The sequence below is a fragment of the Tyto alba genome, unplaced genomic scaffold (assembly GCF_018691265.1).
Source record: "Tyto alba isolate M040663 unplaced genomic scaffold, T.alba_DEE_v4.0 Super-Scaffold_22, whole genome shotgun sequence".
Lineage (NCBI taxonomy): Eukaryota > Metazoa > Chordata > Aves > Strigiformes > Tytonidae > Tyto > Tyto alba.
In genome coordinates this window covers 15092315-15380672 of record NW_024881296.1, presented here as the reverse complement: position 1 = coordinate 15380672, position 288358 = coordinate 15092315, and the positions used below count along the sequence as shown (strand labels likewise).

Sequence of the window (288358 nt, the reverse complement as noted above, 5' to 3'; positions counted from 1 at the left end):
CAGAACCTGGTTAATAGGAAGTAAATTCACTGAATTCAGTGGAAATAACATTTTAGATGAGAACTGCCTCTCCAAGTACTAGGGCAGAACAGTTTCTTCCAATATGACATTGAATGGGATTATACTCTTAAACCTGGACTTACACTAGATTGTACTTCATGTAAAAGTTGTAGTAGTTTACTGTTGCACAAAATAAATGTAAAATGCTCGTAAAACAGTTCTGCAAGGGAGGTTCAAGGCAATAAGGTTTTGAATAAAGGATGACATCCACACCTAAATAGCAGTCAGCAATTAAAACAGGTGCAAGATTTTCCAGATACAGGGAACACTAGAATACACACCTATATTACTGCTATAAGTAAAATAATTAAAACAGAACCTTCAAAGGCAATCTTCTCCATAAACAGTTGTCTCTCTGGGGAAAGAATGAGATTAAAAAAGCAAACAAAAAAATGTAACTCATGACACAAATCATGTTGCTTAATGAACATAGATATTCTGAATAATACAGTTGTCCAAGAGCCTACTTAAATCAGAGCCAAAACGCTATCTGAAGATCTGGCCAGAAAAAAATAGAAGTTTGTATTTTAGACTACTAGCATGTGAATATTTGCCACCAGTGTGACATACCAGCTTTTCATTTGTATTAATTACAGCATTGTTTGGGACTCACACATCATGAAGAACATTTTATTCTGCAAATAGAATGGCAGACCCAACATGAAATATTTAATCCTAATTTTCTCTGCAATAAAAGTCAAGACTTTTTGTTAGATCAGAGTCTCTTACACTGAAAATTCTACCATTATAAGTGCTATTTGGAAAAACAAACCAAACAAGAAATAAAAAACCTAAACATACTACAACAACCACCCTAAAACCTGACCAGTGCTACAGTTAAACAAAATAGTCACTGAAGAGCCGTCTTGTAGATGGAGCCTTAACTTAAATCTGACTTCAGATTTTGATCACCTGAAGGTAACCTTAATATCTTATCACACTAGAATGCATTCAACTTCTACTTTAAATCCTCTTATTTTGATTAGACTGTAATTCTGCAGAAAGTCCATAAACTCAAGGAAGGAAAAAGCAAAATTATGTGTATGAAAGGTGTTAAGAAACTGGGTGTTCCAACAGCAGATTGAAAGCCTAGCCTAAGAACAAGTAAACAACAACATTTTGAGTAGTGTCACCCAAGTAGCCCTATATTTAGAGATTGTTCCAAGTTTTCAGGACAGATGCATTATATCATGAAACACTGTTCATTGTTCAATAAAGTTGATACCACATAAAGATGTTGCCCAAGGGGATAATTTGCAAAGATGTCAGACACTAGAGATTTGGATCACCAGCTGGTAAGCTGAGCCTCATTAGTGTCCCTCTCTCCACTACTCCAAATTCTGAGAAACTGGTCAAAATGCATGTTCCAGAAATTGCATGAAGCCTTTGTGTCCTCAGGGACAATGCTTTATCCACCTGCAGCTGATTTAAGACCTATTTATAGACAGATATTATAATACAGCTACCTACAGCAGAAGAGAAAGCACAACTTTTTGAGGTATCTAATGAGATTAAGGAGTGGCAAAGCTGAAAAAGGTTACTTTTCCTGGCCTTTTGTGCAGGTCTAACTGTCTTAATGGATTCGGAGACTGTGATAGATTGGCTATAAACACTTAATCCCATATTCTCTTACAATCACAAGGGGAAACATCTTCCCAGACATACTGAAGAATTTACTAATGATACAAAGGAAAAATAAAAAAAAAAAAAAAAAAGAGAGAGGAAAAAAAAATAATGCAATGGAGTGGTAACCCAAATAACTAAGTGATAAGGAGAGATCTGGTTAGTGAAAAATATAAGCAGCTATTAAAAGCACCTGGAAGGGGAAATTATCTGCAGGAGTCTGAGGGAGAGACAAAAGAAGCGTACAAAAAGGAAGAGGGATAAAACTTGGATGGAAAAAAAAAAAAAAAAAAAAAAAGCTGGAAATACAGAATAGTGAATTTCCATAAAAACTTACTAGATGTAATTCTGGCTTCTCTGGGGTTGTTTATAGGAGCAACTAAGTATCCAGTTCATCATTACAGACAAAATGGCATTAATTTTAAGAATCTTATACCTGAAACTGAGCTACAGCTCCTTGCCCCTCTCTGTAATGTGCACCTGAGAAATAAATAGCTCTTTCAGTCCAGAAGTAGCACTCACACCTTGTAGTCCCACCCTCATCTAGCTTTTTGACCCCCCAGCCACCACTCGGTCAAAAGATTGCCCATCTAGCAGTCTGAAGGAGGACTGCAGGTACTTTTCTGCAGCAAAAGGTACTGTTCGAGATGAAAGGTTCGGAGGATCTTTTGGGAAGGGAAAAAATTGAATCATCGAGTCCAAGTTAATACTATGGCCTTCAGTAGTGTATATTATTGTAAATAAAAGGAAACGTAAGGGTATATATTGCATTAGCTGTTTAACTATTTAATTTCATTAATTAAATTGCCTCATGTCTAGTATGTTTTGTGTATGGTTATAATTGTCAAGTGAAATTAATTCACAGGCTTCTTTCACCTCCAGGGTTTACTCTATGTCTGTGCTGATGCAATTATCTTCATAGCGTGCTTCTTTGTTTGCATGGCTATTGTTATATATGTCCCTTGGAAGCCACAGACACCATCATTCTCTAGACCCCGCCCCCCCCAAAAAAGTATAATAAAAACGCCTAAACATCATAGCATTGTTGACAAAATGTCCACACTCAGCTTAACGCTCATAAGCTTTCTTGCAGCAGTAAAATATTTCTGAGACCTGACAGGGGAGATTTTTAATACAGATCCAACTGTTAGCAAGAGTTCAATAAAACAGTCAAGCTTTCCATTTCCGAGGCAGGATCATAAAATATGCCAACACCAAATAAGTAGACATACAGAGCAGATCAAGGTCTAGGTTTCTCAGAGGATACGATACCACTTGGAAGAGGCATCAGCTAACCTTGGCTGAAGATATGGTCTAGAATTTAAGTATGAAAATTCTCTAATTTGGCAAATTTGCAGGCCCTGATCAGCAATGTTAACTGAAAGCCATCAGCTGGTGATCTGAAAGACAACATTCAGTGTTATATTTGTCAAAAGTATGCCTTTGGCTAAATCCTCGAGAAATTCTGCGACAAAGAATAATGCCATACAACTCTGTAGCTCTGTCTTATATATCAGTGAGATTCATCTGCCTGAGTATCTACAAGGACTGGACAAGCATATGGATATAGCAATTGCTGAATACTGAATTAGGAGCTTCCTGAACATTTCAAATAACTACACAGACCTTTACTTACTTCCTTGTTCACCCTAAAACTGTGCAACAATAACAAAACTGACAAAACTTTGTGTCTGTCAGCAGATCTCCTGAACTTTCCCTTCCCATTACCAATACCACAGCAGCATAACACCAAATGATTTATCTGCATCTGGTAAGACAACAATCACACCTGACCCACTGACTGAAAAACAGATTGCTCATTATGGCAGCTGTATGAGAAGAGATTTATTGTTCCAGTATGACAGACCTGGATGTCCCACAGCAATGACAGCTTTCTGTTTCTCAACAGCAGTTATCAGTGCATACAGGCTAGACCTCTCCCAGGAACCAAATGGCAATGAGATTTACTCATTTTTTCATGCTTCTGTCCAAAGCAATACATTTTATCTACATACAAAGATTGAAGCTATAAACACATGAAAACTACTTCGAACGTCTTGCGTATAAAGCCTAGTTTGGTTAGGAAGTCACATGCAATAATTTTAGTAACAAGTATATCTACCCTTGATGAATCAAAGACTATTCTACCAAATACAGATGGAGCATCATTTTGGCAAAGTCATGGATCCAGAGCATTAGATGCATGTGTTAATAATAAAAAAATGTAATCACTCATACAGGGCTGCCTCTTTTTATGTTTGTCTCTTTTTACTGCTGTACTCAGTCTAGCTATGATGGAATTAACTTTCCTCATAGCAGCCCATACAACGCTGTGATTTACGCTTGTGGCTAGAACAGTGTTGGTAAGACATCAGTGCTTTGGCTCCTGATGCTCAGGGCTCACGCAACATGCGTGGCTCTCTTTCCAACCCACCTCCACCACCACCTGCAAAGACCAGGAGGCTGGGGCTGGACAAAAGGCTGGGAAAGGACACAGCCAGGACAGCTGACCCAAACTGACCAAAGGGATATCCTGCACCATACAATGTCATGTTAAGCAATAAAAGCTAAGAAAAAGAGGTGAGTGGGTGGTGGAGAGGGGAGAACCTGTTACAGAGTCTTTTGTCTTCCCAAGCAGCTCCCACACATACTGAGGAACTTCTTCCCAGAAAGTGGCTGGACATAACCTGCTGATGGGAAGTAGAAAATAACTCTCCTTTTTTATTTTTTTGCTTTGTTTCCATACACAACCTTTGTTTTTTCTTTTCTTTTCTTTTTTTTTTTTTTTTTGTTTCGTTTTGGGTTTTTTGTTGTTTTTTGTTTGTTTGGTTGGTTTTTTTTCATTAAACTGCCTTCACCTTAACCCAAAGGTTTTTTCATCTTATTTTAGCTCCCTGTCCTGCTGAGGAGGGGGAGTGAGTGTGGCTTGGTGGGCACCTGACAGCCAGCCAAGGTTAACCCACCACAGTCTTTTCTGGCATCCAATGTGAGTACCCAAATCCAAAGAGACAAATGTAACTAAAGGTCATAGTTTCATCCAATCTGGACACAAAATGTATGTAGATTTATGTGCACCTTTTGGCTGGTATAAAGTTAATTTTCTTCATAGTATCTCATATGGGGCTGTGTTTTGGATTTGTGCTGAAAACAGTGTTGATAATTCAGGGATGTTTTTGTTACTCCTGAGCAGTGCTCACACAGAGTCAAGGCCTCTTCTGCTTCTCACCCCACCCCACCAGGATGGGGGTGCACAAGAATTTGGGAGGGGACACAGCTGGGACAGCTGACCCTCACTGACCGAAGAGATACCCCACACCATAGGATGTCATGCTCAGCATATAAAGCTGGAGGAAGAAGAAGGAAGAGGGGGACATTCAGAGTGATGGTGCTTGTCTTCCCAAGTCACCTTTACATGTGATAGAGCCTGGCTGTCCTGGAGATGGCTGAGCATCTGCCTGCCGGCGGGAAGTGGTGAATGAATCCCTTGTTCTGATTTGCTTGCACACGCGGCTTTTGCTTTACATATTAAACCGTCTTTAATCTCAACCGATGAGTTTTCTCATTTTACCCTTTCTATTCTCTCCCCCATCCTACCATGGGAAAGTGAGCGAGTGGTTGTGTGGTGCTTACTTGCCATCCAGGGTTAAATGACAACAACTGACTATTCAGAAGAGCATGACTGCTTAACACTTTAATTTTTTTTACAAAAATATTTCAATTCCCCTAGTCTTGACTTTGCATTTTCCTTCTCTTTTCTAACAACAGCAAAACCAGTTCTGCTCTGTACAGGCAAGACTCAGGAACAAATTATTTTGTCAGGAAGAAATAGTAAGTTGTACAAAATTTAAATACAGTTGTATCCTGAAAAGTTACTTTAAAGTAACGTAATGGAGCTCTGTGTATAATGCACCCAGTGTATTGCATACCAGATTTACTCAGCTGTTTACTCTGTTAGACCTGAAATGCACTTTGGGCTCTCTACCAGACCGTGACCCATTCTGTAAGGGATGCTCTGTCTCAGCCCTCGGCTGCACTGCACAGCCCCATGGCTTCTTCTGGGGATTGTATTTCTACCTTGACATTTGGTGTGTATGCAGGTCATTCTTTCAGGTTTACACTGGCTTTGCATAATAAGCAGTTAAACCAATATGGGTTTTGTATGAACTATGGCTCCAGAGAATTTCTATACAATTTAGATGTGCACATTTTGTTGTGGGTTTTGGTTTTGTTTTGTTTTGTTTTTTAATTAAGTAGATATATTAACGTGCTTCATTGTTTCAAGAACACATTGCTTTCAAGATCTATACATCTCTGCTTGCAGCATAACTTGACCGTAAAAATTATTCCACAGTGGTTCTTGAGAATTAGAGAGCAATACCTAAGAATCTGTTATTAAAGTAGCTCTGATTAATTCTGCCACTTCTGTTGGACAGTTATGCTTTTAGCTCAAAAACATGAAACCTCACTTAAGAATGTTCATCTCCGCATAAATTTAAGCATAAATCACTAGAATCAGTGGACCTAAGTGCTCCTCCATATTATGGATGTTTTTCCACATTGGTGTCTGCAAATTTAAACACTAGTTGTAGTGCTGTTAAATATAAGGGATATAATAAAGGCAGCAGTACGGAAGGAAATTGAGACAAATGCAGAGCTACAAGGTTAACATTCATCATGGAAAAAACACTTTTTGTTTCACACTGAAAACTCACAGAAAGAAGAACCAAGAGCAGTGTTATATTTCTCAAAGTATTCTGCAGTAGTCAGCATTGAAAGTTAATCTGAAATTAACAACTTTCTAGTCAAAGACATTAAACCAATTTTCTTCCATACATTCATCATGCTCCTTAGGTTTATCCTGACTGCCTTTACTAATCTACAAAAAGAATTGTAGTATCTCTTTCACACATGTATCATTTATTTTTTACACTTATTCCTCTTCAGCCTTGCATGATTTACCATAGCTTTTATAAAAATGCAGACGCTGAAAAGCCTGGAAGAGCAGCTTTAAAAGCAAACAAACTGGTAATTGCACAAAGCAATTCAAAATGGCATTTTATGAGAAGAAAAAAGGGAGTCTCTTGTCTCGTCAAAGGCTAATATTGGAGCATTACCTTTTCCACTTGCTCAGTCTAAGCATGCAATCAAAATATTTTGTTTTTTCTATAGTTATTGGATGATATCAGGAAAGAATCTTCAATTACAGTCATTTGGACTCAAGATATTATAACACTGATAAAAGCAAATAGTTTGAACACCATAACGCTATTCTCAAAATAGGAAAAGGAAAATTCTAGATATACAAAGCATTCAACAACCAGTCACTAAACAGGGAAGTGGTGTTTTGAGCAAATGATGTCTGCAAAGCATTTGATTGTGCATTGCTATTCATTCAAGTCCTAATGTAACAAACCTGGAAGAATGAAACATGATTTCAACTGAATACCCTCCTTCCTCCGCACTTCAATGATTGTGCCAGTACCTTTTCCTCTTGCCATCTCTGTGGTTGCCTACACAGATTTAAACAGATGTAGTACAGTATATTTCCATGCAGAACATCTGATTTAAAGGGCTAGTGTTGTTAAGCCAAGGAGCTTAACGGAATTTAAAACAACAGAATTTCTATCTCACATTCACAGTTTATGGTATTCAGTCAGTAATGAAACATCAACATGTATTCACCCAGCTGCAGAGCAATCAAAGAAGACTTATAAATGAGAGGCAAAGCTCTTTATAGAGAGGTGAACTACAAATGAATTTAGGACTAACTCAATTTCACTAGCAGCAAAGCCTACAGATGAGATACTCAAGGTTCAAAAATAAACTCATCATGCTACCAAAAAACTCACAACTTACTTTTTTAATTTCACTTTTCCACAATGTACACACCTGTTCTGCAAAGGTAGATCCAGTTTGGCTACAACCAACATCTGTGCTCACACCATGTAACAGCCATCTAAATCTTGCTCAGTAACACCAAGTAACTGCAGGCTTTCAATATGGAGCAGGTCTTTCAAATCACCATGTATGCACAAAAGAGGTTCTCCCAGTACTAGGGACCATTACTGGAGACTAGGAGATGAAGAAGGCACCTAGAGGCAAGGTGTTGAAATTTCTGCTTTTGAGAGAACGCTGGGTTTCCAGACCAAAAGTAGGAAGTTGCAATCACCACTCAATGTATGCTAATATGTGAGTTTGGAAGACCAAGCCAAAAAAAAAGAATGAATAAGCTTGTTCCTCTGTAGCAAACAAGTAGGAGATTGGTATGTCTGAACTCTTTATCACTTTCTAGAGTTTAGGTATGGAAGTCAGGACTGGATGAATCCTTTTCTTCAATCAGGAACCTACAAGTCTCCAGAACAAAACAAAAAAAAAAAAAACAAGACAGAACTAAATTTTTAAACCTAAGTACTGGAAGAAAAAGAGAGGACACTGCTATGGCCCATAATTTATATAACAGCTTTTCCCAGATGTTTTGGATCAAAAGACCATAGTGAACCTTCAGAATTTATCTCAAATAAAGGCAAGTTATCTAGCCAATAAGTAAAGGAAGACACAACTCAGCTAGTTCCCACTTCAAGGATTCTTTCTCTTCAGTATCCTGTAATGTTTTTTTCATGGAAATCACAGGAAAAAACCTGATCTACAAACCAGAAATGAGGCCTTCCCAATCCCAGTCTACAAGCCTTTAAGCATTTTCTTCTTTCTCCAGCACTGCACAAAAGACCCTCTACATAGAGCGCTTGTATCTCACATCTTGTGAGTACCTAGACACACAATGACAGAGCCACAACCCTGCCCTGCAGCCCCCTCCTTCAGATCAATTCAGTCTAGTTTCTTGAAGGAGAGGGAAAAATCCCAAGATTTCCAGGGCTGGGTTTTAATGTGGGCTGTGAAGATGCAGAACTGAGCTCTTAGTATTGATCAATTTCATAGTGATTGTTAAAAAGATGGTCAGTTGAGAATTAGCTTTAAAACACATTACAGAATTAACAGGTGGGACAGCAAACCTTGGGTACATCTTGTCTCACCAAGTGTGCCATCTCTGAACCAGACTGACAAATGTAGAGTATGGTCCAGCCCCACTGTCCTAGTTTTGGGTGAGTGGTGGGGTTTCTAGGTAGCTCAAACCACAAAACCTGCATATCAGGAGGGTGGAGCAAACCCTGGGAGGGACAGAGTGGCACAGGGCTGCCCTTGCTGACTCAGCTGCAACCACCACAGGCTTTCCCTCTAAGGTTACACCTACTCCCTCAGGGTTGTGCATGGAAGTGAAAAGCTCAGAACCAGGCAGGCATCAAGACTGAGGCAGAAGGAACTGTGGCTTTCTTCCCATGGTCACACAGTTGCAGTGCTAAGTTAGAGACCAATTTAATTTGTTCCAAAGTAGCAGAGCCCTCTAGTCAACAAGGTAATCATTGATCTTTTGTCTCTTCCTTTGTAAAGCTTTTTGATGACTCTTGAATGCATTGCTGAGCATGTCCTTTAATCACAACTTTTTAAAATATATTTCTACTGAAACCCAAAGCAGAATCTAAAGTGGATTTGTTACAAACAACCTGCCTTTGAAGAAAGTTCAAGGCAATATTGATTATTATACAATTGTATGAGTCTGCTGCTGACTAGTAAATGGAAAAATCTTCACTGGATAGCTGCTAGTAAGCTTTCACAGGTAGGGCACAGAGATAAAGTTTAATGTAATTATGGATAACACTATACCTTGACTGGCAAAATACTGTATAGATCTAGGCACCTTTCTGGGTTTCTTGGAGTTTGAAGGTTGGGGTTTTAAAAATATTTTTATATTAAAAAGTTTTAATTTCTTGAGGAGAACAGATTTTTGAGATGGCTACTAATAAAATAATTGAAATAATCAAATACCTACTTAATCCAATTTAAAATGTTATGCTTTATTTTGAAAAAAGAAAAAGGCAGAAAGCAATCAAAAATGTGAGAAGGCAATTAGACTAAACTGTGAGGGCCCGACTTTTCTAAGGTCCCTTGGCCTCAAGAGCACTGATTTCATGGGGTGTGTACAAACCTAAACATCTTGCAAAAAATTAAGACTAGAACCATTTTAGAGGCAACCTCAGAAGGTTCGGGTAAGCATCAATAGGTGAACACATGAAACACCCTTCATTACCAAAATTGTGAATATGCAGTAACTACACTGTGTTCAGCAGTTATTTTTGCTTTAGCATGAATATGATAGAGCAGATATCAATGCCTTTCCAGATGTCTCCTGCATATGGCCCTTGAAATAGCCTTAAAACATTTGGAGGTAGATGAAAACCTTCCCTACAAATGTTTCATTCTACGTTAACCATGAGACCAACAGTTCTCATGCAGCAGCACTAGTTAAAGCACTAGTTAATTCATAACATGAATCTGTACTATGCCTGCTTTGATAAAAACTGCATCAGAGCACATAGTGGACTCCTAGGAAGCGGTGAATATTACTATATATTTTGGAAATAGAGGAACTGACACTTTTTCATAGAGCCCAAACATCCATTTATCACGCAAGTCCACTGCAACACTGAACATGATGCTGGACCAACCTGTAATATTATTAATACCATAAACGGATCCCAGACAGACTAACACAAAGCAGTAAAATCACTTCAGTGGAGCCACTCTTAATGATCACAGTAAAACCTCTATTCATACAAATCTTCAACTTGTGGATCAACAAGATACTTTACCTCTTAGAACCACTTAGTAGCACCTCTGCACAACTGACTGGCATCACATGCCACGGCAAAACCCACTATGAAGTCTCAGGAATCTCTGTGTAGGTTGTTTCACATTGTCATGAGGCTCTGTATGTCAATAAGTAATAAACAACATGGAAGCAGGAGGAAGGAAGCCACATTGATGGAGATCTGTGAACCAGTAATGAAATGGCGGTTTACATGTCATTTAACAAAGGTATTGGCCCATCTTGCTAGCCCTGCTTTATCCATGACTGTTAGGTTAAATTCCATAGAGATACATGCAGTGCAATAAAAACACAAGCATCAACACATAATCTTTGACCAATTCCAACCCCACAGCAACATCAGCAAAAGTCTTACTAATTGTGAACTGTTTCAGTATATATTTAGACTCTATCTTGGAAATGAGTATCATGTCAGATAACAGTTCTGGCAAATGCAGTGTGAAAACTAGAATATCTGTAAAAATATATCATACCTGATATTTGCATTTGTCTCAGAATACCAAGTAGCACTCTTCCTCTCTCCTCACTTCTAAAGTTTTGTGGCCTAGGAACAGATTGTTTACTCCCATTTCTATTCCCTTCCTTTCCATGCAGCAAACTGTGCTCTGAAGGAAAGTCTGGGTGCATTTACAATACTCCATATATAAAGTCTTGGATCACAATTTTTCTGACAACAGATCTACAATGTGACATGCCAGTCCATTTGTAGTCCTACTGTTTAGATTTGTCTGGACAAGCAGGAACTTGCCATGTTCATAATTTTACCCGAAAACTTTTTCCACTCTGCTATGGCAAGTCATCAGTAGGAGCTCTGCTTGTGGAAACCCTGACACCAAAAGTATACATAAAAAGCTATTGCCACACTGCAATAGGAATCACAAAGAAAAAAGAAAAAAAAAGAAAAAAAAAAAAAGGAGAAAGCACTGATGGCCCAAGCTAGCATGAGAAAAGAGTAACAAGTAACACCATCCTCCCAGTTCTCCTTAAAGAGAAGAATTCTCATGTAGAACAATAAAAATTAGTCTTTGTATTGTTTAAGCTTGAAGAATGAGACTGTATGTGAAAAGAAGCAGAAGAAACAGAAGTGGGTGTGAGAAATAAAGCAGACAAAATACCAGTAAGTTTTAAGCATTGTAATTCCAAGTCAGGCAGTGGAAACAAGATATACCATTTTTTTCCCCTATATTTAGCTCTGGAAATAATATTTATGTCTATTTTATCTGGGCACAGGAGTGCCTAGAAGAGAGAAGGATACACATCTTTCCCTTGCACCGGGGGTAATAACGCAACATCTGCGCACATAACAGTACACAATTTTTTGTCTACCTGGGTATGATATTTCTGATATCAACAAAAAAAGCTGATCTTAACTGTTAACAGGTATAGATCTCTATATTGATTCCACCCAGTGTCCTGGTTGGGGCTGGCCTAGAGTTCCCGTTGGTCTGGCAGCGGGAGGAGCTGCAGCCCCCTGAGACCCCAGGGGCTCCCCAGGTCCCAGTGCCCTCACCTGTGTGCGGGGGTGGGGGGAGCACAGCTGGAGGGCTGGGCCCTGATTGGCCGATAGTCCATGTCACGTGACATTGCGCTCACTATATAAAGGCAGGAGAGGGCCAGGAGGGGCTCTCACTTCCAGGGGTGTGGCTGTGGGGCCTTGGTGTTTGGGATCCCCAGCTGGGATCAGGTGGGTGGTGAGCAGCTGTATTGTACATTACCCGCTGATACTGCTGTCAGTGTATTGTTCTGTTACTGTTATCGAACTGTTTTTATCTCAACCCGCGAGTCTCCCTTTGCCCCTCCGATTCCCTCCCCATTCCCAAGTGGGGGGAGGGTGGGTGTGCAGCTGCGGGTCCTTTAGCTGCTGAGTAGGCTCAAACCACAACACCCAGTTCAACAGTGATTGTATCATTGCCATGTCTCCTTTGATGAATGATGACATGCAGGCCACTGCAACATGAAAGGCAGGATGGAAGGAACAGATCATTGCATTTCATGGAGCTGTTTGTTTCCCAGCTGCACCCATTAGGTTGAACAGGTTTCACAAGCTGATCTATTAAACCCAGACTACTTTCAAAAAACAAAGATAGTTTCAAGAGACACTGAAAAATTCTTAAATTTCTACAAGACTCTAACTGCTGATTAAAACCAAATTTAGAATCCTAGAACGGTTTGGGTTGGAAAGGACCTTAAAGCTCACCTAGTTCCAACCCCCCTGACACAGGCAGGGACATCTTCCACTAGACCAGGTTGCTCAAAGCCCTGTCCAGCCTGGCCTTGAACACTTCCAGGGATGGGACAGCCACAGCTTCTCTAAGCAACCTGTTCCAGTGCCTCATCACTCTCACAGTAAAAAATTTCTTCCTTACATCTTACCTAAATCTGTCCTCTTTCAGTTTAAAACCATTACTGTTCATTCTATCACTACACTCCCTGATAAAGAGTCCCTCCCCAGCTTTCCTGTAGGCCCCCTTTAAGTACTGCAAGGCCAATATAAGATCTTCCCAGAGCCTTCTCTTCTCCAGGTTGAGCAACTCCAGATGTCTGACTTTCCTCACAGGTGAGATGCTGCAGCACCCCGATCATCTTCATGGCCTTCTCTGGATCCACTCAAGCAGCTCCGTGTCCTTCTTCTGTTAGGGGCCCCAGACCTGCGCACAGAACTCCAGGTGGTATCTCACAAGAGCAGAGTAGAGGGAGAGAATCCCCTCCCTTGTCATGGTTTGAGCTCAGTCAGCAGCTAAACACCCTGCAGCCGCACACCCACCCTCCCCCCACTCGGGAATGGGGAGGGAATCAGAGGGACAAAGGGAAACTCACGGGTTGAGATAAAACAGTTCGATAACAGTAACAGAACAATACGCTGACAGCAGTATCAGCGGGTAATGTACAATACAGCTGCTCACCACCCACCTGATCCCGGCCGGGGATCCCAAACACAAAGCCCCCACAGCCACACCCCCGGAAGTGAGAGCCCCTCCTGGCCCTCTCCTGCCTTTATATAGTGAGCGCAATGTCACGTGACATGGACTATCGGCCAATCGGGGCCCAGCCCTCCAGCTGTGCTCCCCCCGCCCCCGCACACAGGTGAGGGCATGTGGAGCTGGGGAGCCCCTGTGCATCTGCACTCCTCCAGCTACCAAACCAACATCAACTCTATTCCAGACTGAACCAGGACATCCCTCAACCTGCTGACCACACTTCTCTTGATGCAGCCCAGGATACAGTTGGCTTTTTGGACTGTGAGCGCACATTGCTGGCTCATAGTCAGTTTTCGATCCACTGGTACCCCCTAAGTCCTTCTCCTCAGGGCTGCTCTCAATCCACTCATCGCCCAGCCTGTATTTGTGCTTGGGATTGCCCTGACCCATGTGCAGGACCTTGCACTTGGCCTTGTTGAATTTCATGAGGTTTGTATGGTTTTCATGTAAAAAGTTTAGTTTTAATGTAATAATAATAAAAACCCCTTTATATCTCAACTTCTGATTATCATATGGCAGCAAAAATTAAGCACAATGTTAGTGAAAGAGCATAGCCATTATAAAAAGGAGAAGATGGAAAATTAATGTTGGTCATTTAGACAATAATTAAAATCAAGTTTCTGATTGCCAAACAATCAAACTAAAGCTGACCTCTTTCTGCTTAACAACATAAAAGCAGTCATTTTTCAGCAAGTATCATCATTGTCCCACACTTAATTATTGTTTTTTTGAAACAGGGTTGAATTGTACAATCTGTGAAGTTGTCATGCAGGAAATGAAAGTGCCTTTTGCTCTGGGTACTCACTTTTTGCACTGAAAGGTACTCAGTATTTGCCACTATCGATTCCGTCTTTTCAGAGCATGCATGATGGCACCAGAAATCTACGCATCTTACTGAGAAGTAAAATCTGTGTTGACTGTCAGTAAAAAGTCCTCTTTATACCCAAAAAGGTCTCGTAGCAACTTAATACAGCAAGGGGAAAAGCACAGCAAATGAGCACTTCCACTTTGGCTCCTCCGTACATGAGGGGTCAGGAAGGGTCCAATAAGACTCTCTTGCCAAATTAACTCAGTAGAAAGTACTAAAAAAAAAAGTCATTATCTGCCATGAGTACTTGAGCAGAGCAATTGTCTATGAACTCAGAAATTGGTCCTTCAGAATATAATTTTCATAATGTTTTTACAGTACAAATGTCATTTATCCTGGCTGAATTGTGAACGTTTAGTGGCCTTTTTCTAAAGCATCTGATGATTGCCATAGAATTATATCAGTGAGTTGAATCATATGACAAATATATGATATTTTTTGAATTGTATATTGAACTTCAGATGGAAAAAAAGCTTTTTTCATTTTTTTTTCCATGCTTGAAATAATTCAGAGTTGCTTTCCTGGACAGGAGTGCCCACTGTCAGTCTATTTCTCAAGTGACTCCAAAACATCTTGAAAGTTTTTGTAAATTATTGTAACTGTAAAAAAATAAATTTTCTCAAAACATATTCTCATTTTGCTCCCCAGATTCAAGATAGAGAAGTCTTGAAATAAGCCATATGATGAAGATTTCAGCTCAGTTTACACCACCCTGCACACTTAACTCAGGCAGACACTTCATTTTTCAGGACTGGACACTATGAAAAGAGAAATCAAGACAGATTGTGATAAAACAGAAGCTAGTTATCCTGTGATCTGAGGGCATCACAGCTGTAAGAGACTATGACCCTTGACATTTTCTTTATAAAGACAGTATTCAGAAAATAAAGGCATATGACACACAGATCCTTCCCAAATCTGAACATTGACAACTCTGCTGCTGGTTTTCCTTATAAGTTCAGAACATCAACACCTAGGATTTGTAGAGACAATATTGTGGATTTTAATTGTAAGGAGGAGACAGCATTCAGGAGAAGATCACTTCGTGATGTGGGCAGCTAGATCTTGACATCACTTTCTGCACCTATAAATTTTGCCATAGCTTGTCACTTAGGTAATTCATTCTGATTTGGAGAATAGAATAACTGGATGATGACAAGAGTATGAATGAACTTATTTTCTCATGATTCCCTGATTTCCTTATATTAAAGGGAAATATAAGTGCAGGAGGAAGAAACAAAGAGGAAAAAAAAAAAAAAAAAAAAGAAAAAACAAGAAACCACCACAAAAACCAGAAGTAGGTAGGCTATTCCTCAAGAAATTAATAAATACTAGCAGACTTGAAAGATTATGTGGTTTCCATCACACCATGTTTCTGACACATTTTAGAAGGTGAATAGAAGGCCCAAGGAACAGGTATTGGATTACAGGTCTTCTGCCTTGTCTGAATATAGCCTGAAGCCTATGCAAAACTACGTCAATTCACTATTTTCCACCTATTTTCCATTTGTGTGAAATGAACAGATAGCCCAAATAAGCCCTGTAGCAAATTAGAGTATGAATCACAGAAGCTACCATTACAAGCCACATAAATTGGCAGTTTATCAATCCAGCTGGCCCTTACCCAAATGGGCATAGTTACATACTCTTAAACTTTAGTAGCAAGCCCCTTTCGGTACAATATGTAAGGCAGCCTAAAGAACTTTCCTTTGCAGTGCATTATGCTGTGTCTACTCAGAGAGTTCACAGCCAAACTTTTAAAATCTGATATTTCTATTAACACATAAACAGAGGTTACTCTCTCTACTACTGCCCTATACTGTGGAAACCATAAATGCCTAAAACCCATTAATGAACGATCTTTTCAGAGCAAGCCCCAAAGCAGTCTACAGTATGTATTCAATTTGGGAAGATCTTCTGCATAAATGGAGTATTCATAGATAAACTATTGTAAATTTAATCTATTCTACCCCTAAGTCTGTTCAGGAACATCATGAAACCCTAGGAATGACTTAAAAGGCCCCTAAGTATAACCTTTCCCTACATATTGTGTGTTTCCTCCTTGCAACTTGATCTCTAAGAGGAAAAGTATTCCTTCCCTGTTGGTGATCTTTACTTTTTCCTTCAATTAAAGAGAATGGAAAGAACAGCAAAAGAATTATTCTCACTGTAAAGATGTTTGATACATGGAATATAGTTCAGAGATTGAAGTTTATTTCCTAGTCCTAGCAATCAGAGCAACAAAGGCTGCAAGTGTCAATAAAACCAAGACCCATCTCTAAGTTCACTTGCTTCACTTCATCAAAGGTATTTCTCTCCCTTTCTCCTTATTTACTTTAATGTTAAAGTAAAAATATTGAATGCAGAAAAAAAATATAGAGACTATAAACAAAACTAGCCATTGTAAGGGGAAACAAATGGCTGAGAAATTATTTCTGATGCCATTTTAAATGAGTGAGAAAGTCAGAGCTCTGCTGAAGTCAACTGGATAGTCAGATAATCCATAGCACAGAATACCCTAAACAAATGTGTTTGGCTAAGGATGGGGTACTAAATTTGTGTGATTGCATAAACAAAATGCAGATAAGCTTTACTGTTCTTTTTTCAGTCTCTGAGAGTCAATGACTCAGTTTCAAAAGATGCAGACAGCTTCATACAGTATTTCACACTGAAATATTTTCAAAGACCTCATGGAATAACTCCACTGCTGGCTCCACTGCAAAAAGACAATGACAAACACCTACATAAACTTTCCTAAAATGTTATCCAGCAAAAATCTGTCTGGCTTGGGAGGAGTGGTTTAGAAGACCGGCATTGCTATGGATATGTGAAGTCTACTGCAATTCTCATTACCTACTAGGTCTGTAAGTGAAGGGAAATATATTGGCTTTCAAAGCTTTTGTATTGCAAAACAAAAACAATGTAATTTCAGCTCAGGTAGAATCTCTGTTTTTAAAAGGCTTATTGCTTTAGTGTTTCTAAGTCACATTATTATGAAATGTCTTACCACATATAGAATTTTCGAAGCATTCATCAAATGCACAATAAGTGTCAGATTTAGTATCTGAGTGAATTAGTTATTCATCAGTGGAGAAGGCTTTTCCAATCAAAACCCTTTGTCCATCTCTTTCTATAATAAGCATAATGGACTACTTTTCCTTCCAGCTCTCCCACTCCCACTTCCTCCTAAACCTTGGCAGAACTGCCTGCAATGCTAACATGGAGAGTTCTGAAGATTATGACATCTGGGAAAACCTGAAAAGCAAAGGGAGATGGAAATATTTAACAACAGCAGCTGCATCCCATTCAGCTGGCTTGTCAAAGTACGTCCTGATTGGAATAAATTACAACTCAGCCTCTGAACACTGGAGGGGAAACAGGGTGTTTACAATATAACACCTAGTTGGATCAATTCCAAATGGTGACATATGTCACACAAAGTTGCCTTGATGGAGCTAAGCACAGGTTTCTTTCCAAAGTTGAAATCAATGATTAGCATTAAAATGTTGATTTTCATCTTGAATGACAGCATCATCATATTAGCACATAATCAACATAACCTTGTAGAGAAATGCGAGATTATGTTGATGCATGAGGGGGATACATCTTGAGGAAACATGTTAATACTTTAAAACTTAATAAAGCCTACAGAAAATTATCAGATTCCTCAGATAAGATACTAGTTACATTTTCTTCAGCTTCTATAAAATGGTGACTCTTTAGGGGAATGGCTTTTGGAAAACAAACAAAAAAAAGTTTGAAATATAAATTCTGCCATTGCTAGTAAAATCAATTCAAAGCCAGACTCTAGCTGCAAGTAGCTTCAGTGAAATCCAGCTGCAAGCTTTCAATGTAAGTTTCTCTCTCACTCCCCTCAAAGTGATAAGTGATTTTTTGTGAATTGTCAAACCAAGACTAAGAGTAGACTAAAAATTAAAGCCAGAGGCTGCCATGCTGCAGGAATTCACCATAATATAGCTCAATGCAAACTTCTTGCATCTTTGATAGCCATGTGTTGGGCCTCTGATGATCAGAAAAGAGGTAGAGCCCTTCTGAGTGTACAACACACAGCTATGTTACATGAACAGAAGGACAGATAGGACCCCCGACACAAACAGGTCTTACACATCTCCACATCTTGTTTTTAGGACTATATCAGACCATTAATCTTAACAAACTTATCAATGGTCAAGCATAACAATCTTTGCACAAATTGCCTCAGCTTTGCACGCAGACCTCAACCACGATCAGCAAAAATAAATAAATTAATAATTCTTATGTTACAGCATTACAAATATACATGCTTTTTTTCTTTGGTGCAATGAGGATTTAGATAGTACATATTACAGGTATTTTAAAGTCACACTGAATAGCTGTATCTGCTTCAAGAGAAAAAGATACTTCTAGTGACAGAGAAGTTAAAAGATGTAAATGAGAGAGAAGAATGTCACTGAGTCTTCATTTCACAAGATTTATGACACAACAATACTAAGATTATAGCGTCAACCAAAGATGATGTAACAAAAGAGAGGAACAGGTCCTAAACCCAAGTTAAAACAACTTATATATATTTAGCAAACAACTTGAGCCAACACTGACAGATCATGTTCCTTCTTCCCTATGCCCTCATGAGAAATTTATCTGGTAATTTTGGGGCCTAACTCAAGTTTGCTGGAGCATGTGTACAAAGGTGACAGTAAGCATATGCAAATTAGTAGCACAAAAAAAAAAATTAATGAGTTGGTTTGGGTTTGTTTTGTTTTGTTTGTTTGTTTGTTTTTTTAAAGTTATTTATCACTTAGCTTTCTAATTGCAGAATTTTAATATTAATGATTATTTGTTCCACAGCGACAGCCTGCACACAAGTCCAACTTCCTCAGTTTTGAAGGGCAACTCATGGCTGGGACTACCATCTTCCAGCAGTACACAGCCCAGCTGGCTGCTTTCCCCAATACCCTTCCCAACAGGTAGTTAAAATTACGCACCAATGAGTGGTTTTGTGCAGTGAAAGTTTTGTCACCAGTTCTTTCAATCCCTAGCTCAATTCTTGCAGAAAGGAAAATTCCTCTCAGTTTACCACATCAAATGGCTGGTTATGGCTATTATCCTCCTGCCTCCTTTCCCCTCCCAGTCTAACTAAGACCAGATTAATAGTCAACCTCCCACCCTCTTTCTACACCCCAAGCATTATCAAGAGCACAAATACAGCCCCTGACCTAACCCTTTTGCTTCACCTTCATCATTGGGTTGCTTGTTTCATTTACAGATAGGCAGCTGAATAAATGTATTGAGCTGTCTACATTTAAGCAGAAAATGACACTGATTGTCACTAAATATAATGAGTGCTGTATGTATGTTTCATTGGAATCAGAAGCTCAAATTAGCCTGTCAGAATTTGACTGTACCCTGATGCCAGCCTGTCAAGTGACACAATTAGCTCAAGAGAATAAAGAAAAGGCTTGTCAAACCATCAAGACTTTCTACTCGCTGAAGTCCCATCCCTTTGCTTACTGCCTTTATTGAATCTAAATGCATTTTGTATTTGCGGGTAGGTAAATGCTGTCTCTTTGCTCCCTTCTTCCTCAACTCCCTCTTCATCACCACTTTCTTACTAAAAGCCCATCAAATCTGTGGAGAGGAAAAGGTTGTGATTTCTTTACAGGTCCCTAAAGTCTAGTTTTCTTGCAGGGAAATAAAATGCTTACCTGTGGATAAAAACTTATCAGTGGCTCAATTTTACCTTTCTTGCAGAGCACTAAAAAGCACTAGAATAATATTGGATTTAGAAATGAACTGAAAGAGCAGAGACTTCAAGCAGAAGACCTGTCTTCATTATAATTCTTTCTTTCCCTACCAGCACATACAGAGGCACAGCATTTCTTGTCACAGACTTCTCAGAGACCAGCAGAAAAAAAAAAAAAAAAAAGGTGAAATCAAGCTCAGAATTGCTATCTGTTGCCTCAAGGGCACAGCCGTGTCTAATGCAAACTGCAAACTCACTAATCCCAAGCATGTCCAAAACTGACTCAGAGGCTGGCAACTCTGAGCTGCAGTTGGATCTACAAAGCACACAGCCTGTTCAGACCGCTCCTTAGCAACAGCACTCACGTCTTTTCCCAAGAACTCCCTCTCTGCTCCTTCCCAGCTCTCAGCCTCCTTTACTCCTGACTCCACACCACCTCTTTGTAATGCCAAAGACTCTGTAAAGATACCAGCTCATTAGCAAAGAAGGGGGGGGGGGGGGGGGGGGGGGGCGGGAAAAGAGAGAGAATGATAGAATGATATACCCCTTTAACCAGTATTTTAGTGGTTTCCCTCATCTGACCATGAGAATATTCTTATTTGTGTAACAATTTAAAAAGTGATCCAAGATCTCTTCCACAGACTAGACTCAACCATGCTGCTGGTGTCTCACAAGATGAGGATCCACACTCGCTGCTGATCATGGATGCAAAGGCACCTTGTGAAGCACTTCGGAAGCTGCCCCAAGCTGACTGGTATCTCCAAGGGGGTAAGGAAGGTGTATCTGTGACCTGCTCTTTCTGTGCCAGTGGGATCACAATCCAGCAATACTAGTTTCTATACTGGCCTTGTAGCTTGGCAGAAAACACTTTCCAGCCCTTTACACACCTCCCAGAACAGTTTTCCTGAGGATTATGCTCTTATGACTGTATTTGCAATGGTTTCCTTTAAAGAAAGAAACATCCTAAATTTTTCAGCTCCCCTTGTGGACACCTCCAGGTGAATCTAAGCATTAAAAACCAAATTGAATTAATTAAGGAATTAAAATCAAAATTCTAGCTCCAACTCTGAAAACCATGTTATAAATAAAACATAGCACCTACACCCAGATCCAAGATTGTGCTTACAAGCAGATACCTTGCTAGGTCTTAACTCACACATCTAAGTTCCCATGATGCCAGGGTAGGGGTCTTTGCAAAATAATCTAACAGTTGTTTTGAGAAGTGCATATCCTACAGAGGTAGCACTAACTTACACACTATATGAAATGCTGGTACAGGACACTACCTGCCAGCAGAGATCAACTTTCCACTTAATGGCACAACAACCGGCCTGGTAAGAGAGTGGCTCTTCGAAGTCAATATCCTGAACTTTTAACCAGTGCTCTTGGCCTCACCAGGGAGAAGGGAAATGAGTACTCTGGCAAGTCTGGGCTCAGTGGCTACCTCAGCTTCCCACTGGCCCCTTTGCTGAATCACTGGCCCCATGGCAGTAGTGGGACATGCAATAGCACTTCAACTGCTCCAGATTGGCAGCTCATCAAGCCAGCACAGGTACATGGTCCTCAGCATGTTCTTGCTCACCTGACAAGGATAAATAGAAGAATGAAAGGTGCTACAGATCCACATACAGACCATAGATAGCTCTGAGGATCCAGGAATAAATATGAGAAAGAACTAACTCACTTCAGCTATCCTCTGAATCTGTGACCAAAAGGAGGTGAAAAATGTTGGCACTGAACTGCTTGCTTCACATTTCAAAGCATCACCTGATCACACACACAAGCTTTACTCAGAGTCTAGCAAGTTTCCATCCCCTCCATGTTCTGACACAAAATACTGCCAAGAGCAACCAAGTGCACATATAAAGATGACCTGACCCCATATTGATGGCCTCTGACCCCATATTGATGGCCTCTCTTTGACATATCTTGTGCAATAGACAGTTTTCTTTTTTTTTTTTTTTTTTTTTTGACAACCCTTCAATACTGGTCTAATACAAGTGAAGTCTACTCTTGTGGCTGTTACCATCAGACTGAGCTCTCCTTACAGAGAATGCTTATGCCTCGTGCCCTCTACACAACTCTCACTGGAATTCCATGTTTACTTATTTATTAGGCAATTTAGCAAGTCATTGTCTGTGATGCTGACAGACATTGCCTTCGGAATTTCAGTTATGTGAGGTTGCCATTCTGCAGCTATCACTCAAGAAGCTTTTACCCATATACCTCTACCCAATAATTATTTTTCATAAAGGTGATGTCTCAGAGGAGAATCCACCCCATCTAGCATGTGTGATTATTTAATCAAAGGTTTCACCTGAAGGAAGGGAATAAATGTATTGGTGAAGCATCTAGAACTCTTCCCACACTTCCAAGATGTACTCAGGGGAGGAAAAGATAATCAGTGAAGAAACAGAGGAGGGAAGTGAAGGGAAAGGTTGGTCAAAAGTTTCAGAAAGGAATAAAATAGGGATTTCCAGAATCTTAATGCTGCTTTGGGATACTTAGGCTCCTTGATGGTATCACTACTTGATATCAGTGTCTATCAGTGAAAGATTGCCCTGGTGTCTGCATGCCATTGAGGGAGGAGAGTAAATTAACTGATAAAGTAGCAGTCACCCCTGGCAAGACTTCTATTTCATTTAGGTGTCATTCTCTGCACTCGAAATATCTTTTCACACAAAGATACAATATCGGATCTTATTTTGGCAAGGACAATACTCATAGACAAGACTGTGAGAACGTGTCATCTAGCTCAATCTATATTTTGTCTATACATTGCCTAGCTTAGAACCAATATATTGCACTTTAACAGATAACAATTGATCAGCTTAAAGGCTTCTCCTTCAGCTTTGCTCTTGAATAGCTTCATATGCTGTTAAGTGCAGCATGTCTTTCAGAAACTAAAATTGAAGAGGGCATTAGAAAACTTGCTCCAGTGAACACTTTTAAATGTTAGTCAAGCCTAAACAATCTTCACTGCTTCTGTAGTTATGCATGAAAATGAAGGTCTGAGGCATGCAACCTTCTTTAACCCACACAATAACGCCCAAACCCTCTTCTGTGTACTTTTTTTTTGTGATATACCATAGCTCAGGTTCATCTCTAACAGAAAACATTCCTCATGAACGTTACTTCAAAGGTATCTCAGGATCCTCAAGTCTACACCAGGCAGTCTGTTTACTCTGTTGTATGGTTTGCTGAAGCTTCTACCAAGGGCTGCTAAACAAAAAACTTTGGTTGCACTGAGTAAGAAACAAAAGAGCATAACTAGTACACTAACACTTAAATATTAATTAGACAGGACTGGAACATGGAAACATTTAAAATAAATGTTCTTGGTGGTATTAAATGTTAAATTTTATGCATACTAAATCATTTTGTAGCTTGATAAAATAGCTTCTTTCTGTGGCCTAGGAGATGTATAATTAATATCTTTTTTTCTAACCATCAGTGTTTAATTATTAAAGAGTTTGACTAACATTTAGATGGCAAAAGTATAAAAGTCTTTTGAGAAAACATAACGTTTTTGTGAATAACACGACTGAGATAAGTAATTTTTATTAGAGATGTTTTATTATAATTTATTTTAAAATAGCACATACCGGTCTCTTTAGGCCCTTTTGAAATCTGGAGTAAGGAGAGGGCTTTTTTTTTCTTTTTTCCCTAGTTCATTCTTGAATATATAACTCAAAGTATTTTCTTCTTGCACTGGCAAACTAGGTGCAAGGAACAGCTAAATAAATATGAGAAACTAACTTAAAATAACTGGAATTTTTATGTTTAGATTGCCTTTTTATTCAATACCATCCAAAATCAAGACTTTTAATAATAGCTAACACTTTTCACTACAGTTTAAACTTCAGTTTATAGATCTATATCCTGTATATTTGATAAATATATCCCATTTAAAAGAAATCAAACATAAGTTTACTAAGAGAATAGACAAAGATCACACAAATTTGCAAGGCCAGGAAGGGAACCCAGAGCAGTGCTGCCTGTTTTGACAGGAATTATGGGAGGATCCTGGACACTCAGTGCACAAGGGCAGAAGAAATCTCTGTAGGGCAAGTACTGAACACACAGCTGAGTGACGCTACTGCTTGCATCACACAACAAAAAAAAGCCTTCCATCACTATAGCATTTTGGCACACATCTGTTTTAAAGACCTATGTTCTCATATAATTAATTTTATAGTATCACTGGTGTATCATTGACTTTTCTGGTTCTGTAAACATCAAGTGAAATTAAATAACTAGATACATAATAAGGCAGTGGATGAATGTTCCCCAAGAGCTCTGGCATGAATTTCTCATCTTGCCTTGGCACACCAGCCTGCTGGTCACACATAACAGCTCACAGCACAGGCAGGCAAGCAAACAGAGCATCAGCCTCCAAGCTTTAGGGTCTGAATGGGCAAGGGTCTCAAAGCAAGGAGAAACCAGCACTCATCATGGCAGCTGGTGCTAGCCCATGGCAACACAGCTCTTGTCAAGTTTCTGGTAGGTATTAGGGGAGTTTTAAGAATTGCATACAGACATCTGAAAGAGAGCAATGAGGTCACTTCAGAGAGGTGGAGGAGAGCACTGGTATTGGTCACAAGCACCTGTGTTAACAGGAGACAGCATGAAAGTACTTTCCTGAGAACATAAAAAAATGAGGGTGAAAGCATCTGGCATTTCTGATTCCAGATGGTTACTGGAAGTGGGAGTTACACTCTCAGTGCTGGGAGGAAGAATAGTTAGACCTTAAGAGAAAAGCTATGGCTTATGTTTGACATGACACAGAAAGAAGAGTGGTGAAAAATGATATGCAATACAAATGATGATTGCAGCAGTAGTACATCGTCATACCCTAAATGAAGGGGAAAAAAACCACTGGATTCTTGGAAATAGTTTGAAATGGAAAAGAGAGAGCAATTTAGAGCAGAAAAAGAAGTATTTTTTCCTGGGGAAAGAAGGCTCAAGTTAAATGACTCTATAACCAGGACTGCAGATTTCAGTTATAAAAAGAGACAGAGGAACAAAATGCAACTCTGCAGTAACTTTCTTATCCCAGGCTAAAAGCTGATTCCTCTTTTTCGTTGCTCTTCAAAGTAACACAGCACCACCACTTCATGGGAGTCCAGTAAGAACCAGCCCGAGCTTGAATAAATGCAGCAGGAACACTGCTGCTTTACAATAGGCTCTTCTGGAACTTCCCCCCACGCACACACCCTCTGAAGGAATAAAACAAGCTGATAGCTGAATAATGTAATCAACAGCAATTCATTGCCTTGAAGTTTAGTAAATAAGCAGAAAATACGGACTATGGGGTAACGTACTTTAGAAAAACATGATTGTACAGAAGCAGACTGAAATTTCCTGAGTTAACGAGAATTTTATATACATTGTACTTTATGGATACATGGTTCAAACTCTGTACTTCAGGGGATATATCATGCTAGGTATGGAATTCAGAAACATTAATGAGGATCCTGGTCAAACCATATGGATTTTTTTAAGCAATTTTTTGAATAAATATGAAACTGTGAACCAGGAAAGTTTAACTCCCATTCAGAAATCGATTAAGCGTCACATTAACAAAATGCATGCAACTTGTTCCACTAAAAGCAGAGTATGTTCTTAGCAAGTAAAAGATCCCACTGACTTTGCTCTCCTGAAAAACACTAGTGATAACACCTCATAACAGGAATTATTTCTTTTTATTTTCAATGCCACAACTGTTTTCTTACCGCCCTGCCATACTCTACTTGACAGTATGGTGATAGCGGGGGGTGGCATTGATGCCCTCTTGATCAGTTTTCCCACTGGTAGAACCTGGGTATGCCCTGTCCGACGGCTCCCTGACCCGGCACTCCCACATATAGGAAGTTCTGGGGAGGAAAAAGCCAAATTTCCCCAAAAGGGTGGTGAGAAGAAAGATCCCAATTACTAAGCAAAAAGAAACATTGGATATGGACTGTCATACAGACTGCCCCACTGTCCGGCTGGCACCAGAAGTAAGTACTTCTGCCTAGTAACAATTAGTACAGACTATTTAGAAAAAGTCTAGGGTGGTAAACACATGGGGAAAACAAAGTTTACGTGTTTTTAGTATAAGTAGCAAAACTATTTTATCCACAGAACTGTGAGGCATTAGTTACCATATACAAGCCAATAGACATACAGGGAGCTTCATATGAAATATAGTTTATAAAAACCATTTCACCACTGATGATATGTCTTACACTTCCATAACTGCAACCCACATGAATGTCTGATAATAGGTGTTTGCATGTCAACTCCCTCAACCTCTTAACTGATAAGTGTAACAGCAAAAAAACGTCTTTTAAAAGAGAGAAGCTGAAAACATTCCTTGTCATAAGCAATAATGAGAAGGAAAAAAAAAAAAAAAAATCCCAGTGTCTACAGAACGGCCTGGAGGTCCTGAAGATTATTCCCGGTGATATGTGACTCCAGAACATAATTCACCTGCCATCTCAGAAGGTTACACACACAGGAAGAGCACTGAAAATACAAAAACATTATTTAAAAAAAAAAAGTATTTAAGTTTCTACCCAGTACCCCTATTTGTCAGATGTAGAAGCAAGTAGCCAGCAAGTAAAATCTGAATGCAGGGAAGGACACTGCTACATTCTAAAAGGTGAAAAACTAGGAGAAATAATCAACCTGGAAAAACAAAACAAAACAAAACCCACAGCTGATTCAGAGAGATTCACAATGGAATTTGCCATCATAAAGCCAGAATCTGATATGGTTATTCATCAGAGATCTTTTTAAATTATTCACTTAAGCCCCAAAAGTAAGAAAACAAGAAATCTGAAGGCAAACTGCAGGATTTTGGTTAGAGGCTTTTTGTACCTATTTTCATGAGCACCCAACAGTGAATAAAACTCAGATCCCCCTTACAAAAGAACAAATACAACATTTAAAAATTAAACTATTAGCTTTAGAAATGCAGAGTTCAGATCTGATTAGCTGAAGTACTCCTTTCTTTTTGAAAGGCACCTTGTATCACATCTTGTGTTGTTTTTTTTCTGGGATAGAGTTAATTTTCTTCATAGTATCTCATATGGGGCTGTGTTTTGGATTTGTGCTGAAAACAGTGTTGATAATTCAGGGATGTTTTTGTTACTCCTGAGCAGTGCTCACACAGAGTCAAGGCCTCTTCTGCTTCTCACCCACCCCACCAGGATGGGGGTGCACAAGAATTTGGGAGGGGACACAGCTGGGACAGCTGACCCTCACTGACCGAAGAGATACCCCACACCATAGGATGTCATGCTCAGCATATAAAGCTGGAGGAAGAAGAAGGAAGAGGGGGACATTCAGAGTGATGGTGCTTGTCTTCCCAAGTCACCTTTACATGTGATAGAGCCTGGCTGTCCTGGAGATGGCTGAGCATCTGCCTGCCGGCGGGAAGTGGTGAATTAATCCCTTGTTCTGATTTGCTTGCGCAAGTGGCTTTTGCCTTACCTATTCAACCATCTTTATCTCAGCCCATGAGTTTTGTCACTTTTACCCTGCTGATTCTCTCCCCCATCCCATCCTGGGGGAGTGAGTGAGCAGCTGTGTGGTGCTTAGTTGTCAGCTGGGGTTAAACCACCACAGTCCTTTTTGGTGCCCAATGTGGGGCTCAAAGGGTTCACATAAGAACAGTTTTAATTGGAATCTGCTAGATTGAATTTAGAGCTGTTATTTCTGTTTAACTATTAATTAACAAGTTCCTGTCCTTTCATTGGGGCTTGCTTGCCTTACTGTATATTAGACTCTAGTGCTCATTAGTGGCTGCTTTTTGCTCTCACTGCTTGCTGTACTGCTTATCATCTTACTCTGCTCCGCCTGGGAACATTTTGATAACAGCCATGGTGATGCGCCTGGGCTGGCAGATGGCCAGAGCATCGCTGCTCTTTCTGTGCTGCTGTACTGGACAGGCGGGAACTCCAGTCTGAACTTGAGAGTTGAAGGGACTGGGACCTGTGGATGAGTCCCTGAGGAGTCTGCAGACGTGGATAGGCCCACACCAGAGCAGACACACCTTGAAGCACCTGTGGCTGTGCATGAGGTGGTGTTGGAACACCTCGAAGTGTGTGGCCATGGATAACCCCAGGAAAGAGCATGTACAGCCCTGGAGGGGCTGCAGCCATGGGTAAGGCCATGGTGGAGCAAGTTTACTTCTGAAGGCATTGTGGCTAACTACTGTCAAGTCAGAAGTATGAAAGACGTCACAAGGGAAAGAACAGAAGTGAGTTTTTCTCTGCAAGAGGAAGATTTCAAACCTGTTGAGTGTGAAATAGAGGTTTCATAACTCGGATCAATATGAGTCAGCTCAGAGCATTGATACAACTAAATAAAAATGCTATTCCATAAAACAAGTCACTCAAATACATTATTTCATCCTCAACCTTGTCTTTGAGAAGTCGGTCTCTGTAACCTGCTGGTTTGCAACGCAAAAAAGGGTATGTAGTCACCATCTCAGTGTGGGTGGTAGAAATAACAAACTCATAACTCTTGTTTTGTGAGAAATGTTGATGCATCACCACAATTCAAAGCAAAGTAAGTTCTTTCCTATTTTCAGCAATTAAACACATTTTGATTTTTCAATATTTAATATTGCAAAGTGCTCTAAATAAATTATATATCTTGTGACAAGTCAGCAGTACTACACTACAGGCTTTACTACAGCTATCAGTGACTCAGTTTGATTTAATACAAAAGATAAAATATTTTCCCCACCAGTTAATAAGGATTAAAAGACTTGCTTTTTCTTCAGCAACATCTGCTTCCGTTGCTGTAAAATATTTTGACAGAACCATTTGATTGTTTCATTTCAAATAGGAGAAAACCTGAAAATAGTGATATTCCATTCATTTCTATGGAGTGGCCTCCTTGATTATTCAAGCTAGTATTTTAACCTCTGAATTGCACCACCTGATTGTTAGCTTTCAATAAAATCTTAATATACAATTAAAACTCAAATGTACTACTGAAATATCACTCACCACCCAAACTTCTCAGTGTAGAAACATGAATTTTCTAAGACCTCACATACTTGCCCAGACCAGGGTGCAGTGTTATTTTACATTCAGTCCAAAGGGCAAGTACCTGCAAATTTTACAGGGAAACTTCCCATGAAACCAGGCCAGGATTTTTCTTTTCAGTTGTGACTATGAGGCAAGTCCCCTGATAAGACAGGGTCAACAGCAAACTTGATTTCTTCTTATGCAAACACCAGCCTCTGCAGAATGTTAGAGTGATTCTAGAGTAAACCTAAGTAATATCTTTAGATGTAAAAGTGTGAGTAGTGTCCTCTTCGCTCCATTCCTCTGATGTCTTAAGGGTTTTCCATACACACCCTGTGCAGAGGACACCCGAGCCATCTCAGAGCCTTCTAAAAGGACAGTTATACTTTCTTGCTACTCAGTCTATGCTTGCCTTCACTTGCAAGAAAACAGCTGTATATCTTCCTTAGGCAGAATATAATTTAAAACAGCTACCAAAAGCCCAGATCCAAACTACGTTTTGGCATCCCTAAAAGTATGAAAATGGCCATTCTCAGTTAAACCAGATGTCCATCTAGTCCAGTACCTTGTCAGTGACAGTGGCCATAAGCAAATTCCTTGAAAGTGGTACAAGAAAAGAGGAAGCAAATATGAATCATAGCATTGCTCCTGCCTTCCCACTGCTCATGGTGGGGGAGTTTCCCAGCCACACGCAGTGTCCATGTCACTGACATACCTCAATGGATTTCTTTTTCAAGAACCTGCCCTTTCTCTTGACCCACAAGACATTCCATCATTTAACTTATATGTATCCTTTTGTTTCATAAGGATTCATTGCTACAACTGGTTCCTCAGCTTAGATTCTTACTAATTTGCCTTGCATTGAAAGGACAGCATTACTAACTCTCATAATTGGAGCTCATTCAATTAAAACTAAATAATTGTTAATAAACAAGATACCACAAAATACAAGTGAATAAAAGCAGCTACTTAATTAAACAGATGGTAAGCCATAACACAGATATTTTTTTGACACACACAGTGCACTCCAGTACCTCCAGTTTTGGACATGAAGACATTTCTCCACTTACAAAAATATATAAGTTAATAATTTTCAAGCTATAAAAGAAACTGTTACATAAGAAGTATTGCTTTGATTTCTTCTCTCTCTCTTTTTTTTTTTTTTCCTAAGAAGCAAAAGCTAAACTTAAAAATAAGGAAAAACATGAAAGACTGATGGGGCACAAGTCTGACACTTGAAAAAAAAAAAACAACAACTTTTGTTCAATATGTAAAAAGCAAACACCAACAGTTCTCCACTCCTCAATAAACTGGTTGACAGAAAGGTCCATAGATCATAACACAACAAATCAAGCCAACAGCAACCATATTGACACCATATTCTGCAATAAACTTTGTCTTCATGTGGACAGGACTGGAGCTTTCCACACTTCCATGACATCCTCACCACACAAAATGTCCAGAGCCTTCAGGTCGGGAGCTGGCTGGGGTGCACACTTGGTTTCAACCCCTGCAACAGATCAAGACTTAGACGTGCTCCAATCTTCTCCACTAAAATCCACACCCAAGGAAAAAGAGAACATCTTGTCTGCAGCTGCTGGTACAGTAGAGACAGTAGCTGTAAGATGTCCTAGGAAACTATTTCCCACAGATAAAAGCTATATATCAGAAAATAATTTTAAGGGTTTAATGCTACTAAAGATGTGATTAAGATTAAAGCAACGTCATTCTGAATTCGTGCAGTCATTCATATAATCATTTACAAAGGGGAAAACAATACTGCCTTGAACATCCATTTGTACAAAAATGCAATTAAATTACACCAGAAGGGTGGAGGGAGGCTATGGCTATGAAGCATCTTGGCAAAGAAACAGGTATTTCAGCACACATTATAATGAAATATCATCATCCTCTTTTTACATCTAACTTAGTTTTCCAGATACCTGCACGCACGTATTGTAAAGGGAATTTTCTCCCTCAATTTTTCACTAATACAAAGCCTGACTCCACACACCTCTGGCATGTGGATAGCTGTTATAAAAACTACTAATGTGAGGAAGGAGGTAAAGTATCAGCCCTGCCTAGTGCTTTCTTTCTTTAATTATACATTATAAGTATCTGCAGTATGGGTGCTAGTCACCTATTGAATTCAGCAGAGCCATGCTTTTGCCAGCAAAAAATACAGACCAAATAAATAATTGTGTAAACTAAAACATTTTTCAAATACACTGACTATTCCCAGAACTGGGCATGCAGATCCCTAGTGAATATTCACGCTTTTCTCAGGTTTTAAGTGTCCAACAGCATGGTCCTTCCCTTTAATTCATCTTCTCTGGTCCCTACAAAGTGACGTGTAAGTGGTTTTCATACTTTTTGACACGATTTCCTGTCATTGTTATTGCTTTGGTTTCTTACTGATTAGAAATGCCTTAAACCATACGTATTTCTGGTCAAGTATGTCCATGCTGTAGTAATAAGCAGATAAACTCCCCATATTTCTCCCCTTCCCAAAGGAGGTCAGTGTCAGCCACAGCATTTCCCTTTGAGACTTTTGTGTTTTCCTCCTTAAGTGAGCTCACTTATCTCTCTTTCTCCCTCCTCACCATATGTGTGATTTATTGCAATCAGTATGAAAACTGTGCTTTGGGACCTCTAATAGCAGACTATGCCACCTGTGACATGAAAGAGACACTTTGAAAACATTACTGCTACTTGAATTGGTCTTTCATTTTGAGCTTCATTTTCAGCAAATGTAACCATCCACCCCAGGCTTTAGAACATTAAACTTGATGGGGATTTTTAATATCAAAAATGTAAGTCAGAGAAGTTACAGATGAGTACGGGAAAGAACTGAAAAAACAGATTTTAATTGTGCTCACTCCTAGGTCAATAATAAAGACTGCTAAGGGCAGGGATACCAGGAGTGAACAGGAAAAATGGCCATGGATTGTGAATGGTACCTTAGACCAGCAGTCTGGAGTATAATAGTACAAATACTATTTAATAATTGGTCTGCCTGTGGAGCTTCATTTCTTTTTTATTTTTTTTTTTGCCCCCCATTATACCTTCAAACTAGCAACCTAATAAACATCACAACAGTATTTTCACTCAGGAGCTAGGCCAATTCTACTACATGCTACTTATTTCAATGACATAGAAAGGCATAAGCTATTTGCCCTTAAGCTGCTAAAGCACACATGCATACAGAATTGATGGCCATTACAGTTCTGACACTTCTTTTTATGCTAGACATGGTGAGAACACTGCAGTGACATTATTTATAAAGGAAATTTGCAAGTTTTTAATGGAATCTGTGGTGTCTGTTTACATATACACTAGAGACTAGACTTTTACCAAGGCGGGGGGGGGAATAAATCCATCAGGAAGCTGAAATTTCCAGTCTGTACCAAAAATTAAACTGTTTTCATGCAGATGTTGCCTGCTGAGAGTTTTAATTAAGTGCCCCAGGGGGTAACCTCAGCAGATAACTGTACTCCTTGGCCAGACAGCCTCAGTCTGCAGCACGCCCCGCTATTTCCACATTTAACAAGTATATGACCTTTGTAAAATGTGGGATCCAACTCTTGCTGGGAATGTCCACACTGAAGAAAAAGTGAACGAGAAACAATATTATAGCTTCCCAGCAGATCATTGTTGGATAGCCAAATAGAAACAAACATTCTAGCTGACAGCATGCATTTTGAAGAGGAAGTTTGAAGTTTTCTCCTAAGAGCAGGCATTCTACACACACCAACAAGTAACAGAGTCAAACCCAATTTTTCAAAAAAAAAGAATTTACTTAGGTCTACTACACACACAAAATAAAATTTGTCTCTCCTAGAAAGCATCCCTGGGTTCTGTAACAACATTGGTGGGCCAGGGTGGGAGGAGTGGAAGGAAATTATTCAGCTGGTTGTCAGGTCCACAGGAAAAAAGAAAAAACAAGATTACCCCAGTGCAGACTACTGGCATAATATTTGGACACTACTGAAGTTCTACTTAATACATCAGTGTTAGTTTTGAGTGTATAGTAGTCCTCTACAGATGGGTGAAGATTATCCTCAGTTGAGATAATATCAATCAAAATATCTGCACCTGTATTATCTCTCATGGTTATAACACATTTTTCTTTCCCCAACTTCACCGTGACCTCATCGTACAATTTAATATCAGGTAGTAGTTTGTTGCAATAACTACATTGGAGGCCTACTTTCAAAAGTGTCAGAAACAGAATTTTGCCATGCTTCATATGCCACTGCAAACACTGTATCTGACTTTAGACATAACAGCAGGTTTTGTTCAGCCATCTATACAGTACAAAAATGACAATTAGTTGGAACAAATACATTAATGTTACCATAACAAAACAAAATTTCATCCTAGTTCCAGGCTTCAGTTCTGGGGAAAAGTTGATATTCAAGAGCAATTAACTTGCTTAAACTTTCTTATAGAAATGTAAGAGAGTTGTAAACTATTTCTTTTTGTCTGACAATACTTTTTAGCTGCTAGGTTTACTGTCTTTCCCCACCCCCCCCCCCCTGCAGCCAATAGTTTCCAGCAGGCTGCTCTTTACATTCCTTTGTTGCACAAAGACAGTCTGTGAGACTGCAGGTAAAAATTCTGTTTGGGGAATGCATTTTTATTATTTCTCAGTAAATATTTATGTGTCTCGTTCCACATCCAGTAGTACTCCAGTCATAGGGGTTAATAATCAAAGTCCATAATTATGGATAGTGGCTGGTTGCTTAGGCTTTAGACCCTTAGAGGTTCTCCCTGTGGTTGCTCCAAGATGATATAAATATGCTGTAAGTGCCCTTATATTCAAATATACTTTGACTTTGCAGCAAAGAATAACATTTGTTAAGATAACAGTGTGGATGTATTTCAAAAAATATAAGGTGCCTTTCAAGTTCACACAGAATTGTGGTGAAGCACAACACACATAACAAAATAAATTATATTGTATATTTAACAACATAAGTATACTGTTTAATAACTCTTCACTTCCATGCATGTACACCCTTCAGACAAATATACAGAAACTTGTCCATTCAGGACAAAGAAACTGCACTGCCTGGTTTTTATCTCCTGGAAGTGCAAATCAACCTAATTTGTATGTACAATATCAAATATCCATACCACCATAGTACACAGCTCTCATAGGAAAAAAAAAATGTCTGAAGCAATAGGATAATTGTTACAGAGAACCCTCTCTCAGAGCACAGAGCCATGCCTGTGCTAACACAGAGTAGTCCAAAATGGTAAGATCAGAAGGAATGATGGTTTCTACATTTTTCAGTTGCAGATAGAAATAATCCACCAAGTTAATTGTGTCCACATCATACTAAGCAACCTGACCATATCAAAATGATCTTGGGCATGATGTACCTTGATTGATACTGTCTAGGCTTGAGACGTCCTAGTATTTTAGTTTTTTGAGTGATGAAACTGTTTAGCTTAACTCAGATTGCAAGGATCATCCTAGTTACATAGTCTGAAATACACAAAATGAACAAGGTGATCTAGAGATTCATTTAAAACTATTTAGAAAAGTGTAAGGCTAAAGTGCACTTCATCACATTACTACTATCCAAGTTCTATTTTGGCATGCCTATCCTACTATTTTTCCTCCTTTCTTACTATCCACAAGGTTATAAGTAAAGAAAGACAAAGCTAAGGATTCCAACTATTTTACTGAAACCTGGAGGTGTAGGGCCCACCAGCACATGCTGTCACTGGAGCGGCTCTGAAGCCTCAGGGAAATACCAATCCACACTAGAATGCGAGAGGTGCCATTTAGGTAAACCAATAGGTGCTTACATAGAAGAGAGTAATGAAAAATTCTCAACAATCCACTTACATACCTAGGACACCAGAAGTTTCTAGAAATTCAAGCAACAACTGAAACTGCTACCCTGCAAGCTGATGGCACCACTGCCTGGCATAGGCAGCTGCTTAACTGCTTACATCAGGAAATCACTAAATAGGTGTTCACACACCTGAGAAACACAACCTGACAGGCACATGTAACACACAGAGAGATGCATGAGGAAGCACTCTGGGTAGTACCCACTTTTTGGCTAAAGGGAGTTTGGCAATTACAGGCTGAGGTGAGGAAGTTGGAGGCTAGGTGCAAGCTCCCTCCTCTGCCTGGACAGAACTGCATCACGCATAGCACAGGAACATGTCCTATGCATGGCAGTACTCTCCCCTGTGCATGCTGCAAATCTTTGATAAGATACTGAAATATTCACTGAGTATGGGAGAAAAGAATGAAAAACTGACCACTGGGATACTCAGCTGAGAATTGGGACACTTGGGTTCTGGTCTTCACATCCAAAAATTTTTCTGTATTATACCCAAAGTAGAACAGTCTGGGGAAAAAAAAAAAAAAAAAAAAAAAAAAAAAAAACAACAACAACAAAAAAAAACAAAACAAAACAAAAAAAAAAACACAACCCAAACCAACAAACAAACCCAAACACTTATGAAAGCAATTAGAGCAGAATACCCTATAATCCAGATCATTCACCTGCAGGGGAAAAAAGCATTCAGGTGTCTTTACTACCTTACTCAGAGCAGGGATAGTATTAAAAAATAAAGCATACTAGTGGTTGGAAGAGCTGTGTTTCCTCTCCTCAACTAAACAACAATAACAAGAGGCAACATTTAGCAAGACTGACTGTGAAAAGACAAGAACTTGTGAAAACGATCGAGACAGTCTACTAAATACCTTTGGTTTTACACTGAGACAATATGTAGGCATAGGTACAGATGGTAGCATTATACTTGTGCACATTTGCATGCTACAGAAATCAGATCTTAGCTCAAAACTTATAAAAACAGTGAACGAAACATCTGCAGTTCTCCATCCAGTGGTAGCGTTAGCAGTAGTATATACAGTAAGGTATTGCTCTATCAGCACAAACTAAGCTTTAATTCCAAATCGTTATGTAAACAAATGACATAGTCATGGTTTACTGAAATTGTCATTGCTTTTTCATAGAAGCAGCCAGGAATTTCTTAATTTCACACACAGACAGAAAGCAATCCCTCAGCACCAACATTTCCCCCAGAAGAGATCTCCTGAGCATCTTTGCAGATTAGAAACTCAGTCATTTACAGGTCCTAGACAACTACCCAGACCACACAATAATTTTTTAAAAGAGATTATTCTTCCTAAAGATCTAATTCCACTCAATGTTATTCATAACTTCACCTTGAAAAAGTATTACCTGCTCCACTGTAATGAGAGCAGAACTAGGAGGCTACTTTAGGAGGCTCTTGGGCTGTTTGGCTGCCCAGAGAGAACTGTGGCAGCTCAGCAGCTGACAAAAATCAAAAGCTGCAAAGAGCTCGTGGCAGACAAGGAAACACCAAGGAAGTCAGTAAGCTCGACCAGACATGGCAGGCACACACAGAAATCCTAAAAAAGGCTACCCTCCAGGAATGCTGAGAACAAGCCAAAAGCAGTACAGTATGGACAGTAAAGATTTCCCCTCCCACACACGTTCCTGCCCCATAGCCAAAGAAATCTAATAGTTGCTGTCTTTTGAAACAAAATAGTAAGAGGACAGACAGGGAAGACCTCTTTGTGAAACCCACATCCTTGAAGAACTCTGGTATGGAGCTACAATTCAGCCCAAGTACGTTTGAACCCCTGCACATCAAACTGGGTACAACACACATAACTACAAAATGGGGCAGTGCCACCTCCTGACATCACCACCGGTAAGATTCACAAAACCCACCACCAAAGCACTTGGACTACTTAAAAACAAATCCCAAAGAGAAAAAACAGGTTTGCCTGCTTCTGACATCCCTGTAAGATGAAGTCTTATCATTTACTGTTCTACTTACACCACTTGCTGCCATCCTTCTGCCATTATGCACACTGAAGCACATCGCACCATATCTGCTCAGGTTTTCCTTTTCCAACCTGTCTCTTCTCACCTCAGTTACCTTTCTAACATCTCTAATTAAAATCTTAGTAATTCTTTGGCATCTAAATAATAGCTAGCTTACAAAAATTTCAGAATAGTTTTGGATCCTTATTTATATTTGAATTTGTTTCCCCACTCATATCTTCACTTAAGAAAAATAAGAGAGACAGGCTTATGGATGAATACTCTTTTTCAAACAGTAGTGCATACAAGTACCTTCTCTCTATAAAAGCCTACCTCTTCCAAAAAACATCTTTCTAACTTGAATTTATATTGCTTCAGCAAGCTATCAATGTTATCATTAGTGCATCTTGCCTTCAACAACTGCACATTTTCCTCATTATATTTTTTTGTGGGCTTAGCATACCTCCTGAACGAAGTTGTTCTCTGGCTCGGACCTGTCTCTTAAGAGCATCACATCTGCCAGACATACTCCCAGGGGAAACAGCCTTAAATATACACTATGCAGGCACAGTACTAGGAAACACTGACTGCAATCACACAAGACTTCCTCTGTGTTACCATCTTCCTCAGGTGATGGTGCCCTTTTATCTGACACAGCTGCAGCTTCTCTGAAGGAAACTCTTCTGGAGTGGGCCCAGCCCGTGGGCCAGCTGGAGGCACGGGCAGCCCCAGTAAGTAGGCAGGGTAATAGACTACCTGTGTGACCCCTGGAATAAGGAGGAGTGGCAGAGCAAACAGAAGGTGTATGAGGGCAGAAACAAATGTATGCATGGAGAAAGGATGGTTTGTGGGTATCAGGAGGGGCTGTAGAGCAAAGATTTAAACCTCAAATTGTTGGAGGGGAGAAAAGGGGAAGGACAAGCTAGGAGAAGAGAAGAGGGGAGGAGGAGACAACTCACAGACCTCAAAGGTCCCATTAAACCATGTGATTTCTATCCACAGCTTCCTAAAAGCTGTATTGCCTTCTTTTATATACTGAAATTTTCATAAAATATCAATAGCTGCTCCCCCAGCCAGCCCTCTGGCACCACACCAATCCTTTCCATACCCACCTTTAAGTCTTGAAATGTCCAGACTGCTCCCAGCTGTTATCCTGATGCCACGATGTCCTGAACTGGCTATACTCCATGGGATCATGAAGAACACGCAGCAGTATTTCCTAGTCCTGACTAGTATTTTCTGGTCAAGACATTGGCCCAAAATACCGTGCTTTATGAAAACAAATAAAGAGATAAGGATAAGTGAGATTTTAGACACTTGAATCTGCTCCTAATTAGACAGACAGTGCAATGTAGACATTAACAAGTGCATCACTTTGTTCACATCATCAAACAGCTGGTGGTAACTTAATAACTAGGTTTTTCATTGCATACACAGGCAGCTTTACATGTTCTGTTCTAAATTCACTTAGGTAACTAATTTAATCATATGTTTGGGTTCTTCTTTTTAGATTAACAGAGCTAAATGTTAGTTACAATATCTTATTACTACTACTACCCACTTCTTGCATTTTGTTTATTGGGAGAAATAAAAGAGATTGAATATACCAACTGTTCTAGGTTAAATAATTTAATTATATTTGGATAATGGGTTAATTAACTAGAAAAACAACATAGAAAAAGTGCATGACACACTTTGATTGTATTCCATGTCCAGATTTTGTAATGATTTGAGGTAAGTATTCCATTCCTGGCAGATAATAATGGGGAATTACTCATTTGAAGCAATATTGTGCTGGAGTCTCAATCATATAGAGTAGGTCCCTAGCAGGGGACAGAGACATTGCAAAGATCTAAGGAGTTGAGATCATTTGCTTTAAGGTAGTAGAGAACAGTAAGCCTTTTTTGCCCGCTGATGGTAATTTGCCATACTGAAAGCTACCTTTATTTGCCTTATGAGTGGTAAACAGTGGTTTCCTGAGATGAGCCAAACAAGCCAAAGAACTGCAGAACTCAAAAAAACATCCATGACATTGTATAGTCATGTATAAAAAGCACTATCTAACATGAAAGTGATACGAAAACCCCTTCCTGGATGGTTATAAAATTAATGCAAGTTGATAACCTTACAGAATGAGCCAAAGAAGTATTTTTCCACTTTCTAATGAATCCTGCCCACAAAGGTCTTCACATCAAAGCTCCCTCTGAAGGGTTCATCCCTTTGGAAACAGATACTCTTCACATTTTTCTACGTTTACCTGTTATAATGCACAATCTGACAACAACCATAGTCTTCTCTCTGCATCATTTGGCCCATAATACTAATCTTGCAAATGACATCCTAGTACTTCTGGCATGCTGGTGAGAGTTTTGCCACGGAAAGAGTACTGCTTTTATTTAAGACAAACTGTTCTTATGAGTATTCAGAAGCCCTGGTCCTTTTTATGACTTAAATAATGTTTCACTTAGTGAAGGACACAGCCTTCTCCCCTCCATCAAACTGCATGACTGAAACCTCATTAAAAGGTAATTCCCCTTTCAAAGACTGCAAGAAAGAATCAGCCAGATGTGCTTCTAAGAAGACTTCAAGTTGTATTTCAGAAAACTGTTCTAGCTGTCTAGCAGTCAGGAAAGTGAAGCACAAGATCAGGCAAGCTATAGACAGTGAGAATCTACTTCATCCTCTATATTTTTAAGATTTTAAGAACAGGTTAGACAGTTGTTGGGATGCAGTTTAAGTTTCATGAACACTCTTCTAGCTCTGTGTTTCTGTGATTCAGGTAACCCACTCACTGTTTTTATTAAAAAACTTTGCAAGTTTGAGGTTGCTGGATAAGGACAGTTTGACACATCAGAACAGAATTGGGTAAAGAAAAAACCCCAACCATCTAAGGCTGTGTCATCTTCATCACAGTACAAATAACATTGGCTTTAATGATCATTTTTTTTTCAATATGATTTCTCATTTTATGAAAAGAACAGGAATAAAATAAAATTTACATGGCATTTATAATTGATTTTCATAGTGCAGGAGAACAATAAACCTGAGAAGAAAATAACAATTCTGTTAATAAAAAGAAATATTTCTCTTTAATAAAAAAAGTTCCATCAGTACCTCTTTAAATCCAATTAGGATGTCTGCTCTCCTGCAACTTAATGAGATAAATGCTTTATTTTAGGGGTCCTGTGGAAACTTTTACCAAGACCTTGAGAGTTCACTAGGAAAAAAAAAAAAAAAAACATTAGCCATATAGGCAAAAGGGGACCTAATTAAAGATGTTTTATAAGAGTTACAAGCATATGTAAAAGAAAAAAAAATCTCAAGTTTCTACTTTGCAGTAAGTTGGTATCCTAGAAATAACATTTATATTACAAACACTACTATAAACACCATAAGCACAGCAGGAAAGAGGAGTGCCATGTTCAAGATGGCTTTATGTTAGTTCCTTGACTCACCATTAAGGTAAAGAAAAGTCTAGAATACACCTCTTCATATCCTAAATGACGCTTACTTTTTCAGGAACTGCATCTAGTATGGTTGCATCCATGCTTTAGAACATGGATGGGATTTACTATCTTAGCTCCATAAACTAGCACTTGGCTTTGGGCTCTATTCTGCTAAACTGCTTCCAGATCTGGAACAGATGTCTTGCTTGCAGAATGCATCAGAGCAGTGTCTTTTCTCTTTGAATATTTCATTTACTATCCTCCACTTCAGATTGTTTATTCTTCCGTTCTTGCCTTTATCAGAAATCCCCTCTTCAGCTTATCCTGTCTAGCTGATGTCATGAATCTTGTCTTATGCTCTCCAAGGATAAGAAAAGTTGTTTTTTTCTTATTTTTTCCTTTTTTTTTTTTTTTTTTTTCCCAGAGAAGGGATTAAGTATCACCTACTTGATTTTGTAAAATTGATTGTAAATTAAATATTGGATACAACCAACTTCTTTGAGGGTCAGGTTATTCTGTACTTAGTTAATGCTGTTAGCCAAAAGAAGCTTCTTACACATAGATCTCTATCATCAGCTTGCAAACTGACCCATGCAGCTGAGCAGGTGCTTGTGATACCTTTTAGAAACCAAGAGCAATAGATTTGTTGGACACTGCAAAAAAAACAAAAAAAAACCAAAAAAAAAACAAAAAAAAAACCACAAAACAAAACAAAACAAACAACAAAAAAAAAACTATTCCTGCACTCAAGTTTAAGGATCCCTACCCAGAAGAAGTAATTGATTGTGGCATTTGCCAGCACCCTGAAATCAACATAAACACAAGCCGAATTAAGGTAAATGTAAAAGAAACCATTTATTGACAGAAGTTAAGAGGATAATAGAATTACAAAATTTACAGAAAATAAATTAATAAAAGATTAAAAGAAAACTTGCTACTTCACTCAGTTCTAAAGGTTCACGTGGAACCCACTGCTAGACATTCAGAGCTCAAGTCCCAGCATCTAGTTGCTTAGCACAAAGTAAATAAAATTTTTAAACAGAAGAGGATTTGATTTGGGATTCTCTACTTTCTACTTCTCCTCAACCCTTCATATCTTCTCTTTCAAATCTTCTTTTTCCCATCGCTTCCTCCTTCAAAGTTGTTCTTTGATCTCCCACCCCCTGGCTGGTCCCATCTGCTTTGGAAACACAGTGGCTCCTGCGAATGATTAAATGTGATTATCACTTGCCCAAACGGCAAGCAGTCAGCTAGTGACTGCTGTGGTGCTTGACAGACTGCTAGCCCCTTGTGAAGCAAAAGGCCAGTCTGGGCTGTTTAAAACCCTTAAGTGGATATTCTTCATGTTATTAATTTATATTCCCTTATACACAGGTAACCTTGCTAATCATACTTTATACAGGTCCCCTGCTGGGATTAAAGTATGTATCATGTGCCTGGATTTCATTTGGGAACAGACATAACAGTAACCAGTCACTTCAGGGTAATTACCAACCTCCACTGGCTGCTCCCTAAGCTAATCGTTGAGGTATAATCTGACATATTTTTAAATAATAATGCTGTTTATTACAAAGAGAATTATCATAGTGTACCTACCCATCTGTTCTAATGACTGTCAATCTCAGTGCCAAAATCTGAAAGAACCAGTTGGCATTTCTAAATCTCATAGGTTAGCAAGGATGGCTTTCTCCTGAGAGAACGTCCGTAAAATTTGGAAGTTATCAGTCTAGTAATGTACCAAGTTTTCTTTGGCACCACCCTCTCTCCCGGAGAAATAATTCCAGGAACTTCCAATAGTGCAACAGTAATCACCCATTTGTCACATGGAAGTCAATCCTCTAGTGTCATGGTGTGAGTACCGTAGTGGTGGTCCTTCTGCCTTTATAATTAATATCACACATAAAGGAAAACTGAGATGGCCTTTAAAAAACTCTTACAGAAAATTTTAATTACCTAGACCTGAAATGGAAGGCGAGCAACTGTAACGACTAGAAACTTTTAATTTCCATCACAATTAGATATATCACTGTTAGTTTGAAAGGGGCTACCAACAACACAGGACGAAAAAAATCTACAATGAAAAATTAAAAAAAATAAAAAGGAAGTTGTATTCAGTCTAATCTGAGTAAATAAGTGTATAAGAATCCACAACAGAAAAGAACAGCTCCTCATCCTCTTGGGTGTGCCTTATCAACCACCACTATAAAAACATTAGAAAATTGAAAGAGTCTGTGCAAGGAAAAATAAAATTAACTGAGAAACCATAGAGATTAATTTATAATATGAGCATGAGGAACTGATTCAAAAGGCACTGTTGTCAGTGGGAACACATCTTAAAAAGAACCACAAAAAATTATTTGTGCTTTGCTTGCTATCATCCTGTGCTACCAGCATACACAAATGTTAGAAGCAACCAAAGGTGAAGATAAACATTATCTTTAACTATAAATACTAGCCTGAGTATGTGAAAGCTTTATTAAAATAAAAAGTTGGCAAGCTTTGGATGATTCAAAGGAAAAAGAAAAGGCAACTTAGTTCATTAAAAACAGTCTCAAAATGTAAATAAACTTTGTAGCAGCATGCTTACTGGTTAGACCGGAGTGAAGGACTGGGAGACAGTGTGAGAACTGTATTCCCAATTTGCTACATGATCCAGGCCAAGTTATTTAGCTCCTGTTTGTTTATCCATCTGTAACATGGGTGTAAGAAAAGTTATTTCCCAGATGGCAGCATGGTGAAACTTAATTGATGTTTGTAAACTTCTGGCAGAGTCCCTGATGAGAGGTGAGCACAAAATAACATTACATTCACCTTCTGGGAGCTCCTACATTTATTTCATAAATGCAATAAAGATAAATTGAGGGTTACAGGAAGAGAATTATTAAAAATCTGCTGTAATAATTAGTGAGTTCAAAATGCACATTCTTGTTCACAGAATACTAATCAGTACTCATACATGAGTATAGATCAGACTTGGGTAATGGCTGGTTTATATTGTGAAATGAATGCACACATTGTCCCCAGAAGAAAGTTCAAATCACTTTCTCCTGCCCTGATTTCACTGAAAGGCTCAGAAAGGCTCCAAACTGGGGGGGCAGGGGAGAAAGAGAGAGTTTAAATATGGAATTTTGGACTTTGTGGCTATGATATTTTAAGTTACCCCCATTGAGTACATTCCTGGGCAATCACAAATTGCAGGAGCTCTCAATTTTCCATCTCTAAAACAGAACGTGGAAACTGGCACCATGGGCCCAAATTCAGAAAGCATTTTCCACAGAATGCTGTCTCCAGCAGTGAGCAGCACCATATGTTGCTATATGACGTTGCCTTTCTACTCCACAGATTAGATATTACTGAGGGATTCTGGCTTACCTTCAACTGTTTTGTTTTAAACAGTAACTGTTATAATTCTGACTACTCGTTACCCATAAAAACCCCTATCCTTCTCACTTCTTGGTGACAATGTCATTCTACAGTAGGTTTCCACAGCCAAATGAAACCTTGGGCATCAAATCATAAAGATGATACTACTGTCTTTCTCTCTTCCTTTTTCATCATGGCTTGTATAACTGCTCTCTAGTAGCACAAATGGAAGAAGATGGTGGATTCAAGCAAAAAGTGGTTCACTAGAAGCTGGGAGACACTGCTAATTCCCCTAATCATCCCTGTTCTCGTACTCTTCCTTGGAAGACAGAATAAAGGGCCTACAGGTCTAAAATGAAATTTAATATATATATATATATATTTTAAATACATCTTTTAGAACAAGATAGAATCATGCTCTGAGATGTCTGTTTCCAAGACAGGGACAGTAATGCCTCATTGGTGGATTCCATGGGAGTCCAATGCAAGTGAGGTGCTGAAATGCTGTGAGAACACAGGCACTAATGCAGAATTTGGACATTGTGTCTCTTGTCTTAGACAACAACTTGAGCCAGAAAGAAGATAAGGGAATGAGCCTCAGGATATTTTACTTCTGGCAGTTGCAGGTTTTTATGGGTCTGCACCTAAAACAAGAGAAAAGCCTAACAGGTCAGCTCCATGAAGTAACTTCTTCAACTTGATGTCTTGCAATGTCACCTGCTACAGTGACAACCTGTTTATGAAATTTGATGAAACCACCTTACTGAAAAAAACAGCAAAAAGTAACTGAAATAGCCTTCTAGTTTTCCCACATAGGAAACAACTTCAAGGAATCCCAACATTCCTGGGATGATGTTGTTTTATTTTTTGGAAACGGTGGATTTTTTTTTTTTCTTGTATGTTTTGTTTTGCTTTAAAAAAGACTTCTCCCAGGTTGCCAGCAGTAGACTCTGTACTTCGGCTAAACTGGGAGGTACAGTCTATGAGTCTCTTGGTTTGAGTGTCCCTACAATGAATGCAAATACATCCATGTGACACATTGACATCTCTGGGTTTGTCTTGCTTCTGTGAAGTGTGAATGTTCCCAGGTCCCCTTTCATTTGATTTCTTATTAAGTTGAAAAAAAAGATTCCATTGTCCCCCAGGTTGATCCTCCATGGACCAAAATAAGATGTTCCTTTAGATGGATACAACTATGCAGTTGATGTAATCTGTCTCATTCCTACTTTTTTTTCCATAAAAATAAACAGAGACAATCCCCTTAGCAAAAGTTTAATTACAGGTATATACAACAACAAACCTTCCAGTGGGAAGGACTAGTACTTTTCTTTGACTTGTTTTTTTCACGCTTTCTGCAAAATCAGGAAGATGCTTCCACTTGATCTGAACTAAACTCATGCTTTCAAAAAAATTTTGCAGCCATAGTCAGATTTCACAAAATGAAAGCCATATTTGGGGAACATGAAAAGACTCACATGAGCAGTGTTCATATGCCAGTATGTACCCACCATAATTCAAGGCCTGATTCAAGACTAGTATACATATCTTATTTATAAGATGCAACGTCGATTTACTTCCATTTGTGAGTTCTGTCCTGAGAGTTTAATTAATACCTTCTGATGCTCCCATAAGGAAAGCAGCTATGACAGAAAGTGGGCAGTGTCTACCGAAAACTGTATAGAAGAACACAGTTATTTAATATAACAATTATTAGCACTAGACATTTTGCAAAAATGTTGTATGAAAATATCTCTTTATGCAGACAGTGTAGCTATCCACAATAATGTATGTAAAAATGAAATCACATTTTTGATTTTGAAGTTGCATTATAATATTTGATTCTAATATCCAACAGTAATTTTTCAAGCCTGGAGTCCACTCGCACAACGTCAAGATGTTAAGAGTACATTTGAAATGGTATTTATCTTCCTTTACTTTATTATCCTTATTTTCTTCTGCATTCTCAGAAATTCATTCTTCATTTTCAGGTAAAAAGATTCCCTCTATTAGTTCTCACACCTTCCTAAAAAAAATATAGCATACAACCAACACAATCACCGAGCAGAAACTGAGATCTAAGTCAGTGACAAACAACCCAGTGCAAACACAGGCAGAACTGGGGAGTCTTCCTATTATGAGCCATGCAAAAGGAACTAAGATCAACTCATCTAACTTCAGAAGCTTGAGGTTGCATATAGAGAGAGAAAGATTCATTCCAGAGGGTGATTCATCTTCTCCAGGGTCTTTCTAGATGAATGAAATTTATTGGAATGGATCTAGGCAGAAAGCTAATACCCACCTGCTTGTTCTCCTCAAATGAATGCAGCAGCTTTAGAATGTAAAGATGTGCTATTCCTCTCTGCACCTTTCTAAAGAATAGAGACCAAGAGAGAGACCTTTTCTAGATCTGGTATTATGCACTGAAGGTAAAGATGGTTTATATCCATGGCACTGGTCCATAAGGTTTTATAATGTAGACGTCATTGTTTTGACAGCATGGCCTGCTTTCCTGATGCCTTTCTTTCCTACAATGACATAGGCATGGATCAAATACAGCTGTTAAGACCTGACAATAGATACCAGAGGGATCTTCCTAATAAATATCTACTCACATAAGAAAGAACATATTTCATCATATATTCTAGTAGTTTTCTAGCCACCTTCTACAAAGTCCTGAGACAGACAGTTGACCAATACAAATGAGAACAGAAAGCTAAGTCCAAAATAAATTTCACTACTTCCACTAGATCTGTGGATACTACCATCTTTCCAGAAAACAAATAAAACCACGTGACTCAATCCATCCATTTACAGCTAAACAATGGTGTTCAAACTTCTGTATTTTGAATATTTTTAATTTCTCAAATTAACATTAAAAATAAAAAGTTTTTCATCAAATAGCTTCTAAGCCTGAAAAAAAAAAAAACAAATTCTTGCTGCAGAAACAGTAGAAACTTGGCAAAGTAAATTGTTTGCTGCAAATTATTTATTTAGATGCAGACACAGGTTAAATATTTGCCCCAATGCACTGGACAATCTCTTAGAACCTGAGGGAAGCTTCTACTGTACATATTAAATAAGTATTAATCCTTGCTTTGCCTCTAATTAAATGTCATCTAAGTTATCTTATGTGCATTAAGGGCAAAGGATGATACAGTTTTGATTTCAGATAATTAGACGCCCTCCTTTAATTATGCCTCAAGATAGGCTTTGATTCTGAAATCTCATGCTACTGCTAATGTTTCAGTCTCCCTGATCTGTCCTGGCGAAAGAGAATAATGTCAGCTCTAGAAATGTGATTCATAATATTGGGGTGAAGGGCAGAATTTTGGACATTCATTTTATAAAGCATCTTATTATGCAAATATCCCAAGACACTGTGCATCTTTAAAAGGCTTATACAAAAACTCTGCTGGAAGCAAAATGTAAGTCTTTCTGTTACATTTTTTAAAACATTTAGTGAGAGCGCTTCTGTAAGTATCCCAAGGCTGATTACTTTTAATAGTTAACATCATACAAATGAGACTAATTAACCTTGTATTCAGCTATATCTACTACTAATTACCTTGATGTTTTATTTCTAATAGCCTTTTGGCTGGCCAATTATTCCACATTAATAATGTTCCCAAATTTTCACAAAATACATTCTCTCAGACAGAACGGTGCTTCATTTTCTTCCAAGTTTGGTCTGTCAAATGACATTGACTTTTATCTATGAAGTTCCATACCTGACCTGCAGGTCATGCAACTCTCATTTCAAAATCAAAGAAATACCAGAAAGTAGGTTCATGCACAGTTCTGTAATTTCTAAGCAGATGCAAGTGTGATGATGTCTTATCATCCTGTTTGCACCTTTCTAGTTGTGCATGTTCTTCAACCATGACCCATCAATATCCTTTTGAAGGGAAGGATCAAAGGACTCTCCTATTCATACAGATCCTTTATGACAATCTTACAACCTCAGCTACCCAGACTTATGTCCAGGTCCTTGAGGGAACATAACTATCAGTAACCAACACACTTTCATGTAATTATGCATATAATTTTGTAATTGCCCATAAATTTATAGATCTACTAGCACTCAGCTTTGGCAAATCAAGTCTTGTAGATTTAAGAAGGAGGCCAGATATATGCTATTGTCTAGTAAGTGCTCTCTGTGTTGTTTGTGGGGAGACTGTTTATTTAGATTTCATGCTTTGCTTTATTGTTGTTCTGTTCCAATTCCTCCCCTCCCCCTCATTAAGCTTAATGAGTGCATCCATCTAGGAAATTTTAACAACATAATATACAGTAACTTCATACCATAAAGCAGGTTACTTTCCATGTTCATGAAATTATCATATATTAGAGGTCTTAGATCATTAGGTAGCAGCTCTTGAATTGAAAGCTATTTGCACTGCCACCCTCCAACAACAAAAGTCTACTGTAACTGTACATACCACATTGTGAAATCCGGTATCGGCAATCTTCAATCAAAGAGCCAGAAACAGTAAATTAACTGAAGCTTAACCTTAGTTTTAAGATTCCATAGACTACTGGAATTCATCATTTTCTACTTTAAGCTGAAGGTTAATTGAAAATATTTGTATCTCCTAAAATCTGTGTCCAAGGTTCTTTCTTACTGAGACTTAAGTCTTCTTTAAAAAAAAAAAAGATTTTTCTTACTTTCCTAATACAATTTCAGAGTAAAAATTTCTGCCTGTGTCAGCAAATAAAATAGATCGCCTTTAACACCAAATGTTGGCAATAAGATGAAAATAGAATCATTCTTTTCTATATTAATGGATCTTGGTCTTTGGAGTCTATAAGTCTCATTTTGGATTTTTACCAGCAATCTCATAACTGTGCATGAAAGTGTATATCTCACAAACACAACAGGAACCTGCACCAGCTGTTCTGGGCCCTATGGCACAAAACACCACCTGCCATCTAAATCTGAGAAACCATTCTCTTAGTGCTGTGTTATGACAACAGAAGACAACTCCATAATGTCTGCAAACCTAAAAGACTGACCCAAAATGCACTAAGATCAGTAAGTCTTTCTGTGGGTTGCTTAGGCCTTTTACTAACCTGGGATGTCTCTCTCCAGATGATAGATTAAATCATTTGCATTACATGTGCAAGTATAAACTAATAAATTAGGCATGCAGCAAACTAAGGAATTAGTTTGCAACCTATCACTACCTGATTGTGCACTCTGTACAAACTTCAGACATGTGGGTTGTGTGCGCTGGACTTCATCTAGATCTGTGAGTAACTGCGCGTTGTCTGGGTCATAATAAACCATCTCCCACCTGGGTAATTCCCTCAAGTATTGGACACCTCTCTCCATGGTGGTCCACTTGTCTGGTTGACATACAGCATCTTCCTTGACGGGATACCTTTCCCTCACACCCACCAGAAGACACCTCCAGAGACCAAAGGCTTGTGTCTTTTTTCCAATTGCTTTCTCAATGACCCCTGTCCTAGACAGGGACCCCAGCTGCTTGGCTTCTTTATTGGAAATCACCCCATCTAGGCACTGCATATCTTAGACCGATACCAATGTAGTGACTTCTTATACTGTTAAATTGTAGGTGCAGAAATGCCTGTGGATAATAGCAGGGCACATGAGTGAAAAGCTATCTTCTGTTCTAACAATAAACTAGACTTTACTATTTTATAGTTATATTTTTTTCAGCTCATACACTTAGTTACAGCTGACATTTGCTCAGTTTTTATAAAACTTTACTGCAGATACAAAAAGCAAACCTGGGAGCAGCACTACAAACTTGCAACCAGTCTGAAGCTATGCCACATACATTGAAACCTATACATATCTGAGTATGTAGATTTCATGACATTAACAGTGGATGCGTATGTAGAGACAGCCTCTCTTACATGCTATTTCAGCTTGGATGACTCCTCATCCAAGGTTTTGGAATATTAAAATACATGAATAAACAGTCTTGGACTAAACCTAAATACTGAAAGCACCACAGCAACAAATATATTGAGTACTTACTTCTGACAGGCAGCATCGATAACCAAAGCTGCATTGTTTAACTTCTTAAAACATGTTATCTCAAATGCTCGAGATGACCCCATAATCCAACCCTTTCCAAAAAAATAAAAAGATGTTACCTAAACTGGCACTAGTGAGTAATGTCAGAACAGACAAGAGATTGAACTACTCCACATCAGCTGTGAAAAAACATCAGCAGAACACTGTCAGGAAACCTAAAAGGCTTTAACAAGTACCCTAATGTGTCTGTTCTGTATCTAAATAATAATTGAAACAATCCAAGTTGTTAATCAAACACTATGCATAATTGCCATTGTTAATTTTTCTTATTTAACACTCTGGGCCATACTGAAGTCAAATCTATAATACCTGATTATGACTCCCAGCTGCCACTGAGTGTGATCTACAACCAGCACTTGAATGCAGCTGCTATTAATAACTAATCTTTCTTATTTTGGCCCAGCAAGTTGTTACAACTGGCATTTCAATCACTCTAATACTTTCTGTATAACTACACTGACATAGATATTTGAACATTTTAGACTCACCTTTGATATTCCTGAGCGATGCTCAGTTTACCTAAAATTTCTGTAATACTTTCTTCAACTTCCTGTAAAAAAGACATAATGTTGAAAAATTCTGAAATACCCTTCAGTACATAAGAAAAAAATCTGCAGTGATACTAATTTGCAACATGTTTGATCAGCATTTAAGATACCCCAATACTTTTTACTCCATTAACCTTGACATAAATTATAGTAAGTAGTTCCCGTGTGACAGGAGTTTTAATTTAGCACTACATCTCAAGTTACACATGTCTTTGAGTCTGACATAGAGCCTCACTTCTTGCATGTTCTTGTACACTAAGGGAAACCCAACAGACAGTAAAATCAGGTCTTACCATATAAACAAGGAAGTGTGTTCATAGCACAGTTTTTGCTAAATCAATTACTTTCATACAAATGACTTCATTTTGTCTTTCAGGGTACATGTCCATTTCTGTCTTTTAGATTGAGCTACTAGACAAAACTGGCTGCAAAGAGCTTTGTACTTCACATTTCACTAACATCTGAAATGATGTCTGCTCTTTTGGCTACTAACACAGCTTTGGACTTCAGACTGTGCAGCAGAATATCATCTGAACCTGATTATTTATTCAAACTATTACTCACTTTTCTTCTCTCAACACACCTGTTAGTCCCTACATTTTACAGAAATCTTTCCAAGTTCTTCTTGCTGAGCTGTTTCATTTCATGGATTTTATATGTCAGAGTTATCTACCACAGGCTCTTTTACCTCATTCCAGTGCCTTCAGTACAGTTGGAAGCAGAGAGGTTTAGCAGCTTTGATTTACATATTTAGATTCAAGTACCCTAATAGCTCTACACAATAGTTAAAAAAAAAAAAAAAAAAGGAGGTGGAAATATATCCAGTACTTTTCGACTTTCTAGCTGGCAAGGCACGGCAGGAGTAATCTGGAACTTGCTGAAGCCAAAGAAGCTTTCCAGTGATTTGGGATTAGACCTAGTGAAAGTAATTTATGTGTAAACTAGTTTGCATTATGTCTGAACCACGGTGGGTTCTAAGGAAATAAATTACTTTTATGTGGCCTTGGAGAAACATGTTTGATGAGTTGATTTTCATAGTTTCAGCCTGAAAAGGCAGTTACAGATCAGTTAAATTGTCACACAACATTCCAGCAAAGGAAATGCATCAGATCCATGATCCACTTATCTTTTTAAAAATGCAATCTGTATGGGAAAGAACATGTTGTACTTATGTAGCATTATGAAATCATGTTTTTAAAAGAATATGGAAATGCACTAGTTTAATTAGATTGCTCTTCTTAAATGATAATGGGATTGCCCTTTCAAATGAGGGGTTTTAAATGTTGAATTGCTGTTATAAATAGTAATAAAAACTTAGTAAGCCTACACAAGCATTCAGGCAAAATGTGCTTGGAGGGCCAAATCTCCAGTGGCCTAGAGAGGCCACTCCATTTTCCCTCATGGCTACTTATGGACTGTCAGAGGTTTCCCTCCCTTGCTGAGGTGGCTGTCTCCTGATGGAACAGCTATACAACATTGCCATCTGCTGACTGTCCTTTTTCATTACAGTACAGACAAAGCCCAGGCCAAAAAAAAAAAAAACAAAAACAAAACCGAAAAAACACTCTAAAAGCCAGTAGTTTATATTTAAAGACCTTCTGAATATTCATATTTGTTTTAAAAAAGCAAAGAGAGAAACTTCTCAGAGTGGCTATTTTTTCAGAGAACCAGATTTCATAGTCATTTGTTATCATGATGTCGGAGCATATCTTGCAGAGCGTATGCAGGAACATTTCAGAAGACACATGGAACTTAAGATCTCCTGTTTGCCAGCAAAAAAAAAAATGAAAGTTGTCATGACAAATTGCTGCTATTCATTGTTTTAATATCCAGATACCAAGTAAATTTGTCTAAATTAACCAAGAGTTCACCTCCTCCCCCAAAGCTCCCTGATGCTGGAGGCCTTTTAATTGCTTTAGAAACAAGTGACAGACTTCTTGCCTTCTATTTTTAGGTAGCAGTGCGAAGGGTTGTTTGAAAAATTTGGCAAGTAAACCAATTATTTTAAATATATAATTCAGTTTGAAGGAAGCCAAGAATAGTATAAGAACACAATGGATGTACCTGTACTTGAGCTGGTGAAGAGAGAAATACAGACTTTGGACAATTTTCATGTTATCTGTTTTTCACAGTTTTTTTCAGCTTTCCTGTGACTTTCTGGCAGCTCTGTGTTATTCTTTGTACAATTAATTAATTAATTTTATGTCCTGTCAACAGATATAACTCTGCTTCAGGGGACAGAAAGTTTGGAGAAATGTTTGACCTTTTAGATGCTTAACCAAACATAAACTCCATGTAAAAAAATGCTGTTTGCCCACCATTAAGAGTGACACATTATTTCCCTACTCATGTTGACTGTACTTTTAGCACCTATTTAGCTGCATGAAATTACCTCCTTACTTCACATAGCTGGAATAGTTATCAGTGTAACCAATGACAAGGACAGGTTAATAGTGCTTTCCTTGAGCTCTTATGCTATTTCTAAGTGCACAACTGCCAGTAGAAAAGTAATATTGTTTTTAAATGCTGAATGCACTAATCCTGCAGAAATTTGCAAGCATCTAACTTTTATAGTTTAAGTGGTTCTCATACAGACCACTCTCAGCATGCAAATTTTAGCACATAAATCTTTGCAAATTCTGTACCTTGGATTGCACAATATTCAATACAAGCCTGTCTCTCACTGTATGTTTTGCACACCAGTGACAATCAGAGCTCAAACAACAATGATGGAGCCTACCAAGTGACAAAAAAAAAAAAAAAGGAAAGGTAACAACATTATTCTGTAAAGAAATATTCACGTTAATATTTGTAATTTTATTAAAAATGAGTTACTTGATATCAACAATCCATCATAGACCTCTTTTTTAATCTAGAATTAAACTTGACCTTCCTGCCTGTGTCTGAAATGTGTTCACAGTTACGGTCATTTATATAGTCCAGTGAGTAATATGCAATAATGTTCATTTATTTAAGCATCTAGAAATGAGATTTCAAGGGGAATCAGGACTGTTCTATCTCTCCTCCTTTGAAGTTATTAGGCATTTTGGTATTCATTTCAGGGGTAGATGATGCCAACTTGGGATACTTGAAAATCCCATCCAGAACCATCCCATTCTCCAGGCTGAGAAACACAACAGGTTAAAAATAATGGTACTGTAGTTGTTTAATGTATATTTGGTTCCAAATCCTCAAACTTGTAACATGAATGAAGAAGGGGTTCAGAACATTAACATCATCTGACACAGTGAAGATCAACCTACAAGCCTCCTATTGCAGGCTCAGAGGCTGGACACTGCAGTGATCACAGAAGCACCCAGACTAGGCAGATATTATGTTCTCAGAGGAGAAAACAAAGACCACTGATTGTCAATCTCAGTGCTAAAACGCCCATCATGGTAATACGTGGATACCAGTACTTCTTGAGAAACCTTGCTAGGACATGTTTAGAATTAATGATTTTTTGCCTCTATTTCTTTAAGAATGTTTTCCATTATATCTACTGTCCCAGCATAAACCATTGTTTCTTTCATCTCAGTCCAGTATGTTCAATTTCTCACATTTATTGAGAACTTTACAGCTCATAGATTTGTGTCTGATGCATCTAAGTCTGTGTCCATAGTGCTTTCAGGAGGTCAAGTACCCAGGTACAAGCTTGAGTTAGCCAAGCCAAGCAGTACAGATCAGGAACACCCACAACACTGCCCACAGTTCAGCTGGTACAAAAACCCACTGTATCCACACTTCATTTCCACCAGTCTGAACACTGGCACATGAGCTGTGCCACTCACCCCAACCAAGACCCTCTAGTATTTTATGCAAAAATACAGTCAGGCTCTAGATACAATGGGAGCACAGCCAAGGAGGAACTCCCTGCATCCCAGCACGGAGAACAGGTAACAGTATACAAGGAGTAGAATAAACATGCTGTACCCCCCTAGGAGAGTCCAGAAAATGCACTTTGGAATTTTACAGGCCAACTTCACTGCCACCTCACCCACTCACCTCACTAAAACAAGTCAATAATGTGATCCTACAAGATCCTACATGGCCAGCTCACGCTCCTGCCCAGCCAAGGTCTTATTCAAGTCAAAGACCTTTCCAGCTTTTCACAGCTTGTCAGTAAGCTCATCTACAGCCTGTCAGTGTCCATGCTGCTACAGCCAGAGCTGTATTATGGGGCCTTGCCAGCTCCTCATCTAGAGAATGAGGGGAGCTGCATGCACAGACTAATAGTGCCCTTCACTCCAAGGGTCTGGACTAATACAAATAAACTACTTTCTTCCCTGGTGACAGTGCAGCTCAAGGTCATGCTCTTTTATATTTTATTCTCCCACACCTCAGTTCACCTCCCGGTGTTTGTCCTCAAGAGGAGCTATGGAAAGCAGAGCAGCCAGGAAAGATGTCAAGATGCAGGGTTATACCCCTGAGGTTCTGCAGTTGCAGAGCTGGCAGAGGGGAGGAAGGAGGGAGGGAGGGAGAAAGGGAGGGCACCAGCAAAGGGAAGGAGAACAGGGAGAGAAAGAACTGGTCTGCCTCTGCTGTGTGAGAGATCCTAACGGTGCAGCCTGGCTTGTCTGGCTGGTGCAGAGAGCAGGTCAAGAAAATCCCAGTGACTTGGGGGCTGCCCTGGAGCTGGGAGGAGCTTTTGGAGCCCACAGTAGTTCCTCAGCCACATTTGCAATGTAGCAGCTTGGTGCCATGCTGTCAGATTCAGGACTATGCCACTGTGTTAGGTAATGTCACTGTTTCAATGATTAAAGCCTGTCTGTTGTGATCCCAGGACACCTAATTTCCTACTCTCCAGGCAGCTTGTCGTGGGCAGCCAACACCCCCTGCTTCCCTCTGGTCTGCAGCACAGTATCAGGGCACAGTCAGTCGGTCCCGTGAGAGCCAACAGCTTTGACGAAAAGCGAGGCAGGCTGGAGGAAGAGAGCATGAGCCCAACTTGAGTGGCTGCACTGCCTCATGCGGGGAAAGTGCTTGACCATGCCTCCTGCCACTCCACATCCCAGGGGTTAATGGCCACCAGCTTCTCAAAAATCCTGTCCTTTCATATGAGCCACTGAAAATGATAGAGAGCACATCCAGCTGTCTGTGGATCAGGATAGCTACTAGTCCTGGAAGAGCCTTACAGAAATGCTACCTCAAAAGGAGCAAATAATGCCTTCTTCTTTAGAAAAGATTAAGAAAACCTTTTATTCAATGTTTAAAAATAATCAGATCTCCATGTTTTCCTTTGGGAAAACTGTAAAGTTCTTATTTCAAGTTAACTTGGACTGGATACTTCTTTAATTGCTTAGCACCTTACCTCACCAAAAAATCTAAAAAAAAATAAACCAAAAATCCAACAAACAATATTTGCAGAGCCTTGTCCCCTATAGTGCTAGCACGTTCGCACATTTGGCCCAAATTTATTGGCTTTGACTTCTAAATACAGCTGTAACACAAAAAGAAGAAGAACAACATTTACGTCTTTCTGACTTCACTGGTTTTTATTCCTCAATGTGTAACGGAGGAAGGCAGGGGAAGTTTGAGGTTAACTGAGTAAGTATTTTTTAAATTAGTACCTGGCAGGGAAGAGAAGGGGAGAAACCTTTACCCGTTGCTTAAATGTCTTTTAGCTCGTTTTATGCAAAATCATTCCTCAGATATGCCTTGGCTTAGAGAGTTCTGATTGTTTTATTCATTAGTCCTGAGGGAGAACCAGAGCCAATAACTGATTTTATAGGTTTTTTAGTGGCTGGCTGCAAAGCTCTGGAATTCAAAACCTGTACCATGCTGCAGAAACAAACAAAATCAGGTCAGCTGCATTCAGGCATGCCTTCATTGACAGGAAGACAGTTACACTAGGGAGGAATCTGGGCCACTTTAATTGCTGAGAGTCAAAAAAAAAAAAAAAAAAAAACCAAACCAAAACAAAACAGAAGCTGGTTTGATTATTCAATCATTGTTCCTACTAAAGGTGTGTTTCTAAAAGTGAGTTACAGGCCAGTGATAGGAGCTGCCCATGGAAGCTAACAACTGCCCACAGCCTGGAGCAGGACACTAAGATACCAAAACACTACATACACAGAAAGCAGTTTTAAATCTTCCTCTTTCCTCAAAGAGGAAATGTCAAAGGCATTTTATATCACCACTTAAACAGCTATTTTCTTATTTACCACATTATAATTTGCTAATTAGCATCTTCTCATGCTCTGGTAAAAAACTGAGCTTAAGTACAAGGTTTTCAATAAAGGCATAAAATGGAAGCGTATTACAGTCAGACTAGTTATACTATACCCTGATGGCAGTTCACAGAATTTCTCAGTTCATCCATTGTTACTCATCTTTGCTTTGTACTCTTCCACAACTTTCCAGATTTAAGTATTTTATCTTACTCGGAGGTTCTGATCCAGATTCCACTGATCAAAGACCTTAGTAAAAGACAATCCTTTCTCAAACAGTACATAAATAAACCTCATCACTGTTACTGAACCAAAGTACCCAGCAAGCATTCAAGAGGGACTAGACTACTGTATGGATAACTAGAGCATCCAGGGCTGATACAGCGTAGGCTGAAAAGAAGCTTAGGAAGGGCATGTGAAAGCACATGATTCAGGGCTTAACCTACTAATGATAAGCATGAAATCCAGTTACCACGTTTCTGCCAGCTGAAGGGTTTCATGTACCATCCCCTGAGACATTTTTAACACACCAGAGTGCTGTGACTCAAACAGTGACAGAATCAGTCACAGATTCAGAGAGATGATTTGGCAGTTCCCTAGGTTTCTTCAGCATTTGAAAGTCTCCCACTGACATCTACTGGTTTCAGATAAGGCCAGGAGTGAAAGCAGTATAAGAAAGATGTTACATGTCTGATTTCATAGAATGGTTTGGGTTGGAAGGGACCTTAAAAATCATCTGGTTCCAACCCTCCTGCCATGGGCAGGGATACCTTGCATTAGACCAGATTACTCAAAGCCCTGTCCAACTCGGTCTTGAACCCTTCCAGGGAGGGGGCAGACACAGCTTCTCTGGGCAACTTGTGCCCGTGTCTCACCATCCTTACAGTAAAAAACTTCCTCCTTCTACCCTCTTTCCATTTAAAACCGTTACCCCTCATCCTATCACTACACTCCCTGATAAAGAGTCCCTCCCCAGCTTTCCTGTAGCCCCCTTTAAGTACTGGAAGGCCAATATAATGTCTCCCCAGAGCCTTCTCTTCTCCAGGCTGAATAACCCCAACTCTCTCAGCCTGTCCTCATAGGGGAGGTGCTCCAGCCCTTCATGCCCCTCCTCTGGACTTGCTCCAACAGGTCCATGTCTTTCTCATGCTGGGGACTCCAGAGCTGAACACAGTACTCCAGGTGGGGAATCACAAGAACAGAGTACAAGTGGAGAATCATCTCCCTCAACCATCTGGTCATGCTTCTTTTGATACAGTTCAGGATACAGTTGTCTTTCTTGGCTGTAAACTCACCTTGCTGAGTCATGTTGACCTTCTCATCAAGCAGCACCCCCAAATCCTTCTCAGGGCTGCTTTCAGATTTCATTAGACTTCAGCACATTTTGATCATACTAACAGGAAAAATCTCAACAGCTGAGGTAAGTCTTCTGACCCTTTAGAACACCTTATTACCATAATTCATGCCGTATTTATTTTCCGCTTGACTCAGAACTGTCCTATCACTCACCTGTTTTATCTTCTGGAGTCTGGGTCATCGGTAGCACCATTTCTAATTAATTCTTCAATCTAGAACAGAACAAGAGAACTACAGTTTCAAAAATATCTTTTCAAGATCATATATAAAGTTAGATGTGGACAAATAGTTGCTATGTATAATGAAGATTATTACACATATTTCAGAGGCCAAATGTCACTCTAACAGGGTGTAGAGCAAATTCAAACTCCCTGAATTACAGTGAAGTGACTCCAGGTCTGAATGGTGAGTGAAAAGTGAAAGAAAAGAAAGGAGAGAAGAATTGACTCTCTAATTAGCTAACAAGATTCAATCACCCTCTACTTTCATTAAAACTGCAGCTTGTTTTCCTAAGGGGGGAAAACTTTTATTAATTGAATGAAAATACTGAAGCAATTACACAGTATTTACACACATAGTGAGACACATAGGTATCACAATAACACAAGTGGACAGTTTCATTCTTTGCATATACTTCAATATTCTTATTTCCCCTCTCCTCATCAGATCTCAGAAATCCTGCCAGATATTCTAACATCTACTATCCACTGTTATTTTAATTAAGACATCTTATATGAAAATATTTTCCTCTGTCCACCCTCCAAAGATGGTTTCCCTACACACAGAAAAGACTGCACATGATCTATTGTAAGAGGAAAAATACAGTCTTAGGCTCCCAGTAGCAACTAATGCGTGCAAATTTCTCAGATTATGTTTGTTAGTTTTCATGCAAAACTAGAAAGTTGTCATTAGGATAGCACAAGTTCATACACTCCACTGGACACCGATTGCTATCCAAAATTGAACAGTCTTATATCAGTTTATATTATAGGTATTGGTTATTTATACCTATGGCTGTCAAATCTCTCAAGAACTCCTTTAGATCATTCTAGGACATATATCATTATTCCCTTTCAGCCCTATGGAAGAAGACAAAATGTCATACTTTTCCCCTTTACCTCTAAATTATTTATAAAAGCTTGCACAAAAATCAATCTCTGTAGCCTAGATAAAATTTGCATATGCATGCTCTATAAATATTACACACTATGCCTCTGATCCATCTTAAATTCATGTCAGTTCGACTTTATCCCATTGTAACACATCATGAATTCTCTCTCTGTAGACATGTATAGATGTGTAGAATACTAGGGCACTGTTAATTATCTTCCTGTTTACACTAGCAAAACCTAGTAAATATGAGTCTCCTTTCCACTCCAGTATCTTATCTGCAGAAACATGCAAACTACACATTTCAAAAGCACAGTATAAATATTGTAATGTGTGCACATAAATACACTGGAAACAACAATTGCAAAGACATAAAAGACCTCTTAAATCATCTAGTCCAGCTAGAGTAACATTTACAAGAAAAAGGGATAGGTAAGAAAGGGAACTAGCAGTTTAGTGAGAGTGACTTCTTAATTCTTCAGGTTCAGACAGTGGAGGGGGCAAGAATAGGAAAGTTGGTAGGTGAGATCTCCTGCTGGGACAGCTTTTAAGCCTAAAAGTTAGAGCTCTAGAATTAAATAACCATAAGGTCAAACACTGAGGGTAGCAAGTCAGATCAGATCTTGGAGTAGGAGTAAGGAGATTTGGAAGCTGTGATGTAAAATATCAGGGGCACAGGCATCGAAACACTGGGTCAGTCCAAGACAGGAAGCATCAGAAAGTCTGAGAGTAAGCTAGTCAAAATAAGGAAGTCAAACCAAGTCCTGTCTTAGAGAACAGGACACAAGCAATCAAAAGCACAGGCTCTGTTGCCTCCGTAATAGGGAACAAAGACAATGTCCCAGCACAAGTGACACAGCCTGAAATTTAACAATTCAGGCTGCAGTCTGTGTGGTCGGGATCACTCCTCTGTGATGACATAAACTCTTCAATGGGGGTCAGTCAGGAATGGCAAAAGAAAGCCTTTGTCCTCCTCAGAGCTCAACCTTGTCTCTCTGTGATTGATACAAAAGACAAAGGGGGAGAAAACTCAAAAATATGTATTATGAAAGGAGAAAGAGTTTTGCCTAGAACAGGCCATCTGCAGGGTCTAATCCCTAGGCTTCCCCTCTAAAACCTGACACTTAAAAAACTTCAAAAAGTCTACTTGTTTCTGCTCTAGCCCATCTATCCAGTTGCTGCTAGAGGTGTTGATAGCATTTGTGATACTCTGTTTCTTTCCAGAGCAATAATGGCTTTCTTCATGACACCCTGCACATCTCTTCTGAATGCCTGTATTTCTGGAGCCTTTGAAGGCTTTGTTTCCATCCCACTGACCTGAGTCATCAGAGCTTATGAGATTTCAAGAAACAGAGTAAAATGTGAAGTCATATCATTTAATATTTATTTCCTTTGCTACCGGTTCTAACATAATTTTTAAAATTACATTTTCACTAAAACTTAGTTGTAACGAAAACTTCTGAATGAGCTGCTCATGAGACTAAGAGCTAATATATAAATATATATCTAACGAATATATATATATGTAAAATATATATGAACAAAAAAAAAAAAACTATGGCAGGTTTTAGAGTCACTCTAAGATTTTTCCATTTGTAAATAAATTAAAGGTTTGCTAAAGATAAAAAAGAATATGGATTATTTTTTCTGTGTCACAGCCAGTAAATATGAAGTCTTGGGATCATGCAAACCTCTTGTTTTTGCACAATCCTTTCAGGTGTTTTGCCAGTGAGTGGTGTTATTTATCCCAGACAAAGCACTTTTTCTGTCAACTATGACATATTCATCGTTGTCTTTCATTTTCATTTCAACAGATTGTCAATATCACACAGGAGCTCCCAGGCTAAATATCAAAGAGAGCAGATAACTAGGGTGAGATCCTCAGAGCAAATCCAAAGTATTGGCTCTGGTTTGATGGAGAACACCGGCCTAAAAACCTATTTGGAGTGGAAGGGGCTAGTTTTTGAGTAGGGAAAGTAAAAATAATACAAAAGGGTCAGATAGAGAAAGGGTCAGGGACTGACAGGTCTGGGCTGGGCTGAAATGAGGTCCTGTGCCACAGGCAGGGTGGGAAGAGGCTGCAGGGGGCCTAGGCAGGGCCACTCAGGGATGGCTCTGCCCTCAGGGTTTGACATCTCTGTGCTCCCTCTCTACTTCCATAGTGGAACATTCCTTTCCTGGCTCCTCTTCCTTTTGTCAGGAGTAAGATGTCACTGGTGGGAGAGGTGGGGAGAAGGGGTGTGTGGCATTACTCCTGGCAGCCTGAGACCAATGGCACCCTCTGCACAGCAGCACTTCTGCAGTAAACCTGGCACAAAGACTGATGTGGCCCTACCAAAGAGGAGTCAGAAGGACAATAGGTTTGATACTTCTGAAATCCAACACAGGCTATTCAGCCAGTGCTCTGCTTATTCTGCAGCAGCTGCTGTCTCATATTTCTCTAATGTGGGTTGATCCTACAGAAACTGTTGTAAGCAGTGAAGCAAAGGGCAAGTGCTAGATATCCTATGCAGAAGATAAGGTCAGGAAGTGCCCATATCTGACTTCAAATATTTAATTTTTCCGTAGCAATGTCAAGGAAAGGAGCTAATATTGACAAGTAAATACTACCTTGTATCATGCTATAGGCAGAGAGTCCAGAAACATCATCACATACAGCTCATACTAACTCTAAAGAAATTGAGAGGAAAGAAGACCATCAAAAAATGTTTAACACAGTCAGAGATTACAGATTCTTGTTTCAGTTCAGGTTCTGGAAAATCATACCTTTTGTGCTGTGACAGGTTTACTTATGTTGCCACACATGGGTTTGTTCAAAACACAGAGGTGATCATTTGGATTTTGACTATGCTAATATCATTCTCAGCACAGTTCACTTACTTACCCAACTAGCTCCTCCTCCTCAAGGATTTCTTGCTTGTAATGACTGCCCCCTCTTCCCTTCTCTTGTCTATAAATAGTGGATTTTAGCAGGTGATTATTTTGTCAAGAAATATGGAGGAATTATTTTTTTCCCCTCTCAGCTATTACTGGGAAAGACAATGTAGAATTTCTACCATCACTAGCAACACATCATAGCATACAGAATCATAGTGCAACTTCATTTTTTGCCTATAATATTTTAGTTGTGTCCCACATTCAAATCACTGTCCTGAGTGCCAAAGAGGAGAAACAAACAGATTTGGTCCCCAAATCAAGGATTTCAAGGGTCATCCTTCAGCATAGCGAAAAATCAAAAGGAAAAAAAGAAGAGGAAACTGCCTGCTAAGTCAGATAAGAATTATCACTCTTCACATGTAACTGTCAAAGTGAGAGTTGGAAGAATAATTCACCAGTAGTTTACAGACTGATTTGTTTTTTCCCCAAATATTGTAAGGATTTTAGAATTAGGGCTAGACTTTCAGAAAAAAAAAAAAAAAAAAAAAAAAGTTAAAGTTGGAGGCCTGGGGGGTTTTGGTTTTTTTTTGTTTTTTTTTTTTTGTTTTTTTTTTTTTAGTAATGTTTTTATCAAAGTGCTTGAGTAGAAGCCAGATGTTTGGTGTCTGTGTCACACAGTACATGAGGGGCAACCTGTGAAAGAACTCATATATCTTTCCCAAAAGCTGTCTGCACTTCTCTCCTGACCACACAAAGACATTTGAAAAAGTACAAATGTAATTATTGCATGTGATACTGCCATGATGTAATCTGTGGGACACCGCATGAAGAAAGAGTCATGGCTTGCTGCTATATGGTTAATTAAAAGACAAAATTCACAGTAGAAACACTGAGACATGTGCAAGGGATTATCGTCTCACCAGTAGGGCCAGAAGCAGAACTGGGAACTCACTAAATACAAAATCACATGTCTTTTATAGACATGCAGTTTAGTTTGCAGGTCAGCTATAAAAAGAAATGAAGGAAACACTTAAGACAGACACACAGTTGTGGCCCTAATTTGAATGAATGAAAGCAGTGACTGAAAACATATGTTCCTGAACCACTGCAGGTGAGCAATTTCCAATTCACCTTTCTCTCCAGTGCTACTTCTTACAATATTGTGGCCTTTGTGTCTGCAGATGATTTAGAGAGTTGTGCAATTTCTTATGATTCCTCCTTTCTCCATTAACATGAAGATGCTTATAGATGGAAATGGTGTCAGCTCAAATCACTGAACAGACTGGAAACCAACTTTCTGTAGAGGCATACCTCTTAACACTTCTATTCTCTGCTCTTGTTTACTTACCTGTCTCCAATGGGACAAGGAACAAAAATGAGGAAGAAATCAGTCATCCCTTTGAGACCATAAGTGATTAAATAAAATAAATGATGCTATGAGCCCATGAAGTTTGTTAGGTATGTTTGATTTTACTGTGTCAGCAAGGGGGCAGAGAAAGTCTCCAGAAGAATATAAATCCCCAGAAGAAATGCTTTCTCACTGTAGCTAAAAAGGGTTAAATGTCCCAGATGCACTAAGAAAAAAATGACAAAGGCCCCTGGGAGATAATGCATTTATAACAGTAGTGTTAAGGTATGTTTATCTTATGTATGTTGTGCTCAAGTTTAGGAATATTTCTCACCTTAATTTCCTTCAGAATATCACCAAATATCAGAGACCTGTTGCATATATCTTCAAATACTTCCTCAACACCCTGTAGTCGCTTGAAATGGATGGGTGACAGCCACAGATTTTCTGGAGCTCCTGTACAATCGTCAAAATGAACTACATTCCTGTATGTTCAGGAGGTGCTCTAAAAGAATTACTGTCACAATACACTATTTTGTTCTAGTTCATGCCATTTCTCCTGACAGTATGCAGTAAGAAATATCAAAAGAATCCAGATCAAGTCATAGTCATAACATGAATTCTGTATTTTGATCATCAGTAAGAAGAAAGCTCACATTCAACAAGACAGGATGTACTAATCATCAAAAAGACTAGTAGAAAACAAAGACAACAGAGATTTGTGTGGCAGAAGACAACTACTACATTCCACCACAACTTATTGTTGAATATCTTGCTTACATCTTTAGAACCAATCATTCCACAAGAATAACTTAGTTGTCTCTCTCTACTGACTTCAACAGATCACCTCCAGGTTTGGAAGAAGGCAGCCCTTGGAACACATTGCATTCCTTAAAACAACTGTTAGCTCAGAGAGACATAATTAATGTATAAATATCCTGAGAAACCCTGGATAAGGAATACAACAGTTAAAATAATACACTTTTAATCTCATGGTTATACATACCAGCTCTGAGTAATAAACCTGGGAGAGAGAAAGAAAGCGTCTCTTACACAACCTCTGCTATGTGTTCCTCTGTCATGGGAACTTTTCTTTAGAGTGCTACTGGCCTCACTTCAAATCACTCTATTCCTAAGATTAATTTTTTTGAAACCAGCCTCTTAGGTAGATAAAATACTATGGCAGTTTTTAACTTTGTGAATGCCCTTGTTTCAAACTGAGGCTGATAGAAAATTTGACCATTTAATCAAAGGGCAAAGATTGCCATCACTTCTAGTTAGTACAGCTTTCTGCTAAACTTTGTACCAGAGATATATTATCTCACAAAAATTGTACTAATTCAAATTGTTTCTGGGGAAAATGTTTTCTGGGAAAAAATGCTTTAAAAATTAGAAGAACAAGCTGTTATCCTGCTATAACACTGCACTTTGTCTCTTCTGTTTTCCTCCATCCCTTCTTCCTTTTACTCTGGGATCTCAGCTCAGAGGCATAGGAGAAATGTTGCTTAAGGATATTTACAGAGGTGGGAAGTAGCCAACTTTTGTGTCAAGCTGGTTAACTATATGGCATGTGATACCTCCTAAAATCCAGTGCAACAGGGATTATGATGCTTCTCCAAGACTTATACCCACAAGTACATTGAATGAATTTGTCACCTCACTTCCCTCATTTTGCCTAACTTTTCTTGAAAAGCTTTGGTAGCATGTTGGAGGGTATACAAGACCTCTGCTTATTTGTTTGATCATTTCTGTGCCAGTTTCTGGTAATGTAGCACTGCTATTAGGATGGATGTTTCAGTCAAACGTGACCTCTATTTTCTCTGTCAGCAGCAATCTCTCCCCTGGCTCTGCAAATACCACTGCTTAACTTTCTGTAAAATGCCCTAGATAAATCAGCTGGCATCTTAAAAAGGATGAAAACCTGGCCATAAGTACCACAGAGAGGGAGGGACAAGGTACCAAATTCTTTCAAAAATTAACCATCTACATGAAATGCCAGTTGTTCTCCAGCCCACACTAGACTGGTCATTTCTTAGTTTCCTGACCCCCCAACTGCTTTCATTAAGCTCCACTGCTAATTTCTATGAATCCAGTATCTTACTCTCACTCCTGCATTTGGCTCTGAGTGCTGATAAGATTGTTAATGATTTCCCCAGGGCAGCAACTCAAGATACACAAGCAACTTTCGGCAAGGTGTATGTGCTTGACTAATCAAATTCACTCCCTTTCCCACCCATCACGAGAGGCCAACCAGAGTGCAGCAACTGTCTGTGCATAAAGAGACAATCTAGAGAACTTCTTTTACAAGGTAGCTTCTTTTACAAATTATCTCAAACGTGCTGCTGGACAAGACACTGAATATAGGGTTCCTACAGAGCTGCTGACTAACAGTGATTTTTCCCATACAGATTACTAGCTTGCAAGATCCTGTTTTACCATATACTTAACACGACATTTCCACATGACAGTGGAGGGAAGGTTAAACAGTGGTGTACAGCTCTGGGTTCTGGAGCACATAGTAGTGAATTACAAGAGCGCAACTAAGGAAACACATGGGATCATCTCTCTGACAAGAAGAGAGAGGTGATTTTGCCTAAACCCATTCCATTTTCCTGGAATACACATAATGAATCCACCCAGAAAGATAATGCAAAATTTACCTTTCCAACAACCTGGGGACTCTTTTTCTTACCTGACAGCTTTCTTTCATGCTGCTCTGATACTTTTCTTCCTGTGAAATCATTCTGTAACAGTTCATGCTTTGACTCATTCTGGAAATGTAGGAACTTGTTAAACTGTTCAGTTTTAGTTACGCCAGCCAAGTATGAAGGTATGAACTGGTATTCCTCCACGGCAAGCTCCACAACACATTATCAACTGTTCTTTAACTGGGATGTTTTTCAGCACCATAATCTCCAACTCATTTCTTTTGAGATGAATATGGAGCCCATCAGTTCCCATCTCTACTTTCTTTTTAAGCGGTTTCAACTTTAACATTGCCAGTGGAGTAGAAAAATCTGCTGAGGCACCATCACTAGTCACAGGTGACTGTGGATGTCTGTTGTTAAGGCAGGAAGATTTAGCCTGTGCTGGAAGGAGAGGGATGCTCGAAGAAAAGTTACCTCAAAATCTTTTAATCTTCCTTGCTCTCTCATTTTCAGCTTGAATTGATTTATTTCTGTCCTGAAACTAGTTTTTTTCCTGGAAGACTACCATTGTCCCTGTTTTATTTTCTCTGAAGGCTTATAAAGCTTGTTATGACTTAAGTGTCCAGAGGTATAAAGTTTAACATCTGTTCTGTAGGCCATTTCCACCCTAAGAGATGACCCAGGTTCCTTACTTGTCAGTTTCTCTCCATGATGAAATAGGTTGTAGTAGCACACAATTAAAAGAAAGAGGAAAACAAAATACACTTTAAAAAGAGAAAACTTTAGATGAAAAATACTTTCAACACAGAACAAAATTCTTCCACTTCTAGAACAGAGTATTTTACACAGACATGGCCTACAAAAATATGCTACATTCCTTCTTATCCACAACAGTATACAAATAATCAGACAGACCTGGAGACATGTGTGGGTTCCCGCGAAGCTCATCCTCTGCCTGCTCTTTTTGATCACATAGTCTCTGATTTTTTACTCTCAGGCCCCCCATGAATTCTGCTGCTTGAGAGAGCAGCCTCCTCTGCCTGTTTGTTACTACTAGGCCTAATGCTGATTCCTTTCTCTGGTGTATCAAATAATCCCCTTCAGAAACTCTCAGTATTCTTATTGGTGTATTGCTCTAGAAATTTAGCCTTCCTAGTTTTAGGTCTAACACTGTCAAATAATACTTTGTTACATGTTATCTTGTGCCAGTTCTTCAGTTTCAGTAGTTCTTACCTTGTCATCTACTCTTTTATGTCATGTGTAGAGAGAAGTCATGGCTCCTCAGCGTTCTTTCTTTCACCCAAGCTCAGTGTATGTTGTTTATGTATAAAAATATTTTTGTGAGGTAGTCTCAACATTCTCCTAGTCATCCCAGTAACAGTGCTTTGCTCTTCTTACAGTTACACAGTCACAGAATGATTGACATCAAAATGAACCTCTAGAAGTCATCTACTGCAACCCCCCTTCTTAGAGCAGGGTCAGCTACAGCAGGTTGATCGGGGCTCTGTTTAGTTGGGTTTTGATTATCTCCAAGAACAAAGCCTCCACAACCTCTGTGGGCAACCTGTTCCGACATTTGACCACCTCACCATGAATAAAGTTGTTTCCTGTGATTAAATTGAATGGCCTGCGTTTTCATTTGTGCACATTGTCTCCTGTTCTGTCCTTGAGCACCACACAGAAGAGCTTGGGACCAACCTCTTTGTTCCTACCATCAGGCATTAATACACATTGATAGGACATTGAAGAGAAGACCCTGTGAGTCTTCTCTGGGCTGAACAGCCCCAGCTTTCTCAGCCTCTCCCTGTATGTCAGATGCCCCAAGCCCTTAACCATTTTCATGACTGTTCACTGGATTCACTCCAGTATGTCCATGTCTCTCTTGTACATGGGAGTCCAGGACTAGACCTAGCACTCTAGAGGTAACTTATCAGTGCTGAGTAGAGGGAAGGATCACCTCCCTCAACCCCTTTGCAACACTCTTGCTCATGCAGCCCAGGATGTTCCTGGTCATCTTTGCTGCAAGGGCACAAATATTCTTTGAGTTCCTCTGTTCTGAACATAAATGGCAGGACTATACAGAGCGTTTACTCATGTTCCCATTTTTAAGTAACGACCCAGTTTGAGTGATTGTAAATTAAAAGGACTTTTAGTTCAAAATTAAGTTTACTTATTTGAAAGGAAAAAGAAAAAAAAATAATACATTCTCATGGGATAAAAGTAGTATTTTCTGCTGAATTGTCATGGTGCTTGGATTGACACATTGCATGAGCATGGCTCTGACATTGCCAGAACAACACTGGCAATGACATCCCTGGAATATATTTACCAAGAAAGAATTCCCATGCCAATCATTAATATGCCTCAGCCTTAGACCATAGCTCCTTTTGGGATGAAGATAGCACAGTCCATTCTGTGTCACACTCATACCTCAGAAGGCCCACAAACATTGCAGCTGGTAACTAGTTGGTAATTGTGGTGGTAATGACTTTGTCATCCATCTACTCAGCATTAAATGAGGTAATAAGCTCAGGTAACATCAGGATGTTACCAACACGATCCTAACACTTGTGAAAAATGGCAGGCTGATTTTCCTAATTTTTCCTGGAAGGTAAGCTGTTAATTTAATTTTTTGGGGGGGTGTAGGTGAGATCACCATCAAAAAATTAAAATTTTTTTGTAACCCATATTATTATTGTACTCTGGCTCAGACTGACCTGTTGGAGCATGGCTCAGAGACAAGGGTCATGAGCCCACCGAGCAGTTGTATGATCAGAGCCTGTTCTAGGGGCTGATGCGGGGCCTTGCTAGGGTTTGCCTGCAGCTGCTCACAGCTGCTGATACATGAAGAATGTCAAGTATGCTTCGGCCTTGTGTACCATTGTGTATCGAAAACAAGTTAAGAGGAATTAGAAATAGTGGCATGAGAAACTTAGTGTTATGAGAAGCTTGTGCTGTTAGCTAACTACAAGTAGGTGGACAGTGCGAATACGACCTTTAGAGCTTAAGCCAATCAGCTAGTGACTAGTAGGCATAATAATTAACGTTGTCTGTATAAATATATGTACCCTGGACCAATAAAGAAATATGAGATATGATGCTCTATCACCCACATTGAGTCCGTCTCGGCGTGTCGTTCCTCTGTGGCTCCGCAGTGACATAATAAATGAGTCATTGCTGCACTATGGTGTATTTAGAAGTATCTAGGTTTATGTACACAGATACGCTGGTCCTGCAAGATCTTGTTTCCCTGGGGAGTGAAGCCCAAGAAGCAGAAATAGTAAGACTAAAGGTTTGTGAGCTATCTCCAAATGAACATGAATTTGGAAGAAAACAATACAACTCCTTTCAATGCTGAACTGAGACAAAGGACCAGGCAGCAATCAAGGGGCAGGTTGGTGCTTAGGCCAGCTCTCTGTACCTCAGGGAGATGGACACAACCTTAAAACAGCTGCACTCCCTGCCAGACACACACACTACATGTGAAAGACACTCAAGCCTGCAGCAGGCCATGCTAGAAGGTCAGGGCACAGCCTGACCCACACCCCAAACCCAATTGCAGTCCATGAGAAAGCTAATGAAAAAGGCAAGAGTACATTTGCATTAATTGTCAGTGTGTGCCACGATGCCCAAGTGGCATTGGCTCTCACTGCTAGTAACAGGGAAGGCTAGCTTCAGTGAGCTAATATTTCCAAGTGGCTCTCAGTTTTGTCTCCCTAGTAGAACTTGCTTCAACCTTCTCAAGATGGTGACAATTTAATGTGGCTAAAAAAAGTTCCTCTTTGTCCCTCCCACCTCCCCAGCAAATCCAGTTTGTTTGTCTGCCATATTAGCAGTACACTGGTGCTTTTCCTGTCAAGATGACCCTGCCCAGTGGTGGGCTTGGAGGGCCTATAGCAAGGAGAGGCTTGAACCAGCAAGCCAAGTGCTGACACAGTGACAACCTATGGCTAGCAGTTCTGAAATGGCAGGACATGTTTTTTCATGAAGGGATACAGTTCCTCCACAGAAATGCATGGAACCACTGCCTCTTCATTTCAAACAGTACAAGGCACCGTGAGTTGAATGCATTAATTCTTAATTATAGAAAAGCAAAGAAACGTGGCCCCCCTGCTCAATACTGAAGGGGTCGGAAGAGATCAAAAATGCCAAGGTGAGCTCGTTTCCTTCACTCATCACTGAAATGGTGAGCAGGTGGCTGGTACAGGTAACATCTGCAAAAGAAGAGTAAATAAATGTTAAAAAAGCCTAATAGCTTGAATGAGCAGAATAGACAGCACTTAGAGCAATGTGTTATTAATTTGGCTGAACCTGATGAACATCTGTCTAGGATATGTGAATAACTGCCTGAAACAGTCTCAAAAATGTTAGCAGTTACTTTCCAGAAGGACAGCTGAGGACTGGTGAGCTACCGGTGGGAACAGCATAATACAGGGTCTGTGCTTAAAAGAAGCAGGAAACAGAAATAGGAGGTAAGTAAAAGCTCAGCAAGTTTACCCTCAGCTTCCAAAAAGAAAAAAAAAAAATCCTGGAAAAACGTAAACTTGCTCTAAGCACCCAGATGGCAAAGAAGGAGAATAACAGCGGTATGATGGCTTAAGAGTATTAGTGCATCAGAGAAGCAGTAGCTGTTGCATATTTTGACTTTGGCTTTTGGCATTGGCTCGAGTAGCCTTCTTATGAACTGTCAAAAAAAGAAAAACATCTAGATGGAGATAGGTTAGCATGGGTGAAAAATAAATAAAAACCCCCCAACTCTGTAAAACTATATTCAAAGAGTAGTTATAAAGTTTCCTGGTCCAAATGGAAGAGGTACCAAGCAGTATTATATGGAGATTCATCCTGAATCTGTATCTAATTTTTCTAGCATTTTTGTTTACACTATGGATGATGGAATACACAGTATGCTTGTTAAATCTGCAGATGACATGAAATCGAGAGTGGATGCAGATATTCTTAGAGACAAGATTGGAACTGAAAATACTCTTGATAAATTGGAAAATTCTGAGAACAGCTGGATGAGCTTGAATATGTGCAGAATCAAACAGCTGCCCAGTGGCCAGCAACAGCTGGCTCAGTAGAAAATTATTTAGAAATATCTGGGGAATATGGTGGATGACATGATCAGCACAAATGAACAGTGTCAGTATGGTGAGCAAGACAAATGCCATTCTGGGAAGCACAGGCCAGTGTTCAACACACAACAAGTGGGAATATTCCTGTCAGTGTGCCCAGCACAGAAGAGGCTTCAGTGAAATGGTATGCCCAGTTTCAGGCACTGCTCTTCAGGAAAAATTTAGGACAACTGGAGGATTCCAAAAGAGAGTAAGCTGAAACCATAAATAAGAAGAAAATGTATGTGGGTGAAAGAATTGAATTTAGCCTGAAGAAGAGATCAAATGAGGGAAATGTAGCAGAAAACACGTTTGTAGCATGACTGCAAAGATTTTATGAGTTCAGATATAAAGAAACATCTCCAGTGTTACAGAGCATGCCTTGCTTTTCCCAGTTTCCAAATGAGCAGCCTGGGGTAGCCAAGAGCAGACCCTAACTGCTCTTGCTACCCAGGAAAACAGACTGGGGACTGATAGACACAGCCAGAAATTAATATTCTGACCAATCAACCTAGACAACATGATAATCCACAGAATCTCCTTACTATTAAATGATATTTGTAGTGCATATTTAAATGTGATGCAATCAAAGCCTTGATTGACATATCAAGGAGCAATAAATTTAAGTGAGATTGGCTCACTGGAAGAAGGACCACTGGGGAGAAGTGGGGAGAAGCATGTGGATATGGGTGGGTTTTAGGTAGCACAGAATAAATATTATAAACTGACATCTAATAAGGAAGAACTATAGTATTCCTTCATCAACAATATGACATAGGGAGCAAAGGGGAAGAGGTAAAGAAACCACTTAATTTTCCCTTCCTGCCACTCCATTCTTATCTCTGTTTCTTTTTTAATTGTCATTTCTAATTCCAGAACTGTCTAATTGTTCCCATGATTGACTTATGCTGGAGGGATGGAAATGAGCATGATAATAAGGCTGTGATTTTTTTTTCATAGAAACATGCAAGAGAAAGAGCATATTGCAGCATGTTGAGTAGAGAAAAAACAGCAGCTGCTACTGAGAAGGATCTGCCTAACCAATTATATTTATTCCTCTTTTCTGTCTTTAAACAGACACAAAACCCTCTTGTGGAAATTATTGTTATTTATTCCAGAAATGTAAAAATAAGCTGGCTAGGTATAGGACATAAAAGGAGGCCAATTGTGTTTTCCCATTCAGAACATAGCCTGGGATGGTGCTGAAGAGAAGCCTAGAGCTGGATTGGGATAAGTTCATACTTAGATGTCCTTTCATTTCCTCTCTGGGCAAATCATGGTAGTCTGAAAATCTCAACACAAAAGCAGCACTGAGTTCAGACCTCATTTAAACTGAAGCTTTAAGGTCTAAGTGGGTAGGAGATGAAGCAAAGTACAAGGTAAGGCATGAAGCAAAAGCAAGCAAAGTGTCTGTTATAAAATGGTCTTCTTGAACAGTTCAGGAGCAGGAATTCTCTAGTTTCTCTCCTTAGTGGCTCTGTCAATGATCAGATAGCAAAGGTGAACACTTCAGGGCCTATGTTTCCTGCTAGGGGATAGGTCTTCATCCTGTCACTACAATTTCTAGTGGCAAGTGGGAAGCCGATAAGAAAGTGAAAGTTTCTGAAGGCATTGGGCAACATGCTGGGCAGCACAGACCCTTCCCCTTCCAAAACTATCTCCACTGCATCTGAGAGTAGTCTGCTTCTAAAAACCTATCCCATCATGCCTCTATAGTCTACAATAAAAGAAAACACTACTCTGAGGAGGAACTAGGTCTTTGAACATGTCTGTGTGGCATAAACACAAGCACAAGAGGATAAACTACAAACATGTAGTTTCCCCATGATCGAGTGGGTCCAGAGGAAGGCTCAAAGATGATCAGGGGTCTGGAACACCTCCTTTATGAGGACAGGCTGAAGGAGTTGGAGTTGTTCAGCCTGGAGAAGAGAAAGCTCTGGGAAGACCTTATAGTGGCCTTATAGTATACAGTAGGCCACCTAAAGGGGACCTACGGAAAGCTGGGGATGGACTCTTTATCAGGGAGTGTAGTGATAAGATGAGGAGTAATGGCTTAAAAAAAAAAAAGGAAAAATAGGTTGGATGTCGGGAAAAAAGTCTTCACAGCAAGGATGGTTCAGCACTGAAGCATATGACCATGGAGGCTGTGAAATCTTCATTCTTGGAAACATCTGTAACTTCACTGGATCCTGAGAATCTAATCAAAATTTCTTAGCCCAGAATGGAGCAGGGTTGGACTGGGTGAATGCCAGAGGTCCCTTCTGACTTAATTTTTCTATTTCCAGGAACATATTTAAGCTTGCAAATGAAATACTGTGAAGTCAGGAAATAGCCTAGGTGCTTCCCCTCATCCTCTGTCTTGTGCATTCAAGCTGTGCACTGCAGGTGGCAGAGAAGCAACAGGAAAGAAGAAGCAGCAGCATTACTGTAGTCAGTGTCTGAAGGATGTAAGAGAGGCAAGGTCTATAGGAAGAGGTAATCTCTTTTATTAGACCTACTGATATAGTTAGAACTTGGATGGGATTTCAAGCACGCAAACACTTCTCCATCCTGAAAATAGAACCAGCCCACTTCAGCATTAAACACAGGTTGAAAACAGCTACTCAGAGTTTAGCTAGCTATATTTATCAGCTAGACCATCTGAGAAAAAAACCCTACATAATTGGCACTTGCAGAGTGGAAAAGATGTTAAGTACATTTTCATCTCTCCTCTTGATATACATCCTGAGGGAGGCAGAGGGATATTTCTGCCCACATGAGGGTGGAAGAGAGGTTTGAAACGTGACAAAGCAGGTCCGTATGGCTGAGCATGGCTTCCCAGGAGTCAGGGAAATTTGGGATACACATGGCAAAATGCACGCATGTGTGCCGGAGCCCAGCGTTAGGTTTTGTACAAGGTCACTGAGCAGAGGCAGCCCCACAGCGTGTGCCACGCTGATCCCTGCTCACCACCATGGACCATGCAGGCAATGCTCAGATTTTCCTGACACATGGAAAGTCCACGCACTGACTGGAGACTGGGCAAAGGCCTCGCCTGCCACATCGCTCCTGGGCCTGAGCCTCACCTTCCCTCAGTCATCTTTCAGCCTGGGACTTAATGCCAGACTCAGGCCTGAATTGGGATCGTACCTGTGAGGCACTGGTCTGCCACCCCCGTTACCCCCTCACAAAGCTACAGCAGGGCCCCCAGATTTACTGCAGGCACCCATTGCTCCTGCACAAGCACTAATTGTCACTTAGAAGCCCTCCTCACCCTGAGGTCAACCTCTCCCAGCTGGCAGCACTGCCCACCCGCCCACCCCTCACAAGACCAGCCGCATAGTCCTGGAGGACAGGTGCTGGGATGCACAATGCACCCATCCAGGCTTTTGGGATAGCCCCTTCATCTCCTCAGTTACTTCTTGCACTACTTACTACTGCTTCTTGCACTAATTACTTTTTTAGTCCAGTTTTGTCAAAAATGGCTCGGCTGACAGTATTTCAAACCCCCACAGACAACCAACACCATGCATCCCTTGTCTAAAAACATCAGTTACCAAAGTAAGAAAGGAGAGGAGGGGGAAAAAAAAAAAAAAAAAAAAAAAAAAGCATTTCTTCTGGCATGTCCTATTTTTGGTAAACTTTTTTTGCCTCCCACAATTTCTGTTCCCTCCATGTCTTTAGCTAGATGAACTTTCAAAATTTGTGCTGAATTTATGTGTTCCTCATGTAACTTAAGGTCGGTTAATTTGGACACAGTGACTAGCTATTACTTGTTCCCTTCTTCCTCCTCTCTCTCTGATATCCTTGAATATGGATGAAATATTTGTTATTTTCTAGTTTGGTCATGATATCCTTCATCCAACCCCCTTTTTAAAAAAGCTCCCAGGCTTGCACTACTGTGCACCATGACCATTTATGCTCCCCAGAGGAGACCTGAGCGCAGATAAGCAGTTGTGGTTTCTGTTCAGACAAGGCTGACTCCTTTCTTCTTGACTTAGCCTCTACCCTTTCTCCTCCTGTTCCTCTCTCTTCTCCAGTCACTCTCATTTTCTTCCCTCCAACTCATTTAAAGAAAAAGCTGTGGAAAAAGCAGGCCCAACTCAAGGCTGCTCAGGAGCACGGTGGTAGCAAATCTGAGGCACTCAGCACCCATTTCTCAATTAATTCCTTCTCCTGGGACATGTGGTCATCAACCAGTTGCTTGCAGTAGGAGAGGCTGTGGACCTCCCAGGCCAGCTGTGGGGAGCCAGGAGGAATGTGTCGTAGTTTGAGCCTGGTCAGCAGCTAAATGCCCCGCAGCCGCTCACCCACCCTCCCCCCACTCGGGAATGGGGAGGCAATCAGAGGGGCAAAGAGAGACTCACGGGTTGAGATAAAAACAGTTCAATAACAGTAACAGAACAATACGCTGACAGCAGTATACGCGGGTAATGTACAATACAACTGCTCACCACCCACCAACCGACCGACCGACCCCCACCTGTTCCCGGCTGGGGATCCCAAACACAAAGGCCCCACAGCCACACCCCCGGAAGTGAGAGCCCCTCCAGGCCCACTCCTGCCTTTATATAGTGAGCGCAATGTCACGTGACATGGACTATCGGCCAATCGGGGCCCAGCCCTCCAGCTGTGCTCCCCCCGCCCCCGCACACAGGTGAGGGCACTGGGCCCTGGGGAGCCCCTGGGGTCTCAGGGGGCTGCAGCTCCTCCCGCTGCCAGACCAACGGGAGCTCTAGGCCAGCCCCAAACAGGACAAATGTCTACACAGAATATACGTTTCGTTTGAATGTTTCCTGCTTCCTGCAGATCTGTGTCATTGATCCTGTTCCCACTGCTTAGTTCCTACTACTCTGCTTCTCTTTCACTCCCTCATCTGCCTGCAGATGCCTCTGTTTCACTGGTACAATTTCCCTTCCAAGCCTTGCACCAGCCTTCCTGTCAACATAGGAGTGCAGAGGACCTCAGCCACCACTCTCACCTCCATGGAGGGTGAAGCTTCATCTACTTCTAAAGAGATTGTATGACTCAGATATTACAAACATAAAGGAGCTGAAGGACCAAGACTTTACATCTAGTCCTCCAATAATGCTTGGTTTTCCTCCCCCGTTGGCTAACCTCCAAAAACATAGTGCTCTTGCCTGATATTTCTTTCATTGACAGAGCACCAAGTCCTCTCATTATATATCAAAAATATTTTAGCCTTTAAGGAAAGAGGGCTTCCTGCTTTGATTTGCTGACAGCAGTCAGTGATTGAAGATTTTCAGGCTTGGACTGAGCTGAGGTGTTGGGTGGGTGCAGTGTGGAGGACCAGCAACACGCCTAATCCAGCAAAACTGAATTCCCATATCCTCACACAGTCACACCAGTACCTAGTGAGAGACCAAGAAGCAGCATGAAGTCAAGGCATGGGTCTTTCCAGGAATTTGAGTTGACATGAGATGCCTGTGTACCAGAAGGACCTGTCACATGGGAAACAGGCTATAGACAAGTCTGTACCCTTAAAATCAAAGAAGGGGCAAAACCATACGGCAAATGGCCTGTGGAAGAGGTGAAAGAAAATGAATTATAGAAAGCCTTAAGAGCATGATATTTAGCAAAATCATAGACAAACTGAGCCTCCATGACTGTCAGACCAGACTTCTGAACCTGCCTCAAGTTGATGAATTGAAATGTAGACAAGCTGATGACATAGTGAGAGCGCATGAGAAATAAAGTGCAAGACAAACTTTCCCTGACAGATAACAACAGGCATGTCTGATTGATTTTAGGTCCATGACCAAGACCCCATCTTAGCACAGTTGTCCCATCATGTATGCATTAACTTGAAAATTATTTTCCCATAATTTTTTCCCAGTGTAGATACAAAGGAATAACTGCAAAAAAAACCCCACCACTACAAAAACAAAACCCCAAACCAAACAACCATACCAATGCTTGTACGTTAATCCTACAAGCATACATAATGAAATCCATTTCTCCAGAAATTTGAGTGTCAGATTGCATGTGTGATTCCTGACAAACTAGATGACAACCACTTTAGTGAACATTGAGCGTGGAACTGGTTATCACACTTACCTGACTCAAAAGTCTGTCCTTAGGCTGACATCCATCCTGCAGACTGGCACACAGCAGCTTGAGCTCCTCCTCCAAAGGACCTCTGGTCAATGCTTAAGTGTCACAAAGCAGTTTGGACCCAGTTATGCTTTAGAATAAACCTGAAATCTCCTATCTGCATGCAGCAGTGATCATTCCCATCCATCATTCCTATGTATGGTAACCACAAATCTAGTTAAGTCAATATATCTTTGTTATTAGTAAAACATGTAGGCGACAAGCTGCAAAGCCTCTCTTACCTCTGAGCTATTGCTCCTGCTCCTCAAACTATGTTTGGTGTAAGGGGAAAAGAAGCAGCAACATTCCTTCCATTCATGTTGGTGCTACAGTGACACTTTTGTTTACAATGAAGAACAGAAGAGGTTGCCAAGCAATCAGATATACTGCTACAGATTTTATGGATGTTATCTTTCCCTTCAAATGCAAATATCTTATGGTTGTTATGTATTTTGTCACAGTTATGAGTTCCATTTACTTTAATTTCATATCATTATTACATAAAAAGACACAATCCACCAGTGCTGGGGGTCCATTTAAAGGGTGGGATGTATTTTTTCTGCAACACTCGGTGAGGTGCATGAACCATACCACTGCAGCTGGAGTGACCTTGTAATCAGATCCACGGAGCAGCTCAGAGTTTGGCTAGGCCCACAGAGGCAGCCCTGTGAGTGCATGGAAGAGGCAAGATGAGGGCAGACTCTTTCTCAGTTATCTCCGTCACAGAAACAGGCTAGATGCTGTGTTGAGCCAGATGTGTAACCTGGGATGTGTAGTGCACCTGGGCAGGCTCAGGCAAGTGTCTGTGTCAAAGGCAAGCTCCAAAGCTTGGGAATGGGGGCAAACAGCATTCACATTATTAGAGTAAGTCTTCTGAGGTCACTACCAATTATCACTAACCTTCCAAAGCTAAATGGACATTGTTCTTTAGGGACTGGTGATGATTTAGGCATTTACATCTGTCCCAACTCCTCTCTAAGACTGGTCTTTATAAAAGGAGTCAGCAGGACCTGTGAAAATCCTCCATAAACACAGCCAACATCCAGCTCCAATTTTTCTGCATGGACTAGGACAGAGCTGAAGGTTCTAACGTGCAGAGAAGAAACATCAGGAGACTGAGAGGCTTAGAACAGGACTGGATGAATTCAAACCTGTCTGCTGTGCAGATCAGGGTATATACAAAGGACAAAATTAAGCCCTTAAATACAGCCCATCCATCAGAAAGTGTTTACTGGGGACAGCACCACAGTCCAGTTATTCGATAGTCACAGCATTCAGTCTCATCAGTACCAGTGGGAAGACTGGTGTCAACACCATCAGTCTTCAGGATTAGATTTAAGAGAGTTTCTAAACTTAAATCCTTAAACAAAACCATAAGTCCTTAACAAGACAAAAGCCAAAATAATTTCTAAGTATGTGCTACCTTGTTATTCGTCACCATCCCAGTTTCATAATCATACTTTTGTCCCAGAAATATAACCTGTATGTAGTCCAAAGCATTGCTGCACTTAGTCTTGAAACTCAGACTTATCTGCTAGGAAGCATTGTTCCCTGCTGCAGACAGAGGTAAAATAACTCTACCTAATGCATCTTAAACAGAAAAAACTAGATAAATCCAGACTTGTTCTGAGATACTGCAGGCAAGTTGCATTGTTTAGTTTGTGTATTAGAAATGCCAGAACTAAAGGTTTTATGGTATTCGTACAGTACGGGGGGTTTCAACAGATCTTATTCTTTTACCATAATTCTAAAGTAAAAGTTTAAAATTCAAAGCACAGCATGATCTCTTAGGTGGTTTTCCAGCAATGTCAGACTAGACCTCCCACTCCCTGGCACCTTAATTCTCCTCCCATAAATCTTTTGAATGTATTGGCTTATTTAATCCAAACTTCAGAGGGGAACAGTCTCAAAAAGAACACAGTTTCACATTTTATAAAAAAGGTAGCTGTTTAGAGAGAGGACTGGGGTCCACCCCATAACTTTTCATTCTGTTGGCCAGTTTCTATGGAATATGGGAGTCTGTGTATTACAGCCAAAGCACAGCAAGAGGTGGATTGTAATGGGAAAGAGGAAAATTTCAGTTATGTGTAAAGACAGCAGAAAATCTAACAATTTTTTAAACCTAAGACTAATAATGCAAACCCATAGGAATCCGGGCTTCATCACCCCTGTGGATCAGAGGAATACCTGTTTGGTGTACAATGCAGGCTCAGGTCCTTCAGGTAAGATTTCACATCAGCTCTGCTCCTGTGAGTTCCACCAGTTAATATCACTGGGAACGGAGATAAGCAACAACACGGATTCCTGTCCCAAAGTCTTTTCTGCACAGGGGTATATTTGGTTTGGTTGTGTCTGTTGATTGTTGTTTTGGTGATTGTCAAAGATCACTTTACTACTGATACTTACCTTTTCCTTGTCAAGCAGAGAGGACTCACAGTCATACTGTGCACTGTCCGATCCCATTAACTCAATGACAGTGATGTGCAGAGCGGTTTCTGGGTGATATTGCTCTAAACAGCCAACACTAAGTGTGGTACAGTCCCACATAGACATACATGACTATAAGAGAGAAAAGTGACTGCAGCTTTCCTAAAGCTTTCCCTGCCCTGCTAACACACTGTTTCCAACAAGATGGGGATCTGCAAACATATTAAAAGTCATTGAGAAAGTTATTTCTCAATATTTCAGTATTTTAAATCACCAGAGTTTTGCTTTTTGTAGTTTATTTTCATAGTCTCTTTCTGTGTCTTCCTAGTCTGTTGCTACCATAAGCGTTGAGATTATATTATTTCCAACACTCATAATAGCTATTTAAAGTCTATATAACCTGGAGAAGTAGTATCCAGGCAGTTTATTATCAAGTTAAATGCAACTATTCCCAGAGTAAAAAAGTTTATTTTTTCAAAATATCGCTCTCTCTAATGGAGTTTTAACAAACACTTCCCTCCCACTATTTATTGGTATGTAACATGCTACATTTTTCTCCCAGGCTATTTGTGTTTGAAACAGACACTGGATGTGACATGGATATAGTGCTGAAAAAACATACAGGCTGTGGGATAATCATACATTTTAAAAATGTGTGCTTTTATGTACATACACGTGAAAAAGTATGTGAAAGATTTGAGCCAACCTTGTAAGGTCATGTGGAGAATTACACAGTGCTTATTTGGTTTCTAATCTTATTGCAGAATATGGCATATTCTATTTATTTCACTTCTTTCCCAAGGTGAAAGTAACACTACTGAAACTGATGTTCCCAACCAATGTATCTCCAGGATAACTTGATGAGACAAGCTCTATAAAGAAAGAAAATTCAGTCTGTCCCAGCTTTCTCTGATGAGGTTACCAGCATCCCCCTCAATTCAGGACAAGCATGACAGTAATGTCACTTACCAAAGGAAAGAAAATAGGTTACATCCATCAGCCTACTCTGTAAAGATTGTAGAACAGACGCTTCCAGGCTGTGATAACTTCATTAGCCTTGACTACAGCAGCATAAACATTAGATTACAGTATTCTCAGTTACAGGACTCTCTTGTTTAAATTGTAGAGTTCTTACTAAAACACAGCAAAACAGTTAGTGACAAGTCATTGACACAAAGCCTTCCCACATCTGCTAAAGAAATAACATTCTGCTCCAGTCTTCCCATAGTATGGTTTGTATTGACTGACAACTGGAAAAGACAATACAGATCCTCTCTTGGTACACATTCTAGTTGAAAAACTGAGAAAAAAAATCTTTCCTGTTTACCATGTGGATGTCTGCCATGGCATTTCCCATGGCATCAGTGTTCCTGCGGAGGAGGAACTTTATTAGCATCAGAAGCATTTTGTCACACTAAGGTTAGATACCAAACAGAAGTGGAAGCTTGAGCAAAATTCTGCAAACTCTGTTTTGTTTTACTGCCACTGTAAGCTAGCAGCAAAAAGAGTAAGGTACATAAATGGCTACATCTGTGATGTAGGCTATGCAGGATCAACTAAATTAATGAAATTGGTGAAAGGTCTTGCAAATGAAAAACCCTCTTGTTTTCACTCTGTAGTCTTTTCTTGTTTCTTCCTACACAGCTCCATAATACAGCTTCAGCTTCAGAAGAAAATCAGCAGTATCCCCAAACACATTCATTTCATCTATGCCAACTCTGCATTGAGATACTGTCCAAAGCACTTCAGAAAGCTCTTCTGCTTCTATGAGGCATAGGGTGATTCTGTACGAGGCCTTTATGCAATTCAGGGCAAAACTTACTGTGCAGGAAGACTGGGGAGCTGAGACTTCAAAGCAGCCTCTATAGTTGTGGGTGAGAGAAGCTTTCCCTATATGCAGAGCCTGTCTTTCATTTTAGTTTTATCCACACCTTACACTGATGTGCCACACCATTTACTCCATTCCAGGCTTTTCAGGTATGTAATACTGCATGTAAATTATTGCTCTCAAGGCAGAAAGAAACTAAAGTCTCCTTTCCACAACTCCAGCCCATTAACTCAGTATTTGGTACACACCTTGTTCTCTGTGCTTTACATAAACCTTGGAAACAGCCCTGCAGAACAGCTTTACGCTAATTCAGACCACAGAAGTAGAGGGGGCAGAAGAGGCCTTAGAGATGGCAGTCTGTTTTATTCATGCAGCCCTCAAAGATGAAAGAAAATAAGAAGTTACTCCGCCAGGAAAGCAAAATCACAGGACAAAAGATCAGGAAGGAAAAAGGCAGAAAATAAGGAACCTCCCAAACTTACCAGCAAATTCTATTTAATGATTTCAAGGAATTGATTTAGAAGCTTTCAGAGCAACTACACAAGTCTCTCACAGGATGTTAAGTGTTCTTGTGTGAAGCTTTCTTTAAAGTCTGCAGTACAGAACATCTTGCTTTTCTGAGACTGGTGGTCTTGGGGTTCACACACCTTGTGGTGAAGGACAGAAAAAGTCTTCAACTAATGCCTCACCAGCTAGAATGGCAACCACCTCTAAACACTAGGTCAGCACCCTCTGATTGCTGGCATTGTAAATGTTTAGAACAAACTCAGTGAAAACTGTTGTCCTTACACATTCAGGAAGCAAAGCTATATTAGCAGACATCCTGGATTAGCTCTGAGTCTGAGTCCCAGACCATGTAGAAGTTCTTTAGGTTCGCTTGATGGACCAGGCACTTAGTTCACTAATGCTTCTGGTATATCACCAGTAAAAGCTAGCTGATGGCAATGTTCTGCTGGGGACAGAAGGAGGGATTTCAGGGAACATTTTTCTGTAATATTCAGGAAAGACTCACAAAAGACAACTTCAAAAAAAGAATATATTATGAGGTTTTGTGTGTTATTTTACATGCATTCCAGCAACAAACAACATGAAAAAAATTTATTTACTCCTTAGAAACTTTAGTTCTACTGTGCTTGTGATTCTAGAGTACCTAGAACATTTACTAGTGCTGTGGCTAATTAAGAAACTTTGTAAGGAAGGAAGTCAATATATTGCACATGAAGCTCTGCATGAGGCTATAGCATATTTTTATATATTTGGTAACTAATCATGAAAACCAGGGAGAACAGCACAGGAGATAAACCCAGTTCCCTGGACAGAAATTGAGTCCAAAATGGGATGTTGTCTGACAGCTGGAGCTCATTCATATAATTTAGGGAATCAGGAGAATTAACCATACTATGCCCAGCAGCCCTGGAACAGTACCCTGCAAAATGGCTACAAAACAGGAACTACAGATATGGTACCCAAAACCATTTGCCATTGGCCCTCACACAGAAGTCAGATTTAAAATATAATCTGATACTGTGTTTAATTAAAGGGGTTTGAAATTTTTTAAATTATATGGCACTGTTGCAGCTCAAAAGTTGTTAAATATGAAACTACACATACCATCTTGAAAGGTTGCATTGTAATTTCTTAAGCCTCCCCTCACATCTGAAGAAGATGGAGAAGGAGGTACTCTTCAGCAGCATATCTGAGGGCATCACAGTTCTGTGATATTTGTCCTCACCCAAGAGGAAAATGAACACCATCATACATATTATAAGGTGACCACCTATTTTGAATTCTGGACTGTACCTGTATGTAACAAGGTAAGTTTCCAAACATGCATACCAAAAAAAAAAAAAAAGGCTTAAATAAGGTAACAAAGACCAAACAAAACCATCCTATCCAGCATTGGGCAACTTGCATGAGGTCATAACAGAAATCTGTCACGGAACAATCTAGTTCCCTCAAGTACATAAGCAGCATCTTAACAAATGTCCATTGTCTTTTCAAATGTACTGGAAATATTCTTCTCTGCAAGCTTCAGTACATTTTCATGTTAAGAGGAAAGGCACATGTCACTGACCTTTTTCCCAGGCTAGTCACATGAGAAACTACATTTTTTTCAGCAAGGTGGGATTATTTGTCACAAGATGTAAAATATGCCCAATATTCAATACTTATTTTCTCTCCACAAGTCAGCAGCAGAAAACAACTTGGACTAGTTGGAAATGAACAGTTATCATACCATTTTTCTTTACAATCAACTTGTCCATCAGCACCAATTCCAAACTACCCATATTCACCACTGCACCACAGTCACCACTGCTATTAACATTGACAGTAAAATTTCCAAAGGCTTCTGACAGATATTGAGTCTCTTAGGTGCTTCCAAAAGGTTTTTGTTTTGTTTTTTCTTCTGTATTTTAAAAACCCTATTTTTTTCATTTCAATAAGCTTATTAAATAGTATTTATTAACAACTTATGTTGCTTCCATAAGCAGCATAAATACAGCTCAAGCAACAGATATAGATCTACAAACACCGTATTCTCACTTATATGCACAGTTTTTACATTGCTATAAAAACGAAAAATAATTAATGCCAGCTGAATGTTAACGGACAATGTGGTAAAAATCATTTAGCCCTTCCAGCAAAGTTACAAACCAAAAACCCATGAAAGGAAAACTTTACCTGGTATAATTCACTCTTCTCAAAATTTCTGAGTCTCAGGTTTCACCTTTCTTTTAGAAGGCTTTTATATAGCAGGTCTTATGCACATACCAACTACCTTCTGAAGCATTACTCTGTAACTCATTCTTGACCCAGAGGTCATCATCTTCATAAGCAACAACCACAACACAAGTACCTCTTCCTAGATAACAAATGAAACACATTGAAAAAACTTTTCTCTCTAATCTGAGAAAAGGGGATTCCAGTCTGAGGGAGGGGAATTTCTCCTTAGTAACTGTCTTCAGCAAAATAAGTACAACAAAATAATCTCCAACACTTGTTGAGCAGGTAAAATCCATTGAAGTCTCTGTCCCTTATAGTTGACTCAAATGAGCACAGGATCTTATACAGCACTTGGATACTTTCAAATAAGCTTAACTCAAAGTTTCTCAAAACCAACAGAAATACTCCTTTCCTCCCCAAATTTCAATGAGCTTCAGTTAAGGTGCTTTTACATTTATATTTTCCAATATCTGCAAGGGAATATATTCAGAGGTTGATTTCTGTAAGTCTCCAATGATGTTTTTCAATAACAAAGAGCTAAAAATTTTAAGGTAAGTATACCAACTGGGTGGTGACCATCAATGGCAAAGCACCATGCTGTGATAAAAGAGCTAAGTCTGCATGACATGCAGAAAAATATGAAAAGGCATGCGATCGACTGCCATCAATTTGAAAAGCTTGACCAGAAAGTCATCAATTGACTTCAGCCTACAGTTCCTTGCCAACACTACAGAAACAGGTGGAAAGGACCAAATTAATAATATTCACAGAAACATTCCTCTTCTATTGCCTATCTCTCAAAGTAATTTGGAAAGCTTTGACTTAAATGAATAAACCCTGAAAAGTGTATTAAATGTCACTGCAGTTTCTGCTTCATCACAAAAGCAGCATGTCCCTTGCAGGAAACAGAGCTTTCTATAAGGGCTGGTCACAACAGCACTAACCCAGGTATATTCTGCAAAACTTGTTTTTGACAACTATGCAGTAGTTAAACTGAAACAGTTGCCCTGGAAACCTGTTTCTGGCCAAGTCATCCTAGCAATGCCTGGTTCCTTCAGTGAGGAGGGAAAGCAGAAGCATCTGGAGGCCATGCTGAGAACTAGAGACAAAGCTCAGGTTGAACTCTATCCCAGGCTCAACAGCTTCCTCTGAGAATGGAAAGGTCATGCAGAGTCATAAAGACACAAGGCCACTTTGAGGTCTATAAAAGGCGAAAACCCTGTTTACTGAGCATGAGCAGTGCAAGAGATCTTTGAAGCAAAGCAATGTATTAGATAGATAAATAGGATTTTTTTCACCTGTTTTATAAATAACTGCCAATGTGTTGTTCAGAATTTTGCTTTACAGTTCCCTGAACCTAGTCTATATTTTCAGGGTATTGGCAGCTGTCAAAGCCCTTTATCATTTTGTACTAGCAAACCTTAAAAATTTGGGTGAGGGACTATTTTTTGACAGTTCAGCATCTCAGTATCTCCATAATTCCCAAGGCATAACAAACAATTCTGCATTAGCTGCACTGCTGTTTGACAGTGGCAAAGCAATGATCTGTGTGGAAGTCTGTCAACAGCAAGGTAAGTGCTGTGGCAGCAGGAGGGCAAATGGGAAAGTGGATCCCTTTGCAGTTCGTGCTAATTTGAACTTGAAATAGGTGATAAAATATGTTTTATTCCTTTTAAAATAGAATGAACTTATATTGGGAAAAAACATCATAAGCAGTAAACTGCAATTACAGGGAAAAACAGACACTGCCCTTTTTAAAGGACTCCGTTATGTTTTGAATCCCTTCCTTCTATGGTTTACTTGTGGTATAAACACATAAATATATGCACACACACTTCCCATCCCTCACTTCCATTCCCAATAATAGCAAAAATAAACATGAAAAATAATATTAAAAAACTCTGTATTCAGTAATATTCACACCAAAGTATATGTATAGATATATCCATTAAAATTATGAACATTTCTAAATATATTTTATGTATCATACATATATTTATATGTATAATTACATATCCACAGAAGTAGTCTTGCTGTGCTAAAGCCAGCAGTAAAAGCAAAAACAGGTTTCACAATAGGACACCCATATATGCATATGTACTGGCTGGTTTGTGAATTTATTTACAACTTAACTATCATAATAAATGCTTACTGTTCTATTGTACAAACGTAATAGTAAAGGTTTAGGTTTGTTTTTTAAATACAAAGACTGCAAATGAATACATGAAAAAAATTACACACCATGTACAGTATTTATAATTTATAAATGCAAAGTTAAGACCTGTTTAAATTATTGCACTTGCATATTTTTGTTTTTTTTTACAAAGATAGTTTATATGTATCATATATATATATATGTGTGTAAATATATATATATATAAAACAAATTTTTCAGCTCACTAAATGTAGTAAAGTTGAATGTTGTTACCTTGAAGTTCTTTCTTCTTCACATAACAGCCCAACCTGAATTTTGAATATATATGTATCTACTCTACAAATCAGTTTGATCAACCCTAGAAAGCAGTCTGTTATTTTAGGTTTTTTGACAGAGTATACACCCGTATTACAATCGAGCACAGTTTTTGGTCAGAAAGCAAAACAAGAGTTATGATGTGCCTTTGCTAGATTGGGATATATAACCTAAAGTTTGAACACGAACTTCCTTGTAGTAGTGTGCAGAAAGCCTTTTCTGTGTTTAGAATGAACAAGTTAATTGTTCCATTTCACAGAACCGTTCCTATATCACAGTGTTTGAAGCAAATGCATTATTTCAAGAGGGTCATAATTGTTTTGAGCATCTAACAATCTCTATTTTTTAACACGTATAGTGCTATTTGCTATCCCTACAAATTAACACTAAATGCTCTAAATGCAATCACAGCAAACTGATCACACTGTTCTAAGTTTAAACACATGAAAGAAGTCTGTGCCACATAAAAAGATGAGTGCCACACTGCATGTCCCCTCCAGTGTAAATATGTTTTATCATATACTCCAAGTACAAAAACTTATAGAATTTCTCTTAATGGTCACTTTAAAAAAAAAAAAAAATACTGCCATGAGTTGAACCATTACAGGAGAATGTTGCACTACTGTACAAAATTCACAGGTTAATTATAACAATGGAGTTTCTGTCAGTGCTGTAATAAAATGCAGCATCTCAAATGAGTATCATGCTATGTCAACTATTTTTCTCAGTGCATACCTTTCAGGCACCATTTCATAATACATTAAAAATGCTCAGATATGGCTTCAAACAGTCCTTTTACCTTTAGTGGTCTTAGAAGGGAAAAGCAATTGGAATTATTAACAAAAATAATGCAGGTCTGGGAGTTTAAAGTCTAACGCTTCCAGAAATGGAGAGAACTGTTAGTGGTGTTATACATTATTACTGATCTTTGACAAGATCAGTTTTAGCAGGAAAAAAATGCAAGGAAGAATGTCTTTTGGCAGTTTAACTTAATGAGCCAGATGTCTTACAGCTCTAGATGTCTTACTCTATTTGTGAGTCCAAGTCCAGAATTTGGAACAATTAAATCTCAACATGTACTTGAGTCAGGAACTTCAAATGCAGCTTCAAAGTTTTAATTTTTGGTGACTTTGACTTTGGAAGCGTGGGTAGAAGTTTGTTTTTACAAAAAATGTACACATCTGAATTTTTATCCCGTAAATACTGAGACAGACAAAATTTACTTAGAAAATACAGCCCATTGTGGCTATTTTTGTTGGTCCAAGTCCTAACAAAGAGTAACATTTTGTCATGACATTTCTCCTTTTACACACCAGGAAAACAAGGCAAACCACGACCACTAGAGCCAAAATTTTTAATTCTAATCAATATTATACTATAGCAAACATATTTTATGTGGTTTGGATAGTTCTATATTTGAAACAATAGCTTATGGACCGGAGATATTGCTAGAACAACTTACTGCTAATTTGACAGATTTGCTAGGGAAACATGTTCTGTATCAGTACACATAAACTTCAAAACATAAAATATTATGTGATACTGCCACATATTTTGAATGGCAAGTAACAGAACTAGTTAAGTTGTCTTCACTGTCAATGAGTAAAAGATGAATTAAAAGCTTATCACACAGACGCAGTGTGATAAGGAATACTTTTGTAACACTTGTAAGATCAGCATTCAAAGAGGAAGAATAACAGCAAATATGCTTAACCCATGAAGGAAAAACATTCCATACAGTTGTAGGGATATTTGAATTTCAGGGAGTAATTTTGCAGTCACCACAGATTTGGATAATTTCCATGTAAATTAGGAATCATGGATTGTGTTTCAAGTAGTTAGCGGATGAAAGGTTGCATCTGCATGATTTAGTTAAAACAGAACTGCTAAGGAGTAAAGCAGAAGACACAGCATGAGATACTATTCATTTTACTTTGGATGTAATTTTCTCCTGGTTTGTTTTTTGTTTGTTTGTTTGCTGTTTTTTTTTTTTGTTGTGTTGTTTTGTTTTTGGTTTGTTTTGTTTTGTTTTTTTTTTTTTTTTTTTTTTTTAATAATTCCAAAATAGTTTGCTGTGATTAACGAATTTCTGCACTTAGAATTGGTAAAGCAAACTGAAAAATTTATGGGGCTGCTGTTAGGTAACCTGTATCATACAAATAAGATAACTTCATATTGAATTCTCAACCTCTGAGATATCTACGGACTGCAAAGGCTTAGGTGCATTTATACATTATGCAATTATGTATCACATAGTGTACACATGTACAGATACTGGCATGTGCTCGACCATAACAGAAGGCAAAACTCAAGAGTCCAAGTCATTTACATGAAACCCATAAGATGGCATGCTTATTAGAGAAATACAGCTCAACAGACATGAGATGGAAAAAGAGAACCTGTGTTCTGTCTTTAAGTCACTACTATTATTTGTTGCAGTTACATAAATGGCCATGTTCTCATGGAACCACTACAAGAGTGTATTATCTGTGAAAAAGCATATAATGCAGTATAGGCTGTATGTGAATAGTATGCAAAGACTTGTGTTTTCACACAGTCAATAGAGATCAATATGAAGATTTTTTTTCTCGTTATTTTTAAAGAGAAAGACGAAGGCAAATTAATTGTTGTTGAAACATACTCTATACAATTGTACTATATTTAAAAGAGTGGCATTAAATGTAAGGTCTTAAAAGTCTGAGCATAAGTTTGTAAGGCTGAAGCCTAAGTCAGCACAGAACTGTAAACACAATGTTTTAGGGTACTTTTCTTCAGTCAGCTATTCTTTCACTAAAAAAGGCAGTTCTAAGCCTGGAAATTTTGCTGAACTAGGGGAAAAAAGCAAACAGACAAATGTTGAAGTTTCCTCATTTCACTCATTTGGAAAGGGGGAAAAGAGCAGTAGAAGACATGCAGTGTTACTGTGCAAAACAAAAGCTAGTCAATACAAAACCATTTTTGATTTATTGTGATGATGCCACAGTTGCTCTTATCAGACCTGACTTTTCTGACAAGGCTTTCGTTCCCAGCAGATAGCATACTTCAGGTATGTGTCTAATACCTTTTAAAATGCAACTCAGTGGGTAGAAATAAAAATGATGACTTTACTTAATTGTGAGATAGGTAAGGAAATCTTTGCTGTCACATTTAAATTTTAATCTGATACTTCTGCCACTATGGATACAAAAACTCCAACCTGAAATTCTCTCTCATATCAGAGATAAATACTCAATACTTCCAGTGTTTTAAGGGAGGAGTTGTCTAGGTTTATAAATCATTCTGAAGAACAAAGCACCATCACTAGTTCTTTCAATATTTGCTTTGTGAGTGACAGACAATTTTGCATCACGATGCTTAATGAAATACTTTAAAACTTTAACCTGAATGTTAGTTTTCCTTTAGTTTGCAGCAAGAGAATTCACTGTAACCTAAGCATGAATTATAGTCTCCAAGGATTCTGCTGGAGTTCAAACTGATTACAAGTAGATCACACATAGACATTCACAATAGCAATGGATATAATTGTTCTATTTATAGCCAAGAACTCCCAAGTGACACTGGTGTTAAAGCCAGCCACAGTAAGGTATAATAAAAGTACCATTGAAACCCTTACTAGAAAGATACAATTTAGAAGTACCCCCTAAGATTTTTCCCCCCCCTCACCAGCTTTAAATTAAGGCCTCAGCAATGTAGCCCGTGAGATAAGGCCAGTCTTTTATATCCACAAGTCGTAAGTTCTCTTGATAGCTGACTCCAAAACATCTGGGTTGTCATTTTCCCTCTGTTCACGTTGTGTCACTGGTGTAGGTGAGGAGATTGGCTGCCAGAGTCATTTAGCTGAGGTGACTCCATGGTTGTTACCTTTCTAGGCAGATTTGCTTCTTAGTCAGCATTTTGTAGTTTTTCTTTTTTCCTCCTTTTTTTTTTTTTTTTTTTTTTTTTTTTTTTTTTTTGTGAAATAAAAATAAAACAAAACAAAAAAACAACGCCCAAAACAAGAAGGGATGCTTTTTGGGTTAAAGCAATCTGTTGCTGCTGTTCAGTCATCAATCTTCACAGGAAGTGAGTCTGAAGTCCCAGGAGCAAGGGACTGGGAGGGAATCCATATAGAGGCTTCCTCACCTCTTGTTACTTTCTCCCATTGGCTGAGATTGTCCCTGGAGATGCAAAAAAGTCAGAGGTAAAGCACAGTTTGTAAGTCTGCTAGGATTTCCTCTTAACAACACTGTCTGCTGTACTATACTTTGAGATGTAGCTTTATGCTGTATATAAGTACCTGTATGTCATCAACCTTTTATCATCTTTACATTATTTCATCCTTCACCTTAAGTTTTATCCCATTTCGTAATTCTGTGTGGCTCATATACATGTTGAGTATATATAAACCCATGGCATACCTTCCCCAGAACGAGCCCTGGAGCTAGAGGCTAGCACATGTTTCTATTATGAATTTCTAGCCCCAGCCCCCATGGCTGCAGAGAAATCCCAGCTGTGACCACCCGAGAGAAACATGTCTGCAGAGACTCTGAAACAGCAGTCTGAAGACAAGCAGTCTTCATTACTTCGGACTTCACGGATTTTACTACAGCATACTTTGGCCCTTTTCAAAACCAACAGAGATCAGAACTTTTGCTAGAAAACTTCCTTCATTGGAAACCACATCAGTGCATTAAGCCTTCTGAAACTCCTGTACGTGTCTTGCCCAACAGTGTATAAAATGTTGCATGACAACATCACAGCATCAACTTTCAATTACTAATGTGGTGATCATATTACCAATTTATGATATTTAAAGAGTACCCCTTCCTCAAGACAGAAAATTTTTTTAGTGTCTCACAGCCTGGCCAACCTCCAAGTCCAATTTTTATCTCACAGGCTGTAAAATGATGAGAGATTAAGCTGGCAATGTTCTAATGATCTGAAGGGAGTACAGACCCATAATCTTACTTGTTGTACACAGTAATACCACTGCAGTGACTTGGAAATCTATGCTAATGATGTCCAAGAACAGACCATACACACAACCTATGGCCAAATCTAGCATTCAGACTTCAAATACAGAAAGAGAGCAAGCTCAACTGTTTCAATTTCACACTGTCAGACACCTAGTTACTAAAACAACAGTTCTTAGATGTCTTCAGTAAACAAACAGGATAGTAAAAGTACTAAGGTTTTACGTGCTACGTGTCATATTATCGTATTACATTGGAATTTATGTGACAGAGTTCTGATTTTTATACCGCAGCTTTGCTGAAACAGTTCATAAAACAACAAATAATGAGCTGAAAGCACAGAGAACACGGAAGAAGAAAAAATGTTGCATTTTCTGGGGATGGAGGAAGGCAGGATCTGATGAGTTTACCAAAGAAAGCTGATGCCCTCTAGGGGAACACCTACACCATTTTCTGCAGGCAGATGGAAATCTGCTCTGCCACAGCTCCAGGGCAACTGGAAGTCATGAAGCCAGCGTTAAAACGGCGCTGAATCTCGCTAGCACAGTCATGCACTAAGGATCAGGAAAACTGAACTGTCACTATTTCTAGGTCCCTTTTTCCTCAAACTGGGAAAGTAACGAGGAGAATTGCAGCCAAAATATTTTTAAATTATATCCATTTCATCAAGACTTGAGAGACCTGAAAGCACATGGAAAATTGTTTAAAGTTATTTGGTCTGAAATAAAGGAAAAAATTAAATCACTTCACCTCATCCTCAAAATAAATATACTTTACTATTTATATACTAAATATAAATAGATTTGCCACTTTGGTAGGCCTACTGAGTACATGGGCTAGAAAACACATATAGGACTTTTTCTGAACACTGTAACACAGGTGACTGGTAGTTTTGATCAACACAGAATGACAAGAGAGTATTTAAAAATGTGGAATAAATTACTGGACAAGTAAACCTTCTAGATGCTTAGCTGCTACCTTACCTCACACAAATATTTTTTTTCTTTTTTTTTTTTTTTTTTTTTTTTTTTAAGATGTAGATAATACAATTAATTTGTCTTTGCGCTCCCAGTGAAGTCCTGGCTCCTAAGTGTCTGGAATAAATGCTCAGAGGTGCTCAAAATATAAACCTTGATGCTGACGTGCTGTTATGGCTGCTTTTGTTGCTATTATTTGCAGCTGGGTATCTGTGTTCCAAACAACTCAAGGACGCAGCAGCTTAAACACTGAGGTCCGAGAAAGAGCACTGCTAGTGAAGGGGTGATATCAAAATCATTTCAGTCAGCAGCTGAAGCAATACCAAACAGGAGCGAGGCTGTATTCCTCTTCATCACACTGAATAACAGTTATCCATCAAAAATAATGGAAAAACACTGTATAATGCAAAATCAGCTACTTGAAACACTTTGGATTAACCCAAACCCTGTAATAACATGCATTTTAGTAACTAAGGAGTTGAAGTTAGATCTATCTTGTTGATTTCCTACTCTGCATCTCCAAGTTTGAACTCTCAATACTTCCTCTTCAAACAGGCAGCGGAGGGTAATTTCAAGGCTAAGGTAAAACTATCAAAGTGTTCCTCAGAAGACTTTACGCCAAGGTGTGGATATTCAGGAGGCTCTTTAGTCTTACATGCCATCCACACACCTATGTACCAGTTCTGCATCAGTGCAATCTAAATTAAGGAATGAACAAGAGCTAGGTGGGGAACTGTGTCTGTACAGAGCAGTGTCCAGTCTAGACACTGCACCAGTGTAGCTTTCAGAAGTATCAGTATTATAACTATAACTGAAATTCCAAGCAAGAAACATAATTTCTAGAATAGAAAAAGTTCATATAATCTCTTCCAGGAGTCTGACTGCTTTTACTTCAGATACCAGACCTTTTGCAGAGAAACCCACTCTTGAAAAAATGTTCATGCTAAATCATCAGAATTATGGAGAACCTTTCATCTAGACCACATGTGTGTGTGGGTGCTTGATACTCTACAATTCAACTTTAAATCTACTCAGCTGAGTACTGAAAGATGGACCATCAACTATTACAAGTCACTTTTGCAAATAAGCCTCATTTGGATATTCATGTGGTTTGAAATCAAAAGATATGGGTCTTCCCAGAACATCACTCCTGAAGAAGATGCTGTGAATTCTTAAGCACTCAGTCTAGCCTACCTAAGCCTCAGTTCCCATTAAGTGGAATAACAATGCTAACTTCTTACCAGAAGTACTGGTAGACTTATGCAAATGGTTCTACAGTAAATACGAACCCATTTTAAGACCTCTCATTTGATTGTGCTAGTAGCAGAACTTTCCTGACATCCAGCGCTGAGGTTACTTTATTAATCATATAGACTCTGCAAGACATTTTCATGTTAAAAGCATACAGATACTGATGTGGGGAGTAGAAGCACACCCAGGTGTTGACAAATAAATAGTACAACAGAAAGAAAAATTTTCAGATATATATAAAGCAGTTTGACTGTATTTGTTAGCTTGAGTAGAAACAAGTAACTGGAAACATGATAAGCATTACTGCCTTTCTAAGGGTGCATATTATAGTTGATGCTGTTTAGTCCATATAAACAGTATAAAACTCTGACTGAAAACATGGTTATGAGAAGCACAATCTGCATTCCAGTTACATGGATCAAAGAACCAACCACTTAGCTTTCAGCCATAAACACAGTTTAAGCAACATGCTTTCAAGTAATGATTATAAAGAGAAAGAATTTTAAAAACTTCCAAGATTTCAGACTATCTATCAGTAATGCAGTTGGATAACTCATAACATTGTAAAGACTGAAAGAATTGTAAGCAGTTCTGTAGTTTAATTCATGTTCTGATTTCACACTGAAAGCAAATCTTCCATATTTGTCAGATCACACATTATTCAATTATCTATAATAAAACTATTAACACATATATATTAGGTTAACACAGCTCAGGGAGTACACATTCCTACCCCATACTGTAATTCTGAATTCCAAAACAGGATTTGGACTTTGATACCATTATGATAGTAACACACTCCATGATGTTTTGAAACCAGAGAAGAGTTTAATGCTCTATTCTAACTGATGGAACCAATAAAATATGCACTTATGAATACTTTCACATTACTCAATTTAGGATAAAAAATTACTGCCTATTATTTACCAGACATTGTTACTTTCATAGTTTCTAAGGATGAAAGACACTACTATAAGGATCACCTAGCTGGACTGCATAGAAAAGACAGGCCTTGGCAATTTCATCACAGCAACTGTGCCTTAGACTGTATCCCTTTTACCTCTCTTTTAAAAGGTGTACCTAGTCTTAGTTTAAGATCTTCAACTGTCATTACTCCAAATGCTAAAAAAAGATGTTCACCATATTCCTTGTTTGAACCTTCGAATTTCAAGTAGTCTTTACATGCTAAATTAATTGTCTAATCAGAAAATGTACTATGAAGACAGTTACAGGTTTTGATATTCTTTTGGATAAACTAAATGCATTATGTCAGATTTTTTAGTCTCTCAATGCTAAGATCTCAGAACATTCATTAAGCTCTTTCTTAACCCTCTCTTATTTGGTAGTGTCTTTCCCTACTCTTCTTAAAGCACAGATGCTAAACAGGATTCCAGCTGTAGCCCCATTAATGCAATAACTACAGAGGTATTGTCTCTAATATTCCCTCCATATCCATCTAAGGGTTGCACATCCATGCTCAGCAGTGGGACCTTAGAGACAGCTGACTATTAACGATAGCTCCTAGATACTCACTGGTTTTTGTAAAATGGTCCTCTGTCTCACTGATACAGCCCTACATATTCTTCTCACAGCTATATGAAATAGTGGTTGGGTGTGAATGAAATTATTTTCCTAACCACTATGTTAAATTTCACAGTGCTTTGTATATAGTGGGCACCCTTCGGTTAATTCACACAGATCATTTAGTTCACAAGCAAAGTGAAAGAGGAGGTAGATCTGCCATACAGAACAAAGAAAGGGTTCAATGCAAGCTAGAATTTAAGGACCAGAAGAGGAAAAAAAAAAAAAAAAAATATGAGAGGTGCTAGTAAGAGCATAGAAAAACAGACCTCTTTTCCCTGGATGTGATTAAGGATTGCTGGCATTTTATGAACCAACCGTTTTTCTTTAGAGAATGCTGATTAACCTGAAACTGGAACATCTTCATGAAGTATACTGATTTCAACAGAAGTTTTGTCAGGAAAGATTGCTAAAGTCCAGGGTATAATTATTGGACACGACTACCTACAAAGAGATCCACCATCATTCCAGTGTAGAAGCAGTCAATTGGTTAAGGACCTTTGCCTCTTCTCCAGAAGATCCCAAGCTACATCTCAACTGATTGACAGGACAAAGTTACATTTGCCTCTCCCACATCCCAGTGGTAATACCCTTATGCTCCCAGTTACTTAATATTTTGGGGATCTTTCTTTTCCTGCTTTTTAATAAATATGTACTGACATAAAATAAAACCACAAGCCAAAACCACATTTTTTTAATGAAACGGAATTCTAGTCAAACTTAGTTGTGAGAACCATGCTGAAGTACGAAGGACAGAGAGGGAAATTGCAATGAACCAGCCTAGGTGGGGATACATAAGCACTGAACCTGTTTTTCTCTAAATGTTTTTGTCATCAAACACATTTTAATCAGCTGTGTCTGTAGATCAGCATCAGATAGCCCCAGACAGTAGTTATTGCCTCTGGATTTCTGCATAGATTAACACGAGATGTGTTTCTCTGTTCATCTGGATGCAAATTCTAAAATTAGAAGTCTGTATTTCCAGAAAAACTTGCAAAGCATGTTTGCTTTTTCTTTAACCAAGCTATATAATATGCAAAAACTTGGGTATTTACTCACCTGCATGCTCGGAGTAGTGGCCCAGTTGGAGGAAAGATCTGTGCAAGTGTGGTGTAACATGGGATGGCTACAGCATTGTAGAACCCAATCTATGAAAAACAACGATGAAAAAAAATGTTTAAATGTTGCCAAACTACAACACTGAAAGTTAACTCAAAGCTGTTGACTCCATACTTAATTATCACTTATGTTAGTACTTCATACTTCTGCATCTCCTTTTAATATTCAAATGCTTTAAAATGAAGCACCAACAGTGAAGTATCTGACAATTACAAGCTGTCTACATGTCTCTCTTTTATGGCGGCTTTTATTATTCAATTGATTTGCTCAGAATCTGTCTGGAATTTTGGTGTCAGAAGTGGCAGGAAGTAGGTGGAGATGGCAGAACCATTTCTGCAGACATTATTTTTATAATAATTTTTTTTTTAAAAAAAAAAAAAAAAAAGGTAAGTTGTGCAGCAGTGTCAAAATATGGTTAGATTCTGGATTGTTCTGATGTCCTCCAGAGTATGTACTCTATAGCTCTGATTACTTGAGATGCAAGGGGCTTTGCACCCTTGGAAAGTTTCTAAAACGTGTGCACTGTGATCAATAATTTGTTTGAAATTTCATGTATGAAGTTCAATGATATATTTTTACCATTATCATATAAATCTATTTAGGGAACATCAAATGAGCACCTTTTTAATGATATCTGATTCATACAGGCTTAGGGACCTATGACAGATAGCATATCAGAGCTGAAATGTCATGACATAAGGGAATTTTTAGAAAATGCTACTTATATATTAGCAAGGATGACAAGTTAAATTCAGATCCATTATAACATCACTCATTTATCCCAGACTCTCATGATAGTTACAGTAGTGCATTATGGTCCCTTTCTTTGGGCAGAGTTTTTAAATGCCTTTTAGTGAAATACCACGCATTGTACTGTGACCAAAGCATTTGATAAGTCTTTTTTTAACAGTCTAAACACTGGCCCTTATTCAGAAATTGAAGGGCAACTCTTGTCCTCACCTCCATCAATACAGAGATTCCTCCCATACTGCTATATAACCAAGTCCATTCTGTACTTTAAAAAAAAATTAAGATATATTTTCTGACCTGAGAACCCAACTGTCTGAGCTGGAAGCAATCATGATGTAACCAAGGGAAAGAAACTGCAGCTGGTGAGAAGGCAAGGCTGCACACAGATTTGATGTCTGCTCATCAACAAAAGGTTTGTTATTTTGCATAGCACATTGTTTTCTTCCTATGTGTTCTTTTCTTGTGTGTGTTTTTTTTTCTTGTTTGTTTTTTAAGGGGAACTATTTTATTTCACTGGAAAATAGCAGATTACTCCATAGCTATCAAAAATTAAATTGGGACCTTACATACAGTCACACTGTAGACCTTCTAGCTCAATGAGAAGTGTGTTGCCATTGTAAAACATAAAACATTTCAATTAAACTAAGTTCATCTGAAATATATTCTGAACAACCTTCTTTTTTGGAACTCCAGTATTTAGAATAAAATGTGTCCTTTAAGGACCTGAAAGCCTTTAAGTTAAAATGCACATCAATCAAGGATGAAGAACCCTAAAAGGCTCAATAGATTTAGGATCTGAATAAAGTCAAGCTAATTAAAAACATTCCTTAGCGAGAGTTTCCATTTCTGACCAGAGGAAACACACAAATCCCTTTTGTAAAAGGTATAGATTATTTGAATACATGATTCCAGATTTATTTTGATGTTGCTATGGCTAGATAGAAAGCCTACAGTTCACTCAGGTATGAGCAAACTATTGAAGTCGCTGCAGGAAAGGCAGTGTACATATATCTTAAACATGCATAAGCAAGAGGAACTAGAAAACAGCTTTTGTTTTGGAAATAAATTGTTCCTGTCTCCCCAGTTGTGCATCCTAAACATACTGCTAGCTTTAAGGGCTGGATCTTTAATGTTATGACTGAAGTCAGAAATCACCCTTAACACTTTAATCCTTGCTGTGTAAGAGCAAACTTTTAATTTTCAACTTGAAAACTGTATTTCTGGGATAAGATTTGAATGGCTGAAGCACGTGAACTGTTCCTTCTCTCTCCCTTCATCACTCAGGCTGGCTTGACTTGCTTATTGAAAGGGCTTTTATGTCACTGCCTTGTTTTGGCATTGCTGTTTTCTTCACAGTTTCCAAAAGGAGGGGCAGAAAAGAGGATGATGGGATCCTTGCTGAGTCAGGAACAAACCCTCAGTGGAGGCTCCACAGTAGGAAGACACCAAACTCAGAGATCTGACATGAGTTGTGTTACAAAGGGTGCAAAGCACAACAGAGAACACCTGATCCATCCATACAACTGAGAGGAAGAGCTCAGTACAAGGTATTCTCATCAAAGACGACTACTTGAGGCAGAAGTAGATGTTTTCAGAGATTACATGTTTATACAAAACCTCATTTCCTAAACATCACTGTCATTTAAATAAGTACTAATGCTTTAATTAAAATCCATATAAAAATATTCATTAAAGCTTTTTATCAGAGACCAATAAAATGGCTGATAATGCTTTATTAAATTCTTCAGTCACTACATAAATATAGGAATGATTACTTTCACAGAATTGTATGTCCTAAATCTCACAATTTGCTGGATCGCTGTTGTAAGATACAGCAGCTACAACTATACTACTGAAGTTGGCTTTTAACATCGGATTTTGCTTAATATTTTACTGTTACAATATTAAGCAGCATGAAACAGAGCACAAAGTAAAAAAGAACCTGATGAAGACAGTACCTGAAACAATACTGTGTTTTAAAGAGAAAAAACAATAGCTTATTTCTTAGATCTGTCCTTTCACCCTGTTAACAATTCTTTCACAAATGCCAAAATGGCTACATACCATAGTACTGTGTACTTTTCAAGATGTTCAAAGATAACTAATATAGTGTGTGGGAAAATTAACCAAATGCATAAAAATGTTTCTTCTCTTCTTAGGCTTATACTAAACACACAAAATTAGTAAATTACAGCTAATTCTTTACTGTAGTAAGGGTAATGGTTTTAATGTTAAAATATTATAAAGCATATGGAGTAAATTGTCAGAATACAGAAATTTCCATAGTCTTGCTTACCAAGTAATCCATAGGGATTTTGTGATACTCTGTAATTTCTAATTTATTTTAAATATTACTGTTAATTTCAGAGTTCATTAAATGCTTTGTGAGTTCCAACTACCTTTATTTTCCTCAAATTTATGTTTACAAAATGTCAATTTTCCCAAGGGAAAGCATAGAAAAATCAGTTATTTCTGCACATTTGTGCACAGGAAAATCAACACCCAAAGACTCTGAAACATAGACAACTGAGGCTCTTAGAAATACACTCTTTATTGCTTATCCTCAAGAAATTATTCGTGTTTGTTTTTTTTTTTTTTTTTAGGAATGTCAGAAAGCAATGTTTATAGTTATCCAAAAAATGAATGAAGAAGTAAGTGTAGAAGTATTAGTATAAAACCACAAACATTTTGAAATCTGAACCTGAATATTTTAACCAGAAGCAGGTACGGAAGCCCATTTTGCACTCAGAATAAAATCTTTTAGCTCAGAGCTGAAGCAACCGCTTACTAAATTGAAAAACTGTTATTAATGCCTCTTAAAATCCTGGGTGATTGTGGTTTTAGCTAGAGTTAAAAGTACAAAGAATGGAAGAAGTAACAGCAAAGAGCACATTGTCATTTAAGTAAACATTTTATAACAAGTTTTTCACTGCTACTTAAGAAAGTTAACCCTCTTTTGCATGCAGAACATAGAATTCAGCAGCCCACATACCTTAAGTCAAATACAGCATTTTTCCATACACATTTTATTAACACTATAAACATATATCATTTTACTGAGAAAGTTCATACCTGACCCTGAGGGACTTCATCTTTCTTGTCTCTGTCCATCATAGGAATAGGTTGAATACCCGTTTTCTTCATTTCATCACCCTGGAGAAGGGCGGAGAGAGAGAGATTAGGAAAACAAAAATGAAGACCGCTGAGATCTGAATTAATTTCCATCCTCTATTGTATGTTGATTTACAAAACCAGAACTTAAAATAATGTATAGTGTCAGTCTTAAAGAAATCTCAGAAAACTGCCTAAGGAGGGGCTAATTTTATACATTTACCTAAATGATAATGAAACTAGCAGATCCTGGAAATGAATTTTTTGAGTTAATGTACACATATTTTCCTTGTTTCTGAGGGTATCTCCATAATAAAAAGCAACTGAAAGAATAAAACCAAAGAAATCAGTTCATTCTGTTCTATTCTATTCATAGTTAGTCTCATCTTTCAAGATATTACCTGTTTAAAGCACTATAATACAATGACTAGTAGAACACAACTCACCCATCCAAGGAAAAGCCGAGTAAAACAGATGAATTTACAATGTGTGTTGTTTGTCAACAATCCAACCTTTTTGATCATGAGCCTTTGAAGAACCTGCCTGTCAAACAGCCTTCTTCTATGTAACTATACCTCTGCATTCATATGAGGAATACTAGGAATGATGCAGTATATCCAAAGATCAGACGTATGTAATGTACAAGAGAAAACTGCCTCTTTGTATTTCACTAATTACCAGCAGAGCAGCCAAACACATTTCTGAACACTATACTGGGCCTGAACACAATCACTCCTTAAAAATCTGTAAGCAGCTGGCTACTTTCTGTAAGAAATTGAAGTTTTCCAATAGTCTTATGCCTCAGCTGCATTGTAAAACACCACAGATATTTATTCTTGAAGTTATAAAGGCAACTATAGCTGTAGCAATGGTTTGCATGGTAAGGTTTGGGTAGCCAGGGGCATACAGGTTTGAATTCTGTGAGAAGGTGCTAGAAGCTTCTCTCATGTCCAATAGAGCCAGTGCCAGCTCTATGAGGGCTGCTATGGGGAAAGCTAACTCCATCCCAGCCAGACCCAATACACCTTAGGGAAAAAGTTTATGCAGGATAAGTGCTCATACAATACTTGCATATCTGTGCCCTTTAATGTGAGATTCAGCCGAGAGAGGTTTAGCTATCTGAAAGCTTAGGACGTTCCCTAAATCCATGTTTCCTGCAGTTATTGAAGGCACCTCCAGAAGACAATTTATTACAACTTTCTCATAAGACTTTTATCAAGCCACATTTCAAGTGCCAACATGCCCTTCGAAGGGGGGACTTTTGACACTTTTACTCAAAGAGAAGTTTGCAATATAATAAATTTATTCTGGTCTGAGTAGAGCATCTGTTTGACTGACCTGCAACTACCTTGAATGCAGAAAAGATGGGGCCTTCCGGAATTCAATTCCCTCCTGCATATTTAACCTCAACATCACTTACTAACTATGATCCTGCTCAATTAACTTCAAGAGAAGTATTCAGGAAGTTATTTTTGAAGTGGTGTCTGTACTATTCTCTCATATCTCATATTTCTTTCTCCAAGTAGTTAGAAAGGCTAGAATAATCGATCTTAGTCTTTGTTAGATATTTTACTGTTGAGAGAAACAAAAGGGAACGCCTCCTTCCTCAGCTAATAAAAAAAAGATGCTTGTAACAATTCCAAGCACAGAAATTCAGTGGATTGTTATTTAGGAACTGCAAGCAAATTTTGGTTTTATGTGCTCTCAGTAAACAATATTTAATTTTTTTTCCATTTGCTTGAAGTACTGCAGTTGACTGATCTAGGACTGTCTGCAGATACCTTAGTCTCAGTGATAAGAACCTCAACACTAAACCATTTAGCATCATATGATTTTAAGCTCTTTGATTAACGTATCAAGTGCTTGAGAAACACTTGAAGTCAGAGCTTTGAGGAAGCTGTCCAGCCTCTGACTGATTATGCCAAAACTAAATAAAACTCAGATTTATATTCACCATTTCACCTTGAAACAAAAAGGTATCACAGAATCACAGAATTATTTGAGTTGGAAGGATCCTCTTAGGATCATCCAATCCATCCCACACACCTACCCCAGCAGGATCAGCTAGAACAGGTGATCCAGGACCATGTCCAGTCAGGTTTTGAATATCATCAGTGATGGACACTCTACAACCTCTCTGGGCAACCTGTGCCACTGGTCAACCACCCTCACAGTAAAAAAGTATTATGTTTAGATGGAACACGAGCACTAGAAACACAAGTGTTTTCTTGTGTTCAGTATGTGTGAACACATATATGATACACTGTTGCAAAAAATACTTCTTTTATCCTCATAGTTATGATCACAATCAGAAAGTTAAAGTTGAAATTTTAAGCAAAGAAGTTTGTATCATACTTGCAGGTATGGCTATAATAAGTGGCATATAATAAGCCTCTTTAAAAAATACTGCAGAAAACGCTTAACTATCTAGTGTCTCATATCTCACAAAAAAAAAATCACAGCAAACATATTATACAAGCTTGTAATCCTATATAATTGATCAGCAACTGTATTACTTTGCTTGAGTTGTAGCACTGTAGGAAAGCTTCATGCTGAAGTGATATCAAAGTAAATCTTAGCTGAAAACATTAGCTCTACTAGGCTTCATTCAATGAAAAAAGATCAGTGTGACACCACAGAATTGCTGTAACCTCTTCTGCAAGTTAATGTTTTAGTTAAAGATTACACAAAGAAGAAATATTATTAAAATGTTCTGATTAAAATATTCAACACATTAAGATTATGAACTCAAGTAGTAATTAGAAACATTCTATCTTACTTTTAGAACTGTAACATAACCACTAAATCTAGTTAAATATACTTTTCTAGAGTTTGCCTTTTTTCTCAATTGGGTACCAATTTCTGCAGTGAAACTAAATCTAAACTTTCCCAGGATTTTCCCTATATCTGCCACCAGGATTCCTATTTCCAGAAGTGTTTAGACCTGTGACTGGATTTGTCAGCCATCCTGACTAGAACACAACATATCCAATTTCTGCCATGTATCAATTAACCTCCTCTTAAAGAGGATTTAGTAAAACACCAATTTCAATATTTCAATTTCTGTCAATAACTTCTAATTTACATTTGCTCCACGAAGTAGCAGTCTAACAAGATCCATCTTTATTAACTCATGCTTGGATTACAAAAAAAGTTAAAGTCTGAGCAGGCTCAATTATGTCCATAATTCCATCTTTACTATTGTTGAGTAGGAAAAATCAGTTTGATCCTTCCTTCTCCACTGAGTTCACAAGATTTGCATTAAAAAATCTTTTTACTTGTAAGTAAAAAAGTTGAGTATGTAATCAGCCAGGCACATCAACATTATACTTCCATTATCTCCCTCATGAGAACTCCCACTTTCCAGTGCTGACGTTTTAGAAAGTGAGTACCAAACTAGATCTTTGAGGTTATACAGTCTGCATTTCTCAAATATTTTATTGTAGTCTGAGCTGTTCACAATTAAGAGAATGGGAAAATGTGAATACAAAAAACCACCCACAAGCCATGCACATCTTGAATTTCATAATGAACATGCAACAGACAGGACAAAAATCTCCACACTATATGCATACTACATCATCTCTGTGGGCCTGATTTCCATTTTACAACTGTGTAAAACAGAAATAAGCCCACTGAATTCTGCAGATTTCCACAGCACACATAACAAAAGAGAACAAAACTTTATGAAACACATGTGCAATAGCAGTTCTGAAAATATAGCATATCTTCTAAAATTGCATAATTCAACTGTATGCAACACCCTCAGAATTTATTCCTTATCCCTAAAGTAGTCACTTCCACTTTAAAAATTAAAGCACTAGAACACTTACTCAGCATAAAACATGTGAGATATTGCATCTTTATTTATGGACATCATTACGTTAGCACAGCTCGATACCTTGTTTCAATTCTCAGTACATTTTATCTGTGGAGTAACTTTCAGTATATTAAAAAATCAGCTCTCTCTGAGACCCAGTTGGTAAACTGGCTCACAAAGAAGATTCAAATGGTCAAATCAGAACAATTTCAAGGTTTGTCATACTTGCTTTAGCATTTCCTGGACTCATACTACAGCTTTATGAGTGTGTTTCAAGGCAGCTGACCTGGAAACAGGTTTCATATTTTTGATTTCTAGAATACAAATAGATCTTTCACAAATCTTACAGATTTTCTTCTGTATTCTGTTGCTTGGTCACTTTATGTTAGGACATACTTTCTAAATTCATCTTAGAGAGAAAAAAATTTTGCCTGAAAATTAGGAAGCTAAGTTTTTAAATAGCTTCAGAGAAAACAACCAAACACTTGCATGCACCAATGGACACTCTTTAGAACAAGCATATTAAAATAGCCATTGAAAAACATTTATGGTTGTTTTTTTCTTCCTGGATACTTCCATTTATAAAGAAAAAGAGTAAACAAAAGAAACACACATACCTCAGCCCAAAACTCTGCATATATGTCATTGGCTGTCAGTCTCGTAACTGGCCACAACTTTGTTACAGAACACAAATCACAAGCCGTCATCATCAGACCAATCACTCTATCTCTAAAATAAAATTATGTTAAACTGTAAGTTTGGTAAAGAATTAATGATCACACTGCAAAGTTTTTATTTGCTCTTCTTCAGTTCAATCAGTGGTAAAGTACAAATACTACAAAATTTCTCCCATCTTGCTTGTTTCTTCCTCACTTGTTTATAATTCATTGATAAGGCATTGGACAAATTGTTTATTATATTCCCTGTAGTGTTCTCTGCACTGTTTGCAACCAGGGTTCACTGAGTATCCTCTGCACAACCACATTCATAGAAAAATACACAAGAACACCTGCCTATTAAAACACTCACATGCTCCTCCTTAATTTTCTGAAGATGCAGTACAAGTCTATAAAAAGAAAGATGGCATATCTTATTGCTACATTTCTTTGTTCTTTAAAGAGAGAGGAACACATGCTCCAAAAAGAGGAAAAAAATAGTTCTGAGTCTGTTTAAAGGTACTCTGTCATTGCTTTGTGGGAATGAATTCTAACCCTGACAGAACAAGAATCCTATATGTAACTGTCTTATACACTGATGAAGCTGCTTACATAATAACTGAACACTATCAATAGTATTATAATCATTATTAGAATAAGGCACACAAAAAAAATCTTATTTAAGCAGTTTTCTAGCACTCATCTACTATCCAAACCTGTGGCTTACAAATCTAAGTTTTGTAAAGAAAACTGACAAATTAACGAATGAATTAATGTGTTTTCCACCTGATGAAGAACTTAAGATGACACATAAGGACACCTGCACCTTTGTTAATAATGTCTATTCCATAAATAAAGCACACAACTTGTATGCCAATGTAATGGCAGTCATTAAAACCGTACCAAGAGAAAACTATATCAGGGAAAATACACAAATACACAATATACTCAACAGATGTATGGTAAAGTACAATTCTTGTGGGTTAAGAAAGTGGATTCATTAGCCGCATAAGGGCCAAATTTGGCATTCCATTATATGCACAGATACCAACTAGAAGTCTTGGATTCTTTAGCCACATTACAAACTGATGTCCTCTCTTCAGACATGTGGCTTTGCACTGAAAATGCTCTGGGAGCAGGTAAGAAAAAAAAAAGACAAACATAGTAAATTATTCAATCACACACTAAATAGTTGTGGTCCTATTTAAATTTTATAAACCCTAAATTCAAGACTTTTGGTAAACTTCATTCCTGAGATTATCAGGAGCTACTACATCCTTGCCTTTTTAAGATGCTGAGGCTTATTCAAGTCTGATAAGCTTCAGTTCCATACTGGGAAACAAGTTTTTAAAAACTGCCCTTCCTACAGTGTTGTAATAATTTATTCAAAACTACTGACAAAAACCTGTAAAACTCCTCAGAAAGAAGACCCAAAGTTCCATTTGAAAAGAAATCAGGATCATGATTCAATATTTTCCCATGTTACCTCTCTAATTTTTCTGTGCATTAGATTAATGCCAGTATCTGCTTTCCATTAAACAAGCTCTGAAGAACTGCATGAACACTTTAATGAAGCCTGTTATGAGACACATCTCTCATCCAGGGTGCACGATGTTTTGCTTATGCAGACAAAGAGAGTCGTGTATTTATGAATACGGATATATGCACTTGTATATTTTTAAAACTCAGAGCTATCTTAATTTACAAAGATTAAGATCTGATCAGAATTCTTTCCAAGAAAAGCATGTCCACAGAATAATAAAAACATTGACATAAAATTAAAACTAAGTAAATATTGCACTATGCCTTTTCCTCACCACCTAACTGCCTGTGCTTTCCTCTGCATATGATCTGTCACTGAACTGTGCAGATGACAGCCAAAAGCAGTGACATGCAAATATAAAACACTAGAAATTACTGTTACATACTTGCAATTTTACATGCAGTTGGTCTTGGAAATCTCATATATAAGAAAATTACTGTGTACACAGATTTTTTTTTGCCAAAATACAGTTTTTATTTCTAGGACTAATGCCATAGTGAGTTAATACTGGTTTGCTGGATTACCTGTGTGCTTGGTTCTTAAGGTTTAATGCTCCCGTCTGATGCAGCTCTTCAAGCTGTTTTCTATTTCCAAAATACAGGGCAAGGTCTGTGGCAATGATGGCTTTCCGGATGATCTCAAGGACTTGCTCATATTCGCTGGAGCTCAGATTGGAGAAGACATTGTGCCCTTCCAGCTATGAAAAAGTAAAAAACCAATAAAAAGCACAAGCTCTAATTCTGAGATGATTTCAGTCTTTACTTCACCAGACAGGTTACAACAGTTTTACAGCCCAATGACAACTTTTATTGCAAATTCAAATGCTGACAGCCTGAAATTCCCATTTTTATCTTTACTTTTTAAACACTGTCATGAAACCTATGGCTAAGCCACTGATTGTTTTGGGGACTGCCCCCCATGAAGCCTAAAGGTGTTAATAGACAAAAATGCTAGCTTTTTCTTCTCTGATTTATAAGAACTTCCAGACAGTATTAGCTTGGGAACCTGTGACTCGATGCTGGTCCAGAGTACTGCATTGCACAGTTGGCACTCTGAAGTACAATTTTGATACTGCATAACATAAGGATAAGGAAATATCCAATTTAAAGTACTAAAATATTTTTGTTTTTATAGTGTTCCAAATGAAATGTGCCTGAAATTTCAGCATTTACTGATACAAATTTCTTTATAGAAATTAAGTTGATTACAGTATTTTAATGTATATGAACATTTAGGGGATAAGCTGCTTTGTTCAACCATGAGGTGACTGACTCATAAACTAAAGACAGTGATTTCCACTGTGGAGGCTCTGCCAATAACGCTACTGTCATCTCCTTTTAATTTGCACTATGTATTATTGCGCATTTAACTGACAATAGCCATGTACTGTGATTGCTCATGAAGCTATATCACATTTTGAAAAGTCAACACGATTCATTGTCTCTAAGATTTGGAAAACAGCTTGTCAAAAATCTTCCAACTGTTGAGAGGAAACAGAGAAAAATAAGAAAGAATGAGCCAGCCATGTCAAGGTGTGCATATTCACAAATAGAAAATATTATTAAAATACATCAAATGCAGATGTGTTTTGACATTTAATTGGCATTTGGTCTGAAGCTGACTTTTATCAAGCATTTACATAATTTGTTTAAAATAGATCCTCCATAGTACAAATAGGCTTGGTTTCTCTCACCATCCAGAATGTAAACACCGTTTTCCAACATTTTTACTTGGACAAGTAGACTTACTGTGAGTAATGAATAGAAAATACAATCTCTTTATGTCTCAATGCTCCTTTGACAGACTCCTAAGTCATAGAATACGATGTTTAAAAAAAAAAAAAAAACAAAAACGTTCAGAACATTTTAACCCGTCATCAATACTTTGGGATCCGGAAATGAGTACTATTAGTTTTCATGATTTATCTTTTTAGTGACCCTTTCCTTCCCAACCTTGCTGCCTAATCCACGAGAACAGACTATTTGTCCTAATATTTAAATTATCCTAAATTCTAATCTTTAGGCTTTAGAGGCTGCACTATCATCAAGATGACTGTGACAGCTTCTGTTCATACTACTAGAAAAGAAATGATTTTGTTACATACTGACAGAAGCTGCCATTTCTGAGCAAGTCACTTTGGCTTTTGAGTAGTACATACAAAATACAGTTCCCTAAGATTTTATTCTTTCCATTCTGACCTAAAGCTAGTGAATAGAATCCTCTGTATTCATAAGTATGGTGTACAACTAGAACTGCAGGTGGATGAGCAAAGCAGCTATAAAGTTTCAAACAATGAAAAGTACTGCAGGTTACTAACATAAAATAAAAACTCATTGAGATAAACCCTAGACGGTTTGGTGGGTTGGTTGGCTTTTTTTTTGGTAACAGTCCAGGAATTCAGTGAGGCTTTTTGATTCAAAGAAAAGACAGCAAGTCCAAAAGACTGCTCTAATCTGCCTTTGCTGCTAATCACTGCCCAGGGGCACTTGGGTAGCTGGTGTCTGAATCCACACTACAGCCGTGACCACCTATCTCCCCTTCCTCACTCATATTGATGGCCCAGGCTAGGAGGTAGCAGGGAAGCAACAGGGTTCCCCTGACTTCTTGGCAAATGGGACTTTCACCAGTAACGTTCCTGAAGAAAAAATACAAAATGGTTTTTGATGAATGACTGAAGTCTGCTTCATGTAGCCATAGAGGGACAGGGAAGTGTTAATGACTGAGGAACTTGCTCACTGTGCACAAACTCACACGAATACTAAACGAATACTAAAAATCTGATGCCATACCACCACTGAAGGATTCAATTACTCCCTCCTCAATTACACATGGAGGAGCATTCAGAGATAAAGCTTCCACTCTGATGAAATGTATAGGATACCTAAAACCATAATCACATGATGTGCTTCTGAACACAATATAGAATATGTATTTTTCCTAAAAGGTGATTAGCATTTAAGAAAATAAATATCTTCCTCCTGAAAGACCAGAAAGAAAAAAAAGTTAACAATGAATTAGTGGCACAGTAGCACGGTAAAGGTTGTGCATTGAATGTGTGCATGGTAAACTAAACCCAGTGAGCAGAGGTATGTTGTGGACTGGCAGTGGTTTCATAGATGAGAGTTCTCACTTGTCTAACTGAGCATGAAAAAAATTTTCACTGATGAGAAATTATCTGCATGTCAGTAGCAGTAGCATACCTGGATTTACCAAAATGTGCCTGCATGTTTTCCTGTAGTTTTCTATTCATTAAACATACAGACATATTACCTTACATTAGGAACTCTCTTTCATAGAATATTACCTTAGGTTTTTTTTTTTTATTATTTCAAATTGATGAGTGACAAAAAAACACATGATAACATAATGAAATACGTTTAAACTTTTCATGCGTGCAAAATTAGTATTTCCTCTTTCATGCCACACATTTAATGTTCACTGAATTTATTACAGCAGGTTTTCAAGCTTCTCATGCAAACTTTTGCCAGTACTTAAGTTTTTATTCAGAATTTCAGAATGGTTTAAGGCTTTGTTGAAGTGTGTTATGCTGGAAATATCTAAAAAAAGCAAGAAACTGATTCTTCATTTTCAAAGATCCTATTCCATATTGCCGTAGAAAACCCCTCATTTACCCAGAAGTTAAAAGCTCCAAAGAAAGTCCATAAGCAAAGACCTTCAAATACACAGTATTTTTTATAACATCGAGATCTTGGAAAAGCTATGTTTTGCACTATTATTGGATGCTTGGGTTGTTAGTCGTGGAACCTGGCTTGCTGTAATAAATCTTCCACTCTTCTAAACGAGCACTACAATCCAGGAATTAAATTAAGCATGCTTCAGAAAATCTACTGGGTAATGACATGACTCCTATTTCCGCCACTGGACGCTACTGCACAGAAGATACAATTTCAATAATCCTACCTGCAGGATGGACACAGTCTGCGAGAAGTGGTGCTGTTCCATTGTTGAAGTGGAATAGAGAGCAGCTAAGGGGTGATCAAATTTCTGAAGATAGCTGTTGCTGTAACCTCTGTGATCCAGGTCATGACACAGGCATGCAACTAAAAGACCTTTTCGCTACAAAAAAATTGAGATAAATATGAAAAGTAAGATGTATTTCCTGCCCCTAGATGTCACTCTCATCCCAAAATATTGTAGAAGTTGCACTAGGCTTACACTGCCTTCAGAAAGCACATGGAGAAACATCCTTAAAATTGTGAGAAACAAAAAAGTGAGGATGTGCTGAATTAAAATTCTTGGTCCAATTGTAATTCAAAACTTTTATATATTATTAATTTTAAAAACACTTGCACAGTCGCATACTATTGGAGTGATTCTGCTTCAGGCAGAAATCTGTATTTTAAACAAATTTTCTGGTCACCCACTGAATCTTTACCATGTTTATTAAAAAAATAAAAAGTGCAGATATTGAAGGAAATACATAAGATGTATGATCTCCTAATCAAGGCAGTAGCACTGAAGTCCGATGCTAAACCTGCCTCTCGGAGACAGCTTCTTGAAGACAGTAACCTAGTCTCACAGGTAAAACTTTTCCTAGGAAGTCACTAAAATAAGCCACAGAAACTCTGGACAAAGGCAATTGCAAACAGAGTAAGACAGTGATTGATTTTTTTATTTAATTAACTCTTACTATCCTGAAAAAATGGAGTCCCTGAAATCTCTCTTTCAACACACAAAATACATGAACACTTGCAAAAGGTGTTCACACAGCAGGTCTGTTTTGAAAACTCATTAATGTTTGTGAAGCAGTCACTGTCAGCATGGAGTATCATGAAAATTCCTTTATAGACTTAAAAGCTCTGTCTTATAGTTGGTTCTGATGAGCGTTCAGTAAACAAGGATAGGGCTATAAAATGAAGCAGAAAAAGAATACTGATTAACCTTCTATTAAGTGAGCAACATCCAACCTACATTCTGTATTGAGGCACATGATTATGTGGGAAACAGCAAACAATGATGTAACTAAAGATTTTATCACAAGTATACAATGTGCAGAATTAAGGTTGTATCAACCCTAACTATTGCTGATTTTGAGACCTTTACTTTCCTTTTAAATTCTTCACTTTTCTTTTTAATGATGTATTTTCAATATTGCATCTTGTGAAGTACATTTTTTAAAAGTACATAATAGAACAGATGATGCAGCAGCACACACAGATCCACAGCAGAACTGGAACCCTTAGGAACATAATGCACACCTATGTTACTTGAAGTCGTGCAGTAACAGCTGAAGGAAACTTGTATCCCCTTTTCACTGCTATCAGGAGGGACACAACATGTAATAGACTTGAAAAACAATCTCTGACAGCAAAAGAAAGATCAGTCTCAGAATCCTTTGTGCTACATGTTAGATCTAGTGGGCATAAGATTTTCTGTCCTTCCCCAAGTTTAATTCTCCTGTTGCATCCTGTACAAACTGTGTTTTCCAGTCTTACAATACTCATCAGTCTGTCCCTTGTACCAGATGCTTCTCTTTGTCTAACTTGTACCAGTAAGTCATTTTGTCTCAGTCCTTCAGGATTATGCAATGCCTAATTCCAGTGCCCTCGACCTTGTACCCACTGTCCCTGTTTGGATCTCAACTCTCTGATCACTGCCAACTGCTGGATCTATTTGTATCTAGATCAGGGTCCCCTTTACAGTGTTTCATACTTCTCTTCCCATCTCCAAGTCTATTGAGGTTCATGTCATCATCCCTCACCTGAGACCAGCCCATCCTAAATCCCCAAACTTTCCTTCAGCAGTTTCCTGTATTCTTGTTGGATTCATCACCAGTCTCAAGAAAGGAGACTGCTAGAAAGGGCTGGAACATAGGCTGGGATAAGGTATTCAAACAGGTGATGTCTGGATGGAGTTTGGCAGGGAACAAAGACTGTTTCCATCACTCTTAACAACTGTCTTTTTTGCTCTCCCTGTCTTTCTTATTCTGCGTCTCCAAAATGACAGGGCTTACTACTTGGTTAGTACTAAGTGTTATCAGAGCTTTCAATATTCCCTGAGGCTGTAAATCCACAGATTTTTGTTGTTAAAGGAATACTGATTTTTTTTTCAAACTTGTATAGCTTTGTCAACTTTCAGCATATGCCTGGCAAATGCCACTTTCCTATTTCAGTGTCGATTTTCAAGTCCCTGCTTTACAGCAGAACGAACTAGACCTTTTCAATTGAAAGATCACTGAATTTTATTTTATTCTTATACACTGAACAAAAACTTGATTCTCCTAACATGCTTCTTTAAAAGAGCCAAAAAAATTTGGCTGAAATTTCCCCAAATGAATCAGCTTGAGGAAGTCATGGAGTTTGGAAAATTACAGCCCAAATGGGTAGTATTTGGCAAGGTATACACAACTGAAAACAAGTTCTCCCAGTCAGAAGTTTCAGGTAATATTAATAATAGACAGCACTCCCAGTTGCACCTACTACCATAATTCAGAGAAAAACCCACAAGTGACAGTTCTTCATAGTGTATATTAACATTTAACCGTTCTAAGTCTTCCATTTTATTATTATAACTTTGCCAGTTAGTTATTGATTAAAAGTATTTTTTTCCTATTTTTTTTTTAAACACTATCCATTAATCTTTAAAATATGTACATGTATACCAAGGAAAACTGTAATATAATAAAATTTAATTAGTGAATTAGCATATTTGGACAACTGCTTTCCTTCCATTCTTTACACTCTTCTCCTTTACTCACATATGTCAACCACCTCTGCAACCCTTGTCCTCCTATTCAGAATCTCCCACACCTCACAGGGTTCAAGATACAGGGTGTTTCCCTCCCCTCAGTATAGAACTGACAGCTAGTTAAATAATTAAAATAAAGACTGTGTTTGTAAGTGGTCAGAGAGAACCTCAAAATGTGGATGTGGACTTGGAGCAGATCTGCTACTGCTTCTTCAGTGGGTGAACCAGGAAAACGTGAAGGGAACACTAGGATTAGGAATCTGAGTGAGTCTCCTTCCTCAAGCTTTCTACTCACACCTGTTCCTCTGCAGGGACCTTCAGATATACACTCCGCCCAAGCTGACAGCAAAACTCTAGCATAGAAGATGTACTTCTACAATGGCTGATACCTCTGATGAGGTCTAGTAACGGATACACTCATCTCACCTACCTCTAGATCAGTGAAAAGCCCCTGGTTGTTCTGAAGTATGGCATACATGCAATGTGCAACTGTAACTGCATGCTTCCAGTTGTGGTAGGGCACACGGCGATAATTCTTCTTTACAGACATAGTAAATCGGCATAGCTTTTCAAGTTCAAAGCTAGAAAGAAATCAATTTGGTCAGAGACAAGAAATAAGAATGAGAAGAATAATCAACAGAGGAGAAAAGATACTTTTTGATTTATTCTTCTTGCTAGGACTGATTCTCATTGCAGATGACTCATTGATTACAAGAGTCATTCAAGTTTTGGCAAGGACTGAGGAGTGTGGATACCTGACAATGCTCTTAGTTTAATCTGTAAAGTTCTGGAACATAAGTCAAGCTACCCATCTTAGGCAACACAATTGCATAACCTTCCTTGTTCCCAGAAACCTGAAGCATGGTTTCTTTATATTGTTACCTAATCAACCTGCCAAACTGTGAAACTCTGCACCTAATGGACAGTTTGAAAACATAACTTGTAACCAAAACAAAAAACTAGTACTTCTTTAAGCAAATGACACAGAAGAAATAATCCTAATTAAATGAAAATTTCAGTCAAATGCCAAATGCGTAAGTCGTTTTGAATAAAAGAAGTTGAGATGCTCCATATTGACATTGTGAAAAGAATTTTAATTTTTCGAAGTAAATGTTAATATTTTCTTCCAGTTTGGCAAAATGAACAGAATTAAAACAATAAATCATGTATTTCATACCAGGCTGTCCCACAGGACTGGTGAACCATGTAGACAAAAATGGCAGGCCAGACATCCTCATATGGACTGATATCAAAGTGGTATCTAAGAAGAAAGTTTCAGCTTAGTAAGGACAAACACTTTTTCATTCTTAATAAAATCAAGTGAAAATGACTAGGTAATGCATATCTGACAGTATACACTTCTTTCTGAATATACACAGAAAACTGACTTTACAGACTATATTTTCCAGCAATGTAAGTTAATATATTTCCATTAAGGTCAATGGAACTATATACATAGAATCATAGAATCATTTAGGTTGGAAAAGAGCCTTAAGATCAAGTCCAACCATTAGCCTTTGGCTTTGATTAGTTAATAGAAACATAAATCTTAATTTAAGAATCAATTGCTTAAATAATGTCGAAAAATCTTTTTTCTACAGGGATGATGAGACCTTTACAGGAACCCCTAAAGTATTCCAGACTTTCCTCCCAGGAATTGTAAAGATGGTGTCTCTAATAATATATTTATTGACTTTTTTTCAAGAATTTGTCATTAATTCAGTGAGAATCATTCAATTTTGATAGAGGAAAAAATCAACTTTTACTGAAATGAAGTCCAAACTTCAAAAATCTAACTTTTAATACTGCATTTTTTTATGTTTCATTAGCTGAGAACTTCTCCCCTCTCCTGATATTAAGACATTTAGGCCTAATATCAGGGACCCACTCACCAGAACTGTTTGTCCTTCGATTATTAATTAACCCCTGTACCTACACCTGCTGTGCTGCAAGTCTTCTATTTACTTTCCACTGAACCCAGCTCAACGCTTGCACATATGTGGTATACTGAACAGCACAGCAGGTGCGAGAGAGCTGAAGGTAGCTGAATTGCTTGAAAAATGGTTAAATGTATTCAAATTGATTGAACTAAAGGATGTTAATATAATTTAGAAAGAAACCTGTCATCTTTGCAAGTAAAAGTCATTTTTGCTGAGGAGGTGGGTTATATAATATCATCTAACAAAGCACAAGAAATTGTATTGCAAAGAATAAGCTTCTATTAGGGTGTAATGTAATACCGCAAGCTGCTAATATGCTGGCTTTCAAGCCAATCATTTGATCATGTAATGAACTTTAACTGTAAGCAGCCCCTACTCAGCATACACTTAAACGCTTTTCTTGCTCACAGCTACAATGCTCAGCACCTGACAGGAGTGAGCAAGCTCTGGAGATTAGGTTTACAAAGACAATTTAGATTTTGTGACTCAATATCATAGCGTTTTTACTTTCGGCACGTGGTCACTACAGTAGAATTTACTGTCCTGGGACAGAAACAGTGTCAAAAAAAAATGAGTGTTAGCACTGAATGGAGACTGATAAAATACAGATAGAGGTACATCTTCAGCACACAACAGACCCTTGAGAGCTGAAAATAGCAATTATTTCAGAAAAAGCCTAAGAGGCTGGATGGTAAGTCCTCCTCCAAATTTAGGCCTCAAATCGAAACTCCAGAACCTGAGATTCATAACCCCGAATTATTTTCAGAAGTTGAAAGATCTGTATCCATTTTCTCCTCCAAAAAACAGGCACAAACCACACACACAGCAAAAAACAAAACCAAAAACCTAAACACACCCACCCACCGCCTCAAAACAAAAACACATACAAAACCCATAAATCTCAAGAACAAGGTGAAACTTTTATTCTGAACTGTACAAGGGGATGAGATCATGCATTTGGTATTAGCTACTGATGTTTCAGCTCAGCTTCCTCTCTGGCTCTGAGCTGTTGGTGACTTAGGACTATCAGAAAGCAAGCTCATCTCTACAATCCTTAGATATAAACTAATGCTTAAAGCAACTAGTCTAGCTACCCATGTCTGAGGAAAATGCTACCATTCTGAGTAGGTATTATTCTACATCTTTGATAGATGTGAATTTTATTCACAGGTCATTAAGTATAAATAAGTATAAGAAAGCCAGAGATAAATCCCTATGATTTGGGGATAGTACAGTAAAAAATCCTCCACTAAATCTGGGGGGGGGAGGGGCGGGAAGAAGCAAAAAATAATCTTTTTCACAGACTGATACAAGGTGCAACTGTCACTATATGATAAAAATACTTACAGTTCAATTTCTTTATAAATATGTGGAGGCAGTGTACAGTGCATGAGGTTTTGCCACTCTTCTGCTGTACAAACACTGTGGTAAGATAGCTTCTCCATTGTTACACGGTAAATACACTCTGAATGGCGAATTCTGTGGTACATCTGAAAAAAGGGAAGTCATTTATTAATATAAAATTTTAATAAAGGGAAAAACATTTTTCTCCTGTATTCAAGCACTTTTTAAATACACATCTGCAAAAATGTTAGTGCTTTTGCCTACTCAACTTCACACATTAGAAAAGTGACAGATTATATGAAACTCAGTACTTCTGGAAAACTGGGTTTTCTATCACATTATTCTGAATCTATTCAGTCAGGCAAATGTCTAAGGCTCGGCTGATTTTTCACTGTGTCTGAACTCCCCAAGAAGAAGAATCAAAGTTTCTGAGTTAGAAACTGAGTTCAGTCCCACGCAATACGCTATCGTAAAGAAAAAATGATAACAGGGCACAATTAATATTTTCTGCCACTGCATGAATTCAGATACTAACTGGCAGAAATAACTGCTACCTATGCACAATAAAAAGCACATGGGATGTTTATCATACCTACATTACTATACAATAACTGTGAAAAATATGTGCAGTTAATTATTGAGAGTTTCAGAGAGATATTGCAGACATGCCATGGTTTGTAAAGAAGTGAGGACACAACAATATTACTAGAAAAGATAATCCTCTGGAGCAGTATGTCCTGAGTGGTAACATTCACCACCTAAAAAGTGGGAACTCACACACAATTAATTGATTGCATAGTCCCAAGTTATGTTTATATGAAGGCCTTTCTACCTGTCTTGAGTCATGTGGAACAAGTTTAAGTAACTGTTAGCAAAATGATGTTGTTAAAACAGCTTAATGTAAATCAGCAGGCTTAACTGGCTTTGCATTGTATCTTACCTCCCATGAATATGACAGATTTCTTCTGCATTGCATTTTTATTGCATTTATAGACTTATATAATAATGATCATTAAATTGCTTATTCTTCCTACAGGAATAGTAATTTTTGTGATGATAAAGGCTTTGAAAACAAAAATAGCTATCCACTCTATAAGCATGGATAATTATGAGTATATAGCACAGCATATAAATCTATAAATTGATATATTTGAATATTAAGCATACGGAATCAAGAGAATACAGAACATCTCCATTCCCCAGTTAAATTTCTAAGATGTGATCTGAATTTATTAAAGTAAATAAGAATCATACATTCTAATGGAAAAGACAAACAGATATCATTCACATTTCAGAGCTTGCTCTCAGTTTAGTGACACAAAATTGATGTATCCAGAGTACAATTATTTCAGAAAGCATCAAATTAATCCCTATCATCCTCTTCAAATACAATTATTCAGAAAAGAATTCAATGATTCCTGTTTCCTCATTAATTCAATGAAACAGACTGATGAATCACTTCAATAATCTGAAACATCAAAACCCTTAAGTAGGATTTTAAATCTTCCCATTATAACCAACAGCTTACAAAACTGTAAATAAAACTCACATTAGCACAGTGTAAGGCTAAAGCGCAAAAGACTGCAAACATTTTAAAGTTGTTCTCATCAGTTTTAGAGAAGGCACTTCCACTTATTTTGTTCACCATCTGCACAACACCTATTACACTTCCTCGGCTTACAATAGGCATGCACAGGATATTTCTGGTTGTGTAGCCTGTGTAGAGGTCTACTTCTCTGAAGAGACAGAAAACAGAAAGAAAAGGAAAAAAAAAAGAAAAGTGTTAATATGATTAATTAACATCTAGTCCTTGATTCTCAGAAATGTTGATGTACAATACACTAAATGGTTTTAAAGTGGATGTTACTAGTACCTGCGAGAAGTTCACCTCCAAAGTTTTCAAATATTTCCATCTACTGTGTCATATTTAGGAAGAACTTTCTAATCCTTTAATCTCCATTTGCAAGATAAAGAATTAATACTTCTTTGAATGTGCAGGCAGCTTATTCATAAAAGTAAAGAATACATTCAGGTACTTAGGCATGTTATTTGTTAGTGAACTTTTTTCCTCCCCTGAAACTAATTAGATTGCAGGAAGGCTAATAAAGAAAATCAGCAACAGACTACCTAACTGGGCAAAGTTCTGTAACAGGAAAAATAACTAAAATATTCTTTATTATATTTATATTTGATTAAAATAATACTTCTTATTTGTATCTTAAAAATATCCCCAATGGCTAAAGCATTTAAATAGATAGGTTGTGTCCTCATCAGAGAATCACAGCTCCATGAATACATCCTAATATGAAAATTAAGTACTAAATTTAAGCAAAAGGTTTGGTGAGCTATCTTCCCCTCTTGTGACATTCTACCTGTTAAAGCGTGGATCTGCATAGGCATCGGGGATGTTAAGGACTTCTCCTGTTCTTGCCACTTGACCAGCTATTCCTTTTTCTATAGAAAATCTGTAGAAAATAAAAATGTGTGTTAGCCACAATATGAACTATCTGGAAAACATTTTTCCAGTGGAGTCTGTCTTGGGCACGGTAATGTATATTTGTTCCCAACCAGTGTCATTTTGATGCTTTTAGGAGAAAAATCTTACAAGACAACAACTAGTAGTAAATAATAAAATTAAAAAAGCACATACTAATAGACATTTTCTGAAAACATTTTATGTAACTACATAGTTTAATACAGAAGATGCCATAATATGATCATTTTAGTGACAAAAATTCAATCTTCAATAACCCTGGGGTTTATGCATAATAAACATGACATTTGTACAGAACCTAAGACTTGTGTTTACCTTTACAAGCTATTGCTTTTATCACCACTTTTACATATTCATTGTTTCTTTAAACACATCATAGGTGATATGGAGCTTGTTTCTTCAGGCAAGGGAGCAGGTGGATTTAGTAAAATAAACTTTGGAAAAAGACCAGTGGAAATTTCAAAGCTAAACATTATATGTGTTTGTCATATACACTTCAGAGTAATTAGGTTTTTTTATCTCATGCCATGCAAACACTGCCATGGTACTACCTGCATCCTTTAATCACTACAAGAAAGTTAAACACAATAAATGTATTCTAGAGCTGAGTGAGAAACATCTACAAGTCTGTCTTGTGAGGAAATAATTTTCAATTCTTTGACCTAAAAGAGTTATGATGTACAAGTACAAAAGAATTTGTGGAGAAAAATAAGTAGAACATGTGGAACGCTTTCAAATCTAAATGTACCCAGGTAGTATCCTGCTCCCACTGAAGTTAGTGACAAAGCTGGCAGGATTTCACTCTGCACACGTGATTTTAAGTTAGTTTCTGCTGCTGCTTGTTATGATCACACCAACTTAAGGCTTCTTCCTGATGACTGACTCAGTGTGACTTTCTTACAGATATTTAAGTTGTACTTCTCTTCCAGTATACAGCAAAAGTGAAATGGCTCACAACCTTGCACTCAGAGTCAACATTTCAGTAATTTTCATACAGAAAAGACAGAAAGATATAAGCAAGAAAAACAATTATCAAGAAATCTGAAAGTGTATGTTAAAGCAGGCCACCTTGTTTAATTTACACCACCTCCTTGCTTGTCAGTATGTAAATTGCACCAATTTTGACTCCTTCCATTCTCACTCACACAATGTAGTAAGTGGGAGTAAGTTTGTCTAAAGGAGTCTAAGTGAAAACATTAATCAGATCTCATATTGGCCTAGAACTTTAAAAGTATAAGGAAGAAATGAAAAAAAATCTGAGAAAATACATGCTGAGTATTTTAACAAAATTTTAGTGCAGGATATTTAGTCATACATTTCTTTCTTCTTAAAAAGATGTAGGTTTACAACCTGTGTGTCTTTGAAAATCTGGATCTTATCTATTAAGGATTCATAATTCTGAAAAGTGAAAAATGTTACACTTAATCTTCCATTTTGCCTCTTTCATTTAAAAAGTGCATATGTGTAAAAATTATGTACTTGTGACATGAAGCAGAAACACACCAGTTTTATGCAGAGAATCCTACATAATCATTACAAGCTCATATACATTTTCAAATTCCCCACTTCAAGCATACTTCAGAATAACAATTATTTAAAAGTTTGAAAATATTCTAAATTTACATGAGAAAAAGTAAAACTAAATTATGGCACTTGAAATCTTCAAAACCAATGGCCAGTCCATACTCAATTCTACATATGCCTAATCCATCCATAAGAAGTACAAATTATTGTTTCCTTGCTTTGGATGTGCTTGAATAGCACAAATTTCAATTCCTCTTGAGAACCCTCTTGGGAAAAAAGTCCCATACTGGCAGACCATGGATTAGGTGCACCTTTACCTGCACCTTTACCTACCTCAGAACACCTCTGTTTTTTTCCCAACATGATTTCCAAAAGGACCGCCTCCGGAAGACGGCATTTCCAGGAGTGACGTTATAGCTTCAGAGACGTTGTTTCGATGGCACTGCAATGTCATTCCCAGAAGTACTACCTTCTGGAGGCGGGTCCTGGTGGGAATGATATCACAGTATGACAAGTATTGTCAGGGTACCTGCAGATAGGCACAGAGGCTGGGTAATAAAATGCCTGCACATCCGTAGTTACAATGAAACTGCATTCTTCTGCTGGCCACTCTTACCTTATTTCTTTGGTCTTCTTGAAGACAGGTTTCCCATCATTTTCTTCTCCAATATCAAAAAGATCTGAATACAGTTCCTTATTTTTGTGGTCAACCTGGAAGAGTGCACACCTATCTGCATTCACCAGGTTTTTTGCATATATCTATAGACAAAAAAACAAAACTAGAGTTAACAGTCATGAGTTAGATTATCTTCAGTCATTTATCTGATAAAAACACAAGTCTCTAGAAAAGAAAAGTTTTGAGAAATTATCCAGTATGAAAATCTGTTTGAAGGAGATCCACCTTCACAGCAATCTTTTAGGATACAATTTAAAATGAAATTGTGTCTTTTATTCAATATTTTTCTGTAAACTAGAGTCTTCTCTTTGAGAAATGCAGGAATATCTTTAGAGGCTTGAAAAAAAAGGTTTTCCTATTAGACTGTTTTTCAAGTATAAGGAATGCTCTTCAAAACGGTACCTTTCCTCTCTCTATGTTTTGATATTATTCACGTTTACTGATTTTAAACAGATAGGATATAGCAAGACCTAAGAACATTTTTAGCTTTTTGTCCTTATCTTCAATGAAATATATTGGTATTGACTAGCCAGCAAAGACAGACATAACAGAGGCTACTGTTTGTTCCTAAAAAAGCTAAATGTGCCTGTAATACATAACAATAAACAAATAGGGAAGATTAGATGTGTCACTATGGATTTCCCTATGCAATGATACAATAAATGGCTGTGCCCTCATGATGCTAGGGACAGTTCTTGCACAACAGCTGGGAATGAGGAGTTCTACATGAACTAACCAAAGCCCACAAGGTACCACCCATAGTAGAAAGCACCAGAGTACAGCAATAGACCTTCATGGTCTCTCTCATACTTCAAGCCAGATAGTTGTATCATAGCAAAACTAACTGCCAGCCCGCACCGATTGTCAGAACAGAATTGTGTCCTGGGAACACAGCAGCTCTTCACTGAAATGTTTCTTGGACATATCTTGGACTTTCTGAGAACATGAGGAAAGAGTGAACCAAAGATGAACAAGGATCACTGTGTTAACTTGAGATGTCATATAGTCTGGTTCAAGAACCTGTTCTATTCAATTCAGATACATCTTCTATGTTTCTTATCTGCTCAGAAAGTATAGTAACTGCATGGTAGAGCATGATCTGAGGTGGATCTCACTCAACTTTAAAAAACTCTATATAATAACTACCTAGTCATTCAGCCACAGAAAGAGTCGATGTCTTTATGTGCAATGCATGCAGGTGGCATGTTTTAAGAATTTTCAAGACTTCCATACGAATGTATTAACTCCACCCCCCCTTCTCACTTGTCTTTCAAAAATAAAAACAAAAATGTAAAATATTTCATTGCATATTAATGCAAATAGACAAATGTTATTTGTCAGAAAAAACCTGAGACAATAAATCATTAGTTGGGAGATCCCATGTCATGTAAGCTGTGTAATGGGAACAGCACAGAAACCATCTATATCGACTCTACAAAACTTGGAGGGCCTTCCCGTACTGACAGAATCTGTGGCTGGAAGGATTCTGTTGCTTTCTATTCCATATGCTCCATCAGAGCTCTAGAAAGTCAGGAAGACTGTTAAATATGTCCCACTCAGAGCATTAAGAAGTTTAAAGATCTTGACCACTCACACCACTTATTCCTTTGCTCAAAACACTGTGAATATAAACTGTGCCAGAAAGGACAAGGCATCTAGTATATGTTTCTCTATGCCTATTCTGAAACTTTAACAGATTTCTTTCTATACATTTCTATACATACCTCCTATATCAGATTCTATAAAATTAAACTTTCGTGTTCTAATATATATGACTCAAGAACTTACCTTGGTCACGACTGATGCCTTTCAAAAATAACTGCTTAAACAGTACCAACTGAGAGGAATAGTTAATGGGATGAAAAAATCTTACTTCTCTAAAGTTCTAGCTTAAATCCAGGCCAGCAGCTGAAGGGGACTATTAGTACAAAAGGTATGCTTTGCATTGTCAATAGGGATGCCAGGAACTACCTTTTGGGCAGGTTGCTTGTAACTACTCAAGCATATTGGTAGGAAAATTTGCAAGGCAACTTGAACTTCCGTTTCTCTCCTTGCATCTATATCCAAAACACCCTTAAACCACCAACTTTGATGAGGGATTTTAATGAAAATAAAAATGAAAAGAATGGTAAAATCCCTATACTTCTTTCTTTATTATTACAGGAAGAAATCAAACTTTAAGTGCAATCACCAGAGGGTGAAGCAGTGAGGTGAAATGGAATTCCACTCTTTTCTCAATGTGAGACACAGAATAAGCCACATAATTATAAAATCACGCTCCCATAAAATGGCAATAAATGTGCAAACACATAATTCAATTAATTGGCCCAAGGAACAGCCAACTGCTACAGCTTTCAAAGGAAGCTGAGTATGAAACATCTACACGGGTTAAAATGCAGAATCATGATGCAGCCAAGTGTTGGAAAAGAAGATGAAAGAGTAAGCATATTTTACTGCCAATCGTGTTTTCCACCAGACCTCTATTCATAGGGAAGAACAGGGAAGAATATCAATATTTGTTCTCAATACCATATGTTATACTACACCAGTTCTTTTAAATGCTAAGCTATTTTTAAGCGGTTCATTTAAATTGGAAAAGTCAATGTTCAGAAATGTCTCCTATGTGCAGAATTTTTGACTGTGTACTAACTAGAATAAGACAAATACTGCAGAATATTTTCCATTACTAATTCAAGTTTCTAAATAAAACCACATTAATATTGTTTGCATTCTAAGTTTGTTGTCTTTGAATAGTCTAGATAAGAATATCACTTTGAAGACTGGAGCAAGTATCAGATTACTGCTGCAGAGTAATTTTTTGAATATGCAAATTTAAACAATAGTATCACAGACCTGATTAAGATTGACATTCAGAAAAACGAACTGCAGTATGCAATGAATTTGCCTGAAGCTAAAAAGCATCATTCATATATCATGCATTCAAAATGTGCTACAAACAAGCAGTCCGTATGTATCTGTAAACACTATTCAGGAAATAATTATTAATTCAAAATTGATTCATAAAATTATAATCTGTTTCTCAAAGGTACTTTTAATTAATTGATTAGTTATTTCAATGGACTTGGCGTTATTCATTTTTATAAAACTTCGACTGACTCTGACACTCTAGTTATGGGTGTAAATACTTTTGCAAAGCAAAAGGGATGTCATGTTTTGCATGTCTCATTCAGAAACTGGAACAAATGTTTGACCTCTAGTCCTTCCTACAGACAATAACTTTTGCAGGAGTGTTTTTCAGCATGTAGCAAAATGAATTTGGGAAAAAGGAAGCAATAGAAGGTGAAATAAAAAGAAAACCAGAAGACTTTCTGTTACAATTTTCAAACCTTCTCTAAAACACAATAGTAACTATTTAGTTCAGATACAGTCATGTTTCATTACTTATGAAAGCTGTGAAATGAAGCTGTTGAGACAATGAAAAATCAAACTGACCTTCATTACCTTTTTCCATATAGACACGTTAGTACTGTTTGTGTCACGTGTCCATTAGAAACAGCTCATATATGTCAAGGATGTAATGTCTTATTCCAAGAAAAGGAGAATTAAGGACTTTAATAACTAATTAACTTAGAAGTGAAAAAGACAACTTACCATTATATGTTCAAGTAGAGAATCTATTGCAACTATATTATCAAAATACGTTCTGCAGAGAAAGAGAAGTCAGTTAACATTGGCATTTAGTCAAACACTTCTCAAATGGCTGTCATAGGCTCTTGTTTCACAACCACTTAACAGTGGATCCCAAATAGGCAAGGACAAACCTCTGCACCTTGAAAATCACTGACAGGCTTGCTATAGAAGAAGGGAATTGAGAAATGGTCCTAGCTCTGTTCCTTTAAGCCATTATTATACAATGACAGAATTGTAGAATATTCTCTATAATATGTAGAATTTTCTCTGTAGAAAAGGAAAAGACTACCAAACATTGCCTAACAAAGATTGAACAGGCCCCTGCTGAGCAGCACCAAGAATGTATCAAAACGCTTTGGCACTATTTACACACTGAATATTTTAAAAGAAGAAGTAAAAAGAAAAAGAAAATCAATTCAAAAGTTTTAAAAAAATATAATTTCTTCTATTGCTGATATATATTATCTACATGTTTTCAAAATATCTCATTAGGTTCATGCATAGAGTACTACGTACTGAGAGCTAATGAACTCTTACTGTAGCTAAGTTCTTGTCATATTATCCAACTCTTAATGCTATTTAAAAGGCAAACAATTTATAACGCTCTTAATGAGTCTTCTCTAACAACCCAGGTGTAGCATATTGAAGTTTCAGAAAAAGAGTGATCTTATGACGTAAAAAAAAAAAAAAAGTATCTCAGTTTCACAGCAAAGTAGTAACTGTCCAAGGACAGTTAAGAGCATTGAAAGATAAAGGTCAAACTTATTAGTAAAATAAGTCTAAACCTTTCACATGTCAAGTCTTAATAACACCGGGACTACAATGTTCCCAGCAGAGGGAAAGACATTGTCCCATGGCCTCGAACATATATACAGCTCAGTTCTGTTTGGGTCTAGTGGAAATTAAATATATAGTACGCTAGTCTTACACTGTCAGGGACATGAAGAGGTAGAGCACTGCATATTATGCCCTTTTTAAAATGTTACAGAAGATGTCCCAGTGACATTGCATGCTAACAATTTCCTCACTGAATTGGAAACCCTCTTTTCATGTAAGAAAAGGTACAGACCATTTCCAAGAGGAAACTAATTATTTTCTTGCTAGTGCAAGTCTTTACCTACATGAAGTTCATGAAGTTGTTATTAAATGATATGCCAATTTTGTGGTTCAAAACATAGGGTTTCCTTTTTGTTAAAACTAAACAATTCTAGGAATTGATAATGCTGTATGAGAGGTATTTTCTTATAGAAACACATATTAAATATTTGCAGTAGGTATTGTAATATTTATCTTAATTAAAACAATTGCAAAGTTCTTTAAAATACTCTCAGCACTACATACCAAGAGTAAATTGATAGCCCATAAATTTGGGTAGATTAATCCAGAGTTCTATGATAAATTAGCTCAGTACAGATGTTAGCAGCATAAAAGCACCCTGGAAAGGAACATAATGGTGCAAGACACTGCAGTAAATGGGTAGCTCTGGCAAGGGAATGATGAGTGCCCTTTAGGAGACACACTCTGAGCCTAAACTGAAATAAAAGGAAAAAAAGCCATCCCTGAGGAAAAAAGCTAGGATAAACATCTGGATATAACCAGCTTGTCCTCCTTGGAAGGGGGTAGACTCCTCCCTGCGGTGTATTACTCCCCATTCCAGCCAAGTGGACTTGGCTGCCTGAATTCCTGAGGAATGGCATAGAAATCTTGGACGTCCTGTAATCTCATCACTTTGAGAATTGTTCATCAAGACCCAAGAAGTGTTTTTAACAGCAAAAATACTAGACATCTCATTTTTCCACAGTATTATCAGTCCTTTGTGATGCATTTAGAAATTCTTCAACCAACTAGTTTGATAAAATGCTGTTAAGCACCCGAGACTGTTACTTACCAAAAATACAACTCTGGTCTGTCTTTTAATTTATTGCCTATCTCTACTATTTAAAGATGCTAATGGCAGCAAAAAACCAAAAGGGATGAAGGAAGAGCAGATCATCCAAAACAGTAAACTGACTTTGAAAGTTTAAGCCCAAACTTTCATACTCTTACTGTGTTTTCAATTTAATCTTGCATTTATTGTGACAAGAAATTAAAACATACTAAATGCAGTTATAGTTTTTGAAAAAGAAAAGAGATCCTCCAGAAACTGCAGGGTAAGAACAATCATGTGGCATCCCTGATTCTTCAACGATATATCCCTGAAATGCATATACTCATGTATGTGTGTGTGTCTAAAAAGGGGAGGAAAGATGAAACAAGCTAACTTTTCATAAAGTCCTTTCAAACCTTCTAGAATTGGTCATGAAAAGAGATGGCAAGCTTCTTTGTCACTTGTCAGAAAAGGGCCATGTTTAACTCTGGCAGAAGAGGGGAAGGAAAAAGGGCAAAAAAACCCCCATGCAAAAGTCCACAAGAGTAAACGAATTCTGCAAGGTATAACTGGATGTTACACTTTCTTCTGCGCTACCAACAAAAAAAAAAGTTTAATGGGCATACACCATTGTCACAAACATTATTAGTTCTTGTCCCTGTGCTGAAGTTTTCCCACCCTCCAACGTGTGCCATTGCACCTGGTTGCGAGGTACACAGGAAGATTGGAAGAGCCATGTTAGAAAAGCTCATCAAAATAAATTGATGAGGTTTATAAAGCAAATCACACTTACTTTGATACATCAAGCAAGAAGTCATTCAGTTCAGTCTGCTTGGCAAGACCTCGGCACACCTGGAAGCACAAATCATGTTGTCATTTGCTCCAGAACACTGAAGTCACAGAGTCTACCAATTTAATTTGAATTAAAAAAATACCACTACTAGTATATACATATGTTACAGCACTGTATAAAATTCAAAGCTGGATTTGTGTGCTGGGCTTAAATCTTAGATGCTGAAGTTAAAACACAAATTTAAGTAACATCTTTCTTAAGACTTTGAAAGATGTTGGTTGTTATACTTGTTCATGCTGCCTCAAAGGCTGCCACTGAATGTGGTTATAGAATCACATTAACAACACCTCCTAATCCACACCCTCAGCTATCCTGAGAATGTAAAATATTTTGTTTTCTTCCTTATAAACACTTTTACCACCTTTTTTCCAGGTTGCAAAGTAGCATGTAGACACAACTGAAGACTGACATGAGGCAAGTAAGCTAAGTAGCAGATGATATATGATCAACTTTGGGAGAAATGAACATGAATATGAACACAAAAGATAGTATGCATACTATAATTTAGAAGCAAAGTGTCAGATGAAGCAAAGCTTTGAACTGTATTTTTACTTCACCTAATTGCATACTCTGTATCTAAAGTACAATTGTACACCTGTATGTTACTAGAGCAAGTACTGAGGTCAAAAAAAGAAAAACAAGCCTCTATTCTTTGTATCATTTACACAACAAAATATCACTCAGAACTAGTAGTTACTTTCATCTATGCAATGCAAACAGACATAAATATGCGAAATATGACAAACTACATCCACAAGACTCTTGTATATAATTATGTAACTAGGTACAACTGCTTGATATACACTACTTCCTAAAAACCAGCGTGAGTCTGGTAGGGGTAGGTATAGCCCAATGCCAGATCAAAACTCTTGCATTCTTCTCATGCAAAAACTTGGGAAGGGTAAGCCTTCTGCTTAGCAGAAGGGAGAGAAATTAAAATGACCAACAGACAGGCTTAAACTAAACTTTCCATGTTTTGTTTTGTTACCTGTGAAACAATTCTCAGTGAAGGAGGGAGTCATTGTTACAAAGTAAAGCTACAACCACATGCAATTGCAATTCTACTAGTGTACAATAGTCTATGCTAGCTATTTCTGCCTAAATATGCCAGGGTGAATGACCATCCTAACAAAGTCAATGACTTCCAGCACCAAGGTGTCAAATAGTCTAGAAAATAAAAGCAAGAAGCGTTGTGCAAGTCTTCTGACAATGATCTGGATGAGAGGATTGAGTGCACCCTCATTAAGTTTGCAGATGACACCAAGTTGGGCAGGAGTGTTGATCTGATTGAGCTAAGGTCAACTGTATGAGGTTCAACAAGGCTGAGTGCCGGGTCCTGCACTTGTGTCACAACAACCCCATGGAGCGCTACAGGCTTGGGGCAGAGTGGCTGGAAAGCCGTCTGATGGAAAAGGACCTGGTGGTGTTGGTCCTCAGCCAGGTGAATGTGAGCCAGCAGTGTGCCCAGGTGGCCAAGAAGGCCAACAGCATCCTGGATTGTGTAAAAATAGTGTGTCCAGCAGGACCAGGTAAATGATCGTTCCCCTGCGCTCGGCATTGGTGAGGCCTCACCTCAAATACTGTGTTCAGTTTTAGGCCCCTCACTACAAGAAAGACATTGAGGTGCTGCAGCACGTCCAGAGAAGGGCAACAAAGCTGGTGAAGGGTCTAGAGCACAAGTCTTATGAGGAGCGGCTGAGGGAACTGGTTTTGTTTAGTCTGGAGAAAAGGAGACAGGAGGGAAACCTTATCACTCTCTATAGCTGCCTGAGAGGAGGTTGTAGCGAGGTGGGCATCGGTCTCTTTTCCCAAGTAACAGGTGATAGGACAAGAGGAAATGGCCTCAAGTTGTGCTGGGGAGGTTTAAATTGGATATTAGGAAAACTTTCTTCACTGAAGGGTTCTCAAAGCATTGGAACAGGCTGCCCAGTGAAGTGGTTGAGTCACCATTCCTGGAGGTATTTAAAAGACGTGTAGATGTGGTGCTTAGGCACATGGTTTAGTGGCGAACTCAGCAGTGCTAAATTAACAGTTGGACTTGATCTTACAGGTCTTTTCCAACCTAAACAATTCTATGATTCTAAGTGTATGAAAGACACCTTGGAAAAAAGAATGTCATGAACTTCCTCCTGTGAGTTGACATAAGAATATATTTTAGCATCTTCTGTGAGCTATGTGAATATGTTTAGCTTCAGTGTTACCATCTTCTATTAGCTGAAGTAACAAAACCTATTAGCAAAGCTGCTGGGGTTTGCTAGAGCAGCTTGCACCACATGGAGCTTCATTAGGCACTCAACTAGGGACAGCATGAAGCATCCTTAGTGAGAGTAGTTACAGGACCATGAAGCAGCTAGCAAGGATGGCTTAAAGTAGGCTTAGCCAGCAACACCTAATAGTCTCAAACTGAACACCAAACTAGGAGGAAAGCAAACAGTTGGCCTAACTGTTGCCTTCTTGCAAGAAAAAAAACTTGAAAAGTTATTATAATTCTGCTTTAACAATTATTTATCTACTTTGTTAAAGTTTCTTTTTCCTTTAGGAAAAATACCGTTAAGTTACTTGATCCACAGTTGCAAGTGAGGAAAACTAGCTCAATGAACACCAAAATGTTAATGTATTTTTCCCAGGTTCAGGGAAGGGGCTTGAATCAATGTTTTTGTAGTGACCTCCACTTAAATTGGATCATAATCCATGTTCCTACTAATCAAGTTGTGGAAGAGTTACACAATGAAAAAATGAAAAACCACCCACACTTACTTGTACTTGATGTATTGCTACTGAAGCCCATGCAAGATTTGCTGTTGCAACCTGAAACAAAAGAGAAGAAACTAACTCTGAAGAAACCTTGAAAAGTGCACATCAGTTACATGATTGCTTTCTCTATCTTGCTGCTAAGCTGCTGTTTTAGACAAGTAGGCAGTAACAATTTGTGAGAAGACAGTTATTTTGTGAAAGCCTCAGTATACTTGTGAGTGTTTCAATTTTAGTGAGGTACATTCAGTCAGAAGAGAATGATCCCCATTTTTGTATCAAAAAAATGCTTACCAATGCTCTTCAGAAGTGGTATTGGGAACCCATTAGGTCAGAAATACAACATCAAAACAAACATCCCATAGGCCAAGGGCTTTGAAAATTACATTATGTACATTGTTGAAAGGCATCTGCCACAGAAACAAAATATCCCATAACTTCTTTCTGGGGCTGTATCACTTCAGCCACAGCTATTTCCAGCTGTAAACAGGCACTGTTTCTTTGACTACCATTTTGGTGGCAGAAGAACCAGACCTGATCCCTCAGATCAAGACTAGTGTTTTAACTATGACAGTTTCCAGGCAACATTTCAAACAAATGTCATGTAAATTGTAGTTGACTAAGATGTGCTACCATGCATAATCTCCTGTCCTTGAAACACAGAAGCTTTATAGGAACACAGAGGACAGAAGTACAAAAGGTCTGCTGCTGCACACACTCCTACATACACTCCTAAGGTACTTTTTACAAATTGTTTTTTAGGTGTGTTTTTTTTTTTGTTTTGTTTTTTTTTTTTTTTTTTTTTCACAGAACACATTGTACACATTTTATAAAAACTGCTATGGTATCCAAAGGCTTTCTGAAACCTGAAAATGAAAAGAATGCTTTAGAACACTCAGAAAGTGACCTTAAAATATTTTTAATTTATTAACAAAGTACTTTTATTTAGCAGCCAGTCTTTTCCAAGTAGAAGATTCATGAACTTCAGCTACAGAGGTATTTCATATAACATAAAAGATTAATATTTGCACAGAACAATGCATGCCTGAGACCTATCTGAATTGTAGATCGATTAATGTAATAGGGCAATTAAAAAAAAAAGCGAATATGTTACATGTAAGAAGCAGAATTAATGAAGTCTGGTTTTGTATGAATGCCTGTTCTTTGCTCTGCAAGCAGGGACACTGGCACCACCATACTAATACAGCCCCCTACCATGAACTCTACATACTGGTGAAAAAATACCAGGTACGACACTGAGGCTGAAGTGACATTGACTGCCCAACTAATATACGTGTATGAGCATCACATGCATGCTAGGCTACTTAGGTTAGTGATAAACAGACTATATAATTGACAAAAATTGCTGATTTTTCCTTCCTTGGAAGGGTGAGTTTTAATATCTCTTGTCTGCACATTTTCTTTTATTTTCACAAGAATAATTCCTGTTCAGTACAGCTAAACTGCTTCATGGTGCATCTTGTACCACTATCAAGACAACAGACCTGGCTAGAACTCACCCCATTTTGTCCTAATCTCTGTGTTCAGGTTCCCTTCCCTAGGGAAGGGTACAGTAAGAAATGAATGGTACATTCATCTCAATGTGAGAGCCATCTTAAAGATTAGATGGGACATAACAAGGATCCTCAGCCAGACATGAGATCTAAGATGCACTTCTAACACCTTTAATACATCAACACCCTTTGAGACATCTGCTCCATTTTCAAATTTGTTTGTACTTGGCTAACAATTCATAACTTTGGCTTGACAAACAGACATATACGGACAATGTAGCTACACAGGCCTTATATACAGTAAACCATGCAATTTAGAGAACAGTCATGGAAATGGCAAGATGGTTATGAATGAGAATATCTGGATTGGGAAGCGTCAGAAGGAAAAAAAAAATCAGAAGAGAGCTTTACGAACGGCAGCTAGATTAGCTGGTCATCCAGGTACCAGCATAAACTCACCTCTTGGTGACTAAGGTGGAAGGCTTCTTTGCCCCAGTGACGGTAAAGCTCCAGGATACCAATCAGATCACCAATTGCAGTGACAATTGGCAAACACAGAACAGATTGGATACGAGTCCCTGATTCCAGTCCAGTACCTTTCGGAAATCGCTCATCCTAGAAAATGTAAACATAGTCTGATAAAACGTAAATATCATAACATTAACATAAAAGCAACATTATATGAATGCAACATTAACTGACTTTTCCTCCTTCTCCTGGCTGATCAAACATTCAGGAACATGATGAAATTCACTAAAACTCATATCTCTCAGCATAATTTACACGCAGTATTAAGACATTGACTAAAAATATGCAATAAAAAAAAGCCTCAGCATTGATTTTTATATACACGTAACTTTATTGATGTAAAGTCAGAATTAGCTGTGCTATCAGACACAGCTTTGGGTTTGTTTTTACAATATCTCACAGGCAGCAAAACCAGCACTTAATTGCTAATGCCAGTCCAGTTTAAGTAAAAACCCAAACAAACAACACTACCTCACTACATCCTTCCACCCCGCCAAAAAAACTCCCAAGCATTTGTAATCATGAAGTGGACTGCTCACATTTCAGTGTTACCAAGCAGACAGCAATGCTTGCATGAGAACAAAATTTGAAACCTGAAGCTAAGGCTTTAGGTTATACAGAATTATAATCCTCAACCAACTCCTGAGGAGGAAATGTGTTCACAAAAAAATTATTCATGACAGTAAGAATCTTCCTCGTTCTCTTGCTTATGCATCCTGAATGAACCAGTGCAAAAGTTATAGGAACAAATGTTAAAATAATCCTACCATCTACTCTAAAATGCCCAAATTCATAAATTTTAATTTACATAGGCAATGTCCAAAACTTTATAGCTTCAGTTCCCCATGTAGAAAAACTCACAAAGACCCGAGAAACCACCTGGATGTTACAGTTAGTAAGGCAGTAACTAGCAGATATGAAGTGTGTGAGACCCCCTTTGTTGTGCATCAGTCCTTCAGTACTTAATTCGTCCTAGATGCTCTCCGCAGGTTATGCTTAGGCAAGACAGACTCTCCTTCAAGGCTGATCAAAGTCTCCCCTTTCTCAAAGAAAACAGCAAGCAATCTCTACCTTAATTACTAAGATGACAATCAATCTGAAAAAATGACAGACAGGAGAGAGTGGGAAGCACTTTCCAACATGAGTCTCCTGCTTTCACCTTTTAATTCTGCACTCCCCAAAAAAAGGGCTGGCAAGTCTATCTGCAAGAACTTCCCTTTTGCTGTTCAAATGATCCTAAAATCACATGAAGGCAAACCATGACACCAAAATAAATCTCCCTCTTGGGTCAATAATCCATTGAAACTGTAAACCAACAAAAAAGTTCAAAACTCCTCCCCACTGCCCATTATCATCCTCTTCCTCCCCAATTTTATTCTGAATGTAAAATCAAAACATACAACCCCCATATACAAGGATATCATATTAATTAGAAATTGCCAGTAACAATTTAAGCCCTATATATGACTGAAAAAACCTAACAACTTATAAAATCTTTATAGACAAGGTTGTATAGAAAACACTGACTGTTACTACAGTGAAAGCAGCTTCTGCTTTTTGTTTTTGTGGTTCTGATTATATGTACTCACAATAGGCATTTGGTATTTTGTTTATAGCTGGGGTTTGCCTAAAAAAAGGTCATACATTTTTTAACAAATGTTTTTTAAACTAGAGACAGCAATGTCCAATTTTGGCCACAGTATCTAAAGATTGTTATTCTGGACAGAACTTAAAAGGATAGAAAAGACTGAAGAGGGAAGAGAATTTAAACTTCCTTGGTGTTCTCATAACCAGCTGATCTTAAATTGTTCTTATAAAGTACAGTTTAGATACCAGTTTCATAGAATTGCATAGATGAGACTAGAGGATGAAGCTTTTAAAAAAAAATTTAAAAAGAGACATAGAGAGTGACAAGAATTATTAGACTATCACCTTAGGATTTCCTGAATCCTTTTACAGACAAAGGCTTGAATTTTTGTATCAGTTACATTAGTGGCCTTTCACATAGGTCTACTGATATAAGTATTGTAGCTTTACATTAGTGCAAGCAGAGATCAAAATCCTATCTAATAATCAGAATTCTGATTGACATTCTTGGCAGTGTGATCTCTGCATTATAATTTAATCAAACTTTGATTGACTATATGGAAGTCTTCTTGTTTGGTATTAGCACATCAAGTATTTCAACACCAGGAGGACAGGAGTTTAGACTGATAGGTTTTTTTCTCTCCAAGTGACTATGATACCATTATTTCCCTTATCTGACAACAACAACAAAAGTTAATCTTTAAACTTAAAAATAAATAAGATATTCTGAAGTTATTACATCAAGCTAATCCAAACTCAAATTTATTTTCTTGGTAGCAAGACATATGTAAATTCTACCATTATACATTCAGCTCACTAAACATTTCAGCATCAAAATATTCATTCTAAGAACATGCTGTAATCATCTAATTAAAAAGAGAAATCTTTTTACCCCCAGAATATCTTCTACTAACAACGTTTTTCTGGATCTGGCTACATAAGCAGATACTGTAGTGCCATGTGCAATGGGCCCTGCAGGAATGAGCCGTGGTTGTCCTTCTTTAGCTCCTGGTGGTGTAAATACACACAGACTCTAGTTAGAAGGAAAAAAAGAAAAAAAAAAAAAAAAAAAGGTTGCAATTAGAAAGCACGGTTACTTTTACAGAGTTACTGTGCTACCTACATAGTGTAAAGGATTGAATAATATAAATAATGTAGAGAAACACAGCTTTTGACAATGAAAAGTAGTTGGATAAATGGTTAATTGTTTTGAAATCTTAGGAAATCCTGCTCTAAAGCCATCATTATGAGAGTGGATAACTATTCTGGAGACATCAGCCTTTGCCTATATCAGTGTTGTATTGCATTTACCTTGAATGTTTATGTGTCTCCTAACACTAGAGAATCACAGAGACTCTCAAAATTTTAAAGCATTATCACTGTCACGTCCTATTCAGCATAGCTGAGCTATTATCCTTTAAACAGAAAGGGAGTTTAGGCACATGAAGAATAAATGATATGTCAAAGGTTACACAAAGTGTTAGAACGTCAGAGATCAAATCTGTATTTCCAACTCTTCAGCTTTATGTCCTATTCTCTTGAGCCACCCCTCCTTATACACTCTTAATATTAACACAATTAAAGCACCACCTCAGATACCAAATTTTCTATTGGAAAATTGTGTTTTCTTATTTACTATATTCAATGATTCAATTGATTTCACTGATAAATTTGTAAGACCTGGCATATATAGAGAAAGCTCCTGTAGTAAGTAAGTCTACTGTTAAATAGCTATATGATGTTAAATTATGAACTTAAAGCATATGAACTAAAATGAAATATTTTAAGCAAAGATCCTTGCTAGGCAAATAGAATTATTTTTGGGTGTTTTTGTGGGTTGTTTTTTTTTTTTTTTTTTTTTAATTTACATATATAATATCACAGATAGATGATAGAGCCAGCACACAATGTATTACTAACATTCCTGGTAAGTGCCACTCCTTTGTCCAGATTAATTTTACTGTCAGACTTTGCTTTCATTAGAGCTGTTACAAGGGTCAATTGCTGAAGATTCTACAGTATCAATGGTTATGATAAGTAATATTAATTACATCTACTCCATCTCCTATGTTTATCATTCACAAAGGTTTCTATAATGTAGACAAAGGCAGGTGCACATGTACTCCAGACTCCAGTAGCTCAGAATGCAGTGTTGCATTGAAAGACTGAATGAAGACCTTCTAGGTTATTCAAATAAGATTTCAGCTTAGGCTTAGCAGTAAGCAGGAAGATTCGCACTGGAATTGTTATTATTTAAGTATTATGCCATTATATGCATACCTAATTCCCTGAAGAAAAAAAAAAAAAAAAAAAAAAAAAAAAACCAAACCAACAGAAAATCTAAAAAATAAAACAATCTATAGGCCTGATATTCACTTAAAGAAATTAAGTGAAATCTAGGCACTATGAAATCAGTGGCATTTTTCTTATTTTTCTCTCCTAGACCTGTAAGGTCAGTGTCACTATAGCACCTGATTACCTCACAATCTCTAACTATGCATTACAACTGCCCTGTAAGCTGGGTGGTGACTCTATCCTCATTTTATAGATGGAAACTACAATAAAAATTTTATATTAATACAGTTATTTTAGTTGAGGCTCTAATTACCATTTGAATGCAAACTTCACAGCTCACCACATAGTCTACAGAATGCCTTGTACTATGGCTTAGAGCTAGAGCTAGCCAAATGGATCACAAGACAAAGAAGACTCAAGTGTGAAAGAAAGGAAACAGTCTTCAGAGATTGATAGTTACCAATCTTGGCCCTATGAGACCAGGTAAATTACTAAACAGGGGCTGTTTTCTAGCACAGAATATTAAAGGTACAATTTGTGCCGGGCTGGGCAAGCCGAGGACGCAGGCCAAGGAGGAAGAACACAGCCGACTCAGTATGAGTGATAAAGTGTGCTTCAATTTATTGATTTTCATTACAGCCTTTTATAATCCTTCTGCTTAATTATGCCTACTAGGCAATCATTGATTGGATAAAATACAAGCAAGCCATGCCAGGGCTTGTTGGCCCAAGCCCTGGGAAAGACCCAGATAAATTAGTTTAGGAGAAACAAAGAATGCTCATTTCTCCATCCTCCCCTGATTAAAGAAGAACAAGGAATGCTTCCCAACCTTGACGAGATAGAGAATGTTTCATCTCAAAACCTTAGTCAGTACTTTCCCACGGGATTCACTCTTGCTGTTGTTCACTCTTGCTGACTGAGGCCTACTCATGCTAACTTAAAAGAGACTCTCGTTGCAAAGAGGATCTCTAGATCCATGTCCCTTTTCCCTTAGCCATTATCCAACAAATTTGCATGTGAAGATTCAGGATCTACTGTCAGCTGTAGAAAATGAAGTGATGATATGAGATGCAGACTCTCATAATTTCTTTATTCTGCAAACATACAAGGCACATTATAAAACATACTAAATAATTCAAAAAAGAACACACTGAAATGTTCAGAAACTAAGGAGATGCAATATAATGCCCCATATGTAGGTACTCCTGCAGTGATAAAGGTACTTTAGCTGTAATGGATTAACAGCATTTCGAAAGGAGAAAGTTGGACTGTATGCTGAGAGAAAATAATTGGTCAAAGAGAAATATAGAATTCATAACCAAAACAAGAGTGAAGTATATCCAAGAAGAATCGGTAGTCCAATGGTTAGGGCATTTAGTGAGTTTAAAAGAAAAACACTCTAGATTCTGATAAAACCAGTAACTGAGTATTTGTCTTGTTAAGCATAAAGTCAGGCAGTCTCAAAAAGTTTAGCAACACAAGGAAGTGAGTTTTCCATCCATTTATTCATTTGCTAGTATTTTGATACAGATGAGAATTAAACTACCTTAAAAGAGAAAATAGAGCTGCTGCATAGCTCTGACAAGTCATTTCAGCATATTTATTTCATGCGTCTCATGCAGATAGAAGGGAAGATACTGCTTCCATGGAGTAGCTCTCCTGAACATGCACGGCATTTACTCCATTTTGATGTCTTGTATTATGGTAAAAGTGTATGAAAACTTGAAATTTCCTGTTTATTCTGATCCCAAACCTCAACCTTATTCTTCAAACCCATGTACACTCACAGCTTCTTTAAAGAGCGGCCTTTATCAGTGTAAGACACTGGAAAAATCAGAATGTTTGTTTTCCATTTGAATTACAAGAATGTCCTACACAGAAAAAGCAACACAAAGACAAAACTCAAACAGCAAAAACCATTACATCAGTACATGGAACATGCCAGAACACGCCTGCTCAATTTACCAAAACAAAGAGCTCCATTTATTCTTTTTCTTATAAACTAATAAAGATACTTATAATTCTTAAATGAAAACTTAGTTTCACGATTACTTGCCTTCATAAGCTTTAGTTTCATGTTTTTAGATGAACTTATATAGAATGAAAAAGAACATTTTACTTAACAGATACAAGAAAAAGCATCCCATGATCTGAGAAAAAGTACATGATTGTAATAAAACTGAAGAAATCACAGTTCAAGAAATTGGTGTTCTGATATAAAATATTTTTTTAAAAAAAAATCAAAGAAGCTAGTAAAAGGTTTAGAATATAGAAGGCATAGAAATACTGAAAATACATATCTTCACAAATGTTTGACCCACTACACTATATGCATATAGGAAAAAGATTTACTATTAAAAAAAGTACTTTTATAGTAGCAACAATAACACTATAATGAGTTCAATACTGAAAAAGTGCTTCATATTGCAGGGTATGGCAAAATGTAGGAGATGAAACAGAATGTTTAAAGTCTGATTTATATAGTCTAAGTAGTGGAATGAGTCAAATTAAATTAAAAGGACACTGGAGACCAAATTTGGTCTTTCTAAAGATTAACACTTTTATTCACTCTGTTCTTCTTACTTTTTCTTAAGACATATTTGGTTCTTTATGCCAAGATAGCAATGTGCGACACTTAGCAAAGTAACTGTGTATTTAAATTACATGTATAAAATGTGCTTTTCCATACTGGTCTCCTGAGTCATGACCATAACTAAATATAAAACAACGTACAAATCCTTTTCTTCTCAGAAACTGCTTCTCAAAACAAAATACAAGGAAAAAAGACAAAACAAAATGGCCACTTTCACCAGAAAACAACTCACTTCTACACACAAATATTTCTCTCCAGAAAAGGCCTTCACTGGATCTTCAACTGTCAAAAAACTGTGTTGACACCATGAAATATTGCTAACAAAAGTTGCTTTTGCCTGCACAGCTTTTCCTGTGTCCTTGTGTAAGTATCAGTTCGGCTGGTAAACCCCTCTGTTGCTACCACCATGAAATACTGCTGCACATAAGCAACCTACATTGGAAAAAGCTCATGGACATTATCTTACTTCCAGTGTTAAAGTGAGTTTTGCAGAAGAAATCCCATTCTGCTTCTTACAGGAAACTACAAACCCCCACTGCTAAGGGGTTAGTGATCAAAAAACTCTTCAAACTACCCAGTAGATTCTAAATTTGACACTTTTCCTCCTGACTCTCTACAGGTAAAAAAGCATTACTGTGCAAGGACAGACCTCCACTTAGACCTCAAATAATGACCTTCGATCTCCAAGGCCATGGAACAATTGATAATCTTATCCTGACCATGTAGCACTACTAAAAAGAAAGGCAAATTTTTTCAATAACCCTATATAAGCTGCAATTAGTCCATAAGCTTCTACCATTCCACATTGACTTTATACATACACCTAATAAAGTTTCATGACTGTTGATACATTCCATATATGATCAATTTAAATCTGAATGAGTTTAGACATTTATTTACTATTAAGGATGTGGAAATTTCTTGGAGCTTTTGAATTCTAGAAGCCATCAGTGGCAAGGTCAGCCAAACAAAATGCACTAAGAACAAAAAGCTGTGCTCTGCTCTACTACAGCTTGTTATTGAAATAATCTTTGAGACATATCACAGACACAAATTTAAGGGAATCTCTTTAATGACCACTACCTAAAACCACCATGTTTTTCACATTACCTATCTAGCTCACATTTCCTGTTTTCCCTTTAGCTTAAGAAAATATTATAAAATAAACTGTAGTAATAATGAAATTTGGGGCTCACCTACTCTCTTCTAGCCATGAATCACTCCAGCACTCTTTTAATTTGCAAATGCACATTCAAATCATCCTTCACCAGCTCAAAGCATAATTAGAAATGTTCCCATGAAGACATCAGATATATTCCATATAACTTCACAAGTAAATGAAGAAATTGATAGATTGGGTCCTTTCAAATTACTTGCATTTCTTTAGCGGGTTTGAATATTTTACTTCAAAAACAGACTAAGAGTTGGCATTTATGGCAATGACACTGAACAGTGATTAATAATCAAAATAAGGAAGAAATGATATATAGTCAATAAAAAAGGAAACATGAGAATATAAAGTCTCATAATTCCCCAAATACTATACTGAGTAAAAAGCAGTACAAGGAAAAGGTTGAGGAGACAGCAGGATGACTGTGCACTGATCACAGTATCTTTTGCTGCTAAAGCCACTTGCAGTGAGAATATAGGTCAGTATCAGAAACGGAAAAACATGAATAGCTCTTTTACTGACATTGCGATGTCACTGTCTCTCTCAGAAAAAGTTAAGTAATAAAAGATATCTAGTGTAGACAGAGCATTAGATCCACTGCCAATGAGAGAGAAGGCAACCAAGATGGGAGAGTCACTCTGGGTATGATAAACTACCAGAAGAGCAAACACTGGCTTGGGGAGTGAGTCCTTTGGAAGCTTCCAGGTTCACGCATTCTGGCACCTGGCAGCCCACAGGATTCTGCAATTCCCTGTTTTGATGTTTCCCCTCCTTCCAGACACAGACAGAACTTCCTTACCTACATCAAGGTCAATTACCCTATTGCCAATCTTTTATCAGCAAGTTCCACATGGTGATGGACTTCTTTCTTTAAATGTAGTTAAGCAGGGGAGCACTGAAGCCTGAAACCAGAAACCTCCTATTCCTTGTTGGTACCTCAGCGCACATGAAGTGCTTTCTTTCCTGCCTTCTGTGACACAACAGATTGTTCCAGCTGGGCCCAAAATCTTCAAAATGATTCCTTCCTTCCTACTATAATATTTTAATTCACTTTGATAAAGTTTCCAGCCAAAAAAACTCCTAGTAATTTTGACTGATGTTACAGTGTGGCTTGTAATCCACCAAAGAGCAAGAGGTGCTTAAAAAAACCATACTGAAACAAAACAGAAAGTGCAAAACAAATGACAATCATAACAAAGGTTCAACCACTGGTCAGCACTGACAAATGTAACAAAACTCATCTTTTCATATTTCATAGGCACTTTAGGCATAGGCAACATATAGTAACCTCTAATATATATTTTTAAATGCTAATATATTAACAAGTCTTCCAGTGTACAGCAATGCAGAATGATGTACACTGTAATCAGTTCTTGAGGGATATCAACATGATAACATTCTCAATTCACAGCTAACCACAGCAAACTTGGCTTTCAGATACATCACAAAATTGGTATATATCCAATAAGACATAATGCACCATGGCTTTTAGTACTCTCTTTCTGCTGCCATGCACAGAGTCCGTTGAAATTATGAATTATCTTGAACCTGTTTTACTGTGGCTGAAAAAACTCTCATTACTTCTCATTTGTAACAGCTAAGACATGCACGTGATGAATTACTGATGTTCATCTTGTCATGCAGTCATAGCTTGGCCCCATGGTTGGTTTTTCTAGTGAAAAATCTAATGCTTGACAGAGGAAGCAGATTAAAATCCCAGTAAAAGAAAATATGAGTAGTAGTAGCTGAAGTCTCATAACACAATACCATCACCACCTCTTGACAGATATTCTTACAGTGATAAAAAAGTACCTACAGTTTTCAGGTGCTTTCAGTCTTTGGTTCTTCTGATGAAGAGGTCAACTACAGGTGTAATTGATGCTATTTTTCTAGAGGCTGTTGGTGCATAGCCTGTGGAAATCCAGCACACCACCAGATTCCAACCCATAAAGGATAGAAACCATTCAACTAACTGTATAAAGTTTGTCAGGGCTGTATTTGAGCTGCAAACTTATATTGCTTGCCATTTCACAAACTGCTCAGATGTTTCTTCTTTTTTTATAATACACATAACTAAGCAAATACCAATCATAAACTGATTTTTCTAAAATTTCTTTGCAGAAAAGAGGTCTGGATAAAAATCCAGTTTAATGATTAGAATGAGGGTTAAAGTACACAGGTGACAAACGTTCCATTATTATATAGTTCTGGTGGTAAGGGTGACTGGATCCTGATTTAGTTTATCCCACAGCAAATTCTGATGATAAAACTGGCCCTAAAAATTTTTAATGGAAAATCATTTATTATTAGACTAACATTAAGTTAAAGGCTCAATAATAAAGCATTACTATATGACTTGATGCTTGGAAAAAAACAAAACAAAAAAAAACCAAAAACAAACAAAAAAAAAAACCAAAAAAACACAAACAAACAAACAAAACAAACAAAAAACAAACAAACAACAACAAAAATAAACACAAACAAACAAACAAACAAAAAAACCCCAAAACATTAAAGAGAAATGGGAATTAAGCAAGATGATACTAAGTGAGCTTAACGGGTTTTGCTGCTCACATCCTCTTCTGTTTGGTAGCAGCAATAGGTTTTTACTCTTGGTAAAGGTTGTAACAACCTACATGTAAAACCACACAGCATAATGACAGAATTATTTGCACATAGGTATAAAGGCTGTTCCCTAAGACCAGTTTTTTTGCAGGAATAAAACTTATCACAATAAGCAATGATGACCAAGAAAACCAAACAAACAGAACTAATTTGGAAAGGATCCACAGGTAAAATCCTTGGATTTGCAAACTGGCTAAGTTGAAGTAGTAGCCCAATAGTACCATATTAAATATTAAAGACCTATAGGCAATTACTTTCTGACTTTAAACACAAATGCAACAATCCTACTACATGATGAACACAGGGACAAAAGAAGAACAAAAAGAACAGTAACGACCTCCACTGTTCATAAAAACTTCTTATTTCCTCCTTGATAACTGACAGTGCACTTGACAGGAGATTTGCATTTTCAAACTACATAGTATGTACAAATGTTGGATACTTGTGACATGAAGATGATGCACTTGCATGCTGTGAAACAACTAGTAGTTGTGAAGGTGTTTTTTTTTTAATGTTTTCATCCTTCTGAATGGTATAAATTTCAAAATGCACTTCATAACTGGAAACTTTCCAGTTGATTTACACAACCGAAAAATGCCACAAGAGTTATACCAGTTCACTGACACAGAAAACTAAGTTGAAATACCCCTCTTACATTCCTTCGACAAGCAGCACACTGTAGTGCTTCATTACAGCCACAACTGGGAAAGCTTTCCTAATGCCAATTCAAGCCCGCTACTTCTTGCCCTACACACCGTAGGTATGGAGAAGAGATGATTCCCCTCTGTGCCTTAGCCAGGCATATCTTCACCCCTCAACTTTCTTTTCTTTAGAATAAGCAATATTGCTTCTTGTTTCCTGACCATTTTCCCTGCTTTGTCCTGGACTCACTTCAGCTCCTCCAATCTTTTCTTAAAAGTACAGTGCTTAAACCAGGCATACTATTCCACCTGAGACCTTAGCAGTGGACAGAGGAATGGGAAAATTACTTTACACAGAGGCTAGATTTCTTCTTCTGCTACATACAAGTGTCTTTTTTGCTACAGCAATATTGCTGACTCACATTTACCTTCAAATTCACTGAAAATACCAGAACCTTTCTTGAAGTCATAAACTGCCCTACTCAGAGAGAGGCAACCTATAGAGAGCCCAGTACTTGTCATCACTGAATCACTGTGCAGTTTCTTCACACCATTTTCCCCAAATAATTTTGAATTCTAATCTGTCGCTACAAACACATCTGCAGTCCTTCCCAATCTCATGTAATATGCAAATTTCATAAGCCTATATTCTTCCTTCACCCATGCATTAATGAATGTATTGAGCAAAACCAGATTCAAGATAATGCCTTGAAGATTTATGTAAAATCTCCCATTCTGATACTGAACCACAAACAATTAGTCTCTGTCTAGTTCTCTAACCAGTTCTGCATTCTACCTGTAGTATATTCATCATGACCACATTCCACAAGTCCATTTACCTGAATATTACATGAAATCAGACCAAAATTTCACTAAAATATCTTGACAGTTATTTATCTTTTTTTAGTTTGATATTTTCTTGACTCAAAGTTAAACTCAGACACTATAACTTATCAACAGCTTTCCTTCTCTGCTGAGTATCACTATTCACTGGCAAAGAACAAAGCAACAGATTTCTTCCACTTTAAAAAGAGGACATGATATTACAACTCATGCAGAGAACAAAAAAATGTTCTGAATTGACTTGCAGCTAGGTGGATTTCAACTGGAAACATATTTAAAAGACTCAAATTTCAGAGAAGATGTCTACACATTCAAAATAATGTACCTTAGCCTGGCACAAAAATCTGAGACAGCAAGAAGATGTTTTTTCCTTGGTTCTTAATAATTCAAATCCCTCACCCCATAAATTCACTAGATGGCACTGCACATCAAGCTGCAACAAGTTCTGCATGACCAGAAATTCTAGAATAGCTTAATAAAATACACCCTGAAGCACAGAGTAGGTGCACATATTTGTGGCCTCACATAATTATTTCTTACAATCAAGTTATTGGAAACTTCTATCTGAAGCAAGGATGATTTGTTTGTCAACACAATTTGCAGTTTCAGGAACTAAGTAATGCTCACAAGACCTAGTGAAAGCTACTTTAAGTGTATGCCTATTAAATTCGAAGTCATACATCTTTACATAGGAATCACAATGTAATCATGAGGTGAATTACTCACACAAATAAGGACTATAAACAAGAAGCATCTGAAGAATCAGATAATGTAATAATATATTAAAAGCTCTGTAGCTGTGATAAGGACTTTAGAGATGTTGCTTTATAAAGATATCAGTTTATGGGCTTAAATCCATGCCCAGCTAGCATGGTACTTAGGCACATTGATTTACACACACACACACACACCATCCAATACAAGGATTTCAGTAAATCCTTTAAGTCATGTTTGAAGGTGATATTCAATTAAGATCATGAGAATTATCAACTATATATTCTTCCACATAAGGAATAAAACATAAAACTGAAATAAAGTCAAGTCCTTCGCTAGCGAATTGTGAAACATTCCTTTTTGATTTGAAAGTGTTTCTGGTCTCCAATATATAGTATTTTCAAAATGGCTGCTATGTACCTTAAGAATAAATAATTTTATATGCATAACTGCACTAACCCATGGACAAAGATAATTTCTTAGATATGGAGAAAGTTGAAGAACCAGAGGCAGTATGGGAACAGGTCTGTTCAGATCACTTGACCCTGATGAGGAAGTTATAGTGTTTCTAGTACCTGACTATTTTGCAACACATTCTACCATAAGTATAGCATGTGCAAAACCAGATTCTGATACACAGGGCAATTTTATGGGGAAGGAAGAGTTGGGCACAAGAGTGGTACTTACCTGCCTGGCAGCAATTATTTGAAAAGCAGAATCACGCCATCAGAACACCCTTAGCAAGGAGCGCAACAAGTGCTAGTGTTCCCAAGTAATTTGAACAACCAGAAGGTTTCTAAAATAACTGAACTGGCCACACTCATTCTGGCACAAATTCTGAGTAACATTTGCATAAAGAAATGCACTGTAGCCTGCACTTGGTGCGGCATCTTCTATTTCAATTAAATTCACTCAAGTAAAGTTCCTGAAAGCATTTGACCTGACCTGTCAGCCAGAAATTACCTTGTCCTTATGCTGTTATCCAACTCTAATACAAATCAAGATATAATTTTGTATACTTCAAGAGAGAAAAAGAAAATAAGGCCATAAAGAAACTTTTTGTATGGTCAGGTATTTCAACAAACTCACATTTGTGCTGTTAAAATACAAAGGAATTTTTTCTAAAACAAGGTCGTCTTTTAAAGTCCAGTATATCATCCATGTTTTGCAAAAAGGACCAGCTAATCTAGAGTCCTTCTTCATATTAAACAAATTTGATTTCAGTTCTCATATAGTTTTCATGTAAAGAAGTGCTGTTCATATTAAAAATTGCACCAAAGGAAGATTCACAATGAGTTCTTAGTAACCCATGAAAAAAATATAAATTGCTATGATATAGCAATACTCTTCTCTCAGCATTAAGAAATAATAGCATACAGTATGCAGTAAACTTTTGCTGGCTTTCAATTTGTAAATATCTAGAATTTCTGTAAAAGGAAGTTATCGTCTCTCCTAATTAGAAATTCATTATTTATCTAGGCTAAAGGTACTTATGGAAATCTCATATTGCAAAAGTGTTTCTTAGCTGAGGTTAACACATCAAGATTCTCAAATTTGGAATTCTTTAAAGAGGTACAAGTATACCTATACATATTTATAACCAGAGCTGAAACAAAGTAGAGTTAATGCTTTTGTCTCCATTTTGATCCTAAGTTCCCTTACAAAATATAGTCAGAACACACTTCACTAAACTTTACAAAAGCTATTGGGAGAAAGTAGGTATCTTCTTATTAACTGTGGCAGGAGCACCTACCCTGATGAAGACAGACCTTCCTGGCTGTTGAGACATAGCAGCTGCTGATTCTTTTTTCATGCCCTTGTTCTCTGGTATTTATGGGCCCAGTTAGGACCCTCAGCCAAAAAGAGCTGATATTGACCACAGACCAGATTCAGCTTGGGTATAAATGAGGTCCCCTGGGTGAGCCAGTTTTGAGCCAGTCCTCTTTGGAGCAGCATGCCTGTGGTTGAGGATTGTCTCTTTGGGTCAGGACACCACCCAAGGAAAAGTTGAGGTTGAGCGCCCTAAATTTTAGGTGAGTGATGGTGCATTTTGGATTGTGATTAAATCCTAGGGATGTCTTGAATTGATGGTGCAGTAATAATTTTCCTCTCACAGACATTTAAATCTGTCATTTATCAATGATTGCTGGAGTTCCAATTGATTGTACTTAAAGTAAATTTTATTTTTAAGTATTTGTCCTGTTTATTTAGAGAGCTTCCGCAGCATTAGCAGGATTCCTCCATTCTTACACAATCCTCCTCCTAGTACCTAATTCTCAAAAAGACATAAACACACTCTCCAGAAAAGTGGTATTCAGGCACAAATTATTTCCTTGAAAGCATGGTGAAAATAACTGTTACATCAGGTCTAGCTCTGAAACATGAGGCTGCTGACTGGATAAATACAAGCACATTTATGTATATTTCTCAAGCCAACAAACAAACACCCAAATGCTAAAATTAAAAAGAAAAAAAAAATAGCTTTGCTGAGTTTGCAAAATATAACTCACAAACCAAGAATCAAAAAATTAAACCACCAAAAAATAGAAGCCATTCTTCAATATATGGCTATAGGCATTCAGCAACTACTTTGTCCAGGGTAATGATAAGGGGTTTTTAATCATTTTTGAAACTTCAGTTTAAAGAATTAGCTCCTTTCTGCCATTTATACAATGGAGAATCTTTTTGTTCCCATTTAAAAAAGCTATTTAATAAAAAAAAAAAATACATTGCCAGTATTTGCTGGATGATGGTTAATCCCACTTGGACACACCTTTTAAATTAAATATTCAAGAGACCAAGATATCCAAATCTATTTTCAATGACAATTTCTTACAAAAAGTAGGCTAATGCATTACCATTTAGATACATGACTACAAACATGAATCTGGCCCAAAGCCCACTAATGTGAATGGAAAATCTCACACTAACTTCAAAGGACTTGGGATGAGTCGCTATAATAACTACATAAAGAACATTCCATTTTGGGAGATGGAGCTACATAGCAGCAGTTAATAAAGTCAATGTGTGTTTTTAGTACTTGGAACTTTTTTCAGGAAAGAGTTATACTGGGAAGCAAATAAATTCAACTGCCTGACTGACTGATAGACTATTAAAAAAAAAAAACAAAAAAAAAACCAAAAAAAACAACCCAAGAAAATGCAGAAGGTCATAAAGTGCCCAGGCACTCAAGGTACCAGAAGACTGTGGGGAACTCCGCATTATGCCACACTCATCTAATAGGAAAAACCTCATCATAGTAAGAATTCTCTAGATCTCAAGCTGTAAAGTTAATTTGACTGTAATCTTTTACAAAGCATTGAGAGATGAATGCTCAGCTGGCACACAGTCACTGCCACTGAAGCCGGCCAGCGCTGTGCATTTGGAACGGATGGCTGCACTTCCTGCGGGCGCTGGCCTTTGGCAGCAGGAGGAAGCTCTTCAGTGACAATTTGCATTACCCCTCACCCATGACACTGGACACTGTCACCTACTAATGAGAACCAAAGATTGCATTCACAACAGGTGAACAACATCTTACTTAAATTACACCCCTCAGTGAAAGGGTTATTAAAAAATATACACTATTTACATACTTACAGAACTCATTCAGAGCAGACCCAATTTATGAATAATAAAATGATTTGTCTTTATTATATGAAATAATCATTAAATGAAAAAAAATGCAAAATCTATTTCCATTTCTTTCAGGAAATTCCTCTATGGGCCTTCTTCCACATCCTTCAAATCAGACACTATCTTTTTGAATAAGTAAAAAATACTCACAGGCAAGGCTCAAGTCACCTGCAGGTTTGTACATCTTCAATCCTGTTTTCATTATTTCAAAAATGTAATTCTTTCCCTTTTTCTGAATTCAATTATTTCACAAAAAGCAAAGGAATTTGGCTAATGGACTACACAAAAATAAACTATTAAAACTGGCTGTGTAAAGTAAGGAAACAAAACCAATGATAAAAATATTTTCCTGTCTAGTCAGTTTTCAGTAAGAAGAGTTTAATTTGTTTTCTGAGTCAATGAAAGACAAAAAATTTCTGACAAATTGTGATTTGTAAGTTGATGGAACTGACTGAAGTATAAACTGCATTTCCTTCTTGCTAGTCATTCAAAGTAACTACAAAATCTTGTAGAACAGTAACTGTACAAATATCTGGATAGAAAAAAAATGTAACGCGTTCTAAATGACAAAAACCAAAACAACAAATATTGGACTCACTGTTACTCAAATTATTACATCTGAAACTAATTTCATTGATAAATTTTAAATGTACAATTTACTTTATGTTAACTAAAATCTATATCTGAAATTTATGTTATTACACTATCAAGTTGCAGCTGGCAGTTAACAGAAGACCTGATAACATTTTTGAAAAAATCAGAGAGGTAACTAGATGAAAAGGATAGCTATGAAGAGAGTAAATCCAAGTCAAGTTTTCTGTTTGTTAAAGACAATTAATAATGGGGCTAAGTTGCAAGTTAATTTGCTACACTCAGTGAAACAAGAGCAATATTGCCAAATCTTTAAAAAAAAATGTAATGCCATTTTTTCATTACCACTATGTTCACTTCTGTTTTACAGAAATAAAGATAACATAAAGCTAATATTCAGCACTCAGGTAGTATTTCCTGCTAAATGACATTCAAAATAAAATCAAAATATCATTGTCAAATTGGAAAATGCACTTGTAACTCTACAGAAAAGCAGTATCTTAATCCAGCATACTTACATTATTGCATTCTCCCAGGAAATATAGTGCAAATCCATCAGCTTTTGTAGCTGCCAAAACAATAACAAAAGAAATAATTTTACTCACAGGGGAAACAGAACTTATACAAGATCCCTCATGTGAAACGACAGATTCAATTTCACTTAGGACAAACATCTAAAGTCTTAAATCTGCAGGTCTATTGCTGTATCCCTTGAAACTTCCCAGACTCTACAAAGTTAGAGGTATAATTCTTGTTTTCCCCATTGTTGTTTAGTACATTCTAAAAGATAATTAGAAACAACCTGTTCATACATCTTATTCTTATTCCAATGCCTAAGGTCTGTAAATTCAAATTAATTCATATGACAGTATAGAAGTAACATAAGTAAACATAAGAACATGCATTTACAATATAATCAGTCAGATAACAATATAATTACCATGAGTAAAATAAATACCATTCACAGATGGTAAGCTATATTTGTCTTTGCCTTAATACAGAAAATTATGGAAAAATAAAATTTTGCAAATATTGCCACAAAAACACTTTTCAAAACAAACCCCTTCTATTTTCTGCACTTGCCCTATATTAAAAACACTGACACACACCAGAAAGGCTATACTTGTCAGAATTCTACCAGATTCAAACTGTTGTATGAAACAGGGTAAAGTCAAGTTCCTTAAACTCTCAAAAGTTTAAAGACAACAAAACACCATAACTTATTGCTAAAATGAAAACTCTCAAAATCAGAAGGGGACATAGCAGTCAGTGCTTTTTATCCTGCTTTACACAACAGACTTGGATACTTTGAGTCAAAATCTGTCTCTTTCCAACAGTTAATAAACACTCTAACTAGTTAATAAACATATCTGATATCCAGTTTCTATGAATGAACACAAGAATCCATTTAGCACATTTCAGGGGAGTGATTATACGTATGTGTGATCAAAACAATTGGCTTTCTGCATTTCTTTGACAAAAAGAAAAAAAAAAAACAAAAACAAACCCACTGTTTAGTTACTTGCTTATTGTCAACTGTGTAATACCAGTGAGAGTTCAGGGCACAGTAATTTGCATTCAGATTTTAAATCCTTCAGCTGTAGTTAGTACACTGAGTTATGAGGTAAATGAGCACTATATAGGAAATTAAAACACTGTTATCCTTCAATACCTGTCTTTATTAATTAAGCCCTGTAAGAAACATGCTGTGCACTTATACTGAGTAAACAGCTCAGATACATCTGATACTCTTTCTTACCTATTTTAATGATGCTGCTCAGTTCATACAGAAGTAGTTGGTTATCTCCTCCTGTATCCAGGCGCTGTTCTATATAGCTGTTCAATTCGTACACTACACCTTGCATATTCGTATCCTGGTACTATGGAAGCAAAGATGAGATGAACATTTTAGAATTACTCAGATGTATTTTTCAGGTTTTAAACATATAAACTAATTAAAAATAATACGTTGAGATTTCAATACCGAATCAGTTGAGACTGCCCTAATGTAGCTGCCTGAAGAACTGGATCACAGCCAAGCAAGAGGCATAGCACTTCACTCTATGCTCCATTAGATATTTGTTCAAAGTGTACCGAGTATACCACTGAGCAAATAGTAATTGCCTAAACTTGGCCACGGTCACGTGACAATGTCTCAAGAAGAAACTGAGAGTTGAAACAATTGTAAAATAAGTAACCTTCAACTGCTTCCTTTTAAGCTCCTACTCCACCACTAAAGGAGGCAACTAGCTGCCTTTGCCAGCATCTTCCACCTCAAATTCATGAACCAAATGACTGAACTGTGCCAAGCACCAGAGCTTTGAGGTGGTAGTTCAAGGAGCTCAGCCTTTCAAATACAGCAGCACTTGACACCAACAGACTGAAGGACAGAAATTGCATGAGTCAAAATCACGTTAGCCATTGTGGCCTAAGAGGAAGTTGTTTCAACTTCCTACAGAAGACAAAGCCAGAATGGGGTGCTGGCTGCTGCTACAATGAAACACCATGACATGGCTAAGATCTCAAAGGAAATAAGATGCAGCCTCCCTTCAGGGGCTCAGCTGCATTTGGTTATCCAGCTCCTGAGTCCTGAAACCAAGTCCTAAAGGGCTGATAAAACTCACAGTAAATGTACATGTGTAGCATGACAACATCATGAACAATAATTTCACAGAAAGCAGTACTTGGCAGTAAGTAAAGATTCATTACCTTGCCCAAAACTAGTAATGTGGTAACTGAAGAAAGTAATATGGTCAATTACCTATTGAACTCAGTGATGCAGTAAATTATGTTGTTTAAACTAAAAATGAAGCTGGTGATATTTAGATGAATTAATGTTTCCTGAAAGACTGACTGATTCTCCTGCTCATTCATACTTCAGAGCTAAATGTAATATAGACCAGACTAATGTAAACAGTACTGCAGAAAATGCCATGAAAGTTCAGAGTACCACAGTCTACGCACCATTCCCACTTTTATGTGCACATATGTAACTCTGCCCCATATCTCTCTAGATCTTCTCTGTAACTTTGTGTAAACCTGTACATGTGACACTTACTGATGGATTAAGCATGTATTTTACACAATATATTCCATGATATAACTTTTATCCTCACTACTACTTTCATGCATTTCTACATACAACACACTATGTCACGAATACAGAGCATACTGCCATATATTTAAAATACATTTGGTTTCTTCATCTCAAAAAAACCCCACCAACAAAAAACCCAAGCGCTTTTTGGATAATATCAATTTCTGATTCCTTTCAATTAAGCAGATCTTAATCTTGACTTTAAAATGGCTCCTGAGAACATACAATCTTTGCCCTGACCCCTACTTAACACGTGGTGTTGTATTAATCTATTGCTCCAGATGGACATATTACAACATTTGAGACCCAGACTGTCCAAAATGTTCTCAGTGTATAAAAAACTTAACACTTAATAATTTCTTCTATAAATTGATGTGATGATTATAAATTTTGACAGCAATGTAAGGTCACAGTGTATACATGCATAAACTGCTGTAAATCCTGAGTTTACAATACAGCATGCCATTACCATTATTAGCACCGTATGGCAGCTGGCAAGCTTCCATTGACTGTCCTCTGTTGTATCCTACATTTACTACTGTATGATTCTTCAAAGGGAGAAAATAATAGCATAGTTTCATGAAAGTGGAATTTTCATACTTAAGATATAGCTGTAAGCAGCATATAACAGGAAAATAGTGAACAAGAATCTACATTATTCATACGTGTTAACCCATATCTGCAAAAGTATGTGTAACCACATACCCTAAAGCAACAATAACTAATCAAGCAGACATGCACAAAGCCTTTGTCATGTGGAAAAACGTCTTCTCAGAACTTGGAAATGAATACATATCTCTTTGCCTGTGAAGCACAGTCAGGATTTAAATCAAATCTTTAAAGGTTAAAGCTAATACATTAAGACAACGCATCATCAAAATGAGCCCACTGGCATAACAGCTGTGGCAGAATAATAACTTTCCCCATAATCAAGCAGCAGTTCTGTGTGCATAGTAATTACATAATAAACTATGTGCCCTTTATCCTCACCTCTGAAACATATGCTTGCAAACATTTTGTAAGCAGGGCAAATCATTGCATGCATCCATGTTACTAAAAAGATGGTAACTGTGTAACACATAGAGTTGTAATATGGCAGATTTCTATTACTGTCAATCTGTGAATCCACAACTGGCCAGATGAATAGAATTTGTCCGGATTCACAATCAAGTAATTCTATGACTCAGATCAATCACCAGCAAAGAATTACTCCGTCCTGCTGTAAAATGGTTTTATTTTTATTACAATGGAGTGAATGAGGTTTATTTATTTGGTTCTAGGCATTTTAGATTGGATAACCACAATTATGTTTGGTTGAAAAAACACAATATTCTTTATGAAACGATGTATTTAAACACTGAATAAGTCATCAGCAAACTTTGGTACAAGCACTATCCAAATGCAGTTGCTAACACAGACCTGCGTATATTTGGTGTAAAACTTACTTTAGGAAAGTAATTCCTCAAAAAAATTCAACACAGTGGAGAAAGAGTATTTATTTGTCATCAGATATAGAGTAAGTACTGTTTCTTAATTTGTTAGAGTAGTTCAGTTTGAATTTAAGCATTATTAACACTTAACTCCTCTTAATTAATTCTTCCCATTGCTGATTTCTTTCTATTTCAGATTCAGTAGCTACAAGTTATTTGGCATATTTACTGTAAAATTCTGAATTTCAGTGACATGACATTAAAATAATTCAAGGGGACTAAAAACTGGTTTAGGACTATCATACTGGCATCATGTTTCTAGTAACTTCATATATTATAATGCTATGAAAAAGAACTAACAATTAGAGGGGAAATACTGCTATAAATATTCATATTCACATTTATAAATATGAAAGAAGGACATTTTTGCAGGATTTATATAAAAATATTTCTACGTCTATTTGTCTCTAGAATGTTGTGGTGAAATAGAAGGCAGCAACCGATGACAGGTGATTTAAAAACAGTGCTGTGACTTAGAACTAAACAAAGAGGCTGAGAATCACAAACATTTTATTCTATGAAAGGAGATACTGAAGTATCATAGAGTGAGATAAATTTTAAGCATTCATTCTGAACAATTAAGACAAAAAAATTATTCAAGGACAAAATTTAACAACTAAAGTAAATTTCACGAAGGACGAACTGAAATGAAGATTAATTTCCATGCTTTCATGCTTATAGGGTAGCTGTGCCAGAGGCATTTTATGCTCCTGCAAAAAATAAAAAGCCCTTCTGCTGCAATAAAAAGCCTTCATTAATACAGCACAGGGTCAATAAGTGCCAACATAATCCTGAAGTTGATCTGTTTTGTCTGTAACTTCTTAAAGTGGCTTCTGAATAGCAATGAGAAGAGCAAGTTCCTGTGTAATACTTACTACCTACTACAGAGCTTTTTCTCCGCAGCAACAATTGCCTGGTTCTGCAGCAGAAACACATCCTCTTATAGACCTCATCATGGATGACATTATCACAGGCTAAGAGTCAGAATATGCAAACAGCCCAAATTCCACGTAAGGTGGAGAAGAATGACCAAATGTACTTTGGCAGAACTTCAGTGGATAAGGAGAAAAAAGAAAAAAAAAAAAACAACCAACCAACCAAACTGTGAAGAGAGATTCCTCTTGATGTTGCTTATTTTTCATCTGTAATTTAGGCATCTTAGGCTGGTTTCAGAGGATGTCAGAGAACCACAACACAGAGCTCTTTGTCAACCAATGCAGGCAGCCTCTAGCCAACCACAGGGCTATGATGGCCAGAGCAGTACCGCCGTCTGGGAGGTGGCTCTGAAGTCTTGCCTCCTTACAGGCTCAATGGGGAATGCCAGCACAGGTGTTTTACCCAGGAAACAGGAGGTGGTGTTGACCTGTCGTATCAGTATGCCTTGGAAACAGACTTCTGGGAAAGCAAGGACAATTCTTCTAACAAGCATCAAGCATTTTATTAAAAATTTTCAAGGCTCCTTACCCATCCTTTCAAGTATTATCTGACTGAAATGTAGAAATGCCTGGGAAAGAAGTACAGATCTTCATAATCAGTGCTTCAGGTCCAGCCCCTGGTGCCACCCCAGGCCTCCCCTATTTTGTTTACTGTGTGAGAGGAACTGGGAGGCGAGGGGCACTGCCTGACTCTCATCAATGTGCAGGCTGGCTGGACTGTGCAATGAGGACAACAGCAGTGCTGAGTGAGCTCATGTTATAGATGTTGTGCCCAGTGCTCCTCTAGCCATTTGCAAGGTACTCGAGAGGTGTTAGAGGGATGACAACATGGAAAGGTTATTCTGTCCTAGGACACTTAAAACTGAGGCCATAAATACAGTCTGACACATGTAAACAGGCAAAAAAAGAAAAACCACAACCCAACAACAACAAACAAACAAACAACAACAACAACAACAACAAAAAAAAAAACAAACCCCAAAACAACAGGAAAAAAACAGCCTCAAAAAACCAAGAACCAAAAAGCTCCCTGAGATCAAAATAATATTCTTTAAAAAAGAAAAACAAAAACAAAACAAAACAAGAAAAAAACACCGAACAAACAAACAACCCCAGCTGTTCCAGTAAAAAGCAATACCTGGACTGGGATTAGGACTGGATCCGCTGGCACCAAGAGAGGCAGAGAGGCTCTTGTAAGGAGCCTCAGTTGTTGAACAGCGCTAAATCACTAAGCACAAAGGATATACATAGGAGATTGTATAAAGACACAGGAGTTTAAAACACTTATTCTCACTTTAGTTATGTCAGGAAGTATTTCAGATAACCAGATAATACTTCATCAAATCACCTAAATTAAGCTGTCAATGATGGCAAAAAGACTAGCAGATAGTGAAGCCAAGTGATTCTGCACAGCACTTTATAAAAAACATTTCCTTAGGCAGGGTCTGGATTTCACCACAAACACCTAAGTCATGAGATCTGAAAGGTGATAACGAGCTGTACCCAAACTTCCTTCTTTTTAAAACTGACAGCTACTCTTCTCTCTATGAAGCATACTACAGAATATAAGCAGCTGCTAAACCCCAAACCACCAAAATCTCCTGATAAACTTCCAGCCAACACAAGTTTTCTTTCCTATAAAACTATAGTGTCAGCAACAAGACCCATCAGGGAACAAATTTAAACATGAACTAAAAAAACCCTTCAAATAAAAAAAAAAGTGTATTTGTTTGCAGTCTTAATGGTCTGAACATTTGCTTGACATTTGATTGAGATGTCAATCTAAACTATTTCATGCTAGGCATGCCCATACCTGACCAGAAGTATAAAAAGACTGGTCTTACATATGTAAGTTCTCAATGCCATTGACACCTGCTTTATAAAAAAAGAATTCCCAACAGCAACACTTTTATACTTCTTAAAAATAAGCACTGCAGTCACAAAAAACAAATAAACAAACTCAACTGTTTGGTGCCTTTTGTTGAAATACATCAGATTTCCCTTCCTTTCAGGTAGCATTATGAAAAAACCCAGAGCCACAGTTACTACCCTGATTTAAGAGACCCACTCTAACATAATTTTCTGGTTGCCTCCACAATTTATCTTCCAGGAAGATTATCAGTACTCGATTGGTGTGTCCTTTTTAAAGAAATACTGTATTTCCTTTAAGAATTTTGGGACCAATACTTTATTTGCCATGTAATAAGCAGATTTTTAAACTGAAGTATATTCTTGGAGGTGTTTTTTGTTTGGTTTTGTTTTTTGGGGGTTTTTTTTTTGTTTGTTTGTTTGTTTTGCTTTGTTTTTTTGGGGTTTTTTTCCTTTCTCCCCCCTAAAAGTGCATAACCAGAGAGGAATATATTGGAGACCAAATCCAGTCCCTTGCAGGCAACAGCAGCCTTATAAGAGGCTTCTTGTTTAAAAGTACCTCGAACATTCATTTCATGTGTCACTACACTTTACTGTAATGAGTAGACATTAGCAGACATCTAATTTAGAAACAAAAAAGGCCAGACCTGTATCATGATAGTCACCTACTTCTTTAAATGCAAGAAATAACTATATTTTTAGTTATAGTAATATTACTGCATTTCTGCTGACCAAAGGGTATAAAGAAATAAATGCTTGTTAGGTTGTGTACATTTGATATGTATGTTTATGTGTACTGCTACCTTCTGTAGGCCTTGTACTTTCACTGGCTACAATATTTTGCATTGTTTAGCTGCACTGATTGCTAGTTCACATCTTGCATAGAAACTGGTGCTTCTCATTTTTGGGCACCAATAACTAAGAGATAACTGAATCCTAATAACAGTGAAAACATAGCTAAACTGCACACGTGAAGAACCAAAAATATGCATCTGGACTTAATTTCACAAAAAAACAACAACAAACAAACAAAAAAACACAATCAAAAAACAAACCCCACACCACAAAAAAAAACCAAAAAACAAAACAAACCAACAAACAAACAAAACAAAAGAAAAAAAAAACAAAAAAAAACAAACAAAAAACCACAAACAAACAAACAAAACAAAAGAAAAAAAAACAAACAAACAAAAAAAAAACAAACAAAAAACCACAAACAAACAAAACAACAAAAAAAAAACAGGAAGGGAACAAAACTGCTTGCTTGGTTCAATATGGAAATGTTGAACTGAAGGATATCAAATCCTCAAGACTCAAAAATAAAAGTAGAGATAATGTCTAAGCAAGCTTACAGTGCAGAGCTGGCTTTCAGAGGAGCAGTGAGCTTGGACACGAAGCTCAGAAAAATTTCTCTGCTCCAAAAAATCAGAAGAGATAACCAGGGTTGGCTGGAGTAATCAGTTTTCTTTAAACTTGGACACTGTAAAGCAAGAAGGTATAAAGAGCAGACTTAGCTGAGGTGACTAATTTTAATGCTTGTACATAGCCTCAGAGAAAACTGCTTCTACATGCATTTGTCTGATGTCTATTCTTCTTGTTTTGTCTGGAGAGGACATGGGTTAGAACTTGCTCAGTAAACAAGGTTTAGCATTGCGGCACTGTACACAGGTATTTATGAATTGTTTGTTGGCACATCAAACACTGTTCATGACAAAAGTAAAGAGGGGAAAATATGAGAGGATATTTGGCAGGACGGGCACTATAATGTCTGAAGATGCAAACCAGGTCTCACTCTGCACAGAATGGATTCACTCATTTTGAAGGCATGCATTTCCCAGCCTGTTTACGTTGTTAATTTCCAAGACTTGGAGAGATGGTGAACACCTTCCGTAGGAAAAGCTTCTTGCTTCCAATTGGTATCCAATTCTAATCTTTCCATCAGCTCCTTCCCTGTTATCAAATGGTAACACTGAAATAAATTGCTTCACTAGTAATAGGAAAAATACATAATAAAAGCCAAAGGCTTGGCTTACAAGAAAAGAACATTATGATTATATAGAAGAAAGCATATATGCTGTTATTAACTGAAGGTCTCATCAAACTCCATATCTCAATTATAACACCTCTCCAGATTATATAATAAGAAAGCATAATGAGCTTCATTTTAACTTGACACGGCTGAATATTGCTCCTCTTTTTAAAAAGCTTTTTATAAAATCACATTCCCTTCTAATACTTGTCTTGCAAGCACTCTAAAGACATAATGTACAAAATAAAAATAAACTTCCTCATTTTCCTACCACTGTTGCTTATCACTATCACAGTATCCACAAGATTTTCTTTATAAAGAAATCAGCTCATACAAGCATCATCTTCTCATGACAATGGGTGCAATGCCATTTGTACCAGTTCTAAAGGCTTAATATATGTTTGTTCTAGTTCCCCTAATTTTTTGACTAATCTGTTGCAGTCTTCAGTTCTGGGACTGTACGAAAACATTTAAATCCCATATTTAATAAAGAAATACTACAAAGAATGAGCTTGCTTTGCCAACATGTCATAAAAGCCCAAACTTTTATTATCAGTTGCATAGGGAAGATACATGCAATTATTGCATCTATTTACTGAAAACACACTTGCTAATTCTGTTACTGTCAGTGACATACTGTGCTGGGTCCTAGCTGGTGCCAAGGCAGCTGCCAAAAGCTCCAAGTCCGAAAAGGGGAAAGGAGAGGCTTAAAATATTATTCCTGTTTCTAAGAACAAAGTACTGTAAATGAGTTAGTCACTTGCTAGGTAATAATTTTCTGGTGTTTATATGGTAAACTTCTGCAAAGTGAATTGCTGTTGGCATCACTGGAGTTTAGAAAGCAAAGGTACTTGCCAAAAGGCAGCTTCACTGGAAGTATTGTTCAAGTAAACATGGAATGGAAAGTCATTAAGCAAAATGAACAACAGCTAATTTTGCTGTGATCGTATCAGGAACATTAAGTATTTTTGTTTAAACTTCAGAATCTGAGGTACAAAAGAGCACACAGTGATCATGGGAAACTTAGCAGCACGTAGAACAAAATCTTGGCTATAGTTCATGTAGGAATGGGGTTATTTTTGCCAACTGAAAAGAATAACATGTCTCCAATGCACACTGTTTTCACTAATACTGTCAAACAAATGTATCTTTAGTCTAGATATACATGAATACATATGCACTTAGCGCTTAAACTTACACTCCTCTATTTTTGTTTCTTTTGCAGATAAAAGTAAAAACAAAGTATAAAATTCAGCTTTAGTTTTCTTCATCAAAATAATTCAATAGTCAGTTTTCTTCCTGAAATCCTTCTGCCCAGAAAACCAATTCTGTAGCTAGGATGGATGGGATCAGCCAACACACATCTGCACAATAAGTAAGCAGAAGAAATTCAGCATTTCCAAGGATGTTCCTAATACTACATGATGAGGAAAGGAGATTCTGTCCCCAGTTACATATATTTCATAAATACAGGAATCTAGCATGCAGAAAGAAGTTCACAGGTTCACTGTTTGGTCACAGATGCTCATGAGATATTTTGCAGCAAGAGCTCTTCTTATGTCAAAAGCAGGCTACAGGAATCAGGAATTTTTTTTTGTTTTCCACCCACCTGTCAGCTACTACATCAGCCCAGTCTAGGATAGCTTTACATATAACTTCTGAACACCAAAATACTGATGAAATTGCCATTAGTAGACCAGATTTAAAAATAATAAATTTTGAAATGCTTCTTTTCTGTGCTACAGATTTCAGAATTTAAAATACGTGGCAGGTTTCTCCTACTCTCACCTTGTTTCAAAAACACGCAATGTAATTCTGATAGACAAGATTGCTACTTTATTTTATTTTTTCCGCTAATCTGCTAAAATATCAAAAGATTAAAAATGAATTTCCTATTCAACAGCATTTTTCAGAACTTCTTTAGTTTTCAAAGTGTGAAACTGCAATACAAACCCTTGAAAATACTGAAATTTCCTTCCAGTAATTCAAGAAGTAAATTATTTTTTTCAAAAATCTGGACACTATTCATCCACTGCATTTTGCTGATAAAAAGAAAAATGGGAAAATGAACGACAAGTGCAGCATTTAGACCCCCTAGAACAATCCTATAATCTTGTATATTTACAAAGAAAAAAGGTAAGGGTTTTGGGGGAGAGCAAGTTGTTAAACAATTTTTTTTAAAAATATCCTCCCCCAATTTAATTCTGTTGTCCAGTGTAAGAACAACAGAAAAGGTAACTCTTGAAGCGATGGTTGTCACAACACATGACTATGAATGTTTTAATGTTTTCACTCTGCCCAACACTGAAAGATGGAAAAAAAAAAAAAAAAAACAGCAATGAAAACCACATTTTTCAGCATAATTCTGCCTTGGTTCCTAATTATTATAATATTTTAAACAAGCTGGTGATTTAATTCTGCAATAAATTTCCTCTCACTGACCTTTATTTTTGCTTCCCTGTGATATAAGCTTCTTCTTGCAGACATTCTCAGGAATTAAAAAATGTATCACTTAATGACTTTAAAACTCATAATTCTTCAGTTAGTATGAACATGTCTTTTTGTCTGAAAAATACTACTTACATATGGAACTTTCCCAATTTAAATTCTAATTTATGTTCAGATTTTAATTAAACTGGTATCTGTTTGAGGTGCTGATGAAGAAAAAGGATGTATTACAATGGTCTACATTATTATATATAGCATTATTCAAAAATACTATGAACTAAGAAACATGTTCTTTTGCAGTAAGGTGTGTTACTGAGTGCTCTCAAGTACTGTACTTTTTTAAAAAAAAAAAAAAAAAAGTCTAACACAGTATATACACCAAGTGCACAAACAAGGGAGAATATGTCTACTTAAGAACACCCGAGGTATCATCTGCACCCCACTGACTCCAAGGCATGAAGTGACAGCCCATCCATCTTCAGCAAAACTCTGAGTCACTATATATGACTTCGAGGCGCTGAGATGGCTGGGACCAGCATGTCTGAGAGACGGATGGGGTGACTGGCAGGGCAGGCTTGGGGGGGGTTCAGAGATTACTTTTTTTGCCTTAAATAGCTCAAGTGTGGTAACCTAGATATGTTTTGTAATTCCATTTTACAGAGTTTTAGGTAAAATGTGAATCTAATTACCAAATTAACGACAATTAAAAGGAAATCTCTTCCACAGAAATAATGACTCCTCAGATTTTTAGGCAGATATTTAATTATTTGGAAATCAAACAATATATACAGATATACTAATAACAATAATCTTCGGCTGCACCAATAGGTATTTACTGAACTGTCTTAACTATTGAATACTAAGGGGTAACCAAAAAATGTGTTGTAAGTTAATAGATTACTAAAACGTATTAATTTTCAAAGAAATTCTTAACACCATTAGATATCCATAGCACATCACATGTATGGAGAACTTCTGCTTGAATAAACTCATTTTAGACATAATTTAATCCCTTTTTTGTAGTCTCATAAGAGGTGAACTTCAGTTCCCCCTTATGTCAGCCCTCTGCTCTCAGTTACCAAACCGAGGTTTCCACTACCAGCCTGTTTCCACTCATTCCCTGCCCTAGTATTTTCCAAAGGACTTCCCCTGAGAGCAAGACCACCCAGACAGCTTTTGCAGTCTTTCAACCAGCCTTATTTTTAATTTGCGTCTGACACTACTGTGTTTCTCCTGGGAACATGAAATAGTTTATGCAAGGCATTCAAGAAGAGGAGCAAAACAGGACTATGATTTTTTGATTCAACCTCAGACAGCTATAAGTGGCTTCCTCATGTTACACAAGATAACATTTGGGTGCTTTGGGCTGACTGGACACATCCGAGAACAACAGACTGTCCCATACCAATCTTTTGTCATTCCCAGCAAAGGCACTAGTTTTTAACAGATCCTCCTAACTACATATTCTGCAGGACACAGTGGCAATCAGATGTAAGGCTAGAGTTGGGAATTTATTACCAAATAAGTTATTTAAGATTTTACATTACATTTCATACAGTACACTGCAAAATATTTCAAATTACAGAATTTAGCTCATCAGTACCACAGCATATCTCAAAGGGAGTTATTAGACAGGGCATATTCCTTCCCTTGTTTTCTCTTATGGTTGACATCTCTTGAGGCAGTAAGACTGATTAAATAGTCTGCTGTTATTCCTACGCTCAAAGTCCCATGATTTTTCTGGTTTCTGTGAAGTACCTTTTTAAAACTGGATCATGAAAATAGCTCTGTGAGAACTCTAAATTTGTTAATACAAAACAACCTTTAATTTATCTACAGCAAATCAAGTGTTCTTAATATTTATTTTCCTTATTAACTGTTCTCTAGTCAGTACACCATTTTTTTTTCCTCTGGAGATCCACCATGTCCATGGAATAGACTCAAATATTGAACACAGACTGCACAAAAATCATCTTAAGTGAACAGTGGGCCTCAGAGAATACACTTCCTTTTAGAGTGGATGGAAAGCAGCACTTACCCTGCTGACTTCTTTAGGAGTTGATTCATCTATGAGGAAACAAAACACACAATTAGGCACTCAGGGAAGTTTCTGGACTGAATGCAGAACAAGATACCACACTTCAAACAATTTTTGCACCATTGTACAACATGGCTCCATAAAGTAATTTAAATATCCTGAGACTGGTGTTCATTTACAATCTTTTAAACTTCTATATCTAAAACTTAATTAAAATTAGAATAAAGTATTCAAGAATTCTGTCCTGACTAATAATAAGAAGAAATTTACTACATTTCATAAGTCAGTTCACAGGCCAGCTAAACGTATAAGTCCTATATCGTTCTCCTACATTTATATACCAATTCAGTAAGAAAATAGTCAGCATTACACAGTCTGAGAACCAAAGACCCTTTTCTACCAAATATATGCCCCAACTTCCTACATATGTGAGCAAGTTAGTGAGTAGACTTTTACTTTCTGTTCTGAAGATCAAAGATGCTATACCTCTTGACTTCTTTGGATATGGAAAAAAAGCCTCATGACAATAAGACTACAAGAATATTACTGATGTGACCTGGCATGTTAAAGGCACACAGTTGACAATGTTATATATATATGTATTTGTATATAAATATGTATATATAAACATATACTAACATACACACTATTATATTTTGTCTTTTTAAATGCAAGCAGATTCTCATGCATTTTTTTGTAATTTAAATATGTAAAAATAAGCACAGGTACAATAACGGAGCACTAGCTAAAATACTGAGTCTTATTTCTGAAAACAAAGGGAAAGTAGTTATACATCAAGAATGCATCTGCCACAGGAAACGTTTCCAACTTCCAGTTCAATCACACCAAAAGCAACTTAAACACATCCTTACAAACCTCCAGTTGGTTAGCTGTTTTGGAAAACATGAAGGGAACTATTTGTAACCTTGTATTTGATACTAAGAATCAAATTACAATGCTTTGGAAATTAATTATAGAGTCATCAAATAGATTTAATCTCACAAAGTATATGGTTATTTCTGTGGACCTTAACTTGCACATATTTTGATACATCTTTATTGAATGGAATTTTATATATCTCTGTCAGATACAGACCTAGTATCACCTAGGCTGCTTAACAGAAGATACACTACATTTTCTCCAAAATCATCTGCAGGTGAAGGAGGGATCTCAAGGTGCCCCTTGAGAAGGGAATATTTACAAGTATTTCAATGTTATAACCAGCAGAGGCTCTTCATAACTTGACATTTAGGATGAACTTTTAAACAATAAAGCTAGAAAAAAAAAAATCTAGAAAACAGATTCAAGAATCTATTTCCAATGAAAGAGCTCTATCTATAATCACACAAATTTCTCCTCAAAATTTAGTGTTACCAAGTAATGTATTTCACAACTATGAATGAACGTTAATCTTCTCTTACCTCCAATCAAACAATATACCAGTAATTTACACATGCAGAACACAAACATAAACTTAATTGAGCTATTTTAAGTAGTTTTGTTGTTTGCAATGAAATGTATAACACGTACTCTGAAATGTTCAGTGACATTATCTTCCTTGACTGGATGAATCTACATGCCAGTTACAAGAACAGCCAAAGCTAGACTTAAAATCCATCTCCCATATTACCTGATTTCTGACAGTGAGCAACAGAAGATGTGAACAGAAAACCAAGTGATGATATAATGATGCTTTCCCTGGAGTATACTCTCAGTTTTCAGTAGTTTAAGGATCAAACAGTTCCTGAGTCAGTGATATTTTTCTGTTTAAAAGACTAGGATGGGGTTTTCTTCCTCAGACTTTTCAGGGGTAGGAGGGGTGTTAAATTTTGTTTGAGCTACCATCCTTCAGCATTCACAACATTCTCAGACTTCCACAGTTCAAACACATATTATGAGAAAAACTATATTTTATTTTTAATCTGGACATTATGAATTTCATCTGATGCCCGCTATTCACCTTATCTATGGAGCCTGTGATTCTAATAAACCTCTCAAACAAGCCTTTCTCTGCTTCACACCCCATCAGAACCTTTCCTGCCTTGAGAGGTCCAGTCTGGTTTGCTGTTGGTGTCAAGCAAGCCACTCTGCACTGCTGATCGCTCTCACTGCTCCTGCCTCCTCTATCCCCCTGCATCCTGCTGGGATGGGAAGTCCAGAACTCTGCTGCAGCTTGGGAAAACACAACGGGGCCTTACAGAATGACACAGGGATGATTTAGAGGTCTGTTCTCTGTTTGAAAAGAGTAATTCCTAACATTTTACCTGTTTCTTGATGGTTACTAAACACTGGGCTAACACTTTTAAACATTGACATTTTGTAATACCAATAGCTCTCTCCAGAGTGCTAACAAATAATTAAGAGCCCACTACTGCATATGTGTAATTAGAAACATCTTCCCCATGTAAAGCAGTCAGCATTTATCAGTATTAACTTTGTCAGCTGTTTTCTCTCTCAGCTACTCAGTACTTGTAACATCCTAAATAAATCCATATCCTTAAAAAATAATCTCATTTTTCAAATAACCTTCAATCCTGCATCCTCTTACCAAAATCATGTATGTATATGCTGATAAGCATGGGTAAATCATACTAGTGATTTTACTCGATTGGAAAAAAAAAATAATTTATTGTAATATATCTAGTATAAATGACTACCATCATAATCCTATCTCTTTCACACTATTGCAAGACATAATTGCCACTGCAATTTCCAATAATAGAGGATAGATTAAATGCACAAAATCTGAAGCTTACCACACAGTATAAAATTCTATATAATCTCTATTTGGGCCACCATATAAAAATTTTCAGTGCTCCAATATCAGAAAGAGCAATTAATGACTTCCTATTCTTGGAGATCCTTGACAATGCAGTTTCATAATCTGAGCAAGATGTTACAAATGCCTTCAACCCAAAATGAAACTTCCCACACATATATAACACTGTGCTTTAATTTGTATAACATGAGATACACAGGTGACACTCCTGCCTTGCGACTCATTGTTAATTCCTTTATTTATAATAAAAGCATCATTCTTTTATTAAGAAGTTATATAAAGTTAACATAGGAAGTCTTTGTCCAGGTCTGGGTCCATTTTGTTGGGTACAAAGACATGAAAATGGACAGAGAGTCATTCCATCAAAGAATGTTTGATTTATATCTGTGAGGAAATTGAAAGAAATATGCTAACAGATCTGGAAGGAAAAAATAACACCTATGGTACTCAATAACAATAATGACTAGAGACAATACTTTTTCATAATAAAAAAGAGATATCATGAATATGCCATTTTTTCAGAAGAAAGATAAACAAAGTGTTTGGCAAGTTTGGTATTAGAACTCCACAGTCAAAGTTTGCAATTCAGGGATTGTGAGCTGGTGGGAAAAATGGAAGATATTTTTAAAGGAAGAAGGAAAGCAAAAGATGAGGGGGAGAAGGAAAGAAATGGCTTCAAATACTCTGTTAATACATCTAGATGCAAGTTAAATTACTACACAACAAGCTAGAAAATTTTCCATATTTAAAGAAACCAGAAGCCTAACAAGAGGCCTTTTTTCCCCACCAAGAGTAAAGGAAGAAACATGATCCCATGAATTTGGAGTGAATCAAATTGCCTTTCTGGAGATGCAGAGGCATCTTTAAGGCCTAAGTACACACTACTTGGTAAGATGTATGTACACCTCAATGCTGGCACCACTCCTCTGTGGTTTTAGCCATAGCACAGCGTATGGTACTTCCCCTACAACTTAGTTTCTGTGAGCTAAATACAGGGAAAATCATTGCAGCAGCAGCTTTTCCCATAAATTTCTCTAATAGTCTAAACACAGGATTCAATAATATATGAAAGTAACAGGGGGCTGATGAAAAATACCCACAATTTGCATATTCCTGTTTATTTAAAAGGCATAAATTATGTTTGTTTAAAAGGTACAAACACACTGATCTCTTGTTTGTAAATCAAGTTCCATCCCTGTGAAATACAAAGCTTTTAAAGAAACAGATTAACCATTAAAATAAATTCAGAGACATAAAGTACATCAATAAATAGCAGCCTGCTATAGAGTTAAATCTTACATAAAAATTCAATGTGGCCTGATGCACGGTGCGGTCGGTAGTCAGCAGCAGTGAGATGGAACCAGCTCAGAAGAGCACACAACCTGAGGAAGAGGTAATTTTGCCCTCCAGAAGCACTAGGCACACGTCTGTAACCTAGCAGAACACCCTGGTTTAGCTGATGCTATAAAGCCTATTATGTTAATGTCTTGTTAATTTGAGCATAAGCACACACAGATACCATGACTGGAAAAATGGGAAGCTATGGGAAATAAAACTAAATTTCAAAGTATTCACCACCTCCATATACCCAGTTTGCAGACCAAAACCCTTGCACCAGCAATAAGGTTCTTCTACTCAATAGTGAGCTAGGTCAGCCTAATAAATGTGCAGAAAATGGTTCACTTTCTAAACTTTCAAAACCAGGTAACTATCCCAGACCACAAGAATAAAGTTACACATGGTTTTATTTTGACAAGTTGGCAGACATTACTATTTAAAAAGCTCTCTTCAGAGGTTAGGGACATCAGGAGGCATGGAAGAATAAGAAGAATTCCATGATAAAATGTGGGTTTTAAGAACAAAATTACAATTTAACAGACCTTAATACCTCAGATCTACTACCTGTACAATTCTAATTAACAACTACACAGCACACTACAAATATACATAATAATTGCTATAGTAATTAAAGGCAACATCCACCTGGGAAAGCTTTCACACTAAACCAAGACAACAAAGATAGGAAGAAGCAGAAAACTAGAAAGGGAACAGACAGGAAAAAAACTCCACAGAAGGTCTGGCATTTGGCACAGTATAGATGAGGCCAGGTTTGGTATTTGGCACAACATACAGGAGGCCATGTTTAGTTGGGTTTCTTTTTTTTTTTGGTGGGGGGGGGGGGGGGCGCGCGGTGTGGATGTGTGGTATGTGAAGGGGTGTTAAACTGTGTAATAGTTCATTTAATAGGAAAAATTCAGATTTTAGTTTGCACATTAAAAAAAAATCTCATTTCATACTTGTATTTCTACACAATACTTTTTAAAAAAAAAAAACAAAAAAACAAAACAAAAAAAAAAACAACCACAAAGCTAAATGATCTGACAATTGAAAGATGTCAAGCCAGAGTAATCACAAAGACAACTTTAATGCAAAGCAAGCTTTCAATATCTCAGATACAATATTCTGAGGCATTTATCAAGGAAGCAATAATCCAATGCCTAGTCAGTTTTACCACAGGAACTCTTTTGGAAAAACAATATTGCACTTTCTTCCTGGTCTTATGCTGTTCTTTGTTCTGTGTAGTTAAATACTATTGCTGGTCCACTGTTGATGACTGGAAACAAACGCTTAGGATTAATTCTCTTCATGAGATCCCAGATAGCTCTACAGTCACATTTTCCCAAGAAATGTTTTGCCACACAGCAGATGTCAGATTGACCTAAGAGTTTTACTTTTCAGAATTTGACTTAGGCTCCTTTTCCTTCAGCTAATAAGATACAACTTATTTGGATTGCAATTAGATCAGCACAAATACCTTTGTTGTTTTTTTTTCCCTTAAGAAGTGTCATACACCCACATGTCAATACAAATCCCACATCAATAAGTGTAGATTGGTGAAAGACTGATCTCACCATCATGAAATAAAGTTTATCAGGTTTAATTTATTTCTCTGGTAGAATGGCATCAATCAGATGAGTTGGTCAATCTATTTTAATTGCCATTTGAAATCCTTGTTTGAGATACTCTGCATTCTTGTTTTAGACACCTTGCATCTGGCAGCTTATGCATCCACTGATTTGTAAGATCTTTCAAAGACACCTTAGCTGAGGGTGAGTTTCCAAAAGTGGCAACTATCACACATATATAACAGAAATGCTAAAGCCATCATGCAAAATTTTCTTGCTTCTTAATGCAGTCTCACTAAGAGCACCTGAACAGCTCTCCTGATTTTCTATTGTCTGGATTTATTTCACAATTTGAAAACACTTGTAATATTACTTCACAGAAAACTAACTTAGACAGTTTGTTTAGACAGAGACCTAGACATTGAAAGGGAATATTCATTAGTACTGATGCCTGGTGGCACACTAGGTTTCTTTCCTTGAAGCAGGACAAAACATGAATTCTAGCTCTTTTACATCAACAGTAAGATCCACATTTTCAAAAGTTCCTGAAAAAGGGTGCTCAGTTCTTCTCTTCTTAAACAACAAAGTAACATGGATCAGAAAATAAATAAGTCCCGAACCAAGACTTCATTGCAGATTCTAAGCAGAGAAACATATTGTCTGCCAAGCGTCCTAAAATTTTTATATACTCCTTCGCAGATAAGCAAGCAGGGCACTACACAAAACAGGAGCCAGGAGACAGTGCATTTGACTTCATTAGAGATAGCTAAACGTTTAGAAGCTCATTGTTTTTTAAGGTCTTTGTCCTCCCCAAACTGATTAAACATTTGAGCAATTTTGCAGGACAACTTACTCTGGCCAGAAAATTTCCAAAAGGGACCCTCTGAAAGGATCACCAGCTCTTGTGAAAACAGATATGCGTACAAAAGATACAGAATTTGCTCTTGTTTCTGAAATTACTTAGCAGTACAAAGCATACTGATAGTAGTTCTGTACTTTGCATATCTATGGACAAAAAATTCTCAACTGCATACTCGATGTGACAATTTAGGCTAATGTAAGCAGGGTATTTCCACAAAATTATGACCAAGAAAATTGCTTTATAATTAACATAGACTTACCTTCTCACTTTGTTCAAATAGTGGGATATTGAATATCTTCCCCACATCAGCTAAAAGTTTCATAAAATTCTGTAAAAGTCTCTCAAGTTGAATACACCTCAGCAAAAGTCATGTTGGAACCTAGTCTCTGAACACCAGGAAGAAGCTTAACAGTTTTCAGCAGTGAATGTACTTCACCAAGAAAGCCCACATTGTGTTTTATGGTAATTGGCCTATGACTGCATATCCTATTTAACACGACTGTTGAATGAAGAGAGTGTTAAATTGGTTAGCTCATCTATCTTACCAGTCAACGAGGTGCAATTATCACTGTTTATTACCGGAATACAGCCACTAGACAATGGGCTGAAGACCACATATAACAACTTATAAATTTTTTCATACTTACCAGTTCACAGCTACACATTTTTGCCTATATCAACCACTCTTCTTGCCTGACACTCAATTCTCTTCAGCATTCACTGCACTAGCTGTTATAAGGCAGCTTTCTTTAAAATTGATTACAGGTCTTGCAAACATGTTTGGTGAAGGAAGTCTCTCATCCAGTAGTAATACAATTTCAGTATCACTCTTGTTAAATAAAACTTGTTTTTCTCCCATATTTTGGTCCCAGAATCCTGTTGGTTGACAAGTATAAGATATCCTTAAAGTTTACTCCAGTTGATTTCAGAAACAATTTTAAAAACAGCATTAACGCTACTAAGCTGCTCTCTCACTACTGAATAGAGTTGTTCCTTCATTTTTGAATGTGTTTCAAATATACTGCACAAAGGTTGAAGTTTTATTGTGTTCAGCAGGTGTTTTCAATGAGAAGGAAAAAATTACATCGCTGTTGGCTCAAACACTACTCAGACACATACCTTAAGCAATTCCACTGAAATCAACAGAACTGCTACAGCATGCATTGGAAACCAGAAATGGTTTTATGTATGAAATGTCATGGCATTCCTGTTAGGTATAGTGATTCAGAGCTGAAGAGGATCATTAAAAGAGAACGCTACTGGAATCAGTTCCGACAAACCTCCAACAACCTGAGAAAGTCACGTTAGAGATTTTCCACTGCAAGACATTTGAATATTTTAAAAACATATTATTATGCATATTCTTTGGATCCTGCTGAGCTCCTTCAGTTTGACTTGTTCATTCCTAGTTCATGAATACCTCTTCCTGACTGATAAACTCTCTGGAAGATTTTAAGGAAAGACACTTCCTCCTCTTTCCCCAACATCTGTATACAGCCCATCCTCCACTCAGTCTTACAAGGCAAGGGAGGGGGATCACAGAGTGCCCACAGCTCAGTACCATTAAGTTCCTATCCCTGGCACGGAGTGAGGCTCCAAAGATTTGCTGGCCAAACATGCCAAGAAATTTTAGCAGGTTCTTACCTTCTGGAGCAGGAAATAATGTATATGGCCCAGTGACAGCAAGAGAACAAATTAATCTCACGCTTGTTGGGAAAAATGTAATCTTACACTTACCGTGTGGAAAAAGATCGTCAGATGCCAACATTTTTACTACACTTTTTCCCTCCATTTCCTTTCTATTTTGTTCTCATTCCTACCTTTTTGTTTACTGTATTATCATTTCTTTCTGTTTATAAAACATATATGTTTTTTTAAGGAAAAAACATGTCCATATAATAAAATTGTAAGCTATCACGCTTTTATGAAGTTGTTTAAAATTTTCAGATTCCAGTGTTTATCTACTAAAGAGAATCTATAGTACAAAAAGCTTCAGCCTGACTGATTTTATTGTTTCTGTGTCTCTGACTACATTGAAAACAAATGTCATGTTACTGAACTTTGCAGTAAAATCCTCAACATCTGCAGAAAGATCAAGACTGAACAGTTTTCTTCTCTTTAGACCAGCTGACAAAAGAAACAAAAGAAAATGCCCCAGAGGAAAAGTTTGCTAACGTCAACAAGGGTAAGGGATCATTAGAGCTTAAAATGATAGGTTGCCACATGGGAGGGTGTAGTGATCCGGTGTGAAACATATTTACGTCAGGGGAATCATTTCAATCCCTCTGAAGAAACCCTACTGTAACTACAACATACGTACATTTGTATTAGAGGTGTATTTTATTTCTTTTGCCCTGGAGATTGAAAACTGAGAAACTGAGAAAACATTCAAACTAATCTGGATAATACTGAAAAAGAAAAAGTGACAGAATAAAATTTACAAATGAAGACTTCTTGCTTTTAGGATATTTCATCTGATTTGTCTGTAATCACAATCAAGCTCTCAGTGACTATGTGTTGAGTGTTACAGAATAATGATGTGCAAATAATTTGGGATTTTGGTCTTTGAAAAATGACATGTTACACTAACAGGATAAACAGATTGAAACCAAAAAGAAGATTGAACTATTTACTACTTATCAGTAACACCACCATGAGAGAAGCATTTTGCTTGCAAGGAGGAGATTATTAGAAAAAAATAATTATAACTTCAGTGAGTGTAAAGGAACAGAACACGTAAGTACAAAATTATAGATAGCTCTCTATAAAAGATAATGACAGTACCATCTGAATTTCTAAACTAGACGTTTTTCCTATAAAAAGATTTATAATGACAGATAATTATAATCCATATGAATTATACAAAAAAAAAAAAACTACCAAAGCAAAACAAACAACAACAACAACAAAAACAAACAAACAAACAAACAAACAAACAAACAAACAAACAAAAAAAAAGGCACCAAAATTATCTTTTTGGCTGCTGTACCAAAAAAATAAAATAAAACCTAAGATATATTGTGGAGTTCAGTAGTCTTATACTGGCATTTCAACAAATGCAAAATTTTAACTCCCTCTAGTAGCAGGTACAGTATTAAAGATACTAGGCCAGACTTTGAAAAGTTTTCGGCAGTGATACATGCACTAGGTTTTCCAAAAATTTCTGAAGTCAGGCACCCAATTCCTTGAACTGAAAGGAAGTTAAATACCCCAAATATGAGTAGACATGATGATTTACCACAGATCAAGTGAGAAAGGTAATTCACTAAGTTGTGGGGACTCTGCCACTTGTGACCCTATATCATCATCTTAAGGCTCTGCACTATATAATGAATCTCTGATTTAATGCATGAAAGAATTGACAAAGGTTATAATACTGGGCAGAGAGCTTATTAAAAAGCAGCATAAAAAATGTGACATATACCAGTTGATCCTGGCTGAAAACAAGAATGTTCCAAATGAAACTCTGTTTATATACCTCCAATTGATCTTGTGTAAACCTCGAGGATGCACTGTAACAGCCAACATCAGACACTTCAGCACGAGAACACATTGCAAAGTCATGGCACCTAACATCCCACATACATCAGGAGCTACAGTCACTAAATAACTTGGCCCATCAGCATCCAGATTACTCAGTCCTGTTATCCACAGAGGTTTTCTAAAAGATTCTACAAAAATTGACAGGCAGAATCCAGTCCTCAGTGGACTGATTATTTTCTCATTTCTGAATAGACCCACCAGCAACATCCTCACACTACACTACACCAACAAATCCACTGCATACCAACTTTAAGTACAGAAACTTTGACAGGGGCTTCAAAGAGAGGACTGGCTGCACTATCAGGCACAGGTGTCTGCCCCATTGTAAGGATCTAGCTGACCAAAACATTGAACCATAAGCCAGCGAGGCAATCATCGTACCTCTACAGTTAAGAACATGAGAACAACTTGGTGACAGAAAACATCCCATTTTTAGTGGTTGCAAGGCAAACATGTGTCAGACACACACTAATACAGAGAATAGATTATGCTGGCAGTTTCAGAAGGAATTCTCTGCTCACAGCCCACCTGACAGACAGATATGGAAAGAAAAAATAATAATTGTAGAAATATCCAAAAGAAATCTGCAAATTCAGTTGTACAAGCTTAGAGCGAAGAACTGTATGTGTTCACGCAAGACAAAATTACTTTCATGTGCTTTTTTATTTAACTAGCAAAATCCAATGCAGATGGTAAATTAATTGAGATACTAATAAGAACTCAGGAAATGTATAAAGAAATCAGCTGGGAAGCTAATAAACTATCTCTAACACAGCAGTAAGAAAGAGTAGAAGTACCACTTCTGTCGGTGAAATAAAGGGAACCAGAGCCAACCGTACCTCTTCAGCATGGCAGAAGTTGCCACCTGCTGGGATAAGGAGCTGTGTCTATCTCCCAAATCGTCAGTCTAAGAGAACTACTAATGATCACACACTGAGAGCAGGCAACCAAGCGAGAAATCTATTCCTGCAAGTATGAAAAGGGTAATTCATAATCTAAGTCCCTTCTCCCCATGCCTTCAAAACAGTTTTGAAACAGTCGTGATTGAGGAATCTCATATTTTGTGGATTACAGCATCATTCTTCCCAACTTCTTTCATCAGGCCTGCCATATAGTTTTGTCAAAACCAAAATGAGTTTCTTACATAAGCAATAGACACATAAATACCTGAAAGAGGAATTTGGATAAACTCCGTGACGCAACTGCTCCTTAAACTTTTTCTTTATATTCTGCATCAATCTAGTTAAGGAACACCAGAGCTGCATTAGTTAATCCATTTGGATCTTACATCCACATAGGCATACATATAAGGCCATCTGATTTTCCCAAGCAATAAATGGTCATCAGCACTAATTCATTTAGGAGCTACTATGGACTTGACCATTTCTAAACATCGGGCCACTTGTTTTGACAACTAATTGCAAGAGTTACAAAACAGTACACCAAAGAGAACAGCCTAATAACTACATAATAAGCTGGTGGTTCAAAATACAAACATTAACATAATTAAATAAAGCAAGACTGAAAGTGGAAAGAAGAGCCAAAGAAAAGTGCTTCAAAACAGAAGGAGAAGGTGCAGGGAGAGAGGGACAGAGGTGCCAGGATGAGTAAGGAGCTTGGACAAATACAACCCATGTTACTAACTGTGATGTACTTTACTGACCTCTCTAGGATTACTTTGTTTTCTGCCATGGTAGAAAACAAATCCTACTAAAAAGAAAAAATAATACTGTTTATTACAGATCAAAAAAAAAAAAAAACAAATTGCACCTAAAGAAAATGATACATGTAATTCACAAAGTAAGATCTGTGCAAAAATGTATCCTTTTGTTTCCAATATTGTTCACTGCCACTGTTAAAGAAAAACACCTAGACTTAAATCTTAAGCTTTAAAAATACAGCTGTCAAGAAAAAAAAGGCAGTTGCTTCAATGTGTTTTGCCATTTTCCACCAAGTGAACAGATGGCATTATTAAAATTCTAGTAGAATGAAGTATTTATAAGTTCATTAGACAACACTAACTATACAAAAAAAGACAGTAATATTACAAATAAAGCTGCAGGATTCAAAATAGAATGAAAGTACAAATAACGGTTATAAACCCACGTTTATGAGTTAGTATATAAAAACAATAATGCCAAATTAAACAAAAGCACACAAGAAATGCATGTCAAACTATAAAACAGTAATTTTTTTTTCCAGGGTGACTTCCAAGTTACTCCATGCATTCTGAGTCTGAATTCTATACAAAAGGTTTCAAGATAGACAGTCTATAAGAGAGCTGAGAGGGAAAAAGCCTGTTGGTTTCGCTACATTTACTTTTCTTTAAACATACATGTAACATTCATACTATGATATGCAGTAAGTAACAATTAATTTACTCTAGAAATAATCCCCATGGAAATTTCAGTCTTATTCTCTGGGGTGATGTTCCCAGAAAATAAACAAAAGGTCAGCCAAATGCGTCTAACACACATGTCAGTGCTTTTAAATGCTGTGCCAGACTGGCTTATCTGATACCTGAGATGCTTTATCTGCTGTTCTCTTCCCCATCTTGAATTATTAGCCTACAAAGAATTCACTTAGGAATTGTGTGATTTCTAATTGCTTGTCTTACTTTCTTTGTCTTTCTTCCAGCCACAGCAATGTCTTGACTTGGTAAAGTGGTGTCTGTTAGTATTCTAATTTACTTGAAAAAGATGCAAATTCCTGTCACCTTCAAAATGTGACAAAATGGATTCAGTATAAAAAGAGATAGATAAACGCACTGAAAATACAGTTTTCACTCCAAACTAATGTATATCAGTTCCCATATGTGCTGATTTATTCAGATGTATAACATTTCTCTCTGCAATTTTTATTAGTGCAACCTGTGTTAAGGTTTAACTCCTTTAGGCACCTTATCCACTCTGAGTATATTTTATCCAGTCTAACAAATCATTCTCGGAAAGTCGTCACTTTGATACCTACATGGAAAAAGATTCGAAGAGGGATATATATTATTTCAAAACATGTGTTTCTTCCAGAGTTTAAAGAATTGCACGACACTTGTTTTTTATTTTTGATGGATTTCTTACCCAAATCTTAGCCAATGTTTTGCAAAGTGTGCCTATTATTTAATCAACTACAGCTGATGCAATCTCAGATTAGAATATTTGAAACTGTTTCTTCCCAAGGAGCTGAATTCAGCCGAATTCCTCTAGAGAGGAATTGAAAGGTGCGGGTCCACTCCAGAAGCAACCAATTTAAGCCTGAGCTGCCACTTCTGCACTGTCCCCACTGCCTTGGGGCAGTTTCAGCTGCAACAACTCAATGAACTGTAGATATAATAAGCACAACGACCAGTGCAAAGGAAAGGCTGGATATACACTCCCAGGGATGGATGCTAAGGGCGGGCAGTGCAGGCTTAGACTGACCACAGATTTCTCTCCTGGGAACAAAGAGGTTCTGCCTTGAGTGATGACTGCTTGAGCAGACAGGACTCACTGTCATCTCAGTTTCTTAATGACTGCACTATTCAAGACTAGTTGGTGCCTAGTAAGAGAGCCTGAGATTCCAAAGACTCTTAAGGAGGCACTGAAAGCTGTCTTTCTTAAGATGATTGTTAATTTTTTTTTTTTTTTTTTTGAGCATAACAAGTTCCTTCATATGTAATAGTTTCATATTTGTTTAAAAAAAAACATGCAATTATGGGTACCTTCAGGCAGGAGACACAAACAGACTTGTTAGTGAAATGTAGCAGTTGCAGAGATGTCTAGATTTAATGGGTTCTTCATTTTAAAGGGTATGATGTTCCACATCAACATTCATTTCTATTTATTAGTCTCCTCTAGCATATTACTGGAAAGAATAAGAAGTTTTAATGTTTTAGATATCTGTACAGCATGCAGAGAAAGGCTTATGTAAGAATTCAAATTATTATCTTTAAATCTTGAAACACTGTTTACCATTCAAGACAAACACAGCTAAGTCATACCACTGAGCTGCTTCTGTTGGTCAACCCTACATTTAAATGACTTAGGATGGAATCTTTAGGTGAGGAGATTTGACGAAGAGTCAAAGGAGGGAGGGGGATTAAGATTTAACATTATTGGTAGTTTCTTGGCTTTGAATTATTTAGTCAAACTTCAAGAAGAAAACAAGCATAAAAGGAAACTTGCTTTGACAGCACAACAGCAGATTCCCTAACTTTGTTCTAAAAGATGTCTGTGATTCCAGGTAGTGATTTACACTGTGTTGTTACCTTTGCTGCTTTATTTTTCCATTATAATTCCAGGCATAGTGAAGGAATGCAAAACTACTCCCTAATTTACTTTTTGTTTGCTTGCCTGACATAGTATAGCAATGAAATTGGATGAGGTATGCCTACAGTGTCAGTGACAGGGTAAAAACGTGTCCATCTCCAAGAACAATCCTAGCTAGAGAGTACAATTTTTAAAAAGACACTTTAGGAATGAAATGAGTCTATTATGTTTCAGCTTTGGCTTACGAGAAATATGACCTACATGACTAGAGAAAATTTATTCCTGTGAATATCTAATACAAAAGATTACAGTAAAATATAAAGCTATGGCTGAATGCTATAAAGGGGTGGATGCACCTTACTGTGCAGTAGAAAGTAGAAAATAACAACTGACTTTCCAGTGGAAAGGCTTGGCAGTCAGCCATGTGGTGCAGCTTGGATTCTGTCGCCAAAGACACATTCACATTGGCAGCATATTGGGAGGTTGTTTAGACTCTAAAGATTAAGAAGAATAATCTTTCAATTTAATCTATCACCTGGTCAATGCTAGTCATAACCATATTGTACATAATTTGATCCAAAGAAAACACAGCACAACAAATACTCAAAAAGAATTCTTTTAATGACAGAATCCTGTGCTGTTCTACTAAACATCATTTTGTAATTATCAAAACAAGCAAAAAATCCTGATTAAATGCTTCAGTTCTGTTTTAAAATATCAGTCACTAGACTTCTTTCTCATTTCACATATCATTTGGAGATCGTGTCCTTTAATTTGACATACAAAAGGATTTACCATAATGTTAAAACAAGTATATAACTGCAGGCATTCTTCTAGAAACTCTAGGTTGTCGACGTTAACAGCCAAGATAAATAGTACTTATTACTTGAATTGAAACTTCCTGTATTCTGGAAATTATGTTTTCTTTAAGTCCAAAGAAATCTAGGCTCTGTAGCATCCTACCCAATCAATCTACTAAAAGCTAGAAATTAAAATCATCAGGAAAATTAAAAACTACAATAAATAATCCAAATTTGTTGGAATGTATGAAGTGTTAATTAGTTGGAAGGGATGAGTCTTTCAGTCCATCATCAGCAATACATTATACAAGTCACTGCTCCTTTTTCTAGATCAGGTGCATCTATTCCCCCTGTTTTTATCTATTTCTTATCTGTCTTATGCTACCCCAAAGGGCTCCAGTTTCAGTGCGTAAGGGAATCCTTAAAGAAATCACTTGATAAAACCGCTTCATATTCCTGTCTTTACTAGGAATGTAGCCAAGGACGTTTACAAAAAGCATGAGTGGGATAAGCAGGTAACTTGTTTTCTAAGCTTCTCTACTGACAGAGCAACTCAGTGTGTCGTGTATTATGCCACAATGACATTGAAACACTAATCTTCAGAGAAGTAATGTTTCTAGTAAATGCTAAACCTAGTAGTAAAATTTATAAGATTCTGAATTTGTACAAGAACTCAATAAGGTAAGGATTTATAAACAAGCTAGGAAGATTCTTCAGATACGAGTTCAGTATGAAAGGCAAGAGTAAATGCTTAGGTACTGAGAATTTCTTTAATACAACTATTCTTCACACAATATCTTTTTGGCCAAAGCACGGAGACTTCATCTTCAGATATGCTTTAGGAGCAAAACAAGACCACTGTATCTTCAACTCATAGAAAAATATTGTTGTTCAGCATGTATTCTCCTGCCACATTTCAATTGGCCTTAGGAATTCCAGATACCTTTTCTCTGAAAAAAATACATTCTGCTTTTGCATAAACCTAGACTTTTCTAGTAGAATTCATTAAATGAAACAGAGCTGTGTGGTTTTTTTTCCTGTCTATATGAATGCCATTATTTGGAACTCAACATATATTTTGTGCAACCACTAAAATGAAAATTTGTGATGGTTAAAGATGTCAAATTTAAAGATGTCAAATTAAAAATAATAATACTAAAAGTAGAATGATCTCTCTGATAACTAATGAGAGGTATTTTCAAAGCAGAGGTCAGGTTGAGATGATAACAGAATTACTGGAAGGTCAGAACAGAAATTCAATACCGCTTTCTAGATTTCAAATCTCTTTTCTCGAGGAATCAGTTTTCACTGATTCCTCCCCCCCAGGTTTGGATTCTGGACATGTTCTAAAAACATTTTCAAAAACCAAGGTGATATCTGATGCAAAAATCACAAAAGAGGCCCTCAGAAGAATGAAGAAATGCCTACCCTTCTTTTACTTGATTCTCTTCATGATTTTTTTTTTTTTCTAAGAGGTAAAAGTAGTCAGAAATCACCAAAGCTTTATTAAATGAAGCTTGCTATTGGTTGGAAAGCCTCTGACTGCGGGGCTCTGATGCAAATCTCAACTGCTGTACAAAAAAAGCCTTCAGACAAAAAAGCCTTCTCTTTCTTTACTCTTTAAGATAATCCATCTTCAGAAAGAGCAATGCAAGAAAGATAACAAGGGATTTGGACATATCAAGAGATGAAGAACCTTAAAACCATGGGGAATCACTCCATCACTGTGACATATAAAAAGAAATGTAAGAACTTGAAATGAAAACCAACTTAAAACTGTATATCTCCCAAAAATCTTAGAAATACATAAATATATTAGTATACATTTTTTAAAAAAATTACAAGCCTAGTGAGGTAGAGGAAATAAAGGAACTTAATGGGCTTTATGCTGTTTATTTATCAAAAGGCAAATAAGGTACAAATACAAACAAGCTGATGCTCACCTAAGCAGGTGATTTCAATGCCCAAAGGGAAGGTCTATGTAGAGGCAATCGCTTAGAAAAACCCAATCATTTCTTAACATGTATAGAAGACAGAGCTCTTCAAAAACTCAACTAAGAAATTCTGGAGTTGATAAAAGTTCCAGAGCAGATATTGTATTATTTGAAATAAGCTGTTACTGTATATTTTAAAATGCATCACAAAAGTACAGAAAAACAAGTATAATAACTCAAGTTCTATGATACACTTAGCCAAAATTTTATTCATATATATTATGAATGAACAAAAGCTAAATCAAATATCTTCTCTCCCTTTAACTGCAGATTTACAAGCAGAAAAAAAAAAAGAAAAGAAAAAAGCTTAACTTCTAACATGACATTTATTCCTGAGGATTGTGTGTATATGGCTTTGCTTCTTTCATTGTTCCTATTAAAAAAAAAAAAAAAATTGACTCTGCTAAAAATCAGAAACCTGCCTAATTAATTTGTTTCAGCTGACCCCAGAAGCATTTCTATATTCTATCTGCACTTCTATATTCCTAGAAGTGTTCCACAGGCACCTCCAGATAATTAGCTGATGGACAGATACATAAACTAACTAATGGCAAGTTCAGAATGTTGACAACTCATCCACATATGTGAATAGGAACATCATAGCCATTGTCACACTGCAAAGAAAACATTCAAATAACATACAACATCCAGAAAAAAAAAAAAAAAAAAAAAAAAAAGCATAGGTTTGGTGAGTTTCTTTCAAACATGTTTAAAAGAATCTCATTTATGTCCCAATATCAAAGGGCAAACACTGGCAATGCTTAAATAAATCTCTCTGTTGGGAAACAGTTATAGTGTGTATTTCAAAATTCAAGTTTATCAATTCTTAAATCATAAAGATTTATTTGTGAAATACAACACTGCCATCATGGGCCAGTGATCCATTCATCAGTACTCAGCTCTGAAAACGGTCAGTGAAAGACACTGGACTGGGCCATGTCAAACAAAAGTATTTCTGAGATTTCCTGTGTTTATGTGACTCTTCAATACTGCTATGTGCCACCTACTGTGAATGGAAATGCCAAACATTTTGAAGAGTCGAAATTGTTTGCAGACCTCAAACCATGTTGATTCATAATTTGATAATTGTTATTAATCAGTGCAACCAAGAGTTTTTGATGGAAAAAAACCCAGAACTTGAGAAAAGACTTGAGAAAAAATACCTTTTCCTTGTATTATATGCTGTCATTTTCACTGTACTTTGTGTATACACATGGCTGCTACAATAGGTACATCAGAGACTTACTGTCACTGTTGACTACTCATAAGCAAAGCATTTTGAGGAACACAAGCAGAGGGAGAGGGATGTTAGCAGAGGGAGGCTAACAGTTATTGTTCTATAAAAAACGTTTTTGGCCAAAGAACAGTTGGAAAAGGCAATCTGGTAATAGTGCATGCCTGTAAAAAACACTATCATCTGTAGAATTAAAATTTTGCTTAAGGAAAGTAACAGGCAATAGAGAAAATTCAGAGTATTCCTAAATCATATTTATATGATATGCCATGACATATACAAATGATAGTAAGACAACAGGTGTCACAATGACATGGCTTCCTAGGTTATACAATGCAAAAATGCACATTCTGGTAATTTAAAACTTCAAATTAAGTAACACTCTCCCATCCTAAAGAGGCATTCACTGTGTCAGTCAAGACAACTCTGATTCAAAAAGATGAGTCACTGTGTAGTTACTAGCTTTAAAAAGTTGTTTTGATAAGCCTCCACAAGTGTTCTACAGTAAATCTAAATTCACTGTCCAGCAAGTGCCCAGAAATAAATATCTCTTTATGGTTATACAAATACTTGGTGCACTGCATGAAAATATTTCTGAGTGTTCACAATGAACCCACTTGAACTGAGTTAGTATAATAGTAACAAGACTGTTGTCACTTCCCCACCCCACTCACCAAAACCTAATGCCATTGTTACACCCAATTACTATAAATCCTTCAAAAACACACACATTCCTCCTCCCACACCTATTATTGAATTGTATCTTATTAATTTCCTAACCTTTGAACCTCATGAACAGAATCATCTCTTTCCATTTCACTGCCCATACTTATTTAATGACAAATTAAATGAAACTGTAACACTTTGAGGTGAGGACCAAGGACCCTGCAAAAGAGCTTCCTTCTGTTAGCTGAAGAACCAAACACACAGAACATTCTAGCTTTGCATTTAAAATAAAATATGTAAGAAAGTTACAGTATTGCTCAGTGATACTTGGAAATTGCAACTGGATAAAGATAAACCTTCTCTTTTTCTGCAAGCCAAAGAAGATTCACAATCATAATTTATGCGTATCTCTGCATAATGCAGGTTGTAGAAAGAATAAAATAATTTAGCTCAGTACTGCAGCTAAGCAACATGAGTCTGGATAAGGTGCTGTCTCCAAAGGGTCTGAAAGATGCCTTAATGTTACAACTAAAAAGACCTCTCGCAGCTTATCTAAAAAGATTCATAAACAATATGTTACAATATAAAAACACAATTCCTTTTTCAGCATATTCAAATGTGTTCTTAAGACAACTTGATTCACAATCCAAATGATGGATGGTATATAAATTCCAGAGAGGAAGCAGAAGTGTAATGATAGAGAAGATGGCCCAACTCTGATAAAGTAAGAGTCTATCTACTTCAGTTCACTGTCTATAACAATGGCTACTAACAGTACATAATAGAAAAAGTATGAAGAAATTATGCTATATGAGAAAAGGAGAGAGAGCACAGACTATAGATGCACAGAGTATATTTACTCCAGTATGTCCTCAGAGCAATCAGATGCTTATGAATTTTCTCAGCTGGAGGCTGCATCAGGATCATAGTATGTAACAGCTCTTGATGAAGTATTTCTTCCTTGGAATGTGTCTAATCACTTTTTGAACCCATTTACATTTTTAACATCTAAAATATCTTATGCTAATCAGTTCACAATTTAGGCATGGGTTGTGTGAAAAGGGACGTCCTGTTGTTCCAAATCTGTAGCCAATTCATTTTGTAGGGTACCCTTAAGTTCTGTCATGAAAAAGGTAAATGTCAACTGTCTTCATCACGACGGTCATAATTATAAAACTTCTGCTACAATCCAGGTCTTTTGCAGAATGAAGAATCCCCCTCTGTTTGGTAGAAGCATCATAGAAGTCATAACAGTGTTTATAGAAAGGTAAAAGTGGGGGTGTCTCTGTGGCTGAATTGAACTGGATGCACTAGCCAGTGCAATAAATTTAGACCTTGCTAGCCTCCTTCCACCACAAGCACAAGCCCCCTAACAAAAGAGCACGAGATCTATGGATACTAAACGAGCATCCTCAAATGTCATATATTTAGTTCAATAGATGTAGATGTCTTGATGAAATTTATAAAGAACAGAAACTCAACATTACTGTCAAGAAAAGATTATTATTTAAACAGCAAATTATTTTTTAGCTTTTCAATCCTGATGCTTAAAAAAGACAAGTCCTTCAAATAAAATTTATATCTGTTATTGACCAAACAGCAGTTGACACCGGTTTTATAACCCAGTGTAATTTCGCCCAAAATCTCCTTACACTTGAGCTTTAAGTGTTCCACACGAAATAAATATCCATCCCTCTCAGACCAAGAGTAGATTACAGTCTACCATCTCCTCCTATTCCATAATCAATAGTCACTCATTTCACTCAAATTGTCTAAATGATTAAATAATTAAGCATAATTAAACTCAATGTGCTGTTATCCAAGTACATTCTCCACTGACTAAGTCAGGTTATGTAATTCCTCCAATCCTTACGTGTTGCCAGACAAACAGTCCATTTGACCCTCTTGGCTGTTCCAACAGAACTGTTAGCTTATTGCACATTGGAACAACAAAAAGATCTATGTTAAAAAAAACCTTCCTTTCTTGCTTGTTTTTTGGACTTTCAGAAATACAGATTATAGACTTCTACACATCTGTTCATCTTTGTTGTTCTAAGTATCCCAAGAAGGTGTCATTACACCTACAGAGCATCTGAATTTCAAATTAATTGCAAATTTCCACAATGACTCAGTGATGTTTCCTGTTTGGTTTTATTTGCCTGAACTATCTATCTGTTGCTAAATCTGAATGGCAGATTATTCCGCTATATTCCCAGCATCTCCACTTGAGCTGCATTAGCTAATTCAGGCTAGGCCTAAAGTAACAGAGGAAATAGGGTTGGAGACTGGGCTTGAACATCACTAGTACGTGATTAACTGTTTGCACCCACAGAATGGCTTGGACTTTGCCAGTTTGCACTTTCCCAAAACAACATTTGGGCTTAGATGAGAGGACTATCACCTGACCAGGACCATTCCAGGAGGTAGTTTGGATTCAATGTCCTATTTTGGAGAAAGGGAGTAGTAGTTTAACTTTCTAGATGTGACTTATGTCATGCAGCTTAGAGACAAAGATCAGTCAAAACTGTTTTTTATCTGATACCTTATTCTTCAATTACTCCACTTTATTAGATTCTTTTGAGTCTCTATACATCTGGTTTTAATTTTCAATATGTCTGAAACTTTATCATCCTAGTATGCATCCATTTTTCCAGAGAGCTTATGAAAACAAAAATCCCTCTCAGACTACTGATGACCTCTGTAGTGAAAATTGTCTAGGCATTCCTGTAGTTTACTTTCCACTTTTTAGCAACTTGGTAATCCATAGGAGACTTTTTCTCTAATATCTATGTCTTTGAATATCATTGAAGAAAGTTCATCTCAAAGCTTTGTAGTTTTGACTGTCTGGTTTTTTATTATCTGAAATTTGAGTACACATTTTGAACCACATAACTTCCATCTACATGCTTAATAATATCTTCAAAGTATTGGAGTAATATTTGTGATGTAAGTCTTCCTTCAACAAAAGTCTATGGCAGCTAAACAGAGGTAGTAGCGTTCATTTATGTGCAGTACATCTCTCCCTCCTATAACTTACTTAAACCTGAAGCAATAAGTTAGGGAGTGTAGAGCAGTAAACCAGTGGGAATGAAGTCATGCTTAGGCCTACCTCTTTCTGAATGAAGTGGGAATGTAATTTAATATGCATTCATAAAACATGGGGAAACAAACAAACAAAAAGTAGCTTATTGTAGTCTAGTTGAAAGTTGATTGCCATGATGTGTTTCACTATGCATAGTATGAAGAAGTCACTTTTGAACAAAGCTACCTCTTCAAAGCACTCGACCTACCTATGACCACAAGGACAAAAATAAAATATCTATGACTCACCATGAAAAGTACAGTTTTTGAATCAACTGCACTAAATCTGATAGACAAGCACAGGACAACTAGTCTAAAATCCTATCTAATCGTAGATACTCTGAAGGATAAAGCAACTGAATTAGCATCATCAATAGCTAAATCATTATCGGATGACACACTGAAAATTCATAGTCTTCATTAAGGCCATACTAATGCATATACTGATGTCTATGCTCTACTTCTCTGTCTTTACAGAGCAGTTTCAGATGTAAACTTTTGCTGAAAATCTTCACTAATAGCCAATGTGAGGTCAAGACAAATACCATTATTCACTTCCACCCACAGTAACATAAAATCACCCAATTACAGATTATGGCATTATAATTTATATCCAACTAGACATCTCCACAGTAAAAGATGAATTTTCACTCATCCCCAGGACTTCCTGGGAGATAAAAAAGATGGCAGAATTTCAACACCTGTATTATATATGGACAAGGTATCAAGAACTTTGCTGAACTGTTTTCACTACTGGCATACAGAATATCCATGAATAAATGTTACTCATCCTTTCTTTGTGCACATGTAGTGTAACAGACTATTAAACTGCATGATCACATACTGTCTTTTCACCAAGATGCAAGTCTCATTTAATGGACACAACAAGCAACACTAACATATATAGTTACTCTGCATTTGTCTTTTTATCCTTATTGGCCAATGTTTGATTACCAGCCTTCTCTAGCCAACACTTTCTAAATTAATATTTTTATACTTAGATTAAGAAGCTACTGTCTCATGAAGGTTAATGACTATTCCTTTGTTCTTATTTATCTCTTTCTCAGATGATAGACTATGGGGATGTTTCTACTCCAGTTCCATGCAGATAAAACATCACCATAAACAATCATTATCAAAAGGTGTTGGCTACATGGGTATGCAGTCTCCCCACATGTGATCAGAATGGAGCTTCTTCATCAAAAAGCAAGATTTTTTTTTTCTTTTACTTGCTTGATTTTTACTCTAAAACTAAAGACCCCACATACAAGAGGGAATCAATCTGCAAACAAAGAGCAACAGAGCCAAACAACATTAAGGAGTACTGTCTTGCATAGGAGGGAAATGGGTTTGTACTGCATACAATACTAATGAAACCATTATTGTAATACTATCTCCCTTACAGTGCTCACACTTTACAGAAGACATTGATAATCTGGAAAGGTGCAAAATGTAAACTGATGAGAAACAATAAGAAAACTTGGAAACCTGTTTCTCAGTAAGACACTAAAAGAAGCTCCAGGCCCTAATTTACTTGAAAGAGTGAGAAATTACAAAAATCACAATGTTTACTTTCTCATATGGCTAGCATATACAGGCAGAAAATGCTGCGATGAAGCAAGTCTTATAAATAAGGAGAAGCAGTATTTTTGAGTAGACAGGAAAAAAAAAAAAATAATTCATGCCCAAAGGCAGAATAAACATCAGTTTAGGTACATGTTGAGAATAATTTCTCTAGATATAATGTGATTAACGTAATTAGTACAAGAGGGAACTCAAATCAAGCAATTGACGTGTACTTCCTAAGGCCAAACATCTCATCATTAAAGGATTACCCTCTGCAAATCTCTGACCATTCAAACAATTCTAAATATGCATAAGAGCTCCAGAAAAACAGAAAAATCAAGTCCTTCACCTGACCCACTCAGAAAAAAATCTTCAGACAACCAACTCTCACATATTTCAGCAAATTAGAAGAAAACAATCTAGAAACATACTCAACTAATGTAACAGGCTTATTTTTGCAGCTGTTTGGAGTTTGCTAGTGATAGCCATTGAAATAACCAAAAATAAAATCAGTAGCTGCTTCAACACCAAGACACACACACTGAACAAAAAACATCGTGACCACTCAAGACCTCAGTATTACTTTACTTACCAAGAGGCCACTGCTCAATATTTCTGTACTATCAGTACATAAAAACAACTCCTGACCTATCTGACCTATATGTCCTTTCCCCTTACACTTTTTCTCTGCCCAAAGGAACAGCCTGACAACACAACAGAAAGAAACTTTTTCACTAACTCTTCCTCAATATTTTCACAGAAAAAATGAACCCAATTCTAAAATCACTCTCTTCCAATTAACTCAGGGAAAACAATAAAAAACCCATTGAACTGGACACACAGGAAAGAAACAATTTCACCTTGCACAATTACACTGACTTTCAGAAAATGTCATGATGATAAAACAATTTTTAAAAGCAATGGTACAGTACAGCAGTCTCCCCAGAAATCAGCTCTAAAGTTATACAGCACCTGTGATAGATGTATGCCTTTTTCATCATCTGGACTGAAACAGCATTTTCATGTAAAGCTCTATCACAGCTCTGGAAAGTGCCATAACTTCATCTGTCTGCCTCTAAAATACTGATACACTAACATAAACTTTGTAGACACATGAAAAACGGCGACCTGTAAACTATTTCATACAAAAGTCTATGGAGAAGTTTTATCTCTGCAGAAGTAAGGATTATACCAAATACACAGAGGAACAGAATCTATGCAGTCAACCCCCCAGATACTATTACTACTTTTCAGAGAAAAACATTCACAATAAAGAAAACTTTTATCAGTCTGAATAATATCCCAGAAAAGTAGCACCTGTCAGTATCATAACAGTTACGCTGGTTGAGACCAGCAAGACCACTCAGTCCAACATCTTGTCTCCCATTGGCCATCAGCAGACCCTGAGGGAAGAGTACGAACAGGGCAAGCAATTAAGCCTCTTATACTGGGAGGAATGGGACTGGAGGATTCATCTTTTCTGTCCTATTTCAAGAAAAAACCTCCAAGAAAGGCATAAAAATATACAAGTAGTGGGTTTTCATAATAAGAAGCATTAAGAGCTACTACTGTGGTGTCAGTGGTACAAGTCATGCATTACCCAAATCATTCACACATTCGCTCTTGCTTTTTGGCAAGTATTTGTTGCCTGCTTGGATATCACAAACATAAGCACAGCAGGTCTGCATCAGAATGAAACAGCATGTCTGCAGCATCAATGAAATATTGAGACAGCCTAATTATAAATCAAGGAGGTCATTAACATGCTGCCATATCAGTCCCTCTTGCTTAGGTTGGGGAGATGTCAGAATTGCAGCAAGCTGCAGAGCATCACAACAGTGATAGTCTCCAGCTGCTGCTTATCCTTCATCTACAGCGCTACAACTACTACCCTATGCTACAGTTAGTGTGGAAATGCACAGTCCTTAAAAACTAACGAATCAAGCATAGGCTCCATTTTTTTTCTTTTTAATTCTGGCAGCAAATTGACATATATTTAGCATACATATACTCTGCTTACATTTATCTTTTCATATATTCTATCACTGCTTATGGAAATGCATGCTAGCTATCTCTTCACATATTTAACAATCTTAGCTAAAGTGCAAATAACATTCCTCTACAGAGCAACATTTGAAAACAGGAATTAATTACCTACTTAAAAGAGTAAATGAAGGAATAACTATGATTTATTGTAGAAATGCATACTTCAGTATTGCTTAATGTTAAATACCTAAGTACAGGCTTGCTCCCTAAATAGACCCACACATCAACATCTCTCCAAAACTCACTACTTTCTCTCTCACAGGACTGTAGCAGGCTTTAAAACACATTATGCTGATATCTTAATATCTGAAACTGCAGCACCATAAAATAAACGGTTTTCAGTCTATTTCGGATCACAGAACTTTTTTTTACATTTTAATGATGCAGCTTAGCACATTTTTTCTTTTAGTATTAGCCTTAAAGGACTAGTAAACAAATTCTCTCTCTGTATATAGACTCAAAATCTGGTTATGACGAAGTCTTTTGCTACAGACCCTATTCCTCCAATCCCTTCTCCAGTACAGGGGAAAAAAAAAAAAAAAAAAAAAAAAAAGAGAGACAAAGAGACTTATTTGTCTAAAGACTACAGAAGGTATCAGGCTTAAACACAAACTAGCTCAGGCACCAGAACCACCTCAGTCACTGAAACGTTCAGCTCAGCACAGATTATAAAGTAAGAAAAAGAAACGTGTTTAACTAGCATGCACAGAGCTCTAATCCTTTCTATGCTCAATTAGCTCACTGAAAGCTATCATAAGTATTGCTAAAGCATATACAGATATATACACAAGTATATTGGGAAGACCTAAAGGAACATGTGAGTGAGGAATTTTACACAGATGTCTTTCCTCATGAAGCCTACTCAATTTTCTACCAAAGAGAAGCTACAGTGATTTTCCAAATTATTAGAACGAACGTATCCAGAGATGACTACTTCCAGTCCTCTGCCAAACCTACAGCAATCCAGTGCACCAGATGTGATTGCCATCTTCATCCACTTCTCAGGCACATAGTAGAAAGGAAGGGGAAAAGGGTGAAAAGCAAAATGGCTGAGCTAAAAACATGACAGAATCGGGTCTTAATCTGAATTCTGAACCCACACACTGTTGTCATACTTGCTTCACAAGAATGAGATACGCCATGAGAAAATCATGCACTTAAATGACTAATGAAGAATCACATTTTATACTGCAGTCAGCCAGACTGCTTACAGAAATTACATAAAAGTAGCAATGAATACACTCTGATTTATTGTGTAATGATAAATAAAAAAGAAGAAAAAGTACTTTGAATGTTCCCAAATGTCATTTAACTGAAACAACCAAATACACTCATTTAATCATTTGTATCATATTAGCAACAGCATATCGGATAGAACTTATATAACACCAACAGGAAATTAATGGATACAGAAAAGCACAACAGGAAAAATCAACAGTCCATAAAATAATACATGTAAAATTACTTAAAAGGTCATTTCATGTTTCTGTTGAAACAACTCATGTACGGAAATATCAGAAAATGCTAAATATTTTGCTCACATCACATAATACATTCTCCTCTTGCTGGAATGTACAGCAGGTGACAGCATAGTACATTATGAAGTCTGCAAATGGAAATACTAGTATTAGGATGACAATACCTTGGACTTACCCCAAAACAATCAATCCTATTGGTTTTCAAAGCACAGATAAAATTATGTGATCTCTTCTTGAGGACTATACATCCTGAATAAATATTACAGCAATATCACACTAACATTATATTAAGCAATTAATTTCCCAATTTATTCACTTTTTTTTTAAAAAAAATAGGTCAATTATGAAATTTTGGGTTCCTGTAAATGCAGTAAATCCATGGCACGCAACAGACAGCAACTTCTGACTGTGTGTAATCAGTGTTATATTGTGAACTCAATGTAGGTTTTTTTTTTTTTTTAATTGTATTTCAAAATTACCTAAAACACTATTTGGATGGTAGAAAAGCACCTTAAGTTCCCACTATGCATAACTTTACATGGTTTTGGCAAGTATTGCTGGAAGAAAATAATGTGTAAAGCTGTTGTTGATGTGTTCAGGTTCAGCGGTAATTAAGCACATGAACATGCACTTCGATGAACATGAGAACCATCCCCTTAGGGAAGTGATAACTTTGCTCCCACAGAGCAAGAGGTGATATAGGCAGCCTTCCATGTAGAAATTTGGTGTGAGTATACTTTCTCTTTTCTTCCTATACAAAGACATCTTTAAAAAATTAGGAAAGACATCTGTGAAATTCAGTATGAGCAGTGTAAAAGATACACATATGGCTTATAATCAAAGTGATTAGCCTCTTCTTATTGTTGTGGAGATGAAGATTCAAATAATATAATTAAGGTATTATATGAAGTTCATAAATATTTTACTGAAAAATTTCTTGGGACATGAGAATCTATCCAGCAGAGCCTAAAACTTCCATAATCTTAGGCCTTTTGCTACAATCACCCGTTACTTTTGCTTTAATGGTATGGAAGAGGACAAATGGAAGAAATCTTGTGAGTTCTGTGAGTATTATATCTAAGCATCTGGAAAATAAAAGATCTCCTCCTGGCAGAATAACTCTTGCAGTCCATTGAAAAATTCTCCTTCTATCAAGATGTACCTTTAATAAATCTTTAAATGCAAGATCATGTATCTTACCAGTATAACTTACACCAGTACCTCAAGTAAGATTAGATATACAAGTAAAGGCACTTTTTACTGTGTTTATGAGGGTGTTTTTCTGATCTACAAACTTCATAAAACATCTCATGAGGCCATAGAGCATGAGCAACGGACCAGACCTCAGACTACTAGTAGGCTTAATCTGTAAATAAGTTTCTTCCATAGCTAATATGTAAGAAACTTTGAAGAAGAGTTAAAATTAACCCAGAAATATCTAATCAGTTTCTTTAACCAAGACACCTTCTTACTTGGTTAAATTTTGCTTTCAAAAAACAATCAAAAACACTTTCCAGGAGCAGCAGTCCAGTTTGTACTCAAGTGTTACCTAACTCAGCCATGATCTGGATACGAAAAATTTAAAACTCAATTTCAGTTTATAACAAATAGGAAATGGTGTGTGCAACAATACAAGGCCTGAGTGTGTTTTGAGCATGTATTTTATTGGTAGATAATAGTCAGGGTTCAAAAAGTTGCAGTGAATACCCAAATATCAGTATGAGCAGCATTCCTCCCCAGTGCTACCTTTGCAGCTTTTCTCCAATATACTACAAAAAAAAAAAAAGAAAAAAAAAACCCACAACAAATCTTATGATCCCAGGTAGATCACCATTAACCTGTCATGAGCAACTTTCAATCTAACATAGATTCAAGATTTATCTGGTACACACTGATGACACAACTCATGACATTTTGGGATATAGTTATACCTTAAATACTACATTATTTACTGATTGCCTCCCTTTTTAATACTTTGGGGGTTAAAAAAAACCAAAATCCATTTAAATTAACTAATTCAGTGAATCTCAGTCACAGATAAATTTTGGTTCATTTAAGTCTAAATCACACGTTTTACTTTATGTTCAGGATAATGAAATTCAGATAAACTACCCTGGCTGCAGGCCCACTGACTTCTGGCTGAAGAGTACACACAGCTGGAAGCCTGTAAATCAGGCAGGACACAATTTCTGTATATAGGTTAATGACTGTTCTGCGTCACTAACGTATAAGAGTACAGACACTAAGCCAGAGATCTCAAAGCAGTATTTTGCCTGCCTGGCAACTTTCTAATAAAAACAAAGCTTATTTCCCTGCCTGTATCACATTACATGATGTGAACATTTGTAAAGCAGACTACACTAAAGCAAGAGAGATAGAGGGAAAATTATAACCCTGTTGAAGTAAAGTGACTTAGGCTACATATACACTTTAAGTTACCACAGATCCATGCTGACACCAAAAGAATCAGTTCCATCTTCTCCTCCTCATTTCTCACTGCCACCATTACTCACGTGGTAGGATTTGTACATATATAACACAAACTGAGTAAATCACTTAGCAAGTTTCTTTCCTAAAGATGTTGCATTCTGGCAAATTAAGATGTTTTGTTATCAGAGACATTTTATATGGCTATAGCCTTTATCTTTCTAGAAGAAAATCATAGATAAGTCTAATTGGTATCTGTTCCATTCTACAAACAAAATGCATTCAAATTACTCTTTTTTTACTTGTCAAGTGTAGTTTTAAATCTGGTCCTGCTTATTTTCCTCTAAAAATACAACACTAAGAAAGCCACATCTGTATAACTGCCTTTAGTGCTTTTAATAAATACGGCCACCTTAAAGAACACTGTCAGCAAAAGGGAAGTAGCAGGGAAGTCAGGAAGACTTGCTTGACAATAACAGATATAAAGCTGAATGATAGCAATAGTATAACTATTGCTTGACATTTTAAAATCAACAACTTGGGAAGAGTTAGCCATAAAACAGAAGGTTTAAAGTTTAAGGAAGGAATGGAAAATCACACTGTTGCAGCTATTTGTGTTAAAACTTCACTAAGACAGTGGTCAGCAGGTACTTTGCTTTTGTAGCTGGCTCCAAAAAATGTTATGAGCACTTTCACAAAAATGTATTTTCAGGTCACTCCCCCCCTCACACCCCACTCCCCCCACACGCCCCACCCCACAAAAAAAAAAAAGGAAACTTTGAGCAACTTATAATAAATTCCACTTAGTAATATAAGATTCTTGAAGCTGAAAAGTTATCCAAAGCATTCATTCATTTTTAGCATCAAGATCATTGAGCCTGTATTTCAAACAAGCAATGATTTCATATAGTGACTTCGAGCACCTTAGAGAAAATAATTTTCACAGGAAGGTAGTTCTTCACAATAAGCACTATTTGTTTCTGGTAACATCAAAGTATTTTTTCTCTTCTGTCTGCAAAAAACATTATCATGACTTATTCACCTGATTCATAACACTGTTTTTCTGATTGCATTTGTGGATTATAACAATAGCCATCCTGCAGTGCTGCAGTTTGTAAACAACAAAGAAAGTAGTACACAGGTGGTCTATTGCTAAATGCATTTTTGCTCTTCTATTAGGTAACCTCTTTACACCATCAAAAATGTGCTACCACCTTAGTATTCAGATATATAGACATCACCACCAAAAATCTGGCTCGATATAGCCTTTTCTGTCCCTTGCCCACCATCTTCTTCATCTATAATTCTGCAGAACACACTGTTATCTTCTAGGAAGTAGCAATAGCCCCTCTAAAACGGGAATTACCACCAGAAATTAAACCCCAAGCACCTTAGAAGTCAGAAATGGAGAAAAGCACTTGTAGAGTAAAATCAGTGTTTCTTTCTGCACCTTCTTGGTAATCTCTTTTGTATTTTAGCTGGTACATTCCAGATCACTGTTGGAATAGTATGAAGCTTATGTTTGCACACAGTATCACAAAATTTAAGTTCATTACAAAATTTACAATCATTGTCAACCCAGACCAACTCATAAGGAACAGCTTTCTGGGTCTAATCAGTGAGGGATTATACCTAAAGCAACCCAACAGAAACAATTCCAGAATTCAACACACTGCTTCATAACCTCTGTGTCAATATTCATATCTAAAATGACTTAATACATGTTGCCACTAGGAACCTTTGAGATGGTATATCCAGAATTTTACTGAGGCTTACATCCTGCACACACTGCATAATTTTAATTCAAACTTACAAATTTTAGATCCAAGGACAACAAATTATGTTCTCAAAACATACACTAATGTAACAGATATTATGGGTTGGCAGAATAGTATTTGCCACTCACAATAGGTAAACTGTTCCTCCAAAATGAAGAGCAGTATATTCCAAAACAGAAATGCCAAAAGGCTGAAAACATTAAAAAAAAATTGTCAGCCTCTTTTGCCTTTCAAAAAATAGTGGAAATTAGACATAAAAATTATAACAGTCAAGCTTTACCAAAACTAGGTTTCCTTTTTAAATCTAAAAATAAGAACTGAGCTGTTCAAAGCTAAATATTAATCACAAATGAAAAGGACTTACCTTCTTGTCTGTTATTTTTCCTTTTTAGCCATTTTTCCACAGTTTCTGCACTTACACTTTCCGACACAAATTCATCCAGTACCTGGGGGTGAAGAGAAAGATAGGCCTTCACTTTTTCATCTGTTAAACCTGAAAGAGAGCATATCAATTGATTATATATTGGTCTGAAATTGATCATATGAAACAATACCTAGACACCAGCAATGATCAATATTCTTTTAACATGCTGATTGAATACATGCCTATTTAAATTGTCTCCTCCCAGACAGAACAATATCCAGAGACAAACAAATGAGCTGCCATATAGAAAATAGTAAAAGCAAAGCATATCCATGCAAGATACTGTGTACAGTAAGTCCCCTACAAGAGTACACTTAAACGTTACCTGGGAGAAAAGGCCAGGTAGGAATTTATGACTATGATGATGACTCTAAAATTACTTATTTCCAAGATATGTAAGATGATTTATTGATAAATAAACTGGGTGGAAGAAGACATAAATAAATGAACTGGTATTTCTCATAGAGCATTAAATTCAGTATTCTCACTGCAAGTGGCAGCAAAGCAACAAAACCGATTATGCAATACCAAAATCAAGTGCAATTTTTAAATACTGGAGTTATTTAAGTAACTTTAGAAATATAAACTGCTTTCACATGCATGCTTCCATTGATCCCTGACACAATCATAAATAAATTCCCAAATTCATAAAATTGCAATCCGATCATACTCTTTACAGATCCCCTGAACAAAGCCACTGGCCACAGGGAGGTGACCCCAAGGGTGCTGAGGCTTTCCAAGGCAGGGCAGGAGCGAAGCTCCCCTGTCCCGAGGGACTGTCAGGCTGCCAGAAAGGGAGCAGGCACCTCAACTACAAAAGCCTTAATGAGAGCTGAAGGGAAGAGAAGTAACAACCACTGTAATGACTCTAAATACACCTTCTCCTCTTGTGTTGTGTGTATATAAATGTAATTGGAATTTCTCCACAGAAAGCAGCCTACATTCAGAAGACAAACTCTCCTCTGAACAACGCTGACCTCTTTTGGAGAATATTCATGTTATAAAATAAGATCAATTTTTCTATTTTATGCTTCGCACAGTATCAGAACACGCTGAAAAACAGCTCTAATGTAATTTAAATGCTAGTCAACAACTGTAAGATGTCTTACAGATGTTTACTATGAAAGCCTTCAAGAAGCAATACCAGAAGACAAACCAACAACTCCTGCCTGCAGAACGCCAACCACACATGCCACTCTCCCCACACCAACTGCACCACATCATTCCCATCACATCAGCCCCCAACAGCCCAAACCTGGTTTAAAATACCCTTTTCCTTAATCCACATCGGTGGTACTTCCTGGTGGATACCATAGCCTCAAATAACAACATTCCCACTTACAGGCAAGAATCTCCAGATGTAAATCACATGAATTAAGAGAGATCAGTGAGCATCCTGATTGTCATTAGTAAAGAGGAAAAGGTTCTTCCTAAATTAGTAGTGGGGTGGGGGAACAAACAAAACCCTACTACTTTGATTGTTTAGCCTTGGGTGATAGTTTGTAAATTTAGATCATAATGCATCTGTAAGGAAGTACATGTGCCACATGAACAAAAAGATTTTTCATTTAACACAGGTATCACTTCACATACTGAAAATTCAGATTAATTAAGATAATTTTGTAATTTGCTCAATTAAGAAAAATGTAATACCTTGAAAAAGTAAGTCTTTCTAACTTCATAGTAATAGAATTTGAAAAGAAAATGTTTGGAGAATCATTCATAAAGACTACAGAGTTTTGAAAACTTAACAGAGTTAACCATCAGAAAGCCATCAAAATTTATCTGCCTTTTAAGTTCTGGATGAAAAATGATCAATACAGGATTGTCACAAAATACCTGCTACTTCCAAACTATCTTTAGACTGCAAACATTTTTTTTGCTTCTAGTAAGAAACTATGAACTGAAAAGTTTGTAAAATTAGCAACTGAAATTCTACAAAGGTTTATTTGTGTTTTCAGTGAAAATAATTTTAACTTTCCTATGCATGCAATCTGTATTCCTTGACTTCAGTGGAAATATTTCCTCAATTTAAACCTTTATGTGTGGTGGTCCTGTAATATACACATGAAAATTCAGTAGAATGTCAATATGAAATAAGACTTCAGTCCACACATTAGTTTAATTTCCATTCCAGATATCCTACAATTTCAGCAACCTGAGGATGAAAACTCTGCTTTAACCTTATAGGGAAAAAAACGATTCACGGAGCTGATATAAGAAATCCTACATCAGTCTTTAAATTACCCTCCTTCATTTCACTAAAGGCATCTGTCCAGATATGCTTTTTCAATGTCAGGTTTGTAGATGGGAGCAAACAGAATAGGATTTACAACTACATTTGCAGAGTTAAGAAGGAGGTACTTCAATCTATTTTCTACATAGATTAAAACAGATTTATCGCTCCTCCTAATTGTTAGTCTCCTGTGTCAAAAAATACGTTACAACCATACACACAAAACTCACAACCAAAACCAGCAAGAACACATCTAACATAAATAGAAAGCAGCCTTTTAGAAAAAGCTTAAACGGTTTGTGGCTTATGTACAGTAAGGTAAAAGAGTGTTGTAAAGCTTGAAAGTAAGAGTGGTTTATAGCGATACATAAATAATTATTTTATGACATATATAAAGCCTTCTGCATTGTAAAATGTCTATAAAAATACAGTTTTTACAGAATATGCATAGGTTCAATGAAGGACACTCTCTCTTGAACATTCACATGTTCCTGAAAACTGCTGGTATATAAATTTTTGTTAAATATTATCAACCTCTCTATTGAACTGTTGCAATCTTTTAATTCTGAAATGTGCAAAAAAAAAAATTACTTGAGAATTCAGAGGCAATGATTAATAAGATTTGAATAAACAGGACAATAGTACATCCAAACTCAGGAACCAAAATTTTATCATGCCAATCAGGTCTCATTTACAGAAGTAGAAACAAAACACAAGCCAATGCTGGTTAATAATGTTACTAATGTATTGGTTTTAAGTATTTTGGGCAATAACCTTCTACACATATTCATATTAGAAATATTTCTCCACTAATCCTTTTTTTCTCCCTTACTACTATTGGACCTGTAGAATACTAGAGAGAGAGTAGTCTATGTCTACTATTTCCATAGTGCTCTCTACACAGCAGGGAGCTTCCCATTACCTCCAGTGATGCCAGGGTTTCTCTCATTCTTGTTCATCAGTTCTTGCATGGACTACAAAGTATATACATCAACAGTGTCTAACAAAGGAAAAGGTAGTAGCACACACATTCATACTTATGTTGGTCTACATGCTTTCTCACAAGAAGCCCAAACAAAAGCTCGTCTTGCTTCTTTTCACGCATCCCAAGAAAGCATTGCCTCTTGTATCTGAAACCTGTCTGTCCTCCAGCAGAGCTATGACAATTACCAACAGAGACCATCACTTGGAAGGGCTGAACTCTGGCCAACAGCCTAGCATAGAGCAGACCAGAAAGCACAGTAAGACTGGAATGGCCCTAATTTCTCTGGGAATTAAAGGAGGAATCTGGCATTTGGATTGAATGCCCTTTCATTCCATTTATGCACTGGGGTTTGCCTTCCTGATTCATACCTGTATGTTGTTTAATTAAAAACGCACACACACCCTAAACCACCTTTCTCCTCTGTATTCTTATTTTAAAGTGATAAAACCCACATTTCAGTGCTGATATCTTTCTGGCATGACATGACTTGCTTCTGGTGCAAATTATGCATGCATTAACCGTTTGTTCTGGATTTGTGATTAAATAATGAAAAGGATAATTAAAATATTCACGCAAAAGGACACACACATATCAGATAAGCTCTTCCTTTTTTCACTTCCCTCTGAACAAACTGTAGGCAAAGAAATGGCTCGGGCTGCCCACCGCTTGTGCGGGCTCAGCAGCTCCCCACTTCCTAACCAGCATGCCTGTTTAGGTTCTCTGTATAGAACTTGATTTGAAATGTTCTATTTGGCCATGGCATCTGCTTTTAAAAGTTCATTCATATGCACAGAAAATATTAAATTAATGTTAGTTCGTTTTCATTTTTAATATTCCTTGGCTATCCCTGCTGAACGGTAAGTAGAAATACAGCTTTTCAGTAACTGCTGGTTTTTATGCAAGTGTTTCATCTTATTGTATATCTCAGTTATTATAGGGTAGGATGATATAAAATTGGCAAAGCTTGATACAAAGCTGAGGGCAGAAGGACAGCCTGTCCTCCAAACACCACCCAAGAGTCAATTCCTTGATCAGCAAAAGGCTTTTTCACTAACAGAGGAAACAATCTTTCCAGCCTGACATTCATTCTGGGGCATTAGGAGTAGGAAGGGTGAATCTAACGATGCAAAAGACACAACTGTATTTACTTATAGTACTTCTATAAGATGATGTATTGATGCACTCTATCAAATAAACAATAGCCCTGTTTTTCCACTTTGCATATGCCTGAGGCATGAGCTGTTCATCTAATTTGGCATAGCTCCTGACAGTCGATCAAAATTTTGGGTTTGTGGTTGGGGTTTGTATTTTTTTTTTTTTTGGTGGTGGTGTTTGTGGCTTTTTTTATGAAAAAAAAAAAAAACAAAAAAAAAACCCAAAAACAACCAACTCTCTGGCTTTCAATGGAGCATGTATAAAGAGTGTTTGATGGTTGGGCTTTTTTTTTTTTCTTCACAAACTATGAGAAATAGTTTCTTTTTCACTTAAGTTACTAGCAGAAATATATATAGTTGAAGACAGAATTATGGGTGGATTTATTCCCCTTCTTATTTTAGAAAATTAACTGTAGAAAATACAAATATTGCTACTAAATATCACAGTCCAGTAATTTCAACATAAACTAGAAAGCCAAACGTTTGTGATATATATATATATTTTCAGTGGTTCTATGATTACTACTTAAAAAGCAGGCTTCCTTTCCCTAAGGGAAAAGAATAAACCTTTATTTGAAGATTATTTAGCAAGTTTAGTAGAGCTATTTAAAGAGGAACAGTTATTCACATAGAAAAGATAGTTTCTTGTAGTGGTTCTTAATCTTTTTATTTATTTCAACAGTGAACCAGGACTAGGTAATTTGGGCTTTAAAATCATAACTAGCACTTTGACTGATTTTGCTAGTACTTATAGCAAAAGCCAAATGAAAACAAAAATCCCAGCACCACCAGCACCACCACCACCTTCTACTATACCTGTATTTCTGTGTCTAATATAAAGTCAGTGTGAGTATTGCAGGTTGCTTGATTTAATGATTGCCTGGCCTGCTCAAACCTGGATTCCTCTTTTCATCTACCAGTAAAGCTTTCATTTCAACAACTCCAACATTTCATTATTGATAACATCAGGTAGAACCCTAAAGAGATCAACTGAATTCACAGACCAATCTCCCACTGTTCAGTGTAAGTACACCAACAGCTTCATAAGTCAAAATTAAAATCTGTAGAAAAACAAACAAAACAAAACAAAAAACCACAATAAAACAAACAAAAAAACCACACACCTAATTAAGATGAGAGGAAATCAGGGAACTTTTGTTGCAGCTGGGCATACTGTGCAAGCAGATAATTTTACAGGTACTGGCATAAATATTTTTCAAGACGCCTCACATGAGTGCAGACAGTTTCCAAATGAAATGTATATTTGAATGACCAATACAGAATAAAGCATAACAGTGGACAGAGCTTATGGAATAGGAAGATTCATGTAATAAATATGTTCATATTCAACACGCTGATTACCACAATCTTCATAATGTCTATGTCAGGGTTTAGGAGAGATAGGAACTGTAACACCTTCACAGTCTTATATGCTGCTGTCCTCTTACAATGCCAGCAAAACACTCTTTGGAAAATAACTGGATATCAAAACTTTAATAAAAATAAATAAATTTTATATATATAACAATATATATAAAAAAAACCACTGTTACTTCTATTTTAAGGGAGAAACTGCTTTTTGAGCAGATGTGACAAAGTATAGCAAACTCAGCATCTTAGAAACTCGACTGGTTTAAATTGTAATGGCACTGCAAGGCAACACTGTAGGTTTCTCTATATCAGTAAACTGAATATGTCTAGGGCTGTTCACTGACCTGAAATCAAGTGGCTTATAACTGCCTTCATCCTTAATATTAAGCTCTCTTGATCTCCAGCGATGAAGAAGAGAGAAAACTGGAAGGGGAATACATGCTGATTGATTGCCTGCTGGGAACCATCTGCGACCTGACCCTGTTCCAGAGCAACACCCAGAACCTGCCTGTGACATCACCAGGTGTCTTTGGCCAATGTACTGCCAAGAACCATATAACAGCATAGACAAAAAAAAAAAAAAAAAAAAAAAAAAAAAAAAAAAAATCCAGCAGATAAGAATGCTCCTTCGCAATATTTCTTTACTGTCTCAGATACAGCATAGATGGATTCAAAAGTAATCTAAGAAACAAGACCTCCTTCAAACATCAACTATCAGTACCACCTCCTTGCCTTTAAGAGTCTCCAACAGCCTTCTTTTGGAAAAAAAAAAAAAAAAAAGCTGAAAATTATATTTCTGCTTTCAGCTTTTTCTGCTGCCTAAAATATTTAAAACATTTCTTAGATAGTAGATAACCTGTGTAGTATTGAATCGATTAATGGCTTCACTCTCCAACTCTTAATCCATGTCATACTGCACTCTCCTCTGAGAACACCTTCAATGAGCTCACTGTAAAGCAGAACTGACTCTGAAAGAGCTGAAAGAATTGAAGCCTAGAGCTACGATTAAAAATCTACTCCATTTAGTAACATGAGTCAGTCATATCATTAGCAATTCTTGTAATTTTTTCATTAGTATTGTGGTATTTGGCCTTTTTTCTAAAAACACTACCTTAATCAAATCTCATGATTAGGCAAGAACTTCAGTTTTCACCTAGTTTCTGGTTCCCAGGCTGAGGGCACATGGGGAGACAGGGGAGAATAGGTAAAAATTGATGAGTCAGACTAATACTTACTGAGGCTCAGCATTTTATCCTAGAACAGCTACACTCTGAAAGACTGCAGTCATTGCTTTCCTCAAAAGCCTTGCAAGGGCATTTGATGCGTATCACATACCTTTCACCCAGTTAGACAGGACCCAATGCTTTGAAAACACATTGTGAGGGTATACATTGGTCAATATAAGAAATCAGATGAATTTTATGTATCGAGAAATCTTTTATTGATAAAGATGAAAGGAAATAACTACAAATATAAATGTTGCATTTGTTAACATTAAAAATAAATAAATATAATTTATAAAAACAAAAACAAACAATAAATTCAAACAAAAAAGACACTGCAAACTGGTTTGTTTGGTTTAGTAAGAAATTATTCCCTGAAATTAGAGGGGGCCCAGAGTCACAGCAAATATGGTCAAAGTCATAATTTCTCCAAGAAGGTAACAATATATTGTGCCACATAGAAAATCTGCAAGCCATATGGAGGGGGGGGAGGGGAGGGTGTGCAGGAAATCAAATCATGATAAACGCTTTCCAGATAAGACATTATTTGAAACAGAAAATAACTTTACCTCAAATACTAAAAAAATGTAGAATATTAAGATTGATTTTCTCATGTGGAATATCAAAATGATGAAGGGAAATGTGTAACCCTTCCTCAAAATCAGCGTTTGAAAATACGTATCATACTTGTACAAAAAAAAAAAAACAAAAAAAAACCAAAAACATAAATTTAAAAATATCTGAAGTATGCCAGAAGATCTAATTTGAACACAACTTTGTCTGTGCTCTCCTTTATTTAAAGCTGTCTTACCCCATCTCTTTCTTACACAAAGATCACCTCTCTGTATCTTCCTACGGAACCTTATAAATGATATTTGTAATTATTCTCAAAAGCATTCAAAGCATGTGTGTACATTGCTTCATTTGGATTAAGCATTAATCCCATTAAATCAATCCCTTCTTTGTTCAAAGCATCAGGATTCAAAACCACAGGCACAGTCAGTTTTGGAATATCCTTTTCAAGTCAGACTTTTTATCTTAATCCATTTAAGTATACAGGAATGTAATGCAACCAAGTGCCCAAACTCTGAAACCTGACATTACTGGTCTGGCAGAAAGTATAATCACTAACAAGAAGTGATCAGAATAGTCAAATCTCTTTTTGATTTTTCTTGAAAAATCAATTCACAAGCTCATCTGTGAGCAGCTCCATTCATGTTTTTGCTTCTCCAACTCCTGCCTGCATTGCTAGAGGAAAAACAGTACACAGCTCCAGCATTCACAGTATTAGCAGTGAAAAACAATAATGTGGCACACAAAAACACTGCACTGTCATTTTTGGGTATTTAAAAAGGGCATAAGTTTCTTTCACATATAACAGATTTTATCATTAAATGTTTAAAATATTCATATAAAGATGAATGTTTAATTATGCCAGCCTCCAGTTACTGCACAAAACTGCAGGCTCTGTACACACTTAGATCACAGTTTCCCCCACAGTCAAGTGCAGTCGCTTGTGCAGCAGCTACAGCAGCCAGCAGCACGCAGTGCAACATTTCAGCCAGGACACCAGCAGCACTTCTCAAGTTTTAGAGAGAATATAAAGACCAGCTCAGCCAAACAGAGCTGGAATGCATTTACACAGAAAGAATACCAATCACCACCTCATCCTGTATCGTGCCATTCAAATCCCTTGTTCCTGATGAAAAAGCCATGGATGTATCTTTGCACCTGAACATACCAGATGCTGAGCGAGGCATGAGCATAAGTGCCTTAGTTTCCACCAACTTCCAAAGTGTTTTTTCTGATATTACCAGCATCTTGCAAGCTTGAGCCCTAGACATTCACAGATATTCAGCTGGTTACATGTCCCAAAATCTAGCACTCAATAACTGCACAGTACTGGCTGCTCTAAGCATTGCTTCAATATTAAGTTAAAAAGCAAAAAGTCAGGTAAGAGTCTTGATGCAATCAGTTTCCATTAGCTAGAGTTAAAAGGCCTAGAATACTTCCATAGGAATTATACATATGCTTAATGGGGTGAATGTGTTCCTAATTTGAATAATATTTTTTCATTTTAGGGTATCAAAACACACTTCAGATGGTCTGAATGGCATAATCCTGCACAGCATGTATAGTGTTACACAGGAATAACATCCATTATCTGATGTAAGTGGCTTCTTAAAACTGTTACTTTCCTGGTTTGAAAGTAGCTTCTCTCCACACCTAATTAGCACACTGTAGTAACTCTGAGGGGACAGTAACAAGCTTTATTCTCCTTCCAGGGACATGATGGGACCAAATTTGGGAATTTAATTAACACTCTGCAAAAAGCTAACACAAGGAATACAGACATACTTTAGGACTTGCAAATTGTAATCAAATTAATTTCAAGTTTTTGCTTGAGGATAACGCTCTGTATCATCTTAAGGTTACCAATAAAAATAATTATCAGCGTACTTTAAAATAATGCATCACACTGAAATAAGTGAAAATGTATTTGTAAACACATAAGGAACATCTCAGTATGACTTATAATTATTTGCTCTTTTTTATTCTCTTGTGCAACACACACAGTCAGGAGGGTACCTTGACTCCTGCTCAAAACATACCTGACCCATAATACTCAATTTAATGGTGACAAGTTCTAACATACAGTTTATTCATAACTCATTATGAAAAATGTCAAGTCACTTAATCTCTGGAAAGACCATATGCAGCTGTAAATTAAACTAGTTAAAATCTAACAATTAAAGAAGGTAAGAATGCCTTAGCTCTTCCCTTGAGTACAGGTGTCTGGACCAAGTTCTTGGTTTATGACTTCTCCAGTAATACGTTCTGGCTGATGTAATATCTTCCTCCCACCTGACACCTGACCCTGGAGTAGCTCCCTTTTTAAGTAAACTCTCTGGCTCAAGAATAGTCCCACTGTCTTTATTACCAAAGGTTTGCTGCTGATTTGTTTCTCCAAATGAACTTCATGAATAAAGTTTTGTAATTCCTTTATAATATGCCTACCAATATAAACAGATAGTGCTGTTCACTAAAATGCTACTTAACTTATTCCACAAACAAGATCCAGTATGATTCAATCTCCTTTGAAGGATACTACATGCCTGTGCCAAGTCTCACTCTGTTATCTCATGAAATAGGAAACAGAGAACCTTCTTCCTTCTGAAAGGAGCATCCCACTTCATCTTAACACTTACATTAGTAGACATGTTAGGACAGTTTCCCATGGCACAGGACTCTTCCTAAATAACAACTACACATAGCCAAATAACATGCTTACTTACCAGCAAGACTGGACACCTAAGTGCTCTCTACTTTGATAATACTAAAACCATATCCACAGCACCACAGATCATGATTTGTAATTTTTTTTAATCCGCTACAACCTTACAGTCTTAGGAGGCCTAAAGAAAAATAGTCAACTTCCTTTAGAAAATGAGAAGGTACAAAACCCGCAGAAATTAGTCATTAAAAAGTTCTATTAGGAAGAAGCCTAACACAGCCACATCCAGAAAGGTTTGATCTGGTTCAGGAGAAGCAAGCACTTCAAAATCAAATCCTGCTAGTCCAGAATATTTTAGACACCATGGCTAAAATAAAACATATAGAAAAATACATGCCTGTTAGTTTAAAACATGTATCTCACTGATTCTGTAACTGTATTAGTCACGAGCCCACTGAGTTGCTGAATGGAAGACTTCAGAGAGGATGCAAGGAGAAGGCTGCAAGGTGCTATTCTTACCTGATCTAAAACACAGCCATGATATGTTTAGATTCATTTGTTTTAAGACAGATAGGAAGTACTGTCAAGATCCTAACTTACTGATTAACACATAAAGCGTCATCTGCTAGCTGTACATTAAACTTAATAAATTGCAGGCTGAAGAGATGAAAAAAGACATCTGAATAAAAGACTCAAGCTGTAGAAGAGTTTAGCACATTTGCCAGTGAATCTTTTCAGTTTACTAATAGGTAATAAAAAAAAAAGTCACATTCTAATTTCAGTATCAACTTTTCTTATTTCAGCCTCCAGCATTTTTTTTTTTTTTTATATTTTAACTATGAGATTAACAGTTTTCAGCATTAGAAATCATCTCTTTGTAAAGGTACCACTAGTCTGAATGAGTAGTATCTATCCTCTTTACAAAGTGGAACAGCCTCACTTTTCTAAATTGTAACACTACATTCTTACAGCTTTTCACAATTTCAGAGAGATTTTAACTCCAACTATTCATATGCACTATCACACAGTAGCTTCAGAAAAGTCTCAAATCTAACTCAAGCACCTTGACCAAATTTCAATACTTGCAACTAAAAAAGTTTTTAAAAAATAAAAGCTTCCAAAAGTCTCAAAAAAATCAGTTTTTGTGACAGAGATTCTGGCTTTACCACTTGAATGTTACAGCGTACAACATAGCCTTCCCTCAATCCCACCTAAAGCACTACAGAAGATGTTTTAGCAATAAAGTTGAAATACAAAAAGTTGGTACCAAATAATTAACCTTGGAAACTGCTTTTTTACACTACCTTTGGTATTACTATAAAATATAGATATACTATGTCTCTTTATACAAGATTAAACTTCGATATTTAAAATGAATTAAAACCCCACAACTATTTAATTCTTTTGTGGGGAAAAGAAAGCCTACCTTTAGACTAATTAAGCACTGAAAGTAAAGCACTGACTCCACCAAACTATCAGAAAAAAAGTTAGAAACTTCAATTTATTTAAAACACAATAAAGGAAGCAAAGTATTTTCTTTTTCTGCCAACCCTTTTTTTTTTTTTCAGCTATATAAATGAAGAGAAGGAAAGATAATTTTTCAAAGATGGTATCTCTGCTCAATTTTATGGTGGTGGATGTAATGATATCTCCACGTCAGTAAAATATGGCCTATGAAAAACAGTATAATCTGAGATATTTAAATGAATATGCCACTGAGGTAAAATAAGTTTGAAGTGATAATTAAATACTGTTACATACGCTTGTACATTACAGACAAGGACACATTGTGCAACCCTTACTTTCACTGGTGAACACTTATAGGAGTAGTCCTATTGACGTCAGTGAGACTACTTACGTGGATAAGAGCTCACTAACATGTGAAGAGTTGTGCAACAAAGCCCCAAACACGTTTCATTCCGCACATTGTTTCAAGCTTTGTTTCTCAACCACAATTTTTTCCCTAATACTGTTAATATTTCATTAATGTTACCGTTCAGAAAAACATATGAGAACATACAACTTGTTCAGTGGTATCTGACATTGCCCAGCTAAATACCAAATGAGAGGCACATGAGAACCACAGATTCACTGAGGCTGGCAGGCACCCCTAGAGATTGCCTGATCCACCCCTGGCTCAAGCAGGGTCAGCTACAGTGCATTGCTCAGGGTCCCGTCCTGTTGGCTTTTGAGTATCTCCAAGGACGGAGACTCCACACCCTCTCTGGGCAGCCTGTGCCAGTGTTCAGCCACACTCACAGTGGAAAAAGTGTTTTCCTGTGCTCAGGCAGAAATTCCCGTCTTTCAGTTTGTGCCCGTTGCCTTTTATCCTGTCACTGGGCACTGATGAGAAGAGCCTGGCTCCATCTATTTTACCTTCTGCTCCCTAAGGTACTTAGACATGTAGATAAGAGCCCCCTGAGGCTTCTTTCCTCCAGGCTGAACAGCCGAACAGCCCCAGTCCAAATCATCTCCATGGCCCTTCAGTGGACACACTCCACTATGTCCACGTCTCTCTCATACTGGGGAGCACAGAACTGGACCCAGAACTCCAGACATGTCTCACCAGGGCTGGGTAGAGGGGCAGGATCACCCTTCTCGACCTGTTGGCAGATCTTCCTCACATAGCCCAGGATGCTGTCGGCCACCTTTGCTGTGAGGGCACACTACTTGTACAGGTTCAACAGAAAGGAATTACAGGACCCAATGTTACAGGGATTCCTACTTCCTAGCAGGTAAAATAAATGGAAACACCTTCCGCTGACTTGGATGTTGACACAACAGAATAAAAAACAACATATAAGGTTGGCTGCTTTTCCACAAGCTTTCACTGGTGTGGCAACCCTCTACTCACACAATCTCATCCAGCAAAACATCTTCCATCAATACTATTTTAGACAAGAATTTAAATAATCTATTTGTTACTATTTTAGCATTTTCTTGTTGACAACCACAGTAAAAGAAAGACAAAATGTTTCAGTCAGGCCTCTAATTTTTATTACAAAGCTTAAGCAAATGACACAGAATTCAAGGCTAGTTTCAAATAAGAAAAAAAAGAGCACCTGCATATTTTCCTTGTCCTCCTCCCCCTCAACATCTTTCCACACTCTTTTGTTTGTTTTGGAGATAGTGTAGCTCACAAATATGTGTTCACCTCCAAAAAAAAAAAAAAAAAAAAAAAAAAAAAAGGGGGGGGTGTGGAATAGAAGAAAAATTGAAAACAGCAATAGTGAAAAGGAAGGAAAACAGGGCAGGTAGAAACTGAAACTTGTTTTTGTATAGGACTCAGGAAACACCTTAAAAAAAAAAAAAATCTAAGTCTACAGTCCTGCATTCACAGGATGAGTGTTCTGCATTGTGCCTTTGCTATAATGATTTGTATAAATTTTTCACAGGCAAAGATGATAAAGTATTCAATGAGGGGGGGAAAAAAATATTTTACTTGAACTTCGCCATTGGCTACATTCAGAAAACAATTTAAAACTATAAAGAAGCCCATATAAGACAGACACTCTAATACAGGAAATTAAGGCACTTTCCACAGGGCTGGTCATAAATTTTCACTTTAGTGTGATACAGTCCTGGGGCTGGGATTCCAATTTCTGTCCAGCACATGGACTGACCAAAACCATTCTCATGAGACTGTAATGGGCTCATTACAATGACAAAACAAAATTTCTAAAAACATACCTAAAAAAATCACATTGATAGCACATAAAGAGACTGCTCCACTGTCAAAACTAGCCACTCAAAAGATGTATCGTAAATTATCCAATAGGAAAACCAAACAAAAGAACTTCAAAAATTTCAGATCAGACAAAATAAAAAGACTTAACAAATAGGTAGCTTTCAATATTTTTCAACTCCTTCAGATTCACTCTGGGAAAGCCTCCAAGACTTCAACTTCTGTAGGCTGGAGAACATAAATGTTAATACTATTCAATTTAACTGACAGTGACATGAAAGATCTGGAGAAAAATCCAGTGCACACAGATAACTAAAAAGTGACTTCATTTCGTATTGCAAGAAAAATGGCACCAGGAGGTCTCTCAAGGATATGGTATCAATGATAAAAAGCAGTCATAAGTGACAGTACATGACTGTTGTTCCTTTAGTACCACTGTCACATTATTTTACAGAGTAATGGCTTAGTAGTTTTGTGAAGAGCAGTTTTGGGGACTTAATAGCGCTGGCATTTTGTTCATGTTACTTCATGAGCTAACAAACATACCTGACAATCAAACTCAAATGAGTCCCCTGGCATGTCTTTCCAGCAAACAAGCACTCCTGTAATGCTTATGTTCAGATGACAGTGACACACATACTGTAACTTCACTGCAAGACCTCCAAGTTCACTGAGGTCAGTAAGCACAAAATATTTTCATAAGGAAATTGAGTGCACTTAGCATGATAGTAGCTGAGGAAATTTTAATCTGTATGCATTTTTAATTGGAGGAGGAGAGAGTAGCGGGAGGAACGAAGAAAGAGGCAAGCAAAGGGCTAACGCAAAATACATCCACTCTAAAGTTTTTAGGCACAGTCACCTTCTGTGACAGGCAGGCTCAAGAAATACTGGATATATTATCAGAAGGAAAATGTCACAGGGCTTCATCCATGACCACTCTTTCATCATGGATAAATGGGCAGCGTAAAGCTTGGAGAAAGAACAAAGAGAAGATAGACGCAAACTTGAGGGGCATGAGGATGAACACAGGTCAGAAAGAGTACAAAGACTGTATTCAGGAGGTAAGGGAATGAAGCTTCTGTGTGGGTAGGCATCCCACAGAACTGGAATGAGGAACCAAACTAGTTCAAAATTAACGGGGGGGGGGGGGGGGGGGGGGGAGGAGGGCTGGGAAGAACCACAAAACCCATACAATTAAAAAAAAAAAAAAAAATACCACCACATCAGGCAAACACCACCGAAGTAACAGGTTTTGCCACAATTAAGTTATCCTGTCTACCTATGTGAAATCTGTACACTGTAGCAGGGTGAGCAGTATGAGGGTGGGAATAAGCAGCCCTGGTTGCAGGAAGGCAGGATCCCTTCATACAGCAACATTGTTCATCTCCTCCGGTTTACAATGATTGTGATTTACAGCCCAAAACATGGAAGAATTAAACCACATAGCTACACTTTAACTTGAGAGTATACAATGTTCAGAAAAGATCAGCTAACACACTTTTTATATACAATAAAGAAGTAACTCATACCACAACTCTTTTGAGTATGCATCTATGGTATAAAGACAGAACAAAAAATGCCAAAGATTACTAGATCTCTCCTGCACACAGACTTGAGCTGTTCAGCCTTTCTGAACCACAAAAGCAAGCAGATGCAGGGTAAAAAAGGTTTTCTGACAGTTTGCTCATTGTACAACACTCTGTTACCTATTGCACATTGTTTCCATGTCAATAATTACAACAGTAAGCTATTTTATTCTATGAAGTCTACTCTATGAAGCTCCTTTGAACAACTTATTTTTTGACAAAATGAGATGCCTCCTAACCTTAAAAGACTGATTTGAAGATACAATTTATGATCCCCCTTTTATAAACATAAGAAATATGAGTTTTTAAAAACTGATGGAAACTGCAAGGAATTGCTTTAACAGCCTTAGAAATAAAACCTCTCCAGACACCTGCAACACAAGAAGAAGACAATGAAAGTATCTCTGCAATCATCTGATTTAAAAGAGTTATTTACAAATGTGAGAGCAAGGCTTGCAACTCTTGGTCAATGGTTAGTATCCTTCAGCTCTTTTGAGAACTGCTGCTTTACCAAGGACAAAGTAGCTAGCCTAAGATTTAAACTGATGAAAGCTATTGTCTCTCTACCTCCCTATCTGCTTCCCTGGAAAGCCAACTCCATTATTTTGTTCTTTGTGAAATCTTGGGGAAGAGGGAGGTTGGGTTTTATTTTCCAGAAGGGTCTGCAGGCAAAGAGAAGCTTCAATTTGATATAAATTTCTAAAGTCTTCTGCTTCTGCTCATAGCTTTTCCTATGATAATTTAAAACTCATCTAACAGCAGATTACCACCAAAAGGGACAGTGCTGCTTCACCTTCCTACCCCCAACTCCATATTCCTTATGCATTTTTCCTATCTTTGCAAGCTTTTGAGCAATTGTGAGGTGAACTGCATGGAAAATCCATCTTTCTGAAAACTGATGCAGCAAAAAAGGTTGATTTCAGCAGACCTCTTCCCTGGGAGTGGAGAGAGAAGTGATGACGTCCCATCTGATGGCATCCTATCTTTGTGTTACCTTCAAATCAAACTTCACTTAGGAAAAGAAAAGCTTTAAAGTGTTGAGATTCTCAGCAGGTTTCTGATGACCATAAGAGTTCTGACAGATAGCAAGATATTGAATATAGATTTTTCTATTTTATTTTGAAGCTGCACAATAAAGTTGTGCCTTTCGAGGTACTGAATCTGAATTTTTAGTAGTGGACTCTGTGCCTCCTAATAGCTAAAGTTCTCTTCACTGACAAGAAAGATATTGGTACCAATGTTTTCAGGATATACAAAATGCTTACTAAAAATAACCAAATCTAATCAATTAACTTCTTGAAAGTAGTTGGAAAGTAGAATTTCCGAAGAAACATAAATGTTCTAACATCCTGAAATTTGTTTTTACATTTGTAATCATTATTTTTAAAAAACAACTTTTCGCCATTTACAGAAGAATGATAATTGGGGACTTTTTGCTTGTTTTTCATTTTATACAACACAAAAAAGTTGCTCCAGTCACATCGAAATCATGTACCAGTTAATACTTATTTTATTTAGAATTTTAAAAAAACATAAACTGAATTATTAACTCACAATCTTTCTAATAGAACTAACATGTTGGTACTTCTATTTCAACAAAGCTGCATTTTCCAGAACCTACAAGTGGCGAGAGCCACTCCATGCCACTCAAAATCCCTCTATTATGCAATATGCAGACATGTGCTTCTTTCTTTAACTTCTCCTTACTAGAAGCACTGGAATGAGCTTAAACTTACTGATCAATTCACATGGCAAGCTATAAAGAAAAAATATTACAAGCAGGATGGTCTCATAGAGACAAAAATACAACTGAGCTTCCTTCGAGTCAGACAGAGAAAAAATAAGCTGAAATCAGTGTTTTTCAACATCAGCAGTCTACCTAGTCAAGCTGAAGATGCCACACAAAAGATGCACACTGAAGTCAAAACTGCCATTCAAGAACTGTTTTATACATAAACATCCCTCGCTGAGCACTTATGTATTCAATTATGATCTTTTAAAACTTTAGTCAATCTGTTAGCAAAACCCATCATTTAAAAATAAAAAGATTAAAACTCAATCCATGTTTCCTTGTCCACTGAAAGGTTTACTAGCTAGCAGAATTATGCATGAATTAGCATTTGCAGCTTTTCTTCAGGAAAAGAACAATGCAATACCAAAAAACACTACCCATAAGAAGTGCTTTTGCTGAAAAATAAATCCCAAATATTAACCCATGTGACGCATGAAAAAAATGAGTGGGTTTATTGATGTAAAGAATAATTAATCTCAAACAACCAGTTTAAAGAAAAATATCATTTTCCACAGAGTCCAACAGCTGCTAGGTAAAATTAGTCCTTAGTTGCTTCAATTTTGCAATTAAGTATAGAAGTTGAAAAACACAGTGTAATTTTTTGTAATGGTTTTTCACTTTAAGAAAGTTACCAAATTTTATTTGTTGGAGTTCTCCAGTTACTGTCACATTAATTTTGAATTTAAAGCATTTCAATAAAGAATATCAACATTTTTGTCAACCATAAAACATGTAGTGGATACTTCCCAAACTTAGAATTACCATGAAAGGAGAACAAAATGTCTGTGGTTTGGTGGGGTTTTTTCATTTGCTTTTGTTGGGTTTTTATGCTAGATGATAATATGAACTTAAAATGTCTTCTTTCAAAATCTATTGTATTCATCAGCATTTTCTTTATTCCAAAGAATTTATGTCTTAGATGTTCATAAAATGTATATATAGCACAAATTTTGTACAGAGTGGGAAAAAAAAAAAAAATCAACTGATATTCTAAGTAATCCCTGTAAGAAAACACCAAGTTTTAACTAAGCAAAGCTGTAAACCTAAGCCAGCAGCGTGATATCCTGCTTCTTCCCCACATGGTGTGGCATGTCTTTGAATTTAAGAGAGAAATTAGTACGTTAATGGTCAATATCATATTATTTCAAGTTGTCACAAGTATGGCATAACAACTTACTGGGTTTCTGTTTTGTGGTCATCTTCAGTTTTTTACAAAACATGAAAATCTTTGGCAAGATGTCTACTGCTAAAAGTTTCCTTGAGATGTATCTAGGAATACATGTAAATGGGATAGGCATTTCTCCTGTTATCCAAACTGAGAAAACAATTTTCTTCTCTAGTATTGAGAAAAAAACATGTTTGAGCTTTGCTTTCCTTCATGCTCAGGGCATGTATCTACTACATCTTCTGACCTACCTTAGTTTACTCTAAATCAAAGAAACACAACATGAAAAATCTCAGGGAACACTGTGACTGCTTCTGTGACCAGAGGTTTGCACAGGGAAGCCTAAATTTCTAAGAGAGTCTGAAACTTTGGACATGACCAGTATATTGCTAACATAGGCCAACAGGAACGATCAAAACCACCTCTTTATACAACAGCCTGGTGGCAGGAACACCGGCAGAGAAGGTAGAATGTGTAGTATGTTACCCTCCGGAGCCAAAGCTATCTGAACCAACAACTCCTAAACCCCTGCAGACTGCCTTAACCAGCACGCAGTGAGGAGCTCTATCTGGAGGCAGGCAAGTTTCTGAAGCAGGTCGCACTCTTTCCAGACACTGAGAAGTGACAGGACCAGAAGCAGAGTAAACACAGGGACTGCAGCACTCAGCTGGCAGAAGGGGGTACCCCCTGGTCCTGGTTTGATCTCCTAAAATTATTTGTGGCTCCCATACAGTAACTTTTTACTGTACAATACACATAAAAGGTAACAGTATAGGGATTTTGTGCTTTTTTTTAAGTAAGTCTTCTAGAACAACTCACATCCATGCTGCACACATACATATTTTTTTTACTGGGCCTTTATTTTAACATGTAGCAACAAATGCTACTGAACTGCTGTATTACTTGAGGACTACATTTTCCACTTCCCTAAAAAAAAAATAAAATAAAATAATAATGCCCATGCTGGAAAGATGTTCTGCAGTCACAATCATAAACATTGCAAAACCAGAGATAAAATTTGCCACTTTGCTCTTAGTGCTCCCCCTTCACCACTCTCCCTACACATACCCTAAAAAAAAAAAAAAAAAAAAAAGAAAAAAATTAAACCTTTTCACTGTAGGAGACAACTATTTCAGAGAGTTACTGTATAAACATCTAGTGTGGAACCATTTCCCACACACACTAGAGCAACTATTCCCTTGATGGAGGTTTAATGACATTGATAGAAATTTACCAAAGGACTAACTTCCCCTATTACTAAAGATACATAGCTATGCTTGCTGAACTAATATAGCATTTAATAATTTTATAAATTCATCTGCTTATTTTTTTATAAAAATGCATGAAGCTTATTTCATTTGCACTATTAAGCAAAAATATTAACTGAAACATTGCAACTATGGTTATAATGTAGTACATATGCATGACATGTACTTCTCCAGTCTTTTAAAGAAAAAAAGCCACACAAATTGAAATATTGCAGGCCAGTGTGATGATTAAATCATGGCAAGTGAAAGAATAATCAGAAATATATTCACTTACATTAGCATAGCTGACTCTTTTATTGTGGTTCACAGCAACAAGTTGGTAGCTGTAGAGAGTCCCCATATCAGAGAACTTTCAATTTGAGATGAGGTAGTAGGCACACAAACAGCTTGCTTTGGGGAGCACCAGGAAGCAGCTAAACAGTTGAATTTAGTATAATAAAATCTGGCTCAGACTGTTTTGAATACAGAGAAACCTCAGCAGAATAGTGGCACTTTTGTTGGAACAATAAAAGTGAAAATCTTCTTTCCATCAAATCAGATAGAACAGCAAGGGAAAAGCATCAAAATATACACACTACTCTTATATCAGTTACAGCACTGATTTCACCTTGCTTTTATATGTCTCAATTTATTCTAAATAAGATAAAACCCCTATGTTATTCAATTAAAATAAAAATTACAGCAGCACTAGATACAATCACAAAAAAAAACCAGCCAATGTTATGGTGCACTAATGCTGTAAGTTGTTTTCTACTTCCTGAAATTAAGAGAAGTGTCTTCTCTGTTTAATGACTGGCTTATTAGAAGCAGCGTATTCAAAACATCCTCAGTGTTTCTCTGAAAAAAACAGATTGCCTCTAAAGACAGAAAAAGTCACATTGCAGAGGTTTTTATGCTCTTTAATGTCATTCCTCTTTAAACAACACGAATCCTGACATAAGCAGTAACTAGTTCTTGGAGTTTTGTCCTCCTGCATTTCCTATGATTTTACTCTATCAAGCTGTAAAAAACACTGGGTAAACTTTGATTTTTAGGGCCCACAGTCACTACCTTGTTATTTCAAAATAAAGCATAGACCTTTCTTTAAAAACTGAAATACAGTTTTTCATTATTGGTCTGCAAAAATTTATTTTTATTTAAATATCACCTCAATGTACTATAAACATTAATTAAACCCACAGACCCTCAAGAATATCAATGTTATGATCATACAACTGAAACGGAGAGGTTCAATGATTCCTGCACTTTTTTTTCCTTTAAGCTTGGAGGAGTCCAAATTACTACTACCTCATTATATGAAATAAATTCATACAGCTTTAAAAGCTTATAATATTCCTGACATTTAAATATGAACTGAGGACAGTATTTAACTCCTAATGTTATACGTATACACTTATATCAAATATGAAATATTTCAACATCAGTGTCTCTTACCAGAAACCTTATATATTATTTACAACTCTTAAGACAACATCTAACAGTATTTATACTCATGTACACAATTACTTTGCTCTACAAATCCTGCATAAACATTTTCAAATGCAATTTGTGTCAGGTCCTTTTAATCATCTGAAGTACTGTCTGTCTGCCATATTCCCAAACAGTACAGCTAAAATACTGGCTGCTCATAAGCACTCATCTCCATTAATTTAACAATATGCTGTTACTGACGATAGAAGGAAGAAATGTTTCTGCACAGAGTGACCAGCTGGATTACAAAATCACAGCATAGTCTGCCCCTAGACAGATCTGGTAGGTGCTCACTTTGGTCTTAAATGTAGAAAAAGGCTCAACAAAATTCACTCCCTCACGTCCACATGAAATGCACCTGTAATGGTGCACAACATGGCAGAGATGAATTTTCATCCTTTGTTCTTACTTTGCTTTGCTGTCAAGTATACCAGTAAGACTGAGTCCAGGCTTCAATGAATCCCCCATCCTAGTTAACTCACTTCCTTTTTAAAAAACTTCACAGAAGAAAACCATGTCTTTCAGTCATTTTTTTCTACTTTTCACATTATTATACATAGAGTAATCTATCCTGAGGACTCAGCACCAGTCAACTTATCATTTCTCAGTAATACACAGAGTTACATGAAAATATATCTCTCACACATAAGAGGAAAGTAGTTTCTTAAATGGTGTATAAGGGGCCTTATATTTATGATCCTAGCATTTTAAGAGCCTTATCTAAGTAATCTTATTTTCAGAAGTGCAAAGCCTTCCCATTAACTTTCACTTTACCCAATGGTAGTTAACAGTAACATTGCTATGTCTTGAATGTGTAGTCCACTTTTTCAGTGCTACTTATCCAAAACCATTGTAACTAAAATATTCAGAGCCTAATGATTTTTCAGATCACTTATAAACTCTAAAAGCAGTGACAAGATTTCACACTTCCCAGTTCACCCAAAAAGCTAGACATATATCTAGCAAAATCAATAGTCTGAAATACAGCAGTGATTCTACAAATGTTTCTAAAACTATCTTGTATTAAATAGAGTTAGAGACCAAATCTTGTTTGTGTCTAAATTTGAGAATTCACTTATAAATACTATTGAATTTTATACTTGCAGAAGTTTATATACTCTCAGTGGAAGATTCTCTTTGATGAGATAGAGGAATATGAATCAAAAACCTTACACTAAACGGAAATCTCACTGTTTCTAGAAACACTGAATTATTCCAACAGATATTGCATCCACAGGAAAGTATCCTGACACTTTCAGCAAACATAGCATAGTATGACAGAGATTTCATTTGAGACTTGAAAACAGTAAAGGACAATAAGCCAAATTTGCAGAGATTATACCATCACATAAAGATGGCAGATGCTTTAATAAGCTTTTAAAAGGAGCTATAACCCTGTAGAATCCTAAGCTTCATTCATTTCTGCGACAGTCATCCAACCTCCTTCAGTTCTTTTGTAAATCCTACAGCTTAGTGGAAAGAAAGAACTGTACATATTTGGACAATTCGTACCAAGTTATAATAAAGTCCTGTAACCACATTCTGTCTTTAAAGTGATAAAAGGAAAACTGTCAGTTTAAATTAATTTACAACATGGGCATGCATAACTTTTCTTTTTGATGTGCAGGTAGTGCAAAACAACAGCTAGAGGCTCTAGGCAACAACTGTCCCATCACTGCTTCCCCCTAATGCACACATTGCATTCCTTCACTCCATGAGGTTTGAATTTGCCTGCCTTTAATTGTAACCTCACACCTTCTTCTGTAGTGAACTTCCTATTACTTCTTTTTGTTTTAAGGTATTTTCTTCAGTACTTTGAAAAGGAAGAAAGAGTGTGTTTTTCCAGCCACTGAAATGAAAAAGAAAAAAAAAAAAAAGAAAAAAGGCAGCCAGCATGGGACTGCACATTCAGCTGCTCCAACTTGGACTAAGCTCTCTGTAGAGCACAAGCCATCTGAAAACTTCATCCACCTTGCTGAATAGTATTTTGAACAGTTGCATCATAAGCATTGATGGCCTATCAACTATGACCACCAAGATCATATGAAAAAACACCTACTTTCTCCAAAGTTCGTGTTTTACATTTACATCTATCATTTTGTATCAGAATAGAAGCAATACCACGCCACAAATGTGCACTACAGTATCCCTTACATCAGGCCTCCTTGATACACCTTTATTCACACCTAAATTGTTGCCTGCCCAGACTTCTGCAATTCCTCGTACCATATTAAATGCACACATTTTTCAAGAAGTTTGAATACTGTGGCTATATTCTGCTATTGTGCTAGTTAGTAAATTTTTCTTACCTCTTTCCTCCCCCTCCACCACACTCTTCCACCTCCAGTACGGAATTTCAACAGCCACTGTCAGGGTGACAATTTTAAAATGACATGCTTGTTTTCAGACTTTTCATACCCAAATTCATTTTCTGAAATTTAAATATCCACCTCTTCTCTTTTCCTGATCATTTTGTTGCTTCTATCTTGGATCTTTCTCTGTCCTCATCTTGTATTTTTCTACAACTGGGGACAGAGATACTGAACTTTCAGTTGCCTTTAGTCTACACACAAATGAAGAATTTGTCCCTTCTGTAAGAAATAGGTTCATATTTAAGGTAACATTTAAGTAAATACTGACCAAATTCTTGCCCTCTCTTAGATTATAAATGCCTTCTAATGGATTTTGGAAAACACTTTTGAAAGAGCAGAAAGTAAAAGCAAACTGAATGGCTTAATCACATTAATTTAACAACAGCATAGTGTTCACATACCAAATTCTGTTTTGGAAGAAGTAAAAAAGCTGTAAAAGAAGTTTAAACTATTGTTCTCTGTGAAAGAAAAAATGGGAGGAGACTTCTAAAATCTCATAAATCTTGCATTTTCCTATTTCCTGCCAAAACTCAGAGTAGAGACTAAAGGGCTAAAATGCAGGTCACTCACCAATTGTCTGTCATCTTTTTTTTTTTTTTTTCCTTAATTAGTGAAAAGAACAAAATTTTCCTTTTTGTTATTACAAAGCTTCTGGATTTAAATCCTTATTTTTGTAGATTCAAAGTTACACAATAGAGGTGATCAGAAAAAGAACTCAAAGACACAGTAAACAGCACAGAAACATAGAATATGAGAGAATCTCCAAGTCTCTCTCTCTGCTCTGAGTCAAGATCAAAGAAGAATTTTTAAGTGTATCCCTTCTCAGATATTATTTGAAAGCTCTTCCTAAAAGCCAATGGCAGCAAGCATTCCAGTTCATATTGGTTTATGATCAATGTATTTCTTCGTATTTAGTCAGCATCTCCCTGATGATTTCTCTTGTGATACCATGACCTCCTACTGAAAAACAACTGTCTTGGTTCATATACCAACTTCTCTCAATCTGCCTGCTATATTCTGTATTGCCCTCTTCAATCTTCTCTTTTCTAGACAGTTCAAAATTTATTATGTTTTCTAAATCTCTTATAAGTTGTTGTTTTCCTTTTCTATTCCAACTCATTCATATAACCAGAGGTTGGTCTTACAACATACACACGCTACTTTGGCTACAGCCTCACCAGTGGTGAACAGAGGGGAACTGTTTTTTCACACTTTACTTGCAATGTTTCTGTTAATAAAACATTTGTCATACTTTGTTTACTTATTTTTCTACCCATTACTATCCCTGTATCTGATTCTGCATTACTTACACCTACCTATTTCTGATTTGCACATGTTATATTTAACATTATTTATCATACTTGGTTTAGTTCATTACAGATCACTGCTCCAGTTTATCAAGATTTTTGAATGATAAACTACTCTCTCTCTTGGTGGCACCCACTGATTTTTATGCATGTACCCTCAGGTCTTGTACACTCTTTCATGAAAGATATGAAATATACGCAGCCCAAGAAAAGGTCTGCACGTGCTGTCAAGTTTACAAGCAAATGATTAACCATTATTCTTTGAGTAACACTGTTCACTTTGTAAAGTAATCCCATTATAATAATTTAAGTGAGAGCTCCCTGTTTTACTTGTGATAATGCATAGAACAGCATTAAAGTTGAGATAAAGTTCTGTAGTTGACCATAGCAGCTCTCAAACAGAGAAGCAGAACAGCCTGAAATGGTATAAGAGGAAGAAGGAGAGCAAAAGAGGGCACGAGAAATGTTCTGTTTATCGTCAGAGTCCACTAGCCACATACAAGTCACAGTAATGATGGACAGCTATTATTGGTATCCCTTCTGAATGCCTGAAGGATGAGAATTTGGAAGTGCCTCTTGGAGGCACAGAGCAAGCATGCAAGGGCATCGAGGAAAAATGTACATCTCATTCCTGAGCAGTCTCACCATGCTGCAAACTTTTTGCCTCACTGGAAGCAGTTCTTTTCGCTGCCCAGGACAGCAACACAGCACACCCTGGCACGGGCACAAGCATGTGGAGGAGGAAGAAGCAGCAGCAGGCAAGCAGAACACCATACTGACCCAAGGGAGAGGGCAGCCCCCACAGAATTAAGAGACAAACTAAGAGATCAAGAAGAATTTCATCAAATCCTACTGCTTAGGTCATATCTAACTTCCAGAAAAGTTTCTTGCCTGCTATGTCCCTACTAGGTACTGTTAATACAACTGTATAAAATGTTCAGTCATAGTTAACCTACCTACAGTCATCAGTGTTCACTTCATTTACAACTTCCCTCTGCCTCTAATGGCTAGGATTTTTCTAAGGAACATCTTGAGGTTGGTTTCACATAAGCTATAACTCATTTTACTTCTCACCCCTTCTGTGGTGTGTTTGGTTTTGATTTTTTTTTTTGTTTTTGTTTTTGAAGAGTGGTACAGTTTTCCAGCTACTCTAGATAACGTATCTTTCATCTTCCTTCTTTCATGTCATGCTATATGTCCTGTATTAAGATTATAAAACATCTTGAACATTACAAATATATTACTGAACCACCCTTTACACAAAAACATGTCTTCTTACATAATTAAGTTATTCTAAAAGGGGTTTTATCAGTGAGATTCAGTATCTGTTTCAAATTTGCTTTTAATCTAAATAAAATTATTTCATAAATTTTAAGTAATATAAGAGAAATCTTTATAGCAAAAGCGAAAGAAGAGTACGGAGCATGATGCTTCCTTTAAAGACAATGAGATCAGCCTCCAAATTGCTAAAGGACCAAAATTATATAATTACTCACACTAAAACACAATTATCTTTTCATGCTATTATTAAATTGATGATAAAGTAATAATGATAAAATAGTTATTTTGTATTTTTTAAATATTAACATTTCATGAGTATAAAGTATTTAGAGACATATTACATAGGTAATTAATACTATGTATGATAGCATTCCACTGGGGACTTGTGAAATATTTTTGACTTCAAAATAATAATCATAATTCTTTCCAAAATTATCTGGAGATAATCTTTCTTGAATCCCTAGGGTGAAACATCATCCTGCTTAAGTTGAATGGTGAAATTTGGCCTCTATTAACTACAGTATCTATCTGTACTTCCTCTTGCAAAGTTTAAGCAGAAGGAAAGATTGGTCAGAGAAAGGTTCTCTCTAAATGTGACAATTGTGAAAATATACAGGTATGTGTAAAATATCTGGATCTCTCTTTTTCTTTTATTTTTGTTGTCAATAGTTAACTCAATACTAGCCTTTTAAGTCATGCTTCATAATAAGTTCTCTTTAATAGGATTCTACAATTAATATAGTCTCTAGAAACCAGAAAGAGCAGAGGAATAAGGGAATACCTCTCCCTTCTTTTCCATAAAGAGGATCCACAAACCATTTTTTGTAGACTGTCTTGCAAAACAAGTATAGAACCACCAGATTGAGAAGGGGAAGAGAGCTAAGATAAACCCTCCCATATAAACAGGAAATAATGCCCACTATCAATATGGGAGAGAGGAGGAAAGATGGTAGAAAACCACTGTATATTGGTGAAATTCACTGCACAGTTTATTTCTAACTAAAAATTCCCCAGAAAATCAGAGCTGCCGATAATTTAAACCACAATCTATTCATTCTGACTTCTTGTTCAGTCAAAAAAATACATAATGGATCACTTGAGGCCCAATTTCACTTCAGGATGAGTAGATATCTCTTAAAACAACTATGTACTTCAGAAGTAACATGGTCTTTCACAATAAATTATATTGTATCTAGTATTTCCATCTTAATAAAAGACTGCATAAGCTACCTAATAATATGAAAATCCCATCATTTTTAACATACTTAAGAGTCCAATCCTTATAGAAATGATGCATGTTAGTGTTTTAGAGCCACTGAGACATGCATCTTGCAAGCTCTTCCTGATTAGAAATACAGGTGAATTGTGCAAGCATTGCCTATGTAGCCAGGGGAGTGGCAGCCTCAAGAAAAGTTATATTTTGAGATACCCAAAACAGTACCTTGAGCAGCACTGAGAGCTAGCATCATCGTGTAATTGTGAAAAGATGTTTTGCAGCAGACTTTCATGTTTTGCACTTTGAACATATACAGACACATCCACACAGACATCTCAGGCAATTTTTGGTCTATGATAAATCGTTGAAGTTCTACAAATGGATGTCAGTTAAGATATATGTCTTTATGTATAAAGTAGTCCAAAAATGAGTCCAAATTTTTTAATTACTTCTGTAGAACACCTGTAAGATGGCACATATACCACATACACTAATGTTCTCTGTATCATCACTGAAAATGACACAATAAATTAGCATCAACCTTGCACTTCCAATACACAAACATATCCTCTCCAGTTCAGGTAGCACTAAAAGTTGAGCCCCAACAGCTGCATGAGGTTCTTCCTTATACCATGAAGCTTCCAAAAAAACTTTGCATAAGGGTTTGAATATTAGCCCAGAGTAATCATGTTAGTACCATTCTGCTGCTTCACTGTGCGCAGCAGCTGCACAGCCTTAGAGCGGCTTCAGCAACAGTAGCCACTGCAGTGGCTACTCAGGCCTTTGAGACCTATGATTAATTGGGTCATCTTGGCATGTCTGTTTTGGATTTGGCTTTACAGCAGCGTAAAATAAAATTGTCACTCTATATTCCTACAGATACATCTGCAAGTACACTAAAGTGTGAAAAAATGAACATGCACATAAAAATGGCAAATAACAATGCAAAATTTGAAACATTTATAGATGAATGTGCCATTTTCAAACAAAAGGCTTATATAAATATACAAAAATAAGTATGTGATTACGGAATGCATTCAATTTCCTGTCTTAAAATTACTACAACACTTAAAGTTTTGAAGTCATATAAGCTAGTGACCCCCATCTTATTTCTAAAGGTTTTAACATTCTGCAATACGGTGTTTTGTTGGGAAAAATTAAAAAGAGAAAATATAATACTTTCAAAGTATGAGCATATCTTTCAAAACTTGAAGTACTAAAACTACAATTTAATACAGAATATCAAACAATAAAAACTATAAATGTGAACAGAAACAATAAAAAAAAAAGGGTGAAGGACTTCAAAGAGTAATATACTATGTTTATTATGGAATCATTTTGACAGCTAAGTTTGCTTTTTTTTTTTTAATCATAAAATATAGTCTTAATTTGTAATTTTTTTTTTGTTCTGCTCCATGTTAAGATTTAGGTTCTTGAAAAGCATGCTTCATATAGCTTTAAACATCACTGTAACTTCAGCTTGGCTATCATGCTTTATGAACACTACACGCAGTATTGTGTGTCTGATGTTGCAAGTACAGTCAACTATACATCACGTATGATGAATTAAACACACTTTTTTGAGCGGACATCTATTCTTGCCAAACAATTCAGAAATAATACTAAATAGTTTAAACAGACAAAACTCTGGCCTGAATTCAAGAAAAGCAGCAAGATGTTTAAAAAAAATATCTCAACAGAGCTGCCTTTTCCAGACAAAGAGCCTTTTTTTCCCTCTTGGCACAGAGGTTTAGGACCAGAGCCAAGGTGCTACTTATCAGCTGTTTGACATCAGGGGAGGACTGCGTGCGTCAGTGGACCCAGTAGGGACCCCTGGCTTATGGCAATGCACCATGCGGTTCTTATCTTATCAGTTTGCAGGGTCTGGCACTTCAACTTCTGCAGTGTGAAAAGAAAAGGAAAAAAAAAAAAAAAAATGAAAAGAGGGAAAAGAAGGAAAGTGTGTATAACTGGGATGGAAGAGGTCAAAGGGGACTTCTGAGCCTGGTTGAACTGCAGAACAGAGCCCAGATTATACTTTGGCCTGCAGCGCTGCGTATGGTTGCAGAAAATCCTAACAGATTTCTCCTGCTTTCCCCACATGCTCATAGTAGTTCATCTCTCCTCATTTAGGTTCAGAGAAGGCAGAACAATGTGTGTGTTGGGGGGACAATGTTCCCTTTCACATACAGCTGATAGAGAGGGCTGCCAGAGAAGTGAGGAATATGATATACTCATGAAAAATCTTATCAAAGGTAAGCACGTCCTTCAGGAAATCTCTGAACCGGTGCAGTTTTGTATTGCAAACAAGATTTAAACATCCCAGATTATTTCTTCAAATGCACAGCCTCAGTAAGATTTAGTATAACAAATCATTCTCAGGGACAAATAAGATTTACAATACAGTAAAACTCTAAGTTTAAAACTTGATTGCACTAATGAACCTCTGTATTTAGGAAAACATTCATCTAGGAAGGCTATCATTGAGGAAAACTTCTGCTTTCTGAAGTTTATTCCAACTGAAAAATTAATTACTCAGAAAAATATGATTTGTCTTACCCTACCCTTCCTACACCATGTGTATTAATCAGCAAAAGAAAAAGTCACCTCCTTCGGATTAATTTCCTTCAGTTAAGCACTATTCTACCTCTAAAGCTGCATCACAAGGTATAAATTACAAGAAAAAAAACTTATAAGCCGTTAAAGTATCCACGGAAATTAGTGGTTTTGTATCCCTGACCAATCTTTGTAATTATTTCCAGGTATTTTCCTACAAAAACTTTTCCTCTTATACTGCAATGAGCCAGACTAACATCAGTACAGAACAAAAGAGAACTGCTCAGTGCTTGTTTCCTAAGGATTCAGCAGAGCTCCGAGAGCACGTCCTTGCTGAAAATGAGGACTGAGCAGCCTGTCATGGACTTCTGTTCACTCTAATTAATGAGGATTCTAGTTTTGTTACTTCAAAACATTTTCCATAAACCATATCATCAAAAATTGTTATGTTTTGCTGCATACAACCATCCTGTGCTTCAAGTATAATTCCTTGCGTTGTGTCAACTTTCTGAACCACAATACTACTGTGTAGTCTGTGGGACAATCGTTCATCTGAAGAGGCAATATGCTTTTATGGTCAAAATACACTAGCAGAAATGAAGAATTAAATGAAAACACATCCTAAGCTTTTGTCAACATTTCCAGTAGGAGAATAAAATCTGCACTGTGAGTTTAGTGTATTTTGGGAAATTTTCCAGTACAAGTAGTACACTTTCTTCTCCAAATATGACCTGAATATTTATTAGGTAAATAACAATAACGTATTCTTACATAAAATACAAAATAAAACTTTATGATCAAGGATCCTGACATTTAAAAAACTGTCTATAGAGTGAAATACTACATAACCACTGGTTTCCCATGAAAATCTATGAAATTACCACAATATGACACTTTCTGATTATTTATTTTTCTTTTTTCTTATTTGTTACTTTGTTTTGGTCAAGTAAGTTGTTGCTTTATCATGTTTAGAAGACAGAGAGAGACAAAAATAGAATCAGAAGCCTGAAGAGAACCATCACCTTTAGACACTAGTCTGCACTTGGATGAAGTCACTGCTGCGCTCATCTCAAAGGCTTGCTTGTGCACAGGGACTGGGATGCAGAATCAGTGCCTTGCAGAGCATGCTGTTTCCCCTTGAGTTATTGGCAATGATCAAAGATGACTTCATGTGGGAGCACATATCTCCATGTGTCACATGACTTACAGAAGTAGTTACATTTCTTAGATCGTGTGATTTTTTTCAAGAAACAGTACTCTTTCTACTTCAGTTACAAAACACAGTTGACAGATGAATTGTAAGTATAGCTACAGATCTATGACACACATATATAAACACTGGATGTGATGCTTCATTAGTCAAGAAAAACAGACACACATAAAAAAATAATGTGCATCATTATAGAAGACCATATCTGTCACATTACATGTCTGCTCGAGTACAAAAAAGATAAAGATCTCAGTGTAAATGTACAATACGAAGTCATTTTATATAAGCCAATTTAAATGCTAAACTTAAGTCGTATACCAATGCTTTGCCAGTTCTTGTTAATAAAATTAAGTCATTTTTTTACATAACTAAATCAGATCACAAGGTCTACACGGTGAGTACATATCCTATGTACTATTGCAGTGTGGCTTTATTCAAATATGAAAGCAAATTTGTATTTATAATAATGAAGATTCAAAGCTACATCCAATTAAGTCAATAACCAAAGTCATGTTTGGAAAGCACCCCTCAAGTCCTGCAGAATCACCATAGGACTTTAAGAATGAACCAGACCACACTCCTTGCAGACTTGTTCAATTTTTTGTTTAAACTGTATTTAAATTCTGATTAATAAAAATGCTATGTCTACCAAAGTTTTCATGTCACAACTGGCACATTTTCAGCCACCACCAAGCTTCCATTGTTTGTACTGTGATAACTTGCAGAGAATCCTAGAATGGTTTGGGTTGGAAGGGACCTTAAAGATCACCTAGTTCCAACCCCCCTGCCATGGGCAGGGACACCTTCCCCCAGCCCAGGTTGCTCCCAGCCCCGTCCAGCCTGGCCTGGAACCCTTCCAGGGAGGGGGCAGCCACAGCTGCTCTGGGCACCCTGTGCCAGTGCCTCACCTCCCTCACAGGGAAGAAGGACCTCAATTTCATTTTCAGCTTCAAATTTTAACTTGCTGTCAGACACAAAGTAGTTGTAAAGTAATTCTACTGTTGTTTTGAGGTTTATTTTAGCTTTCTGTTGAAATTTTCAGGGGATTTTCTGGCTTTTGGTTTTCACAGGGAGAAAGAAGAAAAAAGAAAATAAGAGAAGAGGGGAAGAAAGAAGAAAAAAAATTTTTTTTTTTTAAATAATAGACAACTAGAATTCAAGTCATTTACAGGGATGTGGTTACTGTTTATATTACTAACCAATTAGTTCTCCCCACTTCTATCCCAGAATACAAAACAAGAACAGGTATATATTTTTTCTGGAGGGCTCAGTTGGGGACTGGAACTCGGGATCCAGACTCTGAATCCACCATGAAGGCAATGCAACCCTCCAGAGGGCATCTCAGATGTTTCTTACTAGGGCTAGATTCCTTTTCAACTGAATAAATGTACTTCTATAAATCATAACCTTATCCTAGAGGAAGAAATTCTGATGGCACGCTGGCCTAAGCACCAGAAAGAATAAAAATATCTGGCCCTCTGTTTTAGAGTATGACCTGCCAGGATCACAGAAATGAGATTACTGGAAAGGCATCATACAGCTAGCAAACTTTTTCAAACATGGTCAATCTTTCAACACAACTACTTGTAGCTGCAATCCTTAAAGGGGGATTACCAAACTTCACAAGGAGGTGGTAATTCTGGATTAAAATAATTGATTTTTAAATTAAACAATTTCAAAATACTTGTTGAAAAGTAGCACTCAAGCTAGCTGAGGAAGGATGGTTACTTTTTTTTTGAGGAAGAAAATTTTGTTTCGTTTCTGATTTTAATATAGAACTGTAAAAGATGTTAAATTAATTTCTCTAGAATTTTAAAGAGACCAAAAATGAACGAGGATTATTTTATATTCTCCACTACTGAAACAGAACAAAAGTTATACATGATCAGCTAGGGTATTCATTCTTCCATGTAGGTGACACACGACGTAAGGACAGGGGGGAGTAGCAAGCATGTTATTTACTCAATACTGAATGTTTTATGCATCAAGTCAAATTTCAAGGTGAAAAAGAGGAACAGTTCTTTATTAACCAATAACTGGAGAATCAAAAAAATTAAGTTCAATTTCCTAATTCTTGCATCTGACCACTGAACACTGCTTCACTCTATACACCTTATTTTTCTATCTGTAAAACTGATATAATTCTTTTAATTCAAACTTTACTTCTTCTCTTAGGGTAATATCTCAATATTTACATGCTATTTCTATTCATGTATTCAGTATAATGAAGTCAATAGAATTTCTTCACATGCTTAAAGATAATCACATTTGTGGTCAGCAAAAAGAAGGACATCTGTTTGTACCCTGTACAGGTTGAGCATCCTATGTAGCAGTGTGGCCTTGATCTTGACCACATCTGCTAAAAACACTCTAATAAAAACGAAACAAAAAACAATGAACAAAATATGAACAAACAAACAAAAAAAAACAAAACACACAACACACCAAAAAAGCTTTCCATTGATCATTCTTTTACATTCTTTTATAAGCACTTTCATTGATTCCTTTCTTTTGCATGACTCTTTTCTCCAGTTTTCAAACTGCTATGCGAAGAGAGGATGAAATTAAGGCACCCAACACCCATGTGGGTTGAAGTGATCCTCAAACTTTCCTATCTCCTTAAAGAAACTCCATGAGACCTTAAGGCAACGCTGCTTTTTTGACATTCTGATGTAATTCAACAGCTTTACATATGTAAATAGGAAAGCATTAGGAAATCAAAACTGCACAAAGAATGTAAGTCAGAAGGAAAAGAATTATGTGAGCTAAAATGGCCAAAACAAAGGATTAACATACCCCAGCTAATGAAGTGCCATGAGAAAGTTAACAACCCTATATAGTAAAAAGTTTTATCTTATCCAAAGATAAGACATTTCCACAGCTAGAAGAATGATTCAGCATGGACTGAAAGAAAAAATTGTTACCTTAACCATATGAAATTTCTTAAAATACTCCTTAGCATGAGACCCCTCAAAAGATCATAGCACAAAAGGTATGCACTTGGGCAAATGCCATCTCAAAAAACCCTAGAATGTGCTTAAAAAAATATTAAAAGAACAACATAAAAAAATCAAAGTAGAAACATGTACTCTTTTTAAAACTATACAGGTTTATTGGGTTTTTTTCTGCTTTTAAGTCTTCATTTTTTACCCACAGAGATCTTGGTTAGCTTTTGGCAAGACAAATAGCTGTAGGGTTGTACAAAAAAAATTACTAAATTCTTTGTGTATAGGAAGAATTTTCAGCCTATTATGACCAAGCTGTACTTTAAACAGCTTTAAGTTGTTTTTAAATACCAATTAGGTTAAAACATCTAAAATATGGAATTACCAAATGTTTTGCTCTGCTTGCATTCCGTCATGGAAAATACTACAGAAGTAGTAGAAAAGAGTCTACTGTGCTATTATTTTAACAAACCTGACAGCATGAAGGTCTGCAGAAAAATAAACATTAAATAAAGGAACATTAAAAAAAAAAAAAAAAAGGTCTTTTATGCAGACTCAGTAGTATCTATATAATCTTATGATTTTTATATTCATTGAACTAATAAGACTGCCCCACAAGACATTAGTGTAGGAAATTAAGCATATTATAAAGTACATATGGATGCAGTGAACCTTCTATTCATCCAGTCCATCACTATTTAGGCAAAATGTTTATTCCTACACAAAATTCAGTAAAACAGCCTGGACAGGTTACCTTCAAGAAAACACTATAGACGTGTTCACAATTGTGACCATTGTTTTTAGTTCTAACTAATATGAAATTACAGATTGTCTTAACACCCATTCCTATTTCCTCACAGAGAAATACAGTTTATAAGGTTAAAAACTCAAACCAAACATTTTGCTTCAAGAAAATTTTAAGAGGACTGAAAGAGCACTCATACCAAAAACATTAGCTGTTAAGCCTTCTGGTAATTAATTTTTTTCACCGTAACAAAACCTCTTCTAAAAGAAAACAATGCTGTCTTTAATTCACCACTGTCAAGTAACGGATATGGTTCCCGATCTACGCATTGTATTACTTGATGTTATACTGCATGTCCAAATCATATTTTTCTGGAAATCTAGACCCTAGAAAGTTTGGCAAAGAAAAAAAAAAAAAAAAATCAACTAGACGCTTGCGAGCAACCAAAGTGCTCCACCAGAATTCTCCCAGAGAGCTGCCTTTGCTTGAGCTGTCTTCACAACATCAGGTCAGCTCAGAAGAAGAAATCTGGCTTTGTGGGCACTCTTTCACCCCATGTGCTGCTAGCTAACATTCCTCTTTGGGGAATACTTTCCCAGGACAGCCAAAGCTGATGCAGCACACTGCAGATGATACTTATATCTTCTCAGTGAACTGTAGCCATTTGCAGTCAAACTCTGCAAAGCTCTATTTCAACTTCTTACTTTTTCATCTCATCTCTCCTTGATACGGAAAATACTATGACATACAGAAAGCCATAAACTCTCAAAGAAAAGTCTCTAGATATAAACATTCTCAATGCAGAGGGAGAATAACACACTGTTTGGCATTAGTAAAGCAACTCTATTAATTGCCCTCTATTAATTGCATCAATTAAAGTCCCATTCTGCAGGAACAATGGCTCTACCTGATTCTTAAGAGTTCTCAGTGGTTGGCTGATCTGGTACCATTTTTCTGCTGTTCTTACTTACAGGCTTTTGCCTAGAAGCTCCAGGCTAATTCCAGTGCATAATCCAGTACCTTACAGGATGCCCTCAGTGATAATACCATCATAATTCAAAATGACACTGAGCTGCTCACTTCAGGGGCAAAGTATAATGTTAAAATGTACTTGTTTACCTTTTCAAAACACACAGTGATCGTACTGGATTGAGTTTAAGATTTATCCAGAACACCCATCTCTGCAAGAAGACTGCATTGTCTGCTCATCTCTGAATATAGGGTTTTACTGACACAGGTACCTGAACATTCCCATTGCTAGCACACTAGAAAAAGACTTTGGTTTGTTCATAAACCTGTCAGCAGATTTGCCAACAAAATCCAACAGCTTTTTTCCCAGACTCCAACTTTTGAATGGGGAGGCACATGAGATGATGCTTACAGAATACAATTTTTGCTCATAACATGTTTTCTGTGCTGAAGCCTCGAGCTCAAAACCCGCAAACATGTCAGTATATGTCCAATTTTAAGTATTACTGATTTCAGTAGGCATATTCACATATCTAAGAAATTTTAAGTGACACCCACGCACAAATGTCTACAGCAGCACTGAAATTGTAAAAGGGATCAAACTGTTGTACAAAAGATGATTTTTCATCTTCAAGTTTTAAAATAAGAAATCTTGTAAGCTTTTTAAAGTATTTTTGAAGTAGAAAATGTAAGAACTTTACCAAGTGAAATCTAGCTACAGAACTGCAACAGTGTAGTTCTGCAGTAATACCAGGGGCTTGATTGTTTTTAAAGCAGCCTTGCTCATAGAGGAGAGCAACACTTAAGATTCCACCTGAGTTTACTTTTTATAAGGTTGGCCATTCCTCCAGAAATCAGGCAGGGACAGATAATCCAAAACTGGGCCAAGGGATGGCTGTAGAGATTTTTCTCTAAGTAATGCCTCCCCTTACACTTCAGTACTAACTCTCTGATTCTCCAGTTAGACAATAAGGCCTTGTCTGCAAGAGGCTTTGAAAGGTGTCAGCCTTCCAGCCTCAATAAAACGAACCCATAGCCTTTCAGACCTGAAAGTTCTGGCAGCTTCTCTTTGATCTGTGGATTGTTTTTTTAAACTGAGTGACAATTCAGTAGAAGTAATCAACACATTTGTCATGCATGTTTCAAGTAGTTACCCCAGGCTCAAGTGTCTGTGGTTTATCCAAATAATTCCAAGGCAAGCCACAAGTGTTTGTAGATGGGAACAAACATCTGAAGAGTGTCCAGATGATCTTTTCAAATGTGTTGACAACCTTGAGAAAGTAGCATGTAATGACAGAAGTTGCAGGTCTGATGAGGACAGACGAACACAGAACCGTTCTAGGAGAGATGCCAGTAATGGCTTGGGTGTCTCTGTAAGAACAGTCATACAAGTGGCAAGACCCAACAAGCCCCCAAAGGTTCACAAACTTTTAATGGATGCTTCCAGCTGGTCACATCCTTGAATTCACATGCCAACTCATTCATCCATTTTAAAGTCACAGTCTTTTACACAGAAGAAAATATACTGTGCTAAGAAATCCTAGGCTGATATAGGGATACCACATGAAAATAAAAGGTATTCTTGCACCTTAACAAAGGATTTTTTAATAGTAAAGCTATCAATATTTCCATGTGAACAATGGGGAGGCAGTTGAGTTTAATCCAGGCCAAATACTGCAACAGAAACGCTCAGCAATTCCATATAAATCAGTGGAAAGTACATGTACAAAATGACAAGAGGATTCAATTTCAAACACCCAGGATTTTACACAGGAGAAGAGCTCTAATTTTTAGGTTATTTCTTTTTGTATGCAACACAAAAAAATAAAAAGAATACTCAGTGTGAAACTTATAGGACCTATATTTGATTCATGTTAACATGTCTTTAAAAGAGAGTAAAGCAATTCCATAAACTGATAAATGGTCTATTATATAAGAGATGGATTTTTAACTCCTCAGACACTGAAACCCTAGCTAACTGCATGCTTAGTGCCATTTTGTCCTTTAGAGGTTATGCCCATTTCTTACTCATGCTAGATTCCATGTTTTCTCTTTCCTCCGCTGTACATACTCTTTTTATTCCACTCCATTTTCCCCTCCCTCCTTTACAGATAAACATCTATTATTACCTATTATATGGGGCAAACAGAGCTTGGATACTTGAGAAGTGGGGAAAAACTCTGGCAATAGATGAACCTGGTAAAGGAGAGCAAAGCAAACATACAAATGAGTAGCTCCAGGTGAGGCTAGCCAAAGTCTGGCATGCATTCCAACATGTGGAACAATGGGGAACTAGAAGAGACATCCAATATTTCTGCAGTAACTACCCATGTATGCAGCATTTGATGACCCATTAGGCTAAAGGTGTGTTCAAATGAAACACACCAAAGATAACTGTTCATAAATACAGCTCAGTCGTGTATTATAAAGTGTATTTTCTGTGCAATTCTCAAATCTCTAAAGATAGCACTACGACCCACTTGTTTGAGATTTATCTTAGCTGATCATCCTCATCATGACCTGATTTAAGAAGCCACAAGAAAGTCATCTCTGAATCCTGCCTTGACAATTCCATCAATACAACAGAGAACACAGCAAGTACAAGAATTCTAAGAGGTAAGCAGAATTAACTGATGTAGTACAAACAAATTCCAGGTTCTTAGAAACAGCACCACAGTGATGTACTGCTAACTTTTAACTTCAGCCAAGCTGTATGCTCCTTGCTTTCGCAAGCCCAAAATGTTAACACAACTCATATACTGCAAACACTGTCTTTTATTCAAAATAGCTCAGTTTTTTCTTATGTAGTAAGTAAAAACTTTCAATTCCAAGTCTTGGCTGACCTCAGCCTCAAGCCAGGAATGAAAAGCTGCTTGCTAAACACATATAAGTTTACAAAGTATTAAGCATATGTGCTTAGCTACACTCAGACACTTTTAGGTTCCTTTTAATCAACCTTCTCCAACACAAATGCTCCCACTTGCATACAAAAAATAATCACCTAGAGCATGTTAAGAGACAAAGATTATTCCTAAATAAAATTGTGTCTGGCTTTATGTGTTTTAATTAGGAAGAGGAGACTCTTTCAACATTAAATATGTACATAAAGTCATACTTTGACCTAGTCTATACTTGACACCGATTCCACTTTAGCTTGCATTCTTAAGTCTCATATTAATCAGTCCCATGAAACATTACTGATAATGCTTGTACAAAAAGAATAAAAATAGTTTTTTGAAATTAAAATGATCATTAGCATAAAACAGTAAAAAAAATATTTCAAACTATTACTATTTTGTGGATATGCATTTCAGGAGTTATGTCTTTAACAGGATAATTAAACAGCTTTATATTTGTTAAAGTTGAACAGCACTACTGTCAAGGTGGGCTCCAAGTCTCTGAAAAAAATTACACTGTGGCTAGATGACCTTAGAAGCCACATTCTTTAATATGGCCACAATTTATTTTGCTCACCTTTTAAATAAAATAATAACTGTGACCGCTAACTCACATGTTCTCAGCTTAGTCATATCACATTTCATTTATTACTTTCACTACAACATTCAGTCCTCAAATCCTGCAAGTGGAAGGTATGAATTTTGTACAGTCTTATATGAATAACCAACACTAGACGCCTATTAATTTTCTCACACAAGACTGACTTTTCAGTAGTGTTCATTTTTTTAATACAGTATGAAAGCTCCTATTACATACAGAAAAAAAATAAGATTAATAATACTTAGAATTGCAAAATTCATCCATTTCTACAAATAATATACAGTGTGCATGTAGAGTATAGCATGCACATTCTGTACAGCACTACAGAATAAAAAGGAGCACTAAAAATTTATTTTGAAAAATACTGGCAGTTTCTCTACAAAACACATTAGTACCTTTCAGCTGACATTCTTAAGCCTCCAGACATACATCAGTAGTATATAACAACTGCAGAGAGGATTTGGGAAACTATACATTTTTAATCCTAAATACATTTTATGCGCTGATCCATAGATTCACATCATTATGACTAAATCCACAGACCCATACAGAAACACAACTAGTCCACACTGCCTGGAAAGAATTGCCAACAGATCACAAGAAACTGAACATTAATGCTCTTGAAATAATTATTTAAAATGAGTAAACCAAAATCTCATTTGAAGTTGCCATTTATTAACACAAAAAGGGAAATTGTATTACAAATAAATGCATTAAAAATGACATTAAATTAAATTCATAGAACCCTATCTAGAAATATCTTCAGAATCACTTCTGCTATCACATATTGCCAATATTTGCATTCAGGCCTCTGGGTTCCTGTGTTTCTTCTGCTGTAATTGGCAACATCAATAGAACCTAAATCAGCAAAATGAATGCAATTCCCCGTAATTTAGGTGTGAGTGATGTCAGCAGCTGTTAGAGAAAAACAGTAACCCTTCGGGATGCTCATGTGAGGAAAAAGCCTTCCAATTAACATTTAAAATTAAAAGCTGCATCATTATTTAATTAAAATAATGTGGCTATTTGGCTCCACTCCAGCTATAGTTTTTTCAAAGTCCTCTCCTTGAAGTAGTCAGAAGCCTTAGTTCATATCCATCCTTCTCATAGCACAAGGAGAAGGCAGAAGCATTTTAAACACAATGAGATACAGACCTCACAAATAGGCAGGAAGATCCGGTATTTTCAAAGTCTTTTGGGAGGGCTGAAATTATTTTCAATTCATTAACTTGAAATTAGATGCCAAACTGACAATACTTAAGATTACTCATGTCAGTAAAAGAGGTTTTTAGTTAATTGTAATTTTCACTGTTCAAGACAAGTTTAACAAAACATTTGCAGCCAGTGAAGACCAGACCTGCAGATAAATAGTTCAATTTGTTTCAGAAATGGGAAAATAAAGCATAGTTACCATTTTTAGGGGGAAAACAAACAAACAAAACCATGACAAAACACACACACACAAAAAAAAAAAAAAAAAAATCACCAATACTGTCAAACTTAATAGTTCAACCAAATTAATATTCAACCAAAAGATTAACAACTTTAATTTTAGTTTCAAGACAGAATACCACTGGTGAAAGTCTGGTTTGCATTTGGTCAAGTTTGAAGGTTTTTTAAAAAAAATCAGAATATGCACCTTTATTCTATTTTTTCCATTAGTAAATCTTTAACTTGTCAAAAATGTAACAGAATTGTAGACCATACTATCATAATGTTATCCTTCTTCAATGCCTGATCTTGAGATGTGAAATATGAAAACACACATTCACACAATACACAAGGTTATTGAAATGTGTAAGCAGCGGACCCTATCTAGCTACTCACTTTATACACTTAATAGTGCTTCAAAATGAAACCTACACATACATTACCTTTCAAAGTTTGTATAGCAGTCAAATCAAAACCTGAAACACTTCAACAGGTATCTCTTTGGGAAATACAAGCTTCAACATTCAACTCAAAGTTTTAATTTAAAAAATAAAAAATAAAAAATAAAAAAGGCAGTGTCATTATTTCTTGTCTCTCCCTCAGAAAACTGTATTAATGCAAATTCCCAAAATAACAGAAAAAAAAGCCTGGGAATTGCTACCTAAAGAGCATTAAGTTTTAGAGGGCAATGAGCATTTAAACCAGGAACTTTGAGTGGAAACCATGATGAAGCCTCAATTATAACATTTTTGTTAATAAAAATAGATTTGCTCTGGAGAACAAAATTCTGTTTCCACTTCTGACATCATTTTCCCATGAGATCTTGAGGAAGTTCTAAAGGCCAAACCACTCAGTAGGAACCAGCAATTCCAGATGTCACATTTACCCATCAGCGACTTCTTCAGCCTGATTGTCAGAAGGGCTAGTTTGTTTTCTACTTATGTTCACTCTGTGTTATGAAAGTGATTTTAAAAAGTCCAGAATTTTCAGGAGACACATTCTAGCAGAGATAAATGTAAAATTTGTGGCTACATTTCACAATACAGGTCTAATGTCTCAATTTCCCACCTGTAAAATGTCCTTTGCGCTAGAAGACTACAGTAATGAACTTGACCAGACAAACGTGTGTGTAACAAACCAAGAGACAGTTATGATTTTTATTGCCATTCACTTATTTTTAGAATTTTTTCTCAGAACTCTTGCACATGGAGGAGTGGCTGTTGAATACTGTGATTAATCTATGGTGAATAATTCCATTTGTTAATCAACCAAGCAAGAATATAAAAGCAAAGCAGACTGAGTGTTGTTTTTTCAGTCAAAATGATCAAATAAACTGTTATTGAGTCAGGATGCAAAAATCCCTATCATACTTAGAATGATAAAGTTAGTGGAATTATTTTATTGCCAGGAATTTGCTACTTCTCTCTCTTTCTTTTTTTTTTTTTTTCCTAAACCTAGAATATTTTTATAAGTAAGCAGTGATCAGCTGCTACTGTGTTACAGTACAAATTAATTCTGTCAAAAAAGCTGCATGTTTGATTTGGACTCCTTCAGTACTAAATAAAAACTTTAAAATATGTATTATTACCTTATTTGAGGTTATTTCCCCATATCATTATTATAAGCTAACTAGACACCAATATTTAATTGATATGAATAATAATAATGGAAGACAGGAATCTGAACTGCCCAAATTCCTCAAACATTAGGTTAAGAAAACTTAATATAAAAACATTATTAAAAATATGGAAAGTGCTTTCCCTCTTCACTACTTACATGGCTTACAGAATTCATAACATTGGTATCCCTTTTATTTTGAGCAGCTGTAATTGTCTGGCCATTAGCTTTGCTTTTTTAAAAAAAAAAAAAAAAAAAAAAAAAAAAAACAAAACAAAACAAAAACACATGAATACCAAAGCCTGTTACTAATATGCTAGTTTGCACACTTGGTGACTGTAAAGAAGCAACATTTGTCTAATACAGCACATCTGTTATAAACTCATGGGATTAACATTTAACTATGAACTGATAATCAACTGGATTTATATTTTACTTGAATTTCTTTGGCCTAACCAATATTCCTCCAACAACAGAAACTATTCTATTGCATTGTTTCTATTTTCTTTAATATTAACCTTAGCAGTACACATTGGTAGTGGTTGTTACATACATACCGTAAAACACCAATATATTCAGCAGGTTCATATGAAAGTACCTACCTCAGCTTCGGTACATAAACAATATTCCTTGTTCTTTTCCTTTGCTCAAAAGTTGTAAGTAAATTGAAAATGTCACAGAGTCACAATTTACTACTGATCTTGCAATGAGCTGCCTATGAACAATCCAAGTATGGATTCAGAGTTAATTTTGGCTCTCTGGGTGTGCAGGGTCTGCCTGTATGGGGCTGCTATTAGATTATGGACAATTTTGGACAGCATTTTGTCTGTGGTCATCTGTAATTAATTTCATGGTGCAATGCTGGGGGAGTAAATTGTGACATCAGTCCCTCAATGAACTGTTTGCATGGAAGAATCACTGAACCAAGGCTGAAAACATGAAGGAAAATTAAATACCATAATACACAGTCACTTGGGTGTTACTGTGCAATTATCAGCACCCACACAAAGTGTCATGAGATCTCTGAAGCCCATTTCAAGACAGCTCTGGAGCACACTGACAAACCAAGTTGGGAATCCTGAGAAACATTAGACAAACTCTGGCTAGAGGGAAGTTGAGAATCTAACTAGTAGGTTAGTCGTCCTCTCTAACAAACACTGAATTAAGTATGCTGGTTTAAGTTTTCACAGATCTACATATCATTCTGGCTTTAAAGCAGTTCTCTGTGGAAAGTGGTTAAGATTCTCTCCAAAATACCACAAAAACAGAATCACGAACAACCAACCCAACAGGGAAAAGAAAACAGGAAGGTATTTTCATATGCACATCTAGTGCAGTAACTCTGGATAACCAAAGAAGCCCAATTACAAATACTTATTCCTCTCCAGTTGCAGATTCAACAGCAATAAATGCACTCGAAGTAAAACATAAACTTACAAAGACCATGTATTAATATTCTTGTTAGTAAGGCTTAGGAAAACATTTTTTGACATTCTGTTGCTATGTAATAGCACTAATATCTTTGGTTATAAACTACAGAATGTATAATACTAAAATTTCAAGAATTTAGACAGATGCAACTGTTAGTAAAGTAAGCACTATCTCTAACTTTACATCAGATTGTATATGCAGTAGTGCCCCTAGCAGTGGCAAACTGCCACTGAGTGAATAATTTGATGTGCAATCTTAGTGTCAACATCTAGAAGCATTTATAGAGTTACCACAGTACAACCAGAAAAACTAAAAATGTGGATGAAGGGTATCTATCTTCCACATCCCCAGCTATTTTCTACCTCTTACTTTAAAGTGGTACGGGCTACTCTCTTCTTGATGCTGGTTTGTAAACGCATGCTACATCATTTTTTCCTCTCACAGCTACATGACGCCCACTATTCTTTTAGGAGCCATTAGGATAACTGTTGCTGTAAGCTGTAGTAGTAGAGCCATTACACTGCTCATAGCAGTCAGATCACTTCTGATAGCTCAACAAGAAAGGAAAGTATGACCAGGGCTTCAAAAATAACATGAAACATAGAAGATAAACAGAGTATTACTCAAAAGCAGAAGGCTTTAAGATTAGATGCATTCTCCTGCTCAGCTTTCCAGCCCAACAGTCACCACAGTTCCTAGCAGTAGGTAAAGCACAGAAATGGGACATCTAGTCTCGAAGTTGTGTGCAGTCCTGGCAGTCTTTCCAGTATCCCAGTAATGGATGGAATTACATCTATATTGCAGGCAGGAAATAAACTATTATTTTTTTTAATATAGTCTTAAAAAAAATTTCTGGCTTGGAAATGTTCCCTCAAGATTTTTTTTTTTTTAAATAAACTTTCCATTCTGCTTTTACATGTGGACATGCAGAAGGTGAACAAATGAAAACCTAATGAAACCTCAGGCATAACATCCTAAAGTATTTACAATTATTTTTCATCTGGCCTGTGAGATACCACCTTGTCTACACACTTTCCCATATCCATCATTTGCTTTCTCACATATTTGATACTGTTGCTAGAAGTTTATGAAATACAGTATTATAAACTTAAACATTAACAGTGCTCATTTTTAACCAGAAAAGTATTTATAATCAAAAAATTGGTGAAAATTAATGCAACCTGATTCCCTTGATTATCAGACATTTTGGATTAGCTCAGTTCTAAAATAATAAACTAGGGGGCTTATTTTCACAGCTGGATCTGCCCTATATTCTGTGACCTACCTCAGGAGTGCAGTAGAGCCTCCCCGGAGGTATGTCTGTAAGGCATACAATGTTAGTCTGGGAGCAAGACTTTCAAAAGGAACAAACTCCATGAACTGGACAAACTGGGTGTGTGTGTGTGTGTGAGTGTGCGTGCTTCCTTGCTCTAATACAAAAAGTACTGATTAATTCTGCTGTGCTACTCCTGAGCATGACACAATGAACAGTGGATTGTATTCAGACGATTTATTTTACTGCCGATTTTTTCTGCTTTTAACTGAGAAGCAAAACTGGAATAAGGAATTTACCATTTCTTAGTCAAAATTTAAATCTGTTGCTATTGTCAAGCTGATAGTGCTAATTAGTTTTATTATTACTAACCTGCCAGACCCCAGCTGTTGTCTTAGTTAAAACCTGAGTTTTCCAATAACTAGGAACTGCAGCTGCTCAGAATGAGTCGCCAGGGATTTGAACCACCACAAACATTACTCATCTGGTCCTGCCCTAATCAGATTTCTTTGGCCAAAAAGCAGGGTCAGGCCTGCCTGAGATTTGAGACATACAAATTAAAAGCTTTTTTTTTTTTTCCTGATCTTCAGAAAAATAATATTTCTCATTCAGCCTTTGAAAAGTTATCCATGATTCTCACCTAACATGCATACTATCTGGCAAGGCCTACTTTTGGTGAATACTCTTACACTAAGTAGCTTTTGAAAAAAAGATCATGAATTATAACTGAAGATATCCACTAAGTTACTGCTCTCATCTATCATTCTGTCAGTGCCAAAAACTCAAAACCAGTAAAGTACTACTTATTTCAAATACTTTTACTTAAAACAATTGAGACTCATGAGTTTCTACCCTATGCATTTGCCAGCTGCACGTAACAGGTGTAACCATAAACATTAGAAATTACTTCTTTTTGATGAGCAAACAGCCAAAGTGCTGCCCAATTTAAACATCCCAAACTGGAATTATTTTTGTTTAACAAATGCTGTCACATGAAGTAGCTTCAACAGAGCCTCACACATTATGGGAAATGACCATTTAATGTTTAACATTTCACTGATATTTATTGTTGTTTTTACCCTCCTATGTTAGTTTCAGAAGGGAATCCTTGCCAAAAACCCCTTAACTTTCCATTATTGACTGTTTCTGTTTAGATTACCAAAATCATACATCTTAATTTCTTCCTTTCCTTTCAACAAGTTTCCCTCCAGAAACACAACCAAGCTGTCCTGCTCCCTGAGCTCCTCGTCCCTCTACTGCTTGTCCTTTCCCCTCCCTATTGTCTTTCCTGTTATTCTGGCTTTAACTCCAGAATAGCATTCTCCTTGCATTTTTCTACCATTTCTGCATTGTACAGCATGGTAAACTCCTGCAACGTAGAAGCACTTGCTTATGAGCAGCTATCTAATTGGAGAAGCCAACATTGCTTGTTCAAGCTCACTGAACACAGAAATGTTTTAACCACAGATACAATATAAATAGGTATTTTCCCTGTGGCTCTTGAGATACACATATATGCACTATATATAGGACAGGCTAGAGACCACTCAACGACTGGAGCCCCTTTCCTTCAGAGGAGTGAGGAAGAGCTCCCACAGACAAAGCATACTGATCACATGTTAGCAGAGTACAAGCAAATTGTTCAGAAAGCAAATATATTTACATGCAAAGTTAGACAAATGTTTCTTAATTAATGGACTGAACCCTCAGTTTTCATCTTAGTGATTTCAAGATTCAACAGCACACCAGCCTCTAATATTGCACTAAGATCTTGCCCCCTTAAAGTCACAGTAGAAAACAAGACACACACTGACCAAACCAGCTCCAACCAGTTCAGTTGGAGACATTTTCTCTCCAGCATTATGAGGCTTTCCACGTTATTAAGCTGCATAACAAACTGATACTGTCCTCTGCACCTCCAAGATTTTCAGGGTTAACAGAAGAAATAACAAATTATTCATTAACCTCCACACAAAAGCAGACAATTGTCAGTGATGGAAGTGACAGGTCAGTCGAGTGAGCAGGCAAGCCACATCTTGTCCAGAGGCAGGGGGAAGAAAAGGGGACAGAGACAGGAATCTCTTTTGGAGTGAAAAAATTTGAAGGCTTTCCCTTTTGCTAAGTTTATTTGCCTCTCACATTTTTTAAAGTTGAAGTAGAAAAGTATGAACAACTAAACCTTGAACAGCAAATTTTAAAATATACCTTTCACTGACCTTGTAGAAACTGAAAGAAAAAAATGTACAAATTCCAAAGCCATTGAATTGCCTCCTGCAAACAATAACTTAACCCTCCTCAGGCAAAAAAAAAAAAAATAAAAATGTGTCAGTCACAAATGAATCAGAGAGGCATGCTTACTAGTAAAGGTTTCTCACTTTAAGTCCCACACTCTACACAAGCACTGCCAAAATTTTTAATCCTAGAAAAGCGGATAATTCATCCCATTCAGCTGACCAGCTCTACCTTTTTCCTCCCAAAAGGAGCTAGCACCTTCCCTATCCCCATAAAGCTAGCTAACCTCTCTCTAGTAGAGGCCGAGGCCATGAATAGAGTTAGTCAGCAATAACTCTTTTCTCCTCACATGGAAGACTGGCCTTTCCATACACCAAGATCTGGCTGACCCTATGTCTTTTTCTTTCCCTTTCACTAGCTTTCTCCCCATCACACCTCACCTGGCCCTGCTTTTGTCTTTGTATCTTCTGGTGGTCTGCAAATACCTGCCAAAACCTGTCATCAGTTGTAGTACTTATAATATGGGACGTGTTCACCAACTTTGCTGCTGAGGGCTAACCACCACTGACACTAATCTTCGGCTCCCTCACAGCTACCAAGCTTTGGAACTTTTTTAAAAAATATTATTGTTCTGGAAAAAAAATAATAATAAAAAAACAACTTTAAGTGAGACAAGTAAAAATATTTCATTTAAAATTCACAGAAGTAACTTAGGACCTAGAGAAGCTTCTGGAAAGAAAATGCAGGCAGCCAGCATGCATTTATTTCAGCTAATAGGCTTCTGTGGCCCCTTCTCATCAGTGGCAGATGTGTTAATTTTAAAGCCAACAAACCAATCAAGCAAACTGCTGAAGGAATTTCAAATACAATTACACCTGTCTACTAGGGCAACAAATGCATATAAAGCAAAAAACGGCCCTGAATTTTGACATGTGAAAGCACTCATTTTCCATCATTTTTCCCTCAACAGTTCAGCCCTGCCCATTTGATGCTGCTCAAAACCCCTGGCTCCCAAGCATTTTTTCCTCACCCATTTCTCCCTCCTTTTTCTTTTTTTTTGTCATCTTGCCCATGGCTCCAAGTGTCACTTTTCAGTCCCCTCTGACACACTGCTTTATGCCACCCTGGTAGATCTAGGATTGAGGACATAAATGCTGCACACCCTATCAGGGCCAGGTGCCACACTGGGCTTACTTAGCTGGCAGAAAGGACAAAGGATGGGGCAGAGCAGCGAGCGCCTTGCCCCTTGCCTGTCGACGGGCAACACTGGCACACCGTGCCACTGGCCTTCAACCCTTCATCAGTCTCTGGAAGCTTTCACTGTGGGCCTTCATGAAGTGTTTGGAGCCTAAGGCTCATTGACGCAGGACAGCCCAGCACAGACACTGGATGCAGGGAAACCAGAGGCAAAGCACTACTAGAAGATTCCAGGGGTATCCAAAGTGGTCTTTAAGCACGTTAACAGCACTGCCAAAGGCACCCTATGGGGTACATATCCATGTTAGCATCATGCTAGCACACTATTCATACATCACCGTCTCAGAAGTTTGCTTCTGAAGTGAATCTTCCCATTTCCCTCACTCACCACGCCTTGGTTCCCACGGCAGAACAGTCTCAGAGCACATGCATGGAGAGTCCCCTGTAGGCTGAGCTACATGGGAAGATGGACTCCGGGAACTTCAAAGGTATTATAATGCACAGAGAATTGAAGTAGAGCCAGGCTGAGGTAAACCTCACTAAAACACATAGGATCAACATTGAATCTTTAGCATAAACTGCCTTCCCCTGCCAACCCACTTCTCATCACAATACTTACCCTCTTTTCCCCTTCTCCTTCCCTGCAACACACATCCTTCCACTGCCCCATTTCTGTGGTTACCACTACATAGCACCCTAGAAAGGGTTAGACTTCCAGGCACTTCGTGGCATTACTTCTGAGCACCATGATTCCCATTCTTCATCAATATGTTGGGAAACATTGCATATCACCAATAGCTTTTGCCTGAAAGAACACTTTGTCTCTAACACAAAAAGCACAGAAACAGTGGTAGGGATGGTGAATGAAAACAAGGTTGCAGACAGACTTACCTCTCGAGTTAACAGAATTCCAATGCATTTGCTCATGTTATACATGTCCTCAGAGAGTCACATGCTAGGCACTCCTATTGGTACACTGGGTCACACACCAGGGCAGGAAAGATTCATTTTTAACTGGTTATACCGCAACACACTCGTATCCATTCTGCATCGCAGAAATAGTCAGTCTGTTTACCTGAAGAGTTTAGCACATCACCTTCTCAGGCAGGAAGGCAGTGACTACATGCTGCCCTGCAACTTGAGATCAGGGATACAAATACCACAATATGGGAGCATAAAGCAGAGGCACGAATTAAGAATGAACTCTGTATTGGCCCCGTTAGACTTGTGCAAGTCTGGAAACATCCTGTGCAAGTCAGGAGTCTGGAGAAGTCTAGAAGAGAAAACACCCAGTCTCCACAGTGTTCACACCTTCAGTCCAGTTCCTGAGTGGCTGGCCAGATCAGCAGCCTCTCTGCTTTTGCCCCTTCAAAACTTCTGGCCTTATGAGCCAATTTCAACTATAACAACACAGGACAACAGTTATCCAAGGATAACTACATTCCTGAAAGTTTTATGGCCATTGGCAATTGGATAAACTGGCACACCCATAGTTTAAAAAGCTTCATATTTTCTCTTGCCTGGCCAGGGTTTAGTCAATCAGCACACTGGCAGCTAGTCAACCCACATCATCAGTCATGTCACATCTTTTCCACTTGACTGCTGGGAGCCATGGGAGGACACAGGTGAAAAGCATTACAGTGGGGACGAGGTACCTCTAGAGATACTCAGTTCAGAACACGTAATTCAGCTCCATGTGAAACTTCTTTAGTTTTGCAAGATTTCCAAAAGGAATGAGTAAATTTGATAATCAATATATGTACAAACATGCACATGTATGTGAGAAAACACTATGTTCTGTTCGTCTGCAACTAAAAACATTAATCTCTTTCAAGGATTTAATCTGTTGGAGATCACCACATAATACTTTTATTAATGAACAGCCTGGTAGAAAAGAGGGTGCATCTGTGTCTCCACCGAGAACAGGGCTGCAGCATTGGCTAAATCCTTACAACATACACGGGCATCTACAGAGGGGGACCAGCCACTAGACAAAAATCAGAAGAAAAAAAGTTTTATTAGTCCCACTGTTCAGTCTCATGGGTCTACTTAATCACTTGTTCTCTCACTCAGGAGCCAACCAATGTTAACTTCGCCTAGCCTGAGGCAAGCTCAATAGATAATGTGATCTGGCATACTTCAGCATTTCTGGAGCATCCCCTTCTCTTCTCTTCAACTATTCACAAAGTCTTCCCTGTTGTTCTTAAGCACATCAACACCCTTCCTCCTTGGGGAAATGTTTTGCCTTGCCCTCCCTTGAGCTGGCAAGCAGAAGATCTCAGAAATGCCAGCACCAACTCTTTTAGCGGCAGTGTTGGCATATGCTGACTGGAAGTATTCGCCCGACTACCCTAAAACATCAAAGCACAAGGTCTCAGTGGTTCACCTGCTGTCTATCTTTTTTTCTTTTCTTATTGATATTTGTCTTCGCAGAGCTTAATGATCATCACATTTCTTGTTACTCTAATTACTGATAAATCATTAGGCAACTTATAAAAGTAAAAATAAAATCTACAGTCAATAAATTTTCCAAAAGGCATGACTGGATAACAGTTTCTGTCTTTGTAGTTAAGACTGCCCAACACTATTCTTTGAAATCATCACTTCATAAATCAGATTTTAAATAAGAATTTTCTGTGACGGGTTTGAATTCAGTGGAACTTATATTGTAAACAAAACCAGCAAAGAATTTTTTCAAAAAGCAGTCATAGAGAATGTACAGATCTGCTCACATTCATCAAACTTTACTCATTTGCACATTTATCTAATTAGTTCTAGTGTCTCATGGGGTTAAAACAGGAACAGGGATCACAACAGAAATCAGTGATACATAGCTATGCATCAAGACTTCAAATATGGTTAAACAATAACCAATGGATACATTGACTATGCTCAGAACTTCAACATTTGTCCCAGAAACTTCCTGATGTTCCACCTGCATTCAATTTGTTCCTAAAGTGTGGTTAGTCTCAGGAAAAATATCCAGCTCCTCAGAAATCACAATAAAATTGGTAGCTCTACATTTTATAAGCACGTTATTTAGCCTCACAGCATGGTAAAACGCGTTCTCCCTGAAATCCTTACTTTGTAATGTTCTGTGCTGCTTCCCCTCACACTCACTTGGGTTGAAGCTTCACTTTACAACCCTTGTTAACAAACAGTGCCACATACTGCTAATCTAAGAGGCCCCATTTTACAAGTTGGATATCTGAGTATTTGTTACAATAGGAATATAATTATATTTTGCTGATTCTCCAGTTTTGTTTGTCTGCTTTTTAAAAGGGGAAATATAAGACAAATACACAATTTTATGTCATCATTTCTCACTCATGCAATGACAGAACTCTGAAGTTAGAATACACCAACTTCAGGCTCATCATTCGAATGTAACCCCATTTTCCTATGCCTGTGTGATGAACTTTACTCTGGTATTTTTCCAGCTAACAGCCTAGAACCTTATGCAACAAACCACATCTGTGACAAATATCATATCTATATCTTTAATGTGCTCTCAGGGTATGCAAACAGCAAAGAACTATAAGAAAAAGTACCGAGTACCAATGCAACTAACATTACACAAAAGAGAAATTAATAAAATCGCCTTATCTGTGGTGTCCTGGGTTGAGTGAGTGGTGGAGTTTTCTGGTGGCAGGGGAGGGGGCTATCGGGGCGGCCCCCTGTGAGAAGCTTCTCGAAGCTCCCCCAGCTCCACATCAGCTCCACCTCTGTTCGGAAACTAAGCCCATCAGCTGCACCTCTGTAATAACGTATTTAAGAAGGGACGTGGTAAGGAGCAGTGGGACTTGTGAGGAGGAGTTGCTGCAGCTGCATGAACACCAAGGTCAGTGGAGGAACGGAGGAAGAAAGGAGGGGGGAGGTGTGCCGGAGCAGAGACCCCCCTGTATCCTGTGGTGAGACAGCAGGGCAGCCCCCCCTGCTACCCATGAAGATCTACGGTGGAGCAGACATTGATTTATGGCCTGTGTTTTTTCACCTGGATAACCAGGTGATTGTGCCCGAAGAAGGCCGGGGTCTTGTGGGAAAAGGTAGCCCCGTTGCTATAATTCAGTGCTGGGAGGATTGCAGCATGCGGGGGAGTCCCACGCCGGAGCAGCTCGGGAAGGGCTGCAGCCCGTGGGAGGGACTCCAGTTGGAGAAAGTTGGTGACCCATGATGGAGCAGTGTGGGGAACACTGCGACCCATGGGAGGAATTAATGTTGGAGAAAGTTTGTGGAGGACTGTCTCCTGTGAGAGGGGGACCACGATGGACCAGGGGGAAGAAGTTCCAGAAGCTCCCCCACTGAAGATGGAAGAAGCAGCAGCACTGACTGCACCCCCCATTCTCTGCCTCTGCGCCACTGGGGGAGGAGGTAGAGATATTGGGAGCAGAGCTGAGCCTGGGAAAAAGGGAGGGGTGGGGGGAAGGTGTTCTCAAGATGTGTCAATGCTTCTCACTGTCCTACTCTGTTAATTGTTGTTAGCGTCTATAAGAAATGTATGGTTGGTTTTGGTTGGTTTTTTTTTTTTAGGGGAAGAAAAGAAGAATGGTTGGCTGCCAACCAGGCTCAAACCACGACATGTGGTTAAAACACTGCTTAAAACACTGCTGCCAGTGTCCTCTATATGAGCTACACTGCACTACTAAAATTATGTCCTGGGTTGAGTGAGTGGTGGAGTTTTTTTGGTGGCAGGGGAGGGGGCTATCGGGGCGGCCCCCTGTGAGAAGCTTCTCGAAGCTCCCCCAGCTCCACGTCAGCCAATCGGCTGCGCCTCTGCGATAACGTATTTAAGAAGGGACGTGGTGACGGGCAGTGGGACTTGTGAGGAGGAGTTGCTGCAGCTGCATGAACACCAAGGTCAGTGGAGGAACGGAGGAAGAAAGGAGGGGGCAGGTGTGCCGGAGCAGAGACCCCCCTGTATCCTGTGGTGAGACAGCAGGGCGGCCCCCCCTGCCACCCATGAAGATCTACGGTGGAGCAGACATTGATTTACAGCCTGTTGTTCCTGCTCGGCTGATCAAGGTTCTGTGCCCGAAGAAGGCCGGGGTCTCATGGAAAAAGGTAGCCCCGCTGCTGTAATTCAGTGCTGGGAGGATTGCAGCATGCGGGGGAGTCCCACGCCTGAGCAGCTCGGGAAGGGCTGCAGCCGTGGGAGAGAATCCAGTCGGAGGAAGTTAGTGACCCATGACGGAGCAGTGTGGGGAACGCTGCGGCCCATGGGAGGAATTCAAGTCAGAGAAAGTTTGTGGAGGACTGTCTCCTGTGAGAGGGGGACCACGATGGAGCAGGGGGTAACAAGTTTTGGACACTCCCCTCACCGAAGATGAAGGAAGTGGCAGCACTGACTGCACCCCCCATTCCCTGCCCCTGCGCCACTGGGGGAGGAGGGAGAGATATCGGGAGCAGAACTGAGCCCGGGAAGAAGGGAGGGGTGGGGGGAAGGTGTTCTCAAGATGTGGCAATGCTTCTCACTGTCCTACTCTGTTATGTGTTGTTAGTGTCTGTAATAAATGTATGTTCTTTTTTTCTTCCCCTAACGAGTCTGCCTTTTGCTCATGATCATAAAAGGGGGATTTTTCCCCCATCCCAGTCCTATCTTGAACCCCAAGCCTGGCTCTCTGTCCCTTCTCATTGCCGGAGGGGAAGGGAGAGAGAGGTGCTGCATTGTGGTTGGCTGTCAATCAGGCCTAAACCACAACAAATTCAAAATACTGTTGGAGTCAAAAACAGTCTTGGATAACTTAGCTGAGGACAGCACTTATCGCACAAGAGTTTGCATGGTTTACTTCCTAAAGTAATTTCACATCAGAATCTCTGGATATCAAAAACAACCAATAAACCACTAATGTTGCCACAGCAGCATTAACAATGCTTGGCTTAAAAAAAACAAAAGAAAACAAAAAACAGCAACAAAACCCCCAACACACACACACTCCCTAATGTTAGGAGCACCAAACACTTAATGTAAATACAACAGTGTAAGCAATATTTCCTGAATGCTCTACTGAATTACTCCAAGAAAATGTGAGATAACACTAAACTTTAATATGTTTCTGTCAGTGCAGTGCTTGCACTAGAGATGATTATATGTTAGTAATGAAATACATAAAACCGCAAGATAGAAGAGTGATTTGTTATCACTCAGTAAAACCCTTGCAAATAACTGTGACCATGGTTACATAAAACATCAGCATTAGAATAATATGCTGCACCTGCTGAAGGTAAAACTAGTGATTTACTAAGAACAGAAAAAGAGAAAAACAGTATTTAGGAGTCAAATCAATTACAACGCACACATGATTTTATTTTGTCTTATTTGTCATTCCAGCAAATGTAACAAAAAGGCTTCTCATCAAAACATAAATTATTAAATCCCAGCAAGAGAGCTAGCACCATCCTATGAACATCTGCCCATGCCAAGCAGAGAGAGGCAAGAATGGTACCAAGGCATCAGGCCCGAAGTAGCCATCAAGGGACTCATCCCGGCTCCCAGGAGTCAGGGAAAGCTTCACTATGCACTTCAGTGAGAGTAAGGTTCAGCTCATGCTTATTATAATAATACTGGTTCTGTGCTTCATTGCTGAAGCATGCACTTTCTTGAGAGCAAATATAAATTCCTGTTAGACTCATAATGTTACACTGATCAATGGCATAAGATATCAAATCAGACTGGTCTTAACAAAAATAGGAATCTAATTAAAATGGTATCAACATAGCCCCCAGCAGAGGATGTGATGTTCAATTTTGTTTATTTTAGCAAATATGTATGTTCCTATGGCCTGCCAGTGACACTGTGCACTACCAAATGGGAAGTCAAGTTTGAAGCTCAAAATTTGCTTTCTACTTTGGAACATGAAAGCGGTAGCTTCTGGTACCTGATCCAGCTATACACCTCAAACACCACACTCACTCTCTTCCAACAGCTGCTTTGAGAATCAGGCAAGTTTTAGATGATCATCATTTAGCTTACCTAGCCAGAAAAGGTGAGAGAATGCAAAATGAACCTTATTTATACAGTCAAAGGACAGTCTGAAGATTAACAAAAAAGATCTTATCAAAATTAAAGTATACCTCTGGAAACTGAGAAAAAACTCACTGGAATTATTCTGTACGTGAGAAGTAGCAGCTCAGAATTGGGATTGCACAGTTCATGAAAAAGTGTGTTCTTCAGACCTTTCTAATTAAGGCTATTCTGTTTTTAACTAGGTTAGAATGTCAGAAAAGGGGGCATAAGTTTGTCCATTAGCCAGTATAAGGCTAGGAAAAAGTGCACTTAGCTAGACATGGGAGAACAAGGAAAAAAAAATAAAAATACACCAAGTCACCAACATTCACAAATTTTGTCAAGAAAACTCTCGCTCATTATATGATTAGGACTCTTTCATCAGATTCAGTGTTGATACAAACACAAAAAGAACATGCACCAAATGATTAGTAGTTCAGTCTACAAAATCAGTTATAAACCAGAAAGAACATCGAGTGGCACATCATTATTTAAGTGTGGGGAAGAATGTAACATTCCTCTCTTGTCTTTTATGTTTTGAAAGTATATTGGATTTATTTTTTTTTTAACTTCCTATTTCAGAGTCATGGCATTTCATAACCACATTTATTCGAACTTTCCATAACTCCATCCGACACAGTGCATAATGCTGTTTTCGGTAAAATAAAAATTCTGATTTTCTTTGTAAGTAGTTTCAGTTCAGCAGGATCAAATTTATAACATTAATAAATCAACAAAACCCACGATAGCATCTCAAAACAGTGTAATATATAAGCCTTAGCTATGTTTTACAAACGCATTAATCATGAACAGATTGAATAGGCCCATGCTAAAGTGATCCTTCATCCACATTCATCTGATTTCCTTACAATGGTTGATGAAATATTCTTAAAGCAATATTCTACACTATTTCGACCATGCTTTGCCAAAGCTCTTCAGAAGACACTGGTCTTCAGAAGTCATTTTTCAGACACTTAGGTGCAAGCAAAACAGTCAACGTATAATATACACCTTGGGTCCTCGCTTCTGCCGCCATCACCACTGTAAAGGATCCCTGTGGCAGTGATGAACTTTCAAAGCAGAGTGAGCTGCAAATCAGATCTGTGCCTACATTAGCACAGCCTGCCCTGCAGTGGGTTTCCAGACCAAAGCAGGTGATTACAAGGATCCAGCACTCATACATTCAATGGTTTGGTGGGTTTTATTTCAAACTAGATCTAATCTGGTCCTATACACCAAACTGGCTTTGTTAGGTAGAATGCTGTAACTCACACCTCAGTTTTGTTTAGTCTGGAAAGAATCCAGTTAATAGATGGACCATTTTCAGTTGCGAACCAAAAACTAAAGAGAGCAGTTAGGACAGTCTCCTTGAAAGTACATTTCTGATGTGAACACGCTCCCAAGTCACACTTCTCCACTTAATGTCAATCAGCCAAGGAAGAACAATCCAGCAGATGGAGGCTTCAGCAATGGGCAATCCAGTACCCTGTCACCATAAAGCAGGCAGAACTGAGCCTCTAATTGAAAATCGTCAGTGTTTCTTCATAACCTGACCATATAAACTTGTCCCAAATCCCTGTCCTTCTCTCCCCTTGATCATACACTTCCTTAGACCCAGGCTGAAACCACTTCTTCCATGGCCCAATCCTTGACTTTTCCCACTCAGCCCATAGCCTGCAAAGCTCTTCCTCAGCAACCTCCCCCGCTGACTTTGTTCATTTCCTCCTTAAACTATCTGTAAGTAGACATTCAGGGTGATCTCTCATGCAGGCTTTCTGCCAATCTGCACAATCATCTAACATACTTTCAAACCAAAACTGAGGCTCCAGCAGACCTGCGCACACAGCCCTGAAGTACCGCAATGATGTTGAAAGAACAGATGAGGAAGAAGAGGAGGAGTCAGCTTGTGGCATCCTGGAAAGGAAAAAAGTCTCAAGCTATCCGGACAATGAAAAACCTTGCATGAATTCAACAGTCAGGGAATGGTATTACACTTGTGTTGGGAGATCATCAGAAGGAACACATTCAAAAAGCAATCTTACAAAATACAAGGGGAGAGGAACTCCAGAGAGTAAAGTTGCCAGGGACAGAATGAAAATATCTCTTGGAAAGTATGACACTCAATGTAGAAGCATAAGAAAAAGTGAGAAAATATACATGACAGATGCAGATAATTCATATGACTACTTTCTTTCATTATAAAAACCTAAAATACTACCACGCTATTCTTTAACAAAGTGCTTCTTACTAACATGTCACAAAATCTTCAATTTAATGCTAAATAAACCTATTGCAGAGCTCAGGCTGGATGTGGAATGTAGCCAAGCTATTGTTCAGTAACAGCTACTACACCATTTAATTGATCTACTTAATGCAAACTACGTTTTAGTGCAATGTATGAAGAAAAGCATAATGTATACATTAAAAAAAAAATCAGTGAAATGTAAAAATAAAATTAACATGCACCTTATTTTTATTCATATATGCTTTCATATTCATTCTTCTTGAAAAATTAAACTTTTACTGTAAACTTCACCTCCAACAAACAGATATGTGTAAAGAAGGAAGAAAGAAAAATATTTAATTTTATCTGGCTCACTTGGGTTTTGTTAGCTGAACCTAACCTAACCCCAACTTTTCACCTAGTGAAAAAATGGTCCAATGTTTGCTATGCAACTACAAACAGATACAGATTTTCTTTTCTATAGGTGATTAGGTATTTCTGAAAGCAAGCACTATCAATAAACTATTTTGCAGCACTAACTGTCCTTTGCTTTCAGCAAAAAAAAATGTAATAATAAAAACAGAAAAAGGCTTAAACTAGATCAATTTAATAAGAAATACAAGAAAATGCAATAATAGTTTTCACAGCTGAAGATCTGTGCAAGAGTTCTAAGTCAGTTCTGTAAGAGGAAAGCACTGAGATGACCAGGAAACTGAAACGCTGCTAAGTTGAAAAGGCAAAACAGAAACAAACCATTTATTTTTTCAATTAAATAAATCTTCACAAAACACAAATCAAAAATCATTGTTGCTCAGAATACGCATATAAATTCATAAGCTAAGCACTTTCCCCACTTTTTCCACATGTAATAAACCTGAAGTTAAAAATTTAGGCTAGAAATGGTGAGTTTGACTCACATCAATCTCCTGTTGATTGAAGCGAGTTAAGCTTATAGAATCCCACACATTTACAGACAAACTATGCAAACTGTATTATTTGATGTCCTGCCTGGTAATGCACTCAGTCTGGGCACTGTTCCCTTATAACACCTAAACATCTTTGTCTCAAAGACAGGATGCCTGCTGCTCTCTTCCCCTATATACATTCCTTCCTCCCCTTAAAACTTCAATACTTTCAGTTGCCAAAGACATTTTTATAACCTTTTTGACCCAAACTCTATGACAACAAAAAATATTTAAGGAGATTTCCCTACTCTTGGGAAGACTCCTACCTACTGTCAAAACGAGAGATCATTCAGTTTCAAGCATCTGTCAAATCTAAGCAATCTGCTGTACAATATTTTATCTCTCTGTAAGAAATTCAGATGAAATTTTCAGTGATGCCTAAAGCAAATCAGCTGCTCTGTTCCCACCACCCTTTAAAATAACCTAAAATCTTCCCTACTTTCTCTTATGTACCTTCTCTTTCCAAGTACAACAGGTAGGAGAAGGGAGAGGGGGAAAAAAAAAAAAAAAAAAAACAAACCAACAACACTGCTCTGGGCTTTAATGTGCCAAAAAATGTCATCACCTTCAAGACTGTCAACACAACAACTCTAAGTGAACCTCCAAAGCAATATAACCATTTTACGGAAGATTTTTGTTATTAAGTATACTGCATGATCTCCCCAAAGTCAGAAATAAACCAATGTCCTAACCAGGGTGCCTGTGGACTTGACAACACAAGCACTGGAACAAATCCTACACACCACACAGACCCTTATTATAAATCAAGGACTCTTTCTATGGCCCATATTCATCAGAAATCAAGGTCTCTTCTACTGCACCTGGAACAAAGATATTAAGCATACAATACTATAACTAGTTGAAATTATATTAGTAGATACATTATTGTACAACCATGAGCTTGATTTATTCCACCCCCCCCTTCCTGCCTCTCCACTTCCTGTCCTCAAGTCTGTCATCTGATGAAACGCAGAGATAACTGCATTCCAACAGCCACTGAAAGAAGTCCATTTTGTGGTGGTTTAGGATCCATCTGAGAGAAGACTGTTTCACTGCTTCCCCCTCACATACACTCTGTATTTCATAGTCCCCTTGAGTAAAAACAGTGTCGACCCCACACAAATCCCAAACTTTTTGAATTACTAGAAAATAACACCACTGTTCTGCAGTCAACTCAAGATTTGTCCAGCTGTTCCTGGATTTTCTATGTGATAACGATCAGTTTGATCTTCCAAATCATCAAGGAATACTATTAAAGGTCTTCATATAATGATAAACAAGTGTACTACTGATCCAGATGGTCAAATCTTTCTTGTATTTTTCACCTTAAATGTCTTCCTAGTCTTTAATCCAAAACTAAATAAAAAAGCAGTGAAAACCTACAAGTCTAGTCTGCACCAGCATCAGCATCGGTCCTTCTCAAACAAAGGCTGCCAAACAACTAGGGTAAGCATAAACACACTTGCATGCTTAACATCTATAGCTGCAATTCTCTAACAGAATTCCAGGATACAAACCTGAGCCTGTGCTGTTTTGAAGTGCATTGAAGCAAACAACCATCCATTATTTTAAGCTAGACCTCTGCTTAAAAAAAACCTTCATTTTCCAAAATCTTGTAACATTCTATTCTTTCCTGAAAGATGACTGTTTTTACTCAGCCCGGCAAAAGATTTGTCCATATATGGACAACCCTGAAGGCAACAAATGGCTCTTTTCCCAGTCTATTATCAAGTCAGGAAATTAGACTGCCTGAGGTACTCTGCCTTACTTACTCGGTTCAGAGCCCAGAGGAAACATTCATGAGTTCGTCAATCATCCATTTTCACACGAAGCTGAACGGATGCTTTTCCTTTACAGCTTTAGCAGCAATTGCCACCACCAATTATATAGAAGATTAAAGTCCTCACACAGCCCTGTGAGATAACAGAGTGCTAATGATGACAGTTGGAGTTACAGGGCAGACAGCTATGTCCTCTAAGGCTTGGCAGAGGGCAGAAGAAAAAAAAAATAATTTTTAAATAAAAATAATATTATTTTTTATTTTAAAATCACACATCAATAAATTCAGCAACAGTGAAAGAGTGGAAACAGGAAGAAATGAAAATTCCTTGTCTTTTTTAGTAAAGCATCAGACATTTCCTTGCCATTGTTAATATTTCAATTCAGTCCTATATAAACCTAAAGTCTGACAAACTCTATTGATATGAAACACTTTGCCCTCTGATACTTAGGTGTCTGTAAAGCTCTTCTGCCTTTCCATGCTCAACTTGCAGTTGAACTCCCTTTCATTAGTAAGAAAACATATCTATGAGGAATCCATATTCCGAATAGCTCTGAAAAACAGGTTCAAGGAGGTTAAGACTTCCTAAATGGCCAAGAAATAGCATCCTCCTTTCACACTGGAAATTCTGCAAAGAAACTCCTCTCAGAGTCGGCTCAGCTGCCTAGAAACTTAGTGACAGGCCAGTCTTTGCCTTTTTAAGCTGCAACAAATTAAATGATTAAGGAAGCATTAAAACCTAAGTGCACCATAAAAGGCATCTACCAGAAGACTGGCTGCTATTTGCAATAAAAAATGTGCCTTCTTTAGATGATACAAAAACACTGCAGTCCCTATATCCTCCTAACATATAGAGGAAAAGATCGTATCACAAGAAATACCATCAAAGGTTGATATTTCAGCTCCTCAGACTGGCAGAATTTCTTTCAGAAACTTGAGTAGGTGGGACTATATCTCCTCAATGGAAAAATGTGAACTGATGTGTCATAATCTATTTTTGTTTTGTTGAGATTTTTTAAATCTTTCTCTTCTGCCAGAAAATTCCTTATTGCCCCCTCCATTTCTTGATGTCCCAATTGTCTTTCCAGCTATGTTTATTTTCTGATTGACAAGGAACTATGAAATTCTATCTTGTTTCTTTTATATGCTTTCTTGCTCTCTTCCATTTTTCTCCTATTAACATATCTGGCACACGTTAATCTTTCAAAGTACACTTCGCTGTAGAATCAAGCAGCCCTTTATGCTGCCAGCATTAGTGAAGACAATAAATAGCTGTAAGATGGCTACTTAAAGCAGTCACAGAATTGTAACTGCTGGATATCCATTCCTGATATTTCTCAGGAAAGCTATGAGTATCTACAAAACTACCGATCTCATTCATTTGACAGCTGCTCTCCCTTGGTAAAGCTGTCAACACGGGGGCAGGTGTTTAGTCTTTCAGAGAAAAGGCTCTTCTGAACTGGAGTTGTGACAGGAAAAAAAAAAAAAAAAAAAAAAAAAGCAAACAAAAAAAAACCTTTTCTTGAAGATACTGCAACTACTAAAAGGCTGTGGTATGGGTCAATTAACAAAACATCTGAGAAGTTTTGGAAAGAGGAAAGGCCACTGAAAGCACTCTCACCCCTTCAGCAGACAGCCCTAACAGGGGAAACAAAGCCATCATGTCATCCCAACAAGAATCCCACACCTCTGTATTTCAGGAGAACATGAAGAGATCAGTTTATGTTGTTAAAAATACTGTTACTAGCACTTGGTAGTACTCTATTTCCTCCCCTAGCTTCCACCACCTGCCTACCTTCTACATGAATGAGACATGGGAATTTGACAAAGGCACAATACATTAGTAAAGAAAAATATATTTACCATAAATCTAAACTAAATTATTTATAACTTAAGATCAGGATGGGAAGGGAGCAGGTAACTAAGTGACACTTACAACCGCTCTAGCAGTTCACAGTTTAACAACAGCATTTAAAAGCAGTATTTCCCTTCCTCCTTTTGGCCATCAAATCAGTCAGATGAAGGGTTACTTCATCTGTGAGGCACAGTAGTAAAAAATGCCACAGCACTGAGAAACAGCTGCTCTCTACATACAATTATATGAACACTAAAAGAAAAGCTGTAGAATGTTAAACTAGTTTACAATCATAATTTGGACTCCAGTCTCTCAACCATAACCAACAGCACTGTTTCCTCATCATAGCCTCAGAAACAGCAACTACCATTTCTTTTCACAAACCCTGCTAATTTTCCCAAGATGTCACAAGCCCATCTGTCAAGTCAAAGAAAGCAAAGTCTCCATAACTTTTAAAGAAGAGTCAGAAAAATTAAGCTGAATTCAAGTCAAATGCAGCAAAGTGCCTGATTACGAACGATTGCTGTGAGCTAAGCTGGAAGGGTAAAGGGTCTCAAATATGCTGTAAACCAGATATTCATTTCCTGAAATACAGCAGCTTCTTGGTTTCCACTTTCAAGAGAGAAAAACTCACTGAAATATATTTAACTAAAACATACTCTGATGTCAAATATACTGGTTTGGGCAGTTCCATTGTGCTTTCTTCAAAACCTGGAATTAATTTAATGTATTATCCAAATCATTATCTTAGCAGCTTTTTTAGTGTGTTTATTAGGAAGCTTTTACGGTCTGCTTCCAAAACTGTCACCCAAAAAAATTTAAAAATAAAAAAATTACATTGACAAACATTCAAATCCTGAACATTGGCACAACTAGCTGACAGGCAAGCAAGGAGCTGCCTGTCTGCAGCACCCCAATCAGGAGAACTATCTCTGTGCTCTAATATTCCAACTGCTACAGGATCAACATTGTCCTTAACACATTTTTAATACTTCCCACAAACACTGGGGGAACAAAAAGTCTGTTTCGAGTCCAAAATGCAACTTATGATTCAGAAATACACCTCTAATGTATTTTATGACTGGTGGCCCTTTGTACAACAGCAATTTAATGTTTTGTTTTCTTAAAAACTTCCATAAAAACATCACAATCCTTTCATAAGCGAAACACAATTTGCCTTCCTGACACCACCCCCACCCCCTCCCAACCTGAAGGCCAGCAGGGAAAAAGACCCAGTTTTTTATCATGGGGGAGGTGTTGAAGGAAAGCTGTTTTCCATTTTCTGTCAGACATGCACATAAGAAGAAATCAGCAGCAGAGCTGTGTAGAAGTATCAGTAGAAAAACCCATCAGCACTCGCAATTCCTTCCTTTCCTTTGATTTCCATTTTCTTTATAAACACAAAATGCAGTTCATGCCCTTGAGCTTGTGCCAATGTACGATTTTACAGAGAGGCCATGTGAAAGACTCAGTGGTTCAATTACTTAGATGACCAAAAAAACCAAATAAGAGTATGGCAGTTGTTTCAGATAAGATTGTTACGAAGTAGGAACTGAGTGCACCAACATCTGCAAAAAATAAAATTTTCACCAGTTTAACATACCTTATTCATTAGTTTAGACCACCTGATAGTGTCCTTTCAAGTTCATTTTCCTGAAATCTGAAGCTAAACTGGTCTTGATTTAATTCACAAATGTATTTAGAGACGCATTACCCCATTTAGAGAAAAAAAAAAAAAAAAGGTCTATTTAAAAAGAAAAAAAAAAAAAAAATTATGTACCATTCTCATCCATGAATCCAAGTCTTGTTTAGAAAGTTTTATTGGGATTTGAGTTGTAAATACATCTTTGGCCTGGAAAAATGAACAGCCACGTAATGACCATAAACAATAAATATCTTCAAGCTGTTACAAAAACATAGTTTGTTTCACTTTACAAAATCATTTTATCCTACTGTTTTTAAACCACTTGTAGAAGTTTTCTTCAGCAATATTTATGCAGAGTTAAGCATATAAAAATTCAATCTTTGTGTCTTCTGCCCTACAGCATACAGAAAGAGCAACTGTCTGTCTAGTTACCATTCCCTTCCTATCAAGGCTGCCACAAGGTTCAGCCAGTGGCTTGTAAACTTCCTTGAGATCATGGGCTATAAAACAGCACAAGGAATTACCCATAAAACAAATAATTACCATTATTTTTTAATAACACAGAGCCATCAGAGCAGCATTATGTCCAAGAAAGAGGGGAATCTTTGCAAGTAGCCATTATTGCTCCCATATCTGCATACATGAGTAACTGATAAAGTGCCTGAAAAGTTCTACAGAACATCACAACAGCATCATGCAGGTCTGGCTGAATTCTGACAACATCTCTGTCATCAAAGTGTCTGTACGCAGGAGGGACTTTTTTGCTTTACTATTTTTTTTTATTACTAGCTGTATGCTTTCCCACCCCCTATACCACTATTGCCTTAAATACAGCAAAAATCAGCTAAAATTACTAAGCACCAAACCTGTCCTCTACTATGATCCTCACCAAAATTAAGGATAAACAAGAATAAGTAAGGGAAGACTCTTTCCTGTGGGGTATTGAAGATTTTTCTGGTCACAACTTTGTTACACATAATTATTCACTCTACAAATTATCACTACAGTAAATTTCTGTGTTTGTATTCTAATAACTGTGTCCAGATAAAAACATTTGGACACCCCAAGTATTCAGACCAACCATTTGTATAACATGGAGCTCATGTTCTTCCATATGTTGCCACAACTTACTTTTTCTGAAGTCAACATAGAGGAATCCAGGTCAAAAAATTAGCAAGACAATCATCATTTTCCAGAGGCCAAAAAATAATACTCAGAAGTAGTCACCGAACATTTCTGTTTTGAATCTTTGAAAAAAAATGCACAGCATTTCTACAAGTGATGAAATACAATGTGTTTCTACTTCAAATTAAATGTTTAGACAAAACAGTTAAAATAGCATATAACACCGAAAAGTCGTTTGTCTTAAGTATATACTGTTGCAGCAGACAGGATCAAGGTGATACTGTTTCAACTTAATGTATTTTAGTTTCCAAGACATACTGAGAGGAAACAACGTATCTTCATCAGAAAACATATTCCTGACAGGAGTAATAGGCTTCAGATATATATTTAATCTATTTGAAGAAGTCATCTATCAAATCCATCCAGCTTTATGTATATAGCCCCTCTTGCTGTGTCAGTTACGTTGATTCCCTGTTTTAGCACAGCCTCAAGAGGAACAGACTAGAAGTTTTGTTGAAATCAGATTTGGCTGCACCACACTGAAAATTATTTTGTAAAGATATTCTTAAAGAATAAAAACTTTCAACACTGCTTTGAGGGACTGATGTCAGGAAATCAGATTCATGAACAACCTGGTACAACAAAAATATCAAATGACAGGAGTAAATATCACAGCAACTGAAATCAATGACAAATCATGCATTAAATGGAGCAGAGCTGCGATTTTGTTCTGTTTCCAGGAAACACAAATGCATTGCACTTCCCATCACAATAACTCAACTGCAGACTCCCTTGGTAAATTACACCTGAGGAAGAAGCAGCTACTGGAAACATCACTGACCTCTCTCCCAGAACCTATGTATCTCTGTCTTGTGCATGAAACATTAAAAATTTTAGGAATCCAAAGAAATTAGAGCTATGGTTAATAGAACCTCAATGCTACTGAAAGAGCTATTAAGGTTGCGACAACAACAAAAACCCAACAAATCTTTAGAAGGTCAAAAGAGACAAGACATGCAACTGTCTTACTGGCTTTTCAGCTACAAAATTTGCCCTTACAAATACATTTTGATCTTATGACTAATTGCAATCAAATTTGACCAAACAATACATGTGTCAGACGAGCTCATGAAAATCAGCAGCTAGGAAGACGGTGGAGACATGAACGAGTGGCTGCTAAAAGAGAACAGAAGTTCTGCCCACCTTATGAGATAGCAGAGGTTCCAGGCAGCATGAAGGCTAGATAGAAAGAAATGGGTGGAGGAAGCAAAGAGAGAAAAATAAGCAGCAGGAACATCCAGACTTTAGATGTAATGCCCACTGATTGCTTGGGGTTTAGAGGTTACTGGTCTTTGTCTTACTTAAATTGAATTGCTCTGTTACAGGTGCAGAGTTGAGCAGATTCCCAGTGTTTCAGCAGAAAAAACATGCATGCAAAGTAGCTGAAAATATGAAGAAATATAAAATAGAAGAGCGGCACTTTGGGTGGTACCCAGATTATGCATTGCTCCAAAAAAAAGAAAGCATTATGGCAGTAAACTGACAGTACTTGTATTACAGTGTTTTACCAAAATAATTCATAAATATGTAACCAATTTATTTATTTTTTCAGAACAGTATTATTACCAAGTGGGATAGAAATAAACTGCTTAAAACTAAATAAATAAATCCCAACCCTTAATTCAAAAGGTTCACTGACCTCTGCATCAGCTGATCAGTTGATAAAACTGAAGGACTAAACCTTCACATGCAGATTTTGACAGCCAAACAATATAAAAGACACCAGTAAGTAAAGGACCACATAAAACCTTCAGCAGAACAAGATAGGAAGTCACCGTTTATCCATGCTTCTGCACGTAAGTGAGTCTGCATGCTGAATAGCAACACAGGAAGGTAGCAGTAGCTATTACCTAGACTGAAGATACCTTAGTTTACAGTCACTGTATGATTTTATACATGCTTCTCTATTTCTCCTTATTTTCACTCTTTACTGATACTCAATAGTTTGAAGTTCAAGAGCTCTGACATAGTTTCACAAAGATTTCCCAACTGATGCAAAGATGCAGGTTTGAGTTATAAAAACTTCTACAAAAAACATCATATTACCTAACTGCAGTTCTCCCTCAGTACAGCTTAATACCTCACTGTTTTAGCAACAGCAACGACTGCAGTGCAATTAGCTGTGGCCAGACCATACCAGTAAATATACAGGAGGAAGAAACTGTGTTCTGAAACTCAGAGCAAATTCATATTAAAAGATGAAGTAAAACAGCTGAAAATTCTAATGCTCAAGATGAATAAATGAGGCAGAAAATGGTAAATGCCCAGAAAACTATGGACTGCAAATACAGACTAGAGGCAACTGAAGGACAACATCTCTTCTTCCTTCCCTTTCATCTTTTTTTCTCCCCTCCCAGTCTTATTGACTCTAGTGATGTAAACTTGTCATCATTATTGTTCTTACTGTTTCTCAACAAATATAATGCTATTTGCTAAAACAGTAATTCTTCCCTCAATTAAAACGTATCTTAGAAAAACGGCAGCAGCAGAAGTAGGTCTTATGAAGACTAATCATTACCTCACTTCATGGTTCTAATACAAGCACATTTAAACTGGTTTCACTGTTGGCCTTGAAAAGAACAATGCACTGTTAAGTTTTTCATTCAGAGCTCCTAAATCTCCAGTGTCTGGGAGCTGTTTACAGAAAAAGACAAACACAACAACAAATTAAGTCACAGGAAGCTATAGCAATATTCTTCTTGGATCAGTAAAGCAATACCATCTGGCAGAGGGATCCCCAGATTAGAAGCCAGGTCTTGAAGTCTCATTGAGGCTCTGCCATTTTTCTACTTTGTAGTCACTCATCTAATTTGAAATGGTTTCCCCAACTGCTTGGAAAGATGACAGAGGTGTCCATGTTATCTAAGTGTTAGACAACCTCTTGGTTTAGAAAACTTCCAGGTTTGTTGTGAGAACTAGTCTGTGCTCACCCGGCACTTGGGGTGGGAGGAGGGTAGAGGTGGTGGCTCTCATTATTTCATATTATCTCCAATCATTGACATACACAGAACTAGTGAATATTTATGTATTTCTGTCTAATCCCTTTTTCATTCTTAAGTAATATGCAAATGACAAGAGCCCATTTCTGCCACATAGTACAAAAAATATTTCATGACCACCAAACTTTTGTGCAACCACCACCAGTAGAAAAGCCCATAAAACAGCTAGCAATTCCATGCTCTGTGGAAGGACTTCACTGTAGAATTAGAAGGATTCAGGGTTTGCCAAGAAAAAAAGCAGATACAGAGGAAAACTTCCTATCATCAACATCATGCACATTCTGGGATGGGTAAAGTACTGGGCAAGCAAAGCAAAAGTCCTGTGGGGAAAAATAACACCAAAACACAAAATACTGAGCATGCAAGTATAGACCTTCATAAAGCTGACTTCCAAGATGGCAAAATCTAAGTTACATAAATGATGCTATTTCCCTGTCTCTGAAGGACACTTCCACTCTAAATAACATGTTTTAAGCATGCACTTCCTACTTATTTGCAGAAGTTTATGAACACTCTAAGGCATGCATCTTCTCCCTTTTTAATCCTGGCCTGTTTTAATTGAGAGCAACTCCTCAATCTAGATCATCATGGGGCCACATCAGTGTGCCTGCACAAGGGAGGAGTACTCATATATGGGAAAGATCAGCCTAAGGGTGAAGAATGAGGCCATTACTTTAAACAAGAGAGTTAGTTTATGTGAACTTCAAGTGACTGTGAAACTGTGGTGTAACTGTACCAAGAACAACCAAGTTGGTCTAAGATGAGCTGCTGATGAAAGGGGTTATCTTCTCGTCAGCTCCCAGCAACATGCTGACTTGGCTTGTTTTCCCATCAGCACTGGTGATTCTCTGACTCCACAGTGAACTTATTCTGAAAGCTAACCAGCAGAAAACTTACCCTAGAGAGAGAGTCAACATGCACCTACCATGTCAGCTCCCTGAAACAGCTTGCTTTGGGGTCAGACATGTTCCAGCATTGACAGTAAGGGGAAAAAAGCAAATACGTGTAACAGTTTATGTCCTCATTGCTCCTAACAGCTTCTTGCAACCTGCTTCTAGAGGTTACCAGCACACAAGTAAGACCGAAGGTCACTTTTGCAGTTCTTCATCAATCATAGCAGCCTACAGCCCAATATATTAGCAGACATCCACCTCTGCAGGTATCACAGGTTAGGAAGCCAGACAATGCGCTCGAGCCTTTCTTCTGCTACCTCTGCTGAGCTGGTAGTGACTTCAAGCAGAGAAGCATCAGTTACTTATCTTAGCTGCCACTAGCAGACCTGCCAGAGCTCATCTCCAAGAGGTCTAAAACCTATTAAAATTATATTACTTTAAGCCAATACAAAATTCTTTATATAGACTCTCAAATCAGTTGGACAACTCAGTTTTAAGTTTCAAAGTGAAGTTCAGCACAGGATATTTCCATATTTAAACAAAGCTTAAGTCTTACCAATTTATGTTTTAGAAAAAGAATTTCAATATTCCAATATTGCTCAATATAACTGCGTAACTGTTCTCGTGTTCTCCTTTCAATTTTGATATATATAGTAGATTTCAACTTCCTTACCATTCCTCCCTTCAGCTCCATAAACACCAAAAGAATTGTTGTCAAAAAAGAAAATCAAAAATCTCCTTTCACAAGTGCTTGGGAAAACGTGTTTCTTGGCACAGCAGAACAGCTAGTTGCTCTCGTTCAAACACAAGTTGTTAAAACAAGATGTTGCAAAGTGTTAAGAAAGTATTTCAACATATTTTTTAAGAAAGGTACACACAGCTAAATGAACAAAAACAAACAAAACCAAAAAATTAGCCTAGCAGTCAAATCAGAAGGTAACAACTGCAACATCATCTTGTAAACAAGAATCAAGGCTTATCATGGACAAGCAAAAGGTCACCATCAACAAAATAACCAGCCACAGTGATGTTAGCTATACTCACAACAATATCCACGGCTAGAGCCATCCAAGGCGATTCATGTTAAAAGACAGAGAAGGGACATGTGCTCTATGTGTAGCCAGACTTATGCTTTAATAAACTGTTAGAAAAAAATAGGAACAAGGTGGATAATTTATTAAATTACAAATAAAGCTTTCACACACATATACAGAAAAAAAAAAAAAAAAAATCACATAGGGCGGAACAGTAAAACTTTCAGAGTGACTTGGTAAAATAATGGTAAAAGACATGGCCAGCTGGCATGCACAAGAGATGGACAAATAGCAGTTGGCTGATTGGCAAAGATAACATTAAGCTACAAAAGTGTGAAGAAATAAATGAAAATATTATCTGTAAGTACATTCATAAAGTACATAAGATTTACTAGGCATCATTTATGTTGCTACTAAAAAGAGGGGAAAAAAATACAGTTAAGCATAAAGAAAGCATCTGTGACATTAAGAAGAAAAATAACCCTCACACTTAAAAAACATGTAACCTTATACTTCAGTGAAAAAAGATTTCTTTAAAGTTTGATGATTTTCTGGGAGATATTTACATATCAAGGCTTTCATTTACCCCAAAAGAAACCTCTCAGAGTTTATAAATAGCGTTCCCTATAAGGATGAACATTTTCTTCTGCTGTAATTGCATTCCTTTGAGACAAAAAAAAAAAAAAAAAAAAAAAAAAGTTAAACTTCTCTTCCCATTCCAATCTTCTCCTTTTTCTATTTCTGACTTCTACCCCTTCAATACTACTGCCATAGATGGATACGCCTCCATCATTTTTCATTAACGTAAGATATGTGATATCACCACACACACTTCATTCATCCTTGTCAACTGACAAACTTTGTGTCTTCTCGTTCCTCTATGAATATTCACTTAAACATTTTAGCCACAACTTTTAAGAAGCCTTCCAAAGCAGAAAGTTGAGGAAACAAAGACAGACAAGCTAAATAATTGTACTGAGTCAGGCAGCAAGCCATGTCCTCCAGCAGTGGTCCCTTATTCACTGGACACATCTTTCATGCAGGACTTTGTAGAACCTGTGGTTCACTCTCCAGAACTTGGTCTGTCGAAACAAGGTCTGTCCCAGAGCCACAAACAGTACAAAGATTCCTCTGCTGGTCCATACGGCTATGTCCCTATATAAGTAAATAAAATGGCCCAGAGCCTGTTCTCTAACCACAAAGGGGCATGATACAGCTTGTGTCCACAAAGCTAAGCTCTTTTCCTCACACAAGGTCAGAAGAGACGAGTACCATTCCCAGTGCCTTTTGGTAAGTCACCCTTTGCTTTCTCCCAAAACACATGCAGGCAGGCAGACATCGACCTAAACTAGACCAAGGAACACACTAAAAATTAAGCAGAATGGACAGGGCTAGAGCTCAAGCCCACATCTTCTCTGTGCTTAGTTCAAAAGTATAAGCACTGCATATAGCTCCAACCAAAGTCCAAAAAAGGTTTGAAAGAAACGGGCAATCTACAAGTACATTCCTACCCACAAACAGCCTATGAAAGTTCCTACAACATGCCAGATGATTCTGTTCTAACACCACAAAAGCTAAGCCAGAATTTGTAAGGGGAATGCACTGTTCTATAAACATTGGGAACTGCAGGTCACCCATACTCTCTGACCTCTTGAAAGCACTTCTCAGAAGGACACCTCTAACCCCAAAACCCTTTTGCATTCATAATCATCAACTGAAGGCCACAGAACTACATTTAAGACTCAAGATTCATGAAAAAGCAGCTTCTCAAGGTTATTTGTTTTGGGAGACTTTACCAGCAAAAACTGAAGTCTGAAGAAACAGTAACAGTGAGACACATCCACACAAAAGCGATTTGTTCACAAGCATGAGACTCAGGAGCCTGGCATGATGAAACCTGAGCATACTGGCTAAGGCAATGCCTGTTTTGAGAACAGATGAGTTCAGTTTCCTGTTACATCAAACAGTAACTTCCATCAGTCCTGTGTTTGCTTAAAAAAAAGCAAGGGAAAAAAAAATATCTCTACTGACATCACACTTAGGGCTGGGCAGACAGTGGCAGATTATGAAATACAATGAGTCACTGAAAATACAGAACACATAGCAAGAGTTTTCAAACTGTCATGTAAAATCTAGTCTTACCCAAAAAAATTGACAATACAGCCGAAATGAACTACACCAGAAGAAGAGTAACAGCAGCATAGTGCCTTCACACAACCACAGCAGTTGAGGGAAATAAGAACATGGTAAAAAGGACAGGGTAAAACACAGGCCCACTGCAGGAGGAAACAAAATCAGCACAATTCAGCAATCAAGAAGGAAACATCATCTAAAATAAGCTAATGGGTGGACAAGAAGGAAATAATATTAAGCCAAAAATACAGCTACAACTGAAAGAGAAAACCATGCAAGGAAAGCGCAGCCGACAGAGCTATGTTCCAAGAAAGAATTCACTCTGGACAAATTGCCAAGGTATCTGCATAGGCACGAAAGAAAACCAAAATATAAACACAAAAAAATAATGTAAGTAAAGGAATGAGTTATCATAAACTTAACTGCTATGAGTTAGGGGGAAAAAAATCATTAGTGAAATATTAAGACACTTTTTTTTTTTTTTTTTTTTAAAGAATAAGTCAAAGACCATTAGAAGATAGGTTAGTAGCTTTACCCAGTTTGGAAGTAAATAAAATAAGACACTAGGGAAGAAATACAATGGGGAAATAAAAATTAAGCAGTGAGGAAAACTACAAAAGAATAAACAGGATACACTCAGCCACCATAATTCAGGCTAAGCGTCTTATTCTCTGAACGATCACAACACCCAGATGTTGCAGAAATGCTAGTAAAATATCTAGGGCAAAGAAAGTGGTGTCTTTCCTGACAAATAGGAGACTTCCCTATGAGAAGAAGCAAAGTAAACAGTGTTATCAAGGTGAACATGGCAATGCTTGTCAGCAGCTAGAAATATTGCTATTTTGGGTACACAGGGATCAGAAGGATTCAAGATGTAAGGTTTCTGTACAAAGTTGTTAGAATTTTGGATACAAAAGGGTTTTTTCCCTTTAGGAACTATTTGTGCCTTGACATCAGGGGATTTCTTTTTGATGCAATTGGAAGGATAAAAGGAAGGAAGAATGTTGGAATTATTAACAGCTGAATAAACTTTGTTAAGAGAAGTACAGCTCAGCTGCACAGGAGTTGGTTCATAATGCAGAAATAAGGAATCAGATCAATAAGTGCTAATGAAAGCATTAAATATTCACAGTTTCCAGACGGAGGGTGGATTAACTGGTCTCAGATTCTGACAATCTCTACTTTGGATCCCAACATCAAAGAAGGTGAGATTACTACTGCTGCTTCTGTGTTGAGAGTTTTTATTATTATTTTAATGAGAAACCATTAACATGAATACAAGTTCTCTAAAGGCAGTGAGTAACATCCAAAAGCCTTCTCTTTTGGTATTCTTGAGACAGAACTACTTTGGAAGGCCTTCAAGTGACACAGAGACCTCAGTTCTAGTCCTATTGAGACCTAAGATTTGGCATCTCTTAATGATGCAACATTTTATTGTTAAAAATCTCACTCACCGAGACTAAAACTAGCTGTCAATGTATTTTTCAAAAGAATATGAAATTTGGAAACACAATACTTTCTCTTCTTAACGTCACCTATGACAAGGTGCTTAGGAGTTGAGAATTAAGAAAGTTTCCTGTGGTGACAAGTCACTGGGAAGAAGACATATAAAAAGAACTCCGAAATAAAGGAGTTCCTTGTAAATATGTAAATGATACGCTTTTTTGAACTAATTCATACTCTTGCTAAGTTGGGGCCTTTTTCCCCTAAGAACATAATTAGCATATTTCTACGTTGAAATTAAACATTCTCAGTGTGCACTAACAGTAAAGATGAATTCATGAATTTACCATAAAAATTTAGAACTTGTTAACCACATCGTCCTTTTCCCCTGCAAAAACAAACATATCATGAGCATTTTGGAATGTTCACTTGTTAATAAAGTCATGATTGTGAGTCTGTTACCTGCCTTTTGAACTGTCTCATTCGAGTGTGCAACACATCAATACACTGTCTGGCATAGCAGAAGCCAAAGTTGTCTATAAACATCAGCCAGGCTGGTTCCTCCCACACTAATTATGACAGTTTGACAAGGAGTGATGATGAAACCACAGAAATACGCCACTTTCTCACAAGCTTTTTAAAAAGGGGATAAGGAGGGTGAGGGAAGCCTACCTCTCAAGATGAAAATCCTGTTTCCTCACCTTGAAACAAATTAGAAGTTGAAAATAGCATCATTTAATAGAAAAGGTCAAAGCTAAGGGTTCATTCAACACAGCTGCCACATTCAACCCCATCAACTCATCACATCCCACAAGATAAGCAAAGCTGAGTTGTGAGAACCTTCAGATGGCACAGGAACGAAGTACTGCAAGGAGCTGTCAATCAGTAGATGGCACTCTTCAAACTCTGACAGCAGGAAGCCAAGTACCAGCACAAGCGAGGATACATTACATGGAAAAGTCTGGGTCTTTAGCAGAAATATCAACAAGAAATACTGAGCAATTTTAACCATAACTGACACACATGGGGAATGCAATGGCTCCACTTTGATAATATATACAGCAATCCTTGTACATAACCTCTGAAGTTCCTAAGAATTGTAATTTTTGAGTGCTATAAATATTTTAGATTACCACTACTGTATACTAGCGTACTAAAACAAGTATCTTAATAAATTATCCATTACACATGCAGAATGCTTTGTGTGCAGTCTTGTAGCTAATTATGTAGTTGTAAATCGAACTCGTGAATGATAATTTTTTTTAACATAACAAAACATAATTATTTACATTTTGCCACAGCTGTTCTTCAAAGCTTGGCAGTAAATTTGTTACAATAAATGGAATAGATAACTAAATCTTTTGGAACAATATATGAATTGTTATTTCTGTGATATTTATGGGTGGAGATGTGGCCCACGCACCAAAAGATTCAATTGCTTTTAGAGTTCAAATCAATACAAGGTATAACAAAAATGAAAACATTGCTCTGTAAAACAGGTGTCAAATTTTTCATTCCTGCAGACAATGTTTCTTCACTTAACAATTTTAACTTTTTTTTTTTTTATCTTAAATACAGATTGAAATCAATACACATTACTGCTCATTTGATAAAGCAGTAAAGAGCAAGTTTAGTAACAGAGTTTGAGTACAGGTACTCGTAATTCAAGCAGCCAGCAGAGGGAGTATAAAAATAAAATAAAAGAAAAAAAAATAAAAAAAACAAACAACCAAACAAAAAACAAGCGGCCCTTTTTAATTATACTTTTTTTTTACTTATGATATCAGCTTTCTTTTAGAATATAAGTGCCAGAAGTACAAAAACTATAACACTGTAAAGAACATTGAATTTTAAAGTATTAAACATAATGACTTGCAACTAAAATACTTTTTAAAGTAGCATTAAAAAAATTAGCTCATATTAGCCTCACCAAACTGAAATACAATTTTAATCACAGACAAGGTTAATATCGACCAACAAGCTGCATGAGCCACTTCCAAGTTATAAATACACACACACTCATTCTTATTTCCCGAATCTAAAACTAAGCTCATGATTTGAGAATATTGAGAGGATGTTGGGTAAAATCTATTTGTATTAGAATGTAGCACAAAATCCTAAAACTGAACAAAAGGTACTGTTGTATTGATCTGTACAACAGAAGATTTAAAAGCAAGTAAGACAAGTAATACACCAGAGATCATTAGTGAAAACGAGCGTTTACATGGCTGTTTCAAAATCAAGTCACTAATTCATCTATATGCTGAAATAAAAGCTCATCTTTATGCTTGCAGGTTTTCACCATGTCCAGCTGATGAGTATGGCTTAAACATGAGCAAAAGGACCAAGGACACAAACAGGGTAATTGGAGCCACCAGTCTTGTGTTAAGAATCTTAAATGAGCTGCCATCCTCCTCACACAAGTGACAACAAGAAACCATCTCCCGACTCACCTACACTATCCCTCTGCATCATCACACCTTCTACAGCCCATTTCACCCAAGGAGCAAGCTTACGGAGTTAGCAGAGAAGGCATCACCTCCTTTCTCAAGGCCCACGAGCGCTACCTACCCGCAAGCCACCAGGCAAACACGGGCAGCAGAGCTGAGGAGTCAAAGGGGACAGAGGATTAGTTATTTCAAATGCAGACCGCATGCTTTATAGACAGCTGTTTGTAAAAATACCGGGCTTGGACAAGCAAACCCTCCTTCGCTGTCAGCTGCTTGTGCCCACACAGTTTCCATTCCCTTTCCGTGCCATTCCTTGCTGTCTGCCCTATACATTTGTTCACTATCCCTCTAAACAGCATGGCAGGGCTTCAGACCACGATACATGGTGTTCCTTATACATTAATGGAAAATGTGGAATTATGGAATGCCAGTTCCAATGCAAGCTGCTGAATGACATTACTTATCATAACTATACACTGCTTTAGTGACAATTTTGCTTTCAATTAATGTGGAGCTAGAATCCCTAGGGTGAAAACCAGAGACAATTCCATTTTCCACTTCAGCATCTAAATTTTAAGTATGATTTAATTTGAAAACCAAACCCCATCCACCTTTACACATGGGATTAATTGCTGAAGATCAGCATTTGGCTTACAAAACCCTGATTGCCAAGTAGTGAATACACAGATCAGGTTAAAAAAAGTCAAGCTAAGATTAACTTTCCCATTAATGCAGACAACAGGAATACTTTGCACTTTATGTAAACCTTAATTGCTATTTTCTTCTGCAACTAGAGATCTTACTACATTTACTCATCCTTAGATTAAAACTCAACCAGAAAGTCCTAGCATCTGACATCTGAAGATGCAGGATAAACTTGCTGCATCACAAAAAACAAAACAAAACAAAAAACACAACACAAAAACAACAAACAAACAAGCAGACAAGAAAAACAACAACAAAACGGTAACTGTATAAAAGATCAATATACTGATAATACTCTGACAAGCAGAAAGCCCCCATACTGTAAAATACTCATACCTGTGAGTAGAATCACAGGACATAGATGATATGTGCTACGTATGCGCAGCTTGGGAGACCTTGAGTGTAGAAGGAACATGGAATATTCCTCTGAAGGTAAGTCATTTCACAGAAACCTGGAATACGTGGCAGCTCGCATCATCCTAAATATGGTAGAACACCACTGGATAATTGATCCAGGATGTCAGATAATAACATTTTCTCAAAACACCATGTTATGCACCAATTTACAAATTCTAAACAGTTAAGAAAAACAACACACACCACATAAAGTTCATATAAGCTTCTGCAGTCCAGCCCAGTGCTTTATTAGGAATCTTAAACACAAAAATACCCAGATATTGCACAAACTGAGTACTGCAGAACCTAAGATGTTAATAGTATCAAAACCCTTCTAATCTAATCCTGAACAGAGAGCATGCAAGTTGGAAGAGCTCAGAGGAGAAAGACTACATCTCTAGCAATTTCATTGTTCTCCAGTCTTGAGGACCCTGTTAAGTCACTTTTAAATCTCTCTTCCTAAAGAGCTCACCTCAATTCTCTTCCCTACAGAACTCAGACTTCTTTGTCTTTAAAGTCACACAGTGCGTATACTTATACATGTACGGTTTAGAACCTAAAATACAATTCAGGAAACAAAAGCTATGAGATGCAGCACATTATCTTCATTATTCTAGATGATCTCATCCGCTTCAAAACAATAATAGCCTTCCGGCTGCACTGTAACAGGGACTGTGCACAGCACTCCGAACAGCTGGACAAGTGCTCTTTGCAGTAGCTGCACTGGAACTGAACAGTATCTTGTTTGACTTCCCTCCACTCCTTTTTTCAGCCTGGTTTCCTAAGGAAATCAGACTTATGCAATCACTCAGGGAGGGAGGGAAGTGTACGCATATGTATATACGCACGCACGTGGATGTCTGTCCATCTGACCTCACCAATACCTTTTGAGCCCATTGGCCAGCTTCAATCACATTCAGAAGAGTAGAGATATCGGACATTGAGGCTCTTGAAAGTTTCTTGAGAGCAGGCTGCAGACCATGGAAAAGTGTCTCCACAGAGAGAGAGGCTGGTAAAGAACCATTCTGTTCCTTTCCTGCCTGCAGGAAAATCTTCAGTCAGAGGTCACAATCAGTCAAAGATGACCAGCTTTCTTGTGTTCAAGTCAAGCGTTCATAAAATAGCTGAAGTTGAATTCACCACTACTTTCAAAGTGGTGTTTTAAACAGTGCTGATGTTTTCTGTGTCACCTTTTTCTTGGTCTAGCACAGGAGAGAATTGCCCTACTTGACACACATTCCCTGACTTGGTCCCTTGCTCCCAACACCACTTATTTTAAGAGAGTTGTACCACACACAACAGCATTCTGCCCCTCTCAAACACAGCGTAAATAAAAACTGGAAGAGCTGAGGATTCTCGTTCAGGCCTCAAAACTAAACATGTACATGGTTCTGTAACATAATCAACTATTGAATAAAGTTTCAAGCAGACAACGCAGCAGCAAATATGTAGTCATCTTTAGTCACCTCTGCCGTAGAACAGAACAAGTACTACCACGTTTGCAGGCTATTGTGCTAAAGACAGCTGTAAGGCATTAAGACAAATAATGAGGTTTCAGCTGACATTTCTATAGTTCTCACATCCCCCCAAAATATATGTGTGAGGTACGTATTACCCACCTGTATTCCACAAGTCACCTAATTAAGAGATTAAAATGCAAGTTTAGGGACACTTTAAGGTATAAATCCATGATTTAAGAAATTGTCACAAAAAGAAGAAGAAAAAACACAAAACAAAACTAACAACAACAAAAAAAAAAAAAAAACACAGATGCTTGAAGTCACCCTAAGCATCAAAACATGAGGAGAGGTGGGAAAAAAAAAAAAAAAAAAAAAAAAAAAAAAGATGTATTTCAGGCCAGATACAGGCACCGCGTGGAAATGCATCGCTCCCGTGAGCACGGGAGCCCCAGCACACCTCCCGGCGGGGCGCTGGAGCCGCGGCCGGCGGGCGGGAGCGGGCGCCCGGCCCCGGGAGGGTTCGGCCGGAGGCCCCCGCCGCTCCGGGGGCGCCCCAGGCCGGGGCGCCCACCCGCCGGGGCGCCCACCCGCCGGGGCGCCCACCCGCCGGGGCGCGGTGGGTCGGCGAAACGCCTCGGAGAGAGGAAGGCGGCAGAGGCAGGCTCCGGGCGAGACACCCGTGGGGCAGCCGGGCCGCGTCCCTGCGAAGGGGGAGTTTCTCCCCCCTCTCACGGCCCGGCTCAGCCGCCCCACGGCGCGGGGGGCGGGGGGGGGCACTCGCCGAGCCCCGCACCGGGAGGTCGAGCGGCTGCTCTCGCCCCACTCCCGCCTCCCGACACGGGGCGAGCGCGGCCCCGCGCCCTTCCCCCGCCTTCGGGCTCGGGGGGAACCTGCGAGAGGTTCGCCGGCAGCGGAAGGGGCTCGCTGCGGAGCGCCCCAAAGCCCCCTTTATTCCGCCCTCCCCGCCAGCCGGTCGCTACCCCCGTTTCAGCGCTAGCCCCCCACCGCAAAGAGCACATGTTTCCTTCTCCGGCTGCTCGCCCGCCTTGCAATGAGCCGCGGCCAGGAGCAGAAGGCACCCAGTACGGAAGCCCGGTCAGAAACACGGAATTTGCCCGCGTGGGGCAGGTCTGACAGGGGATGCAGACAGCAGCGATACATTTCGCCCTTTCCGGTCTGCCGCTGCTGCTTTTCTGTCAACTGTCGATACCATAACGCCTCCTTATTGCTACTTCAAGTAGCAAGTAGGGGGGAAAGTCTCCATTCCCCTACCTATCGTTCCTGAGCAAATTAAGCATGCACCGAGTAAAAGGCTGGCACACGAGTACGTAGAGTCGTCCGATCCCGAAACGATGCCGAAATCCCCAAGGCGTTAACAGCCAGCTCCCACAAAGAGCACTCGGCTACATTGAGCATCCCCTTTGTCCGTGCATCCTCAGTACACACCCGACCGCTCCTCCATGCGTCCACGCACGCCCCACGTAAACGGCCCCTTTGTGTCTTCGCCTCCCCATCACTCACAAAGACATGCCCTTTCCTCAAGGCATGCACCCAGCCTCGGACACTGCCCTTCGCCTCCCCCCGAGACACGCGCGACCCGCCGCCAGGCACAGCGTTCCAGTACCTACTTGTGTTCAAGAAACAGTCCGTAAACCTCCTAAAGCAGCTTGCAGAATTAGATCCATCTTCCATGTCTGGCCCTAGGAGCAGGGGAGCCGGGAAGGAGAAGAAGGCGCCTCTCTGCCGCTGCTGCCGCCTAGGAGTCCTGCTCCCGCCGGGGCCGTCGCCTCCTCGGATCCCGTCGCCGCGGGCTGCTGCAGCACCGGGGGAATTGCAGGACCACGGGCGAGAGGCGGCTGGGGAGAGGAGGAGCCGGGAGTGGTGCTGCCGGGGGCCGCCGGCTGCGGAACGGAGCAGCAAGCCCTGGATGGAGGAAGAACAGAAGAGTCTCCTCCTGCCGCTGCCGCCTGGATGGGCGATCAAGTGAGCTGCTGCTGCTGCTCCGCCAACATCTCTTCCTCCTCCTCCTCCTCCTCCTCCTGCTGCCGCTCTCGCTGCCTCTCCTCCTCCTTCCCTCCCTTGGAGACTTGGGAGGTTAAAGGAAGACGAGGAGGGGAAACGAGGAGGCGGCGGCAAGAAGTAAAAAGAAGATGGAGAAGCGGAGGAAAAGGAGGGGATTGGAGCGAGAAAAGGAGCCGCTGCCGCTCTGGGGACGATGCTGGCGGAGGCGGCGGAGGAGGCTGTCCCTGCAGCGCGGCTCCCGCTGCTGCTGCTGGTGGTTGTTAGGAGGAGAGAGAGGGAGCTGCAGGCAGCCGAGCCGCCTCCGGGAGCGGGGGGAGGAGGAGGAGGAGACCCGCCGCTGCCTCCACCTCCGCCGCTCTGGCCATGGGAGTGGAGCGGGCGGCTGCCGGAGCCGGGCTCTTCCCCGGGTGCTGCAGCCAGGGGGGCCGAGGGGCGGGATAAGATCCCCTTCTCCGGGTTGGACATGCTTCCGCTCTTCCCTCCCTTTCGCGGTAGTTTAAGGCAGGACGTCTAGGAGATATACCGGAGTAAAGCGAAAGGGGAAGCCGAGAAAAGGACGGAGGCGAGCAAGGGACAACCGCGGTTCGGTCCTCCGTTCCCTCCGGCACCCCCGGGCGATATTTCCTCCGCACCCCGGCTCCCCGCCCTCATAAAGTCCTCACATTTCCGTTCCCCCTTTAGGCCGGAGGGGACAGGGCGCTACTGACCGCCAAGCGGTTCCAATCCCCTTTTAAAGTCCGCTTTTCCTCGTGCTCCCAACCTTGCATTCAAAGCAAGAAAACAGCAACAACCTGTGTTTTCTTCGACCGAGGCAAATATTGCCCCGTATGTGCGTGCTCGTCTGCAAAGAGGCAGATAAAATCACTGCAGTGCCGCTTCCCATACCAGCCCCGTCCGCCAGTAAACGCCCACTGGTGGAGCCAGCGCTTCCCAGGCTGCCTCCCGTCCTCTCGTTACCCGGCGCGCACACAGGAGCTACGGCACAGCGGTTACCTAAAGGGAACGCAGGGACAGACACGAGAAAAAGACCCTCCCTGTGCGGCCTCGTTATTTTAAACAGATATTTCCAGCCACCGAGATCAAAAGGCAGGCGCGCTGCGGCGGCTGGGAACGAAGGTGCCAGAGCGCTGCCCCTCTGCTCCTGGGGGGGGGGGGCGGGGGCATCAAAACCCCGCTCCTCCATGGGGACACACAGTCCCCCCCTCGAAGCTCCACATCACACGTGTCTGCTCCAGCCCCTCTCATATCGTTCCTGAGCAAATTAAGCCCCGCCTCCGCCCAGTCCCTACTTAGCACCCTTACAGCCACCTACCCCTCAGCCCCGGCCCCCCGAGCCCTCCGGCCCCCCGAGGGGCTCCCTCTGCCTCCGGTGCGCCGTAGCTCCAGGGCCGCCCCCGGCCCAGCTCCGCAGGCACGGCCGGCACCGCTCACCAGCGGAGCCCGTCGCGCCGGCCAGCCGCCGCCACCCCGACCCCGCGCCGGGGTCCCCGGGCCGGCGGGCTCCCGTCCCGCAGCCCCACGGTGGCCGCGCTCCCCTCGAAGGAGCGTCCCGCTACCGCCGCCGGCCCCTCGGCCGACGCCTCGCCACCCCGTCCGCCCGTCCCGGCGGGCCGCGCTGCCGCGCCCCTCAGCGGGGCAGCCGCCGGGGGAACGCCCGGCCAAGGGAAGCCCGAGGGCGGGCTCCGGACGGAGCGGGGCCGAGAGCCGCGCTGGAAGCCCCCGCCCCACGTATTTCGTTTTTGCCCCGAACTCGCTCCTGCCTCGGGCGCCAGCCGCCGCCGAGAAGCGGGCGGGGAGGCTCGAGTCCACCGGAGTTTACGTCGGCGGGGGGGGGATTGGGGAGGGGGCGGCATCTCTGACCGGCCGCGGGGCTCCCCTCAGCCCGGCCGGGCGGGACGCGACCGTTGGGGACCCGTTGCTCCGAGCCGCCTGCCCGCTTAACGGAACCCGGGGGCAGCGGGCAGCCCGCCGCCGCCCTCCCCTCGCCCCGCAGCCCCGTCAACCGGCGGGGACCGTTCGTGGCCCGGGCGGCTGGCAGGGCCGGCGGCACGGCACCCCCGCCCTCCTCCCAAGGCGGCGGCGCTCACCTGGCCGGGGGCCGCCCGGCCCTGCACCTCGCCTCCCCTCGCCCGACGGGCAGCGGGGCTCCCGCACCCCCCGCACCCCCCGCCCTCAGCGGGGGCGCCGGGGCCCCGAGCCGACCGCCCGAGCGCCGGGCTGGCAGCACCCCGGCTCCAGCCCTGGGGCGGGGGGGGAACCCCCGCCGCGGTGCCTCCCACCCCCCGCACCGGGAGCCTCGGCCGAGGCGTCTTCCCCTCAAGTACCTGGACGGGGCGGAGGGAGCCGCGCTCCTCAGGCAGCAGCCGGTTCCCCCGGCGCTGATGCCCGCCCGGCCGGAGCTGCCGCCGTGCCCCGACCCGGCAGATTTTGTTGCGGCGCGGCGGGGAGCGGTTGCGCGGCGGCTGCCCCGAGCGGCTCGGCGGGAGCCGTTGTGGCCCCCGCAGCACCGGCCGCCCCGCTACCTGCCGGGAGGTGGAACCTCGGCGTCGTCAGGGGCGACTCCGGGGGCCGCGGGAGCGGCGCTGCGGGCAGCCCCACCACCCCCCACCCCCCCCGCCCTCCAGATTTCTTCCCGTTGCCGGTCGGAATTAGGCTCTTTCCTTTCGCGTTTCGACTCCTGCTCTGAAAACAATGTGAACCTACGCCCCGGGGTTTTATTTTAAATCGTTCGCGTAGCTTAGATGTATCGTTCCAGGACTTGTTTTAATGCTGGGACACACACTAACTCCCGGCAAAGTTAGAGTCTTTATGTATCGCTTAAACCGGGAAGCTGCAAAACAAGACGTTTCTCTGAAAAGAATTTCGCTTTCAAATCAAAGTGCGTTTTCAGCCAGTCGAGCGTTCTGTAGCAGTGAGAAACAATCGACGGAGTTTGCAAAAGGTTTAAAATGCCAAAACAGATTAAAGACTCTAATTAACAAACAAAAACCCCACAAAACAAAACAAAACACGCAGGGAATGAAGGTTCTACTAAACTCTTTTCATCTGCATGGTTCTCAAAACCTGTTGTTGACTAAAAAACCTGAACTAAACCACAGAAAACTGCATCTGCTTTTGTGATCCATTTTCTCTTAGTAACTTTGACTTTATAGAAACAGTTTAATAACTTCTATTTCATATGTTATTTGTGTGTGATGCTTTTTTTTTTTTTCCCTTAAGTCCAACCATTACCTACTCTACCTATAGAGCTTTTCTCTCATAACTGCTGCAGGATGAATAGAGACCCAGCAAATATTTGAATTCTCCAAGAGAAAGCTTAGCTAATGGAAACAAAACTTTATTGAATTGTGCTTTCTTGTTGCAGCCTATTTGTTTAGCAGTTAACAACTTCTTATTAGAAAATCTCTTCTGCTAAAATGTTTAAATTGAAAGAGATAATCAGACTGAAATTACTGACAAAAAGCAAGTGCTATTCACCTGAAAAAAATGAAAGTTGTTCCTTTAGATAGATTAGTCCCAAATTGCTCTGTCAATATCAAGAGTAAATTACTGAAACTTTACATCATCAATTTATAATTGTAGAAATCTTGTTTGACTATGCTAATCTATGCTAAATTTCTCAATTGCTGTTCATCCAAACTAGAGTTGTTCAAATATCACTGCCTGAAACTGGATATCTGTGTATTTATACAAGGACTGCGAATTGTGCATGTATAAATAAGTATGTGTATATTCAACAAACCAGGCAAAATACATTTTGATTTGTAAGAAATCATCAGATATTCAAGACAAGCAGCTTTCAGGTTAAAAGTTATTTACAAACTATTCATTTGATTATTATTCATTAGCCATTGGCAATTCATACCTGATGGGTCACCTGCTTCCTGGCTGGTCAAGTAAAAGCAATTACGGAAGAAAAGTTAGATGACAGTGAAAATTAATTTTCAAACTCTGTACATATATGTATCTATTTGTAAAGTATACAGATTTACAGGTGAGTCAAATATGCTCAGTGGCCATCTCAATACCTGGGGATAAAGTAGTGATGAATCACATTTGCTCATTCCCCAATCTATCTGTCAATCTGGGTTTTTATCGCTCAATCAGCATGACAGTTTCCATTGCCACGGAGCGATGATGTCACCGATGCCACAGCCGTACTAACCATACACCTACGTCATTTATTGGAAAAGTCTCACCCACTCCAACAGGAATTTTTGATGTGAAACAGTGAGGTTTGCTACATCATCCCCAAAATTCTGAAACACAGAGAAATGCAAATTAAAATAATCTGATGCACCCACCCATACCAGGACTCTGGTATGAACACACTGTGTCAGTGCAATGATGAGTAAAAGCCTTTGGTTGCATTCGCATGGCGAAATGCGATTTCACAAGAGTTCAGGAGTCAGAGTGCCCACTGAAGCCATCAGGAGGTCTAGCGTGCTTCGTACTGACAGGAACGGGCCTGGTTTGAAAGCAGCAAATAAGCCTGTTTGGCAATAATTTGGCAATATTAATCAAAATACTTGAAGGAAAACACTCTGGAAAAAAGTAAAACCAAGTTATAGCAACAGTTGTTTGGTATTAAATACAGCTTAAAACCAAACACCTGTTCTTTCCCAATTCTGTCTGCTACATTTTAAAAATGACAGTGACTCATCTTTTATCTGGTCCCACTCTTTTGCCTGGCATATCCTCTTATCTCACTCATCATGCTTATATCCTAAGTGTCCCCTCTATGACGTATGATCAATTCCTTGGAAAAAATAAGGAATAAAACAAAATATGGAGAAGGGGAGTTTAGAAAAATGTCAGATGACAGCAGTAGAGGAGCTGACAGAACCAACCACCTGAACGTGGGTGAGGCAGGAGCAGCCACAATGAAATACAGAGAAGGCAACCTGCTGGAAAGGTGTGTGTGTGTGGGGAGGGGGGGGGGCTAAAGGATAACTGCAGCTAAAACCCAAGCTCTAGAGCTGTGTAAATACAGCCCCAGATTAAATCCTTTACGGAAAAGTCCTGTGCAAGTTAATAACTGAATTTTTGTCTAGAGATTTTCTGTTAAACAATCTTACAGAATGTAGTAATTATTACCCAGCTACTGAATTGCTACCACAAATTAGAAACCTACAGAAAATACATTGTTTCCTCAAGCCTTATTCTATAAATCTTTTGAGTAATTTATAGAGAACCCTACAGCATAAGGGATTCTTTTTACAAAGGATTATTCTCAAACACTCTACACATGCAAGGAGTAAAGTTATTTAAGGGGTATGTATCAGCCATCTTTGATTCCCACAAATGCTCATACAAGCCACCTCTTTTTCACAAGAATATTAACTGCAAGTGTTGATAACATGCAAACGTGCTAGCAGCCATCTTGAAAGTGTTTTGGGGAATTACCTAGTCCAGATACAGAAGAAATACTGTGAGATTCAAAATGAACTGCAATTCGTTCAGCCAATCAAAAAAATCACATTTTTTTAAGAGATCCAGGTCTGGTCAGAGATAACTGACAAGCAGAAAAATAAAAACAAAGAGAAAATAAATATATTCTTTGCTTTCAGTGGTTTGTTCAGCTCTGCTTATGTCGCTTTCTGCTCTGCAAGGTGAAAACTGAAAGGTTATGTTGATGAAACTATAAATAATAAAAGTTTCTCTAGAAGTGCTATGCTATGTGATGTATAATGGTGGTTACATTAATAAAGATGTGAAGACCATGTCTTTTCCTGGCATTTTTTTCCTTCTAGAAACACACAAAACTATGCAAAGTTTTCACTATTTTTTTTTCAGAGAAAAATTGCAATTCTTGATGGAAAGAAGATACCTCACGTGCAAGGGTAGGACTTCTTGAATCTCAAAAATTTCAGGTAGACATTTTGCTACATATTACATTCTAATAAAAAGCAAAATACATTTAAAAGAATAAAGAGGAAAAAAATGTGCTAATGTACAAAGGGAAATACAATCATTGTACTCAGATTTGTCTCCAAAAAAAGCTATAGAAGAAGCTAAAGAGAACATTATGATGCCATCTACTATTTTGTGTTGTCTTGTGCAGCACAAAGCTCAGATATTTATTGAGTTTTTTTTAAAGGATGTTCAGAAGAGGAAACGGCTGTTGGGGCTTAAGTTACTTTTGTTCAAGTAGAGAAGACCCCTCCAGAGAAACTGTCCTCTAAATAAACCAAACCTCCAACAGCAGCTCTCTTTACTGAGGTGCTATATTATAAACCCAAAGCACCACAAACACTGTAAGCTCTTTGATACAAAGACCATCTTTTGAATCATGCCCAGCACAACAGGATCCTGGCTTGGGACCCGGGCCTCTTAAGTAGTAACAAAACAGCAAACAACGTAACAGTTGGCATGATAGGCAACAGCACTGTTATTACCTAATACTATCGGAATAGCCATTTTTATTGCAAGAAAAATAAACAGGGTTATTGGAATTTTTGTAATTTTATTTTTCTGTTTTCATAATGAAATCTAGAGTTAATTTATGACAGAAGAACATTGTTATAATTTGCTATCTGCTAGAGGCAAATGATTAAGCTATTTTGATATTGTGTTCAGCTGGAACATAGAAATTCTAACCTTCACCTGAATTAAATTTGCCTTATATACAACAGATTTAAGAAAAATCCAAAAGAAAAAGTGAATACTAACTTATCCTTTACACCTTCACCATGAGCTGTACATCTTGCTAGCATGTAGCATAGACTATATACTGCTACTGTCGTAAGAGGGATGACAGCTTTCCCCCATAACTCTGGAAACCCCCTTCTTCACTTTCCCAAATTTTCCAGCCACTAAAACAAGTAGACTTTTCCCCAACACAGTTCATGATAAATCTTACTGCCCCATCACTGTCAAATTCTTTGATGGAACTAGCAATCTCAGCTCTGAGTTTAAGTGTAAGGCTTTGTTCTAGCCTAAGCCTACAGTTGATTCCTCTTTAGTATTATCAGCAGGTGCAAAAATAAATGAATAGACTGAATCCAGCTGTTAGAGTTATCTACAACTAAACCAAATTTATGTTGAATTCAATCACCTTGTTGTGACTTCTGAGCATCACTCAAAGGGAACCAAGTTTCTTTTTAGAACAATAATGTATCCTTTTCACCTGAGTTCCTCCTTTGCTTTACAGTTTCCGACAAGTCCTATTTCGCTCAGTTGCAGTAACTACCAAGTTACCCCCTGGGAAGAACAGGACTCTGTTAAAAAAAAAAAACCAAAAATTAGTCCTGAAACTGTGGCTGTTGATAGTGAAATGCAGTCATTAGCCTTCAGAGTGAACATCATGATGAGACAAAAAATACAAAGAAATTCATACCTCCAGCAACCACAGGCTATTTAACATGTTTTCTAAAACAGTTTGGTTTCAAATCCATGCCCTGTTCCTGCATAGAGGCATACCTTTACAACCCTGAAAACTAGAAAGCTTGACTTTGAAATGTAAGTTTAAACTCTTCTAGCTTGTTGTGCACCCACAGCTCTCCTGTTTGGACTCTCAGACTGATGCCACTGTAACACACATTCATTCAACACCACAACAGAGCTGGTAAAATTGAGAAACGTTTATTATCTAGGTAACTTTTCTCTATCTCATCCTCAGTTTAGGCACCAAGAAATTCAACCCAACTTATCTCCTACAGCAGCACGTACGCACAGACTATGCACGTGTACCTCCTGACTTTACATCCCACCCTAGGACACACTTGCTATCTTTTTCTCGTCTTTCACACTTGTCCCTCTTTTTTTTTCCCCTCTTTTTCTCTCCCCCCGCCCGGAGCCAGTATTTCTTTAGCTGCAGAATCAACACTACAGTACAGATTTCCTTTGGAAAATACTTCAATATCAACATATGAAAAACACCATGTAGAAGGCTGGGGTATTACTGCCATCATCCCTGAACAAACACTGTCTCACATATGCAATCCCAGACCACTGCAGACAAGCTTATTTGATCCAGTACAGTTCTCCTCCAGAAACAAGCCACCACTGCCATGTATTTTTATTCAATCTTTTTTACCTATTTACTTATTCCCTATTATCTCCTTTTCTGTCATCCAGCAGTCCCTGTTACTCTAACAGCTTTCTCACCCTCATGCACAATTCATCCCTTCCTCCAATAATTCACCATTTCTCCCCACACTACCACATCTGCCATGTCTCAGCAAACATACTTCAAGCTGGCAGCATCACTGTGTCTCCGCTCCAGCAAGCTCTTCACCTGCTTTCCCTTCGCTGCTGCCAGAGTCCTTCCCCAGCAGAACCATCTCCTCCCGCCCCTCTACTGCCTGGGTCCCACAGAGAGCCCAGCTACTGGCCAGGGGAGGGGGGGAGTCTTTCCAAGCCTTGGGTCTAAATAAAGATCAGCTGGTAAAGCAGAGGAAGAACAGAGACTGTGCTCTACCAGGAGCTTGGGGCTGACTATGGAGGAGGCTTTAGGGTGGTAGAAATGAAGCAGCATTTCTTAGCCTGGCCACGGAGGCAGCTCATCTCTTCCACTTGCTATGGGTTCCCTGAATGAATGACTGGGAGACTGAGCACAGACCAGGCGGAACAAACAGGACACATCCTACCCTTGAGATAATACAGGATCAGCAGCTACTCCAAAGCAGCCTAGAAATAAAATAAACACAAATAATTTCCTTATGAGTTTTCTTTAGAAAGAAAGTTAAATTACGTTCCCTAGGTATAACTGACAGGAGTCCTATTCAAGCTAGGAAGCTTTGTGTTCATGCTAGCCAAACAGGATGGGGATTAGAAAAGATATTGATTGTTGTATTATATAGAAAATAAATACAGAGCAATGAACTGCAAAATACTGCAATCACATTTGGAAAGAACAGACCTGAGTATCTAGCAGATTTTTGCAAACAGTTTATTTGAACTGATCATTTTTTTCTTTTTCCTGCAAATCTCCTGCACCTTTAGGACAAAAGCAGAAGAGAACCCACTTGAAGCAATCTCTACAGTAACCTCAGCTTTCTCTTGCTGGATACAGTCTGCAGAGATGTAAATGCTGCACCTGTGGGTCTGACTATTTTCAAGACAAAGCAGCAATGTGGCTCCCACCAAGTCCCATAACTCAGAATCCCTAGGAAGAGAAAGCTTCTGGCAAGCCCTCTAGTTTGTAGTTTCTAAGAGCAAAAAAAGTAAATCACACAGTAGTCCCAAGTTACATCAGACCGTCTCTACATCTGATCTGGCTCATGCACACTCAGATATAATTATCTATCATTACCTTTTTTTTTTTTTTTAAAAAAAGTACAGATTGACATCCAGACTAAACAAGCCATTAATGCAGGAGCAACTCTCCGTTTATTTCTGGAGAGAGGGTTCCTTTGTGAGACCGCAAACCTCCCATTTAACTAAAGCTCTGTGTGGGCTTCTTCACCCATGGCTACTCTAACCTAAGTTGTGGTTTGACTGGATGCAGCTTCACTAAATAAAATCTAAAGGATTTTATTAGAAAAGCAGAATTTTTGCTGCCAGTGTCTTTTTGCTGCTTGTCAGCCCTTGTCCTGCACATGGCTTATCACAATACAGACACAAAATCTGAGACTATTTCTCTCACCTACAAAACTATCAGAGTTGATTTCCTAACTATTTCAGCCGCATGGAGCTCCACAAGATTAAGCTACAGGTAATGCAGCTTTAAATCATCTGTGGAGCAGGTCTTTAAATGAGGAGGAAAGGGAGCCACAGGAACCTTTAAAGGGGGAAGCAAATAAAAGAGACAATCAGGGAGAATTCTGGTGTGAGGGGAAGCTTGGGACACGGTGCGTGCCACAGGAGGGGAGCCCACCCACCACCCCCCTGCCTGAAGCCAGGCTCCAGCTGGAAGTGCTGCCACATGGAGCCCATCACTCTCTTCCAGGTCAGTATAGCTCTGAACCAGAGGCCTGTGAGGGATCCCCTGATCCCTGACGTCAGTCTCTACTGTCGTAGACTGGTGACACATCCAAAAATCAGTTACACAGCTTCCAGTGCCCCAGTGAAAAGGTCATTCAGAATCTCACTCTTCCTCCTCATAATTTCCAGCCAAAATAAATACATGGCCTTTTATTTTGGACCAGCTTTTTCTTTTAGCTTTAAATATCTCTTCTGCCTTCTTGACATTTGATGTTTAAAAGGAGCAGTAGTATCTTTCTCAGTCTTCATCGTCCTTGACTAATCAAGGCACAATCTTTTAGTTCCTTCATATAACAGCACCTCCAGTCTCCCCATGTCTCACCTTACAAGCCCTTCTCTACCACCTCTTTCACTTGGAATTCATCTTTCCTCAGTACAGGTGACTACAGATGCAGACATGCTCTCGCTAAGGTTTTACAGATGGCTTAAACACTTGCCCAGTTCTTTTGGAGGAATTTTGCCTGATACATCATGGTCGCAATACTGGGGGTGGTGGGAGGGGTCACTGTTGCCCAAGTCATTTTGTGATGAACACAGCCATCAGGACTTCCTTTCCTCCTGGTTGTTTCCAACTGATGAGCTCAAAGACAAAATCCATATTCACCCCTAGGTGAATGATTTTGCACTTTGTCCTGCTACGTTTCATTTCATTTCCAGTATACAGGCTTCAGAGCTCTCTGAATCACCCCAAAATCTGTTCCAGTTTCCCTCTGTGCAGACAATGGTCTCTCCAATTTTATAATGTGTAAATTCTGCACCCTTACTTGCATACAGGAAAGAAAATATGAAACTAGTTCTAGTCCCCAAACAAATTCTTGCTAAATTCAACTTGTAACCTTCCTTATGCCACTGGAGCAATTGTCCTTCCTTTAGCTATAAGCACTTCATTCTCAGGTGGTCTACAGCACCCATCGTTTCTGCATACTTCACAAATACTGAAGACATTGCCTGACAGCTCTGCAAAACAGGGAAGTATTATTCATGAATGCTGTCTCACAGAGGAAGAAACACAGAAGTTTGGTGTGTTTGTTTGTTGTTTTTTTTTTTTTTTTTTTCCTAAAGTTATGCAGGAAGTTTAAAAGGAGTTATAAAACACCATTGAAAGAATGACACAAAATTATCCTGGTGGCCCCTCTATTCCTCTGCCTGCAAATCACCCTCTGTGTTCTCATCCATGGCTCGTATGAGGAAGGAGTCCAGGCTGGGGCTGGCTTCAGGCAGAGGCAAAGTAAGCAGATCCCAAAAGCCACAGACTGCCAGAGGGCACCTGGCTGCCTGCTCTGCCCTTCCAGGAAGGCAAGCAGATGAGCTCTTCCAGCAGGGTAGCCACCCAAAGAGCACAGCTCCAGCCCTGCCTAAAAAGCCTCCTGCTGTCTCAGCCACCAAGGGTATGATCACAATGCATGGCTTGTTCTTAGTGCCTGCTGTCCTGCTTTTTTAAGGAAAACAAATTTCTGCTCTCCTTTGTTTTCCCTCTTCCCATGGACATTTATCTTTGTTATACGTGACACTAAACAGTTTTTAAAACAAACCCTCACATTCAACAGAAGCGTAATTTTTCAAAACCGCACTCATGGCTGAGATCAAACCATCCCTCCTTGGCTGTGAACTACCAGCCTTCCATGCAAGCCCGCTCTGCCAAACATGAAATTACAATGTATATAAATAATTCCATTTAGTCTAAGAAGAAATTTAGAAACTCCAAGCAAAGGTGATTGACCTGTTATTTGATTTAAAACAAAACAAAACCACAAAACAACCTCTTGGTTTATTTGTTTGCTCATAGTGAGATGTAAAAAAGCCCCCACCTCCCCAGTTATACGTACCTTCTTGTAAGTGAGAACTTGTTCTCTGTAACCAGGTACCTGGCCTGGCCTGGGCATAGAAGGAAGATTCCCACCTAGAGATTAGTGCATTATCAATATTAAAAGCTTTCATGAGATTGCCGCATTACACTGCCAAGCAAAAATATTTGATTCATGTGACCTGTGCTGAAGCCTGGCACACAGTCTGAGGTGCTTCTAAAGTTTTTCTGAGATTTTTCCAATAATTGGGTTTCAGGCAGCAATATGAATGTAACCGACCCAGCAGCAGCAGTTGCTGCAGTTGCACTGACCTGTACGCCTTTTTGGGACACAAATGACCTGACCACAGCAGGATTTATTACAGCTGCTACTTCTGTGTGCGCTGTGTGTCAGATTAGGTTTTTCAAAAGACATTTTGAAATGGCTCTTGTTTTGAGTAACAACACAAAAAAAGCTTAATTCACACCACTACTCTCCCATGAAAATCAGCATAGCTGTGTTTCAGCAAAGATATTCTCTATAGAAAAGAGATCTCAGTGTATACTACTTCCCCTACTCTCTATAGCACTTTAAGGAAATGCAAGAATAAGTGTAGGAAGGAATGGAAAAGATCTAGAAATCTGATGTATGAAAGTATACAAAAGAGAAAGGAAAACCAGCTGTGTTACCAAATGGTAGGTTAAAATTCAAAAGGAAGGAAAATGAAGAGAAAGGTAATGGAAAAGTAAATGGAGTCAAGTGGAGTCACCATCTTGGAGCTCTGGGGGAGTCCCAGGAAGGAATGCATCATCTTTACTGAAAAAGCAGATCATTTTTTTTAGCTGTTCAGTTAGCAGTTACTGTAAAGCCTACCACACCCTTGCAGTAGATTCAGACAATCAGAAATATACTTGTCTAATGGACCCTTCACGTTCTTACTCCTGGACCCATAAAACAGTCATCTTGATGAGAAGTTCAAGCTGAACAATGATAATTCACTCATTTACCCACAAGAAATATTGTGTCCTTGCTATGCCTGAAGCACTACGCCTGATTCTCTTCTGCTTCATGCCAATATAAAGCCATGGACTTCAATGGATTGAGTTATTTCTACCACAATCAAAGAGAAGAGACAGACCACATGTTTTTAGCCTTTCCTTCCAGCCCTTCCCTTGCCTGCCTGCCTTATTTACCCTTTGTAATACTACTTTTTTTTTTTTTTTTTTTTTTTTTTTTTTTTTTTTTTCCATTTCAAAACCTTTCCAACTGCGGCTCACATGGATCTGGCTGAGATGAGGATCTCTCTAGGACAAAAAATGCTAGAAGTTATCTAAGCCTTGTGCTTCAGGTGAGTACTTGCTGCAGTTACATGGGACAAGGAGTAAATCCATTTCTCAATGAGCATTGGAAGTGGAGGGAAGTTTAGCAATCCCCATGCAGGTAATAACGTTCAAAGTGTATGAAATGAGCAGCAGTGAACAACTTCAAGCCCACCACTCCAATTAGATTAAT

At 37.9% G+C, this 288358-nt stretch overlaps 1 protein-coding gene across 3 annotated transcripts; it reads right to left on the bottom strand.

Annotated features, from left to right (window-relative positions):
• Window positions 1-85176: 85176 nt before the first annotated feature.
• Window positions 85177-275919, bottom strand: PDE10A (phosphodiesterase 10A). 3 transcript variants are annotated; one of them, XM_033011622.2, is made up of 23 exons: window positions 275843-275919; window positions 274742-275036; window positions 194434-194562; window positions 162666-162694; window positions 150519-150639; window positions 149278-149327; window positions 134543-134683; window positions 131995-132150; window positions 130028-130078; window positions 127211-127269; window positions 124512-124563; window positions 120840-120982; window positions 118578-118670; window positions 117755-117941; window positions 116209-116351; window positions 114099-114182; window positions 113352-113502; window positions 110135-110290; window positions 106738-106910; window positions 104632-104743; window positions 100156-100236; window positions 96274-96362; window positions 85177-90610 (listed from the first exon to the last, which is right to left on the bottom strand). In XM_033011622.2, the coding sequence occupies exons 1-23, from the start codon at window positions 275900-275902 to the stop codon at window positions 90493-90495; spliced, it is 2673 nt and encodes an 890-aa protein (XP_032867513.1). In that variant the 5' UTR covers window positions 275903-275919; the 3' UTR covers window positions 85177-90492. The 3 variants fall into 3 exon arrangements, with proteins under 3 accessions (XP_032867513.1, XP_032867514.1, XP_032867512.2); XM_033011623.2 differs by having other exon boundaries at window positions 106738-106907; XM_033011621.2 differs by lacking the exon at window positions 275843-275919 and having other exon boundaries at window positions 274742-275655.
• Between the last annotated feature and the right edge of the window lie 12439 nt (window positions 275920-288358).

Bases quoted from the DNA above. Each gene is read 5' to 3' on its own strand.
- PDE10A (XM_033011621.2), bottom strand. From the start codon at position 275,600: ATGTCCAACCCGGAGAAGGGGATCTTATCCCGCCCCTCGGCCCCCCTG. The intron at 117,942-118,577 runs GTAGAATGTCAC...CTGTCTCTTCAG, and splicing joins GCAGATCCACGCTTTAACAG to AGAAGTAGACCTCTACACAG. The intron at 116,352-117,754 runs GTGAGTTTTATT...CCCTTTTTTCAG, and splicing joins TAGCCTTACACTGTGCTAAT to ATGTACCACAGAATTCGCCA.